General features: G+C 36.9%; 6 protein-coding genes across 21 annotated transcripts; 3 read left to right on the forward strand and 3 right to left on the reverse strand.

The window, feature by feature from the left end:
- Positions 1-3,417: 3,417 nt before the first annotated feature.
- LOC134528103 (protein DEK) lies at positions 3,418-53,708 on the reverse strand. 2 transcript variants are annotated; one of them, XM_063361364.1, is made up of 8 exons: positions 53,603-53,708; positions 34,333-34,579; positions 32,637-32,806; positions 31,976-32,130; positions 22,561-23,008; positions 22,029-22,238; positions 15,343-15,495; positions 3,418-4,881 (listed from the first exon to the last, which is right to left on the reverse strand). In XM_063361364.1, the coding sequence occupies exons 1-8, from the start codon at positions 53,642-53,644 to the stop codon at positions 4,867-4,869; spliced, it is 1,440 nt and encodes a 479-aa protein (XP_063217434.1). In that variant the 5' UTR covers positions 53,645-53,708; the 3' UTR covers positions 3,418-4,866. The 2 variants fall into 2 exon arrangements, with proteins under 2 accessions (XP_063217434.1, XP_063217435.1); XM_063361365.1 differs by lacking the exon at positions 53,603-53,708 and adding an exon at positions 53,358-53,530.
- Positions 53,709-54,761: 1,053 nt separating this feature from the next.
- Positions 54,762-87,462, forward strand: LOC134528105 (eukaryotic translation initiation factor 2 subunit 1). 2 transcript variants are annotated; one of them, XM_063361380.1, is made up of 6 exons: positions 54,762-54,786; positions 70,939-71,197; positions 74,554-74,782; positions 78,319-78,551; positions 83,468-83,583; positions 87,213-87,462. In XM_063361380.1, exons 2-6 carry the CDS (start codon positions 70,960-70,962, stop codon positions 87,408-87,410), a joined length of 1,014 nt encoding a protein of 337 aa, XP_063217450.1. In that variant the 5' UTR covers positions 54,762-54,786; positions 70,939-70,959; the 3' UTR covers positions 87,411-87,462. The 2 variants fall into 2 exon arrangements, with proteins under 2 accessions (XP_063217450.1, XP_063217449.1); XM_063361379.1 differs by lacking the exon at positions 54,762-54,786 and adding an exon at positions 68,066-68,343.
- Positions 77,491-157,411, reverse strand: LOC134528104 (reticulon-4-interacting protein 1 homolog, mitochondrial-like). 13 transcript variants are annotated; one of them, XM_063361371.1, is made up of 11 exons: positions 157,247-157,393; positions 154,406-154,495; positions 152,820-153,054; positions 151,233-151,378; positions 148,288-148,446; positions 141,511-141,803; positions 140,948-141,133; positions 140,459-140,633; positions 139,698-139,888; positions 138,825-138,927; positions 77,743-77,828 (listed from the first exon to the last, which is right to left on the reverse strand). In XM_063361371.1, exons 2-10 carry the CDS (start codon positions 154,451-154,453, stop codon positions 138,873-138,875), a joined length of 1,488 nt encoding a protein of 495 aa, XP_063217441.1. In that variant the 5' UTR covers positions 154,454-154,495; positions 157,247-157,393; the 3' UTR covers positions 77,743-77,828; positions 138,825-138,872. The 13 variants fall into 13 exon arrangements, with proteins under 13 accessions (XP_063217439.1, XP_063217438.1, XP_063217437.1 ...); XM_063361369.1 differs by lacking the exon at positions 138,825-138,927 and having other exon boundaries at positions 77,491-77,828; positions 148,288-148,443; positions 152,829-153,054; positions 157,247-157,411; XM_063361368.1 differs by lacking the exon at positions 138,825-138,927 and having other exon boundaries at positions 77,491-77,828; positions 152,829-153,054.
- Positions 104,981-109,801, reverse strand: LOC134528102 (uncharacterized). The gene is made up of 2 exons (XM_063361362.1): positions 105,630-109,801; positions 104,981-105,066 (listed from the first exon to the last, which is right to left on the reverse strand). Exon 1 carries the CDS (start codon positions 109,748-109,750, stop codon positions 105,938-105,940), a length of 3,813 nt encoding a protein of 1,270 aa, XP_063217432.1. The 5' UTR covers positions 109,751-109,801; the 3' UTR covers positions 104,981-105,066; positions 105,630-105,937.
- A 134-nt stretch (positions 157,412-157,545) lies between the features above and the next one.
- LOC134528106 (peroxisomal membrane protein PEX13) lies at positions 157,546-202,556 on the forward strand. Its single transcript, XM_063361381.1, has 6 exons — positions 157,546-157,846; positions 183,877-184,179; positions 185,968-186,203; positions 187,351-187,542; positions 188,690-188,938; positions 196,545-202,556. The coding sequence occupies exons 1-6, from the start codon at positions 157,779-157,781 to the stop codon at positions 196,889-196,891; spliced, it is 1,395 nt and encodes a 464-aa protein (XP_063217451.1). The 5' UTR covers positions 157,546-157,778; the 3' UTR covers positions 196,892-202,556.
- A 32,765-nt stretch (positions 202,557-235,321) lies between these two features.
- On the forward strand, positions 235,322-252,814 carry LOC134528108 (PRL-1 phosphatase-like). Of its 2 annotated transcripts, none has more exons than XM_063361383.1 (5): positions 235,322-235,568; positions 244,152-244,986; positions 247,995-248,126; positions 248,903-249,069; positions 252,339-252,814. In XM_063361383.1, the coding sequence occupies exons 2-5, from the start codon at positions 244,858-244,860 to the stop codon at positions 252,448-252,450; spliced, it is 540 nt and encodes a 179-aa protein (XP_063217453.1). In that variant the 5' UTR covers positions 235,322-235,568; positions 244,152-244,857; the 3' UTR covers positions 252,451-252,814. The 2 variants fall into 2 exon arrangements, with proteins under 2 accessions (XP_063217453.1, XP_063217454.1); XM_063361384.1 differs by lacking the exon at positions 235,322-235,568 and adding an exon at positions 236,106-236,493.
- Positions 252,815-253,379: the final 565 nt, after the last annotated feature.

Consider the following 253,379-nt stretch of genomic DNA (forward strand, 5'->3'; position numbering starts at 1 on the left):
GCAATGCAGGCCGAGCATTAGCTAGATAATGGAATCTTTTCAATATTAGTAATCTCTTATTTTTCAGATTTTTTCTATATTGCTTTATAAAGTCTAAATTACATACAGACCAGGTAAATAACTATAATCTGGCAGAACAACATCTGTCGGGATCTAAAAGTGATATAAATTAATATTCACACTTGACATTCAAATTAAGAAGACAATTACTAACTACCGTATTTACTCGAATAATCGTCGCCATCGCTTAATCTTCGCACCTATTGTTTGAGGTAAAGAATTTGGTATTTAAGATTCTCCTCATAATCATCGCACCCTAATTTATTGACGACGACTGAGGCGCGAGGCTCAAATGGAACAGCCTGCTTTCATGTGGCGTGTTGCAAGATCGGAACAGCAGTGAACACAATGGAACAGCCTACTTTCACGTGGCGTGTGGCGCTTATCATTGGTCCAACCTTGAGCGGCATGTCCTAATTGGCCGTGTGGGAGGAAGGAATGTGTGTGGAAGATAAGATGCTATGATGCCATTGTTTTATGTCATTTGCATTGGAGTGGAAAGTACCGGTAATTGCAGAGTTTGAGAAAGTTCATTTTGTGAAAATATGGGTAAATACAATTCGTATACTGCCGCTTTCAAGTTGCGCGTAATCTCATTTGCAGAAGAGCACGGAAATCGGGCCGCGGAAAGAGAATTTTCAATACCTAAGTGAAAAACTTGTTCGTGACTGGCGAAAACAAAAAGACAATTTGAATAACACGTGACGACAGCGGCGACTTAAGATGACGTTGACGTCCCGGCAAATGAATCTTTTGCATCAGAATCTAGTTCAGACAATGAATAGATAAACTTGTGAGTGTTCAGACTGAATGTGTTTTATAAATGTATTTTGTTTATTGATTTTTTTCGCAATGTTGTGTTTATAGTATATTTTTATTTTGCCAAATTTCTTGTAACCAAAAGTTGTTTTGTTTATTTTGCGCATATTGTAAATAAATATTACGTATAGGTACCATGTACCTAGATATTAACTTCTTTAATTTAGCATATTCAAGCGATTTACAAAAAAGTTTTACTTAAAAAGTTTTTTTTTAATTTTTCCTCACATAATGGTCGCACCTCACTTTTTTTCCATAAAATTTGGTAAAATTGCTGCGACGATTATGCGAGTAAATACGGTATATCTGATTTAGAAAAAGGTCCCCTTCAACCTGTGTTCAGCCCGGGCAACGCAGGGTACTGCAGCTAGTGAGTAAATAAGAATACTGTTACAAAACATAAGCAGGGCCGCAGCGCGCAGGTTCGGAGATGGCGGCGGCCCCGCACGGCCACCGACGTCACATTGCCGCCGCAATGTGAGATGAGACGTGCTGCGCGCACCTGGTGGATTACAAGGGTTGCCGCTTCCCCTCCCTCCTGTCCAGAAATCCCCGCGCGGTGCTCTGTCTCGGTGCCGTTATTATATGACATTTGACAGCTGGGGAGTTCCGCGTGCCGCCGACGCGTGTCTAGAGATTTCTGGCGTCGGGTCGGCGCGGAATAATGCAATTGGCCCCAGCCGCGCTCGTGACTTCTAGAAGTGGCGCCTGGGCCTATATAAGCCCAGGACGCCGGCCTCCGAGTCAGTTGAGGAGTAGAGTTGATCCGGGCGATAGTGCCACAGGTGCGGCGGAATTCTGGGGTGAGTGTCTGCGCAAGAGTCCCGAGCGAAGTATCGAGTGGATCCTCGGTGAAGGAAAGTGCGACGGCAGCAGCGGAGTGCGGTGATGGAGGTCCACGAGGGGTGCTGCGGCGAGAGTAGCGCCAAAGGTGCGGCCCAGCTAGGTGTGTGGATTGTAAAAACGAGTGACCGGGGAAGCATTATTTAAGTACAATTGATTAGGCATTTTTAGTAGATTATTTGTTAGTGATGTAAATATTGGCAATCAATAAAACTGTGCAGTAAAATCTTTAATTGGGCTATTCATTTACGAACCCAGTATTTTTCCCACAACAATTTATTATTTATTCCCTTTAAATAAGTCGTAACAATATTATTAAGTTCACTCTGGCTGGACAGTTCTAGACTGCACTTCTAATGTTCAACCACAAAGACTTACGAACAGCACATTTTATTAAGTGTCACTTATAGGCACAAATGGCTAGAAGTATAGCGAAATATATTCCGGCAATCATTTAACAGAGTTGTCTCTTCCATCGGAGGGTTTTCTATCAGACAAGATTCCTAATTATTTAAAGTGTCAAATCACATTTCACTATATTTTTAAAACTGTGTTGTTACTGCAGTCTTTTACTGTGGCTGTAAACTAAAAAAGGTTGATGAAGCACAAAAGTGACTAAATCTAGAGAAAGCCATGTGTTACCTCTTAGTCACATTTGGTGCAATGGGACAGAAACAAACAAAGTGGTTGAATGAGACAGTTTGTTGGCAAGCAGTAAAGGTTTTTAACAATTTGGGGTTCAAAGATACGCCAACACATTAAAAAAAAAAAAAAAATCCACAGCTTATTCCTCATTGGGCAGCCACCCTATTAAAAAAAATCATTGAGATTAATATAATGGTAAAATGAATAAATAAATTATATCTGGTCGTTGGCAAGAGCCATACACTAATACTTAAAAAAATAAAGGGAGTTGTCTGTAAAGTTGGTTTACAGACATTAATTTTACGCTAAACCTCATAAGAAAATATTGATGAAAAATTGCATACTTTTTAATTTTCAAATATTATTTAGTTTTTGCAAATTTAATTTCAACAATTTGTTTAAATATAACAAACAGTAATAGAAATAAACTGAAATCAAATCAATGTCAATAAATTGTTAATTTGAAATAATGAAATTGGACAAATAAATCAATTTTTTTAAGTTTTGCTTTTAAAAAGCTCGCCTTAACCTGTTTGATATTATAGAAGATTTTTTCGCACGGTGGTTGGCCGATTCTTGCACGCTCGGCTCAGGCGGAACATGACAATGAATCATTCTTTTTCGTGCGTGAAGCCGGCGTTCATCGATTTATAAGACGTTATCACGTCAAAAATTTAATACATGTTCAGTATTATCAATTATTTGATTAAATTCACAGTTAAGATCAATCATAAGCAGTATTAGTAGATCATTAATAAATTTAATGGTTTTAAGTTTCATGTGCACTCACTGTACTGGTAAAATGTAAAAATGTTGAATGACATGTACAGTAAAACAGCATTGTAACATTTCTAGACACAACAATTTATATTTTATAAGATGGTGACCAATTGAAATCAGAACCCCCCCCCCCTCCCCTATTTTGATAACTAAGGGGAGGGGATAATTATAACTTATTCCTATTTCAAGGAAATGCTCTGATCACATCCACAACAGTGGCTTGGAAAATTTAGTACAATATAACAAAGTGTATACAACCATAAACAAGAGTAAAAAAGAAACATTTACTTTATTTTAAAAATTATATTCAGAAGCTTTCCTGAACACTTGTACATACTTTATCTACACATACTCCTAATGTTAGTATCATTCAAAAAGTTCCACAACTAAAATCTACAGCAGTGCAGTCACGTACAACTTAACTGAAGCATAAGTATTAGTGAACACTTACACAAACATAAAATGTACAGGATTACAAAATCAACTGCTGACGTAAAGGTGTGATATCAAAAAACTAACAGATTATCAACTTGCCCCTGGGCCGGCTGTTAAGGCCAAGTGAGTGGCTTCTCAAACTGCATCAGTCACACAAATATTGCGATACATTCAACTGCCAACAGCTACCCGAAAAAAAAATGATTTTCCTAAAGCTTCGAGGACACTCTGAAATAACACAGCTAATCATAAATTAGCTTTACACAAAAATAAAGTAAATTAAAATTTCCATCACAAAAAATACAGAAATCTTAAATCATTTAATTTCCCTCATAACTATAACATCTTATGTACACAAATTAATAAAATGTTTGTGGCCCCATTTCCCCCCACTGCCTGAATGCAATTAAAAATCTTTATATTGGTAGTTTAAATGTTGCACACCAACCTCATACTTAACAGGGATAGGAACCAAAAGTTGCCATTATGGTTTCAATATTTTTTCACACAGCAAAAATATTGTAAAACCTATTTTTTTAAATTTTTTATTTCTTAAAGCATTACAAATAATTTAATGGAATGCTTGAAGTAAAAAGTGACTGGCTGCTACAAATAGATTCTGCTGTGATGTCTCAGACATTTAGTAATTTATGAATCCTTGGAAATGTCTACAATTGTAATTATATTGAAAATAGAGACTATGATATAGTCTCTAATTTTCTTACATACAATCTCTGACTTAACAAAGGCCAATTTTAAATAACAAACAATAAATTGCATAAAAATTATAGAAACCAACATAGCATCTTTTATTTCCCATTTCCCTAACAAAAACTACTGTCCTAGTATGTTACACAATAGCGTGAAATGTCATTAGAACATACATACTTGAAAGGAGAAAAAAAAAAAAATATAACAATGCAAAACATCTTGCATTGATCTGAAAAATGCAATTTAATGTGAGAAATGTCCTAAGTGAAGTACCTATTTTAAAATGTGTTTCACTGTAATTAAAATAAAACAAAAAATTGGTTGCAAACACAGGGATCACTCTTCAAAACCACTAAAACAATACTTATGTAACAGTTTTTTTTTGCAGATAATGGCCATTTGACAGGATAATGCACACCACATTCATCATCCATATCAATAAAACACAATGGTAGTGTACTTTACTCAGTAACATTAAAAAATGTTTCAGTCAATATAATTTAGTCTAAAAATAAAATATATACTGTGAAGTGGATTTCAAATCGCAGGTACCAAAGTTTCACTGCTACCACTTCATGGTGATATCAACTGCAACAGACAAGAACACATAAGAAAATTTATGGTAGACTACTCAACAGAAAATTACAATTTAAATAATTAAATTTGTCAAAATATTTACTCAAAACACCACAGAGTCCCCAACACACATTTTCCCTGCCTCATCAAGCAATCTTGCAAGATGACATAATAAGTATTTTACAGCACAACACACACTTATGCCCTGTTATTATTTCCACTAATGTTAAGCAACCAACAAACACGGAAAATCTGCGATATTAAAAACAATATATTTTATCACTGCTACCATGTGAATGTCTACTGAGATTTGATTGAGCTTATACACAGTACACACACAGATAGGTATATAGTTAATTGACTGTGTCTTGCATGTAACTGATGAAAACAGATGGATTTTCAACTACACTTAAATTCATAATCAAAATACAGAATCAGTTTCATGAATAATGTTTTGCCCATTTCCCTGGTTTTTCAGGGTTTTGATGAAGTTGTGGCCGTTAGGGCCACATTTAACCTGGTTATTAAATTTGGCTTTATTGAGGTTAATAACTTTTAGTTTTATATAGTTTTATTTTACGTATTTTTACGTTTTTATTTTTTATTTGATGTTAATTCATCTCTTTAAATAATGGTTGTGACTGTTAATATTTTATTTTAAGCTAAGTGCTTTATTTTGTAACTATGGATTGGTAATTACGTCATATTGATTGTGTTTCGCACGAATTCCACTTGGTGCGCTACCGACGGTTTGGCAATGACGTCACCGACGCGGCCGGCCGGGAGTAAGGGGTATCAGCTGGAAGCGACGACTTTTGGTGAGACTCGTGCGGAGAACGGAGCATGTGACGGCGGACTGAAGAGCCGGGCGGCAGCGGGCGGCTATGGGCAGGGTCAGCATGGAGACACCACGCAGGACAACAGGGCAAGGGATTGCCCGGCGATGCACTCTTCGTACAAGGTAAAAAGAGGCGGCTGCATTGAGTTTTTTTTCCCTCGTGGTGTTAAACCAACTGTTGCGAAAATCGTAATTTGATTTTATGCCCATGCTGAACTTTTCTACTTCGGACGGAACTTTTACACCCTTTTTGTGAGAAGAGGCCCATTTTTTTTAATGTCACACATTGGTGATGTGATGACGTGTTTTTGTTAACGGTCGCCCGTTTGCCTGTTTTGTGGGACACTAAAGTGTTTTTAAAATAATGCGGCGTTTGGAAAATGGTAGCAACGTTTTGAGACTTTGGCGAAATTAGCGTATTTTCAATTGGACTTTACTAATCCTAATGACTTTCTGCAGTATTATAGAGTGCATACGAGGGAGTTTTGCCGCACGCACGGACTGAAGTTAGTGCGTAATTTATTCATTTTTATGGAACAGTATGTCGACGAGGCATTAGACTGTCTAGTTTATTGAAGAAGGTCAGCGAGCTGGCGGACGTCTAGAATGTTAACATAATGGCAAGCTTGTAGTGACAAATTATTTCAAGAGAACAATTAATGAGAGCTGAGAAATACGTTTAATTCTTGTTTTGTATTAGAACGTTTTATGTAGAATTTTATATCGTATTTTATATAGATTTATATATTTTTTTATAATTGGTATTAAGGTAGGCCATCTTACATTAACCTTTTTTTGTGGCCACACCTCACGACCTTCGTTGTGATAATTTAATTATTAGTAAGGCCGTTGTTAATATTTACATACATATATATATATTTGTTATCATCATTATTTATTTTTTTATAATATTTAATCTGTAATGAGTATTTTTGAGAATGGGTTAAGACACTGCCATTATTACTGCCTTTTTTTTTGTAACCAAACGTGTATTGTTATATTGTTATAGTAAATGTTAATTTTTGAAAATTATTTTTTTTTTTATAGTAATTACCCAAAGTCTTGCCTTTATTTGGAATTACGTTTGCTCTGCTTGGTATGCTTTAAGTTTTTGGCCTGACCCCTGGGCATTGGTATGGGGAATTTTTTTTTGTGTTGCCTTTCATACCTTTTCATAAGTTTTGGAATTTCCCTTCGCACCCAGAGTGGGTCGGGGACGCAACCCCTCTTCCGAGTTAGTAGGAAGAAGGGTTTCAAAGTTTCAAATTCCTGAGTTTTCACCATTTTCCCAATTTTGTCTGTGGGAACCACGCACAGAATTTAATGTCTTCTATGGATACTATAGTACATGGAGTTAAGAATTGCTAGACAGCATGCTGTGACCTCACTATAGCCATATTGCAATACCCAAACAATACGGAAATCGTGCTTAACCAAGCTTTATGATTTAGTATTTTCATCTCTAAACATAGTCCCTAAACTGTTTCCACAACGTAAACACTACACTTCATCCAATGTTCTGAGTGTACAGCAAACATGGGGCAGTACCATCAGCTATACAAACAGCAGCTTCACACAGTATCCACATCGTAAGGCCATCATGGCCACTCCATGCAGATTGCTTGGGAACCAGATGGGTGTTAAATGGTTCCAAGCAAGGTACATTTCAAATGAGGATTATTGTACCCACATGAATTCATGGACTAGAAAGGTCTTGCTCATTCCCAGATGTTTCTCAACAAAAAATTTAGACACACAATGCAAAAATAGATCTCTGCTACAAGAGACACAGGCACTTACCCTCCCAACATATAGAACATTCATGTAAATATTTATTATGCTTTTTATGACTGATCGGATGTGATACTTGGTAAGGTTTTAGAAAGGCGTTCTTACCATCACGTTTTATTTTTGTTCATGTTTTCAAGTATTTCTAATAATTTACTTCATTTTATTTGGTAAAGCCTCCTGTATATTTAGGCAGTATTTGACATTGTTCCATCTGTAAGCAAGGTGATTAAATGTTTCTGTAAATTATATCAGTATAAAAATAACAATAATGTGTAGGGACAAGTACTTGTGATTGGTCCCATGTACAAAAAAACTATAAAGAATCTTGGGAGGTTTTCAAATTGTAAGGTGTCTTGTTGAAAAGAATTGAAACGATGGTTAGATGTATCAATCACATGGACAAGTCCTCCTCGGAGAAGAAGCAATCTCCATTTTCCCTCGTTTGCTCATCACGGAACTGTAAGGTCGCAGGTGGCACTTCACAATATAATCTAAATATAATGTAGTTAAAGAAAAATTCCACAGCTGAAAAGTCAGGAAGATGCAGATTGGGAAAACTTTTTGAAACTATGTAATTAAAATAAGATGACCCCAGTTGTCGGTAAAAGGCCTCAACCAGAAAAACATGATTAGTTTCGTCATTATTTCATGGACCGAGTCCTTTGGTTATACCATTGGTCGTAAGGACCTCGGGAATAAATATCAGCAACAAATAATTGTTTAAACTAACTTTTCGTTACCATTGAAAAATAATTTGCTTTAGAAACTTCACTTTGATGTTATTGTGAATAATATGGAACAGTCAGAAGATGGCCACCACTGTGCAGTGTGAAATTCCGGTAAGGACATTTCGAAACGTTACCCTTCACCTGTTCGTCTTTGCTCCTGCTATGTACCACTTATAAAAATTTAGCCAGCCCACCGCTAGTTGGCATCATTTATGTTTGGCTATGTTGATTCCCGTATAGAGCGCATGCACATAGTCAAATATCAATTTTTTACCAATTGCATACAACACGTGAACTATGTCTAGTGTAGAGTTAACTAAATTTGATAGCCTGCACTCTTTCGTGCTGTGTACTACAAGGATAGTTGAGTTAGTTCTGGCTCAATTTCAAGTAATGGTTTTAGTTTTTTTATTTAAAGTTGAACAAAATGTTTTTTGCTGCACGACTTATTAATTTAAATTGTTTGGCATGCTTTTGTATACTCTACTTTTTAAATAAACATACTTTCCATGAATAGATTTTGTTTTTATGAATAACTTTACATAACAAAAAATACTTTTTTCGCATAAAAATCACATTTACTTTTCAAATTTCATTTTAATAATTAATGTGTGACAATTATGCGATAAAACACAGTAACAATCAGACCAATAAGCTAGTAGGGAGGTTCATAATATCACAAAGTATGTTGTATGTGGGGTTTCTAAAATGATGCCAGTTACATTGAAAGGTTTGTAATCTGGTTGTTATGACTCGGCACATTATACAAATGGATTGTGGCGGTTGACCTTGGTCACCAGGTCACACTACTAAGCCGCTGGCATTTTTGGTTGGCTTGGAGTTAAGTTATCGTCAATTTTTATTTCAGTAGAGATCTCAGTTTTCAAAAAATAATGACAAGATTCATAACAAACTCCATAATACAATGAAATAAGGTTAAATTCATTCAATTCTACGAAAATGTGACAAAATTAACCCATACTTACTCTCTAATCTCTAGTTATGCATGAAGGTTATGTACCTAGTACTGTAATACTACTAACACATTAACTGCGAGTTTTCACACAAAAGTGACACTTAAATCTATATTGGTATTTTTTTTAGTCACAATGTCTGTAGTGCTAGATCAAACATAACCATTGATTTAAACATTTTTTCAACTGCGTACCATGTTCAAATTTTGTCCACAGCATAACAGTTCCAGTTTCTTTGTTGATGTGGTTCATGGTCCAAGACAATATTAGTTATTTTTCTCCAGACATCAGTAACAAAACAAATAAACTTTTATTACACATTTAAAGTCAAATAGTCTATGCTTTTAATTAGATGGGATTTGTTCCGCTACCATTTTGCAACAGTAATAAAATAACTTGGGTTAATTGTATGTTTAAAATTTTTAATAAGTTAATTTTTATGCCCCTCTTAATAGTTTTAAGTACAAACTATTGGCAATGATGCATTTCCAATCACGTACATGAATTGACATAGGTCTAAGGGTTGTATTTTCTTGTTTCAAACTGGCCTATACCATAATCACAGACCAAATTCATTTCTGTATATTTTATGTGGATGATATTGATCATCACAAATGATACAAAATAGTTTCACGTTTGCCAATCATAAATGTTACAGAATGTCCTGACTTTTCCCGGTGTCCTGACAGAAAACCAAAGAATTTTCAGTCTTACTGAATGAAATAAAAAGTATTTGCTATTTCAACAAACATATGCACCAAAATACAATATTTACAGCTGTTTTAATCCAAAATGGATGTAATGTTCTACAATTATTGCAGCACAATTATCATTAATGAAACACCAATCTCTCTCATTATCTATATCATTTTCAAAAATATAAATTATAAGTAGTTTTTTTTATAGTTATGAATAGTGGTGCACCGATGCGGATACCGATGAATCGTAATCGGCGATTATGGGTACTTACCGATTAATCGTAATCGGCGATTATCTTAACGATTACTTTGCCGATTATTTACGTCCCGGCGTAATTAAGTAGGTTTTTACCGAGTAATATTTTGTTACAGATTTTAGGACGAAATACTGTAATATTTGTATATACTATTACAAAATTCATCTAACTCCGCCATATCATAATTACAGATATTTCGTTAAGTTTAATAAATCTCATTGCCTTGAACAATAAAAAATACATTTTTCCTACACTTTTATTTACGTTCCGTCTTTTGTTTGTTTAGTGGCCTAGTTCATTACCTATAGCCAGAGACGTAAAATAGATGTCACGCAATCAAAATACAGTGAAACCTCGTTAATATTATCCCGCTTATTACGAATGACTCGTTAATATTACCTATTACTATTTCCCCGTGAAATATGCCCATTAAACACAATGAAGATTTGTTTGGTTAATACGAAATTCTCGTTATTATGTATAGCGAACAATAACAATTCCCTTCCGTATAAACAAACAGTCATGTTTACCGTTTAATACGAACCAAAGATTACCACAAAGATACGGCCCCGCCTGAGTGTCCGAAGTGTGTTTTTAACTCTTATGTTTTCAAAATCACTCGTTCGTGTGTTCGATATGTTCAGAAATCACTCGCGTTTGTACAATATTCGATATATCGAACTTCACGTGGGATTGTATTTACGTTCGATTTTGTACTTCCTTTGTATACATGAATCTGTGCCGGACCAATAAAATCAAAATATATATTACGCCTAACGTGTTTAATATTTGTGTACGTTGTAATGAAAGTTTAAGTGAATTATCTCGTGAGAATTTTATTAAACTTTAGAATTTGTACGTACACACATAAAAATGGAGGCAAAACGTAAACGCAAGGAAATTGCATTGAAGACGAAAATTAAGATAATAAATTCAGTTCGTCAGGGTGAAAAAACGAAAACATAACTTTCTGAAGAGTTTGGTATATCAAAATCAACCTTAAGTACAATTCTAAAGCAAGCAGATAAAATAGAAGAAGCGGTCAGGAAAGGTAGTAATCAAACTAAGAAAAGGATGCGCGTCGGTAAACATTCCGAATTAGAGGCCAAACTGCTGGAGTGGTTTCATCAGATGCGCGCCGCCAAAGTTCCAATTTCCGGGCCTATTATCCAAGAAAAGGCTGATCAGCTGGCACTGCAACTCAGAATTGACGATTTCCATTGCAGCAACGGATGGCTTCAACGCTTCAAAGATAGGCATAATTTGGCCACAAAAACCATTTGTGGCGAATCTGCAGCTGTCGACCAAACAGCAACGAGTGACTGGCTTCAGTCAGTACAGACCATCGTAAGTAAATTTGCACCACAAGATGTGTTTAATATGGATGAAACAGGGCTTTTTTACAATCTGTTGCCCAATAAAACTCTAACCGTAAAAGGTGAAAACTGCCATGGCGGTAAACACAGTAAAGTTCGTCTTACAGTTTTACTATGTTGTAATCAAGATGGCAGTACTAAACTTCGACCCTTGGTTATTGGCAAGTCTGCCAAGCCAAGATGTTTCAAAGATGTTGCAGCAAAAAATCTGCCAGTAGATTACGAGGCAAACAGTAAGGCTTGGGTCACCACAAAAATTTTCCAGTTGTGGTTGTTAAAATTGGACAGGAAAATGGCGACTCTAAATCGCAAAATTTTGTTATTGTTGGACAACTGTGCTGCACATACTGCTCATGGTATGAAGTTGGAAAACATTACCTTACTCTTCTTGCTACCAAATACAACAAGTGTGACACAACCACTCGACCAAGGTATAATACAGTGCTTGAAAAGAAACTACAGACAGCGCTTGGTGAAATACCTTATCAGGCAGTGTGAAAAAGGAAAGACTGAGCTTCCTAGATGGTCAGTTTTGGATGCTATCCGCAGTATAGCCATGTCGTGGGACAGCATCAGCCAAAAGACAATTGTGCATTGCTTTGCAAAAAGTGGTTTTGGCCAGCAAACTGTTGAAGAACCTGACTGTGATCAACCTTTAGAGGATTGGCAAGAGTTAAAAGAACATGTGCAAGTTGATAATGACTTCAATGAGTTTGTTCATATTGATGATAGTGTGTACACCACTGCAGAAGATCTTGTTGGTTCACGAGGATTACAGGAAACACCAAGGGCTGACGCTGTACAGTCACTTTGTGAGGGTGGTACAAGTCAGGATAATGATGGTGATGACGACAATGGTGAGGTAGTGCATAAACTTCCAAGCAAAAGTGACACAATCAGTGCTTTGCGTACACTGGAAAATGTACTTGCTGCAAGTGATGTGCCAATTGACTTGATTGCAGGATTTGAGAAGATATGTTCTGCTGTAAATGATATTTACAGAGATAAGTGTGTCCAGAAAAAAATTAATGATTTTTTTAAACCTATGTAAATATATCTTGCATACTTTGCATAAGAATTGCTATACACTCAACAGCAATTAACTGTACGGTAAATGTTAATCATTATTGTCAAAACTTTGGAAGCAAATTAAATAAGAATACATACATACGTATATGTATACTAATTATCAGTCTGTTATAGTATATTTTATTAAAACTATTAAAATTGCTTCTAAGTGTATTTTGTTAGTGTGCATGTCAATATCTGGCTTCTATTACAATAATAATATTCCACATTTTTAGTGCTCTGACATGTAGGAATTCAATATTTCTTATCGAGTTCTTATTCTACCTATTGGCTCAAGAACCTCATTAATATGAACCTCGTTATTACAAACTGAAATATTTTACTCCCCTTCAGGTTTGTATTAATGAGGTTTCACTGTACCACAAACAGTTGCAGTGGATTCTATGACAATCAATCTTTTCGAGTCGTAGTAGCGGTTCAAAATCGTGGTCCCGATACCTTCTAGAGTTTATCACAGCATTTTACCAACTCGTTATGGGCGTCTTTGGTAACATTATCCGTTGTTGTGTTATTTGTGTGTGACGTGAAAAGTGAAAAAGTATTTATAATTTTATATATTCAGTCAACATAAATAAAATAACATGTGCTAGAATTGGTTTTTAGCCATTTTTATATAATTATAGTGAGATGGCGAGTAGGGAGAAAAAAAGTGAAGTGTGGAAACATTTTTCTATAAACTCAAGTGAAAAGCAGCATGTTTACATTGTTAAACGGTAATTTCTTGATGCAACCTATGTGATAGTCGATAAGAATGCTAGTTTTCCGCAACAAAAACTTACCCATTGTAAATTACAATTATTAGACTGTAGTTCAAGTTGTTTACAATAACAAATATTTAAATAGAAGTTAATTTAATTTCATGGTTGCTACAGAAATATAATCTTAGAATTCCCTGACTTTTCCCTGTTTTCCAGAAATTTAAGAGAAAAATTCCCTGACTTTCTTATGAAGTACATACCATAAATATTAACGTGCATATGATTAAATGTAATATAAAAATTTCAACATGAGGTAAAATAAGGTTTTTTTTATTGTGTTATTTTGACGGAAGAATTGCGAATGTGTTTTTTTCCTTCGACATGGCTGGTAAGAGCTCTTCGGCCCATATTTCTGTGAATATTTTTGTAGCACAAAGTGCAGTACGCAGAATTTATGTTTTTAGCAGAGGGTTTGATATGCTGAAACTGTGACTCCTTGAGCCAATTCTCCTTAAAAGTAGTTTTCTTCGACATCTCTAAGCTAAAAAAAAAAGTGCATAATATTTTCAGGTTAGGTAAAAAATTGTTGTTTATGAATTCTTAAAAAAAATATTACTACACAAATACAAAAACTATTACAAATTCACACCTAGCAATATAACGGGCCTACTTAGAGAATTACAATAGCAGCATTACAACATGCAATAGGGCCTACTCTTACATTCTTACAATGTTAACTAACGATTCTGGGGGAAAACATGTTCAGTTATGCATATTTTTTTATACACAATGTAAGTGTCACGCAACAGAACTCACGGATTATATAACGGTTGAAAAAAAAAAAAGTAACTAAAAAAATAGTTAGAAAAAATGCAAAAACATAACCGCACACAAAAGCCACGTGTTTTCGTATCAGATTGGTAGTTTTCAAAATGAGAATTGGTATTGCTTCTTTATCAAAATGCACTTTATTTTCTTATGATCGCATCAAAAACTAACTTCACCTGAAACAACGCCTTTAAATTCACGTAATAAGCTTTGTACTCATCTTATTCCACGTGAAAATAGCCTTCAAAAGATAAACGACGCCATGCCCGTTCTGTAGTTCACTGCATGGAACGGAACAAAACAAAGGCTCAAGGGCAAATTAAAAAGGATCAAAACACGAACAAATGAAGGCCAGGTTCGCTAGTGAACAAACGAGTGCCTGGATTGGCCAGAAGTTATGGTGGGTGGTTGTAACAGCCTATTGCAACGGACAATCGTAGACCAAGTAAAAAAAAAGTTGCAGTTGCCGTGTGCCTTAAGCAGCAGCCTTTCAGCGGAGTCGTTCGGTAGCGGTACGAACGCATCAAAACAAAGCTTTATTTGAATTATAACATTATAAGCAACTTTAAAATTTCCAGAATTCGTAGAATTTTCCCTGACATTTCCCGGAATTCCCTGTCCATTTTAATTTCCCTGACATTTCCCGGTTTTCTAGTCCTGTAGCAACCATGAATTTACACTTTGCAATGACTTAATAGTGTATTTTATATATTTTTATACTGTTATTATAACTGTATTCTCAATTTTACCTAATCTTGTTATTAAATTCACATGGGAATAAAAAAATTTTGTGTGCATTATTACACTTAAAAAAAATTTTCTTCATTATAATCGGTAACTGAATCGGTATCTGCCGATTATTGCTCTCATAATCGGTAATCGAATCGGTAAAGTCATATCGGTGCACCACTAGTTATGAACTATATAGGTATAAACTTAATTTATGCAGCCAACATGTATATTTTAGGTTGAAATTTACAATTTAAGTGATAGTTTCCACCAACCTTTTGAACTCCCCCTTGAAATATCCAAGTTTACCCTGATCTTTCAAATTCCCTGACTTTTCCATGTTTTTGAGGCTTGAGCAACCCTGTAGCATGTACTTGGCAGCATTTATCAGCTGGTATATCGCTTGTATTGTAGTAATTCTTCGAGAACACACATCTACCTCACTACCACAATAAATTAGGCCTTACCGATTTTACTGTGGTTTTGATGAAGTCTTTCTTGTGTGAGAGGTCAAAGTCTGGATAATGGCCGTAGACTTGTTTGCAAACAGTCTTCATGGTTATTTCTTCGAGATCAGCTCCTTCTAGAATCTCCTTCACGTAAATCTTGATTTCGTCATCCTAGTAAAGCACAAAACACCCAACTGAGCAAAAACTAAACACGCAACCCACTTCAATGTATGACACAGAAACAAGAACCACCATGCCTCACGAGTGGACAGTGTTGTCTGTGGCAATATGCACAGCAATGATGCCTGCATAGATATGGACTAGTCATCAAATGCTATCTGCAATATAGTTCCAAAAACATAGCAAGGTGATATAATACAAGAAGGTAGTGTTAATGCCGATTCAGTTTCTTTCCAGGTTAACATCAGGGTTGCTACAAGCTTGGAATTCTAAACTTACCTTGCTTCTTCAACTTGAAGCAACATGGTTTGTTTAATCAATGAAAGGTTGTATTCAACTGGTTCCTCATTTGAGCCATTAACATTAGAATTTGTTTTTAGCATAAAAAACAATTAAATAGTTCAATACTTATGTTACCACAACACAAATTTAATTGTTTTTAGTGAAGTTATAGTGAAATAACCATCTTTGTCACAGCATAAACAAAAACAAATTTATGTAAAATAACATGTTACTTTTTTACTATATAAACATAGTTGAAAATTAATTTATATTGTTTAACAGAAACAGCACTGGTAAGAACATGTTACATACTTAGGTTTTTCCAGATATTAAATTAGTATATTGCTCAATCTTTATAAGCTGTCTATTATCCTAATATTATTATAAACGCGAAAGTTTGTAAGTATGGATGGATGTTTGTTACTCTTTCACGTAAAAACTACTGAATGGATTTGAATGAAATTGGGCCTACAGCTAGCTTATAACCTGAATTAACACATAGACCCCATATTAATATGAAATTCCATCCCTAAGGGAGTAGTGAGTGAGTGTAATTTCTCTATGTCTGACACACGATCATAGACATACAGTAAAACCTCCATTAACGAATATTCTATTTAACAAAACACCCCATGCAACGAAATAAAATTTTGGTCCCGCTGAACCTCCATAAATTCAATGCTGTTTTAACCTCTATATACCAAATTTTATTTGTTCCAAAATAGTGAAATTCCCTTTACAACGAACTGCCGCTTTTGAAAAACACGCAAAAATAAACATCTCCTACAAGACATCCACTAATTTTTTTGCATTCACTGCATAGTAATACGTGCGTATAACCTCAAAATAATATGCACCATCGCAGAAGACAATAAAAAAAAAAGGCATCATGGATAACACACGTCGTGTATACATGCCACACTTTGTTCAAAATGGCGGTTACTTTTTGCGCTAGTGGCGGAAACCTCCCGTACCATCGCTCTGGCAACACGAACTAGTATATTTTGCGTTTCTATGGTTAAAGATGCGCACATGCAAATATTTTTAACTATGGTGGAGTAAAATTTCAGTTTTTTTAGTTTTAAATGTTGTTTATTATTTTTTTTCAAGTATTTACGGAAATCAACACGGTACTACAGTAAAATGAATTCTAATCCTAAAAAGCGGCGACAGATTGACATTAAAATAAAATTAGAAATTTTAAATACCATTGAAGGTGGGGAAAAAAAAAGTGATTTAGCTAAACGTTTCGACATCTCGGCGTCTACACTTTCGACCATATTATTCAACCGGGAACAGATAGAAAACAACGCTTCTCTGGTAGGAACAAATCTAAAACGTGTGAAAGTATGTAAAAATGATGATTTGGACAAGATACTTTTAGACTGGCTAATGGAGGCTAGGGCATCTAACATCAATGTCTCTGGGCCCAATTTACAAAAAAGGCACGCCAGGAAGCACTGGGGATAGGAATTGATAATTTCCAAGCAACAAATGGTTGGCCACTAAACAAGTGTATTCTATGTACATTTTCATGTTTAATTCCTCATATTGTATTAAACAGTCAGAAAGACAGTTGTAGCCATTTATGTAAAGCTTTATGATGACTAGAAATATATTGTGCGAAACCTCCATTTAACAAACACCTTTAAAACAAACACAACAAATTTTGGTCCCTTGAAATTTGTTAAATAGAGGTTTCACTAGTAAGGTCTGGAAAATTTATATTTTTCTCCTTGGTGAGACCAGTCTGCTTAGTGGAGCTTGCAGCGGCTAGCAAAATAAAGGCGGTAATAACAGTTTTGTTCTTAACTTCGTCAATAGATAGAGTTGCCTTGAATTTTATTTAAACGCACCATCGTTTGATATGTCTTTGCCGTGCCGTATGCGTTCCCATACCATTCATCCGATTGCGATGAAATTTTGGTGATTTGTTATGCGCATGCCTATGAAGGTTACTGATACGGTATAACTATTTTTCAATAGTTGGAGCACGAATCGTGTCAAAAAATGTGTATATTTCATTTTATATAGCGGCACTTTGTCTTTTTTTTGTATAAGTGCGCACTCATGACACAATTTATTTAAATATAAAAGAAAGACAGATATAGAGTGATATATATATAGAGTGAGATAGAGACGGAGTGATAAGTTGAGATAGAGTGAGGTATAGAGAATGAAACGGGTTAGATAAAGAGATATACCTATAGATATATAGAGCTATATCCATACTTATATTATAATGCTGAAGAGTTTGTTTATTTGTTTGAACGCGCTAATCTCAGGAACCACTGGTCCGATTTGAAAATTTCTTTCAGTGTTGGATAGTACTTTCATCGAGGAAGGCTATAGGCTATATTATATTATCAATAACATTAGGGATCCTTACTAAAAGTCCAATTTAGAATCACATGCGTTGGGTAGGAGGGGGGGGGTTAGATACAACATGCAGTACACGTACGAAGTGTGTGTTGACAATGCCGCAGGCGCTATTGCCTATTAACATTGTTGCCACGCATTAGATGCCTTATCATTCTTAATTTTCCCATACAAGTAAACAACACCCGTGTGATATTAACAACGAAGCAATCAGTACCCTCATAAGAGTTCAATTAGTATTTAAATACTTTATATCACTTTAAATCGCAAACCTAAACTGTTGTTTTTTTTCCTCTCTCTGTGTTTAATTTGTTTTTTTATTGCCCTTTTTTTTCAAGTATATATATTTTACAGACTTGAAACTTCACAGTTATGTTCCTTATGTTACGCAGGATGACATTTTCCGAAAATTAGATCCCATGGGTGGTTAAAACCAGGCAACAGTGGGTACTTTGTCTGCATGAGAACAGGATTTTGCATTGTTCATGCCTTCTGCGTCTCCATGGCAACAGGCATTGCGCGGCAGTGGCGTACCCACAAGGAGGGGCATGTATAATGAGCGGCGCAAGAGTGATCTGCCTATAAATTGCCGTAGTGAAGTACGGGTACATCAGTTGTACGTTGCGTGCACGAGTTGGGAAACCATCTGTGCTATTCATTTTCTCTCCGGTACATTATACAGCAATGTAATACATTTTCACTGAATTTTTTTTATTTACCAGTACTATAAATGGGAGATGTGGCTTAGTTTTTTTCCATTAGTATAGCCGTGCGAAGCCGGGTCGGGCAGCTAGTAGACTTATATATAGAAGATATAGAGATAGTGGGAAGTATATACATATGTAGATATAAAGAGATAAATAGAGATAGAGAGATACATAGATGTGTATAGTTGTAGATAGAGATACATAGATGTATATAGATGTAGATAGAGATAAATATATATAGAGAGATGGATAGATGATTTGTATATGTGGAACTACTTCAAACATATTACAAAACAAAACTGAATGAGGCATTGCAATGCAGGCCGAGCATTAGCTAGATAATGGAATCTTTTCAATATTAGTAATCTCTTATTTTTCAGCTTTTTTCTATATTGCTTTATAAAGTCTAAATTACATACAGACCAGGTAAATAACTACAGTCAAACCTCATTTTACAAACCTGAAGGGACCATATTTTAGCACTATGTAATAACGAGGGTTTGTATTAACCAAACTATTGGGATATCATGACAAAAAAAATTGATTGAACTTTAAATGCCTATATTTACAATTATAAAGAAAATTATACACACCGTTGGTAGTATAAGCTGGCTTCGTTACATGCATGACAATATGTAAACTCTGAAGAAAACAAACACAATGCAACACTTACAGAATAAATCATAATACGAACTTCAATAAACTTGCATTCATGACACATTTTCAATTCAAACATTTGGTTTAAAAAAAAGCTTCAATTCTGGTTTGCACTATCTTTTTCTTATAGGCATTGTTTACCACATTTAACTTTGGTCATATCTACTGCTGCCGACTCCCTACACATAGTTTTGCCAACAAGATTGTTGCGATCCTTAAACCGTTGTAGCCAACCATTGCTGAACTTGAAGTCTGAAATTCCTAACCTCAATGCTAGGTAGTTTGCCTTCTTCTGAATCATAGGTCCAGAAATTGGCAAGTTTGCTGCACGCATTTCTTAAAACTACTGCAACAAGGTAGCTTCCATTTCTTGATGTTTTGGGCCTCGCATTCTTTTTCTTGTTGATAATCTGCACGAACTCGCAAAAGCCGATTCAATCTTTTCACGATTTTTTAATATTGTCGACAACGACGATTGCGGGATGTTAAATTCTCTCGCAATTTCAGTTTTCGTTCTCTCTCCATTGTCTACTTCTTCGATAATTTTAACTTAAACTTGCAATGTAAGTTCGTTGCGTTTACGTTTCGCAGTCATATTACAAAACAACAAACACTCAAAATTGAGGTTAAGATACGCGTGCGTGAACAATGGAAAATATCAGAACTTTTTTCCATAGATTGTTTAAACTTCTACGTATGTACACTTCCGACGACTAATGTTAATAAGGTAAAGAGTACTTTCCTTTTCGTTTTCCGTTTACAACATGGCATCTTTTCTAGTTTAGTTACTAACATCGCCACTAGAGTAGAACTTTTCATCTTGTTTTTCGACCATTTTGAGCTGTAGGATACATACATGTATCTTTGGAGAAACGTTTGTTTACATGACGGTTATGAAGACAATTTACTTTAGAGTTCGGCGGTGAAATTCGTATTAACCGTTTACTTATACACGTTAAGAGCTACTTGAGGGATCAAAACAACTTCGTAATTCATATTAACCGTATTTCGTATTAAAAGTACTGAATAACATAGGAAATCATACTTTATTTTCCGGGACTGTGAAAATACTTCGCATAAACGGGAACTTCGTACTAAGCGGATTCGTATTAATGAGGTTTGACTATAAACTGGCAGAACGTCTGTTGGGATCTGAAAGTGATATAAATTAATTTTCACACTTGACATTCAAATTAAGAAGACAATTACTAACTACACCCTGTGTTCAGCCAGGGCAACGCCGGGTATTGCAGCTAGTTTGTAATAAGATATGATATAATAAACAAACAGTACTATCTGAAAAGAAAATTTAGGAGCAGTTTAATAAGCATGACCTATAAGAGTATGTAATCTAATGGATGAGAATAAAATCTCAAATATGAGAATGAAAACAGTAAGAATTGTCCCAACACTTCTTCCTGGCATTTGTCATGATTAATTTCCATACAATGATCTAATGTCTTCTCCAGGTCATAAGAGAAAGATGCAGAAAAACAAATTTAAAATAAGGAATCAACAGTCACTGTCTATTCATAGCAAGAAAACATCTCAGCAATTACCTGCAATGATTTTGGGAACCCACAGAAAAAAAAACTTCATCAGGATGACTGGAATTCAAACCCAAGAAACTTGAAATAGATAAGCCTTGCACATATGCAGAAAGTTTAGTAGTACCAGGGGTGGATTTTTTGTGTGACAGTTAATAGGAGGTTGTAAATGATTATTAAATTAAAAATACACCAGTGTTGATTTAGATTAAAATGTCAAAAAAAAAATGGTACAACTGTACAAACTTAAAAAATTGAAAGTGCCATACACCACTGTCGTGTGTGACTGCCTGTATAATGTTTATCCCTGCTGGGCTTGAATAACAGATTACTTGGTAGTGATATTTAAATAATGGGATGTGGGGATCCTCAACAAAGGGGTTTCGTGGAGATTGTGCATGCACTATCGTGCTTTAAGAATAAATTATGACATATCCAGTCATGAATAAAGGTGAATATACATTTATTGGGCCTACGAAATGTCTGTATTTCAATATAACATTAACTCAAACACTGGCATATAAAAAATATATATTTATGCAAACATGTTCTCATTTCATAACTGCAAGTTGGTAGCTTCTTAATCAAGATCAGTGACGGAACCAGAAAATAACAAAGTTCTGTTCAGAAGCTATTGTTCTTCCCTGCAAAACCCAGAAAAGTAATTTCATTCTATGTAAGCAGTTACCAATATCCCCCTCCCCCGCTACATTCACGTGGTCAAGACCTGGTGTCTAGAGGGAGAACTAATGTCTGAGCCATCGCTCCGAAACATTTTCTGCAACGATGCAGAGCGATCCCTCACAAAAACTATTTTCACCAGCCAAGACATTTTGCACAGTGGGAATTGGAGGGGAATACAAAACAAAGAAGCCAAGACAACTAACAGAAAATACAACCTGTTAGCAAAACATTTTTAACTTCACCCAAAACTATAAAAGACCATACATACTGTTGGAGGGTTTTTGGACTTCTTGGAAAGCGGCTCATCTTCAGATGACTCATTACCATCAATTTTGTCATCTTTCTCTTTCCTCTTTTTGCCAGTCTGTTTTTTCTCAGCCTTTTTATTTGCAGTTTTTTTGGGTGCAGATTTCTTGTTCACAGCTTTTTTTGAATTTACGTTTGCATTTGATTTGGCCTTTTTCTTCGACTTGGGTTCCTGCAAAAGAACAATCATTAATTCTACAACCTGTCTATGATTATCTCCAACCCCAAAATTTGTTACCAGCATTAGCCAACTTTGGGGCTTGGATTCCTCTTTAATCTGTGTCATTCATTAGTTTTTAAAAACTCAGTTTAATGCATTTGCCACAATAATCCAAAGCCCCATTTAAAAAAATTTAATTTATACCTAACAATAATTTACCAATACTAATGAATTATGATTTTGAATATCAAATACAATCAATGTTTTTGCTGGTAAAACTGATGTACAAACAAAACAAAGTTGAAACATCATAGTCTACTGGCAAATATCTTACATCAGACTCTTCCCCGCTAGCATCTCCTTTATCTGCATCATCCTCCTCTTCCTCCTCCTCCTCCTCCTGCTCTGCTTCTGCCTCAGGCTCGTCCTGTTCGCTCTCCTTTCCCTCGGTGTCGGACTCCGTCTTTCTCCTGCGACGCCCGCCGGCAGCCTTGGCGTTCTTCTCCTCGGACTCCGAGGCGGACCCCTCCTTGGCGTCGGCGAGCTTGCCGCGCTTCCTGCGGGGCTTGGCAGGGGCCTCGTGCTCGTCCTCTGACTCAGAGAAGCCCCGCTTGTTGGCCTTCTGGGCGCTGCTCCTCTTGGGGCGGGCGGCGGGGGCGGGCCTGCCCGAGTCCTTGGGGCACACCAGGAACTCTGCTATCCTGACGACGAGGTCGTCCCGGGTGCCCTTCTTGTCCAGGTCCAGCACGCTGCAGATGACTTTGAGGTTCCGTACGTCCAGCCTGCAGCCAATGACCACGCTCACATCGGTATCATTTTGGAAATGTGCTGCAGCACAGCTTTAACAGGATGTACACACAAATCTTTAAAACATTTACCAGACCAAAACTTCCAATACTAATTTTTAAAAAGAATATAAATATTTTGAAATTTTCTTAACGAAATCAAGAAAATCCAGCCTTCACCACCCCCATTAGCCTACCTCAACACCTATCAATTTTTTTTATTAACAAAAATAGAAATTTAAATGGAACTTTGCATATACAATTTTATAGGGTGTACAATCAATCAACATAACACTATTCAAAATATTCAGAGAATGACATTTCCCACTCTCAATACTATCGCTGAAAAAATTTCCATGGCTTTTCCAAAAATTCAAGAAACAGGAACAAGTTAGTAAAAAAGAAGGGAAAAAAAAAGACACTGAACAACAACAAACAAATCAAATAATAACCCTAAACAAATAATGTGAACAACACAGACAGACGAACCCAGCTATCAAGCCCAGACTAAGGCCCGAATTCAGAGTTGACCTTCGAAAGCGCATCCAACTCTCATTCATCTGGCAGACTCTCCACCTCTCATACTTCAAAAACGTCTTTCGAATGACTGCCAGCTGAAAGCTTGTTTCCATCCACTTTCAGTGAAGATCTGGCAACATGGCACAAAAATTTTCTTACATCAAGTACTTGGAGTGTGTGTGGAAAAGCGCCCTATTTCATTTCGATTGTCTTTTGTTTGCTCTCCTGCTGAAAATAATATTTTGTTTGGATTGGACACGAGGTTAGGGTTACCAGACACTGATAATAAAAAAGGACGACATTCATCTCGCAAAAGGAGGACATTTCACTAAAAAGGAGGACAATATATATTTTTTTTAAAAAAAGCCATGAATTAATTACAATGGAGTACGATATTTTACAATGTTTTGGCATTTAATACAGTTTCAGTATAAAGAATCAAACAAACTACACATATACAGCATATTAAAAACACGTGCTTCTGCATGTGCTGCTACCTGTCAAGCTGTCATAGTACTAGTTACTAGTGGGATGACTCTGCGGACAGCGCGCGCTTTGCCCAGAGTGTAACTGCAGGAATTATCTCACTTTATAAAAAAGCCAGACATTTTGGAGCATTAAGGAAAATCCGGCCGGACGCAAAAAAATACATAAAAAGGAGGACATGTCCTCCTTTTGCCGGACGTCTGGTAACCCTACACGAGATTGAGAAATTTTCTTAAGATGGATACGTTGCCTAAAATTATAGTGTTTTCTCCAAATGAAAAAGCGATTATTTTTGATCTCGTGAGAAAGTACAAAACCGTAATCGAAAGGAAAAAAAAAACAGGTGCAGTTTCTTACAGAGAAAAAAAATTGTTTCGAACTCTTGATCCCGACAAAAATCAAACGGGTCTGCTAAGTTTCTTATATACCTTCGCGGAACTGGATTTACATTTTTAAGATCATCAAAAAATTCAAAAACCTCGTCAATGTGATTTGGAAATTCATCCAAATCTTCTGCCATTGCTACAAAACACGTGTCTGATGCACACTTTGCGGGCGAAACAATTTCTTTAAAAACGCATATTTAATTCCAAAACATATTTTACATATCTGCCATATGAAAAAAAAATGTTTTAAACAATTACAAACATACATGAACACGTTTTTATGTGAGAATTATATATTAAAACCATCAACTGCTCCGCCGATTTTCAACTGAACAGGCATTCGAATGAGCTTCAGACCACATTCATTTTCAAGTGGTTGGCTCTCCTTATCCAGCAGTCGACCAACCACTGAAAAACGTCTCTGCCGAGCAGCTTCAATGGAAAAGCCTTTCGGTGTGTGGATAACCGTCGAAAGAGCTCTCTGAATTCGGCCCTAAGAGGACACCGTTGATCCATCATATTGTCATCCGGGGTTTATTGGCCATGCATCTGAGAGCTAATGTTTTTGGCTGGTATCTTTCTGTGAGGGTTAGTTGGATTGCAATGTTTTTTTATCGTAGAATAGTTTCAGTTTTAATTAAACCTAACCAAATATTTTTTTTCCAATACCTTGTTGGCTGACAATATTGTTGCAGACAATAAATGCTGATTCTTTTATTTAACTTTTAATTGGGTATTCTTAGCAGCATTGTACCAGAGTACTTATCCCTAGTATGTTTGTCAAGTCTTGAGTTTCACCCTTCTTTATATTGCTTTTATGTTCTTAAATGCATGTTTATAAGGGCTCTGCCAGTTCCTCCAATACACATGCATCCACATTCAGAGGAACTCAGACAAAATCAGTTCTGACATTGAAAACTATCTGTGGTTTGTTTTACTCTGATGATTATTCTTTTAAATGTGGAATTTGACTTGTAAACTGTTCTTTATCAGTGTTTGTTTCTCAATAGTCTTATTATTTCAGCATATTTTTGGTTGTCATGTGTTGTTCTATGATGCTGCCAGGTGGGTAGCCATTTGCAAGTTCATATTTTAGGTTTTTTGTTAGAGCAAATTACTTCAGATTGGTTAAATATAGTGTAATACCTTACTTGTAATTGTTGGATGTTTCAAATATAAGTGCAGCTATTTATTATCCTTTGTATATTTTAGTGGTGATTTTACAGTTTTCTTTAGAGACTAGATAATCAAGGAAAGGAAGGCTCCAATTGGTTTCCGTTTTGTATGTGAACTTTATAGAAGGTCTGAGTGAATTGACAAAATTTAAAAACTCCTCTGACTAAGTCTATGTTGCCAGACAAGGAAAAGTGTTGTCAACAAAGGAAAGTAAGATTTCATGTGGGGTGTTTAGTTGTGTTCAATACTTCTTACTTGAAACTTTACATGAAAATATTGGTAGTGAAAGGAGAGAGTAAAGAACCCATTGCCATTCCACCAGTTTTTTGCTTAACTCATCTTTTGTTGTCTTCCAGCATGCTGTCATTTTCCAATTTCTTTATAACAGTTAGTGATTCTGGTACAGGCACATTGGTGAAAAGGCTTTGAACATCAAAGCCTACAATTGTCAGTTAGTGCGTTTTATGTTTCGGCTATGGACATTAATATGGTCAGAATATTTTACGAAGGTAGGTGACTGGCCTATGAGTCGTTAAACAATTTTTAGCAGAAATTCGGTAATTTTTTGGCATGGAGGATTGCAAAAACTGACTATGTCACAAAGGCTTGCCTGGTTTGTGGATTTTTAGAAGACCATAAATTTAAGGTGGCTTGCTGCTGTGTGGTGTTAATGCACTGGTGCATGACAGATGATTTTACAGGTTCTGGTACAATGTGTGTTCAATTCTGCAAGTTGGGTCTTTGTTCAAATGCATGTATTTGTCTGAGGTAAAGAGGTTGGTGACTTTGTTCATTAGTCTGTTTTTCAGGCTGGTTATTGCTGTTACCTAGACAGCGAGACTGTTTTGATTGACACCAATACTGTGACATTTACTTAAAAAAAGTCAGGTTATTTGAGCACTGTGATAGAAGAATCACTTTCTTTTTAAATTTTTAACTGACAGATGCATACCAGGTTCATACCAGACATTGATACATTATTTGAACAGTTCTTGCAATGGATAATTTTGTAATTAAGGTTTCTTATGACACAATATAATCATAAATTGTGTATGTCCCAAAAATTTAAATTAATCTAACCCATTGCAAGACTCATTAAAAGAATGTAAATTTTACTAACTTAACTCTGGAAAAAAAAAAGGTCCAAACAGATGCAATTTTTAATTTTAAAATATTTAATTTATTATATTTGTCCCTTCTCATCTTTTTGTTTCTCGGCTTACAATACAATGTAAACAAATTTTTACGCAGTACAGTTCCAACATAATTTAAAACAATGCTTGATAATAGTTCAGTTTGTTTCAGAAACATGTTTTCGTTACTATTTTATTTTTTCAATTATTTCAATCCATTTCAAGTCTAACAAAACACAATTCTGTAACTAGGTACCGAGTTTGCAGTGAGGTATAACGTGATATCAAAAATTGAGAAAAATGGTTTGCTATTTTTATTTTTAGTCAATTTGTTTAGCTAAATACAAGAATTTCTTAAACCACATTTAAGAAAAAAATTAAGACACTGTGGTGGTGTTTCTTTCAAATTAAGCTCCAAGAACACCAAACGTTATATAAATTAATGTAGCCTTGCTATCAAAAACTTTATCTATGTTGAATTCTGTATGGTAATACATAAGGACCCCAGAAAATGGTAAATAAAACTGGCTCATTTCGGTGTAAAAAAATGACAAAAGCGGTGCAAAAAAACCGGTGTAAAAATTAGCAAGCGGTGCAGAGAATCGGTGTAAAAATAAGCAATCAGTAGAGACCCCAAAAAATTGTGAAAAAATTATGCCATTGGCGGTGTAAAAAAAAACCTCATAGCCTTACTGCTTCCTTATTTGCCTGGCCAATTTTTGGGACATAAGTTTCTCTAAGAGTGTTGGCTGATGATGGCAAATCCCCTGCACCTAAAATGTATACATAACTTACAATATACTTATAAATAGTTAGCATTTATAAGGTTATCGCTGAAAATATTAATGGGCTAATTTATTCAAAACAATTCTTAGCCAAACCTAACCTAACCTTTTCTAGATTAGGTACTGCTGGATTACAGAGTCAAACCATCAATCAATCAGTCAAAAATATATTGTGTGCTCACCATTTCACAATGCAATCCATCCTATTTATGTGTTTGTTGATTTGAGGTACTTGCATATTTATTTAAAGTAAAGGTAAGTTAATCAATAATATTGTAGGCCTACATATGCTTATGAACTTTTATTAGAGGGGGAAAACATTTCTAAATAAATAAGGCTAACCTTCAACATGGGTGTTACACCATTCCCTCATAGCTGGATGATCAGCTTTTTCCAAAGGAATGAAAACTTACAGCATCATATTAACAAAATCAGAAAAAAAATTCTTGTTTTCTGCACTTTAAAGCTTGTTTGCTTTATTCACGCTGTCGCCTATCGAGATTTGTTTAGACACGGTAGAATGCTTGACAAAATAATTGTCTTTTTTGTTTTGTTTTGTGTGTGTCATTTGCCACATGCTTTTTGCACGTGTCTTTGCGTGTACAATCAACCCGCACGTTGCAGAACTTGCACATCATAATTTTGTCCCGCTGATCAAAAATATAAAATCATCCGATTTTATCCCTCTTTCGCGATCAAACATTGTCGAAGTTTTCGGCATCTTAGCCACAAATTCAATTGTATCACAAAACTTACAAAATGTGGACGGTAGTTGTAAACACTCATAGATGTGTGCACGAAAAAATGACTGCCATCTTAGCTGGATGCGATTAAATTAGGTTAGAAAAATCGACACCAGTGCGCCTTGCGGCAGAAACGACCATTATTCAAAACACGAAAACTGTGGAGTCAATTTGTTATGTTGGTAGTGCGCACATATCGATTGTTGACAATTTTTACATTTTGTTTTCATTTGCGTTGGCAATATTTACTGTTTGTAAACAGAGTAATAAAAATACGTGAATTTCAGTAACGTGTCAAAACGAAGATAATATCACGGCACTAGTCTTTCAGTCAATGTTTATTTCACGCCTATGTTTATGATGGCGTAAATAAATAGAACTTACGACATAAGGACATTATTTTGTGCAAAAAAGCGTGAATTTCGCGACTATGTCAAAATCAAAGGAAAGTCGCAAAATTCGTTTAAAGTATCAAATTTTCGCGTTATTTCGTGAATTTCGCGCTTCACCATTTTTCGGGGTCTCTAGTAATACACCAAAGCAAAAAACAATATCTATTTGACCTCAAAACTTTTTGCATTCAATTAAAAAATATTTGACCATCAAAATCAACTATTCGTACACCCCTAATGTACTGAACCAAGCGAGTGACCTCTCAATGATAGTTTTAATTACTTTGTTACATTAAACATTTAGCATGCCAAATACAATTCATCCAAGATAAGATGCACTTCCATACCAGTACCGTATCAAGCTATTTTATTGTCTGATTGTTTTACATTAACATTGTGACATGAATGATAGCTTAAAACTTTAAGTAGAATTGCTTTTTTTAAAAATTTGGAATATTATTTGTCAATTTAAACCTATCAAATATGGGGGAAAAGCAGCATTTAATCAAGATTAAAGTGCGGTTTTTAATTTTTACACAGAGAAATATTCCACCCAAAATTGTAAAAAATTTAACCCAGGTATTTGTGAATTATTACACCTGCATCATTATGTTACTTCAATGACGATGTACTCTAAATACAAGATCATATCTAGTTTTGTATTTAAGTGGAAGTGATATGAGGCTTCTTTTGAAAATTCTTAACATACAAACTACAGGCATCCAATTTTCATTAACTTACAAAAATGATTGAAGATTTTTGTGAACTGGAAGTAAACAGAAAAATGCTCATTACCTATTTAAAGAAAAATTAATCTATGCATGTTGAGTTTAAAAGTAATTAAGTTTTACAACTCAATAATAAGCATACTTCAACCAAAGGTTTTGGATAAACCGTTCCTGGTTGATAACTGTATACAGGATAATTATGTTAATATGGTTTCAAGAGGCAAAAGGAAAAAAAAAATCTTTAAAGACACACCGTCAAATTTATGTAAAATTGACACAATTTGTGACGATGATGTTTAGTGTGGAAATTCTTATGCAATTCCTTCACCACTTGAACATTTGGTTGCCGGGAAAGGAAGGAACTGTTATTTTCTTTTTCAAGACAAGGTTTTCAACAGACACATAACTACATACATTACATAGCTTTGATATATTGAATACGCAGTGTTAGTCATCACTAAACATGTACTGCTAGTGTAACACATATCACCTAAAGGCATACCTGCCAACTTGTTAGGAGTGCAAGCAGTAAGATGTCCAAATTAACAAATCTATAGCGTAAATCAGGCGCGATGTTTAAAATAAGTGATCCGGAAAACACGTGTTTATTTTGCATTGATAACACCACGTCTCTACCCAAAATACGAAAGTTAAATTAAAAATTACTGTAATTTATTAAAACTTCATTATCATGGAGACCTTGAAAGTCACGCAGCCTTTCCTTTCTTTTGGAGCTTTTTTTCCAAAAAGTAATAAATGTCTACAAGTACAGTAGAACCTCGATGATACGTTCCCGTTTCATACATTTTCCCGTGTCATACGCCGATTAATTTTGGTCCCGCCGAAAGTACTATATTTACAATGGTTTTCTTTCCCGGAACATACACTTATAAAATCAATAATTTCCCGTTTCATACGTTTTTACGAAGCGGAAAAGTCCTAACATTCAAAATTTTTTTGTTATATTCCTCCTGATAAACTACGTTTTAATGCTTTTATTTTGAAAATCGTTCATTGTTTACCTTTGCAAACGTAAGAAAATAACTTTATCACACCATAGATATGGAGTATCAGGAAGACTGTGCACTTCGCTAGTAGCATCTATGGCAAGCACCAAGCGAGACTAGTGGCGCAAACTAGCAATGATTATGAAAATGGTACACTCGCTTTGCCAAGGCACGGATCTCATATTTTGTGCATTCATTAATCTTTGAACTGAATATACCCGTTTGTTATTGTTTTCTTATGATCGGATTGTTTTGTATTTTACGTTTCTCAAGTTAAAATTTTATTGAAAATTGTTCTGTTGCATAAAGTTGTTTATAAGATGAAACAAACAAGCAAAAATTTCTAATTTTCTTTTTAGAATAGCCTATTTTGTTTTATTTCTAATTTGGGCTTTGTGACTTTCCCCCCCCCCCCCTCCAAGAAAGGACTTCATAACATTTTGTAAGGCCACTGTTTTTCATGTCAGCTTTACTTGATTATGGACTTTTTTACATTTCTGGTGGTTTTATTATATGTATATATAATGATGAATTCATATATTTCATTAATATAATGCAATTATTTACACATTATGTATTTAAGTTTAATCTGACGTGCTGGTATGCTAGATTGAAAAAAAAAAATTATATTATTGCTATTCCCTTTTCATACACTTTCCCGCATCATACACCATTTTTGTGCCCTCCGTTGAAAAGTGTATGATAGGGGTTCTACTGTATTTCTTCCACCCTCACTGGCATACCTGCAAAAGACCCTGGGAACATTTTTCGAAACAAATGCCCGGCGTGGTCGGCGACGCTGAATGGAAGGTTATGATCCACTAATCACATCACTGTCTGTTACAGTCCATGGAAAAGAAACTACTGATTTTTTTTGTTTTCTTCTGCAAGCTTCGCGTTATTTGCATGTTTCAAGCTCTTGACCTTATAGGAAATATCGTGTTTGCAGCCATGGGAAACATTAATGTCGCAACGACAAACACTACAAAACGCAAAATTAGAGCTTTTTTCACTCTTAGTAATGAAAGGAAATAATTCTGAGTAAGATGACCGAAATACCTGTCCATATTGTTTTTTACTACTCGTAGCCATTATGAAATCATATTATTTTACGTTTCGTACAAGCGCTAACTTATAAAATATTTACCGCACTCGTACATAAACGATTAAGTCGTTATCACTCGTCTCCAGCCAACCTGCTGTGTACCAACCAAACTCACAAAAATTACTTTCATGACTCTTCTGCACAAAAGATTAGCAAGATCAATTGCCATCCAGCCTGCTGTGTACCAACGAAACTTACAAAAATTAATTTCTTTTCGGAACGATTTTTCTCTGACTCCATTATTCTCATATCATCGCGGACGCCATGTTGTTAAACAATAACAAATGCTGCTCAAACAGTACATTTATAATATGGGCACTAAATTATTATACTGCATTTTTGAATAGACAAAAATCGTAAGATGTTCCGAATTTCCGTACAATTGTAATATGAATTATTTTCCGTACAAATTACGGGAAAATCGTACAAGTTGGCAGATATGCTAAAGATACATCAAAATTTAACTTTAAATATCCAGAAGTATGACTACCAACAATTACTCACTTGCTTATTATATTCTTCTTCTTTTCAAACTGATCTGACCCTTTCGCGAAGTCAAAGCCATTGAATTTCTTTATGTTATTTTTGATCAAAGTGGTTTTCCCAAGTCGGCCAAACAGCAATCTATGTAGAGGTTTGAGATTGTCTACTCTGTAGGTCTGCAAAAAAAAAAATTACAACTATCAGAATCATTTGTAGGAATAAAGTGATTTAATAAAAAGGAATGTAAATATACAATACAAAGAAACTAACACAAACTTTCTCCACGGCACTTCCAAAACAAAGTATAAAACACTAACAATTACTTACCATAAGTAAATAAATGCTACATACAAGGAAAAACCAACAGTTGGGATTGGGGACAAGTGGAAACCACCACAATCAAACTATTTGCAAGCTCATCTAATCACTTGTTGACTGGGCCAAAGACACAGGGCTACGCCAACTACACAGATCTACTAGCCGCTAGTAACAAAGTAGAACACGCAAAGGCTGACCCAATGTTTACATGTTGGCGCTACATAAATTAAAAAAAAATTCCAGTGTTAACTTCATACACTGACTGAAAATTATAAATCACATAAACCTGTAGCCTATGAAAACAAACTAGTAATGACAGTACCAGCTACTGCCCAGAGGTGGCATCGGAAAGTGTCTACCGTACCTGCAGGAATGCGTTGATGCGAGGAATCTCTCCCAGGCAGTCTCCCTTCCCTTCTGGAATATCGATGGGCACGATAGTTTGGTGCTCAGCCTTGAACTCCTCTGTGAAACGCTGGACTTTTTTACGCTCTCTTGTGCCTTCCAGCTCAAGAGGCTGATCCAGTAATGGCACTACAACAAGCATATCATAGCATATATATTTAAAAATATACATATAATTTATTTTCATTTGTAACAGGCCATCAACAGTTAAAAGCTAGTTATAAATTAATAAAACACAATGAAAAATGGTACACAGCATTCCCACACACTCACTTTAATTCATTAACCCTGAGTTTTTCCTACCCTACCAGGGAGGCAACAAATACATGATCTTCAAATTAAAGGACACTTCATGGATTTCAAACACCAAAAATAAATTTCAGAAGTTTCGTAAATAAAAGAATAGTGAAGAAAACAATTCAAATCATAAACATTATTTACTAGGATACTAGGAGTGTTTTGATCATGGTCCAATTTTTCCTGAAGACTGTAAACTACACTCAGTACTAAGCAATGGAATGTCTTCAATGGGGGGTGTTATTAGCAAGGAGTGTAGCTCATTCAGAAGAGTGAGAGGAAAGTAGGGTGAATGATTGACCCCTGGGTTGTGCTCAATTAGAGCAGTCTTCAGATCAACAAAAAAGGAAAAACAAACTGATCAGGCAGTAAACAATTATGTGCTGCTTTGTTGGAATACAAAAATAGATAATCTGGTAAATTTGTAACAAAATTGTGATACACAATAGATAAAAATACCAAGCACACTAAATGTTTAAACATAAACAATTAACCTTAAAAAAGTTGTGTACACAGCAATATGGGAACACATATATGTTTCGACACTTTAACAAAGAAATGCACACCACACACATTGTTCTCAACTATTGCTTATTAAGGTATGACTTACACCAAAATGTAGTTTAAGTATAATATTTATTTGCTCCATGGTTCAAATACTTTATGAAACATTAAAATTTAAGGACTCCAGACAAAATTCAAGCACATTTCCAGATTTTCCAAGGATGGATATTATTCAGGGGCAATTTCATTTTTTAAAGGATTCAAGGATAAGTGACCACCATGCATTACCTAAAATGTTTTCAGTGTTTAATTGGTCTACAGATATATTTCAATAAACATTTCAACAAATGTGTTTCCTCACAAAACACATAGGAATTACACTATCATCTCGAGCAAAATTATGTAACCAACTCTGCAGGTCTAAATAAGAAAACTAATATTTTTGTTTCATTTAAATTTGAAACTATTTGCCTACATTATCGTTATCAAGCAAAAAAGTATAAATATTGATCGTGTTTAAAATTAATAGAGTTGTTTGTATATCTCATATTTAATTAATTTCAGCACAAATCTGGTAAACTTGATAATTATAAATGACACATTAATTTATGATAAAATACCTGATTTTAAACACAGAGATACTAAATACCCAGTAAGAAAAATTACTAGCAGTGTTTTGCAACTAATATATTGTTTTACCCTAGTTTTCTCTGTCCGCAGGAACCCAGGTATACATTAAACGTTTTGAAAAATGAAAGACTAGCACAATAAAACATTTTATAACAATACAAAATATGATGGGTTCAAAGCAATTACATTACAAACTAATTTAGCTGTCATAATCTCATAAACACCTTTTGAAGAATCTGAAACTTGAGCATCAGTTTCAGCTGATTCATCTTCTTCTTCGTCTTCATCTTCAGTTTCCTTTTTCTTCTCCTTCCTTTTATCCTCTTTCTTCACCTCCTTTTTTGGTTCCTTGGTTTTTGTTGCCCTTTTCTTTGGAGGCACCTTTTTTCCTTTCTCGCTGGATTCATCCGAAGACTTTTCATCTGCTCCATTCTTGGTCCCCTCTACTTCATCTTTTTTGTTATCTTCAACCTAAAAATACATAATTCATTGATTTCACTAGGTGCAATATACAATAGGCCAACTGAAAGCTGATGAAAAAAAATTCTAATCTTCAAAGAAAGCAGCCATGGTTAACAAAAACTATGCTTAAAAAATATTGTAAAGAATTTAGTAGATCTAGATAAGCAAAATGGTATCAATAAGTTGTACTAACTGCAAAGAGAGGAAAAGAGGCAGAAACAGATGGACAAACCATTTCTCATTGCCTTCTCTTCGGTATATTAGTCTGTAATGCCAAAGCCCAATAATTGAAACACTCAGCTCCAGTCATACACGAGCTCGAATAGAATGGTGAACTCTTATACGAGACAACCCTCCGCAGAGTTGCTTTGAAATGAAATTTTTTTTCACGTATGATTTCACCACTCATGTTCAAGAAGATATGCACCAAAGTAATTGAGTTGTCATGTTGTGGCTAATCTGTTTTACAATGAGACAATTAACTTTTATTTCTCAAAAGTTGCACCTATGGTCTTTGATTGCAGGTTCTTGATTTACAAACACTGTGACTGATGTTATACCTTATACTGCAACTATGATTAAAAAAGAAAAATTCCACCTATGGAGATTTCAAGGCCTTAATATTTTGACATATAATAAACCTTCAAGTGCTTGCTTATGTGCTCCTTTCAGTATTATGTTTTGTAGATTAGTTCCAGTACGCAAAATAATGCAATGGGTCTGTTATATATTACTTATTTTACAAACAGGAATCAACTTCAAAATTCAATAATTTATGTATTGTACCAAAAACAGAGAATATGTATTTCTTGTATAATTACGTAGAAAAATACAAATTAGTTATGATTAAAAAGTTCACACATGGCATTTATACTGTCAAGACTCACAGCATTATTTTACTTAGCTGGCCTAACATAAAAAAATGTAAACTATAATAATTCCTAACTCCAAGTCTACAATGGGTGGATCAACGGAGACAGCTACCAATCTAACCAATGCTACCCTGCAAGATTACAAAATATATACCTATACCTATCCATAAAGATAAAATAACTGACTTAATTCACCCTGATAATTCTTTGTATATTGGTAATATCAATTAAATACATTATAAATCTATTTTTTCTAAATTTTTTTTGAGTAGTTTTTTTGTATAAATTTTTGAAAATTGCAAAAATAGCCAATTTTAGCAATGTTTTGGATCACTCAAATACTTGTAGGTTTCCAACCAATGGTGCTAGAAGGCTGCTTGACAGCTAATTTTAAAGGTTATTGAATGGGCTTCAATTTTATATGTAACATGACCAACTTCAGAAAAACAATTTTTTTTAAATTGTTTTCAATATTTTTAATATTGAATTTCTAAAAAACACCATTTTCGATTTTTTTTTTTTTAAAGTATGTTATTCCTACATATATTGGTTAGATTTGTGCCAAATTTTAAGGTGGAGAATCAATGGGATCATGAGTAAATAAAAATGAGAAATTTAGTAGATGCTTAAGGGGGCGTAGTAGATAAATAAATGCTTTAAGCATCAGTTGGACGTTATAGGTTTTTGGAAGACAACATTGAAAAATTGCAAAACAACAATCCTACATAATGTTATTTACCAACTTTATTAGCAGACGTCCCAAAATGACAATTCTCGAGCGTTGTTTCTTCCTCAGCAATTAAATGTTCGAAATTACCAAGGCAGAAGTTTTGGCTTCAAGTAACATTCAGTTTTTAATTAATGCATTTAGCTCTGGTTTAGATACCATGCCGCCTTAAGAAATAGTTGCAGCAAGGAAGAGTAGCATAATTTTACATCAAATTTTGACTTAGTAAAGTAATCAAATTTTATTGTTATAGACTAAAAATTTTTTTTTACAAATTAGAAATTACGGATAACAAATCTTACCTTACATTCATCCAGTGTTCTTTGATTAAACATTTGATCAATATGATAATACAAAGCACGTGATCTTGCTGAAAGGATGTAGCCTAAGTTATAACTGACAAAACACATAATGCTCATGAAAAAATTCTGTTTAGTATATATTTAATTATTTACAGTTTTCACTTAGGTTGTGGCATACTTCATTCAAGCAGGCGTAATGTCTCTACAATCTCTTCTTTAGTGAGTGTATAAGTTCTCCCAGTTGTTGTACAAGATTCAACCTTTTTAAGAAGATCTTCAGTTCTAATGTCTAGTATATCGGCTCTTGGTGTTGGATAAAAAAAGGAAGCAGCAGGTCCTTTGGGATGTAAAAAAAACTGACTAACTTCATTATTCTCATTATTTTTTGCCAATATACATGCAAGTCACCAGTTATATTTCACAGTAACATGTTTTGTCAGTTATAACTCAGGCTACATCTGTTCAGCAAGATCACGTTCTTTGTATTATCATGTTGATCAAATGTTTAATCAAAGAACACTGGATGAATGTAAGGTAAGATTTGTTATCCGTAATTTCTAATTTGTAAAAAAATTTTTTTAGTCTCTAACAATAAAATTTGATTACTTTACTAAGTCAAAATTTGATGTAAAATTATGCTACTCTTCCTTGCTGCAACTATTTCTTAAGGCGGCATGGTATCTAAACCAGAGCTAAGTGCATTAATTAAAAACTGAATGTTACTTGAAGCCAAAACTTCTGCCTTGGTAATTTCGAACATTTAATTGCTGAGGAAGAAACAATGCTCGAGAATTGTCATTTTGGGACGTCTGCTAATAAATTTGGTAAATAACATTATGTAGGATTGTTGTTTTGCAATTTTTCAATGTTGTCTTCCAAAAACCTGTAACGTCCAACTGATGCTTAAAGCATTTATTTATCTACTACGCCCCCTTAAGCATCTACTAAATTTCTCATTTTTATTTACTCATGAACCCATTGATTCTCCACCTTGAAATTTGGCACAAATCTAACCAATATATGTAGGAATAACATACTTTAAAAAAAAAAAAAAAAAATCAAAAATGGTGTTTTTTTAGAAATTCAATATGAAAATTTTTAAATACAATTAATAAAGTTTTGTTTTTTTGAAGTTTGTCATGTACCATATCAAATTGAAGCCCATTCAATGACCTTTAAAATTAGCTGTCAAACAGCCTTCTAGCACCATTGGTTGGAAACCTACAAGTATTTGAGTGATCCAAAACATTGCTAAAATTGGCTATTTTTGCAATTTTCAAATATTTATACAAAAAAACTACTTGAAATTTTTTTTTACAAAAAAAAATAGATTTATAATGTATTTAGTTGATATTACCATTATACAAAAAAACATGAAAATCTAAGGTGTAGAGGTTAAGAGTGAGCGACTGGTCGGAGGCGGAAGGAGGAAATGACAAAATCGTGGAGGAGCCACGGAGGCCACGAAATAGACTTGCAAACAGTTCCAGAATCTTTTCATAGAGGGCACTGTCGTACCTGGGTAGCTGCTGTCAATCAAGCAGGATTAGCTGCAGTCACTGTGTCTAGCTAGAGCGGTTGGGGCAGGGTTGGGCCGTTATGAAGAGCAAATCAGGAAAGGTTGGGGAGGGGGGAGCGAACTCGTCCTGCGACTTAGCTGGGCTGTGTAAGGCGCAAGGAGTGTGTTTGCGGGTCCGCTATTTCTGATCTGTCAAACTCAACTCGCCATAAATCAAAAACCATTTAGTCAAACGACGTCCAAATTTGTCAGTATAATTGTGAACTGTTTTGCCAACAATAATATCCGTTAATCTTCTTAATGTAAATAATTTCATTTAAATATATATAATAAACCTACGAGGCCTTAAAAAAGCTAACCGTGACTTGATGTATCTGATTTTTCATTGCGAAGTATTTTAAATAAAGAAAAGAGAATTTTTTCTGCGTGCATAATATTGCTAAATTTATAGAAATAAAAATTTTATAAGTTTCAACATCTGTTTTAAAATGCTGTAATTTAAAACAAAAATATTGCTGAATACATTTTATAGTTAGGTCTTTTGTTGCAGCCGATTTGGATAGAATTTCAAAGAAAATATACATGTTATAAGGCACGTCATCTGCAAAACGAAGAAGCAAATTTTGTTATTTGGTTTCAATTTGTATAATATTAATATATGTCTTCCAGGTAATGTAAAACACCTAACAACATTTGAATCGTTAAGTGCAGAATGTAAGTTAGCCACTTTATGCATTAACTTTTTCAAAGTGAATTTACTAATTTTCCAATTAAATTTGTTTTTATTGTGTTTATCATTATGCATTAGGAAACATCTATTTAAAAAAAAGTCAAAAGATATATTTCGAAGATAATATATTAAAAGTTTGTATTGATATTAGATACCTTTTGAAACATATTAATTTGGAATTGGTAACTTGTTGACACTGGATGATTCATTTGTGTTACTATCTCGTGTGCATCTGTAAATAGATATAAACAATCTATTTCAACAAAGCCTACAGGCGTACGTAGATTTCAAAGTGAAAGTGATTTGAAGATTTTTACAAACTCCTGGAACATTTTAAAAACTTAATGTACATAACATCCTATTATAGATATTTTACCCAATATTAAAAAATGTCCGACTAAACATTTTCTTGCATTCCAGACAGCGAAACTATTTTTAATGTTTTTTCACAACTCAATACATTCAGCATTTAATGTCTAAACGAATTTAATATTGTACCTACTAAGTAGTTATGTAATTGTTTTCAACCTTCAAAAACTACTTTTCATCCTTGCCACTAATACGTGGTCGTACACAAATATCCTTTGGACAAAGGTTTAAGGTAATATTAAAAAAAGGTAATAAAAATAAAATTAGATTAAATTGATACTTATTAAGGTTAGGTATTGTTTTTTATAATCCCAACTTCGGTTTTTATTGTTCTTTTTATCAACAATTATTTCAGCTTAACGTTTTAGGAAAAGTTTCTAAAGTTTTATAAAAATATTTGTTAAAAAAGTAATAACATTTTTTATATTTCTATCGTTTTTATTCCCACCCCACGCAGTAATGGTTTGTAACATAAAATTTACTTAGAAAAATATTTGCAACACTAAAAATGTAAACAAAAACAAAAATTAATTCCATAGAGTACATGATAAAGAGCTTTTAATTATTCTCATATTCCATACCAAAGTTTTCAAAACCCCTTGCAGCAATGGTTTGTATTATCAAGAATGTTCTTAGACAAAATGTTTTGGATGAATATTATAAGATTTAAGCACAGTTTGAACGGATTTTATGGTATGCCTAAGAAGGGAACTGTAATTTTTTTTTAATTATACCACTCTTTTTTCAGTCCCTTGCAGCTATTTTTGTGTAATCAAAATTTTTTCTACACATAAGTTTAAGATTATAATTATTAAATTAATACAAAAATCGTACGGATCCAAAGTTGTGCCCTTGCTATGATTTTTTTTTCCTTCTCCAACTCTTGTTTTTTTAACCCCTTGCAATATTGGCTCGTCTCGTAAAAAATAATTTTAGAACAAAATTATAAGTTTTACAAAAAATTTGAACTGATTTGATAGTGTTTCTTCTAAGGGAGTAATGGTTTTTTATAACTAACCCATATTTATATAACCCCTTTAAAACAGTTCGTCTAATCAAAAAATATTTTAGACTAAATTTTTAGATCAAAATTAAAAGATTAACAAAACATTTGTACAGATTTGGTAGTGTTTCTACTAAGGGCGCTTTATGAATTATTTTTAATAATTCGCCCTTATTTTTTGACCCCTTTCAGAAAACGTTTCTCTAATCCAAAAATGTTTTAGACAAACGTTTGAGATAAAAATTATAACAATAATACAAAATTTCATAGATCCGAAGTTGTGCCTACATTGGGAGCTATGATTTTTTTATTGTCCTCAAACCCTTGTTTTATCAACCCCCTGCAGTTATGGTTGGTGGTATAAAAAAATAGCTAAGACCGAAATTCAAATTTTAATACGTTCAAACGAATATGATATTTCTCATATTATGGGAGTTATAGCGATTTTTCGGGTTTTAGGAAAACCTTCCCCAATTCTACCACTTTGGTCAGATATTGTCTATTAACGAACTTGATTGAAAGTTTCCACTGTCAGAACTTATTTATCAGTTTAGAAGTGATTGGTAAAAAACTGCGGCAGTTATCGTGTCCACAAATTGTATTTGAGGTCTATGGACCATGAAACGAAAAACTATATAAAAATTTCCCATAATTCACACCGTGGGTTCGGCTACAAAAGGTAGCATTTACTTGAAATTTACCTAATAACAATCAGTGTAAATTGTGTCAGTAGTAATAAATATGCTGTGAATAAAAATTTCGTGAAAAGTTGCGTATAGAATTAGGATTAAAAGTAATGCGTACTACATAAAATATAAAAATTCATTCTAAAGGTAAAATTGTTTATTCGTCTAGCTCTGCAAATTACGTGTAAACAGTTTTGAGGGAGCATTGTTTAAATCCTATTTTAAATAATAATATTACTCAAAATAAACTATTAAAATTTTATGTTTGTTTCGTTTTCCATGAAATCTTAAAACATCGACAAATGTGCATTTGAAAAAAGAAGGGGAGGAAAGTATTTTCAGTACATAGTTGTAAGTTTGTATTGTAAAAGTAAATATGCAAGAAAGACATTTTAACTGAATCTGTTTGTAAACACCAAACTGAATTTTCCTTATGTGTGGTTGGCCTGAAATTGGCGAAGAAACATGTTAAGCAAAGATGTAACTCGTTGGATCACATATTGTAGAACCAAATGTATTGTTATCATTAGTTTTGCATGAATTTATCACAAAATTACATAAATTAAATATGATATATTTGTTAAGTAACATAACAAGTATGCTGACAATATTTATATGTTGTCGTCGTATTGTTTTAAATGGAAAATTACCATGTTAGGTTCAGCCATTGTTTTAATTTAAAATCGTAATTTTTCAGAGTACACCATCGTGCCAGTTATCAATTGTAATATATTGACATAGTTTGACATAGTCTGTAGTCTTGTTGTAAACGAAATACGTTAAACAAAGTTTCTGGGCATAAAATTTCATAAACTGAATTCAATTTCTGTGTTATAATAAGCACATGATAAAGAAAGATAAAAAAACGCAAAGGTCTCGTTGCGACCTCAGCTTATCATCCTTAATTAAAGTAGTAAAGTAACATACCAAAATTCGGTGTGTAAATAAATGCATTTTTGTTGTCAATTCCATTTGTTTTTTTCTAGTGTTTTAGTTGCAGAGCAAATCGAAAACAAAACATCATCATTTCAATAGTCAGTCTGCTAGCAAAAATCTCCCAATTGTAAATATACGTGGTAAATTATGATATTGTATTAACACAAATAATACAAATAATTTGTAACAAAACGTATAATTAATGATGTGGTAGTTAAATTGCGTGAATGAGCCTATGGTGAACCTAGCATCCAACCAAAATGTGGTCAGTACACACTTCAAACTTTCTTGTACGAAAATGTGTACCTTTAAATATTTCGAATGCATATTTGGAAGTTGTGTTTGAACCAGTTGGAGTTTATTCGCTCAATATTAATTGTTTAGGCATAAGGGAAAATAATGAAGGCAAAATGGAAATATAGTTGTTAAGAGGACTACGTCATTATTTTAGCGACATGATGCAAAACAGACAATATTTCTTCGAAAGGCGATCCGAGATTTTTTGCATTCTGACGTTGCCGGGGATCTCCCGTTCCCCCCGCCCTTCTCATTCCGTCGCTTCTGCATCCTTCAGGGCATGCAGATGACAACGGGCGCCCAGTTACAAGTCTGCCCTCGGGGTATGAGACTCGTGTACCCTACTCATAAATTTTTTATTTATTCATCCACTTAGACATCATTATTTTCAAATTACTTTGTTACTTTTGCTGTTTACATCGTTTCACCTTTAATCGTCCCTGTGGCAAGTTATATCATATATTTGCGAATATAAAATAGGTACTACGTTTAGTTTTTAAAATTACTTTTACGAGATGTAAAGAAGTAGGCCTACACTCGTTCATGGGATAGACTATATACCATTTGAAGCCAAAAGCTTGTAACGGCATGAGTTTAGGTGTGTGTGTGTGTGTGTGTATGTATATATATATATATATATATATATATATATATATATATATATATATATATATATATATATATATATATATATATAATTACGAACATTCCCTTGATATTGTAATGCAAAGGTGTAGAACTAACATAAATAAACCAAAGAAATACTACCACTTACGCAAGTTATTAAACAATGAATTCAACTCTAATTTTTATGAGTGCTGTTGATAACGTTCCAACGATCACAATATGTGATAACCTGTGATCACGTTAACAGTGTCTCTTCTCTTACACACATATATATATATTGTCTTCGCAAACCCAACGTCTTTCAGAAATGATAAAAACTTTACGTCCATTATAGAACGCACAGTGCGGCATATTAACGAGGAGTGATGACGGACAAAATCTAATCTGCCATGTTCCTGGCAGCGTAGTGGCTCTAGATTGTTACTTATTCAACTATATGCCCTCACCACTGACCTACACGGTATACCTTCCCACTCTTTGTACCATGGCTGTTACCCTGATGATGGAGATTACAATTTATGGCGAAAGAGTAGCAAGATTAACAACATTAACACTGCTTTAATCTTTAAGTTGAGTCACTTCAATACAGTACGTAAACAGCATTGTAATAATATAACTTTATCATGTCACAAAAATTAAAAAATATAAGAACTAGTGGAACACTAGCTTTTTTGAACTGAAATAAAATTGGTAAATAAGCATTTTAAGAACTTTTGTCTTTAACTTCCGTTACGTAATTCTCCATGATGCTTTCAAATGCTTGCTTCAGAAAAGTTTTAATTTACAATACAGTACTGTGCAGATTTAAATTCAGTCAGACATCTCGGTCTGTTTTAATTTGCACACTACCGTTATCATATTAATGAACGGCCAGACAGAACTATGAAAGCATCCGTTGCAGTCAGTGTTGCAAGTGATTGGTCCAGTAGATTGTGAGTTCTGCATATGTATTTAAATCTAATTTTGTCAACTTATTGAAGGGAGGTGAATTATTTTATTGTGACAGTGAATAAGTGCAATGTTGCAAGTATAAGTTCAAGGCAAGGAAATGGTAAACACTGCCAGGGCCGCTGAGAGAATTTGTGGGCCCCTGGACAGCTGGGGTAGTAGGCCCCCTTCCTTTTTTTTTCCATACCACTACTACGTACTACTTATACCATAAATATATATGGTATCATAAAATTGCATCCTTCATTTGCACATACATAACGATTTCCTAGTTACGCAAAAAAGAGAGCATTTGCATGTATTATCTCAGTGCACTTTTACATTGTTAATCCCATCAATATACAAATAATATTTAATTTTGATGTATATTCTGCTAAAAAAATCTTAAATGGTAATCAGAAATTGCATTATAATATGAGTGTTTAAAATACGTAAGTATAATAATTTATTCTAAATATAAATATTATTAAAATAATTTAAGTAATAATAAATTTTATTATTTCGAAAATATGAAACACATTGAACCACGTTCATTACATTGAAAAATTTGTAATACATATTGATAATTAATACAAATTAATTTAATACCCTTAGTTCGATGTAAAATCATAAATGACGTGCATTTTAAATAACAATGATATATATATTTTACATCCTACTAAAACATAATTCAAATGTCATATACTATATAAAAATGTCTAAATTTAATAACACTGCAAAATGTTTTACGACAGAACAGTCATTACTTCATATCGAAACACTACATTCAGAATAATCATACACTGTAGTATATTATTTAAAATTTTAAACATATAATGCATTTAAAAGGATTATGCTACTCAATAATATTGATTTACAAACAATTAAATAGTTCAGAAGTAATCACAACAAATCTGTTTTCCGTGCCTTTTTCAAAGCAAAATCGTTAATTACATCGTCGTAGTTCAATGACCGAGCGAGATCAGGCTCTAAGGCAAGCAAGGTGAGCCCACTAATCCCTTCCTGAGACATGGATGAGCGATGTACATTTTTTATTTCCTTCATTTTGCTGAAGGACCCTTCGCTTCGGAAACTGTCACGGGAATTGTGCAGAACACTCGAACAGCGATACACACGTTTGGAAATAAACTATCCAATTTTAATCTCCATAGTGTGTTTAAAAGCTTCATTTGTTTCAACTGGTTTGGACCAATATTTGAAACATTAATTGATTTGAGATGTTTCATTTCATTAGATATCTCCATGACACCCCCTCCAGCCAGGGCCCATCACCACATTCTTTACTTCAGAAGGGCGAGTCTAAATGGCACTGACCCCAAGAGGAGGGGGTGTACTGGACCAAGCAAACCTATTGTGCTCGTACCTGGCGTTCCCATTTTGGTGTGAACTGAATGTTACACAGGAACACATAAAACACACACACACATATAGTACAAGATGTTTTAATAGCAGGGGAAAAATGTTTTTCCAGCCATTTATTTTCCACTTCCCAGCCGGGCGCCCGGGCCCCTAAGGCTACCGGGCCCCTGGGCATTTGCCCCTTTTGCTCCCCCCTCTCGGCGGCCCTGAACACTGCATCAAAACACAATCACAATAACACGAAATGGTTCATCGGGACACGACTAAGCTTCGAGGCGGGGCTAATAGTACAATATAAACCAACTTAGCAGCTTGGTACGCTGTTGATAATATGTAACATTGATAATATTTACTCAATCACTGAACTGTTTGTTAGTGCTACATTCGTTTAGTCACAAGCTATTTATTGGTTGCCGCAAAAAAAAAAAAAATCTGTTTTCACGAAATGTATTTTCCTCAATATAATAACGGTAATGCAAAGGGGCCGATTTATAATTATGCTGCTTTTCAAAAATGTTCTGTGGTTATATCATTTCTTGAAAACTCATGCCAGTTTTGCGCATCTGGCGAGACAGCTACAGGAATACGGAATTGTATGATCGATGCTATAGGACTTATTATAACAAAGCGTGGGCGAACCGAGCATACTATGGACAACACAACGACGACAGCACTAACAAACACAGAAGTTTTTCAATGACAGAGGTTGCGACGTTTCGGGAACTAACATCTGTTCCCGCCATCAGGCACAAACAAACTGTTTGTGCCTGATGTTATTGAAAAACTTCTGTGTTCGTTAGTGCTGTCGTCGTTGTGTTGTTCACAGAATTTTTTTTTTCATCGTTGTCTTTATGTGTTTGCTGCGTTGTCCAGCTTTTCTGTCTGCTTGCATCCAATCTGTCTCACTGTATGTCCACTGTGTTCGTCTGTGTTTAATACATTTTTTTTAATAAGTTCCTTTCACGGAATTCTTGTGCTCTCTAGTGTTTTTGAGGTTAAATATTTGGTCTGTGATGTTTTCGTTGTATTGTCCATATTTATTTTTATTTTCCTTGCTGGTTCAGACTGTGTTCGAATACATCTGACTCAGTCTTGTTTTTCTTTTAAATTATTTTTTTCTGTTGTTAATATTTTATTTATTTATTTGGTTTTCGGAGGTTTTTAGATGACTAACAGTTCAAAACATAAATGGCGTTGTCCAAAATAATTAACTAAATCGTGGTTGTTATAGTAGTATTACAACCAGGCACTATAAGACACTCACATCCGCGCTTATTGTATATTGTAATTTTTATGCTATTGTAAAACAAACTTTTTTGTTTTGTACATTTTATGCTAATTCTGTTTAATATTTTCGTTTTGGTGCTACCTGTTCATTTGTTCTGGGGTATGTTTAGTTAGCAGTGTATAGATTAATATAGAGAAAAATGTTTTGTGGTTCGAATCTTCATGGAGACGCGGTTTCTTTAAAGTTAACTAGGGTCTATTTTCTTTAAAATTCCATTAACGTATTTTTAGTAAAAACCAGATATATAAACAAGTTTTAATTGTAATTTTTGTAATTTAAATTGTTGTAGTGTTATTTGAAAGCAGTGTACTTCGCCAGTGTTCAGGCCATATGCACTTATTTCAGATGAAAACCAAGATAAAAAATTTTTCCAAATAAATGACAAACTGTCGTTGAAATTAATAGTGTAGTTAGGATGATTATATAAAACAATAGAGACTTCAGTAACACGTGCATTACAACTATGCCATAATAACAACTTCCGTGACATCACGTGTGTGATAATAATTTTACGAAAATATAGCAGTACGCATTCAGAAATGTTAATAAATTTAACTAAAATACAAGTTGTATACTAAAATAGTTGCAGCAAAGTCTTAGCATCGTTAACGAAGTGCCTATTTAGTTACGAGCAGTTTTCTGAGCAAGGGAGTTTAAGTATATACCTACTTATTTATGAAACAGCTATGCAAGTAATGATTAGGCCCGTTTGACCGTGACACGCAAACGTATACGTATCACGAAAAGGGAAACGTAAGACCCTTTAAGTTCGTTCTACATTCACACGTAAGTGTACACATATTCGCATCCGCAAGTGTAAGAGAGATGGAGAAATGGGCAATGCCGAACTCTTGTGCATGCGTTCTTCCATGCAGCTAATAGCAATGCACTATTTTATCACTACGTATACCATGTGCATGTCCATTTTATTCTTGTTTTTGAATATTAGGGTCCGCGGTGGTCGATGGGTCAGACCCCTCGCCTCCCACCAAAGCGATCTGGGTTCGATCCCAGCGGACCAGAAGCCCGGAATTTCGCACGTAGGAATCGTTCCGATTTCGTGGCTGGCGGGGTTTCTCGGGGATCTCCCGTTTCCACCGCCCCACTCATTCAAGCGCTTCGCCATTGCAGGACTTCATTGCTTTCATCCCTTAGGGCACGCAGATGCCTACAGGCGCCCAATAACAAGTCTGCACACGGGGTACGATACCCTACCCTCAGGTACCCTCCCCATACGATATTTATGTATTTGCTAGTTATTTCCGCTTTATTATTTAAGACGTAATTTTTTCTGTCTGGAATATCAAAAAAGTCTAGTTTGGTGTACACCTCTCTTTCGGGAATACCAGTTTTGAACGGCGAAAAAAGGCTAGGTAATGATAATGGCTCAAGTGAAAAAAAAATGTCAATAAACAAACAGAAGCATATTTGCGGCACACTTTTAACGAATGGAAATATTTAGTTTTAGAGCTAGATTAAGCGCGAAATTCCAACAAGTAATGCCTTCGGCATGTCGGTTAGTCTACATACATCGTGACTTTAAAACCGGTGGATGTAGAAATGATTTTATGAAATCTAGGTTGTTTACCTTGTTTGTTATGTGCTAATTCACACAATTTTATGTTTTTATACAGTGTGATATATAAAACTTATTTATTTAAAACCAAAAGTGACATTTCAGTACATTGATAAATTTACCGTGAAATACAGACAAGCTAATTGTTTAAGTTTTATCAAAACGAAGCCGAATGTGTTGTGTATAAATGCATTCCGAGATGTAAAAATTACAGTAAGTGATTAATCATACATTACCGTTCGTGTGGTACGATATTTGACATATACATATTTAAGTGCCCAGACGCGCGAGTAACAAGCACCTAATCAGTTACGTGAATACGAGATGCAGTGATATGCAATACAACCAGTCAAGAAATCTATTCGCGAAATTCAGACGTCTCTAATTATAAGCCGTTTGACTAGTTAAATGCATAAAACAGAAGTCATCATGCACAATTCAACGTAAACTAAACATAAAAACCGATGCATGTTTAAAATTTCACGTTTGATCTTGTTTACAATGATGTTGCTGACGTCAGTATTTTTTACGCTTATTGGCGCAAGTTTTGTTATGTTTCTGTGAAATCCGTACTCTGTAGAACGAGCTGACGGAGTACCGTAAATGGTCGTCTTGCGTTTACGTTTGCGTGTCATTACATAACGGGCTTTAATGATAACAAGGTTTACTGTCACTGGCCATGAAGGCGTACTGAGAGTAGGGAGGCAGATGTGTGAGATAAACAAAATTGTAAGTGAACAGGGAAAAATAAGGTAACGTTAATAAAAATTAATTATAAATAATTCAATATGATTACTAATTATCTCTTTGAACATAGAAGCTGTTGATGCAAGTTTCTTTCAGCTGGCACAAGGAACTAGAACGACAGCACTGATACACTCTGCACTTCCATGGTTCAGTGGTCAGAAAGAGGCAGGTAACAAGGCACTGCCCCCTTTCCTGATCTTGAAAAGAGATAAGCGGCTTAGCGCGGTCTCGCCAGACCCCACTACGAGCAGGTAGTACCTGGTTCAGGGAAGTTCCCGCTGCTCAATCCTTAGCAGCACTGTTCAGCGCTCTTCAGCGCGTATTATTTTTAAACGGCTGCGTGTAAAATTCGAAAAACAACGCGAAATTGGACTTTTAACTAACCTTCGATTAGAGTTTCCAGGCAGTGCACAGACATATGTTAGGTATCAAACGATGCAGTATTCTTTCTACTGTATAATAGTTTAACTTACATTTTGATTCGTCGAATACGAACTTATGTGGAAATAGTTTCACAGACGTCTGCACTTGCTACGTGTGAAAAATTGGTAACATTAACTGATCTTCATTTGGCTTTCCCAGATATAGCTCTGACGTATTTTAGCCTTAACAAATATACATGGTGCTTTGTCTCTATAAGGGCTTCATCCCATCTCTATACAATATGTTAGTAACGTGTAAGAGGCGATTTCATAAAAGACTGCTATTCTGCATTATGCAGATATTTATAATTTAATTATTTTATGATAGAATTTATGCACCTATTAACAAGAAATTTTATTTTAGTAAACAAGAAGGTTACATGTATATATAGTCAACGCGTCAGACACGAGACTTTTTAAAATTCTGTATAAAACTGCTTTAAATTGTTAAAACTTAATGTTTAATATCTCAATTAAAATGTTATGAAAAATTTCGAAACTACGTACAGACAACAACAGTAGCTAAATAAAACTTTTGACAAAATTTCATTCCAATATGCAGAAAAAATTTTTACTATCGCTCACTCTTAAGGCCTCTGGTTGATTTCATATGGAATGACCTAAAAGTTAATTTTTAGAAATCACATATCGTAGATCTCAGATTGCACACAATATTCCTAGCAGAATTATTACTCAAGATGAATAATTTAATTAATTGTTATATCTAAATGGTTCTGACAAATCTGTGCAATATCTATCCATTTATTCGGAGCAGCTCTCTCTCTTCAAAAGCATTTTTCATGATAGCAAGCATTTTTTTCAGATTCCACATGCAAGATGGCCAAACTGAAGGGTGCAGATAAGTCGACTTCCATTACAAAAACGGTCTAGTCACACATGATGGTTCCACAGAATGGTTCCAGCATACGAAAACTGCATTCTGTTCTGTTCGAGATAATACCACATGACTTCGAACTCATGTGCAACTAAAAACTCAAACATAGGGCCCCAGGAAACCTAAAAAGCATAAAATGTTGCGATAAACATAGTGGCTAGAGCATGAACATTTTTTCAACAATTAACCATATCTGCTAAGGGAAATAAAGCCAAGAGGAATTTGCTGATTTGCATTTGGTAGCTGCTGATGATCATTGAAAACTTTTAGACATTACTGACTAATAAAATTAGTGACATGTGCAATAGGAATTTGTAGACTCCATACATTTATTTATAAGTAACTGTAATTTTTAATAATACTATTAAATAAAATATTCATGTACATAATGTTATGAACAAAATTACCATAAAATACATAGGTACAAATAGAAAAGCTCATACACAAGCTATACTTGATACAGGCTAATATATCTTGAAAATATATTTTATCTACTGCTACAAATAATTACAAAGTTCCTACTACGAACATCTGCCGATGATGATTTGGTATCTGGATGGCCAAGGCCATGTTGACAGCTTTAGTTAATTTCAATTAGAGTGGCGTACCGACCAGTTCCAATCTGCATCGTGCACTATTATCAGTTGTTATGGATCAAAATGACATGAACCAATCAAAGGTTTGCTAAGCATAATAACAGGTGATAAGTCAATAATTATAAAATGTTTTGATAATCCTATTATATCAAAATACTCAAACATATACTCTAATGTCAAAAAAAAAAAAAAAAACTAATAATTTACAAGCTACATGCCTTACATGACATACCTACATTCACCTATGGCAGGAAAGAGAGTAAATAGTGAAAGTCATTGCTTATTACAAACAAAATAGGTACTAATATGGTTTGATTTAAGGAAAAAGGTTTTCAAATTACAACTGAACGTATTGGGAACGCCAATGAATATTTTTTAAAACATATTAAGAGAGCCATGAAATACTTCAAGAAGTTTACTGTTTCAATGGGTCATTGATTAGGTTTATATGTTATGGGTAAATATCCAGTTGAGCGGTATTTGCGGAAAAAAAAAAATGTTAAAAATCTGAAAATACTTTTATTATATGCTCTTTAAATTTCTCTTTTCATTAAAGCTGGCGGAGTTAAGAAATTCCATATATGTTAGGAGATATTGCCGTTCTTAATTTTGCTATAGAAGACCTGTGTAATCATTTGACCGTCGCAATTTTGGTTATTTTGTCGTGTGTTCGTGAATGCCTAATTAATAATTAAAATGGTCAATTAGGTCAGGTCAGGTCAGCTAAATTATAAATACTTTCAAACTAAGTGGACATTAAAAATAATGTGCATTAATTTTAATGGTTGTTTAGTTTTAAAGTATTTATAATGTAACTGACCTGACCTAATTGACCATTTTAATTATTAATTAGGCATTCACGAACACACTGCAAAATAAAAAAATGGCGGCGGTCGAATGATAAACACAGGTCTTGTATGCAAAATAAGAACTGCGATATCTCCTTAAGTATTTGGAATTTCTTATCTCCGTCGGGTTTAATGAAAAGTGGAAGTTAAAGAGCATAGAATAAAAGTATTTGCGGAATTTTTAATTTTTTTTAACAAATATCGCCCAACGATGAAAATTAAAAAATTCGACAACTCCTTAAGTATTTTCTAATTTTAACATTTTTTTTTTCACAAATACCGCTAAACTACATATTTACCATGTTATGTTTGGTAGAATACATGATATAGTATAACATCAAAGGTTTGGTTACCTACTATTGATGTAATGAATATTTACATATATTCTTATATTTCTTAACATTTGTGTTCACAAAATTCATGCAAATATTTTGCAAATATACCAGAAAAACATTTTATTTGTGAAAATAATATTAAATATGACCAAATTATTAATTTCTTAGCAGTTTTAATAAAAAGGTTTTTTCATACGCCTTTTTTTAAAAAAAGATAACTAGTTAATAAATAAATTAAATTATATTTTTAATCAGTCTTTACTTAAACATCAGGCAATGGGAAATAAAGCTTGAAACTTAGCACTAAAAACATTAATCAACTTTTCACTAGAAAATAAAAAAAATAATAACAAAAACATATTCTTCTCTTAAATCTTTTATCTGTCATACACATTCCAGAAGTGACATCTGTTTAATGCCATTTGGTGGGAAGAGGAGGTCAAAGCAAGTGTTCTAACTGCATTTTGTTTTCCTTTTCCGCATTTTCCTAGTTCACATAACTCGGTTTTATGCATTGATTTCAAATAATTTCTCATAGCCATTGTAGTTATTCCTTATCGTGAATATTCACTGTTACACAAGTTGCCTCTAGCTTAGCATTGGAAAGTGTGCAATAACTAAATTTCCCTAGAATTTTATTTATTCATCTTAACAAATCACTAATCACACACTAACTTCAAATTTCAATTGTTCCAGTTTTCAATCTGATATTAAATAAACAAAAGACCAGATTATTTAGTAAATTCCAAAGACGCAAACTGTGAAAAATGAGTTGATTCACCGGTAGGCCTAGTACCAGCAGGTGATGCTAAGGCGAGCATCATTCGTGCCAACAATTCATACCAACCAAGGATTTGAAAATTGAATATTCACATTCGTTAAATAAGCAACAGATATTCACATTTGAAAATTCCTAAAATTTAACATTTGTTACATCATTATTGCCTACATTTAATCTACTGTGAATTCAGGTGAACAGTGGTTAGGTTAGCTGTAATTGGTAGGTAAATCCTTTTTTTTAATCAGTGAGGTACTACAATCATCACTTCGCATTAATCCTACGTGTGGTTAAAAAATTTTTTGTTTAATAAACTAATTTCCAAGAAGCTACTGTCAAAATTTACCCAGCAGGGAATCAGCAGTTTCATTGTGACATGGGCATTGTGGATCAGTACAATAATTGTCTGCGGCTGCATTGAGATGCACTATCTCTGTGCTAGCGGCTAAACTTTACTTATTGTGCTACGTTTATATGCAGTGCACCAGCTTTGCAGTATGGAATTTTTATAATCCTAATCAAAATAACATCTTTGATAACTACTTAAATGCCAAAATAGAAAATTCAAAAAGTAACAAAAATTAAATATGGTCAATTCAAGTTTACAATAAAGATTTTTAATATAGTTTGTACCTTATGATTTGTCAGTGCATTAAATTTATTAATTAAAGTTTTCAAACGCCCCATAAAAAGTATCATACAGGATATAAACAGAAAATAATCTTTCTTTAATAAAGCATGTATTTTGAAAACATAGTCCAAAAAATTTAAGATACTGTTACTGACTAAAATGTGAATTTACTTTGAATCACCACACTCCCGCGATATATTTATCGCTAAAACCACCTTAATAATAACATAACCTCTTAAATACCACCTCCCTGACACCAACATTTCTTAAGTATAGTACTAAATAAAACTTAACACCTTCATAATGGTTATCAACTTGCAAACACCACCAAACACGCAAGCCCAAAACCACAACTACACTCCCGCGTTTTCTACTAACGGTTTACGAGAACCCGCCTTCGCCATCTTGGTAAACATTAAGAACAAGCCATCAACAATACAGGTTTTGCATGTGCTATTATTAATGATAATAAAGTAACCCCGTAAATAAATCGTAAAATAAAAGAAAATAATTTAATACTGCAAACATTGTATCCCGGTACCTTGACATCTTCGTCCTTCACACTATCTTTATCCGAAGACATTTCAGCGCACACCACAATTTCCAATATGGCGGTAAACAACTTGGCGCTTCTAGTTGAACCAATAGAAAATTATATTTCCTTACCCGCCAAAACAAATAAGTGAAAATTATTTTTTTGATCAAACTTTAAATTAATATTTCATTAATTTTATATTTATTTTTGTTTGCAATAGTTAATATTTTTGTCAAATTATTAAACGAAAAATCATTATCATAATATACGATTTTATTATTTCAACATGGATTATGCATTATAAAAAAGCAAAAGAAAAATCCAACTAAAAAAGTAAATATCAGGAAATGTATATAAAGACACATTTCTAAGTAATTTTATTTATAAAATGACATTGATGTAATTATTTTCGGTTGTTTGATATATTTATTGTATTAAAAAAACAGGGAGTATTTGTGGGAATTAAATATTTTAAAGATACAAGAAGAAGAAGAAAGGGAAGTAGGTAAAGAACAGTAGAAAATTGATAGACCGAGGCAGTGTACATTGAAACAAAAATACAGTCGTGCAAGCCATGTTATGCTGCTGTAATGTGATGTTTGGGCAATACAATGTCCGAAATGGAACTAAAGAGAGCGGGTATAATCATAATCATAATCATAATCATAATCTTTATTGTCGTTAAACACAGAGTGCAATAGACATTGTCAAGTCAGAATACATAATATATTGACGCCGCCGTCAGTGCTCCCTCTGAGAGCACAGGCCGTTATGTGTCCTCAACACCTGATAAGTGCCGCGCCCCGAACGCGCCCGCGCGCGCAATGTAGTGCAGTGCCCCGAACGGCGTGACGTCAGTCACGGCCTCCTACGTGTGCAAAGCGCCCGGCCGGGTGTGGCACTGCGCAAGGGTATTGTTTCTCAAGCATTTCATAATATAAACAAAAACTAAGAAATCTAAACCATTCAATAATTAATGTTAATTAAATGATCATATGTTAAAAGGGTATAATTCACAAAACTGGCCGAAGTCACCTTCCCGCGCTCCGCAGTTTTCCCGCGGAATTTTCCCCCTCCCTGGCCCCGGCGGCCAGGGAGGTTAGTCAGTCGCCATCCAGCACTCGCCCGGGCCGGCAACCCACGCACGGGGAGCCTTCAATTTTTGCACCAACGCCATATAACTACAATAGGTAAATATAGTCCAAACGTTTTATATCAGCTCCCCGGTCGGCCCAAATCGGCCGTTAGCAGTCACGCGCGGTCTTTTAATAACATGTGTATCCCATCAGGGATTTTTATATTTTACGTATGCAATTAGGTGACCCGTCGTGGCACCTGCGCCTCACGCTTTCACGTCCCACCACGGGACATAGTTCTTTGCCCACGCAGGGCGGCACTGCGCCGAACGCGACCAAAACTTTCGGACGAGTATTCACCTGGGACGTGCCACGGCCACGTGTGTGATATCGCTCCAGATTCCACCGTGTCCGTACCCAGCTTAACGTGGCCATCGCCACCCCGCGGACTATCCGCTCATGCATATACTCCTGTGCGGGACTAATCGCAGTAATTCAGTGTAACGTGTTTTAGTAAGTAACTTATTCTGCTGTGCGGACCAATCGCAGTAATTCAGTGTAACGTGTTTTAATAAGTGGCTTATTCTCCTGTGCGGGACTAATCGCAGTAACTTAGTGTAACGTGTTTTAATAAGCCAATCATTCTCTGGTGCGGACTAACCACAGTAATTTAGTGTCATGTGTTCCCTTAATTAAGTCGTGGGACCGTTCGTCCTCACTCGTCACGCCACGTCCGTATACTCTCGCAGTGACCCTAGCAGGTCCAGGTGCGCGGAGCTTAGGTCGACGGTGAAGCGGCCAGTCACGTGAACGTGTGACCTGTAGAGTGTACTCCGCAATAAATCACCAAAGGAACTCGTGTGTTTCATTAATAAGGCGTCCTGGGAGGCCATAACAGCCCGGGGAGTCCTTTGTCGCCGCATCCCTGCCTACCGCCACGAGGCCAGGAACCCCCCCTTGAGATTCAAAATTAACTTACCAGCTTAAATTTACGTAAATTCAGATTAGGCAACGGGGACGGCGTCAATATAATATATAAGTTTACATTAGTAAATTAAAGAGAAAACAACTTAATTTTCTTATACCTTACTCAAACTTAATGTCATTAAAATTTAAATTGTTACATTCATCTAAAGAGTATAAAGGTTTAGCTATTAGCCATTTTTCTAGGCTTTGTTAAACCTATCAATGGATATAGCCCTAGCACACAAAGGTAATCTATTAAAAAAATTTACACTTACATTTTCAAAACCCATATGAGATTTACGCAATCGTTTATAACTAACATCAATAAGATATCTATTTCTTGTTTTATAATTATGTACATTATTTCTTAAAATCAAAGTTTGTAAATTACTTTTAACATACAATAAGCAGTGTAATATAAATATACACACGGTAATGTAAGTATTTTCAAATTTATAAAATGTTCTCTACATGATTGTCTTTCAGTAATTCCAGCAATAATTCTTATAGCTTTTTTTTGCCATATAAAAACTCTTTTGGCTCCGGGTGAATTGCCCCACAGTAAAATAAGTGTACATGAAATAATTGTACATATAATAAGTGTACATGAAAAAAGGCGTAGTATGAATTAATTACTAATTTTTGACTAGTACAATATTTCAACTTTCTAAGTAAATAAATTACTCTAGAAAGACGTTTACATAAAGCAGTTGTGTGTGAATACCAATTTAATTTACTATCTAAATAAATACCTAAAAATTTAACAGTTTTAATGTCTAGAGAGGGTTTTAATGTAAAAGTTATAGCTTCTGTTTTATCATTATTTACAACTAACTTATTGGTTTTAAACCAGTAATAAAACTTTTCCATAGCTTGTTCAATTTTAGTTCTTAAAATATCAGGATCACTATCATAAGTTAAAAAAGTAGTATAATCAGCATATAAAATACATTTCCCATTAAACATATAATCAGGCAAGTCATTTATAAAAATTAAAAACAACAAGGGCCCAAGAACTGATCCTTGTGGTACACCATTTTTATTAGGCAATAGACCTGACTTTTTATCTTTTATTTTAACTGTTTGCATCCTGTTATGCAGATAGGATGACAATAACCTTAGTTCTAAGTGTTCTATTCGATAAAATTTAAGTTTTTCAATTAATATTTTATGATTTACTATATCAATAAGTAATAGTAACTACATAGTTAAAACTAAAAGGGAAAGTAAAGAGTAGGTAAAAGGGATAATAAAAAAAGCTATCATGTAAATTTCTGTTCTTTCTGTTTAGAATATTGTTATGACTCGCGTATTAAAGTAAATGGATCGTGTTTTGACTTTAATATTATTCCGGCAGCTACGGGTATATATGTGAGTCCCAGATGACGAGTAACTGATATTTAGATAATGTTCCAATGTCGATCTTGATGGGTGGTGTACTATCGATGGAGCAGACCCAGATGACAGCGGCGATGATAGCAAAGTCACCTTGATGGTAACAGAGACCTCGATGGCAGCAATGTCGACAACTACGCAGAACTCGATAGAACATGTCCCATCGTCACCGACAACATTAAAGGAGACATCAACAGGCATGGTTTCACCAGCAGAATATACTTTATTCCTGCAGTGCTATCTGCAAAGGAACCTCAATGAAAGAAGTTTCGCTGTCGAAAGAGACTTCAATGTCTGTATCAATAATAGTATCACTGATATCCATCTAAAGTGCATAGGCATCTTCCCAGCATCGGCATCGTTATTGTGACACGATTTTCTCGCACAATTGTGACACTTCCTGCGTCTATGCAGGTTTTACCTGGACCCAACTTATCTAGTTTTACTCTATAATAGTCAGTGAAGGGGAGTTAGTCATGGCGTCCATCGCTGCCGTGACTGGCCAATCACCCTCCTAACACATGATGCATGCTACCCTTCCTGCATGGCCAACACACTGCATGATTGGAGCATATAGGCTTCGGCCTGAGATGCACTCCATCCCTAACCCGGAACCCTCCCAAACACACTTAGCTTTTAGTTAGGTTAGGAAAAACAATTTAAGTACACACAACTTTATTACTGTGACGCGAACCCCGCTACCTCTATGAAAATTTACGTGATTTTAGTATTGCTCGAAATCTCAGGGTAGGTTCAGCCTTGTGGCTAGAGGTAGTGGTTCGACACAGTAGGGCCCACCGAGCTGTTTAGGCTACTCGGGACGCCTGAAAAGAACAAGAAAATACCGACTGATGTCTGATTAATTTATTACGGCACAGCCCTATACATAGTGCTGCCTGTCCTGGCCATAACGGTTGTCCCGAATTGAATCGTCACACACGCGACCACTCTCTCAGTGGCGGCTCACGATTTTATTCCCCGGTAAGGTCATACACTTGGACACGATGCGGTGATTACAAAACAAACCCTGACATGACATACTATAATCCTGATTAAGAATTACACTGCACAATTACAAATTACGTAGTACACTGGGCTAAGAACACGTAAGCCCGTAACTCCGGCGACGCTACCTGACTCTTAGGCCTGTTCCAAAAATTGATGCATTAGTAAGTTTGAATGTACGTGTTGCCTACTGGCTGCCCCGTGCGGGCTGAAACTAGTTAGCCGGTTGGCTAGGTTATCGCGTGAGGCGCTGAAGTAACATCTCGTAGTTCACACACAGTACTCACGTATTACAAGGAATGGTCTTCTTGGAGCACTGAATTATTAAGTTAAATACCACTTGGTAAGTCGTGGCCGGCCACGGAACTGAAAGAAAAAGGTTTGCGAAAAAGTACAAATATTGAAACTACATATCAGTGAAAATAAGAATTGCTGGTCCCGTGTTGCGTGGAGGCTGCCGGCCTCTATGAGCTCCGGAAGGATACTCCCGCTATCACCGCGCGCGACCCCCCTCACCCGCCAGCCCTCCCGCGGAAACATGTGATTTTCGCGGGAAACTGAACCGGCCAGGTTCGGGACAAGGCGCACGGTGAAACATAATTTTGGAGAAAATAAAGTGTTAAATAATGAAAATAATGTCTAATAATATCCTGTGGAACAAATACATAAACATTTGTTGTAGTTCGGCAGAGGGTTATGCCACACCCGGCCGGATCCTTCTGCCGACGTAGCACTTGTTACCTGGCGTTCGCCCCGTTGCACTTTCTACACTACGGTGCGCGCCCGAGCGCGTTTGGTGCACACGCGTTCTTGAGACGTTGACGAGGCATAGCGGTCTATGCGACATAGAGGAGCATTGGCGGTCGGCGTCAACTGATTAAATAATTTTGCCCAAATTTAAATAATGCCGGACAATCAACAATATTAGTTTTTGTGTTTGAGAATGCATTACAAGTGTCTAAAAATAATTTAATATTACAAACTGTTAACCAAAAGGTTAAAAACACCATTTGAAATAGGGTTTTAAAATAATCTAAAATTAAAAAAAAAAGTTTTTTTGAAGCAAAAGTGATATCAGACACATTTTATGGGTTAACTATTTTTGAAGCATTGAATACTCTAGCAAGTTATTTGAGGAATTTTGGTTTAGGGCCTACTTAAAATAATGTTTTTTTATAAATCGACGAACGCTGGCTGCATGCAGGAAAAAGCATGACTCATTGTCACGTTCCGCCTGAGCCGAGCGTGCAAGAACCGACCAACCACCATGTGAGAAAATCTTCTATTGGTATTATCAAACAGGTTAAGGCTTGCGTTTAAAAGCAGCAATTAAAATAATTTGATTTATTTGTCCAATTTCGTTATTTAAAATTAACAATTTATTGACATTGTTTTGATTTCAGTTTATTTCTATCACTAATTGTTCGTGATTTATTTAAACAAATTAATCAAATTAAAATTTGCAAAAACTGTAAATAATATTTGAAAATTAAACAGTATGCAATTTTTCATCATTGTTTTCTCGCGACGTTATCACGTAAAATTATCGTCCGTAAACCGACTTTTCAGGCAATCCCCCTTTTTTATATATTAATTTTGACCAAATATTAAAAAGTTAGACTATTGTCTAGTGAAAGGGCGCGCGGAACTTAACGACTATCAAGACTATTCTTAGCGGACGGCTATAAACACCATCAATTAGTGAATGTCTTTTTAATATCTGATATTTAATGCACATTTCATATGCTTACATTGCCTTTCTAGTATAATTATGATTTAAATATTGACGTCGACCCAGAGGCCACCCTAGCTCCTACAGGCCGTTATGGCGCGTCACCGCCTTCTTCTGTGCGCGGGCGTGTGCGGGAGCCAGTGGTGCCACCTTCATTAAATCAGTGTCCCTCCGACGTAGTTTTTTTTATGTATATTTTCTTTTCTTTCAGCAGGACATAAATTTTATTGTAAAAACTATAATATCATCCATCATGTATAATTTAAATTAGAAGGGTAAATAACATGTATTTTAATATGCACGGGGTGAACAAGTCGCGGGTTCCCGTCCACGAGGACGTGAGATGCTGCACGAGACGCGCGCGGGGAGGGGGTCGGCGCGAGCAGAGGGCAGTCGCGTCTGGAGAACCGCGGAGGAGTGACGTGTCGGCCGCGAGCTCTCGCCAAGACGAGTGAAACGGGTGAGCATAGAGGCCTCCGGGCTTAACGTCAGTGACGCGGGGAATAGATCAGCAACAGTCTTCGAGTCGTGTCAGGCAGTTCGAAACTATGGAGATTAGTATGTAAACTATTGCCAAGGGGTCGCCTTATTGTAAATAGTTTAGTTTTCTTTTTATTAGTGTTTCATAATTTTTTCCTTTCCTCTCGTATGTATGTATATATATACATATCTTTATTCGCTTGTATAGTCATGCATTGCCTAGGATAAAATAGTACCATAGTGTCATGGACGAGACCTCGCCATTTTAATGGGACATTTCAGAAACTGTGTCCGCAGGTAGTGCTTGCCTGAATTCGCTATAGGACAGGAAATCAAAGCCCTGCCGGTTTGGGACAAACGCCATCGGTTAGCGCCGCGACGCCGGCGCCTACTACTTCCCATAGGCGGCCGTGTAAGGGGAAATTCTCGTGTAGTCAGGCCTCACCTAAGAACGGTCGTAGGCGGGAACTGCGATAGCCCCGTGCCAGTGCAAATAGTGGCCAATAAAAAGAGTGAGTGCCACGAAACCCTATGTAGTTTCATTATTAGCAGGCTAGATCCTCTTAACTGCCACGCGGCCCGAAACCCACCCCCAACTGAGCTAGCCCAAGAACCTACACAACCAATAAGGGGATCAGCCCGCTCGACGACAAGTGGCCCCCAACTAGGTGGCAACGCATTCTCAAACTTTCAAATTTTCAAAACTTTCAATTTTTTTTAAAAACTTTCAAACTTTCGAAATTTTGTCTCAAAGGGCGTAATTTGGCAAAGTGCGGGTTGCCAAGAACACGGACAAAGTGGGCGGAAAGGACATCACGGACATTATATGGACTGGAGTAGCGTGCGACGTAGCGCGAGTTGCGTCACGCGAACGGCGCGGGAGCTGCATGGCGCGGCGGAGCGGCGGAAGCAGGCGGAAGGAGCGGCGCGGGAAAGAGATAAGGAGACGCATCCACGCCGGGATCAGGTTCACGCGGGAGAGAGATAAGGCGGCGCGACCCACGCCGGGCTCGAATTCGCGCGGTATCGCGCTGCGGCTTATCGCGCGCCGAGAGGCGAGTTCGCCGACCGAGCCGAGAAGGATCGGATAACCAAGTGAAGCCGGGTGACGACCGGAAAAATGGAGGGACCGGATGAGACAAAGGCGAGGGTGATGGACACGTGTGTGGGGTGTGGACTTCCGTTCAGGGGGAGACACGGACAGGACCTTTCGTGCGAATGCCCATGGGGACTAGCGGACGTGAAGAGTAGCGGGGAGAGTAATGACAGACAATCGGGGAGTCATTTACCGGGTCACCGCGACGAGGGCGTTAGAGAGCCCATAGGTCATGGTCATCCGAGTATAGTGATGCGAGTGGTCGAGGTGGCTAGCCCATTACCGGAGTTTGCGGGAGAACCGCACGAAGATCCGAGTGCGTTTGTAGCCGCGTGTGTGGACAGGCTTAGGGGAGTGCCACGAAGGGACTGGGTGACGAGAGTGTGTGGCCAGTTACGGGGCCGGGCGGCGAAATGGTGGACGGACACGGGGGACTATCTATCCGAGTGGGGAGAATTCGAGCGAGCACTAGAGAGGCGGTTCAACGGACCACTGGCACGAGCCGAGTGTCAGCGACAACTTTACAGTGTACCACAGGCCGCAGGGGAGAGCGCCGAATCATTTATCTATAGGAAGGTGCGGTTGCACCGGCGAGTGGGGCCGGAGAGAACAGTGAGCGAGGTCATGCCCGTAATATGCGAACAGTTGTTGCCGTCGCTACGCCCTTTTCTGCGACGGGCCGTGGACCTAGAGGTATCCGAGTTCGTGGAGCTGGCCCGGGAGACTGAAATGGACTTGGCAGCAAGTAGGAGGGAACTCTGGGCAAGAGAGTCACGACGGGAGCCTAGGATGACACCAGTGATGTCACAAGAGACTGTGACACCCGAGGACGCAATGACATTGGTCCGATACAGGGGCGGGGCCACACCACAAGGGCAGAGGACGACAGGGGGACCCACACGGGAGACCAGAACACGGTCAGAGGAGCGGAGTACGAATCAGCGGACGAGTGACAACCGTCCACCCAGGTGTCAGTATTGCCGCAGCCCGGAGTATCACTGGCACGCGGAGTGTCCAACCAAGGCGGAGTTGTGGAGGAAGATGGAAAGGGAAGGACGCCATCCGGGAAACGGACAATAGGGGGCAGGGACAGAGTCGGCCACTGCCTCCTAGATACGAACCCGGACAACATGACAGAAAAGACCTCACCGAGCCCGAGAACGAGTCAGCCCAACGACGCCCGCCATGACACCAGCCACAGGGACGAGAGGAACACAGGGACGTCGCCCGCCAAAAGTGACAGCCCCACTGGGCAGCTCGGAAGAGACACGAGGGACCACGGGAACCGCAGCATGGACGCCACAGCAGACGGGGGAGCCAGTAGCAGTCCAACAGCAGGGGACAGGTCACCACCAGAGGAGCAGGGGGCTCCTCCAGCACAGCTGGGACAGCTGGGCACGGACCAGGCGGCGCTGCTCCGGGTGCCAGTGCTCCTGAACGGCCGTCCCGTCCACGCGTTGGTGGACACGGCGGCGACCCACTCTTTTGTCTCCGCCCACCTGGTGCCGGACGAGGACTTGGAGCCACACGAGGACGAGGTGCAACTGGCAACGGAGGGGACAAGCGCGTCCACGTCTGGACGCGCACAGGTAACCATCGGTGTTCGTGACTTATTCAGTCGGACTAGCGCCCTGGTGATGCGTGGACTGCGGGAGGAGTTGATCCTGGGCCTGCCTTGGCTGGTCCAGGAGGACGCCGCCATTGACATCAAGGACAGTAAGTTGCACGTGGGCCGTCAGGGGCGCCGAACGCTGTACGGCGTGGGCCGGGCGGGCCCTGTTCCTCCCTCACCACAGATCCAGCTGGCAGACCTCACTCATGACGTGCCACCAAATTACACAGGGTTGTTCGAGGGCGTGTTGTCGCAGCAACCGTTAGTGTTCGCGGCCACAGACATGCTGCGGCGGACAACGGTGACGGAACATGCCATCCCTACAAAGCCACACAGTCCCATATACGTAAAGCCGCGGGAGTTTGGACTCAAAGACCGTCAGGTAGTGCAGGAACAGATAACCGAAATGCTCCAGAACGGAGTAATAGAAGCTAGTGAATCTCCGTACAATAGCCAAATCGTCATGGCTAAGAAGAAGGACGGGACCTTGAGGTTCTGTGTGAACTTCAAACCCGTGAACTCTGTCACCATACCCGCCCCACCACCACTGATAAACATTGCAGACGCGTTGGCAGGCTTGGGGGACGCCCGTATATTTACGTCACTTGATCTAAGGTCCGGGTATTGGCAAGTCCCCGTCAGGCAGGAAGACCGTCCTAAGACCGCGTTTACGGCCCCGGACGGACGCAGGTTTCAGTTCCGAGCCATGCCGTTCGGGCTGATGGACGCCCCCTCGACATTCCAGGCCATGATGGTCCGCGTCCTGGATGGGTTCGTGGGCGACTTCGTCACGGCCTATCTGGACGACGTGATCGTCTGGTCACGGACGTGGGAGGACCATGCGCATCACCTGGCATTGGTCCTCGAACGGCTGGCCAGACACGGGCTGACCTGCGCCCCGCACAAGTGCCATATCGGGGCAACGGAGATCAGATTCCTGGGGCATGTCGTCAGTGAGAAGGGGTGCCGCCCTCTCCCGGAGCACCTGGACCTGATCGCGTCCAAGGCGGCTCCACAGACGAGAAAACAGCTGCAAAGACTCATGGGGCTCCTGAACTGGCTGCGGTCCTTCATACCGGACTTCGCAGCGGTGACGGCCCCCATGACGGACTTGCTATCCCCCAAAACAAAATACAGGTGGACCGCGGAGGCCGACCGCGCCCTGGCTACTGTCAAGCGCTTGTTCAAGGACAGTCACACCCTCGCACGGCTGGTGCCGGGCGAACCCCTGTACCTGCAAACGGACGCGAGTCAAGTAGGTATGGGGGCCGTGTTGTACCAGGTCGGACCCAATGGCGAGCGACGCGTGATGGAGTATTCCAGTGCCAAATTCGGGCCGGCCGCCCGGAACTACGATGTGAATGAACAGGAGTGCTTGGCAGTGGTGTGGGCTGTCAAGCGGTACCAACACCATCTGGAAGGGCGGGAGTTTACTCTTAGGACGGACAATCAGTGTTTAAAATGGTTGAACTCGATGCAAGGGAGGAAGAGTAAATTTACCCGGTGGGCTGTGACCCTCCAAAACTTTGCATTCACAGTGGAACACGTGCCAGGGAGGACTAACCAACTTGCCGATGAATTGTCACGACATCCTAACCCAGAGGACATCTTTGAGGACGAGGGCACGTGGGACGATCTGCTTCCTCCGTCAGGGCGCGCACCCGTCACGGGAGACCAGATGGGGCCCGCGGCATTGTACGCGGTAACACAGGAGGAACCAGTCACTGAACCCGAGGCAGTGGACACTCTCTCCCAGCTGATTAGCGCCGTGCAGCGGGTTCAGCGGGGGGACGACGTCTCGAAGGCCGCCGTGGAGGCGTGCGGGAACCAGGTGGTACCGGATCAGCGCTGCGTGGACGGGGTCCTGCAGACGCGGGTGCCGGGAGGTGGGGATGCTTGGCGAACTCACGCCCCGAAGGGGGCCCGCGCGGCCATACTGGGTTATTTCCATGACCACCAGCTAGCAGGCCACCCCGGGGCCGAACAAACCGCGGAGGCAATCAGGGTCTCCTTCCACTGGCCCGGCATGGGACACGATGTCCGGGAATACGTCCGACGCTGCCACACTTGCCAGCAGCGCAAGGCCCGGAGGACAGACGGCGAGGAGCAACAGCGACCTCGCCGCCCGCAACACCCATTCCACACACTAGCTCTAGATATCATGGGGCCCTATCCCCGCAGCAGCAAAGGCAAGCGCTTCCTTGTAGTACTAACAGACCTGTTTACCAGATGGGTCGAGGCCTATCCGGTCTCCAACGTCCGGTCGGGAACGTTGATAGCGCTGATCGACGGAGAGGTAGCCCCTCGCTTCGGGTACCCAGCGGTGCTCCTATCGGACAACGGATGTCAGTTCACGGGAGCCCGCTGGAAACAGGCCTGCAGAAGGTGGGGGGTGAGCCACCACACGACGCCGACGTATCACCCGAGGGCCAACCCAACCGAGAGACGGAACCAAGAGATAAAGGCTCAGCTCCGTCTCCGGTTGGGAGAGGACCATTCAAAATGGGATACCCATTTGCCGAACCTCTTATACTGTCTGAGGCGTCGTACGAGTGCCGCCACGGGTTACTCGCCGGCAGAGCTGGTCATGGGGCGGAACCTGGCGCTGCCAGGAGAATGCCGGGTAGAGGCGGCAGCCACAGAAGCCGGATGGGGCGAATGTCTCAATACCGAGCTGACCAGAATGCAGGAGAGGGCTAGGCGGAGACAGGAGGCCTATCTACAGCAGACGACACCACAGTCCACTAGACCCCCCCCTACTCTGAACCCCGGGGACCAAGTGTACGTCCGACAGCATCCTCTGTCGTCAAGGGCAAAGAACTTTTGTGCAGGTCTAGCCCCGAAATGGGCGGGCCCCAGGACCGTTCTGCGACAGGCGGGGGCCACATCGTACTTAATACGTACACCAAGCGGGAGGCCCGCAAAAATTCACAGAGACCAACTGCGCCTAGCCGCGGGGGAGAGACAAGCTCCAAGGGACACGGACAGGGGAGAGGGGTCTGCCTCTACACCAGTCACCGACGCAAACCAAGCCAGCCGTGACATGGACGGAAGGTGGGACGAGGACATGGCGGGACAGAAAGAACAAGGAGACGTGACAGAGACGCGACCGGCAGCCGACACAGGGGCAGCCATGAAAGGAACGGAGACAGGAGGGGCAGAAGAGAGCGTAATGGAACCAGCCAGGACATTTGGGGAACCAGACGAAACGACCGCCGACACAAACGTGATCCAGTTCATCACGGAACCGGACACGGACGGGGAGGACGAGGAGGGGAAAGACCCAGACACCCCTCTCTGGCCCCTCAATACGAGTCTGGCGGACTCGTCGTTCATTATGACCGTCACCGAACCAGACTCAGATACAGAACGGGGGGACACAGAGGGGATGGAGGAAGAACTGATGGGGGTCCTGACAGGTGAACCAGGATCTTCGGGGTGGTCTGCCATCCCAACCACGAGGATGGGGGGAAAGGGCAGGACATTAGACCCCAACTGTTCGCTCAGCCCCTCAATTTCCAGAAGCGAATCTGGGGAAAACTCCCGACCTAGGAGGATACGGCGGGTACCCACCTACTTACGGGAATTTCAGTGCAATAACCTACCAAAGGCAAGCCACCACACTAACACAGGATCCCGACTCAGTGTCATGAGTTTACTGCCACCCTTCGCGAGACACCCGCACACGATACACACCAGAGGCCAAGACACTTCCTACCCTCTCGTTTCTACGATCAACGAGTGCAACGGCAGATGCGATTAAGAGACGTTGACGCGCATAATGGCCTTGTGGGAGGGGGGGGCATTTGACGTCGACCCAGAGGCCACCCTAGCTCCTACAGGCCGTTATGGCGCGTCACCGCCTTCTTCTGTGCGCGGGCGTGTGCGGGAGCCAGTGGTGCCACCTTCATTAAATCAGTGTCCCTCCGACGTAGTTTTTTTTATGTATATTTTCTTTTCTTTCAGCAGGACATAAATTTTATTGTAAAAACTATAATATCATCCATCATGTATAATTTAAATTAGAAGGGTAAATAACATGTATTTTAATATGCACGGGGTGAACAAGTCGCGGGTTCCCGTCCACGAGGACGTGAGATGCTGCACGAGACGCGCGCGGGGAGGGGGTCGGCGCGAGCAGAGGGCAGTCGCGTCTGGAGAACCGCGGAGGAGTGACGTGTCGGCCGCGAGCTCTCGCCAAGACGAGTGAAACGGGTGAGCATAGAGGCCTCCGGGCTTAACGTCAGTGACGCGGGGAATAGATCAGCAACAGTCTTCGAGTCGTGTCAGGCAGTTCGAAACTATGGAGATTAGTATGTAAACTATTGCCAAGGGGTCGCCTTATTGTAAATAGTTTAGTTTTCTTTTTATTAGTGTTTCATAATTTTTTCCTTTCCTCTCGTATGTATGTATATATATACATATCTTTATTCGCTTGTATAGTCATGCATTGCCTAGGATAAAATAGTACCATAGTGTCATGGACGAGACCTCGCCATTTTAATGGGACATTTCAGAAACTGTGTCCGCAGGTAGTGCTTGCCTGAATTCGCTATAGGACAGGAAATCAAAGCCCTGCCGGTTTGGGACAAACGCCATCGGTTAGCGCCGCGACGCCGGCGCCTACTACTTCCCATAGGCGGCCGTGTAAGGGGAAATTCTCGTGTAGTCAGGCCTCACCTAAGAACGGTCGTAGGCGGGAACTGCGATAGCCCCGTGCCAGTGCAAATAGTGGCCAATAAAAAGAGTGAGTGCCACGAAACCCTATGTAGTTTCATTATTAGCAGGCTAGATCCTCTTAACTGCCACGCGGCCCGAAACCCACCCCCAACTGAGCTAGCCCAAGAACCTACACAACCAATAAGGGGATCAGCCCGCTCGACGACAATATCCTTCGAAAACTAACATTGATTAAAACACCTGCCCATCCTTAAAATCACTTTGATTTATTATTATTTTTGTGCCACATCATAATGAATAATGTATTAAAAACTTAACCATTGGATGCTATGTATGTTAAAGAATAGTACATAAAAATTATTTAGTTTCTTTACAATGACGTTTCTGTTTTATTCCTGGCGAATTGCAGCACTGGTCGTGTAATTTCCAGTTCCATTCATATCTTCCAAGTGACGTCAAACTCCTTCAGCCAATTAATGCTCATTACTAGGAAAAGAGATTCCCTTATATACTTCTATTTCCTTTGGAACCTCCCCTATTACTTACATAAAATATTGTTGGTATCACTTAAATCAAACAAATGTTTTAGCTTGTTGGCAATCGCTAACAAAACATTTGAGGTTATGAAAACACATGGATTTAATTGACGGCATTAACTAAGATTCTATATTTAATCACTTAACATTCAGTCATAATTTCTTACTGGTAAGTTTTTAAATTGCGATTACTATTAAGTAATATTTAAATATGGTGATATATTTTAAATATAAACTATTTTCATAACTGGAAGAGTTGGTTCTTTTTTTCAACTGGCGGTGCTACAATCGAGCAAAACGCTATAATCATTGTTAATAGTGTCCTAAGGCATGTTTAAGAGATTACAAGGACATGTTTAAGGTCCGTTCTACAATGAACCAGAACGGACACGAATCTCCCGAAACGTTTTTCCATCTTGTATACTGCTTTCACAGTGCACGGAAACGAAACAAATGGCAACCAATAAGATTGATTTTCATGGTTATGAAAAATTTAAGCTTATTAAAAATAATTAGTTTCGAGATTAAAATATTGTTCTGATAAAAAAAAAAGAAGTTCTGATGTACAAAAACAACTAAGTTCTAATAGAACACCATTTATTCTTATAATGGAAAAAATATTTTATGTATTTTGAAGTTAAACAAAGAAGGGCTACCACAGCATCCAAATAATTGGCTTCTGGAGCATGCAGTCATGATCACGGAAGAGCTCAGCATTGCGTAGCTAATCTGTACAGGTCTATGTCCGCATGTGTGCTATTGTCGATAATCCGCTCATGAAATGTGTGTCTATTTAGGTGATCCGTCTCCTCTTCCATGTCCTTAAACCAGTAAAATTCTCTCTTCTCAGTTTTTCCATAAATAAAGTAATAAAATTAGGGAAATATTTTTGAACATTAAAGATGTTCTTAAATTCTAACAGGTTTCTGAGCACTTAGTTTATAGGTTACATTACAATACCTGGCATTGACTAGGTTGCCGCTATTTTTTGCTTCCCTATGTGGGTCCGTATATGTATGTTTTGGAAAATATTGAGAATTTTCAATTAATTTAGGTTGGCTACATTATGTTAAACTTTAAAACATTGTGGATGTATAGCTACATTAAAAATACTGTAAAATATTTTAATGGTAGCTTAAGAATTACTAATTTATGATGTAGCTATCATGACCTAACCAGCAGTTCACATAATTTCACAGTATTTTTAATGTAGCCACACCAACCTAATTAACCGGCCACACTTTTTTTATAAGCATTTTAAATTTAGCTACGCTATACTCTAATTTCTCCTTCTCACAAGTCTATGAAAGATGACATGGACATCTTTTATGCCCTTTTTTATCATGTAACATGTGCTACTGAAGTTGCTCGTTCTAGCGGTGAACTTCTGAATTATTCGGCCCTAGGAATGGACTTGTGTGAACAGTTTGCTACACTATGTTGCAGTTCCTAAAGAACCATTAAAAATATTTTACAGTATACTAACCTAAATAACGGTCCACTGAACATGCACAAATGCGGCCTCGGTACGGAATGTTGTGAATGTTAGATTTGCTGATCCTGTATAAGAACGTTAAAAAAAAAATAATTGTGTTAGTAACATAATGCATAGGTATTGTAATGTAAGTGATAAACAGTAATATTTTAGAAACTAGTAGGAATATAAAGTCACTGTTTTCAGGATAAATACAGGAACATCTCTAGTTTTCTAAAAAAAGTATTTTGGGAATTTTATCAATTTTCCGGAAAAGCCACTACATAAGAAAAATACCGTAAAGCCTAGGCTACATTCGCGATAGTATGTAACCATATTATACATAGCAAATTTGCACACACAGAACAGAAGACAAACCTACATTTGTACACAACACAGCCGTTTAAATTATTCCAACAGATTTTTGCCTCATTTATTTCTGTTGAAATTTTTAATTTTAAATTTTCACATTTTTTCACATATACCTACTTTACAGAAGTTCTTGTTTACTAAAAATAAATCATTTAGCTACACAATATTGTTTTTAACATTTAGGAATGATTAAACAACCAAAAATTTTTCTCGCAAATAAATATATAGTAGTCTTAATCTTACTGTTTAGCTTTGAAATGCACTTATAAAATAACTGTCAGTTATTGTATGCCCCTGACGTAGTTTAGGCTGATTGGCCGCTAACTGAAATTGGTGCAAAGTTCAAAAATGTTATAAGTTTGTCCACTATCTGAGCACCTATTGCATGCTATGTTGCTGTGCATGTGCATGTGCTATGTTACAATGTAGCAGCTGCTGTTTGTGATCATTCAAGTTTTGTGAATCTGCTACTGCGCGTGATGTTAATGAACCTAGCCCAGACTTAACATGAAAATAGGCAATGGAAGCAAAAGATTATTGCTGTTTCGTACAATCAGTGGCGTAGCCAGGATTTGTGTATGGGGGGTGTTAAGAAGCATGGCCCCCCCTATTAAAGCGGGGGGTCCGGGTGTCCTCCCCCGGGAAAATTTGGATTTTAAGGTGTAAAATAGTGCTATTTTAGCAGTTTCCGGTACTTATATTTAAATAATGTAATGGTAAAAATTTTATTAATTTTAATATGAAATTTGTTTGAGTGATGAATAATAAATTAATTAAAGATTTGGTGCTAAGGGGGGGGGGGGGGGGGGGGGGGTTGAACCCCTAAAACCCCCCCCTGCGTACAGTGCAGCCGTGTAAGGAACATGATAACTGAATCTTGCTGAAATTCAAATGAAAGCTGACACACTTAATTTTCAGGTGTGCTGCGCTTGAAGGGAGATGCCGCTGTCGTGTCGGTTCTACAAGGAGAAGTACCCGGCGGTGGAGGACGTGGTGATGGTGAACGTGCGCAGCATCGCGGAGATGGGGGCGTACGTCCACCTGCTGGAGTACAACAACATCGAGGGGATGATCCTGCTGTCGGAGCTGTCCCGCAGGAGGATAAGGTCCATCAACAAGCTGATCCGGGTGGGCAAGACGGAGCCCGTCGTGGTTATCCGAGTGGACGCCGAGAAAGGTGAGCGTTCAGCGGCGGGTCGAAGACACCTCGGAGGGGCTCTCGACGTCCACCGCCCATCCTTCCACCATCCCTTCGTCCGCCGTTCGTACTCCCGTCAACTGGCCAGCATATTCACGTCACTCCGCACGTCAGTCACGATATTTTTCCACTTGGATGCTGCCAATCGAAGAGGAAACTTAAAATTTTGGATACAAATTCTTTTGTAAAGGTGGATTAGTTTGACATCTCGTGTAAACTATGCACTTATTAAACTCCTGTTTTGCTATGATATTTATTTTGTTTCAAATTTCAAACTTTGAAATGTGTTCAAATGCAATTTAAAGATATCACAGCAAACAGCTAAACAAATAAACAAACTTTAAATCCTTTTAAGATAGTAAAAATTGCCAGCAATACTTTGGAAACATTTTGGGGGTTGTAATTTTATCTGTCTTGTCACTCAAAAGTGAAAGTTTGGGAAGCTTTTAACTGATGGACTGATGAAATTTTCCAGGCTTTCTGATTGACTTGGGTCACGTGTTTGACGGACAGGTGGAAAACTGAAGGGTGAGCGACTGATCATTGCGAGTCCAGCTTTCTTTTCAAATCTTGTGTCTTGAATCTGAATATAGATCTCACGAGTTAGGAATATAATATGGAAGTATTAACATAGGGTGAATGTCTGTTCTTAAGTTATAATTATTCTGATTAACAAGTGGCTCGCATAACAAACCTTAGACGCACAAATGCGAATCCTAAAAGTTTGTTTAATACTTTAAAGGAACTCGCTAGAAAGAAAGAAAGAAAAAATTTGCCATCATGGATTGAGTATTGGCAAACAAGTGTGTTGACATATGCATGACATATCTTTCTTGCGTATCCAGTTGTATTTTAAAATAAAATATTAAATAAAGAAAGGAATTGGTTGTACTTGTGATGCAAAGATGTAGGATTACTAAAATATATTTGACTTTGACATTATTTATAAAACTTTGAGGAAGTTATTTCTAAAATAAAAAGTTTTGCTATATAGATGGGAAAAGGGATTTGGGGGTCATTCTTATTTTGACTTAAATCAGTAACATGATAAAAAATTTACAAACCCAATCCCTAACTTCAAACTTCCCTTTCAAATATACATATAAGAGAAAAAAAACAGACATTTAAGATTTGAAGAAACATTCAATTCACCACATTTTTATTTGTTAAAGAAAGCATATATACATGTTTATGCATAAACTGATATTGGGTCACAGGGTGTAAGTTGGTGACAGTATGATGACATATTGCTATATGTGCCACCGTGTGGTCAAGGGCAACACAGACCCAGCTTAGACTCTTGACTCAGGGCGTGATGTAGCACAAGTGTGGAATATTTCAAGACATTACCCCCATATAATAACATCTCGTGCTAGAAACTGGTATGCTCTCAGCATTACATACACTAGATGTTACTAAACACGTGGGGTCTTAAGGCATACCACATGCCTCTACACCTTAACCCAATCCCACGTGGTAGAAGAGAAACACACGATTCTATAAATATCCCTTTACGTGTTTCGTGTTTCCGTACTTTACGGCAGTTAACATAAAACAAACAAAATAATAATGAAACGGATAGAATGGAAAAAATCAGTTTAATTGAAGTCCAGTGCACCCACATAGCTGGGATGATACCTTCACGTTAATGTCCATGTCCCATGTAGGGTTCCAAATAAATTATTAAAACAGTCGTTCTCCCGAGGTGGGCCCCGAGGGTGTAAGAAAGAGTTTAGTAATATTTAAAGACATTCACAACTAGTATATCTCAGTAGCACGCAACAATGATGTCCTCAGGTTGCTTTTAGCATCTGGCCTTGGGGGGTGAAGTTCGACTGGTGTAAGAAATGGCTGCTAAGTGCGCTAGACGGCATTCCCAAGACACTTTAAACTGTTGGGTTATTCAAAAATCATACAAGCATAAGGATAAAATGCTTAATTAATTAATGCATAATATTAAATTTATAAAAGCCCTTTGTTTGTATTTAAAAATTTTAAAATAGTATTTTTTGAGAACTTGTTATCACTCAGGGCTGCATTCATGACATCTAAGTTTGCCTGGAGACAAATAAATAAATGAAAGTTATTTATTTAGATGATTGTAACTGAAGCTAATACAGCCCTTGGGAATTAAAAAAATATAAATAAATTCAATTAATTATAATAGTGATATTTAGGGTATGAGGAACTAGGAACTGGCTCTAGTGAGCTTCTCTCACTCCTCCCTCCTCTACTTCACCGGTGAAGACTACTGTTTAAAATGGACTAACATGTCACATGCTGACCTACAATGTCCTAACACATCATGCTGATCTACAATGCCCTAACACACCACGCTGACCTACAATGCCCTAACACATCACATGCTGACCTACAATGCCCTAACATCACATGCTGACCTACAATGACCTAACATGTCACGCTGACCTACAATGCCCTAACATGTCACACGTTTTTAAGTGGGAAACATCATCTCAGCCGTCTTGTATTTGTTTTGCTATAATTTCAACTTTGGAATAATCATCAAATTTTTTTGGCATGGTAGGGTAATGATAATGTCTCCCCGAGGTTGTATACATTATTACAGTATATAACTGTGTTATTTTCTAACTAGCTCCAACCTGTAACAGCCGGAAGGAGTTACTAGTTTAATTATTTGACACAAGCAACAACTACCTACTGCTATAATAATTGTGCAAGCAGTCCACTAATGTTGACTTCAACAAGTTTCTAAAGCCGTGTAGAGTCAAAATATTTCATGCTGAAGCTGTATTGCAAGCTGCGGTTAAATATTCAAGACATCCAAGCTCTATTAGTTGATCGATCACACGGTCACTAATGCTTGCACATTGGTTTCTGTTTCAGCAGTAAGTGTGAATGATCAGTGTTTTCAGTGTCAAACATTGTGGAAAAATTAGTTGATTGACTTTGAAACTCCACTGGTTGTTGACCAGTTTATTTAAAACCTGTACCGACAAGGCTGTTTTTTTGTTTTTTTTAACCATTTCAAAAAAACCAGTAATGGTGCTGTAATGTCCACCTCCTGTGGGAAAAAATACCCTTTCAGCGGTTAGTTCTCAGTCAGATGTGCAGATTTGCCGGACTTCAGTCCAGCATGAGTGGCTGAAAAATGGGAAGTTGTATGGCCTTAATTTGAACTTGGTGAGAGCAAAAATAACTAACGTAGTAAAAAAAGGTGATTTAAATTTTTAAAAAAAACCCTTGGTTTAAAGAAAAAAAACAGGATTGTTTGGGTTTTTTCTGAACCTTTCTCCGTACCGCAGTCTAGCGATCTGGCGTGAGACGGGAGGCGAGTGCTGGGCGGCTGCCGACAGGCTACATCGACCTGAGCAAGCGCCGGGTGTCGGCGGAGGACGTGGACAAGTGCACGGAGCGGTTCGCCAAGGCCAAGGCCGTCAACTCGATTCTGCGCCACGTGGCGGAGCTGCTGCACTACGAGACGGACGAGCAGCTGGAGGAGCTGTACCAGAGGACGGCCTGGCGCTTCGAGGAGAAGTACAAGAAGAAGGCCTCCGCCTACGACTTCTTCAAGCAGGCGGTGCTGTGAGTAGCCGGCGCTGCTCCTTCCTGAGCGGTCGCGAGTCTGGAAGTAACTGTCAGGAATCAGGGAGCTTTTTAGTGATGGTCAGGAAGACTGTCAGTGATGATGAGGAATAGTCAGGAAATTAGAAGATTATCTTTAAAAGTAAGGGATTAAATTACATTGTGTGGATTTACTAGACAATTTGATTTAGTTTTGAAAAACTTGCCTGAGATCATTTGAGTCAAAAAGAAGTTGTGTATAAGGGGGAAAATATTGAGGAAACCATCTAAATTTTGTGTTAACCAAGTAAACTTATTTTTCATACAACTGTGTGTGATGAAGCTACTATTAAACATTTTTTATGCTTATATGCAGGAGACATGAACATAAAATAGCCAATCATGTTTAATACCTTTTGAAAGCATTTTTTTATTATATATAAACTTATATATGTATATAAGTTTATTTTTTTTAAATATTATTATTATTTAAGTTTCACACAGCTAAAATGAATCAAAACATTGATATTGGGTTTAGGTTAGAATGGTAAAAAAATTGTGAGATAAGTTAGTAAAATTTTATTGGGGGGACCTTTTACAATCTCCATTGATGTTGTGATGTAGGCCAGTCAAACATACATTTTCCTATGTATTTGTATCTCCTCAAATCATTTACTAGAGGAAACGGGTACAGAGACAAGCGGAAATTTCTTATTAATGTGTTATCCACAGGAATGTGTATATGTGTTTGTGTGTGTACAAAGATTATAAAATTTATTTCATTTGTTTAATGTTTTAAATGAGCTCAATTTGCACCATCGTACGTTTGGAAGTAGTTAATATAGTGTAGAGCCCAACTGCGCTGGGCCAGCAACACAACATGTTTTTTTTTCCGTAGGTAGGATCATAACCAGAGTATGGTGAAAATGTACTTGTCTGTCAGGACACAGAAATACTTATTGCCAGCACTGCAGTGGGTGCACGTTAATGGCGGTAGCATCCATAATCCCGCTTGTCAGTTCAGCATCGTACGTTTGCGCAGGTTGTTCAGTCGTGGGCGTACATGCCTTTCCCCCCTCCTGCTTCTTGACCGTTCTGCCGTGAACTGTCGTTCAATTGGTCACTAGTTCATAGCTTTAAATATGTCTTGTAGACCTCTGTGTGTGTGAGTGATTGGATCATTCTTCTACCAAGAAGACCATCGGGATTCAATTCCTGCAGGGTCATCCACGGACACTGGTGGGAAAGGTAGGTTTCTCGCGGTACTCCCATCTCTTCTCATCTCTCTCTCTCTCTCTCTCTCCCCCCCCCCCCCCCCCCCCCTTCTCCATCAACTTTATCACCACAAATGATCTGATGCATTATGTCGTGGTTCCATCTTGTAGCTTGAACCCTTCGTCCATCTGTAAATTCTAGTGCCTCAGGTGGACCAAGATGGCACAGTGGTGCGGCATGCGGCAAGACGCTGGACTCTCATTCTTTAGGACCCAGGTTAAAATATATAATGTTTTTCTTCACATGCTCTCTACCTTGGGATTGGGGCATGAGAATCCAAACACTCGTATTTTGTTGTTCTGTGTTTTATTGATCAGGAGCATCTGGACAATTTCCAAGCTTTGCTAATATAGTTGGCATTGATTTAACACATGTAATGGCTATAAGTAATAAACATTTTCAACCAACAAACATTAGAATATACTACAGTTTAATACATACATGTAGAAGTGAATCCTGTAAATTGTAACGGATAAAAACCACACTCTTATTGCATATGTGTTTCGCAAGTTATTATATCGTCGCCTGAGAATTGGAGTGTTCTATGTCCATTGAAGTCGGAACTGAGATATAAGCATTTGAAAGTTCAAATAACGATGAATATCATGACATAGAACAAAATACTATTGGTCTTAAATAAAGAACAAACATTTTTATGTGCGTAGACGTGTGTAGATATAGTACAAATGAATACTAATATTAATTTCGTTTCCATAGCATAAAAAACCTAAAAAGTGGACATAGAACACTCCAATTCTCAGGCGGCGATATTCTAAAATGTTAAGTAACATTGAAAGAATGTGTTTGTTTACCTTTTTTGTGGAAATAAAAAATCACGCAAACATTAAGGATCTTAAAGTAACGGAGACGTACCAAAATACAGAAACAGATGATTTCAAAATTTTGTTTTCGAGTAAGTATTTTGAAGGAATTGAAACAGGTCCCAAAAATTCAGAGAACCGCTTAGGCCTATTAATAACCAATCCAATCCAGCAATTCTCTCAGAAGTTATGTGACTTCTGAGATCATTGAAGGAGGGCCACATAATTGCAATTGTCTGCACTAATCAGTGTATACACTAAGTTCCTCATATATTTATTAGCAAAAAATGGAAGTATGTGATGAGCAAAAGTTTTGCAACATAGATTTCAGGTAATGAAATTCTTAAAAAAATTGAGAATGTACAGAAGTTAAATTAATTTTTTTTTTGCAAAATAGTGCTCTTTGAGTGTGTCTATTGCAGAATAAGCTGTGTAATACTGTAGCTGTTTTTTTCCCCCAATTAAACAGAAGTTGTTTGATTAAAGTTGAATGAATGTTTTTTTTTAACGCTAAAACCATTACTGTCCGAAGCAAATGCCTTGGAAGTTAGCTGTATTCGATAATGGAAGCTGACGTTTTTGGCTGCTGTTTAGAAACATTTTATAAATTAATAAGCAAATACACACATGATAAAACATGTTATATATATTTTTTTCTTTGTACATCAATAGGTTATAAATAATAATTTGGTACAAGAATTTCTATACAATCTGTGAATATTACACTTTGTACATAGTGGTAATAGTTAATTTTCTTTAGTTTCATTTTCAACAGCAATAGAGGATATATATAAATACTATCATAATACAGAAATTTCTGTACAATATCAGAATATTACACTAAAACGTCACTATGGTGTATAGAGTTTTTCTCTGCATGGTATATCTACAAGCTTTGGAAGGTGTTGGTGCTACTTGTGCTCATTTTCCTGAGTACTGTAGGTTTACGGTTTTTCAGCATAATACGTGACCTGAAAGTAGATAACACACAATTAATTATGAGACAACATGTTTCATAAAGGAATGTAGGAAAAAAATATTGTGGTATTTTTTCCTTTATGTTTAAATGCAAAACTTGTTCCAAAGTCAAACCGTAATTTCCGTTGTTTGGTGTTGTCTTTCACCTGAGCCTACATAGCCGATACAATGGCAGTTGTTGAGCCCAATGTACGTGTCAAATTTTGGTTTTAAATGTTATCTTCAGAGGGAAAATAAATGGGCAGAAGTATTAAATGGAAAGCAGTGTACAGGTTCTCCCGTAACTCAACGTCAAGCCAAGAACAGTTCATAGGCCAGTTAATTACAGTTACAAATAAAAATAAAATTGTCGTAGTTTTAACTTTTCAGTTGTAGGAATTTTTTTCTAAGTTCATCTTATTGGCCTGTAGTCATAGTGAGAAAATAAAGTAATACCATTTTTTTTATATCACATATAGATTTTTTTTTGCTTAATTCACTCAGGGATCCATCCATTCTCGCGGAGTGCGGTTTGGACGATGAAACCCAAGAAGTGCTGCTCAACAACATCAAGCGGAAGCTGACTTCTCAGGCGGTGAAGATCCGCTCCGACATAGAGGTTGCCTGCTACGGCTACGAAGGCATCGACGCGGTGAAGGCTGCTTTGCGGGCGGGGCTCGCGTGCTCCACTGAAGAAATGCCCATAAAGATCAATCTCATTGCACCACCCCTGTATGGTATGTGTGGCTCAGTTGTTATTGGTAGTTTTTTATCCCCGAAAAACCATGCACAACATACTAAACGGATTTGCTTGATGGCAAGACTCACCTAAAGGGACTGGACATTTTTGTCACATGTCAAAATGGTGTTGCGTACAGTATTGAGCAGAATTGGAGAAATACATGGAATGATCATCAAAGATCTGTCTGGTGTACTTGCCAAATATTGCAGTTGTGGTTAAAAGTGCATACAAATTTGAACTGGTAGAAACTTGTAGGTTGACCTCACTTCATGAAAAGCCTATTAAATTCAAAATTATTTCGTTCTGAGTTACCCTGTTTTATTGCATAATCGTCGCACCTATATTTTAGGGCGTCAAAATTTGGATAAAAAAAACCTCTCACGTAAATGTTGCATGATGTTTTTGGTCCAGCGATTAGATTCAGAGCGCTTTGTGTAGGTATCTTTTCCGTATAAAACAATGTATTTTAAAGTAGAAATCTAATATTTATTCTGACATTACCACTTACTTATTTAATTAACAGAAATACAAAGTTGTCTGATGTGTATTTTCTTTTAAAGACGTTTTTAAACGTTATAACCTTTATCTGTTTGTCTGCGTCACCGCGGTCTACCGCTTATAAAAATGTCGCCAGCGCTAGTTGGAATCATTGATGTTTGGTTATGTTGCTTCCTGTATAGAGCGCGCACACGTAGTTGAATATTGATACTGATATCTTGCCGATTGCATGCAACACACGCTCTCTGTCGAGAACTGAGTTAACTACATTTGTTGGCCTGCACACTCTCGTGGCGTGTACTACGATAGTTATGCGTTAGTTCAGGCTCGCATTCACATTTTGTTTTTCTATTTAAAGTTGAAGAAAGGTTTTCGTTGCATGACTTATTAATTTTAATTGTTCATCGTACTTTTATATACTCCACTTTGTAAATAAATGTACTTTCCATGAATGAGTTTTTTTTAATAGCTTTACCTAACAAAAAAATTTTTTTATTTCGCATAATCTTCGCACCCCTACTATCCAAACTTGATTTTAGTATAAAATATTATGGTTCTGCGAATATTCGAAATTACCGAATTTGAGTTCGAATTTTTTGATATTCGATTCGTAAATTCGAATCGAATTAATTTTACAATAATTCGACTTGACATCCCCCTCCCCCAATTTTAAAAGAAATGTAAATGGACGATTACATCTTCCACTTACAAAAAATTATACATCGAAACCCCTTATTTACGTTACCGTTATTTACGTTTTCACGTTATTTGAACAATTTTATTTCTGTCCCGTTTTAACCTCATTGGATGTAATGCAATGAATTCCCGTTGTTTACAACGCGCCTATTGCTTTACGCAGTTTACGCCGTTCGTTCTGATAAAATTGCTTACTAACTTAATTAATTATATTAAAAAGTAATCTGATATGTAAATCGTGTTTTAAAGACTTTTTTAAAATTTAAAAACTTCATGTTAAACGTCTCGAGAGTCGCTTTATACCGCTTATAAAAACGTAAACAGCACCAGTTTGGTTGTGTTGATTCCTGTATTCCATTATAGAGCGCGCGCACGTAGTCGAAAACTGATGTCGATAGCTCGCAGACTGCATGCACGCGCGCGCTCTGTCAATAACCAAGTTAACCCGCACAATCGTTATGTGTATAGTTACAAATCACGTTCTTGTTACAGGTTTCTTTTCTTTCTTTTTTTACGTTGAATAAAATGGTTTTTATTGCATCACTCATTAATTTAAATTATTAAGCTTGCTTTCACAAAGTCTACTTTTTAAATAAACGTACTTTCCATGAAAAGGTCTTGTTTTTATGGATTACTTTACATTTTTTTTTTTGCATAATAGTATTCTCCGTTCGCTCTTACCGGAATTTTGGAATAAACAAAGCCTCTTGTAAACAAACATTTGCATTGGCTGCCGTCCGCCGCGCACATTATTCGTGCCCAAGAAATAGTCCCTTGGTTACGTACCATTTGTAAGTATTTTTACACTGCCTTTTTTATAACAATTGTTGTTATATAGCATTATAGCGTTTCACCATTAATATCCAATACAGTTTAATGTGTCAGCAAGTATTTACTTACAATTATGTTAGCAGACGCTGTGTGTACGGTCTACAGTTGATACCCGGCGCAACAGTTGTATTTCGGATTCGTGCGCGCACGGTTTGTTATGGCTGACGCCGGACAAGGTTTTGTAAAGCACAGAACGGGAAAGCCTTTGAAGAAAAGGAAACTTGAGTATCCTGTTATCAAAACTTGTGATGATTTTGTGAATACGGCTTTTAGGCGTAAAGTGCATAGTTTTTTCTTCGCAAATGAACCACCTACGCTGAACAAAGTGCTACGGTGCTTCCTGTTATATTACTTCGCCGTTATTTTATTAGCACCGACTGTACTGAAGTGTGTGTGTTGCAACTAGTGCTTGGCGCGCAAGAAGAATTCAGCCTATCACTTGCTGACGCAGCGCAGTGATACGACGGTGTTTGTTTATTTCAAAACTCAGCTAAGAGTGAACCCACGGTCTCACCCCTAATTATAAACTTGATTTTAGAATAAAATGTGCAATGCTTACGCATTAAAAACGGTAATTTTTTTTTTTTTTGTGACGTGATAACGTCTAATAAATCGATGAACGCTGGCTGCACGCACGAAAAATTGTCCTGTTACACACATTGTCCCGTTACGCTCATTGTTCTCTTGCGCCACATCTATCTCTCTTCCAATCGATTGGAACAACCATCGAATTGACTTTTTCGAGGCACATTAAACTTGAAACACTCCCATTCGTTTACTACTTTTCCTATCATCGTCCTATCCTTAACAGAATAACACAGATTCGAAGAAGTTAAATAGCAAACATGTATAAAAGTTATAGTTAAAATAATCTCTTCGTTAAAGTAACAAACATATTTGAATTAATGAGTGCAAATAAAAGTAAATTCATCAATTAAATTGTAGATTTAATTTCACTTCTTCTTTGTATCCATACAAAGTTGTGATAATTCAATAAAAATTATTAAATTTTATTCATAAAAGTATGCAATCATTTCATCAATGTTTCATTATGACGTCACGTTAAACTATCGTCCGTAAACCGACTTTACAGACAACCAATTTTTTTTTTCTTTTGTACCACTTCCTTATGCTGTGATATTTTTATTAATATTTTTATGCTTGAAAGTCAAACATGCTAAATAAGGTGGAAAGTGAAGAGAGTTTTCTCTACAGTAGGCAACATAGTTACCAGCCGCAGAGAATTGTTGTTGCCGCACCATGTCGATAAACTCACCTTTCTCCATGACGATTTGAAATGATTTGCGAAGACATAATTTTTAATTTTTTTTTTTTAGTTTTTGAAAATCTGGTTGTGCTTCTTCAAAATAGTCTCACTTTAATTTTAGTTACTTGATTTAAACTGTGAATTATGTGACAAGTTTTTCAAAGGAGGTATGTTAGAAATTTTTTATGATCTATGTTATTTTAATAAATATTCCCAAATTCGATTCGAAAAAAATTCGAAACTCGTGAATTTTAATGAAATTCGATTCGAATTCGATTCAAACTGAAAAATCACAATTCGCAGATGTCTATAAAATATGTGACGATTATGCAATAAAACATGGTAATTGAGATGGCAAATTAAAAATGGTTGATAAATGTTTCAACAGAGGCTGTTGTTAAAAGCCTCATGTTTAAACAAAATGTGTTAGAATTCATGTTGCTTTGAAAGCATGTCTTTGAGCATATAGAACAGGAAGGGTAATACAGAAGTGTGACTCTTACAGTGGAAACTGAAACCATGTTTTGTGTGACATGTGATGCTATCTGTTGCGTGGGCCCATAACTACTAGCAAAAGGAAAACTGATGGGAGGTTCAAATCCAATTTTTTTCCCCCAAAGTGTTAGGTTTATTAAGTTAATTTAACTATGTACTAACATCTAATGCTGTATTGTAATAAAAAAGCTTGTTCTATATAAATTAGTAGGAGATGAAAAATATCTGGTATGCCACATCACAAAATATGTGGCTACTAAAATAAAGTGAATTCATTTTCAGCGGTTTGTTTGCCTGATAACAGCTATTGCATTACTTCTCACAATCAATATAGTTTTGTGAGTAATACATTATGTTAGTTGGTGAACCCAAAATGATTCAAAAAAATTAGATCTCAGTCTCAGCAGTAATTATATTTGTGAGATAACTAACCGGTGTTTGTATCCAAGTGTATAAGTCAGGAAGTGTTTGATTAGCATTATCTGAAGGAGTATTGAATCTGATGGAATCATAATGAAAATTGAAGATTTGATACTCAAATTTAAGAATCAAAACTGTAATCAAAATTGACATATTTATAAAACAGACCCAACAGAGATTAAAGCTTAAAACAGGTAGGAAATCGGTGATATCAGTAAACTACAGATATACTAGAGTACAATCTATTGTTGATTTATATAATATGCACCATCCAATGGAACACAGTAGAGTTTTTATTAACAGAGTCAGTGTTACCCCGGCTATCACAGATAAGCAAAATCCCGAATAACACCGTTGTATAATTTACAAATTGTTTTGGTTTTCGGTTGGCGCAGAGGTATCGTTTTTCTGGTTGATGTTTTTCCAGTTTTTCTTCATTCTTTCATTTTTTAGGTTAATATTATTTTAGGCTTTTGACAACAGGTAATTTTCTAGGTCTACAAGCAAATCTTTCAACTGTCTTTGCTGGTAATGGTGCTTCAGGTCAGCTCTGATGATACGGAGCCTCTGTTAATCGAGCTTGGTTAATTGAGACTCATGTGTTATATCTTAAGGCATAAAAAGCATTGGAGACAAAGTTTATCTATTTGACCATATTTTTAGGTTGTGTTAAAATGTTTGCTGTGTGGTTTATTAATCTTTAGTCATGACGACGTCAACACCCGAGAAACAAGACGGTTTGGCAGCGCTTCAACAGGCCATCGTGGAAATAGAGAAGACCATCACTGACATGGGTGGAGTGTTCACAATCCAGATGGCTGTAAGTAATGCTAACGTGCGCTCCTGTTAATGCAGTTTCATCCACAGTCTTATTTGCTTCATATATGTTTTAAGGGGCCCGTCTAGTCAGAGGTGTATTTGTGTTAGTGAAGCTGATGCTCTCTGGTGCTTCTAGCGCAGTATTGCATGTAAGTGCTCTGAACTGGCAAGCAGTCTTATCACGCATAGGTCAACTGTGAGATTTGAGCGGTAAACCATAATATTACATGGTGAAGAAATGATGACAAACTTATGATGCAAGACCCTTGAGTGCTTTCTATTGCATGTATTGTATGTTCCATGCCTGAAAATTATTCTAAACACACACGATTTAACTATTTTTCAGTCATAATATTTATATATAAATGAACTTTTCCATCCTACATTACAAATAATTTGTCGTATCAATATTGAAAGAGGCTGGTGGAAAAAAAGGGGGGGGGGGGGGGGGGGGGAGATCAGCAAGGGAGGTGAGGCAGCTTGTGAAATAAATCACAGATTTGTGAAAAATTTAAGTAATTTTTGCTGTCTACATTTCTGCACCAGACGACGTTAAAGCTTGTGTGTGCAGGTCTATTTTTTCAGTTCGAAAGATATCATTAAAGATGAACTAAAAAAGTGAATACTAATTCCAGTTCATTTCAGAGATGATTTCCAAATGTTTAAAGTGTAAAGACTTCAACGTATTTAAATTTTAAGTGCACTATAAATTTGTAAAACTAGATTAAAAATCAGGTGATCTCAACTTGTGAAACAGTTGAGGTAAACTCAAATCAATTATAGTTTATATTATTTGTATTTTAAATTACATTACAGATTTGGTTACACTCATTATTCTAAAAAGTGGTTCCAACTTTAGTACTATTGTGACCTCAGATTTTGGAGTTGGATAGGTTAGCTATAATTGGTCATTCATAACTAGAGACCTGAAAAAGTAGATGTTATTTTTCTCAAAAATAGGTGTTATTTTTCTGGAAAAAAAAAGTTTTTTTTCTTTCCAAAAATTGGTATTATTTTCCTTACTTTTAAACTGGTACTGAGTTTTTAAAAAAAAAATTACGAATTATTGTTTACAAAAAGTAACTAGGGAACGCACCACAACACTGAAATGCCAAATTGACCACAACGCTGACAGCTAGAAAACTGCTGTGTACCAACGCTGAAATACACTAATGCCGAAAAATGTCATTGCAGGACTGCTACAAAGGTTAGGTTAGGCAAGGTTAAGTTAGACTAGGTTAGGCTAGGCTAGGCTAGGCTAGGCTAGAAATTACACTAGGTTAGGTTTGATTGTGGTAACTCGGCATTAGGTACATTTAAGAAACACACACAAATTCATTCAGTTGTTATTTCGGCGTTGTGGTCAATTTTGACATTCGGCATTATGGTATTTCGGCGTTGTGGTAACGACCCCACTAACTTCTGCTGTTCTTGTCTCTTTTTTAATATGTAACTGTGCAGCTGCATTGTCTGCACATTAACGTTTTTGGGTCAGAAGCGTAGAAACCTTAACGTTTGAATTCTTCCGCCCGTATACACGCATTTACGTTAGGCTTAGGCATTTCAAACAAAATATGGGTAACTTTATACTTAATTTAACATTAGCTGTACAATTATTTTAAAGCAATGCTCAAAATCCAGAACCACAACGAAAACAAACACCTCATATAATCGCACTAGCTACGTTACTCGTTGATGATAAAATAATTGGTTTTTGCGGCAAACTTGTTTACAACTTTGTAGGATTTCATATTTTGAGGTTACAATTGAAGTTCCATACTTGTATGTCTCTTTCGTGTTATTCAACTATAACTTTAAAATATGGGTATAGGAAAGTTTAAAAATTAATTTCAATAATTATTTAACAATAAATATTGTTCGTATTATACTACAATGTAATTAATTTACGTATTAAAGTTTTTGTCAGAAGAAACTTGTTTGTATGAAAATAACGAACAAAACAGAGTGACCAACATGAAATCTCAAACATTCTTAGCCAGCCTATTTATTTTCAACCCAAACGTAAAGGCACCGTTAAAAATATAAAAGTAAATTTAATCGATGTTATAAGAATATGAGAACAATTTAAGAAAGAAATTGAACATTGCATTTTTATAATTATATAATTATGTATAAATATATTTCAAGCCCGTGACAAATTTTATTTTTATATTACAAGACAACAAGTGAACAACCGTTGAGAAAAGGAAGATGGCGACTAAACTAAGAAATCAAAATAACCGTAATATCTAGAAAAGTAATGAACTTACCGAAAATCATTGTAAATATACATATGTATAATTAATTACGATACATCTTTATTTTGATACGTAATTTTTAGGCGGATTTAACAAAATTTCTTTAAAATGTGCCAAAAGAATAATAAATAGGCGTTTTCAATTAAAAGTGCAGAAATTCGCGTTTTACATGTGAAAATGCTTAAATTCGCGTTAGCGAATTTTTCAGGTCTCTATTCATAACCAATCGTTCAAATGCATTCAAAGTATTTTTTTATGTAGTTAACCTAGCCTAACCAACTGTCTTCATTCACTATTTTAAAGTATTTTTATGGAGCCAACCTGTTTCAACTGATTATTATACCACAGTAATTGTAGCATATAAAAGCTAACCTAACCACTCAGAGTAGAAAACTACTGGTAAACAACTTGAATGACTATGACTGGATGTTCTAAAGGAGTAAAAATGTAACTTTTTTTTTTTAAATACAGAAAAGAGGCTTTCCTTCAGAATTAGCAGTAATTAAAATTCAACAGGTTGAGTTTTACAGAGTAAAAATATATAGATGCAGTTGCAGTCCTTTGCTAGTGTTTTATTCACTGAAAAAAGGTTTATTATGTAATTATTAATTTATTTTGGTTTGCATACTTTTTATGATGAAAATGGCATCTACATTAAGTGGTGCGGCAGGATTGTTCGTGTCTTAAGAGTTCAGGGAAATTGGTCACTAAGATCTGAACAGTTGGGGAATTTCAAAATTCCAAGCTTGTGGCAACCGTGAATGAGTCAGTACCACAGTATAATTATTTATTATAAGAATATTTTGGATAATAAAAAAAAATAAGGTATTTTACTGGGGGGGAGGGGGGGGGCTGAATTGAATCCCCTCGGAAAGGGTACCTTTCAGGATTTTCTGTACAATGACACAGCAGAAAAAAACTGGAAAGGTACCCTTTCCTATTTCTTAAAATGTTTTAGTTTTAATGCAAATATGGACTGGAAAGGTATCCGCTCGGAAAGGTTAGGTTAGGTTAGAGGGGATAACTTTCACGAATTTAAAACAGAAAATAATATGCATTTTAAGAAATTGGAAAGGGCACCTTTCCAATTTATTTTCTGCAGTGTCATTCTACAGAAAATTCTGAAAGGTACCCTTTCCGAGGGTATACCTTTCCAGTGCATATTTGCATTAAAACCGAAACATTTTAAGAAGTCAGAAAGGGTACCTTTCCAGTTTCTACCCAGCTACACTAACACCACGATAAGTCTGAAAGGTACCCTTTCCAAGGGGATGCAATTCTGTCGTCCCTTTTACTGCATAACATTTGTGAGCATAACACAATTATTGCAGTTGCAGTGATTTCAATGTCAGTTTGGATGACTTGTCGCCAGCCGAAGGTGGTGACTGCCACGGACGAGGCGGAGCTGGCTCGCCAGATGGAGCGGGCGGAGGCGGAGAACGCAGAGGTGGCGGGCGACGATGACGAGGAGGAGGAGATGGAGGGCCAGGTGTACAACGGAGGGGAGGACGGAGAGGCGGAGGCCGGGTCGGAGCCCGAGCCGGAGCCCGAGGAGAACAAGGGCAACTAGGAGCCGCTCGCTTGTTTTGTCACGTCTGGGAGATTATACGGTCTGCTCTGGACTCTTCTTGTTCGTTTTATACCCCCCACCTGTTCCTAGCTACCTCAACCCTTAGCACCAGTAACCATACAGCAAGTTAACACACTATATATCACCAAAATTTATTTAATCTTGAAACTAAGCAGCATTCAATCAAAAACTGAGTTCAAAATCACAAAGAAAGTAGTTTTTATGTTTGGAATTCAAGGAGTAGAGACCTGCGCATACTCGAATTTCGAGTTCAAGTTGAGTTTTTATTTAGTGCTCGGACTCGGCACGGCCGTTCACGACTCAAGAGTCAAGTTTGAGTTTAATGATTTTTTCGGTTAGGCCTAAGTAAAAAAATATTTAAAATTACATGTTAACTAACCTTGTTTGCGTATGTAAATAAAAGAAACCCATTGTATCTTTCAGTTCAATGTATGATTTGAAATTCATGCTCAAAACACCAATGTAAACAATGTAAAAATATTTCACTTTAACATTAAAAACGTATCCTACCTTTCAATACAACTACCATTCTTTTCCAGTTATCAGGAAAATTTTACATAATAGTTACTGTGTTTGCGCAGGGGTTCTTTAATATAAATGTACATAATGATTAAGTTTTATCACTTTCAAGAATCGTTAACAAGTATAAAATGTAAACAAACAAACGCGCCATTCGTCCTCCTCCATGGATCACACATTTTAATGCATGAGACGATCTAAACAATTGATTGCTCTCTCGCCCCTATTCAAGACAATTGTTTTTAGTTGGGCCATCTTCTGGTTATTTATAGAGCACGTTTTAAAAGTTTCAATTACTGCAGATACAAACGTTAAATAAAAATTATATTTTAACTTATATGCAAAATAAAAAATCCAATAATGGTAATTTATGCAGGTTAAGTTTTGATTTTTTGAACTGTTTGGTGTCACAACATGGGCGACACGCTTTAATTGTGTTGCCATGAAGATAGGAATGTCGCCTGGCACAGCCATGCTCGCGACGCGCGCTACTAGTGCGGAGCTATGGTTATCTATGGATGAGAGGTTTGTTTACGTTTGACGTGGCACGAGGCAAACAATATTGTTGATTGAATATTTTAATCAGGATGGATGGCCAAAAAGATAAAAAGAAATGTGAGCAGTTTACTTTGAAGGAAAAAGTGGAAATTTTAAAAGAAGTTGACAAAGGCTGGAAAAATGCAGATGTAGCACGGTTGTTTTGTTTGGTGCCCACTACACTGTCAACAATATTAAAAGATCGCGAAAAAATTATTAAACTGTATGAACAGTCATCTTTATCTGCTGGTTGCAAGAGACTTCGCCTAGAAGATGACGAGGGAATTTTATCCCAATAAATGTACATATGTGCAAAATAGTTTAACCCATTTGTCATTTTGTGTTCGACAGATATAAATTTTGTATATTTAGGCCTAGAATTTAGGCTACTGTATTAAGTTCAATAATTTTTTTTAAAATTCTTGTTTTACAAATATTTGCGTTCAAGCTAATGTAACATTTGATCCCTTACTACTTTATTTTTAAAAATTCAAAAATAGTACATTTTAAAGGTAACTTTCAGAATAAAGTACTTTACTTTCATTACTAAGTATAAAAGTTGAGGTTTTATTGATGTACTTTATAACGAGATTCTACTGTATCCACACGCCGAGAAAACCTTGCTCCAGAGCACATTGAACAGCTGGTGTTTCTCCATGAAAGACTTTTACAAAAATGTTGATTATGATCATTCCTATAGTAAAATGTTGCTGTCTTTTTTTTTTAAATTTTATATATTGAGTTATGTTCAGGCTTAGGCATGTATATTAAAATATATACAGTATAACTATTCTAAAAAAAGTTGATGATCTTTTTTGTATGGCTACAAAAATTTCCTGGAACAGTGGAAATCCTTAATATATCCTGCAGCTAGGTGACTGACAGGTAAGAATGTTGACAAATACTTTTCCACTTATTCCAAGGTTTTGAATTAAATTTTGCTCGGTGTCGGTAATTAAAACATGCCTTTATACTTTTTTTTTGGTTAATAAGTAAATTTTAATAATACTTTACATTTTAAAAAGAAACAAAATTATTAAAGACCATGAAAATATTTGCAGCAATGAGAATCCTCACACCCGAGATTTGTATAGGGCCTTGATATTTGCTGGTCTTTAAACATGACAGTTATATATAAGTAATAGATATTTATGGATTTTACTACTCGACTCAAATTTAACTCTAACTCGAAACATTTCTTGAATACTTGCTCGAACTCGACTCGACCTAAAAAGCCTATACTCGCATGACTCTATCAAGGAGTGTCATTACTTTCATACGAAGTTCCTACCAAAATGTAAAGATCAGAAAAAATAATTTCATTTGTTTGATTGTGCATCTCTTATTAAATCACCTTTTAACTGAAATTCTAGCAGATTTATTCTGATCAAAATTTTCTGTTACACTATTTTGGTGTAATAAGTATTACAAAATAGAATTTAAAAAATAATACCATAAAATCTATTCTCTACTTATCACACATTGGACAAGAAACTGGTTCCAGTCATAACTACATAGCTTTATAATGATGTGTCTGTCACCTATCTTGGTTAAACCCATTATCGGCAATGAGAACTGTAAATATAATCTCTGTATCTCTGAAATATTCACATCCAAACTTTTGCCAGCGAAAATGCCGTAACTCCGAAGTCGGGGGCCGTAACTGATTTCTGTACAGGCAACACACGTACACGTCTGAGAACTCGGAAAAATGATAATTATATTATTAACCTCACTGGGGAATATTTAGTCGTATAGAATACTTTTAATACTTTTCTTTGATACATACCAAGGAAAAAAAATGGTTCTTATACAAGATATGTAAAACTTTTGAGTATACTGTGTAATCACATTTGGGGATCATTTATATATACTTCATCAATCAAGGGTAATGTATCAAATGCAATAAATACAATTTAATTTATTGGGAGTTTAATATTTAATTCCAGAGACTAGTATCTTTAATGTACACATGCAACCTAGTTATTCAAGAAGCACCACAAAGTGTTTGTATTTAGAAGTAAAGTACACCAATCCTTCACTTAGCAAGTCTTCAAATTGCACGAATTAATTTAGCACTATGTTAATTTTACAGCCTCAGTCTTGAATAGCACGTCTGTAAATATTTCAGTTAGCACAAAATCGCCACAGGAAAGAAAGAGAAAAAAAAAAAAAAAAGGGAAGGTATGGGAAGGTATGTCACCAGGCCGTACCGTTGTCACCCGCCACAAACTTCAGTCTAGCCAGTGGCATGTATTCACATGCACAAACACAAAGAAATGTCTGCCCATTCGTCTGCCAGTAACTGTAACGTTTATATACGTCTGATGCTGTTGGTTGTACTAGTGGGAATATATTTGACATATATGACATATATATACCGCAACAGAAATGAACAGATGATTCACATGTAAAAGGTTGTTAAATGAATGGTGCAATTAAAAAAATAATCACAGTGTAACCAGTACAACTGTTTACAGTTATATTATTATTATTATTTTGATTATTATTGTAACCTTAATTGTATATTTCATAAGCCGATCTTATGTATTTAATTATTTAATTGTATAGAGGACAACCAAAGTTAACCTATATAACACATCTAATTGCCAGAGACAACACACTTTTAACTTCAGGGTCATCTAAGCATTATTCTTTGGAAACTTTATTCATTTGCTTTAGTTCAGCACTCTTACTCATTAAATCCAAGTTTTATTTCACTATGCAGTTAATTTGGTTTGCTGATGGCCTTATAGCTCCTTGGTTGCTAGGGACGGAAAATAAATAGTTGGAAAGGAGGAAGGAAGGGAGACGTTTCTCGGGCTGGGGCGAACCAAAGCCTTGGTTGCCGCCCGAGGAATTGAAGATTCGCGTCATCCGCGGTCGTGTACTATCTAGAATTCTCCATTCTACGAGTTGGGAGAATAGTATCTAGACTGAATAAGTCTTAGATAGGGAGTATCGGCGACATCGAGTGCCAACTTCCGCGTCGGTCCCGTTCGTTCCGTAGTGGTTCCGGACGACTGATGTCAGTGCCAGCTACGATCGGCCACGACAATTGGTGAGACCGATCCAAATTAAACCAGACTTTTTAGGACGAGAGGGAAGTCGATTCTTCAGCCAGACACCCGGCTACCTCAGATCTTCTGTAGTTCGCCAATTACAGCTTCCAGCGTCCAGTGTTCCAGCGTAGCAGCAGACCACCTGGAGGTCCTGGGAAGAGCCTCAAGCCTCAGACAGCTTATAGCTAGACCCGGCATGGTATTCAATGTGTTCCTGTGACGTCATTTGCATATAATTACCGACACCTAGATCTGAACGAAAGTTAACATCCAAAATACATTATTTTGGTTGTCCTTCTCGCTTAGTTACATGTTAACAGTAACAAACTTCACGTCAATATTCCAGAACCCATTAAAATCATATGTTTTCCAACTATTACTATTTCATTTATAGCAAACGTCAGTTACGTATAAAACAGACCTGGACTTAGGTAATGCAAATTTCCACTAGTCACACAACACTACCAAATTTTCCTTTTAATAATTACTCTCTGGACAGTAACACAGTGCAGTGACGTGCTAGCTGGATTATCAGTCTGGGTAGTCAATCCAGTAGCAGCGTTCCTGATATCTACCGCGAAGAGAATAGGCACCAAAACCCCGCAAGAACACCATATACTACAAAGAGTTTTAGTCAGAGTGGCTACCACAACTTGGGGCCAACGTATACTACGAAGAATAATTACATAGTTATAACAGGCCTGACAGGATTGGTGTGAACCAAAGCGGTGATATGCAAAATAACTCTTTAATTTTTGAAAAATTAAAATGTACACTGACAGAAATATCGGTTTCACTGTCAGTAAAGAATGGTTTGGAAAGGTACGCGACGTGAGGTGAAGGTCACACCCGGGCGGGCAAGCCAACCTGCTAATAAGTACAGTACATACATAACCACATATCTTCTTTATGCGGTGTTGTATTTGTCATACAAAGTATTCAACGGTAGCTTATAAAGATAAATCGAGTGACATATTTATCGTTGAGTGTTATTTTATGCATTTATATTACGTAAAGAATATTTCCCTACACATTCCTGAACACATTAAGTAAATTAGACTTGCTGTTTATGGAGACTAATGCTTCAGAATACACGATTTCGAATAACACTAACATTTTTAGGATAGCCTCAGTCATGCTAAGTGAAGGATGGTTGTAGTTTAAATTCGTGTCTAATTTAAATTAGGTAAAAATTCAATTAGGTAATATATGCTCCTTTAAAGAAGCTATTACTTAAAGGTTTTACAGAATGAATAGTAATACAAATTTCCAGAAAGTATATTTTTCATAGTTTATCTCAACACTTGCAAAAGTAACAAAAAAAAAAAAAAAAAGACAAATCATGAGAACAAAATGAAATTATATAAATAATTTCTTTTGCAATACTTATTGCAGAATAATTCCCACAATCTCTAAATTAAAAATTATCTTACAAATAAAATAAAACAAAATTTATTTTTAATTTGTTTCCATTTAAAATGTTTTAGGAAGCTCTCATTTAAAAAACATTATACAGACCTAACATTTAAAGTACATATTATTTTATTTTAAACAGCTAGTTAATTTGATGACCAGCAGTTTGCTGCAACTGAGAACTCAACAACTACAAAGACTAACAAGTACTGCGTGTGCTACGACCTTCACTGCTGTGGTTCTTGAATCGACGTTCATGTCTCATGACGGGAGCCATCGCTTCACATCTCCACTGTGACAAAAATTGTTCTGTTACATCATCAAATTTCTGTTGTAAAAATTCCTCCTATAATTTTAGCAAGATGTGAGTGGGTTAACTTATTTTATGATGAGTCCACTCATGTTAGAGCATGCACTTGTTTACAGTTTTCACTCAAGGCAGTTTGTTAGTGTTTGTGTTAGTGCCACAAACTGAGGATGTGAATTATCGTAAGTCTATTGCAGAGGAGACACAAATTGTGACTGGTAGTAGCAACATTATAAATTCAAATTTTCCTTGCAGTAATTTTGTCGGCATAAATCCACTACCAGGCAGATCTTTGGGTTTCCAAAAACACTTGACAAATCATAATTCTTGACTTCCCTTGCTTTGGAGAGCCATAAAATATCTCTGATCACAAGACAATTTGATATTGTCAAACCTTTCACAGTACACTGTGGTTTGTTTCTCAATTATGCTTGCATGCTAACAGTTAGCACCTATAGCGGTTTCATAACATGCTAACTTAATAGGGTTGACTGAATACTTGGTAGTGCCTTAGTATCGAAACATTCAGATAATTAATTTTCAGTTTTGATAGTCAACAGATTTTGACGTGACGTCTAATAAATCGATGAACGCCGGCTGCACGCACGAAAAAGTGTCCCGTTATGCACATTGTCCCGTTTTGCTGTGTCCCGTTACACTCATTTTATATTGCTCTTTACTAACCTGAACCTCCTAGCATTCTGACAGAGTCTGTGGCGTAATTCTGTTTTCATGCATTTCAATGTAACATTTTCACTGCTCTTTGCTAACCCGTTCCTCCTAGCATTGCTGCAGAGTCAGTGGCGCAAATATATTATTTTTTACTGCATTTTGGTGTTGGGTAAGACATTTTCCTTCACATCATCCTTGAAACACTCCCATTTGTTTCCTACTTTTCCTATCATCGTCCTATCCTAAACAGAATAACACAGATTGGAAGAAGTTAAATAGCAAACATGTATAAAAGATATAGTTAAAATAATCTCTTCGTTAAAGTAATAAACATATTTGAATTAATGAGTGCAAATAAAAGTAAATTTATTAATTAAATTGTAGATTTCATTTCATTCCTTCTTTGTATCCATACAAAATAGTGATAATTCAATAAAAATGATTCAATTTTATTCATAAAAGTATGCAATCATTTCATCAATGTTTTGTTATAATGTCACGTCAAACTATCGTCTGTAAACCGACTTTACAGACAACCAATTTTTTTTTAGATTAATGAATATTCTAGTGTCTAAGGAATGTTTCTTTGGTTTATGTTTAAATGAAATAACTGTCCTAATTAATTTGGGGTCAATTATTTGCTCTTGTAATGAAAAATATGAGTATTTGAACTATCAAAACTTTTTAATCCTAAGCAATACTATGTATAATTATACAGAATAACCTTAAATATTATAAGATGTCCTAAAATAAAAAAATTGAATGATGATATTTTTAATATTGTACTGCAACATGTTTGTTTTGACAGTTTAATTATTTATTATTATTTACGATTTATTTTATTTTTGTCTGCTCTATGTATAATATTATTTATTTTCAGAAACGGCAATATTTTGTTATGTATGTCTATGGAAAAGTGATTCTTTGGGATTTTTACCGGACTATTTGAACTAGGTATTGTTGATACCCCTCTAAGGACTAATGGACTTGGAAACTGTAAACGGTAAAATTAACGCCGTAATTTTATTATGTAAATTATGATTTTAATATTTATTTAAATTTTAAGTGAAATTTTGTTATCCGCGCAATTGTTGCGTTCGGAGTTTACGTTTTCGGTAAGAAATTATGTAACAGAATTGGTTCTTTTGGCCAATCACGGGCCACCATTTAAAAGTTGAGTCTTACTGGTTATTTTGAGAAACTAGTAAGAAAGAGAGTTCTTAATGGCCAGCTGAATGAGCGGCAACTTCGTGACGTCGGCGATTTTAAATCCTGAAAATTAGCTATTTAGCATCAGGCATCCCGGATAGAGGATGATAATTATGAACCATTAGGGAGTTCAGAATATTGAAATAGGATTTATCTAAAAAGATAAATATTATAGGAGTGAATAACGTGAGTAATAAAAGTGCCCAGATTTTTGTGCCCTAATCTTATGCACGAATCACGAAACTCCCGTTTTTATGTTACATCGTCGTCGAAACTTAATATAAACATTGATTTTATGAATTAAATTGACTCTATAGATGATTTAAATATTAATTGGACATAAATTTTACGAATTTACACATTAATTAACAGACTCAGTGGTCCTATAGATGAGAGGCTCTGAGCTCTGCCGATGATTTTTGAACCTAACTAGCCGAGGTAAATTGATTTTAAGTTCCCTAAAAACATTAATTAAAAACTGTGTAGTGTCAACGAACTCAAATAAAGACTTTTGAAAATATTTAAATGTGCGCAACATAACTCCTGGTAATTGAACTTTTATTGAATTCCTATGATGTCAATGTTAAGTTAGGTTGTTGTTTGAATATGAATAATAATTAAATATATTAATAAGATTGAAATCTTTTAAATCGTTTTTACATTGGGAATAAAATAATTCTATATTTAATATTCAAAGTGTTGTGTTATGTCATTTGTAATTTCACCTACCCCAGTGTGTATTTATGTATGTTCCTAATCAATCAAGTAACACCTAACTGTGACCTACATGATATCAACACTACCAGTGGAGAGTCATACAATTAAGAAATAAAATTTATTACACAGTTTTTATTCAGCCCAACGTTTTTTTCTTTAGTGTGTGGGGCCTTCAAGCAGGAAGTAGCTCTACAATATATATGACCTAGAATAAAATTAATATACGTATTCTCAATTATAAAACAACCCGAGTATAAAACAGCTACATATGTAATGCAGATGAGGAATAAAAGGGATAGCTATATATAAGTTTAAAACAATATTGATATAAGATAAAAAATAACATGTTAAATATAAAACAACTAACACTAAACTCAAAATGAGCGAAAACGTGACCAACCTCATATGCAAAATAATGTTTACTCTTCATTTTACTAGTGAGAAGTTTCATAGTTTTCAAATTTTTGATCTGAAAACATTATATCTTTAATAACAATGTTACTTTTAAATTTTGTTGAAATTATTCTCTACAAGAGTTTAATTAGTTTCTGAATAGTAGGCTTGTGCAAATATAAGTTAGGTTCAAATCAAATTCAAATATAAACACCAAATTAATCTTGAATACTAATATTGAATTTGAATAATAAGAATGAGATAATTGGAATCCCATAAAAACAATTTTTCATCACCACATTACAACATAACATACATATATTTAGTAGGGTAAGTGATACAATCTATATAGAATTAGAACATTTTTAGCATTCAAAATTTAAAGGTTTTTAAATTTTTTCATCATTTATATTTAAATAAAGTCTGTCACATCACTACCTATAGGCTAATTTAAATTATTGTGGAGAAACACAAACTGCTCTACAATTTTGGAGAGTAGAGAGACTCTTCTACCAGTGACAATGTACTTGGGTAAAAGAGGTAAACTTTTCCCCCCCTCCTAGTGTGACCCCTCCTTTTTTTTGGACACGCAGGAAGATAATTGTCTGAGCTGTCACTATGCTAGGAATGTGAGTGTGGGCCAATATCCGGTCCGTTCACTTTGTATTAGTATTATCCACCAGAAAATGCCAAAGCTTGTGAGGCTTTAGGAGTCTTTACTGTGAGTATGCGGCCAGATATTTTCCACAAGATCTATATAAGTTTCTTCTCTTCTCCACCCCGTTCTAAACGAAAATAATCACAGAGCTGGCCGGCATGCAGTGTTTCTAACCTCTGTTCTGAAAACTCAACATTTAACACCCGCATTGTATGATTATTTGGTACACGTATTTATCCTTATCAGTATGCTGATAGTTTTAATCTATTTGTAACGATCTGACAAACTGTTTTCTCTGTAAATCATGTTAGCTGATAACTTGGGTGTTAGTAATGTTTCCAAATTAGTGTTATATTGTCTGCTGTAAATTTAAATGGCTGGATGTAGTGAAAAAATCTCCACATACATAACCCTAAAATATTATGAAAATCCCGTAGAAATATATCTTCACGATCCAGAAATTTTTCCCGATTTTTTGGATTTCGCACAGCCATTCGTAAATGACTGAATATTCAATTTTTTGAAGTGTTAGTATTCAATTGAATCAAATACAAATAATAAACTATTAATTTGGTATTCAAAAATTCCAATATTTGCAAAGGCCTACTGAATAGGCTAGTGAATATTCTGTAAAGAAATACAAATGACATAGCCGATATATTTTTCATTTTATTTTCACTCTATTAACTACAGTTTCATTTTGTTAAAGAGACATGGACAGATGCTGGGAAGATCAGAGCAGTAGGTATGAAGTTAATGAAGAGTATGTTGGGAGTTACAAGGCGAGACAGGATCAGGAATGAGATGGTGGATGCAAGAGCAGGAGTACAGGACTTGAATGAGATCATTGAAAAAGCAAGAATTAGATGGTATGGTCATATCCAGAAAATGGGAAGAGAGGCTGCCTAGGAAAAGTATGGGGTTGCAAGTACACAGGAAGAAGACCCCAAGGAATACCAAGAAGGAGGTGGGAAGAGCAGATAGTTAAAGGAGTGCGGGAGAGATGAAGATGGAGGCATTTTACTTTTCTGATGGGGCCACAGGCTGGTAACAGTTAATGATGACAATGATGTCCAGTTAAAATTATTTGGATTAAAGCTAAATACATATTTTATTTAATAATTTTTAATATGTATTTTTAAAATTCTAAACGGCTCTTGATTATTCATCACTAAGTCACGATAGCTCTCAAACTTTGCATCTATGTTGCTGCACAACCTTTCAATTTTAGAGAACAGCTTTCGAAGCCAATTTCCATGTTTTTTCCCAAGATAATATGGCATAGCTCTTTGCGATGCCTGCACTAGTGTCATTTTTTCATCTGCGGGGGCGAGGAATACAAACACTCCACCCTCCTGCGCGACTGTTTGGCCAATACACAGTTTAGATGGAAAGTCAAGTATTTCTCTGTTCTTTTCGCAATCGCTGGCTGCTAGAACTTTGGGCATGATATGGCAATATCATCTTCCTGTTGCAGTCTGTGTTTACCAACAATTTTCTGTCTTACCACCAGTAGGCAATAGCTTACATCACACAGTAAGTGATAGATATTTTTCTAACACAGCAAGGAAATTTCGGAAAGCATTTTTCTTTGACTGCCGATAGAAAGTAGTACTGTATGTATGGGGTAAACATAATAATGTGTATAAAAAAAAAGTGTTTAATCTGGTGTTTTTTAAAATTTTAGTACTATAAAATAGGGTAGTTTTTGTTTCATTTCAAATGTTAAAACAAATTTTACAACAGATTTTATAATATTTTTTTAGAACTATTTCATGTGACATTTGAAAATGACTAAGCATGGTTTTATTAAATGGGAAAAATCTTTGTGAGTAACCTATCTCTCTCTCTCTCTCTCTCTCTCTCTCTCTCTCTCTCTCTCTCTCTCTCTCTCTCTCTCTGTGTGTGTGTGTGTGTGTGTGTGTGTGTGTGTGTGTGTGTTAGAGGTGGGTTGTTACAGCAATTTTCGGTATCTGTTCCAACCTGATACTGATACAGTAATGTACCTAGATAAAGTATCTGATACTTTTGTATCAGAGCAGTAGCGGTACCAGGAAGCCACAAGGTATCAGCATTCTCGTTACAGGGTACACATCCTCCGTGCCGTCATCACCAGCGTATAAAGGTATCGGTGTCTCTGATACATTATTTATCACGCCCGGTAATTCTCTACCTCTGTTACTCTCATGCCCGCCTGATACAGCCAGTATCAATCAGTTCAACATTCACTGCAGTTCGTCCTGGCCGTGTATTAATTACCACCATGTACATTGTTGTGGGCTGTCATGCTTTGTAGTTAGTATCTTTATAGTGAAATAAGGAATGGATAAGTGCAGGAAAAAGACTTCATTTGTGTGGAATTTTTTTTACGAAAAATAATGAGTTTGCTAATTGTAATTTGTGTAAACAAAAACTGAGTTATAAATCATCATCGACTAATCTGAAGAAACATTTGAAACGTAAACATTGATATAGTATGCTCACTAATGTACGTATCTGTTTTTTATTTTTAATTTTTGATAAAATCGTAATCTTTTAATGTATGAAAACACTAGTTACTAATTGTTTTCGGAAAAAAAAGTCCATATTTTGATTACATCTGTTATTAGTGTCAACTGAGAATTTATTTGCATTTTCATAGCTGTTAGGTGCACAAATATAAATATTATATCTTGTATTAATGTACTTTTTAATATTAAATTTTCATTAGTTTTATTATTGAACGAGACTGTGCACGCACTGCGCACTGAGCGTAATTTGATGTGGGACAATAACCAAACGACTCGTAACAATTTCGCTTTGCGCCTCTCCTTCAACGCCTTCCCCTGCGCTTCCTCCCCTACATTATTTCCCTTCTTTATCCCTTATTCGTCGTTCCTGCTCCCTCCCCTTTCACAAGCTCCGCCCAAGTGACCGTCATCTGCGATCGGGTTCTGCGCTCATTGGCAGTGGTGTTGTTCCAGGTGAATTCTGAACTGATACTAAAGTACTTGATACTTTTCAAGTGTACTCGTTTGCCGTTCCTGATACAGGCGCGTATCAGTGCCAAAGTATTAGGTTGATACTTTTCGACCCACCTCTAGTGTGTGTGCGTATCTATGCTAATATTATAAAGCTGAAGAGTTTGTTTGTTTGGTTGTTTGTTTGAACGCGCTAATCTCAGGAACCACTGGTCCGATTTGAAAAATTCTTTTAGTGTTGGATAGTACATTTATCGAGGAAGGCTATAGGCTATATTATATTATCAATAACATTAGGGATCCTTACTAAAAGTCCAATTTAGAATCAAATGCTTTGGAGGGGGTTAGATACAACATGCAGTACACGTACAAAGTGTGTGTTGACAATGCCGCAGGCGCTAGAAGTTTATTTCCTATTGCCTAATAACATTGTTTCACGCACTAGATGCCTTATCATTCTTAATTTTCCCATACAAGTAAAAAACACCCTTGTAATATTAACAACAAAGCAATCAGTACCCTCATATAGAATACATAGAGATAGTGTGAGGTATATACGGTATGTAGATATAAAGAGATAAATACAGATAGAGAGATACATAGATGTATATAGATGTAGATAGAGATAAATATATATTTAGAGACATGGCTAGATTATTTGTATATGTGTAACTACTTCAAACATATTACAAAACAAAACTGAATGAGGCATTGCAATGCATGCCGAGCATTAGCTAGATAATGGAATCTTTTCAATATTAGTAATCCCTTATTAGTAGGGGGAGCACGCCGGTTCTGGGACAGTGTCAACAAAGGACAGGTGCTTGTCTGAGCACGTGGGGGGGCGTGGCACCACGTGGTCGGGTGGGCGTTGCCGGGCGCCACGTGGAGGGTCCGCAGGGGTTTGTTGACGTCACGTGGAGGGGGTGGGGTGTATCGATCGTGAGCCAACTTCGGTAGGATCGATATATCTCGTCGGGTAACTTCGGGCGTGTTCGTTGCGGAGGGGGAGTTGGATGGTGAGGGGGTGTGTGTATGTTTCTAAATGAGGGAGGCAGGTAGCGCTAGTGTCGCGCGCCGGAATTATTTTTACAAGTATAAAAATGTGAGGGGTGGCGACGGTTGGATTCGAACCTTCGTTTCTGGATCGTTAGTCCGTCACGCTAACCACAGGACCACGAGACCATATTGGAGAAAATAATTTCAGATGTTGTATATATATATGCTTATAAAAATATTTTTTTAAAGAGAAGGTATATATTTTATTTATAGTGCTAAGCGTGAAATTTAAAAACGGGCGGCCGCCATGTTTATTTTTTTTATAGTGCTAGTCGGCAAATTTAAACGGCGGGAAATTTAAAAAAACGGTCGGCCGCCATGTTTATTTTTTTTATAGTGTTAAGGGGTAAATTTAAACGAGGCGCATCGGCTGCTATGCGGCTGCCATGTTTATTTATTTACAGTGCTAGTCGGCAAATTTAAACGGCGGGAAATTTAAAAAAAATATGTATAGTGTCGGCTGCTAGTCGGCCGCCATGTTTTTTTTTTTTATAGTGCTAAGCGGGAAATTTAAAAAAAAACGGGCCGGCCGCCATGTTTATTTCAACAGTTGAAAAAAAAATAATAATTTCGACTGCTAGGAAGTAACAAGAACAGCCAACTTTGAAAAAAAAAATTAAATAATATTATATGTATGACAATCGATTGCTGAAAGTCGCCATCTTGTAGTACAGCATACCAGGCCGCCGTCTTGAAGCATAGCATACCAGGCCGCCATCTTGTAGCACAGCATACCAGGCCGCCATCTTTTTTTTTCTTCCCCATTTATAGTCATTGTTTTTTTTTTTCATTTCTCTCAAGTTTGAATACAAAAGAAAGTATTATTTCGTCAGCCACTACTCTATGACTATAGTAGTAGTAGTAGTAGTAGATGCCAAATTTTGAAGAAAAAAAAACACACACACTGAAGTGTAGCCATGTTTTCTTATAGTACTAGACCAGTATAGTCATAGTATGCTTAATTTGGTGTGTAGCATGTCTGTCTATAATAATAATAAATAAAAAAAAAGCTATAGGCATTACTTATGTTTATAGCGTGTTATGATAAAAAAATAATTATACTTTACGTATTTCAGCGAATTCAAACACATTTGTTGTGTTAAAGACATAATGTTCTCTTGTAGTGTGTGTATTGTGGAAATGAAACATATATACAGTAGTATTAATTACTTAAAAAATAATAATATTATCTAATATATAAAATTCTCGTGTCACAGTTTTCGTTGCCATACTCCTCCGAAACGGCTTGACCGATTTTGATGAATTTTTTTGTGCTTATCCGGTATCTATGAGAATCGGCCAACATCTATTTTTCATCCACCTAAATGTTAGGGGTAGTCCACCCCTAATTTTTTTTTTTAATTTTTGGAGAAAATTTTTTATTTTATTTTTTTTATAATGTGGCATTAAAAAATACACACAACCCTAAATTTTCACCCTTCTACCCCCAACCCCTAATTTTTAATAGAATTTTATATTTTTCAACCCCGGTCAATAGCTGATCAATTAACACTTGATCAAGCTTCCCCGCCTACAGCGAGCTCATTACCTGGATTAACACATAGACCACATATTAATATGAAATTCCATCCCTAAGGGAGTGAAAAAGTGATAATTTCATTTTATAACAGAAAAAATCATAGGTCATAGACATACAAATAGTGAGGGAGTGTCATTTCTTTATGTCTGCCACACGATCATACACATAGTAAGGTCTGGCAAATTCATATTTTTCTCCTTGGTGAGACCAGCCCGCTTAGTGGAGCTCACAGCGGCTAGCAAAATAAAGGCGCTCATAACCGTTTTGTTCTTAACTTCGTCAATAGATAGAGTTAGTTGCCTTGAATTTTAAACACACCATCGTTTGATGCGTTTGTCATGTCTTTAATTTTCGTTTGTTTGTGCCGTATGCGTTACTATACCATTCATCCAATTGCGATGCAATTTTGGTGAGTTGTAATGCGCATGCCCGTGAAGGTTTCTGAGACGGTATAACTATTTTGCAATAGTTGGAGCACAAATCGTTTCAAAAATGTGTTTATTTCATATTATATAGCGGTAATTCGTCTGTTTTTGTTGTATAAGTGCACACTAATGACATAATTTATTTAAATATAAAAGAGAGTCAGAGATAGAGTGATATATATAGAGTGAGATAGAGAGAGACAGAGAGATAAGTTGAGATAGAGCGAGGTATAGAGAATGAAATGGGTTAGATAAAGAGATATATAGATGTATATAGCTATATAGAGATTTATATATAGAAGAGATAGAGATAGTGTGAGGTATATATGTAAATATAATGAGATAAATAGCGATAGAGAGATGCATAGATATATAAAGATGTAGATAGAGATAAATATATGTTTAGAGAGATGGATAGATGATTTGTATATGTGTAACTACTTCAAACATATTACAAAACATAGCTGAATGAGGCATTGCAATGCATGTCGAACATTAGCTAGATAATTGAATTTTTTCTATATTTGTAATCTCTTATTTTTAAGCTTTTTTCTATATTACTTTATAGAGTCTAGATTACATACAGACCAGGTAAATAACTATAAACTGGCAGAGCAACGTCTGTCGGGATCTGAAAGTGATATAAATTATTTTGCACACTTGACATTCAAATTAAGAAGACAATTACTAACTACATCTGATTTCGAAAAAGGTACCCTTTATCATGTATTCAGCCCGGGCAACGCCGGGTACTGCAGCTATAAATTCCCTAGAAATAATTTATATGGCAAAACAACGTTTGCCGGGTCAGCTAGTTTATAATATATATATATCACCAAATTTTATTTTTTAAAAAAAAAAGTATGCTTATTACGTCACTTGTCATATAAAAGAAAAGGTATTGTGCATTTATAGGCATTATATAATTAAAAAAAAAAAAAAAATTAAAATATATGTTTTCCCAAGGGGTGTTGGAGCCGCGCAGACGATGATGGCGCGTACTCCCAACGGCCCTTTTCCTTCATCCACCCCCCAGTGTAATTTTTTTAAATTAAATAATGACTCATACACTGGCGCCCCGCATAGGGGAAGCCGCTCGCAGAGGGGTGGCGGCTGCAACCGAAGAGAACTGTATACAAATGTAATTTCTTCCAAAGTTAAAATATATATTTCCCCAACACTTAAAAAAATATTACGTCTATCTGGTGTGTTAGTTACCTGTACCTGCCATTTGATTAATACCAGGTAAAAGTAACTTGTAATAATAATAATATTTTGCCATAGTCTCGGAAAATATTACGTCTATCTGGTGTGTTAGTTACCTGTACCTGCCATTTGATTAATACCAGGTAAAAGTAACTTGTAATAATGATAATATTTTGCCATAGTCTCGGAAAATATTACGTCTATCTGGTGTGTTAGTTACCTGTACCTGCCATTTGATTAATACCAGGTAAAAGTAACTTGTAATAATAATAATAATAATAATATTTTGCCATAGCCACGTTTACGTAAATGTTTCTGTTAAACTATAATGCATGTATGTATATATATATATATATTTTTTTTCTCACAGCAGTTGTTTTTACGAGTAGCGCATTGCTACAAAATCATAATAAATAGTACGTTTATTTTTCCAAACAAAAACGAGTTTTAAACCTTAACAGCAGTCTACCATGACCGCATAGTTCTTTACTTTCTGCATACTAAGTTACCAGCTACAAGTAACACATAATGGGTATTGAAAAAAATGTAGTCAACACAACGATATTACTTAGTTAAAAAAAATTTATTTTTTACCCCCTCCCCTACCCCGCTGGGCGTCCATTGCCATCAGTTTGGCCACGACTTCGCCGCTAGGCAGAGCCGGCACCTTCTGCTTCGTAGCAGGTAGCCGGACCCCTCTTTGTTCGTCGGCTGTTAGCGGCCGACCCCAGGGACATGTCCCAGAGGGGCCCGCCACCAACAGCAGCGGCGAAGTCTTGGCCGGCGGTGTTGGAGGAGGAGGGGGAGACGACGGCCCTTCCAGCAGGTCTTCTGCGAAGAAGGCCGCCGCAATGTCTGCTGGTATACTGGTCCCCACACCCTCCTCCACCTCTTCCTCGAAGAAAGAGGCCGCCAATGCTGATGGTATCCTTTCCATTTGTCTTGGGGTTGGGGAGATCTGTAGAACATCACACAAATTTCAGGCATCCTATCAAGAGGACGATTTATATAAATTTAAAAAAAAAAAAAACAGGGGAATATTTTATTGTTACGTTAAATCAGGATAGATTGAATATACTTTGAGAGGCAACTTGAAACAAACTTTTATTTTTACGTTAAATCAGGATAGATTGAATATACTTTGAGAGGCAACTTGAAACAAACTTTTATTTTTACGTTAAATCAGGATAGATTGAATATACTTTGAGAGGCAACTTGAAACAAACTTTTATTTTTACGTTAAATGAGGATAGATTGAATATACTTTGAGAGGCAACTTGAAACAAACTTTTATTTTTACGTTAAATCAGGATAGATTGAATATACTTTGAGAGGCAACTTGAAACAAACTTTTATTTTTACGTTAAATCATGATAGATTGCATACACTTTGAGAGGCAACTTGAAACAAACTTTTATTTTTACGTTAAATCATGATAGATTGAATAATATGCAAGCTATCATGGTAACAGGGAATATATTTTTTTTTCAAAAACATCTCTACACATTTTCTTTAACATACCGACAGTTTTTCTCTCCACATGCATAATGGAAAGGATCATGGCGCGGCGCGGTGGGGGGGAGGTGAACACACCCCTCTCGGGATAAGTTTTTTTTCTTTTGTGTGTGGGGGGGAGGCGGAAGAAGCGCTGTTGTTTGCCTTCAACCCCCACACACACACACATATATATACACGCTTGAAAACCCTCCGAGCAGGGGAGGAGTGGTGAGCGCTGTTGTGTTCCTGCAACCACTGCTCGGAGGTTACGTCAGCAGTGTTCGTCTCACTGGTGAACGTAATCAGAGGAAAAATGGAAATATGTACAATGATTAGGAGGGATCGGGCGAGGCACGAGTTTTAAAAGGACACAGATCTTTATGCCCCCAAGGTAATGTGCTGACACCGTCTTCAGAAAGCCAACGCTTATCGTCTCCTGAAGACAGTGCTACCTTGTTCACTCGCTCCGTAAACACGGCGTGGCCTCGCGAACGGAAATGGTATTGACTGCCTAGAATCCGGGAATTTTTAAGCAAGCAATCCAGGTAATGAGGGAACAGAAGTGATCGGATTACGTTGGCCTTAACTCCTTTCGCTTTACGCATACAAGAACCATCCTCCATCTTGTATGCGTAGAGTTTCGGGCGAAGACCCACGTATTCCGTAATGATCTCGCCAGCGGCTTCATCTTTCATCACCCCTGTTACACCCTTGTTGACTAAGGGGAAGCGTTGCACATTACCTGGCGCATAATTTGACGTGTCGAAACGTGAAGCTAAGTCGGGTCGAATGGAATCGTAAACGTTATCACACTGAACGTGGTAAATTAACGAATCAGTGTCCGAGTACAAGAGATGCAGAGACTGTGGAGGGAATTTTTTTTGCATGTAGTTATAATGAAAGTCGTATAAAATCAATTTTGACAAATCTAAAATGGCGACACTTGTGTACAAAGGTTTATCGAAGGTTATCGAACCTTTCTGCAACTCTATGAGAACTAGATTTTCATCGACGATTTGCCGACCCTTGAATGTCGGACGACCAATCAGCTCGGCTGCCCCATAAATACTTTCGTAACACGAAGCGATGCGAATGTCTCTGTGTCTTCTAGAATCTTCTAAACTTTTACCGTAAACAGCATTCGATAGTAACTTAAAAAACGATTTTTCGAAGGGATTCGCAGCCTGGGCACGACGCTCAGCATTAAAGGTTATGTAATCTTTCATCCAGGCCGCCTGTTCAAACCGCAGCACGCGGTGAACCTGGCCGATGACCGCCCCATACCGAACGTAGTGCCGCAGTGTTTTAGCATGAACAACATAATTATTACGCGGCGCGAGAGTTAACAATAATTTACTCATTCGCCCGTTTGGCGGTACGCCATTCACAGGGGCCAGAGGCAGATCTGATAGGCGGTCGTGACAATCATCGGGAAAGGTCAAATCCACTTCCGCGAAATATGACGTATCACCATCTATGTCAATGGCGTTGAAATCCCAACTCGCATACTCATCCCTGGGAACCCACTCAAATTTGCCCACGGGAAGTTTATCTAACATTGTGTGAGCATACAAAGCGTTTACATCGAAATAGCAGATGTACGAAGACGGAAGGCTCGGGTCGTGAGTGGACATGTGAACATTATTGGCTTTCGCGTGACGTCGACTAACGTTTGTTATACCTCCATGAACGGCTGACTCTAGGAAGAGGTATATATCCGGGTCGGTTATCAGCTCAAGACGCGCACCGGTTTTAAATAAAAGTGCATCCCATGCAAGCGAGGGAGCGGTAATGTAATGGGCAGGATCTAATGAATAATATTGTAAGCAAACGAAACGAAACGACTCGAATATGTCGGCCAGCAAACAAGTATCCACCTTAAGATAACTAAGTGCGTACTCTTTCAATGTGGCACAATGGAAGACGTCCCAAGCCTTTTGAGCGTGAGTATAGTCCAGATCACTCACGTCCGTGCCACTCATTACGTTATGGAACGCTTCCTTAGGGGGTAGCGAGGCAGTCTGCAATTGTTCACTAGATTTAACAAAATCATAGGGAAACACACCTTTACGAGTAGCTAACTGAAACTGTGCGTCATCTGGAAACATTGAACGGGTGACTTTCAATTTATCTGGCGTGAGATTGCCAGCGAGAGTTTCCAGAGATGAATTTAAAAAGTTAAGTGAATCTATGAATCTAAGACGCACAGTGCGCATGCCTCCTTGCGCATTATCTGAAATGGGTATGTATTTTGTAATGCACTTGTAGCTCCCCATTGTAACTCCAAGGACTTTGACACTGCCGGGGTTCTCCACAACGAAGGAACCGTCCGGCTGTGCAATCCGCCGCGAAACTAAATGTTGCATTAAAAAGTGGGCATCGTAATTTTGTAAATTATGAAAAACCGCGACGAGTTGATTCTTTTGCATCCTGAAAGCCAGGTTGCATTTAGAATGGGCATAACCACGTATTTCACCAGTAAAATGGCAGTGATCGAGCACCGTCTGCCCAGCCAATACCTTCTGACAGATATGGCAATGTGTTTGACTTGTAAGCCTTGCAGAGACGGCCGGGGTCGGTGTCTTAATAGTAATGGTCTTTGAATAAATATCGCAAACCCACTGTGTCATTGAAACTAATTCTGCGATCATTTCAGCAATACAATTATCACCCTCGAATTGCACATACTTGGTCAAAGAGCTATCGTACCCACATACTAACAAAATGCTACATGCATAAGGCACGTGTTCGTTTACCCGCGTAGTGCTAGAAGACTCGTCACCGGGCAAACAGGTGGAGAAAGGCTTCAGGTAACACTCGGTGTCACAGTACGCAATAAAGCCTAGGCGGTCCTGTTTTGCAAAGTTTGTAAATTGCAAATACTTGTTCTCTTCTGTAGGGAAACAGGTCCGCACTGCTTGATGCTGGCTGCAGAGAACATTGTGTGAATTTAATCTGTCTTCGCTTGTAAAATACTGAAGACAGCGCTCGCAAATCCATTTCTTATGTTGCGTCTTGGACAATTGTGTATGCAATAATCTGGACATTGATTTTATGTAAACAAAATGTAGGTGCTCTGTCGCGCCACTCGAACGAATCGCCAATATATTTACATGTCTCTCTCTTCGCTCAGAGGATACGCGAAGAGGCTGGATCGAGGATTCAGATTTGCCACTAAAACATTCGTCAACGATATTCCCCTTAGAATCTACGCAAGCGTAAACATTAATGGAAATATCATTGTTCCTCTCAAATGTTTTAATCTGATGCAGAGTGGAGGGAAACGTCAAGCCATTCGTATTAAAATACACGAGTGGATTTGGATACGAAGTGGCTCGAGAAACATTGCCTTCCACCGTCGACACACCTGCCATGACGGCATACAGGAAACAGTGCTGCTCGGGACACTCAATGTTAACACAAGCTTTCCTATTGTACAAAAACGCCGGCAATTTCGTGTGCGCTGCGCCAACCGTGAAAACTCTATAGCTTGAAACATGTACATCCATGTTAATCAATCTTTTTAGAGCCCAGCCACTGCCACGCGCACCGAAATCACTAACGTGTTTATTGATTTCCGGAATGAATGTTGAATCGTAGATTTCCCCTACCTCATCAGAGTGCAGTATCGCGGTTGAGTGAGTTGTGAAATGAAAAGTTTCACTCTCGTTTCCCTCCGCAGATTCCTTAACAAATGAAGCCGAGAGTGAAACGTAAACTTTAAAGGGGCGAATTAATTCGTTAGTTAAGTCCAGAAAGGGAACCCTACATCTCTGTAGAAACCGGTCCAAGTCCGGATCGACATTTTCAATATCATTTCCAATTTGAAAGTCCACTATCTTGTTAGCAAATGCAGTGTTCAAGGTAACACCCTCCAGGCGAGGCAAGACGTCGGGCCCCTGCGCCAACTCCACCCCTGACCCCCGCCCACCATCGCGAGAGTCAGGGATAGAAGGCCCAGCTTCATTAAGACGGAGTCGCTTTGCCTCGGGGGAAGAAGAAAGGGAAGACATATTAAGAGAAAAGAGATAGAAAATAAAGAAAGAGAGAGAGAGGGAAATTACGTTCAACAGTGAGCACAAAGCTAAAACAAAAAGAAAAGAATAAAATTTAGTAGACGTATTTATGGAGTATGGGTTTGACATAATAAATTTAAATTAATTTTTTTCTTCAGAAAACTATGTTACATTGTACACGAAATCTCCCATCCGTTTGCAAGATTTTAAAATAAATTTTTTTAGAGAATATCTCTAGATGGAAATATTTTCTAAAAAAAAAAAAAAAAAAACATTTACGTATTAATGAAATAGGAAACGATAATAAATTATAGATGGTAAATGCGAAAACATTGTGTGGTAGTAAAAGGTGAAGAAAGTTGAAAATTAATATTATTTTCATGTTAAATGAAAAAAAGAATATTTCCATTCAAAATGATAATAATATCATCCTAACATTACAAACAGCTTAGTAATATATTATTTTCATGTTAAATGAAAAAAGAATATTTCCATTCAAAATGATAACAATAACATCCTAACATTTCAAACAGCTTAGTAAGATATTTTCACGTTAAATGAAAAAAAAGAATATTTCCATTCAAGATGATAATAATATCATCCTAACATTTCAAACAGCTTAGTAAATACATTTACAGTAAATTGTATCTATCTATCTTACCTTTGCTGGAAAAAACAGGAGGCGCAGCTCTGCTAGTCGAGGTGGCAGCAGCAGTGCGGCGACTGATCAGAGACTGTGTCCCCTCACAGTCTGTGGCGTTTATATATTTAACTAATGTGGCAAGATGGCTGCTAGCGTTTTTTTTTTACTCTGGGAACCCCTCACGCCGCAGCGCGTTGCGTCTGGTAATTTTTTTTTACAACTTACCACCCCTCCCTCCAGACGGATCTCACCCCAGTAACACAATGAACAGGCTAGTATTCAAATAATCTAACAAGTAATAACATTTACAGTTTTTATTCAAAAGTCACTCTTCAAACCACTCCTCATACAATAAATAAATTATACACATAACAAATTACATGAAGAGTTTTTTCACAAAACGACGTATTAAATTAAAAAAAATAATTTATGACTCTTTAATCAGAGTCCAAAATTACTTATAAAACTGTTCATAATAGACCACACTTATGTGTGTTTTAAATTACAACAATAAAATTACATTGAAACGTTTTTTCACAAAACGACGTATTAAATTAAAAAAAATATATTATGACTCTTTAATCAGAGTCCAAAATTACTTATAAAACTGTTCATAATAGACCACACTTATGTGTGTTTTAAATTACAACAATAAAATTACATTGAAACGTTTTTTTCACAAAACGACGTATTAAATTAAAAAAATATATTATGACTCTTTAATCAGAGTCCAAAATTACTTATAAAACTGTTCATAATAGACCACACTTATGTGTGTTTTAAATTACAACAAATAATTGATATGAAGAGGTTTTTTCCACAAAAACCACGTATTAAATTAATAAAGCACAAGTCATAAAACTTACAGTTTGTTATACATTTCTATGAGTACAGTACGTAGGGCTATTTTGGCATTGCTTAGGTCTCTTTCGTGCTGGTTCTGCTGAACGTTGTGATCACCATCTTGACTGACGGGTCCCAGATGGCTGAGGTCTAGGGTTCGAGTCTTGCGCGGTGCATACGTTGCGGGCGCTCTCCGCTGACATTTCTTGCGCGCTGGTTTCGCAGGCTCGAGGATAGCTGATGCACAGTCGGGTGAATGCAGTTCTGGCATTTGCAAGGCGTGATTGTAGACTTCGTCGACACTGCAAGGCAATGGCGTGTCTTTTCGCATGTAATTAACTGCACAATGTCCGTACGAATTGCACTGATTAACTTCCAGGGGTAAATCGTTAGTGTCCGGGTTTATAATCTGAACAGTGTGAAAGTGACCGTCACAACTCTCCACATAGTTCTTCAGGATGCCATTATTCCAGATTGAGTACTCCACCATTGATAAACCACGAGACAGGTTTTCATAATGGTTACCCGGATTAAACGACATGTTTACTCGACCGAGGCTCACTCCACACTGAGCTGAGACTCTGTTTGTCTTTTAGCAATTATACGTATGGCTTCCATAAATAAACTTGCAATGTATTCACAGAGGGTGTTACAACACGCTGACTCACAACAGTTCATGGTTTATTTATTTTATTTTTTAGAAAAGTTTACGTTTCGTCGATAGCTTGAATCCGACATATGGTGCAAGAGGTAATGATTTAGACACTGAAAAGTTTGACTCTTTTATTACTTTTGCACGGTAAATAGGACATAGGTGTCCTACACACGGTGTGTTCAGGTCGTCATCGTCTCCCAACAAAACATCGTTCGTTTTCTTCCGACAATGATCGGTTCCGGTACAGCGCTCTATGAAAGTTTCATCATTTTTAACTCTAGATGTCCTGAGTTCATCAACGGTTGTTGGATGTTTAGCCAGCGGATGGCATAAGTGCACGTAACAGTTCTTATCTTCACAGTGAAACGATGTTAACAGTCTCATGGTAGTATATGGGAATGATTTATCCCAACACATGCGATAATGAATATTATCGCGAGACGATTCAAAGTATACAGGCAGACGTTCACAATCCTTCTCAATGTCGTAATATCTAACACGGTATTCGACACAGTGCAGGCTAGAATGCACGTAAAGATATCTAGTTTCTTGACAGTCGTACATTAGCTGCGGTAAAGTGTGAGTTAAACTAGGATCCGCTATTCTATGTTTCTTCGCTTTTTCTCGCCATCGGCGCGAAGCCAAAGAAATAGGAATGTCATAGAAGTTTCGGTCACTTTGATTATCACTAAAACCATCATCTGACAATTGTTCTGGGTTCGTATCTAAATAACGAACATCCTCGAACAGCGGCATGGGAACGTCCAGATGTTCACCGGAAGCTAGTCTTAAGCCTGCGGGATACGGCCCGCGGATGTGTCTAGACTTTTCCCTCTTGGTCTTGATGGGGTCTCGGCCCCAGATGGGTGGGAACATGGCGGACGTCACTCACCGGAGCTGTTACTGGCGAAGACGGGCGGGTGGCAGCTGGCTGGCGGGCGGGCGGGCGGGCGGGCGTGCGGGCGGTTGGCGGTTGGCGGCTGGGGGCTGATGTCTAGCCGCGACGGCGGCCGTCCTCCTCCTCGTCGTCGTCGGAGCCGACCGGTGTTGGGAGGTTGCACACTTCCGGGTTGCACGGCACACTCCACGAGTGGTTGCCCCCGTCGAGGAATGTTGCGTGTGTGAACGAATCACACGATTCACTCCAGGCAACCACCGTGCCGTTGGGACGATGCACCTCGAACTCAACAAAACCTTGCTCCTGGCCGGGCCACACCTGCACCACCTCATCTGCGGCCTCGACGAGCAGAGCTTCCGGAGAGCATGGGAGGTGTGTGTCCGGCTGTAGGAGTCTTACGCTGCAGTTTTGCCGAGTGCAAGGCACCTCTATAACTTCCTCGTCTGCGTCGTCGCGAATCAGGTGTCCCAACGCTGTGCACACGTGCAACCACTGCCGACCGTCCGCCGTCTCGAAACTCACGCGACCGCAGCCGAGCAACACATCCCGATACAGCGTTTCCGGATTATACTGCATTTGTACGAAGAGTGGCTTGGAGAGTGACTAGGCTCCCCTACGAACGACGCGTTACATTTATAGCACCGAGGGTGGCCACCCCACCGGGCTCCCCCATCCCTACGAGCGACGCTATAACACCGAGGGTGCCCACCCCACCGGGCTCCCCCTCCCCACGAGCGACGCTTTCAATTTATTGTATCGGGGGGGAAGCAAGCAGGGTCTGGCGTCGCTTGGCAATGCTCCAACGCCCAAGCCCTAAGCAGCGCGGCGTTATGTCGTGACGTAACAGGCCGTGCACGGCTATTATCTTGCGTATACATTTTATTCAGTTCTTTCAGTGACGGACATCCGAGCTCGGTCTGAGCATCCTGAATATTAACATGTTTTTTACACAACTTTGCAAGCCACCTTTTTTGCTCTACGCCTGCCACCATTACGGTTCCGCTGATGTGTCCTGACAGGATGTTTTGCAACGAAGTATAAGGAAACAGACCGTCATCCCAATGGATGCCGTGGAAATGTCTAGTTAACCAAGAATTTGTTCTCTGGTAATTTCTGTGGAGGTACTTCCACGAGTATGGCGGCTGAAATGTTCTCGTAATTATCTCCCCTTCGTCATTAGCCAGGCTTATCTCTTTTAAGACGAAACCGTGCTGAGAGTAGCATCCCTGGAGGTTGGCATACAGCATGACGTCCCAGGGAAGACTGCGTTATCACTTACGTTACATTAGAATTTTAATAGATTTGTCTCTCGGGTTATACGAAACCAATCGATCGTGCAGAATTAGTGCGAATGCTTGAGTGCCGACGGGAATATTTCTCGTTGTGGTAATTTCTATTCTACAATCCACGACTCCTCCAATCATCTTATCGTTCTGTTTAGACACATCAAACACAAAGAGAGGAGCCATATCTTTAAATTTCTCCGGATCGAGAAGTGGTGATGATTGACGACCGTAATATGAGTCTTGAAATTCCGCATACATGTTATACACCAGCAAATAGCTATCATTAGGAAAATTACTATCCAGGTTTGTGTACGGATAGGATTCCGAATTCAAAAAAACTTTCACATTCTTAATGTCAACATGATCAAACTTTGATTTATCACCGGCGACGTTGTTTTGCCTACCCGTTTGAAATGTGACTATTATATATCTAGGCTTTTCCGTATTAAATGATGTTTTCACGGACCAATGTACCGATTGAGATTGCGGCAGGGCCGGATATGTTTCGAGGCTCCAGGATCGGAAAGCAATGTCTATGTTTTTTCCTTTTTCAACCATTTTAAGCAAACGAATCCTCTGTGCGGTAGAAACGGTTACATGAGGCATTAGCCAATCGATGCTCGTGAGTGTTAGTTTCACAGGCAACGGTTGCGCTGCCGTGTCTAACACCGCGTTGTTCTGAGAGTTTGAAACAAGTAACACTAATTCTTGTCGAACGTTAACTAAAACGTGTTTATAATCTTCGAAAAATCCCATGAGACGACTCAAAGGCACGCATATTTCAAAATCGCCGTTTGAATTAATGGGTACACTATAGTCTTCAGTCAAGCCCCAGCCGGCCATCTTGGAAACGGCTTTTTCACTGGGCGTTAGCGAAAGATAGTTTTTAATCGTAGTGACTAATCCAACGTCGCGACATTCATCTATCTGTAAATTATTTACCTCGTACGCAATTCTGTTAAACATGTGTAAAATTCCATTTCTGACAATTTTTGCGTATGTAGCGGCCTGGCCATCCGGTTTGACGAATTTTCCGCGGATACTTAACAGGCTTTTGCAAGGCAGACAATAAATATCAGAATTCTGGATTGCGATACGTATCTCGGAATTTAAATCATAAGGACCCGAAATGAATGGCCGGTAGCTATGTATTTCCGTTTTCGTGATATCATTTTCAAATTGAATTGGCTGGTCGACTTGGAGAATGCTGGAATCCATTTTGGAATACTTTGAATCCTAGTTTCTTGAGAAAGCGTATATTTTTACGTGTTAACCGCTTGGCGTCTCGCTGACTACTGGGTCTGCCTTCGAAACCGCCGGAGCCTTTATGAATGCCAAAGTAATTCACTCCCATATTTTTTTTAAATGCAGACGTAACGTTATTTCTTCGCCTCTAAAATCGATGAGCTTCCCGTTTTGGTCGACTATCCTCACAGACAACTCGTGTATTCGTTTAACGATCACCGGAACGTATATGACAGATTTAGGTACTTCAATGACCTTATAACCAGGCGGGACGCTGGGGTAAAACTCGTGTATGCTCAAGCTAGGTTGTCCGTTTAAATAGCTGGAGCCCACGATATTTGTATCTATACGTATGACCGATACAGGGAAAATATTGACCGGTTGTGTTGACTCATGCATTCGACCTGCAACGTAAATTTTAGGTTCAAAACCGAGCATTTTTCCGATCGTATCGCTTCCTGTAAAATTGATATCGTAATTACTATGCATATTACATTGCAATGTATTAGGGTTGCCTCTCAAAATAAATGTCGCTTCGTGTGGTAACAGATCTCCGATGTAACTTTCCAAATCTGAAATTTCATAACTTCCGACGGGAAGAATAATTTGAGACACAGGACCATTGTTTTTCGAAAAACGGAATTTGTTGTTTTTTTCGTCAACGTTCGGAATGGAATGGTATGTTTGAAAGTCGATTAGCCCAATCTGCCACTCTCCATTCGTAAGGTCAAGGGGTGGAAAATATACGGACCGTAATTCAGAATTTTTTCCCGTTAATATAAGTGAAATTGACATTTCAGGTTAGCTTGCACTACAGTATGGATCACCAGGATAGGTTGCACTCTGGTATAGACTGTACGCGTCAATGGCTGGTGTATCTGTGCTGTTTGAAATTATTTATTTTGCTTCTTATACGCGGACACGAGAAATCTTAAACATAAATGACCGCAATTCCACGATTTGATCGTCTGTTGTCTATCGTAATTGTAACTTAACATCGTGCCTTTCAGATACTTTCTTACTTCCGGAGGCGGTCTGAGGTCGCCATAGCTGTCATAATACAGCGCAGTGCTGCCAGACTTTTTATATGCAACCCAGTGAGTTCCTTTTCCTGTCGATACGTCTAGATTAATTATCCCGCACTCGTACTGTTTCGGTTTTAAAGGTAAGTTATCTCTCATGAAAACACCTCTGAAATTTTTGATTTTCAACTTGAATACCGCATTTTCTAAATCCGTCGTAGTTAGCGGTCTGTGAGGCAAGGCTAAAATCACCCTTTCCTCATTTTTTTTTACTGCTTTCTTAGTCGCTGCGGCGAGAGCGACCCTTCCCCGCGTGGGGTCGTGTGGCAGGAGGGTTAATAGCGTCCCACCCTTCCCTTTCCCCCCTTTCGCTTCCGGCGGCTGCGGCGGTTGCGGCAGCTGCGTCCTCCCACGCCTCCTCCAACGGCTTTGAATGGTCGTAAAAAAAGCCCCGCACCATTTTTGCTTCGATTTGTTAAGGCCTGAATACGTTGTGCATTTTGTTGCAACAATTTAGTCTGATTATTAGCGGTTGTCACGCTCTTTGCGATTCCGGCTGCGCCTCCGATCAAAGAACCGAGCGCTGCCAGAGCTGGAAATAGAAATGGTATAACACAGCCCTTTTTATCACGTTTATTTTTCTTATTTTTTTTCTTTGCGATTCTTATGCCGGCTCCTAGTTTACGCTTAGCACTCATTATTTTACTTACGCTCCAAGCCGCGATCTTTTCACCTAGCTTAGTTTGAGGGTTCTGTGCAATTTGTTTAGCTTTAAGTGCTAAAATACGGTCCGCTTGATGTCTGTTCTCCAAATCGTTACTATTTGCGTATGAAATATCGTGTTCTTTGCACGCTCTATCTAATTGATTTTTGCCTGGGTCTCCGCGTGCTAAACGTTTTTCAAGTTTTGTACCGGGCCCACAGTACTGATAAGTTGGCAAATGTAGCTAGAAAGGTAATTTATTTATGGCAGAGTTAATAAGACCTTTACCCTTCACCCTCCTTCCAGCACGACGCATATCAGCTTAATGACTTTGGGGGGTATAAATAAGACGGTTTTATACTTTTTACGCTTCAGTTGTAACGATGGAAGTAATCCCTCAACATGACAGTCTTCCGATCGAAATTATTCACGATGATTTTATAAGCAAACGGGAACAACGCCACGGACCGCTGTTGCCGAATACCATAAGATGTATAATTGCCGGACCTTCAAACAGCGGGAAAACATGTATTTTACTTTCGCTTATACAACATCCTAACGGAGTGCGTTTCGAGAATATTTATTTGTATAGCAAGAGCATAGAACAACCAAAATATAAATGTTTGGCGCAGGTATTGTCTCATGTTCAAGGTATTAAATTTTTTCTATTTCGTGAAAATGAAGAGGTAGTGCCGCTAAGCAAAGTGCTACCCAATTCGATTATAATTTTCGATGACATCGGGTGCGAAAAACAGGCAATAGTTCAACAGTATTTTTCCATGGGGCGACATTTATTGTGCGATTGTTTTTATTTAATTCAAACGTATAGCCAAACCCGAAAACAGTTGGTTCGGGATAATGCTAATTTGATAATTTTATTTAAAATGGATCTTCTAAATCTTCAACATGTTTACCACGAGCACGTCACAACCGACATGTCATTCGATAAATTTAAAGATGTTTGTGCTCGCTGTTGGAATAGCAATGATGGTTATGGTTTCCTAGTAATAGGTAAGGATTTTCCTCTACAAAAAGGTCGTTATCGCTGTGGCTTCGATCACTTCATAGTGTTACCTTCGTGAAGAATGAACTTGGGCATCTCCAAATTTGGGAGCGGCGGGAATAAACGTTGGCGACAGTCATGTCTGACTCTTACGGAAGATGGGCACTGTCAGGTTGGCGGGAAACGTTTGCGCGGTGTAGGTGATCCACGTGACGCGGCAGATGCTGCCACAAAGAATTACGTAGATGTAGCTTCCGGTGCCACCGCACATGCAATTAGTATGAAGGCGAATAATTTAGAAAAAGACTTTGGTCTACTAAAAAACAGTCTCTCATACGCACAGGATCTTAATAACAATTTGCTAACGTATCTACATCAGTTTGAAAAGAAGAGTACAGATGTTTTAGATAAAATTCGAGGAAATTTACCCGAGAAGGAAGTTTTAAACGAGTTGAAAAATCTGGTATCTGTAAGTAGTGATGAGCTGAAAGTTATTTTTACGGATGTGAAGGATCTCGTTAGCTCGTCACGTGACTTGCAGAGGGGAATGGGAAGTTACTTGCGTCAGGCAGATAGCGATACGCGCGAGTCATTTGCCAAGATTCTAGAGCTGTTGAAGGCTCTGTCAAGTGGTGGTTGCAATAGGAACTTTAGCGAACTAAAGAATCTTTTTCTGACTAAACACAATGAGGATTTATATATACACAAACAACACTTTGAAGCAATCAAAAATGCTTTGGTGTCTACAAACGAAAAACAATCTGATACGACTGCGTACCTAAGGCAGGTTGATGCCACGGATCGCGCGACGTTTACAGAGCTTTTAACACTCGTGGGCGAGCAACCGAAGCTTGTAAGTAAGGAAATAGTGTCCGGTATGGAATTTCAAATTAATACTTTGATGAGTTCTCTACGCGAAGATACTGCTAAATTTATTAAGGAGTCTCTATCGAGTTTTGAGGCTAAAGTTGATAGTCTCGTTAGTGGAGCTAATTCATGTTCTCAGTTTCCACATATCGTTAATCAAAGCTTGAATGCAATGAGAAATCGTCTAGACCTATTGTATAAACTATTGGGAAGGAAGCTAGCGGACAGATCTGAAAACCAGCCGGCACAGTCACCATCTGTATCGCTTCCGGTTTTAAGAGGTCAGTCACCGAATTTGTCTGGTGTACCATCTGTATCGCTTCCGGTTTTAAGAGGTTCGTCGGTGAATTTGTCTGGTGTAAGACCATCTTCAAATCCGCTTCCGCATATTACCCTACCGGTTGAGCTTCCCATTATACCCACTACAGCTACTGAGCTTCAAAGGCATAATTAATGTATAAAAGCCTCTATTTACGCTGACATGAGTCAGTCATGGCTTCAGAAGCAAGAAAGCTCCATCACGTCATACAAAACGTTCGTGAAAAATATTTGCTGGCCAAACGCGCGCGCCTGGCGCGGGATGCAGTTAATGAACAGGTATTCAAACCGATCACATCGCGTCTCGAGAGTTCTTCTGCTGCCGCGGATAATTTATCGGCGGAGGTGAAAAAAGAATCCGCTACACCTATCGCTAAACCTGAGATTAAGACTTTCTCCAGCGAAGGTGAAGAAGAAGAAGATGATGATGATGATGATGATTTACCACTGATTGTTCATTCAGGTAAACGCTCGGCTGCGTCACGTGAGCCGTTGGGTGAGGAAGCCCGGTCCTACCTAACCGCATTCAATTCTAAAATAAACGATACGACCTACGGAATTTACAAACGCAAGAATCGCTGGTTCTTGGGAAATACGGAAGTTTTTTTCCTACCTAATAATTTACTTCGCATAGATGATGAAATAATACAACCTTCGCCGGGATTATATGAGCTATTGTTTTCGAAAGAACCTAAGGTGTATTCAGAAGCTGCATTGCGTCAATACACACGCTTGCTGCGGTCTACTAGCGCGTGTTATAAGAGGAATGATGCATCATCTAAACGTTATAAAAACACCGATCATGAAAAGTTCGGGCTCATTAAGGATCTTTGTCCTGTCATTGCTTCCCATGAAGGCAGTGGTTTAGTTGAAAAACTAGATTTAAATCGTCGAAAGGAATATGTTTACTGGAACTCGGTAAATGAATTATGTGATCGGCTTAGATTATTACTTGCATCGCAACAATCCGGGAACACGAGCCATTCCAATGAAGTGTTGGCCATACTAGAAGAACTCATTGAAACAGGCTACATTAGAAAAAATTAAGTAAAAAAAAAAAAAAAAAAAAAAAGACTGCCAGACGCGGTATTGCGTTTTAACTTCACAAAAGTGCACGCAAAGTCTTTCCTCGGAGACGTGTAATCACTAATGGTCTCGGCGATCTTTTACAGATCGATTTGGTGGAAATGCAACCTTATCACCGTGCGAATAAAGGATTCAGATATATATTGGTTGCGATTGATGTTTACTCCAAGCGGGCTTACGCGGTTCTGGTACTGAAAAAAACTGCGGAGCTTGTGGCTTTAGCTATGAAACGTATTCTAAAGGATTCTGGAGTTTTCAATCACGTGCACTCAGAGCGTGGTACCGAATTTTATAACAGAAGATTTCAGACATTGATGAAAGAACATGGAATCAACCATTATTCAACCAACAGCGAGCTGAAGGCCTCGGTAGTTGAACGCTTTATTAGAAGTTTAAAATCGCTTTTGTTTACGGAAATGAGCGCTCAGGGAAACTATAAATGGCTACCGCTCTTACCAAAAGTTATGGAAATATACAACGGCAGATTTCATAGGACTATCGGTATGAGCCCCAACGAGGTGAAAGATAATTCTCTTCTTAAAACGGTTTACAATGTTGTGAAAAAATAGATCACAGGCGACTTAAAGCTAGTGTCGGAGATCATGTACGTATCTCACAAAATAAGGATTTATTTGCAAAAGGTTATTCCGTAAATTGGTCCCACGAGATTTTTAAGGTGATAAAAATATGCAACAGTTATCCTAGAACATACTACTTGTCTGATCTAGATGGAAATGAAATCAAGGGCGGTTTTTATTCTCAAGAAATTCAAGTGACAAAGTATATAGACACTTATTTAATTAATAAAATCCACAAGCGACTTCCTACACGTCTTCTAGTCAGCTGGAAGGGATTCCCAGAATCAGTAAAAACATGGATTTCTAGAAGCGATCTGGAAGACTGATGGAGTGAACCGACCTTAACAGACTCTAATCGCAACTGTCTGGAGACCCTTGCAAGGGTTGGGGTGAAGACTCGCCGCACACGTGTCGCAACGGCGCGTTCCCCCTATGCGGGCGCCAGTGTATGAGTCATTATTTAAATAAAAAAATTGACAATGGGGGGCGAAGGGTTCGAAGCCGTCTTCGGTTGCAGCCGCCACCCCTCTGCGAGCGGCTTCCCCTATGCGGGGCGCCAGTGTATGAGTCATTATTTAATTTAAAAAAATTACACTGGGGGGTGGATGAAGGAAAAGGGCCGTTGGGAGTACGCGCCATCATCGTCTGCGCGGCTCCAACACCCCTTGGGAAAACATATATTTTAATTTTTTTTTTTTTAAATTATATAATGCCTATAAATGCACAATACCTTTTCTTTTATATGACAAGTGACGTAATAAGCATACTTTTTTTTTTTAAAATAAAATTTGGTGATATATATATATTATAAATAATATTATTTTTTTTTAAGTAATTAATACTACTGTATATATGTTTCATTTCCACAATACACACACTACAAGAGAACATTATGTCTTAAACACAACAAATGTGTTTGAATTCGCTGAAATACGTAAAGTATAATTATTTTTTTATCATAACACGCTATAAACATAAGTAATGCCTATAGCTTTTTTTTATTTATTATTATTATAGACAGACATGCTACACACCAAATTAAGCATACAATGACTATACTGGTCTAGTACTATAAGAAAACATGGCTACACTTCAGTGTGTGTGTTTTTTTTTTCTTCAAAATTTGGCATCTACTACTACTACTACTATAGTCATAGAGTAGTGGCTGACGAAATAATACTTTCTTTTATATTCAAACTTGAGAGAAATGAAAAAAAAAAAACAATGACTATAAATGGGGAAGAAAAAAAAAGATGGCGGCCTGGTATGCTGTGCTACAAGATGGCGGCCTGGTATGCTATGCTTCAAGACGGCGGCCTGGTATGCTGTACTACAAGATGGCGACTTTCAGCAATCAATTGTCATACATATAATATTATTTAATTTTTTTTTTCAAAGTTGGCTGTTCTTGTTACTTCCTAGCAGTCGAAATTATTATTTTTTTTTCAACTGTTGAAATAAACATGGCGGCCGGCCCGTTTTTTTTTAAATTTCCCGCTTAGCACTTTAAAAAAAATAAAACATGGCGGCCGACTAGCAGCCGACACTATACATATTTTTTTTAAATTTCCCGCCGTTTAAATTTGCCGACTAGCACTATAAAAAAATAAACATGGCGGCCGCATAGCAGCCGATGCGCCTCGTTTAAATTTACCGCTTAACACTATAAAAAAAATAAACATGGCGGCCGACCTTTTTTTAAATTTCCCGCCGTTTAAATTTGCCGACTAGCACTATAAAAAAAATAAACATGGCGGCCGCCCGTTTTTAAATTTCACGCTTAGCACTATAAATAAAATATATACCTTCTCTTTAAAAAAATATTTTTATAAGCATATATATACAACATCTGAAATTATTTTCTCCAATATGGTCTCGTGGTCCTGTGGTTAGCGTGACGGACTAACGATCCAGAAACGAAGGTTCGAATCCAACCATCGCCACCCCTCACATTTTTATACTTGTAAAAATAATTCCGGCGCGCGACACTAGCGCTACCTGCCTCCCTCATTTAGAAACATACACACACCCCCTCACCATCCAACTCCCCCTCCGCAACGAACACGCCCGAAGTTACCCGACGAGATATATCGATCCTACCGAAGTTGGCTCACGATCGATACGCCTCCACGTGACGTCAACAAACCCCTGCGGACCCTCCACGTGGCGCCCGGCAACGCCCACCCGACCACGTGGTGCCACGCCCACCCGACCACGTGGTGCCACGCCCCCCCACGTGCTCAGACAAGCACCTGTCCTTTGTTGACACTGTCCCAGAACCGGCGTGCTCCCCCTACTCTTATTTTTAAGTTTTTTTTTCTATATTGCTATATAGAGTCTAGATTACATACAGACCAGGTAAATAACTATAAACTGGCAGAACAACATCTGTCGGGATCTGAAAGTGATATAAATTATTTTGCACACTTGACATTCAAATTAAGAAGACAATTACTAACTACATCAGATCTCTAAACAGTTACCCTTCACCCTATGTTCAGCCCGGGCAACGCTGGGTACTGCAGCTAGTGTGTGTGTGTGTGTGTGTGTGTGTATATATGTGCATATATATAATATATTGTTTTATAATGTTTTACATGAATAAAGTGGGTTACTTAAGAAAAATATAACATGACACTCAGGTCTGATTTTTTTAATGAACAACATTAATTTTATTCAAGGTTATTTTATCATTTAAATTAAATGGTGTTAAAAATAGGACCCACCTGGTTTCATAATCATTACAAACATTAAAATATATATATATTTGTTTTACTTCATGCTAGTATTTTATACAAGTAATTCTAATACAACCTTGCTGAGAAAAATATTCGCAGTTTCATTTGATTTCGCGAATATTTTCAATACTCAATTTGATATTTGCTTCGCATTAAAAAAAATCGTATTCAAACACGCCTAATGTTAACATTGTTACAAAGCTTCAAATTTGTTATTTACGGTCATATGCATATGTTACAAAATACACGTGCTAGAAGTCAGTAATTGTATGTAATGTGAGCCAATCTGCCCATATATTGTAGAAGTTCTGACTTGGAGTAAACATACATACTGTGCTCGTATCACACAAGAGTAAAAAAATCTAAGATGGGACTAATCCCAAAAATTAAATTCACATTTACAAATCATCAATAAAATCCTCAAAACCACAAATTTTCAAAAAATTTTTTTTATGCTTTCGTTATCAGAAACAAATGTCATTTCCTGAAATGTCGCAACTTTTTTGTCTTAGAGAGCTTACAGTGTTTGTCAGTGCCATTGTTGTGTTGTCCAGAACATCTGGTTAGTTTGATTGATGTGTTGGCCAAGATATTTGTTTGAATGTATTTTCTATTCTTGTTGCAACTGTCTCATCATTGTTAGCCCACTGTTATTGTTTGTGATGTTTATGAATTTAACATTTGACATTGGCTGATTCAGGCTTTATCCTTGTGTTTGTGTATTACTCATTTTTGTGGTACTTTCTTATTTCTTCTCTATAACACAAAGTGAAAACCAGAAATGGCGTAGTATGTCCCCATTACACAAATCATTCAAAAACATGTATTTATATTAAGTTAAAGAGAAAGAAACTACTGCAATAATTTTGGTATCAAAACTTTGAAATTAAATTGGAATGTTTTAGTTTTAGTGTTTTAGACAATATAGGTTGTATTATAAAAATAAAGTAGAATACATAGGTAACAAATTTATACATATAAGGTCGGTTTACGAGACTGAAAAGTTTGATCTGGTTTGTATTTCATACACAAGCATTACTAAAGGGAAAATTACAAGAATGCATAATTAAATATGTTAATGAGTAAAAATATGCAAGTTCTGATCAATACTTAGATAACTTGAGTATGATAACGTGATTCTGTTCACCTTTCACTTATTTGCTTGTCACATACCAAAATAAACAAATTTCAAGCATCTTGCAACAAACTATGACAACGTGGATTTGGGGAAGAAGAAAAAAAAACTGCAATATAAATCTCTACTAACATTTTTAGATTGTTTACCGTTTGGATAAGTTTTCCAACACTAAATGATATTCAATTGTAGTGTAAAATTTTATTATGTTTATTATGTTTAATGTCAAGTTTGTTTACAGAAAATGTTATAACAACTACCTAATAAAACTCTGTCTGATTGACACCTGTGGGTCTAGATGCACAAAATTTTACATAGGCATTCCTCATATAATGTGGGGGAGGGAGTACTTAGAAAGAATTTTTTAAAATCTTCAATGGCAATGGCAGTTGTTTTGTTGATGCTTTCTTCATCTCCATTGACTACTGCATTGTTCATGCATTATTCAACTCCATTAAAATTTTGTGGAGGTATTAAAAAATGAAAATTTTCCCATTTTACAACTCTGCAGAGATGTTCCTTATATTGCATAGCCATCAACTGAGAACGTGATTTTTCCGAAAAGTAAAATTATGTGTGTAGAGTCGCCAGCCGTTCTCTGTCAGAGTCGGACGTGTCACGACCGTCCTGTGTCAAGAGTCGGATGCGTTTTGGTCAGTTTGACACTCCAGTGTTCCGCAATTCGTTCGCTAGTGATTCTGGTAGTTCACATTCAACGTTAGTCAGTGCGATGTTTCTCAAGATTTTTGCGGATTTATGATAGTAAATGATCTGATCTGCCGTGCCTGTAATTCCAAATATCATCCTTTCGTCAATTGTGCTGGCTGCCCCACAGCTAAACGTCACGAGAGTTGTGCCGAACGAGCAGGGAATCTCAACATAAATAAAGGCTTAAACACTTTTTATGCCCTTAATGTCAATCTGCTAAAACAATGAAACCAATTTATTCTGTTGGTCCGACCTCTGGTTCAAACTCATTGAAATGTAAAGTATTTACACTCATGTCAGCTGTGAATTTATCTCTCAAGTTATCTAAAATTGAACGTGAAATTGGTGTTCAGACTGACGCACCATTAAAATACATTGTCATTCCTGGTGCAGAAGATTTACTAGGGGAAAATACGCGTTAAGCTTGGTGTTCTTACAATCCAGATGGATGAATTGAGAAATGAAAATTGTAATCTAAAAACTTTACTAAACGATTCAAGAAGTGAATTAGCTTAACTTACTACTACTGTCGTTATGCAGCAGCAGAAACACGATACCTAACCTTCCCAGGTAATGTCGGACAAGGCGACCTACACCCGAGTTGCACAACACTGAGTGGTAAGTCAGTGAACAATGCCCGAATTACGTCACCTCAGCGTCAACGGTCCTTAAGCACTAGAAGAAACATTTTAGATGCAAAATTTGTGACTGTCTAAAACTTAAGTTAGATTGTAATTGTTTGAACATATTGGCTTTAAGGTCCCTACATTCAATAGTCGCAATCATCCCCTTTTACGTACTACCAGTAAAAACAATGAAATTTTATACAGATTAGTAAGCAATTTCAACAGAATAAATAGTATTTTTTCCATAGTTGATAAAGAATTCAGTGTTAATTCTCTACTAGCGTATCTTCATATATGTACTCTAGTTAATTATAAGTTGATATTATGTCTTAATGGCTAAGACCGGTACAATAATTGTACTAAGTATTTTAATTCTTGTATAATCAGTAACAGTGCTTTACACATCTACTATACTAATATTATAAAGCTGAAGAGTTTGTTTGTTTGTTTGTTTGAACGCGCTAATCTCAGAAACCACTGGTCCGGTTTGAAAAATTCTTTCAGTGTTGGATAGTACATTTATCGAGGAAGGCTATAGGCTATATTATATTATCAATAACATTAGGGATCCTTACTAAAAGTCCAATAAGGTAACCCAAGGTGTAAAAAAATGACCTGAAAAAATCCTTACACGGCGTGCGCTGCGAAACCTATTGATTATAGAACAAAACAATGTACTACCACTTTGTAGAACATATAATTTTCTTCAAAAAATATTGCGTAACCATATGTCTAACTATTGTAGTTATCTCACAATTAGTGTTTTCTTTTATTTTTTTAAATAATTAAAATGCCATCGCTTCAAAAACTCTTTATTGTGTACCTTGGTATTAATCCTTATCAAATAAATTACTGAATATTCAAGACGAATTCAATACCTTTCTAGAACTTTTTGAATTATTCAATTTGGACGTTTCATTCCAAAGATATCGTGATATTTAAAATGTAAGTATTAGTGTTGTAGCCCAATTAAAGTATTGCATGCGCATGTATGACTAGCATTGAAGACCTAATCTCTAAATTGTACCCAGATGTAGTCCATATAGAAAACAAAGACTACCAGTGGAAGTGTCAAAGGGCAATATTGGCAGCTAGAAATAGTAGCGTTGACGACATCAATAACATGATACTGGGTAAACTTCCAGGAGATAGAGTGAACTAAAGGTCCATTGATAAAGTAATGGATCAAGAAGATGCGGTACATTATCCACAAGAATTTTTAATTCTTTAAATCAGAGTGGCCTTCCCATCATATTCACTCAAATTAAAAACTGGCTGTCCAATTGTGCTGCTAAGGAATCTTAAACCACCAAATTTATGCAATGGAGCCAGACTCCAAGTAAAATTCCTTCGCGATAACGTGATTGGTGCTACAGTATTGACTGGTCCAGCAGTAGGGCAAACAGTGCTGATACCTCGCATACCTATGATACCAACGGATTTGCCTTTTCACTTTAAGCGAATTCAATTTCTGGTGAAGGTATCGTTTGCGGAAACAATTAATAAGGCCCAGGGACAAACATTTAAGTACGTAGGAATAGATTTACGCCAAGAGTGTTTTTCGCACGGGCAACTATATGTTGCTCTGTCGAGATCTGGTTCGGGAGAAAATCAATTTCTACTTCTGCTGGGAAGACAAAACTAAAAATATAGTTTACGCAGAAATACTTTAATATACCATTGGTTATGAGTGCTTTGAGAATAACCTAAAACTGTGCATCTACCATATCATCTCAGAAACTCACAATACCCCCCAACAAAGTCCACGCGGACAAAGTCGCGAACACTGCTAGTCTTATTATAATATGTATTTAAATCTACTTTATCATGTTTTTTTCCTGTCTATTTTTTCATTCTTTGGAAAGTTATTTTTAGATTATTTTAGTATTTGTCATTGCTGTTATTTGTATCTATGTAAATTTTTGTTTGTATATATGTATGGTGTCTACCACTTTGGTTCTTCACTGTAGGTAGACATGTAACAATTTAAATAAATAAAATAAATTTTTCTTTATATTACACAGGATATTTTCTTTTGTAGGATTGCCTTAACAGGGTTTTACTGTATCAGTAACTTTGTTATTGTAGTAAATTAAAACTATCTACTTAGCTCTAAAGCTTTCTCAGCCAAAACATAACATAAAAAATAACAACATCAATAAAATAATAATAATAAAAAAGAACAAGGTTACAGCTTATAACATTTTATCCCTCTTTCATCATAATTATTTTATTCCCACCACTGACTTAATATCAGAAAGGCATAATTTTTTTTTTACTTTCTGATTATATCATAAATTAAATTTTAAAATTGTAAATTCATTAATTTTTTTATAATTTTTGTAACTAAAAGTAGCAAAAGAAATAATGAATTCATGAAGGCATTTGTAAAAACATACAATGATTTCAAAGTGTAATAATACCATCAAAAGCAAACAACTTCATGCAGCATTAAATTTATTGAATTTGTTACATGATGAATGATGATTATTGGAAATAAAGTATAATTAATAAAATTATAATAAATAAAACAATAACACTGCATAAAATTCTGTACAGTTTGACTATAAAACCAACAACCTAGAACAGAAGAGCTGAAAATTTAGATCCTCCTTACAACATTTTCCTACATTCTTGCATATATATTATATATATATATTTTTTTTCTTTCTCTTGACAAACATAAAACTACGTATGTAAACAAATTTTTATTATCTAAATAGTTTGTCAGAGCTAATTCACACTAAGTGCTGTTACTAACAAAATGCTAAATCCATTTATATGGTAATATAAGTGTAATTTAAAATTATTAAGGCTAAGATCCTGAGTTTCTCACGAGCGGGCATAGACACGCGTAGTTATCTACGTCCTCAACAGAGCGCACTAGCAGTACGGTTGAACGATGTAGCGACGCGGTGTAAAAGGAAGGGGGGTGGGAAAGAGGACGCTGTTCTCAGAATTCTTATCGCCCAGCGGGGAGTCATGTTTACGACCGGTCAGAGAGAGGGGAGTGGGGGAAGGGTGTACTCTGCCTCGGCGAGTATTAGATTTCCAATCCCTTTGCCACTCTGTCCATGTCCCTCACACTCACCCAAGAATACTGAATCCTCAACAAAGCGCAAGAGAATAAATATTACTATTTTTGGTACATTTCAGTTAGAAACCCGTACGTAACCGAGTGCAAACCAAGGTAATTATAATACATATTAATTTGGTGCACTACACATATACAATATACAAATTGTATGTTTTACTGCGGTGATTATATGGCCAAAACTATCAGATTTGATCTCTTTTGCAAGAACGCTCGTTCACAGCTAACCACTACATTCAAATAAGTTGGCCAGTAATGTAGTTTTCCTGCCTCCGTAAAAAAAATTTAACTGTGTGTGTGTGCACAAAGGTTTTGCGCTTCTACAAATTTTATTTTTTTACGCATTTTGTCACAGGTGTGTGCGTATATGTATTACACTAACAGTTAAACGTTGACCACCGTTACATGTTTGCAACCTTGCGTCTTCACTTGCTTTTGACGAATCCGGATAGGTTCAATGTTTAGCCAGCCGAAAAAGATTTTTAGATTTTATTTTTAAACGCATGTGAAATTAGTCCTTTTTTTTAACACTTCATTGCTGTCACGTGAATTTACGGCAACTTACATTATTGTTGTACTTTTGTTTTGTAGTAACGATCGGTAGGCTAAATATGTACATGTGTTTGTTGAAACTTCGTTTTAAACATCCATAAATTAATTTTGTCAATTTATTTATTTATACCAGTCAAATACAAAATAAATGATATTTATTTTACAACCTCTTAAATTATTTAAATGATATATAAAATATGACCAAACATTTTTCAAATGAAAATGTATTTTCAACTGGAAGTACGCGAGAATTACACAGATTCATTTACTTGCATTTTGCATAGCATACTTCACGTCCATTTTTGATAGCCTTGCGAAGTCACTTCCAAAGTATCTACAAGTATATTCTTCAGGCAAATTCGGACACGGCATTATAATCTTCCATTATATCTAGAAGACGTGTTCTTACATTTGCTTGGAGTTTTAAATTATTTTTTTGAAATAATAAAGGCAATTTTAAAGTTTAACTCCATTTCAGAAACACTTTCGCAATATATTTGGTGGTTCTCTGCAAGTGTATTTTGTGTTTTATTCTATTTCGATAATGAAGTCAATCTGAATTTATTGCCTTTTCTTCAGATTTGTTTATACATTAGATGTATATAAATATAAAAATTTATGTAACAGGATGAATCTTAAATGGTTTGAACAGCTATCTATAATGACTTAGTTTGTTTGTTCATTAAAAGCCTTTCTTTTTTACTGTTCAAGTTGGATTCCTTTATAACTCAAAAAAAATATCACGTAACTAAAAAAAATTAATGAATGAGCTTAGTTATGTTCGTATGTAGGTGTTAATTTTATGAAAATAATGTAATACAATTTGTTCTCTAGCTAAGTAGATATAGAAGTAAGGCTTCATATTTCAGTTGTTACCATGGTACGACTTCCGGAAAAGTTTTACATATATTTGTTTTTACAGAAGGTACCGGAGCTTGCAGGTTGCGCAGAAAGGAATTGTATTGTTTGTGAGAGTTCTCTGTTGGTAGTAACACATATGATATATGTTTGATGTTCTGTTTCCAACTCATCGTTAACTAAATTTTACAGACTGATAATTATCCTTTGATTTAAAATATAAGTTATTTACAGTGTTTAAAATATGCTTTCTTGCGTTTAAGAATATTTCGTTTTGTTTGTATGATGTTTGAGTCACCCGCAAAGATAATGAGATAGTTATTTTATACTGCTTCTTTCGCGTTTTTTTAAATTTTAGTCTTGACAATGGGGAATGAATTATTCAGGCTGTGCTAAATAGATAGATTATGCTTTATATCATTAAGATCAAACTCTTCTATTTTTGTGCATTTGATAGTACAGTAAGTCCTCGGTTTACGTCGGGGTTACGTTCCTGAAAACCGCGACGTAAATAGAAACGACGCAAAATGAGCCATGTTTCATGCCACCGGCTGACCACGGCCCAAGGTCGGCCGGAAGCGCTGGCATACAGACGTAACAACGGGCAATTGTATCAGCAAATTACAACAGACAGCGTGGGAAACAAGTCCAACTAGTACTTCTCAGCTTTATAGAATGGTTATTTAACCAGCTGCTTTATTACCTTTATTGATTGAAATAGTAAAACAGATATATAGTCGTTTGGAAGACATCTTATGAAGAAAAAATCATAAATTGCAGTGAGCTGATACTGTAGGCCTACTACAAACGCATTTCATCACGATAAAGTTAACAACGGCACGTTTAAAACTCCGGCCAACTCAATGATATCATAGCGAATGAAGTGTAGAGCTGTAGGAAACCGTATGTATTCGTTACTGAGTAACAGGTGCAGCATCTAGTAACGAGTAACGAAACGTTACACACGAATGCATTTCGTTACTCGCATTTTTCGTATGTTTTACGCATGCGCGCGCTTATTCGTTACAAAGAACGATGTTTGTTTATTAAGAAAAGTATAATTTGGAAATTCGTCGTCCAAGTTTTTTACTGTTTATTAAAGTTATTGTGTGTGTAGACAAAGTTTGAGATTGGAACAGAAACAACGTAAGAAAGTATTTTTTACAAATTATAAATATGTATGTTTTTGTTTTTTATTATCACGTATTTTCACGTTTTTTGTTCTTATCTTAAAAGAGATATTATAATAAAGCTGCTCTAATGAGATTTTATTGTTTCTTGGTTAACAAAAGCTGTTAATTATCAAATACTTTTAATTGTTTATATTCGATTTATTATTATTTACGCGACGTCATACTGTACGCGTACGAAATACGACTCGATTCGTTGCTGTTACATACATAGCATGTTATGCGGTATCAGAAGTAACGATACGAAAGTAACGAGTACTAATTGTTATAGTAACGAATACATACGGGTACACTTTTTTTAGTTACTTTTACACCTCTACTGAAGTGCCAAGGAGTTGGACGAAAAGGGGTAGGAGAAAATGCTGTGTCGTTGCGGGAAGTAGATAACACTTCTACGTGCGAGATAAGTGGGTGGCCGAGCGGGCGGGCTGGTAGTATTGCATCACCGCGCGGAGAGCAGCGGAGAGCAGGAAGCGTCCCACATGATGTATGATAAGATAAAGCGGTGAACGTGTAGCTTACGCTACATAGCATAAATTAACTACCGAAGGAAACAAAGAATTATAAACAAATTATGTACGGTTTTTTGGTTAAAATAAAGATTTACGGTCATTGTAAACGACGTTAGTGTGAATCGGCGACAACTTAAATTGAAACATGAGTACTCAAACATTAGCGACGTTAATCCGAAACAACGTAAATCGGTACGACGTAAATAGAGGACTTACTGTATTCCTAGTTTAGTTAATTTATCCAACAATATATTTAAACAATCAAGGCCGTAGATGCTTTATAAAAAAAACTCAATTGATTCATAATCAGTAGAGACCTGCAAAATTCGCAGTTTAGATGGCCTTCAGGATAGACTGCACATACCCCTGTACACTCGGGCAAATAACGCAAGTTCACTGGCTGCCGACTTGTAAGTCGTCTCAGCTGGTTCGTCTGTGATTCGATCCTTCTTTGGTTGAGGGTTTATAACTGTTTGAGATTCGTCCAGATGAACAGTAAGCCAATGGAAAAATTATCTAAGAGGTATATGTATTTGAATTCTAGCCTATCACCGAATGAATCCGCGAATTTTGCAGGTCTCTAATAATCAGTTGCCGTGTATAGATTTATTTTGTAGAAAATAAGCAGTATGTGTTTTAGTACTTAAGAGTTGATGTAAAACCATGTATTAAATTTGAAAGTATGTTGTACTTTTCATACTTAAAATTATCATACAATGATCAAATATTTTTCTATATAAGTAAGGACACCTGTATTTCACGAATACATCTCGTGTCAGGCTATTTCACACATAACTGTAGCTTTTTCCTTAGAGGTTTGGCGAATTGCGGGCATGCAGCAGTACGGTAACTACGTCCTCATTGGCCCCGTCGAGTGCGGGAAAACAGCCTTCACCGACCACAGCCAATAATTACAAGAAAAATCTACAGTGTTTTGTAAAATACCTTGACACGAAATGTATTCGTGAAATACAGGTGTCCCTAGATATAAGACGTAATTGCTCTCGGACGATAATTTTCTTTACTGGTATTATCACCTTTCTTATGCAGGAGAATAGTTTTTGTAGTCTTGTGATACCCATTCTGAACGAATTCCAATAATGTAATATGTGTTTATTATAATAAATGGAGAAGTGTATATACTATTAGCAAATGGATCATTAAAAATATGAAAAGAAATTATAAAAAATTACAAATTACTCTACTGCACATAAATCACAGATTTTAAAAAGCCAAAATTACTATAACATTCAAAATATTACAGAGCGTGCCATGTAGAAAACACGGACGCATGTTGTTGTCTAAATGAAATAAATAAAATACAAGTCTGCAGCTTTAAAAACCAAAGAAATAAAATTTTCATAAATATTCAACGCATTACACTGATCGGACATAGTTTTTCATTACATCATACTGATTCCAAACCAGACACACATATATAAATAATTTGTGTTACAGTTCAATTAATTTGGCCATGATTTAAGCCTGATAAATAAACAATGCAAACAAGCGGAACTGTACAGAGTATCTTCAAATAAAATCTGGGCCAAAAGTAAATCAATATTTTAGTGCTCAATACAATTCGAAGGAAATGGAAGATTTTTTGTAGTATTATAAATTATCATACAAGGATTGCTGATTTGGTTTTGTATTAATTTTGAGCGTAAAACTACCCCGAAAATATTGCCATCATAAACATTACTATGAGTCTGATTGGCCATGTTGGTGATATGCACGATTTTCAAGGCTGTCTCCCGATATTATATGATGTGTTTTATTTTTATACAAAACGAAGCACGAATATGTTTTATATTTCTTGTGTGAGATACCAGTTGCAAAGACTTTGCAGTTTGATTTTATGGGTAGTGAATCAGTGGTAAAAAATAACTTCATTTATTTTTTCCCGATAACATATTTTTGACATTAGTATAATTTTATCACTCGCCAAGCAGAGAACCTTATTTTTTTTAGTCACGAAAAAATTTGTTTGTATTCAATATCAGCTAATAACTTATTATTGCTTATGTCATCAAATACATTTACAGTACTGTTCAATTTGTACAAGCATGAGAAGTAAACAATAATTTCTGCAACAACGTTCTTCCGAAAGAAGGTATACACCGATTTTAAAGGTGCGTGCTTATTTCTTAATTTTATTTTTTTAATGATTATAAAATAAAAATTGGTACTTTCCCGAATTTCCTCATTGAGGCTGCGACCCAAATTTCAAGTTTCCAGCCCTTTTGGCAGTGGGTTGGAATTTGTATTGGCCAGTATGTGAGCGAGGGAACTACTTTTTGCATATTCGAGCAATTCAAAATTTAGGCCCTAAAGTTTAATTATAACAATTTCACGTAAACTAGATAGCTCAAAGGCTGGTAAAACAATAGAATTTTATTTCATATAATTCTGTATCAATTTCATCGAAGTATTACACACCCATTTAAACACATTCTATATACATAATAATTTTACTTCAGCAAGGTCTTCGGTTTCTTGTAACACAAATAAAATTACCTAAAAAAATTACGGGACATACTTAAAAGAGTTTTTAAATTGTAATATTTGCCAAAGAATTTAAATAAATCTAACTGCAAATGTAAGAACACAGTATAAAGGTCTTTAAAATTGTATTTTGGAAAATTACCTGAATGTTTATTTGCTAAAACTCCTCATTTCACTTGTTCAAAAGTATTTACATGTATACATATGCGTGCGTGTGTGCGCGCACGTGGAACTTATGTTTCTATGATCATTTATAGTTGCAAATAATGTAGCGGAAGTTAAATTGAAAAATATATAATTCTTTTTGGCCAATATTTGTTTTAAAACATAATTTTACATGACCCCAGAAGCAAAAAAAAAAAAAAAGAATCGCCACTGCCTTGTAATTGCGTTTCTAACGAACTTGTGTAATGAACGAAAATGCTCAAGGTTAGTGATACAATAAATGCTTGGGTAGTGAAAAATCCATTGTTAAAAACCAAAGGTAATTTTAAACGACCTTTAGTTAACCATACTTGAACGACAGCATCGAGAGATTGTCCCTTATTTTTGTATCGTTATATACGTAACTAAATCATTACGGGAGGAAGTTGCCATAGGCGGCTGGTCCTTCAGTTACTAATTTTTTTTAAACATCTATTAATATTTTGATCATAACTCATTTATGTAACATTACACCCAGAGGTATAGCCCATACTACCAGAGCTAAAGTCGATGTACAAATATAATTAAAGAAACATAATTAAATAAATTATAACTAAAGAAATATAATTAAATAAATTTATACAAAATCATTGTCATTTTGCAAATCAATTTTTTTACAATAATTATTGAAATATTCTAATAAAATCTTAAACATTATATATTTGTCTTGAATGTACGATTCTTGAATAGAAGTATAAATAATAATTTAAATTGATTTTGGAAGTTATATTATTATATGAAACCATTTTGCTATTATTTTAATACACCGTGATTGCAGGATTCATTCATGTGATACGGTAAAGAGTCATATCAAAATACATAATGAAGTCACTAAGATAATATGTGAAATAATGTTGTAATAAATGTAATTTGCGACGTTCACGTAGATGCCCGTAAACGAAACAGGTTAGATATCATATTTAGCACTTTAATATTTCCAAAATAAGTTTTTTTAAGGCGCCCAACTATTATAATAAATATCTATCTACTAAAACAATTCAGTAATTGTAGTTAGATGATTTTAAATCAAAAATATTCTATGAATAAATTTGTCACAAGTGAAGCATATTAATTATAATTTACATCACTGAGAAGCTGACAAATATATCTATAGAAATTGTCGACAACGTGAGACGGTTTTCAATTCATTGATTACTATTGCTGATACTAGTGTTGTGTTTTGACCGTTTCGAAGCAGTAATATTCCCGCCTGAACTCCTGCGATATTCGAGGCATCTAGTGAGTAAACTCGGAACTAATCGGAGCTCTAGCGGCAAACTGTTGAACTCGTTCCTTTCATGTGTGGCAAGTGACAGTTAAATCACAATATTTTGTACTCAGATTATTTAAATTCTGTACATTGTATTAAAAAAATTATACGGCAGAATTGTTAATTGTACCTCCTTTAAGTTGTGTGCAAAGTAACAGCCATGTACCGTTTAAATATATACCTAATATTTAGTTTTGAAAATTTCAAAATTAAAATTAAATAAGAAAGCATTTTTTGAGACAATTTTAATCATCATATTTACAAAATTTAAAGTTTTGTTTACAATTCTGCCATTTATATATTTTTTTATCTACTACGATATTCATGGCAGAAATAATTTTCTTGGAGGCTGCAAAACTAAGGATCTTAGCCTTAAATTCAAGACACATGCAACTCGAAATAACTCTTTGAAATGTACATAGTTATATGTGTAAAATACAGTATAAATTAATTGACTTGTTTTTTGCAGGAATCAATATTACACGTATAAAAAATACATGGCTAGGTAACTGCAAGACATATTTAACATGTGTAAACTTTTGGGGCTGACTTTTAAGTCATTCAGACAAAAAAAAATGTGCACAGTTCAAACTGAGCATTTTGAACCATCGCAATAATGCCTATTCATGTACGAGCACCATTTTTCCCTAGGGTACAGAAAAGATAATGCAAAAAGTAAACATATACGGATGGTGAGGCATTACACGACATGATGAGGCAGGAGTATATGTACGTATTGGGTAGGGGTTTAATGCACGAACGTTGTTCATGCTAGTATTTCTTTTCAATCAATAGCAGGTCAGAGTGCACAGTGAGTCTGAATTTGACAGATAAACTCAGGCTGTAGGTTCATCTTGACAAAATAAGTTGAAAACATCTAGTATACGACTATTAGTCTAAAGTGCTTCCCAATCATCTTTGAAGTTGCTGATGAACAACATTTGTGTTGTAAACAATATACAAAGTACCTATTTCAGGTGGTTTAGGCCTCGCTATTTTGCAATTTCAAATATTCTGATACAGCTTGCAATAAAGCTTGGCTTGAAATGGAATAAGACTTAGCTTTGGCTATTTTCTGCAGTCAACACTTGTGAACTAGTGTGATTATCATGATTGTTGTGGTTGCCCACTGCGTGAAATAATAAATTCCTTGCAGCACTTACATACTAGCCTGTTAGTAAATATATGGTTGCAACAAGATATAGAAGGTGGGGAAGATACAATTTATTATTTAACATGCTAAATTGGGATAAATAGTTAAAAAAAATAGAATTATTGCAAAAATTTGGATAAATCCAAGATGACAGGGCATAATCCCCTTAAGATAGAACACTCAAGGAATGGATTATGTCTAAGTAATTGAATTTCTTAAACTACTGTGAATTTTGCCACTGAAGCAAATTATTTCATTGAAATAATTGGGGTAACATGCCACAACAAAATTATGAAAAATACAGGTGTTACCCCCAATTATTTATATAAAATAATTTTGATTTTAACCTCAGGGTCTTCCAAGTATTATTCCTTGGAATTTTTATTCATTTGCCTTAGTTCAGTACACTTACATGCTGATATTCATTTCTTTAATTCACTATGCAGTAAATTTTTTTTGTTGATTGTCCAATAGCTCTTTGGTTGCTAGGGACAAGACGTTTCTCAGGCTGGGGCGAACCAAAACCTCGGTTGCCGCCCGAGAAATCGAAGAATCGCGTCATCCGCGGTCGTATGTTAAATAGTATTCTCCAGACCACTGTTTGGGAGAATAGTTTGAGACGGCACAAGTCTTAGATAGGGAGTATCGGCGATCTAGTGCCAACTTCCGCGTCGGTACCGTCCGTCCTCGTAGTGGTTCCTGACGACTGATGCAGCACCACCTACGATCTGTCACTACACTTGGTGAGACCGATCCTAATTTAACAGAGTTTTTAGGACGAGAGGGAAGCTGATCTTCTACCAAACCTCTGGCTGTACCAGAACTTCAGTAGTTCGCCACTTTCAGCTTACCCTTCCAGCGTTCCAGTGTCGCGGTATACCACCTGGTGGTCCAGAGAAGAGAGAAGCAAGCCTCCGACAGCTTGTAGCTAGACTCGGCATGGTAGTTGATGTGTTCCTGTGACCCCGTTAATATTTCTTTACAAACATACAGGTCTGGCAAATAATCTAACATTCACTTTAATGTCTTTGGTTGATCCTCTGGCTCTAATCAACGTGAATTTCATATTGACAGTAATTTCACATCAAACTTTTAAGACCATATTAAAATCACATTTTTCCAGCTATTTCTATTTTTATTTTATTCATACTATTTTTAATTACTTTTAAAACAGACCTGGTTATAGTTAACGTAATTGTTCACACTTCACACATCCTATAACACTACCAACTTTCTTTTGAATGATTACTCTCTCAGCTGGAACACATTGCAGTGACGTGTTAGCTGGACTAACGGCCTGGATAATTACACCAGCAGCAGTGTTCCTGATCGCTACTGGAGAGAGAGGAAGCCAAAAAAACCCTAAGAATATAAATATTTTATGATAATAATTATTGGCAGTGTAGACTTTCACGGTGACATCTACACCGTAAAACCCCGCAACAACCCCAAAAGTTCACAACACTAAAAATGTTGGTCAGTCCCAACTTCAAATACGTATACATACTAGCCTTGGGAAGCAGTGATAGAAGAGGTCTAGATGTTTTCAAATTATTTTGTCATGATGATCCTGCAGCCGAGGTTTGTCTGTTGGTGTTAAAATTTTGGCTCCTTCTGTATAGTCAGAACCAACACTAACAATTACTTGACTTAGATGTATTTACAAGGATATATATTTATTTACAGGGTGATTATTAAATACCAGTATAAAATCTCTACTGAAAATAAAATTCAATATTAGTGCATTGCAAGTGCTTCTGAAAATAAACCAAGGACCTGATAGTTGCCACGCCAAGAAACACTAGCACTGGTTTGCAAACACACACAAACAAAGCAGTGTCCATGCACGTGCAGCAACACAATCCAGCAGAATCAGGATATCTTCCGTCAACTAGGACCTCTGCGAATTGCTACCGCACATTCACACCACATGTGCAGCAGTATCTATTGCAAAAAAAAAAATAATTACGTTCAACAGTGCTGTTATAAATGCCAATATTGTCACAAAAATTAAATTTACTTACTAGAGAAAATTCATAACTAAGCAACAAAAAATCCTCTAAATGTAGCTGTATATGCAATCTAAAAGTGCACTATAAATCTAGTTATCACATAGCATTTTTTTTTACATAATTTTTTTTATATTAGCATTTTTATTTTAAACTTAAAAATTAAATTTAAATAAATAAAAGATTTACCAGTATTTACCAAATCAGCATGCAAATACCTAGGTACTCTACTGTTCCGAATAATTTTTAAAAGGTTTATAACAAACAATATTCTGTTTTAAATGTCATTCTTTGCACACAACTTACACTGGCTAAAAAATGAATCACCGAATGAAATTTTTTACACATTCCAGACGTGCAAGATGTGTTGCTAACCTGAATCTAATGATCGTTTTGCCAATGGCATCTTCGGAGTCGGTGTGTTGGAAGGCCAGCTCCGCGTCCTGCGGTGTGAATATCTTGTCCACAACCGGCTGTATGCTGCCGTCCTCCACCAGGGCTCCCAGGTGGTCCAGCACATCGGAGCCAAACTGTATCGTTCCCCACGAGCACGAACCTACAAAGCTCTGGGGGAAAAAATAAACAACAAATGCACAAAACAACACATCTTACACATGTTTTTAAATTTAGGAATTTATACACACTAACAAGGAAAGAATGACAGTGTCCCCCCCCCACCCCCCCCAGATGCATAATGTGATATAATAAGTAATTTCCACCTTCCCAAATTTTTGGCGGAAAAAGGGTAGATTTAAGAGCCAATTAATTTTTTCACATAGCTGAGACTTGAGCTAATAAAGATCAAACAAGTGATACCTAGTTCACAAGGGAGGTATACCACTACTTCATAAATAAAAAAATAAAAAAATAAAAAAATCACACACTTTATTACAAATTTAACCTCCTCTAAAATTTTTTTCATTCAAATTCTTTTATTTGTTGCAAATTGAGTGCAGTCTGGATTGCAAATGACTTGAAGAATTATAACAATGATGAAGGAGCATTGGATGGACATTATGTCCTGCAGTAGCTAAAAACTTACTTAAATAATAGGTACTAAAATAAAGTTTTCAAGACGATAGCATAGAATCTCATTTATATACTAAAATATTTTAAAAATGCTCAAAGTTACATACCTGAGCCAACAACCTGACTTTCACCCACAAAGCATACAAGGAGCCCAGAACAAAACCGAACTCATCAGAGGCGATGTCATTTGCCAGCGTGGTCACAACCAGGCCATCAGGTTGGCAGAATTTCAAACACGTCTTATGAGCCATCACTCCTGCAGTGTTGAATATCACATCGAAACTGAAAACACATTGCGTTACTAACATCTCTCATGAACTGGGTTGATGTTTAAATAAAAATACAGAAACTCTCTATCTCATGGAAAAAGAACACAGAATTAAAATTTTCAGAACAAATGTAACAAAATCTGTGTGGATTAAGATGATGATTGAAAAGAATGGAATATGAGTTTGGAAGACTAAGACTGAGTGATATAAACAGCATGAGAGAGCACACATAACTCAATTATAGGAGAAACACATCTGCTAACACGAACAAGCCCTTTAACAGTCCTTTGGAAGTCTTCAGATAGCCTGCCTCAGAGAAGACCTTACCTTTCTCTACTCGCAAGCTGTTTCTCGAGATTGCCGACACCAGTGACCACCACGTCATCCGCTCCCAAGGCTTGCACGACTGGAGTGGCCCGCAGGGCACACGTGGCAGTTACGGTCGCACCCCACAGCCTGGCCAACTGTATCAGCACGCAGCCGACAGGGCTGCAACCTCCGTGGACAAGAATTCTAGAGGGAACGCCCATGTGTGTAAATTACTAAACTCTTGGTAACACTGAAGTTATAATACTGCAGTGATATTATAATTTATCAGTACTTGTTTAGGTGTAATTCTTGTGATAGAAAGAATTTCACAAAACCGACATTGCTTTTAAAGATCAATGCGTATTTCCAAAAACCGGCAATAATATAAATAAAAATCCAATTGGATTGTAATCAGAGCTCAAGGACTATTCTTTCAGCTTAATAGCAACTCTGTTGTATGATTACTCTGGAAATGTTACAGAATTTTCTCTGCAACTTTTCTGATTTGAAGATTGTATTTAAAATTGTGCAGCTTGTTCAAATAAACTATTTTGAAGGTCATGTTGAAACAAACAGGTCACCTCTTTCCGCGGGTGGTGGCAGAGTCGAGGTGGGCCTGGCGGACCATGGCGTTCCAGGCGATGCTGCCGGCATACGGCAGGCTCGCGGCCACCTCGAAGCCGATGCCGCCCGGCTTCTTGGCCACGAGGCCCTCCTTCACTACAACGCACTCGCTCATAGTGCCAGGGCTCCAGTGCGGGACGGCCAGCCACACCTCGTCGCCCACCTCAAACCTCTTGACGGCCTGACCCAGCTCCAACACTACCCCTGCACAGTCGCGGCCAAGCACCACCGGAAACTCCCCGTCAACGTTCTGCGCCCAAACACACTCCTCCAGCATGGGTAGGTGGCAGGCGGCTCGCCACTCCCGGCGACACGCGTGTCAGTGGCACGACTGACACAGTGTGCTAGAGTGGTCACTCATGTACATGTTTCCAACGTAACTACATAACTAAAACATGTGTTCTAACTTAATCATGGAAAGGAGTGTATGCAAGGGGGGGGGATATGGGGTGATATATCTGCCTGCTCCCCCCCCCCCCCAAACAAACTGAAATCCTAAAAAACTATTATTCCCACCTACAAACGGAAAGCAAACAGCAGGCAATGTTGTTTTATCGGCCTCCCCGCCCACACCAAAATTAAATTCTGCGTACACTCCTGAACATGGCAATTCATACTTTATTTCTGACAGGGTCGAACTGGGAATTTTTTTTGCAAGAGGAAAATGTGCCGCGGTTGTTGCTCTGAGCAAGTGGGTTTTATCAACATACATACTTCCATTATTCCCACTCACACATTCTAAGGCACCATACTCCTCTCATCTCTCTAATGACCATGGCATTTAAAAGTTTTCAAATTCAATACAGTTAATTTACTCATTAATGCTAACTCAAAATAAATGAGCATAAAGTGTTTCCCTGACACAAACACTATGCTAGAAAAAAACCCAGAACGTTTGGTTCATCATTGTTTTCCACTCATGTAGTCAATGTTATGACATTATACCACAACACATTAACACATGTTCTGTTTCTTGCCCCGAGAACATCCTGTTGATACACTATTACCATTCCTGTTTACTTCAACATGTTGCATTGCTATCAATTCTGCATCTGCTATCCTTGCCTTAAAAACATAGTAAAGAATCGGGTCGTAATACTGTAAGCTTCCCATAGCATCAACAGTTTCTTCAAGCACACAAAGTCTACCAATTCTTTGTCAATCACCAACAGTGTCAGTTTCTTTAAACTTTTCACATCTGGTGAAAGCGTCATGTACTCCCTTCTGAAGTGTCACTGAACTGTAATTGCAGATTTTATTACATTAAACCACAAAACACAATGGGCTTTCTTCTGCAGTACACAATTTTGATACTGGCATTTGCAACACTTCCTACACTGTTGACAAAATAATGTACAACACCAACCATGCAGTAAAGTACTTCTGGGCAGGATCGAGAATATTTTTAATAAAGACATTTTAAGACTGAAACTTCAAAAAATTGCCAAACTCCAGTTGAGTACATTAAACAGAACATAAATTGCTTGGTTGGAAGTATAGCTTCCAAATAACATTTTATCACTGTAAAGTGAATAAAGCCTAGCTTTGGGTATTTGAAGTTAACATTCGCAAACTGGCAACAGTTGCAGTTTCCCAGGTGAAATGATAAGCTACCAGTAGCAGCATGTTGGTAAATATCGAACTGAACAATGCATATAACCCCAGGATCATTCGCACACAAAAATTAATTTTTTTATCAGGAAAAGACTTTATGCTCACTTGAACTTAAAGAATTTACACATTTGTATGTTTCATGGAACTCAACTCAATCTCACCCAGAAAAGTTCAAACTAGAGATTGGTCAATTTGATTATTTAATTCCATTAATTCTCCGTAAAAATTTAGTTAGGATTGAGTACTATCAAAGTTATTTTTTTACACTATGAGCAAAAATTTATTTCATAATAACCAGAATGTACCAAGAAGATTTTTTTTTTTAATTTCCAAAAGCTTCATTGATGAAATGTAAAATACGTTTTTACACTGTTATTCATTCTTCTTTGTAATTACTAAGTTTTATGCTGAACATGAAATTTTATTCAAGATTGAACATATTCTGTTGCAAAACATGTTTGTAACTGCAAATATATATTCGTTACATGCTAGTTCAAAAAAAATCAAACATAGGCTACCAGATATTTTTACGAATGCAGAAGTTTCATCAGTAACAATTTTTATATTATGGATCAAGAGAAACATACAATAAATTCCCACTGTTAAGACCCGGTTTATTGTGACCACCTCTTAAACTCCTTTTCGAGGAACCGTGAAAGATTTGTGTTAAAAGGTCAAAAATTTTAAGGGAAATCAGCCGAAAACTCATTTAAAGAACATTGCACTGGGTTTTTCTTGGCGAGTGCTATATTGCTCATGTCATGGTGCACGTAGACAGATCCTCCCTCCTTGTTGATCCTCTTCACCGTCTTACTGCAGGTAAGGGTTCAGTGGCGTAGCATTTCTTCCCATTGGCTGTCCACCCGGCACTCAGTAACCAACCACTATGGACTATACTATCTCTTGCTCTTGGATGTGCTACCGCCTCTACTTCCATTTTGACTTGCATTTGTGCACTTTAGAATTTAACTGGTTTTGATTATTTTTTACTCCTAATTGGTAAATTTTTTTTTTTTTTTGGAGTTTGATTTGGAGAATGATTATTGGGGATCCACAGATTAGTTTCGGACTCGTTTTGGTTACGCCTTAGGCCCGAATTCAGAGTTGACCTTCGAAAGCGCATCCAACTCTCATTCATCTAGCAGACTCTCCACCTCTCATACTTCAAAAACGACTTTCGAATGACTGCCAGCTGAAAGCTTGTTCCCATCCACTTTCAGTGAAGATCTGGCAACATGGCACAAAAATTTTCTTAGATCAAGTACTTGGAGTGTGTGTGGAAAAGCGCCCTATTTCATTTCGATTGTCTTTTGTTTGCTCTCCCGCTGAAAATAATATTTTGTTTGGATTGGACATGAGGTTAGGGTTACCAGACACTGATAATAAAAAAGGACGACATTCATCTCGCAAAAGGAGGACATTTCACTAAAAAGGAGGACAATATATATATTTTTTAAAAAAGCCATGAATTAATTACAATGGAGTACGATATTTTACAATGTTTTGGCATTTAATACAGTTTCAGTATAAAGAATCAAACAAACTACGCATATACAGCATATTAAAAACACATGCTTCTGCATGTGCTGCTACCTGTCAAGCTGTCATAGTACTACTTACTAGTGGGATGACTCTGCGGACAGCGCGCGCTTTGCCCAGAGTGGAACTGCAGGAATTATCTCACTTTATAAAAAAGCCGGACATTTTGGAGCATTAAGGAAAATTCGGCCGGATGCAAAAAAATACATAAAAAGGAGGACATGTCCTCCTTTTGCCGGACGTCTGGTAACCCTACACGAGGTTGAGAAATTTTCTTAAGATGGATACGTTGCCTAAAATTATAGTGTTTTCTCCAGATGAAAAAGCGATTATTTTTGATCTCGTGAGAAAGCACAAAACCGTAATCGAAAGAGAAAAAAAAAACAGATGCAGTTTCTTACAGAGAAAAAAAATTGTGTTTCGAACTCTTGATCCCGACAAAAATCAAACGGGTCTGCTAAATTTCTTATATACCTTCGCGGAACTGGATTTTCATTTTTAAGATCACCAAAAAATTCAAAAACCTCGTCAATGTGATTTGGAAATTAATCCAAATCTTCTGCCATCGCTACAAAATACGTGTCTGATGCACACTTTGCGGGCGAAAAGATTTCTTTAAAAGAGCATATTTAATTCCAAAACATATTTAACATATCTGCCATATGACAAAAATGTTTTAAACAATTACAAACATACATGAACACGTTTTTATGTGGGAATTATATATTAAAACCATCAACTGCTCCGCCGATTTTCAACTGAACAGGCATTCGAATGAGCTTCAGACCACATTCACTTTCAAGTGGTTGGCTCTCCTTATCCAGCAGTCAACCAACCACTGAAAAACGTCTCTGCCGAGCAGCTTCAATGGAAAAGCCTTTCGGTGTGTGGATAACCGTCGAAAGAGCTCTCTGAATTTGGCCCTTAGCCTTGGATTTATGAACAGTAGTCGATGAAATGTTTTTTTTTTTTTTTTTAAATAAGCAGACTTCTGAAATGCGTAAAATGAGTGGAAAGTAGAGCTGTGCTGTATCCTGAAAATTTGGAAGTTACAGGATCACAAAATTAAATTTGTTCCTGTCTTGAAAACATGGCAAAGGAAACTCTTATGGATCAGGTAAAAAAAACCTGGCTATATACGTCTTGCTACAATATTTTTTCGAGCATACAAACACAACCACCTGGATACATGCCCGTTGCTAAACATCCCCACAGTCTAACTGTCCCCGTCAATTATCTTAAAGATTAGGTACCGTATTTACTCGCATATAGGTCGCACCCATAATTTGAGGCCTTGAATTTGGTATTTAAGATTCCCCCCATATAGGTCGCACCGGTAATTCATTACACATACGCATTGCACCACAGTAAAAAAAATTAAAAAAAAAGGGCCGCATATCAATGGAAATTTACCGTCAATAGCGCGCCAAGCGCGGAGAAAGGTCATTGTACTCGATCAGCTGTTCTGTTGTTACGGCGCGGCGTAGCCGCCGGCTGGCTCTCTGTTCTCTGAGTAGCGCATGCGCAGTATAACTCACTCAACGCTCCGCCCAGATTCGTGACCTTCCATCAGCAGCCAGCCAATAGATGCGAGCTTAGCGGAAAAAAATATAAGCTCCACCTCCCGTGTACCAGTTTTGTCCAGTTCTAATACCAGTTTATTGGTATACGCACCAGATTTTCTCGCTGCCGTGACATGTTCAAGTTTACGTTCATCTTGATGTCTTGATACCAATAATTAATTAATTACGATCCCCAGAAATAAATTGTTAACTTAAAAAATATGTGTCAACTGTACAATACTTCCGAAATTATAAAATACGTATAAAACAGTTACCAAGACTCCGCTCATTTTATCTTGTGAAGTTTGTCTCGTACCAGTATTTCGGCTAAGTTGTGACATAAATACAGTATCAGAACTTAACAATCAGCCACGTTTATACATTCGTGACTTTACGTTTTTCCCTCGTGCATTTTAGATTGTCTCCTGCTATAATTACTCGGACTTTTACACGCCTAGGCTTAAATTATTACATGTTTAGAAATAAAAGCAACTTTTCATGTTATAAAATATGTATATTTTGCGATTTAAAATGTTCATTGCCGACTACAAACGTTACGTTTTTCACGATGTTTTTAGGCCTATAGCAAATCTTATTTACTCTTAAATTACCCACGGTATTTACTGGTTGTTTATGGTTGTTACGTGACGTAAATAGCGGGATGGATTCGATTTTTGAGACGTAATTCGCGTGAAAGTATTGTATTGGACTACATGGGATCCAAACGGGACCTGAAGAATATAGTGCAAATAACGGGAAAACGTAAATAACGGTAACGTAAATAAGGGGTTTCGCTGTATGTGTACATAGTAAATAAATTTGCCTATACCTATATAAACTTCTTTTTCGCATTTTAAAGAAAAGAAAAGAAAAAAAAAAACCTCAAAAATTTAAAAATTTTTTCTTCACATATTGGTTGCACTTCATTTTTTCCCCAAAAAATCTGGTACAATTGCCGCGACCTATATGCGACTAAATACGGTAATTATCTTTTTCCATGGGTTGACAAAAGTAAGTTTGCTTCTTTTATCCACAAAGTTTGAAAGCTTGTGATTTTCATGCTAGAGAACACAGACTTTGTGTGAAAAAAGTCACATTTTAACGTATAGTGGTTAGGGTTGTGTTAATCGGACAAAAATATTTATTACGTTCCTATTGCCGGAAACCATAAGGAGTCGTAACAACTGATTATTCCTGTACTTTTAAATTTTAGATGATAAGAAAATGTATCTTAATGATTTATAGGTATGTTGTGGATTGTGTCCAACTTAAATCATAAAAAACACGCTTCTATTTTAGTACACGCAGTGAATAGATTACACGCATATGCCAGAAAAATAAACATAATATATTTTATCCAGCATCTATTGGCCTAGTCCTATGACGTGATAGTTGTATAGGAAAAATGATTCTACAGCAAGGTTATGTTCATGGTTTTTGTTAAGTGATTACATTCTTGAGTTTGTCTCAAATTATTTAAAGATTTTCAATCAGCATCTTAATTACAGTCAAGTGGTAAAACCATACTAATTTGAGAATTTAATGTAAATACAGACTGAATTAATACACAATGAATAACGTTATTTTGAATAGGAACTTGAACCAATAATGAATAATGCACAGATAACTCTTTTCCTTTAGTAATCTTTTTTAAAAAATGATCAGAATCACTTAGAATAGTTAGTTAAAATTAAGGAATTAAATAATAATGATTGGAATCAATTAAAAAGTTTTAATACTTGACCAATCTCAAGTTAAAACATCAGACAGACTTACAATCAATATCAGAGAAAAAAGAGGGGGGAAAATAACTTTTATTTTCAGTTCAAATGATAAGAAAAAATCCACTCCACATGTGATAAATGTGATAAAGAGAATTATAATTATTTTAATTAATTTTTTTCTGTATCATAAAGAAGTTAAGGCACCAGCCTAAACCACACTAACAACTTCTAATACTGCTGAATACTCTTACTGTGACGCTGCTGGGCGACACGAGTTAGAAACTGTAATATTTACAGGGTTGTACTTGTTGAGCTGCCGGCGCAGGACACGCCCGTAGCCGGAGCAGATCTTCAGGTCGATGCTGTCGACCGAGGTGGCCTTGACCTGCACCAAGATCTCATCCGGGTTCGAGATGGTCGGCACACGCACGTCATCGACCACGGCCAGTGACTGCTGGAACAAGCCAGCGGAACTTTGGCCACCCCTCGATGACAAACTACATACGTGTTTCACACGAATAACTTTGTCAATGCTGCTAGGGAGTTGGGATGTTAGTTTTCTGAAAAAGTATTTTTGGGAAAAATTTTCCTGTAATTTGCAGAAATCAGAAACACACAAATGAATTTTATCAACTTGTTTATAGAAACAGCATCAAATAAAATATAAATTAGAAGTTTTTTTAACTATAAGTCATATAATATGAAGAATGTCACATCCCTTTGAACATTTTTAAACTCATAGGAGTAATACCAAAAGCTTTTGTGTAAGTACAATTTTGTTACAACCAACCAGATCTGCAACGGGTGGAAAAAAAAAAATCTTATAATTTTTATCCAAAACTTTTGTTTGAAACAATTTTTGATAATACAAACCATTATTGCAAGAGGTTGAAAAAAGCTGGGGTTGGAATAAGAAAATAAATATAACTTCTCTACTATGTACACCAGTGGTTCCTAAAAATGAGGTTCCGTGAGTCAGGATGAATGTCATACAAAACAGGCAACCGACGAACATTTAACCTAATTTTATGGCTATTATAAATGAAACTATGAAAAAATGTTATTAATCACATTAGATACATGAATAAAGGCTTTTAATTCAAAATAATAGTTTCTTTTCTATTTGAATATTTAAAACATGGAAACAATAAGGTATCAGGGGTTTTTGACAATACGGTGTAAATAAAATAAATTTTGTTTGAATGTTCACGATTACTTTCAAATAACCTTTTTTGGAGTTGTGGTTCTACCAAAAGAAAGTTGATCATAAGGTTCCCTGGCCGAAAGAATTTGGTAACCGCTGATGTACACTATTGAATCAATTTTTATTACTGCAAGGGGAGTAAAAATAACGGTTGAAAGTAAAAAAAAAAAAAGTAAATTGTTTTAAGGGATACACTGTCAAATTTGATATAATTTTTTGTATTAATCCTAAACATTATCTAAAACACTGGCTGAAACAATTTTTGATAAAACAAAAAATTACCATAACAGGGGTTCATTAAAAAAAGTTCATAATTTCCTTAGAATAAAATTTATTCGAATTTATTTAAAACCTTCTTAATATTATCATAAACTGTGGACCAAAAACAAATTATATGAGCACACTTATTAGTGCAAGAGAAAAAATAGTGTTAGCTTTTCAAAAAGATTTTATTTACTACCTTAGCTGGTATAACATAAAACATAAAATGAAATTTGTTCTTAACTATTCAATGCTGGATGCATTGAGTTGAATACATTCATTATATTTTTGCTGCATGGAAAATGAGAAAATGTTTAATCAATCATTTTGTAATATTGGAGAATATTAAGATTTTATGTACATTGAGTTCTTAAAATGTTTCACAAGTTCATAGAACCTTCAAAAATATTTTGTAAAGAAATAAGTACTTCGAAATCTACTTAGGCCTGTACGCTGTGCCGAAAGGGATTTTTTTTTAATTTAGATTGGCTGTCGTACAAACATAATAAAATTACCATCTCTCCTGGAAATGGACACCTGTCAATTATCCCAACATAAAAATACATACAGTAACTGCCAGAATGCGTTGGCAACTGAAAAAAAGTCTAAAATAAACTGGCCCCACTGATCCCCACACCTGTCACTTGCCCTTCCTTGTACCTGCAAATCACACAATGTTCTCGCTTTCACATGAATCCAAATGTAAAATACTGAATAAAGGCATATACACAAACAATTTCCCAGTAATCCAATTGAAAACTAGTAAAAACATAGTTAAAACGTTAAAAGGCTTTTCCCAATGCAAATAATTAAATATAAAAATTATTTACAACAATATTAAGATTTCATAAACTAAAAGTATGAAAAACTAGGTCAAAATGACCTTGAACTTACATAATCAGCTGATATACTCAGTACTTGAAAAACATCATGGCATAAAAATGCTCTGCTAAGCTGGGGAGGGCAAGGGTCTACAACGCTACGTGAAATATTATTTTCGAGCTGAAACTATGGGAAACGGCACTTTTGTAACGTAAAAAAATGCAACAAATTAATACTATAATGAAGAAAAAAAATTATTTCTAACCCTTTCCTTAATAACTATTTGCTTTCTTCATTGCCTATTCATTCAGCCCAATTAAAATGGTACAATAATTTGCATTACACAGAAATAATATTTCAGATGCTTGTAATTACATAAACAGGTTAAATAATCTTTCTTATTAATATAAAACATGTTATCTTATTAAATGATTAAATACTGATACCGAGTTTCTAATCTACTCAGTATGCAGTCCGTGATTTATTTTAGATTGTAGTTCTGTTTTAGAATGTTTATTCTCAAAATTTCATTCAAAAATTTATATAAATGTACTTTGAATGTATTGTACTGTAAACTGATTTAAATGTGAGTAGCATCTTGATTGAAATGGTAGTCAACAAACACATTTTGATGACTGGAAATACTTATTTTAATCAACATAATTGATCAGCACTATGTTTTCCTAGAAGGAAATAAGAGAATTACTTCGAGGGGCACGTGTATGATTATTATCAATAATTATTTAAGTTTCAAAATGCTTGTTCTATTATTTGGTATGTTTTATGAGTGTTTGGATTTTAATGGAAGCCTACAGCAATCAGCTGTGGGCTAATACTCACAAACTCACATGTAGAGAAATTAATAAGAATGCAAGATTTAAATGCTAAATAAGAATCAGATTGAAGTTAATAGATGTAAAACACACACATCATAATGAACCAATTTTACCCACATCAAGGCCTCGATAAGCAGTGCAGACTACTGCCTTCATTCTTGGCAGAACCGGTGGGTGGCGGTGGAGTGACAGGCCGAGCAAAACACCAAACAAACTGCCAACCAGGAAGCCCATGCCACCAAAATACACACCCGTGCGAGTCACTGGAACCAATCAAAACACAACTCATTACTCACAGGACACAACACAAGCACAAACAAATAGCATATATACATAAATACATTTGAATTTCATTATAAAGTACATAACTTAGAAGGATTTCTCGCTTCACTTAGATTTTGAAAACAATTCAGTATAAAGTAAATTCATTAAGTATCAGAACTGTGGGGTTTTTCACTATAAGCTGTAAAGTAAGCTAAATTATTACGCAAACATGTCAGCTTATTGCCAAAATATACTAAGTGAATTGTAAAATAAAACTAGTAGTTCCATGCTTATTAAAATTAAGTAATTTGTTCTTATAGCTAGCCTACAATGTGCCCTTATTTAGTAATACATGAAATAAAAATTATCTAGGACCCGTTTAAGTCATGCTTTGGCTGCACACACTCAAAATGCTGGAATCTACAAACATTAACCCTACAATTTCTGAATATCAATTTCAATTTAAAATAAGCAAAATTGAGTTGACAAAATACAGTAACAGTAAATGAAACACTTGAAGTGTTACAAGTTTTTAAAAAAAAATATTATTTCACATTTTGTCACAAATGAAAATAGAATCTCGGGGAAAACTTTACACTTGAGGTATAAAATATGCACTTCTTCCAACATTCTTCAGTTCATCTCATTTTGAAATCAGGCACTGAAGAACCACTTGTGTAATTTTTTTGTTGTGGAGTCCTTTTTTTTATAGTGGGTTACCTATCTATCAGGCTTGTACAGTATTACAACAGTATTCAGCCATAGAGCTGCTTCAGGGCATCCACAAAAATTTGTAACAATAATTTCCCTGACTTTCCATGACCAAAACTTCACCCTGACAATTTTTTTAAAAAATAATTTACCTATTTGTGATTTTCTGAAAGAATTAACCAAAATACAGCCTCCACCACTCCCACAGTTGGCCTATAATTATATAAAAAATTACATTTTTAACAGAACCTTGCATATGCAATTTTATAATGTGTATGACTATACACTTAAAACACCCAATGAAAAAAATTCTTACACAGGTTGGGTGAAGGCAGTTTGGAGCATGAAATTTTCCTTTGAAATTATGTATTACCACTTGGGAATTTCCATGACTTTTCCAGGGTTTCAATTAAATTCCCTGACCTATTTCAAATTCTCTGACTTTTCAGAATGTGGACGCTCTGACAGCTTGTACAACTTGTTTTAAATATAATTATTCTGTATATTAATTAGTTTTCTTTAATTTTCCATTAAAACTATATTGATGTTCAATAACCCAACATAAACACAAATATTTGTTCCTGGACGTGCTGAATTAAAGAGCTTTTAAATTTTAATACTGAAAAATGTTTATTGAAGGTGCTTCTGTGAAAAAATCCACCAGAAACCAATTATCCAAGACATTTGACAAAACAAATATTAATTCAGGAAAATGGAACGCGTGCCTACTTTCATTACTTAGGAAGTGGCGAGCCCGGTCGTAGAGGAACGTGGGCTGCAGGTCCGCGGTCAGCCTCTTGGCGTCCCGGGCGACCGCCCCGAGCCAGTCCCAGGCAGCGGACATGGCGTCCCGCATGGAGGCGCCCCACCGTCCCGCCCACACGTCCCGGGCCAGGGCATGCAAGCTGTGCACGTAGCCTGCCAGCACGACGCGGCCGTGCTGTGACCATGACGACAGGTGGACCTGCAGACAGGACACCACAACCGTTCACACCCCCCTTGCGTCACCTGGTGTCACCAGAGCTATTGCCGCAAGCTCCTCACAGAAGGGGACACTTCGTACACCGAGAATAATAGGGCCGCATCTCAAAAAAAAAATTTTTTTTTACATTTTTGTATATTTGTAATGTCTATGGCTATATCTATTCGGTATAACAAGGCCATACATGTAGTACAATAAATATTCACCTGAGATGAGATTATGTCCTTATTACATTTTAAATTTGTAAAACAGAAATCAGAATAATACAGCCACATGTTGACATGCGGCCTTATTATTCGTACAGCTGAGGGTGGGTTGGAATACACCATGGCCATATTTTGACTTGTGACATAGAAACAGTGCCGACATTATGCACTTCCTGATTGCTGAGGCTAAGAATAAACTTTCAATTATTCACTCTCCTGTAAAATTTAGTTTTTATGAGATGTGGCCCTATTATTCTCGGTGTGCGACTTGTTCTGAAACAAAATGTTCCTCAGTTTTACCCCAGAGTACGTGATGCAATAAATGGTAATAAAGGGTGAAAACAAGACTTCAGCCATCAGCTCTGTTTGTTTTCACATTTCTCCACTGACAATTCAATTACCCAAGAAAAACTCAAGACGACACTCAATTATTATTTGTAGAGGTAGAGTGTGCTTACGTACCCAGAAGACTTCGCACTTTTCCTTACCTGACAAGTTAACTCTTTTCTATTTCTTCAACTTTTTCTTCACCCCCAAAGTCTCCCTCATCCAACTTTCTAATTTTTGCGAGCTGCTTGTTGTAATTATTTTACATGGCCCGTTGGGTTTGTCAAACATTGTGAACTGTAGGTACATATTCATTAACATAGTAGTACCAGGCTATTTTCAAGTGTTTTTTACATTGTGGGATGCCTGCAGAGTCAAGATTTGTGAAATGTGCGGAATGACTTAAGAGACCATGTAGTCACAAAGTGTTTTTTACCACCAAGTCACGTACATGATATAAAGAATAATTTCCAACAGACATGCAAAAAACATCATACCCTTAACAGTGATTAGCATGAAGTAGTGTCGAAGTATCCCAAAAATATCATGCCATCTATTCTATTGTACTTAAGCTAAACTTAAAATATAGGAAAAAATTATCAGTCATTTACTGAAATTACAACATAATGTAATGGTTCTTAAAATATGTACTAGATATAATAACCTGCAGACCTGGATTTGATAAATAATTTACATCTTAAAAACAGTTTAAGTGTTATATACACAGTATTCCAGTATCAGCTTTAGTAATCTTTACAAAATTAAAAATTAAGTATATTTCAAACAATATAAACACCTACCTGCAGACTATCTAATCTCTGAGACAAATGGAAAAGTAGTTCATCCATTTTCCATTTTATGCTTGTGGTTTTTCGGAAAAGATGGCCATTCTGTAACAAACAAAAAAAAAAAAAAACCCTAGACAAAACAATTAAAAAAATAATCATTTTAAAGCACAAACTGAAGCAACAACTAAGACACTTAGAATGCAAATTGGCCAATGATGTCAAAAGATGCAAGTAAAGGAAGTAAAACATTTAATTATAATTTGTCTTTTGTCTTTTATTTGGGCTACTGTCCTGTCGCCAGAAGCCTCCCACTCCTCTTGCATCCAACTCCGTACATCCTCTTCTGCAGCCTCTCCCTTACTCTCACCTCCGTAACTTCCAACATCTGCCCATTCCACTCTTTCCAATCCCTCCCTGATCGCGCCAGTGCTTCTCTCAGTTCGTTCTCATCCCCACCATATGCAAATACCTCTCATGGTCACCTTCTTCCCCTGTGGAACACTTTCTGTAGTCTACATTCCCCCTTCGTAACCTCCAACAGTCCCACCCTGTTCCCAATCATTACCAATGGCCTGTGAGTCTCCCCTTTACTCCCCTCAACACTCAATTTTCCTGTTAGGCTCGTTCCACATTGATGACGAAATGTAAAAACAGACATGAAACACTTAAGTGGAACATAGCAATGTTTCGCTATCTGTCTAACGAATCCACAGTGCACATAAATATAATGATTTGGAACTAAAGAAACTGTTTGTAAAAAAATTATATGACCAACGCAATCATAGCAAAGTTAAATTCATTTGTAAATTCATTTGCAAATGTAGTAATGCAGAACTAAATTTGTGGACACAATTTGATACAAATTGGACACAAATTGTGGACAATTTGATTGAATTATTTTGCGACAAAAGAATATAGAACTGAAAGGATTTATATGTATAAAATTTTTCTACTTATAATCTACTTTCAATAAATTAAGATATACCTACAATAAGTATTTCATTTAGCCTAATAAGTTTTTAATTACATAAAGTAGGTAAGTATTATTAAATGAATATATTAAAAATATGTAAAATGTTATTAAATACAATTTATTAACTGACAAATAATACAAATAACTTAATTCAAAATTCAAGGTAGTATTCACAGATATTCACGGTTGACCTTGCACTATAGTACGTATGGCTAAGCACTGCGCGCACACCGCCCTCTATCACAAAAACGATTGAGTGCATGAAAAAATGTTTCAAATAAAATTTGTCTCAAATTTTATGCTATACAATTTTTATAATAGATGTCAACACCATTGGAGCAATATAAACCGAGATAATCGCAAAAAATAGTTTTTTTTTTTTTTTTTTTTTAAATCTTTGACTTTGAATAATTTACGACGCAAACACAAGATTTTATGAGACTTTTGAGACAACTTTTAAAACGCCAAAATGAAGGTACATATATACAAAAATTCATCTTATTATCTCTCATTCCGAGGTTGATAGCTAATTTAACTGGACTATTGCCTATGTATCTTCCACTCATGGTCTTCCCTCCCTCTGTACCTATCAACCTCTGCATAACCTATCTCCCAGCTTCCCCTAACCCTCCTTCACCATGATTAGGTACTTTGAACAGTCTCACTAGCCTTTCTACCCGCCTTCTCCCCTGAAGGGTTTCCCACCCCAGCTCCTAGATTTTCACTTGTCCTCCACATATTCCCTAGCTATCTCTATGCCCTGCACTATACCTTCTACAGCTCTCTTATTTCCATCACCACATAAAGGTCCCAAATCGCTGCAGCACACTTCATCGTAGGACTTACCACGCAGAGTACGCTTTTGCCTTTGTTCTTTGCCCTTAAATGTCCTGCCTGCCAATCAACCCCAGTCCTCTCTACCCCTTCTTTATCACCCAATGTACCTGCTTCCCCATCACAGGTTGTTCTGTAGGGTTACTCCCACGTACTTGCAATCTTCTGCCTCCTGTATCTATCTCATGCACCTTCCAGCAATAAACTCCTTTAATTCTGTTCTCCTCCTTCGAAACCTAGCCATTTTCAACTTGTTTACATTTAACACCATCCCATTTTTCTTTGACCAGCACTCTAGCCTGTTCAAATCACCTTTCAGGTGTTGCCCTTCCCACAATGCTTCATGCATCACAGTCATCTGCAAACATCCACAGTTTACTTCCCATTTCCTCTCCAATATTGTACATCATAATAATAAATAGAAGGGCCTCATAACACTCCTCTGCGGAACCCCTGACATCACTTCCCCCTCCTTCAATAATATCTTTTCCCCCTTCTTTCACTGATCCCTATCCCTAAAAAACTCTCTCATCCAACTTAACTGCCCTGCTGTACCTTACCAATTTCTCCACCTTTACCATCAGCCTCCTGAGCTAGACCCTATCAAACACCTTTTCAAAATCAATAAAGATGGGATGGGAAAGTCTAAAAGATAGAAGGCGGACGGAGAGGTTAGTAAGGCTGTTCCGTAAATTAAGTGGGGTGGAAGGATGGGAAAAGCTGAATCACAGGGTAAAGAGAAGAAAATATATGAATAGAAGAGAGAACTCCAGAAACCTTTTTAGAGAGGAATAACAGAAACGGGGAAAAAACTGGAATGTGGTACAGTTCAGGGAAGTACAAGGAAACCCAACCACTGGGCTTGTGCCCAACAATTCAATTCTTGGCTGCAGATGATTTGAAAGTAACATCACTCAAACAATTATTTATACTCTACTTATGACCGAGAAAAAAAACAACTATCAAATATAGATAATAACATATATTTTATAACCTAAAAATTCACTATGAAAAATAGCTTATCAATAAGAATTTCAATATATTACCTTGATAGAGTGAATATAACTTTACTTAGTACTATAATGGTGCTAAATCAAGTTCGACATAAGTTCTTTAATAAATCTAATAATACCTATGATAAACACTACCAAAAACGAAAAACATAGAACAGTCCATAGACATTACCCACAGCTTCTTTGCTTCGTTTTCATCAAGCTTTATTTTGGTGCAATATAGTGCAGCACCGTAATGAAACTGTTCGCATTCGGGTGTATGCTTTATACCTGGTACAGCCATTGCGAACATAGGTAAGGTTCTTATTGGGTTGCTCACTGCCTCTTTTTGTTACAGGATATTATCTTTGGATTGATATGGCAAAAGTGAAAAATGTAAATTCATGGATTTTAAAAAATGTAAATACGACACGTTGGAAGAGTTATTATATTAGTCAAGCATTTTTTTGAACTGAGCAATTTTTTCCATGGTCTCCCGTATTTTGTTTGAGCGTGTACAATTTTATTTTGATATTTTGAAATGATACAGCCGATGAATAGTGAATTTGTTAGATAATGCAGACTAATGACTAAGCTTACTCCTATTAAACCTTGGGAAAGAGACTTCGCTGGGACCTTGGGCATTGATCAAAGGTTTGATTACATTTATGCATCTTAGTAAAAACATGCCAAGCTGAGTGATTTCATTTAGATACACAACGTTGTGTTTTGGCTCGTACTGTGCAGAGCTTCGGGTGTTTAAGGACCATTTAAACACTTACCATTGTTTCGCAGTAGCATCAGTTTACCATTAGCATTCTACAGTATTTAGTATTGAGATTCTTGAGTTGTGTTCACATGTCTGAAATTAATTTTAAGGCTCTGCAACAAAGAGCTAATGTTCTTCAGTGCTGACAGTCTGTCAGTGTGTCTGATTGGCTAGGCGGCCAGTCATGTGACTACCGATCTGCAGCAGAAGTCGGATGTTGCGGCTTTTTAGAACGGAAGGAAAAATAATTGGTAAACATGTTTTTTTCACACACTACACACGTCCCTAAATTTTCCCCAAGGTATGGTTTTGTAATTTCTACTAGTTTGTGAAAAAATTAATATTTTATTTCCTACATTACAATACTTTTACTTTTACGCTGCCGCCGCCATTCATTGTTTACCCGCGATGAATAGGAATATCTGTTTTCCATGTACTAGAGATGTTCCTGAATTAAGCCTGCAAGGAAGGTTTCTTAATTCCTACTGGTTTGGGAAAAAAATAACAGTTAACAGCTTATATTACAATACCTATGTATTCGTGCAATTGCTGACATTCATTGTTTATGTTTACCTCTGTGGGTTTTTAAAAATTTTTTTAGAGAACTTTTAATTAGTGTAGGTGGTGATGTAATAAATAATTTGTCTAAACAACACCTGTATTGCAATTGTAAGGAATTTGTAATGCTTTTATTTCATGTTTGTGGTTTTATTAGAATAAATAATTGTATTAGGTACATAAAGTTTTTGTTACAGTGCATTTAAAGTATGTACTATTTTGAGTCAAGTTGTAATGAATGAGTCTAATGAGAGCCTAAAATTTGAATTGATTTGTTAACGTCGTTCATTTTCTGTGCGGAATATGACTGCATTGAAGTAGCTGACACATTGAATTTGGCGGGCTTTTCAGGGAATTCTTTGATTACAGCCATCGTATATACTGTATTAGTTACCACTGGTGTTTCATGTATCCAAGTTTATCCCTGGATCCTAAAGGCTTGATCCTGGAGGCATGATCCTTTTGGCTTGATCATGTGGTACATGATGCTTGCTGTTTTAGTTCAGTATCTCCGAAGATACTGCACATAAAAGTTTAGACTTACCATTATAATTCATTATTATCTGACTTTTTTAATGTAAACCTATCCCTCACTTAGCACGACTAATTTGTTTCTATAAATGCTCGTGTTATTCGAAATCGCGTATTCTGAGGCATTAGTTTCCATAAATAGCAGGCTAATTTATTTGATGTGTTCCAAAATTGTGTAGGAAAATATACTTTACGTAATATAAATGCGTTGAAAAAACACTCAACTATAAGTATGTCACACCATATATCTTTATATGCCTCCCATCGCACTTTGTATGACAAATACGACACCGCGTAACGGGAGATACGTGGTTATGTACTTTATCGTCAGTCAGCTGGCTGACTTGCCTGCCCGGTTGTGACCTTCAACTCACGTCGCGTACCTTTCCAAACCATCCTTTATTGACAGTGAAGCCGATATTACTGTCCTGATAATTACATTTTAATTTATCAAAAATTAAAGTGATTATTCGCGTATCACCACTTGGTTCACACCAATCCTGTCAAGCCAATGATTATTTTTTTTTTACAACATTCATTTAACAACCTTTTCCATGTGAATCATCTGTTCATTTCTGTTCCGGTATCTAATGTCAAACATATTCCCGCTAATACAAACAACAGCATCAGACTTGTATAAACTTTTGGTAAGAGTTCTTATTTCGTACGATTGTGCGCACAGTTGACTTGCTTAAAACTAAAGTGCAACCAACATTAGCGTGGTCTTCACGACGGTCTTCGTGCCGTAATACTTCTAGTTTTGTCTCAAATACTTGAACACGATGCATTATGAGTGATCAAGCACGTACAGTTACCGGCAGCTGAATGGGCAGACTTTGCTTTTGTTTGAGTGAATTCCCTGCCACTGGCTAGACTGAGTTCACGGCCCGGTTTGTGCCAGGCGACAACGGTACGGCACGGTGGCATACGCGCGAACGTAAAAACATTTGCTCCTTTACATTCCATAGCCGCAATTTAACTTTCCATAGCTGATGTTTGTACAACAGCCGATAGCGTAGACAGACCTGCGCGCGCATCTCTTCCTCCCTTGTTTGGCTAACTGTATCCCACGGCACATCTGTTGTTTACAGAAGTTGAAACAGACTTCGTGGCGTCGTGCTCGACTTTTTTTTGCCTGCCGAGATTTTGTGCGAACTGAAATTTACAGATGTGCTATTCAAGACTGGGGCAGTAAAATTAATATTGCGTTAAATGTATCCTAGCAATCTGAAGACATGCTAAGTGAGGGATAGGTGTACAGGATTTACAGACATACTGAAGTAAAACAGCAAGCATCATGTAACACAGGATTAAGCCATCATACTCAAGCTATCAGGATCAAGCCTTCAGGATGCATGGATAAACTTCAGTACCTATATGAAATGAAAGAATTAGCGTATTTTTAATTTTCCATAGTTGGCTACAGTTGTGCTAAACAAAAAGATACATGATTGCGGGTAAACAATGACTGGCTATGACAGTGTGAAAACATAGGTATTTTTAATGTAAGTTTTAAACTCTTATTTTTCACAAACCAGTAGGAATTAAGAAACCATGTTTTCAGGGTATATTTAAGGAAGTCTCTAATACTTAAAAAACATATTTTCCATTTTTATTTACTTTTCGCGATGTCCTATGCTGGAATAGTAACGTAACCTTTAAACTATTATTTTTCACAAACTAGTAGGAATTAAGAAACCATCCCTTCAGGGTAAATTTAGGGACGCGTGTATTGTATGAAAACCATGTTTTCCTATTTTTTTCTTTCCGTTCCAAAAAGCTGCGACATCCGATAATTACTTTCTCCCGATTTCCTATCTCCCTTCTCCTGAACTGAGTTGCACTCATAGCCAACAAATTTTGGCTGTTATGAAAGTCTTAAAAAATAAATGATGTGTGTGCAGGTTCAGTAAAAAAAGGAATTTATTTGCAAACATTGTTTGTGGTAATTTTCTTATGTCATGATTTTTCTGGAAAATAATAATAAAATTAAAAAAACTTTTTTTAAAAAACTAGAGATGCTCCTGTATTTACCTTTGAAAACAGCGTCTTTATATTTCAACTGGTTTCTTAGAAATAATAGTTTATAGCTTACATTTTAATACCTATGCGTTGATGCAGATTTCACAATTTGTTTTTTAAGGCCGGGCTTCAACCAAATTCACTCCGGCTGCGGGATAGGCATTTACATGCAAAACAAATTCCCGCGCGATTTCCACAATTTTTGTGATAACGGCGTCAAACAAAAACCATGTTGTAGATTTTTAAGACCTTAATAGCGCTATAGCTTTAAAAGTTTTAATTTTTTATTTAAAGATGGTGATATCATGTGATATAATATTCAAAGTATCATAGTTTTCAGGCTATTCATTTAATTGCTTAAACGGCTGTACTGGAACCTTAAATGAGTTGAATTCTTTAAAAAAGTCAGCGAGGCTGATACTCTATCTCTAAAAACAAAGACACAGCATGGTTATTTGTAATGGATACATTGAGGCTGCGAGGCCCAGCACATGGTTGTGGGTGAGGGTGTGGCAGGGGGGTGAGGATGACGCGCGAGGTGGCGGAGACACGCTGCCATGTTGCCAGCTCCTTCCTGGAAGGTCACCCACCCCTCGCGACTGTGAGCCAGGGAGACGGACACGCCTTGCGCGCGGGGTAGTGACAGTTCTGCATTTACAACTTCACTGGTTAGTGTTTAACTCTTTACAGGACAGCAAATAAAACAAAAACGGATAGCATGATGGCATGTATTAAATACAGTATAAATTGTGCTCGCGCAGTTCGTCTTCACAAATTAAATTTTTAAATAGCTTTTTCTGTGGTCTTTTTTCGTATATAATTTAGGAGGATTTTATGTCACAATGTTATGCACACCGACGCTTCATCGAAACAATCCTGTCCAAACCAAATGTTTATTAAAATTTTTAACTTCACATTTATTGTGACACAGATCTCAAATTCCTATCTGAATATCTACACATACTTGATAAAATTTTATTTTAATAACGAGTTTAAAAAATAACATAGAATAGCTTTTGCTATCTTTAGGTTTCGGCTTCTCCTGAAAATGCAAATGTTTCTGAAGATGCACAAACTATTACATTATGAAGGTTTTTCTTCAAACTTTGATATTATTGGTAGACCTGAGTAGATAAAAAAAATCTAGCGACACTCACATTCTGTAAATTAGAAATTTTTACAATAAATTTTTTTTATGGCGTTGAGGCCCGTGGCTAGTTGCGCCCTCGGCTACCTTGCATGAGGGGAAGGGATGGGGAATGGTGTTTGATGCCAGCATCTCACCGAGGTCACTCATTCTCTCTTGTTTAGTATTAGTGTGACGCTCGACTACGTGTGACTTATTCAAAGAAATTTATCAAGTCTTGGTACGCAGTGTGCGATTATCGGCAGCACAAAATGTCTCAAGAAACGGCCACAATTATCAAAGCGAAATAAATCCGCAAAAAAAGAAAATGCTTCTGGCACGTACTGCTAAAAATAAAAAGTATGTACATGTGTTATATATTATTATACATACACGGATATGAGACATTTATATGTGACCTACTGTAAAACTTTTAAAATAATATTGAAAACTGAATCCTGGAAATTAATTTTTAACATTTGTAAGAGTTGATAAATATATTTGCTCTAAAAACATTTCAAACGAATTTAACGTTTCCTTTTATGCGTAAAAATAAGCCTATAGTTTGAAAATGTATTAATGATACATTACACATTTGTTCTAGTGGAAATGTTAGCTATAAAATTGCGGATGCATGCGGGGCAATTTTGATTTTTATATGCAGCTATAAATATAATTTTTATTAGGATGCAATTTTGTCTATAATTTTTTGTAATCTTTTCTGTCAATTTTACATGCTGGCACTTATTGTTAGCGACAATAGATTATAAAACAGAAACTGAGAAAACAATCCCGAAATATTTCTGTAAAATATGCTTTATGTTATTCCATTTTTAAATTTTACTATGTATAATTTATTTTATACATCTATGTAAAACAAACATTTTATTAAAAATTTTAATTTAATGTAAAAATCAATTTATGTTAAAAGTAGTAATAAATTAGAATTTCAGAGTTTCGGTGACGCCTTTGCCCACTCACCGATGGACTGCCATTGTGATTATACACACGTCTTATATTTACTATAATGTGACTGAAAAACGTTATATAATTAACGTTTATTTTTATTTAATAGTAATGAATAGTATTAAAAATGTATATTATTGTCATGTTATAATTGCATGTCGGACATCTAACAGGTGCACAAGTTAGTATATTTAGGAGTATTATTTCTGTGACAAAACAACTTGTGTAATTAATGTTGATTACATTGAATCGCTGCAAGTCACTTTTGGAGAAAGAACTAATATCGTGAAACGAACAAAAATGCTAGCTGATTGTGAGCTATGACACAAGATGAGACGTGTGTGGTTAAAAGTCAGTAATTTCGGCGTTGTTTGTCGCCGGAAAAATCTATGTCCTGTTCAAATCATGTTAAACAGTTACCTACTTACACTGGCAATGGAGTACGGTGGTCGCAATGAGCATATTTCCATTCAGACTTTCAAGCACAAACCGGATTAGTTGTACAGAAGTGTGGTTTATTTTTGGATCTCTAATACGGATATTTCAGTGCTAGCCCTGACGGACTTGTGGTCGAAGAAAATGTGATTGTTGAAATCAAGTGTGTGCCTTCTGCAGTTGACCAAGGGCTCCAAGAAACTGCAATAAGAAAAAGAAAGTTTTTTTTTCCACGTGTGAATGAAACGGAAGTTTAATTCTTAAACGTTCAGACCTTTATTTTTATGAGCTGCAAGGGACTTTAAACATACATAGCGCGAATACTGTTACTTCATGGTAATGTCTGTTGTTCGTCAGAATTTACAAGTAGAAAGAGTAGAAAGAGATGAGCTCATGCGGGAAACAGAAATGTTGCGAAACTGACTAGATTTTATCGTAGGTGTTTTCTGCCTGAGATAGTGGTGCCAAATCAAAGCATAGACAGAGCCATTAGAGAACCAGACTACATTTTGGAAGCTGAAAGAAGCTTGGCAGAGAAACAGCAATCGAGACGTCAAAAACTGACCCGGAAAAAGCAAGGGATAAATGAATGTAAATATAATTGAAGTAAGATATTTTTGTTCTTTGAAACTCTAGACGATTGCCATAAAATGTTCTGTTGTGTTCAAATTTGTTCTAACATCGAAAACATTAAGTTAAACGAAAGAAAAAAAAATTTTTTTTTGGAAGTAACTGTACATGAGTTTTATATAAGGTTATAATTTTATCTGAAGTTTATATTTTAATTCTGTGGAGACATACCTTTTAAAATATTGTTTACAATGAATTCCGAAGAACTGATTATAGTTGTTTATTTTGATTATAGTTATTTATTTGTTTTGTATGTTGTAGTAATATACGTGTCTTTTGGTCTCTATGCTGATATAAACTGTGTTTCTACTATCAGTTATAGCCTATGGTTTTTCTTCTCATTTTTCTATTTTGTATGATATATTATACTGAATGAGTTAATGTCACAATTATTTTGAATTCCTTGTAAAATATTAAATATAAAACATGATTTTCAAACCTAATGTATTTTCTTTAACTGTGGTTCACATTTCGCAACAACTTAAGAAGTGGTCATTCTACGTATTAACTATTTGTAATACCGGTAAATGTAATAATTAATACACTGTAATACCCCAAGTGTCTTAAAGAATAATTAAATAATAAGGTTAAAAAATTTGGAAGCTTTGATTACTGGGGCCCTCAATTAATAACTATAAAAGTCAACAACAGAGGCGACACTAGGAGTAAACAAAGAAAATTTAGGGACTCCCTACAAATACTTGGGAGTAAAAGGATCGTTATTATATATTAAATAAATAAAAACAACTGTTACGTCTATAGACTTCCTTATTTTATTAATCATTGTTCTTTTTTTTGATAGATTAAATTTTCCTTAGTAAAGACTGATTTTCATTGATAAGTGATCTTATTTACATAACTCACAGTTACACTTATTATATGATATTCCTTAACGTTATTTACGATAGGGCCGGCCCTGAATGTATAACAAAAATTAAAATATTTAAAAACAAGAATGAAATTAACATAGGTAACTTTAAAGATTGTACATATAGTCCTTCCAAAACATAATATAAATTTCTTCTCCTCGAACTGCTTTTTACTGTCCGCTGTCTTAACTGGGTTACACTAATCTTGGGTTCGTGAATAAAAAGATAGAATAATGCGGGTAACACCCGGGGCTGTAGGTAGACGGTGATCAAGGTAGTAGGCCTAATGATGTTGGATTCTGCGCAGGAACCGACTCCAGAGGTTCTGGCAGAGGATTTTGGTTGCCCCAAACTTGGAACCCTGTCTGAAACAAAAGTCCAAATTCCAAAGAATTAGACCTGTTTCCAGACAATTATACTTAAATGGCGCAAAAGGCCAATAGAGGGAAATTAAAGGGGGGGGGGATGACGTCAAGACTTACCAAAACAGGGTGTTGGTCCTGGCGCTCAGGAGAGAGCGTCTCGTCTCCGCAAACTCGAACCACGATTCGCGGTAGCCACGGAAGTCATCATGATTAATTAAAAAAATAATTTATATAAAAATACTAAGTTTCTCTACTTTCAACTAAACTACTGACTGGTTAATAATTTTAGCTAGGGACTCCATCCCTTTAGTCTGAGAAGACTACATAATATACGATGTCGATGATTCGCAGAAGATCGCAGATACAAACGGTACCAGTCAGTCAGGAGGCGCGCACCGAAGTAAGTTCAGAGCGGGATATCACCAGAATATCATAAGCGCGGGGTCTCTAGAGAATGGGAGGGGGGTTAGGCTCTGGGCCGAAAATTACCGAGCCCACCCGAAGGTGTCCGGCATAAAAAAATAGATCTTACTGGAATGACTGCGCGACTGAGGTGCTATCTTTTGGTGGCGAGAGGAAGTACTAATAAATCGACTAGTGACCGACGAGAGTGTCAAGCTAGGGGGTTAATGGAGTAACCAGTGGTGCCACCTAGCGGCCTGAGACATAAGGAGGGGAAAGGTTGTCGTTACCTCCGCGCGAGCGCGGTAGTGTCGGCGCTGCCGACGCCTCACAAGTGGCATTAGTTACCACAGCCGTCGCTAGGTGTCGTTAAGGTGCAGAATCGTAACTGCGGCTGTCAAGCCTGAGATGGCCTTGACTTCGGAACGTACCCGAGCGGTCGTCGCTCCTAGCAACTTCTGAGAAGAGAGGGTGGGTGAGCAGGCGGGGGGTGGCTTCAAAAAACGCATGGTCTGTGGGACACAAGGCCCACGGGATCCTCCTGTCGTGTCTTGCTGCTAGTGAACCTTATACCGATTCGTGACAGAGTTAGCAGGGCTCAGCACTGCTTCACAAGCTGCTATAGGCAAAAGAAGACCCGCGAAGAAATAACGTTACCGGCTCCGACGTGCCTGGAGGCGGGAGAAATATTAGCCAGAATGCTAGCCTAGCATGAGGCTGGGAAAGAAAAACAGCTCGCCTCTGAGAACAGAGGCTGAGGGCCTGGCCGTAAAGAAAATAAGATGAGAGAGAGAAAAAAAAAAATAATATTTCCAAAAAATATTTAAGATTACAAAATTTTAAATAAAACGTGCCTAAATCTCTAATACACGGCACATACTCCCCCGCGTTAAAGCGGAGCTTAGGGGAAAGCAAAAACAAGAAACCAAAAACTTCAGTAGGACGAGTTACCAGGTTCGCCTGTATCCTACTACTTACATGCTAAAACACAAAATAAAAATATTAAACACTCTTATGAACTAATGTGCACATTCTTAATGACTAACATGATTAAATTCATTATCTTAAATAAAATTATTAACTTAAGTGGCCACTTAAACTAACACCTTATATTAGGTTTCTTACAAACTAGTACACCAATCCCTCGCATAGCACGTCTTCACTTAATGCGAATTCAGTTAGCACGATGTAAATTTTACTGCCCTAGTCTCGAATAGCACGTCTGTAAATTTCAGTTAGCACGAAATCGCCACAGGCTAAAAAAAATCTCGGAAACGACGCGACATCAGGTATGGAATTCGAGGGGAAAGAGATGCGCACGCAGATAAACAAACACCGGGCCGTACTGTTGATGCCCGGCCGCAGACCAGGGCCCTATTTCATAAACGTTACAATTCTACAGGTGACAGGTGACAATGAATTGTCAGACATATTTACAATTCGACATATGTTCGTTTCATAAAATTTGACAAGTCTACACATATGTCACGACAAATATGTATAAATGTATGACAATTTGACATATAACTGTTTCATAAAAGTTTAAAGCTGACAGGTAAAAATGTGACAAATGTGTCACATCTGACAGGTAATACTGTTTTATGAAACGCAGATATGTAAATTGTATGTAACAATTTTACAAATTTGTAGAATTGTCAGAGTGGAAGTGACAGGTAAACCATTAAGTGTCACCTAATGATTGGTAATAACAGCAGTGCAATAGTGTGTTAAAATATTGGGTTAATTTGATGTGATTGGACATAATGGACAGTAGTAGCAGCAGTAGCAGTAGCGGGAGTGATGAAGAAAGAGAAAGACGAGTTCGAAGAGTTTTTAGGCCACAGATTAACCTAACCTTCAATTTCAGTGACTTTGTCTTCAAAGAGAAATTCCGCGTTGGCAAGGTAACAGCTGAATACATTATAAATAGGTTAGGGCAACATTTGCGGACAGAAACAAAAATAAATCATGCTCTTACTGTTTAAGAACAACTTTTGTGCGCATTGCATTGGCTGGGCACAGGAGCACAATATCATGTAAATGCAGATGCACATGGCTTATCAAAAGCCACTATCCACCGATGTGTAAATAAGTTATGTCACTTACTGGTTCACACCTTTCTTGGAGAAGAGGTTCACTGGCCAACTGAATCTGGCCAAGCAATTCCACAGCTTTTCATGAGTGTAGCAAACATTCCAAGGGTTGCTGGAGTTGTTGTTGGGTCATTGATCAAGATAGATGCCCCACATGATAATGAAGTCTCATTTGTAGACAGGAATGGCAACCATTCAATCAATATAATGGTAGTGTGTGGACCTAACCTAGAATTTTTGTATGCCAGTGCTCGGTGGCCCGGTTCAGTACATGATGCATGAGTACTACGATGTTCATCGTTGTCACAACAGTGGGAAAATGGATGGAGACCATTTCCACATGCAATATTACTGGGAGACAGTGGATATGGATTAAAAAAGTGGCTTATTACACCAAATATCCCAGTACAAATACCTCGGACAAATGCTCTTACAAGTTTTCTTCGAGCCTTTAAATCTACGAGACGACTGGTGGAAAATTCGCTTGGTATTTTAAAAGAGAAGTTCCCATGCCTTAATCATCTGAGCATACAGCCAGTGTCAGCATGTAACATTATGTTGTCTTGTATAATTGTGCATAACATTGAGAAACGCCTAGGATCAGAGGTGTATGAACCATATGAAAACAATGAAAATGTAGAAGGCGACACTGGGGAAGCTCATGAGGATGTTGACGCAGCTGATCCAGAGGCTATTGCAGTATTGCAAGAACTGATACATGTGTTTGAACATTAAGTGGTTTCTTTGTTTTTAGCAATATACATATCAATGAGTTTGCTTTGTATCATGCACTGACATTTCCATTATAATTAAATCAACAAATATTTATCCACTATTACAAAAACTGAAACGAATAATTAGGTACAAAATATACATAACTAATGAAAATTAACATAAGCTTGTCTTGAAATGTAAGTTTAATTATTTTGGCCACATCACTCAAAAAAAATTTGACCTACAATTAATTGTCACATACGGTCGTGTTTATGAGACAGTTGTTTTTAATTGTAGCTATTTAAGATTCTTTGCCTGTCAACCTCTTTTTATATGAAACGTACACTTGTAATTACAAATTGACATATTTGTAAATTTTGACATGATTGTCGCATATGTCACGCCTGTCGAGTTTTATGAAATAGGGCCCAGGCCGTACCGTACAGAAACCAAAGCAGATGAAATTGGACACGTTTTTTAAAAAAAAGCAAGATGATAGTGTTAATTTCACCCCAGAAAATATTTAACTAACTTTTATGTTTTGTATATGTACATATTGTACATACAGTAAACTCCCGGTATATCGCGCCCCGATTGATCGCAGAATCGGGTATATCGCGGGTCAAACCATGTCCCCCAGTCAGAAATGAATAATAATAATGGAATAAATGGTTGACAGCCGATTAGGATAATTTTGCGTTGTAACTAACAAACTAAGCATCGGGCAGAAAAAAGCCTATGCGTAGAAAATGTCCGCAGTAAAATTCTAAACAAGATATCTCCGTACATTATTCCTCTATCTTGTAGGGTTTTCAAATTATGGTCCAATCCAGCCCAGTGATATTTTCTGAAACACTAGTTCTTAACGTCGCTTTATCTCACAAATGAAGCATCGGACAGGGGACCTGATAAAGCCCACCATCCAGCGACATTATCCAGTGTGACTCGGCTGGGGATTGATGTTGGATAGGCTTGGTTGTCGGCAAGCGCTGGGTAGGGAGAGGCTAGCCGAGAACATGGAGAGAGGTAGAGATTAGAGCGGGCAGAAACACCAGGGGGAGTGGGGGAGGGAATGTGTTCACGCAGCACACAGGCAGAGCATGAGTCACTTGACTGAGCAGCGTCGCTGCGTACAAGGCAAAATCAGGTAGTCCGGTGTTTAAAATTCCTCTCCATAATTATAATTGGTACTTTACTGGACATCTGTATATAAATGTTTTTTTACAACTTAAACCTACAGACGTAATATTATTGGGTAATTCATTGTATTATACAAGTTCATCTTTTTACTTTGGTATAATGTTTTAACATTAAATAGTAAAGTAAATCGGCTAGCGTATTTTTAATCTTTGCCCAGGAATTCCCAGTGGTCCAATATTTACGTGAACCATACTGTACCACTGTTGCCGTGAGGTAGTAAACAAGTCCCGGAAATGTTTATGTGTAGCGGTCTCCCGACCTTTAAACAGAGGCTGGGGAATATAACACTTGCCGATCCGAGCCACACACACTCAGCAACTTGACACAGCGTTTGGTGAAATAAGTAAAGACAAAGTTTAACACGGTTTTTAATACGGCGTCACTGATTGCGCTAAAATTAAATTGGCGCAATTTTTGTTTCCCACATGTGACCATTTATAATTTACTGTAAGCATGGATAATAAAGTTTAACCACTTGACACGATATACAATTCTTTATTTTTTATTGTACGAATGCTAGAATCGTTTTTTTCCTGTATCTGCGGCCTGCTTCTACAAAAGACAAGCTATCTGTAAGTAAATCTAGAATTTTTATTTTGTCAATCAAACTCGGTACTTTGCGATTCATATTCGGTTTGAAGTATCACTACGGCCTTTCTTTTTAGAAGACTTTGTCCACAGAATCGTGTGTAACCGCACACACTGCACTTACTTTTTTACGGACACTGACGAAGCAGATACTGTGGCTGACACCACGAGACTGGCAGCAGCTTGTGTGCCGCACGTGTGTTTGGCGGCGTTTGGCGCGCTCGTAGGCCGTGCGACAAACTGTGCGCGGCACGCGGAAAAATAAAAACAATTCAACATTTAATATTTATCTTTAAAATTTATTATTTTTATTTTTTCACCCGTGTTTAGTGGAAACTGCGGATGCAAAGTCCGCACAAAGGCGGGCCGTCTATACTGTGCGTGCTTGCCGACCTATTAGAACACAGGCGGTGTTTTATGCCTTTTGACCTTGGTCACATCGAAACATCGCGGTTATGCAACAACGCGGGTAAAAGTTATGTCCCCCGACAACCCCGTTAAATAGGGAGTGTACCCGTATTTTAATGTTATGTTTGTGCTCTAGGGAAAATCTAAATCTGTTTATCTGTTAACTGATTTGTTTACATAGCCGCTTTTATAAGAGGTGTGCATTACAAATTAAATGTTTACATATGGCTGTGTGTTTTAAAGTTATATAAAACCGGTTCTTAATTTCATAAAAGTGTTTTAAGTTTGTTAAGTTTTAAACGTAATAACAAAGGATCCAGCTGCTTGCAACAGCAGGCAGACAGACGCGCGCGCGTGTTGAAGGTCACGCCTGGGCGGGCAAGCCAACCTGCGGACTGACGGTAAATATGTTACCACTTATCTCCCGTTACACTGTGCCATGTTTTCTTTATCTAACGTATTCGGTGGTAGGCTTAAAAAGATAAATGATATGACATATGCATTTTCAAGTATTATTCTACGCATTTATATTATGTAAAGATTACTTCCCTACACATCTTGGAACACATTAAATAATTTAGCCTTATATTTATGGGGACTAATGCTTCAGAATACGCGATTTCGATTAACACGAACATTTTTAGGAACGAATTAGTCGTGCTAAGTGAGGGATTGGTGTACCATGGATTTTTATTGTTACTTAATGTTACTACCTAGGTTTTGTATTCTTCAGTTAAACTCCTTATTGAGTCTTATATATATATATATATATATCTGGCATGCCAAGGCTTAGAGAAAGTAATCGCTCCTATTTTAAATTCGGATGCGCTTTCTTAAGGTGGGAGATGTGCGCTCGTGTCACATACTCTCCGGAACTGGGGTCGGCTAGACTCACAGTCACTGGGGTTAGAAACCGTTGGATCTGTAATGGTCCAGTCCAGCGATACGATAACTTGGCCGATCGCTTATCGATGGCCTTCCTCTGCGGGTGTGCTTTGCACATTACCGTGTCACCTACCCTGTAGGGGTTAGGGGAGCGGTACTTATTGTACCTTCTCTGACTTGTTTGGTGAGCCAAATTTAAATTCCTACGCGCCTTTCTCCAAATCTCCGCGATGTCCTTGGGATCATCCGGCAGTAGGTCTTCGAGAGACCAAAGATTGGAAAGGGGTGTGTTGGGCTTATAAGTAAACATAATCTCAAATGGGGTGGATTTGTGTCCTTCATGTCGGGCATAATTAAATGCCATCTGTAACCACACCAAATTACTGTCCCATTTTTCCTGCGCATTCGCGTGGAACGCTATGAGCGCCGAACGAAGATTTCTATTAAATCTCTCCGCGTGCGAGGGTTTAGGGTAGTATGGCGATGTTGTCACATGCTGTATACCATGCGAGAAACACATGTTCTTGAAAGTTCTGGATGTAAACTGTGTTCCGTTGTCGGATACAATTATGTTCGGTAATCCTGAAGTTTTAAAAATATGATTTTGTAATGCACGCACAGTGGTGTCAGCTGTAGCCTTACGGAGTGGGATAAGCCAAACAAATTTCGAAAAGGCATCTATGCCCACAAGAAGCATAGAGTGTCCGGATTTGGATCGAGGAAATGGCCCTACAAAATCAATAAAAAGTTTTTGCATAGGTCTTTCGGCTACTTCTGAGGCAAGAAAACTGTACTGTGTATTTTGTGCAGGTTTACTTAGTGCACATAGCTTACATAACTTAACTCGCTGTGTAATGTCCCGGTGCATTCCTTCCCAAATAAAATGGCGTCGGATACCTTGAATGGTTTTATAAATACCTAAATGGGCACCGAGAGGTGAACTATGGTAATATGTGAAAATCATATCACGCAGATTTTGTGGAAGAACAATTTTAAGGTGCCTTGACTGTTGTGTACGTTTTTGTAGGAGACCTTTAGCTAACTTATAAAATTTCGGAGCTGTACCCGCTTTAACTTGTTCAATTATTTTTGCCAAATATGGGTCGGCTTGTTGATGTGTTTGTATGTCCTGAAAAGCTAAGGGGAAATCGGTTAGGAGTGCCTGACACGAAATCTGAGGTTCCTCCTGAGATATTGTTTCGGAGGGGTTCTCGAACATTCGAGAAAGTGTGTCAGCCACAATGTTTTGAGTACCGCGAATATGTTGAATATTAAATTTGAGAGAAGAAATTTTGGTGATCCACCTTCCAAGTTTTCCTAATTGTTTAGGGTGAGCTAACAGCCAAGCGAGCGCCTGATTATCAGTTTCCAATAGAAATTCCCTATGTTCCAGAAACTGTCAGAATTTATCAATACCAAAAACTACTGCTAAACATTCCAACTCATACACTGAAGATGCTTTCCTCTCCTGAAAAGTTAATGTACGTGAGGCGAAGGCAATGGGTTGCCTGGCACCATCTATTTCCTGAGACAATACCGCCCCTATAGCAACACTTGAGGCGTCTGTTTGTAAAATAAAGGGTTTACTAAAATCTGCCATGCGCAGAACAGGTGGATTTGCTATGGCTTCTTTCAAGAAATTAAATGCCTTGTCTTGTTCAGGACCCCAAATATATTGTGTATTTTTCTTACGTAATGCATTCAAAGGTGCCGCATGCTCGGCAAAATTTGGTATGTATTTGGCATAAAAATTAGCCATGCCAATAAAACGAGCTATGCCCTTTGTGTCTGTAGGTGGTTTGAATTCCCTGATCGCCTGTGTTCGTTCTGGATCAATTGTAACACCTTTGTGTGATACCAAATGTCCAAGAAAAGATATTTCGGAAGCAGCAAATTTTACCTTTTTTGTATTTACAGTGAGGCCTGCCTTGCGCAGTCTTTCAAGGACAAGAGTCAGATGCTGGATGTGTTCCTCAAAACTTTCTGAATAAATTACAAGATCATCTAAATAATTGTAAACAAATTTAAATTTAAAATCTCCTACTACTTGTTCAAGAAGTCGTGTGAGTACTTGAGCACCTGTGGCCAAGCCAAAAGGTACCACATTATACTGGTAAAGATTCCAAGGTACGCAAAATGCGGTAATAGGTTTTGAGTCTTGCGTGAGTGGGATCTGATGGTACGCCGAATTGAGATCGAACACACTGAAATACCTGGCCTTACTAAACCAATGAAAGGCTGAGTTCAAATCTGGAAGGGGTGTTTGCGGTATTTTAATCTGTTTGTTCAGTTTTCGATAATCAGTGACGAAACGTTGTTCCGTGCCCTTGGGTACTAGAAATGCAGGTGAACTGAAAGGAGAATTAGAAGGTTCTATTACCTTATTATCTAACATTTTCTGTACGTGTTTTCTCATAATTTCCATTTTGGGACCTAAAAGTTGATAAGGGTGACTTTTGACTGGCGTGGTATCAGTCAATTCAATTTGATATTCAATTAGGTTAGTTCGACCTAATTTCTTAGTTAGCACATCTGAAAATTCATTACACAAATCTCGAATAGCAACTTGTTTACTGGGCTCGAGATGATCCAGGGACAAAGAATTTCTCTCGTCAGTGTTGGTAGAAACATTAGTAACTTGTCCTGACCTTTTATTTTCAGGTTCCACGAATGATATGACAAGATTTTTATTAAATTTAAATACAAAACTTCCTGCTTGTAGATCAATTAAAATACCTGTTTTAGCGATGAAGTCGGAGCCTAGAATAAGCTGCGTGGCTAAGTTTTCTGCCACAAGAAAAGGGAAATTCCAAGTGAATAATTCTATCCTGATTTTCACTATAGCCACTTTGGATATACTAATTGGTTCGTCCGCTGCAGTAAAACAGCGCACATCCGTGACTTCTGTTTTCAGAACCTGCTTGTTCTTCTGTAATTCCCTAAACAAATCGCCTGAAATAAAACTACGAGTAGCTCCTGTATCAATCAGACCAATAATTTGATTTTTGCCAAACATTGCTTTAGTGTATGGTAATACAGTTCGGACGTGACCGAAAATGTTGTGACACTTACGTTTTCCCTTGTTAGTCAGGCTAACACATGTTTTGCAAATTCTTGTGAATTTCTCAGAATTTTCGTTATGATTAATTTGCTGTGTTATAATCTTTTGTTTGTGTTTCCTGTCTTTTTCTGTGTATTTCTTTCGTTTATTTTTCTTGTGTTTTTGTTTTCCTGCGTTATGCCTTTGTTGATTTTTGTTTTGTTGTTGTGATTCGTTAGTATGCACATTATGCACTGAAAAATTCCTCTCGGATGAAGTTTTAGGTGGACCAGGTAGAAATTTGCCTGGCCACCGCCTTACACGTTTTTTGCCTTGTTGAAATTTGGTTTGAAATTTTTGTGTTTACATTGCTCAATGTAATGTCCTGTTTGCTTGCAATAATTACAGAAAGGTGTTTGTTGTTGTATGTTCTTGTTTGAACCATACTTATTATTTCTGTAGTAGTTTGTTTTCTGTTGTGGGTGGCTATTTTGTTGTTTCGTGTATGGAAAACTATTTGCAGTTTCTGCCTGAGAATCATGCTTATCCACGGACTTCACTGACCTGTTTCTCTGAGTGTCTGCATATTCGTAACTCATGGCCTGTATACAGAGTTGATCTAGTTCTACAAAACTCTGTGGCCTAGCCTGGAAAACAGCGCGTGAGCGCTCTGCCTGATTTAGTCCGTCTACTATGCAACTAACTATTTCGCTCTCTGATACGCCCAATCTGAGAACCGCCGCGGCTTCTCTGATTGATGCTACATAGTGCGGCAATGCTTCATTACTTCGCTGTAGCCTGTTGTACCATTCCAAACGGTAATTTGTCAAAAGTCTGGCAGGTATAAAAAAATTCAAAATTTCTTCGTGGTATTTGTCAAAAGAGTAACTATTTTCTATTGCTTGACTCGTTCTTTCACTCAGTGGTGGTTGGGTGTAGGGAAAAACTATCTCCAACAACTGTTTGTCAGGAATGCCCCCTTTCTGTCTGATTTTAAGTAAGTGCCTTACGAATTCGATTAATTTATCTGGGTCAAGACCACTTGTTTCTGGAAAACCAACAAGTAATCTCTCGACTGGATGGGCAATTTTCCCATAACAGCTATACTCAGCCGCCCTTGGCGTAACTGGTAATGTTGTTTCTGGTTGATTCTGCGTTGATGGCGGAGGGGGGGGTGAAGGATGTGCAATTTGCGCGGTGGGGATGGTAGGGATCGGAGTTCCTTGCCCGGATTTCAATAAAGAATGAAACTGGGAATATGGATTAAAATATGGCTGGTTTGTGGCGAATGGGAAAAACAAATTTTGCTGTGTTAAAGGATGCGGATTTGCAGGCAAGTTACCGGAAAATGTGACACTGGTGATGGGAGCTGTAGAAGCATGCATGCCTGAGGGAATTTGAATGGTGGCTGCTGAGATGGGAGGGGTTGAAACCGTGAGGAGTGATTGATATGTTGATGTTGATGAAATGGGCGGAACCTGCCTTGTGTGACACAAAGATACTTGTGTGTCGGGTTGCCTTATTTCCTGAGGAAATTCCAGACTTTCACTCTCTACATTGCCTAGTGTTTCCATTCCTAGGTTTTCTGCCTGGGCATTGTTGGCCCGGAGGTCCTGTTGAGTTTCTAATTGGGCTGCCCTAGCTTTCAATTTAATTTGGAAGGCGTTTGTCTGTTGCAGACAACGATTTAGCTCTGTTCGATAAACACCACTGAGCACATCTGCGGAAAGTACCACAAGATTTTCCAGTCGTCTGGTGACATGCTCCAATCGCATAATGTGTCGCTTTACATTGGGAAAATTCTCTTCCACATCTGAATAACTTACGAAAGCAGCTATGTCGTAAAATTTGGAGCAAGCTATGTTGAATTCCTCGAGTATTTCTAAATTTAGATTATGTACTGAGGTAGGTAACTTATCACGTACTGCGGCTCGAAGCCTTTTTCGCAGCTCTTGCGCATTTTCAGTAGTTGGTAAATTACGCAACTGCAACTCGTAACTTAATTCATCTACTAGTAATAGCTCCGGAGTAATCATCCTGTCCGGATTCATAGTATTACACAAAACAAAACACTACCCTCTTAAAATTATCTCTTAAACTTTAAACTTAGGTATACACTTAAATCTAGCTTATGATTAAAACAATTGCTTTATTTCGTGGGAAGTATGTGCCTTCATAATTTATTATTATTATTACTACGCGCGTCGGGAAACGAACAGTGTACTCGGGTGTAACAAGCTGTCAGGTTAGCTTGCACAACAGGGTACCTACAAGGAACGTCACGTCAGCCGGCAGGACTGACCTTGGCGCGCAGCGCCTTTAACTAGGGGTGTGGGGGGGGGAGGGTGTATCTTGTCCAGCGGACACGTCTCTGTTGATAAGCCACGCGCGCGGCCCGAGTTGCGTGGGCGGGCAGCCAGCCAGCTGCTCACAGTGTGCGCTCAAATGTAAACACACAAAACTTATGATAATTTTAAAATTCAAGGGTCAATTTAGCTACTACGTGTATCAGCGGACAGTTCACAAATTACTTACTACAAAAAGATTCTAAGTGACAAAAAAATATAAAAAAAAATTTTTTATTCAATTTTTTTTTTTTAATTTTAATTTTAGTTATGACCTTTCAAATTAGGTATGCCTATAGACGTAACCATGCTCTGCTACCATTTTGTAATACCCCAAGTGTCTTAAAGAATAATTAAATAATAAGGTTAAAAAATTTGGAAGCTTTGATTACTGAGACCCTCAATTAATAACTATAAAAGTCAACAACAGAGGAGACACTAGGAGTAAACAAAGAAAATTTAGGGACTCCCTACAAATACTTGGGAGTAAAAGGATCGTTATTATATATTAAATAAATAAAAACAACTGTTACGTCTATAGACTTCCTTATTTTATTAATCATTGTTCTTTTTTTTGATAGATTAAATTTTCCTTAGTAAAGACTGATTTTCATTGATAAGTGATCTTATTTACATAACTCACAGTTACACTTATTATATGATATTCCTTAACGTTATTTACGATAGGGCCGGCCCTGAATGTATAACAAAAATTAAAATATTTAAAAACAAGAATGAAATTAACATAGGTAACTTTAAAGATTGTACATATAGTCCTTCCAAAACATAATATAAATTTCTTCTCCTCGAACTGCTTTTTACAGTCCGCTGTCTTAACTGGGTTACACTAATCTTGGGTTCGTGAATAAAAAGATAGAATTATGCGGGTATCACCCGGGGCTGTAGGTAGACGGTGATCAAGGTAGTAGGCCTAATGATGTTGGATTCTGCGCAGGAACCGACTCCAGAGGTTCTGGCAGAGGATTTTGGTTGCCCCAAACTTGGAACCCTGTCTGAAACAAAAGTCCAAATTCCAAAGAATTAGACCTGTTTCCAGACAGTATACTTAAATGGCGCAAAAGGCCAATAGAGGGAAATTAAAGGGGGGGGGATGACGTCAAGACTTACCAAAACAGGGTGTTGGTCCTGGCGCTCAGGAGAGAGCGTCTCGTCTCCGCAAACTCGAACCACGATTCGCGGTAGCCACGGAAGTCATCATGATTAATTAAAAAAATAATTTATATAAAAATACTAAGTTTCTCTACTTTCAACTAAACTACTGACTGGTTAATAATTTTAGCTAGGGACTCCATCCCTTTAGTCTGAGAAGACTACATAATATACGATGTCGATGATTCGCAGAAGATCGCAGATACAAACGGTACCAGTCAGTCAGGAGGCGCGCACCGAAGTAAGTTCAGAGCGGGATATCACCAGAATATCATAAGCGCGGGGTCTCTAGAGAATGGGAGGGGGGTTAGGCTCTGAGCCGAAAATTACCGAGCTCACCCGAAGGTGTCCGGCATAAAAAAATAGATCTTACTGGAATGACTGCGCGACTGAGGTGCTATCTTTTGGTGGCGAGAGGAAGTACTAATAAATCGACTAGTGACCGACGAGAGTGTCAAGCTAGGGGGTTAATGGAGTAACCAGTGGTGCCACCTAGCGGCCTGAGACATAAGGAGGGGAAAGGTTGTCGTTACCTCCGCGCGAGCGCGGTAGTGTCGGCGCTGCCGACGCCTCACAAGTGGCATTAGTTACCACAGCCGTCGCTAGGTGTCGTTAAGGTGCAGAATCGTAACTGCGGCTGTCAAGCCTGAGATGGCCTTGACTTCGGTTAACGTACCCGAGCGGTCGTCGCTCCTAGCCACTTCTGAGAAGAGAGGGTGGGTGAGCAGGCGGGGGGTGGCTTCAAAAAACGCATGGTCTGTGGGACACAAGGCCCACGGGATCCTCCTGTCGTGTCTTGCTGCTAGTGAACCTTATACCGATTCGTGACAGAGTTAGCAGGGCTCAGCACTGCTTCACAAGCTGCTATAGGCAAAAGAAGACCCGCGAAGAAATAACGTTACCGGCTCCGACGTGCCTGGAGGCGGGAGAAATATTAGCCAGAATGCTAGCCTAGCATGAGGCTGGGAAAGAAAAACAGCTCGCCTCTGAGAACAGAGGCTGAGGGCCTGGCCGTAAAGAAAATAAGATGAGAGAGAGAAAAAAAAAAATAATATTTCCAAAAAATATTTAAGATTACAAAATTTTAAATAAAACGTGCCTAAATCTCTAATACACGGCACTACACGGTTACCAATAGTTGTACAATCATTAGCATTAAACATTATGGCAGAGGGTACATAAATTTTTTAAAAAAAGTTAATCTAATATTGTGTTAATTGTGATTTAGACACATTTTTCACAATACCAATTTTTTGAGCATTGTCATAGCCACATCCTCTGATAAGATCCTTCATAAAGATTAACTCATATCGCTGCATTTACTGATCAATAAAGAAAAATATTTGTAAAATTTACAGCTTTGAAACGTATGGAAACGTATTTATGTTTCAAAAATACATAAAACATTTCTTGTAATTATTTTGACACACTCTCAGCTGATATTAATTGCCTGAAAATAATTTTTAAAAATCAACGCAAACAACTTTAATTATTATGTAATACTTTAGCGGTGAAGTTATATGTGGATGAAAATTATTCAAATTCTGGCAGGTTTCATTAATGTTTTATTATTATGAGGTTTTTTTTCTTGCAGCAATTGAATATTAAAAACGTAAATCGGTTTAGGCTAAGAATGCCCTACACTTAACTGAAATTAATGATAAAAACATATAAATACGTTAATGTGTAGTTCTTACTAAATTATAACAAACTTCTTTATCTTGGAGAGATCTCAGTTTCGCAAAAAACTTCGTTTTCAAAGTAAAGTTATATTTCAATGACACACACACACACACACACACACACACACACACACACACACACACACACACACACACATATATATATATATATATATATATATATATATATATATATATATAAAATTATTTTTCATGCATTAAGCACAATTTTACTCTACTGAAAATCTCTGTGTGTATTAATAAATGCTGACTTATATTTATTTGCTTGGTAATGGGAAACTAGAAGGAAATATATATTTTTTAATGAGGTTTGGATGGCCACTTCTAGAAAATTGAGCAAATGACTAAGTGAATACGAACCTTTGTACACATGTACTGATTTCACGTTACTTCTATGTAGGGACTCTGAAATTTCGTGAATTAATCTGGAATCAGGATAGAATTAAATGTCCTACATGTGCTCAAACCATGTTTGCTTTTCCTTTGGCTGATTTCTTATCCTAGTTGATCAGCACTACCTGATTTACTTTTTTTCTCTCCTAGTTGGGCATCGCAGAGGGGTAGCCAAATAACTATCGCCCAAAAATGAACTCAGTGGAACAGTATAAATGTTTTCATACTAGCTTGCGACAAAATGAATGCGCGAAGTTTACTTATCTCTGTTTATAGGCCTATCCAGACTGATAATACTGGCTGTGATTCGATTCGCCAGGAGTATAGGAATGTATGTCCGGACACAGGCGCCAGGCACTGGTGCCGGTGCCGGGTCAGTGACCGACCGACCTCTGAAGTCACGGCGGCTATCTTGGACTAAAAAATTCCTTATAATTTCTCAAAAATGACTCAAAATGACTCAAAATTTCCCGTTTTCCAGGGAAAAATTCCCGTCTCAAGGGAAAACTTACCGTTTTTAGATCTTAAAAATACCAGCGGCTATAAATATCCATATTGAGGCTTAAGCATCCATGTCTACAGCTTCCGATAAGCCTCTGACGTCATAATTTAATATGTCATCATGTAATATGACGTTACAGTTGCAATTTCCGTTATGGCAGCCATCTTGAAAATCATTATTTACTATCCGATTTTAATGAAAAAATTTAAAAATTTATAAGAAAGTTATATTTATAAAAAATTCATCTCCAAAAAAATCCTGCTCTATACGATGCCCAATGAATATTCCGGCTGTCCCGGGCTTCTAGTGCTGAAAGTCTGCTGAGTGAGTGTCGCTCGCCTAACGGTCCACCCCTAGCTAGGCACGCGCCTGTTCTCCTCAATGGGACACAGAGCTGGCAACACCGGATGAATACGTGATCCCGCCGGCGCCCCCCTTCCACCCTTTTGCTCACTCGCTGCCACGGTCATATCTCTGTCTGCGATCTCTCGCTCTCAGCTCCACCCCAGCACTGTCTGGTGACCGTGATTCACAACCGCGACCTTGAAGCTTGCCCTTAACATTCTAGTACATAATGAATTCTAGTACATAATGAATAAGCAAACTTAACATTCACAACAGTCCATTCTGAGGCTGTGTTTGTGTATGTTCAATATAAATATTACAAATTGGTTACATCGTAAAATTGGTCATTTAGATTAGGTTAGCTCCATTAAAATTACTTTAATATATTGTGGATGGTTAGTTAGTATAGGTTTGTCTAGCTACATAAAAGAATACTGTAAAATATTTTTTATGGTTGCTTAGGAATTACAGCGTAGCGTAGCAACCAGTTCGCACAAGTCCATTCTGAGTTCAGAATATTTCCGAAGTTACCCAAAGGTTATAGAAATTCGCTGCTTGCACAAGCAACTTCAGTAGCACGTATTACAAGATAAAAACACGTGTTAAAGATGTCTATGAAAGATATTCTTTAATAGACTTATGTGAAGGAGAAATTAGAGAATAGTCTAGCTACAACATTAAAAATATAAAAAAAGTGTGGAAGGTTGATTAGGTTACTATAGTTACATTAAAAATACTGTGAAATAATGTGAATGGTTGGTTAAGTCAGGATAACTACATCGTAAATTGGTAATTTCTAAGGAACCATTAAAAATATTTGACAGTTCTCCGAAATATAAACACACAGACCTGCATGGGAAAGCAAAAAATGCTGCCGGTTGCGTCAGTGCACAGGTATTGCAATGTAACCTATAAACTGTGATTGCTCGTAAACCAGTAGGAATTTAAAAATGTTTTCAGGGTAAATAATGGAACACCTTAAGTGTTTGGAAAAATTATTTTTCGAATTTTATTGTGTTATTTACGGAAAAGTCACAACGCGAGAATTTTACCTTGTTTATCTTAATGCTGTGAAGTAAATCCAAATAGTCAGATATGTATGTGGATGAACATTATGATTAAATTTCCATAAAATATGTACATATATAACTAATAATCACTCATTTACTGTTTACTCCACCAAAATGTGGTTAGACAGTCTGAAAAATTTTTTTTGTTAAGATTGTGTAAGGCATATTTAATGTAATGCTACAATTATTGCTAAGTTAGGTAATTAATTAAGTGATACTCTGCCATTTATTAAATGCTTATGTTACTATGCTTATCAGGAGAATATTGGCATTTTAATTGTAGCATGGAACGTAGTGCAGATCAGCATGGATGTTGGCAAATTAAATGGGTCATTGCAACATAGGTGTAACAAGTTTTTCACTAGCTGATTAAAATTATGATGAAAAATGTTAACGGCAAACAGGCACATATATCATGCATATGCCTATATTCTTAATTTATCTCTTCATAAATAATGGGTCACTTTGTAAATGCCTGACAGTGCAAAACGGTTACGCCAGTTCATTACCTTGCATGCAGAGGCGATGTGGCCTTGCTTCAGTGCTTTTAACCTGTAACGTCTCCAAACAAATGGCACTTTTAACATAACCAGGCTATAGGCTAAACTGTGATTAAATAACACACAAATGCTATTGAATTCAGCTTAAAAACTAATGATCAGTCTAATCAACAAACACAGTGTTGAATGTGGTTGTTGGAAATAGCATGCAGTGATAGAGTGGTCAGATTACTACTTCCCCTCTAACGAGAACTGGGTTCGATTTCTGGCAGGGCCAAATGTTGATTTTGTGTAAGTAGGGAATGTGGCGGCTGTTACCATGCACCTGTGTATTTTTCTAAACATGCTTGTTATAAATCCACGTCGTGGGTTGCCCGGACGGTGCTATTCATGGCATGATACATATCAGTAATTTTTTTGTGTTTTGGTTTTAGTTAAGATATTTAACGGTGCACAGATCTTATTAGCTGCATGATGGTACTGGTTAATCGTGTAACCTAATGTGTTTGGTTAGTTTAGTAAAAGTCTCTAATCAAGCAATCTATGGTTCACACATACTGTAATTGGGCACCAATTGAGCCTCTTGCGTTCAAATTTTTGGGTTGTATTCCAGCTGTTTACCTTGGCTGCCAGTTCACATTATCACACGGCTTGCATTTATAGTTCCTCAGAGATTATCCTTCTGTCAGTTTTAATTTCAGTACAGTGTTGACTGTTTTCCAGCAGGTTACATTTCTATTATGAGATTTGAATCACGGACGCAACGTGGTATCACAGACTTCTCTGAAGCTCATCTATGTTTTTATCTTCCTTTAGTGTGTCTTATTACAACTTATTTTAAATATTAATGTACTGTATATAAATTTTTGTTAAAACTATACTGACGACCAGAAAAATCACTGACCTGGCTTGGCAGTGGTATAGAAGATTAAAGACGTTTGTACTGTAGTGTGCCGGAAGGTGATGAATGAAGTGTGCTGGATGCGTGTTTATGTCATTGTTCACACAGATGTGGCTTGTTCGCCAAGGTGTTGCTGCTTACCTGTTTGCCGCAGAATAAGAATGGAGAGCTCGGCCACGCTGCCCACGGTGATGGGTCCTGCGAGGCCCACGAGGGTCCAGCAGGTGCCTTCGGTGCCGGCGCGGCCCTGGCTGGGCAGATCGCAGCCGCGGCCGAACGGCTACGGCTACGGCACGTCAAGCCCGTACGTGATGGGAGGCTACGGGAGCTACGGAGGGTACGGCGGCAGCTATGGTGGTTACGGCGGCAGCTATGGCGGTTACGGAGCTTATGGTGGCTACAGAGGGTACGGAGCGAACCGTTTTGGAGGGCCAGGTGCAGAAGATTCAGAGAACAGGTACACTTTGCATCAGGGTTGGCTTTTAAACCATTTCATATTTTAAAAATTTTTACTATAATGTATTTTTAAATAGATAGAATATCTTCATTTTTTTCATGGAAGGTCTAATTCCACTCTAATAATAACAAAAGTCTAGTCATTAATATTTCTTGTTATTCACAGGAACAAAAATTCATATACTAAACAAGATTGTATCAGTTAAATTATCTGAATAAGTTATAAATCATACCTAGCTAAAAACTCCTCTAATGCTAAAAATATTAAATAGTTAATTCCTATTCTGTGGGAAATCCCTGACTGTACTGTGAATCCCCATTCTATAAAAAGCACCCATATATCCACCGCCTGTGGGAAAATACCCTTTCTGTGGGGAACATCCATTCTATAGAGAATCCTTTTCCTGTGGGGGAAATACCTTTTCTGTGGTTAAGCTGGAGTCAGATGTGCAGACTTGCTGGACTTAAGTTCTTTGATGTTATTTTTATAACTATGTATAACTTTTTTGGTTTAACATGAGTGTTAGAAAGCTAGATGTTGTATGGCTTTCATTTTAACATGGCGAGAACCAAAATAATTAATGTTGAAATAAAAATAATGTTTAAATAAAAAAAGGGGGTTGTTTAGTTAAAAAAAAAAAAAATTCACTCCTGCTTTGCATAATTATTGGCTTTTTAATCAAAGATAAATTTCTACAGTCTTTAAGCCGGCTTGTGCGGGACCACAGCCGTGCCAGATTAGCAATACTGGTAGATTATTGAAGGTCAATGACAGGAATACCAAATGTGAAATGTAAAGTGCTATAAATGAGGAAACATTGTCCTGAAATGAAAATTGACAGTAACGAAATACTCAGAGAAAACGAAAAATGCAGGCAGCGCAGTATTGTGACTTGTTAGCCAAGGTCAATAGCTGGAATCTGAATGCAAGTTGTGTGTGTATTTTCAGAATAAGGAATGTGCCAAAGGATAGAATGCTTGATTAAAGACCTTTTACTTTAATTATTTCTGATAATATATTTATTTTAAAACTCAAAATTAAAATTGTTATGTCTTTAACATACCATTTTGTTTGAATTGCGTTTAATATATTCATAATAATTTTTAAGAATCTAAGATAGAAAATGCAACCTTAGTATCTAAACCTTTTGTCAAAATATTAATTTTTTTTTTTTCCTGTACACAAGTTAATCAACGATGACAGCACGGACAAAAAATGTTCAACATATATTTATTTATTTTTGATTTCCGTAATTTTTCCATGACAAACAGTGCAAAACATCAATGGCGTATGTCCAAAAAACTGCATTGAATCAAAATTTCCCATTGCATGAATCATTTAAACAACATACTATTCTGTGGTTAATTACGTTAATCAAAGCAGCACATAATCGTTATAGTGCTTATTAAGTTGTCTATCAAATACATAATGCCCCGTCTGTTTTAAGTATGGCGTGAATTTATAAACTGATGCTTGTCGATTATTTGTATGTGTACATGTAGGCCTAAGTCCTGTATGTACTTTCAAGCTTGTACTCAAAATTAAATTTATTGGATAGCTACAATAACTAATCCAGTCTCTCCATTGAAAACATTTTGGAAAGTATTTCACATGTTTCATCCCTTTAATTACCTTGATTTGGCAATTAATTTTAGTTTTAAAACTTTTATTTAATGCCTTTTGTTTTTTAGTAAAAATAGCATGAGGTTATAATTTTGGTACAGTCAAAAATTAAAGTTGCATTTCAAATCTGTTAAATTCTGTACTGATCCGTGCATGCACTTTCAGGTTCATTCAGCTTGCAGAGGAAGCCACTCGACCGGCATTTGACTCCATCCAGTCAGTGGTTGATGCTTTCGGATCGGTTAGCTTCATGCTGGATTCCACCTACCAAGCTGTCGTGCACACGTTCAGAGCTGTTCTGGGCATCGCGGAACACCTGGGTCAGCTGAGGTCCATATTCGCTGCCCTGAATGTTTTCCGCCTCGTCCGCTGGGCGTACAGGAAGCTGTGTCAAATATTAGGTGTGTGGATTGTAACTTTTGGTACTGTTACATCCTCAGGGCACAGGCACGTTTGTGGTGGTTCGGAGGTTTAACTTTGGTATTGTATTAACTGTTTTATTTACAGAACAGTTTTGACAAACACGGCTGACCAAGCTACAAGACATGTCACACTGTTCACAAGGGGTGAAAATCTGTAGAATCCCGGGGGGGGGGGGGGGTGGAAGGGGGGGGGTATTTGCTCAAATTGTTTATTAAATAAATTTCTGAGATTGAGAAACTAGCAAACAGATAAACTGTAGTATGGAAAAAAATTTTTTGTCAATACTCCCTGTAATCAATGAATTTTATATCGAGAACACTACGCTGAGCACAACTTACCAAAGACGAAAAAATTTTTTTTCAGTGATTTTTCAAATAAAGCACAGATAAGCAACATATCTGGATGACAGCGATCTTGCGACTGGCTCGTTCAGTCCACACGGTGTGCTGCACGTCACGTTTTCACAGCATTATCTTGTCCATCCTTGTATTTTGAGGTCTTAACAGGGTCGCCCATTGCGTTTTTCATGCTCATCTGTAAAGGTCTTAGATTTACACCTGCAATTGGACTTCCATCTGGTGGTAGGTATTCATCCTCCTATTTCACTCTTCCGCAAATTTAGTTTTGTTCTGTAGGTCCTTCGTACCTCTTGCTTCCATTACCTTCCTCTTGAGCCCATTTCACTCCCACCCTGTCCTCACCAAGCTCAAGTCTTCCCTCTTTCTGTTCACCTCCCCCCCATCTGTATCTTCCACATATGGTCTCTCCTCCCTCTTTTTTCTCCTCCTTTGTGTAACTTATTTCCCAGATGTCTCCAGCCCACTTGACCAGTATCGCCAGCCTTTATACCTGCCTCCTCCTCCTCCTCCTCCTGTAACATTCCCAGCTCCCGGATTATCACAGATGGCTTATTAATTTCACCCTCTTCCCCCTCTCATCCACTCTACATACCCATGACCAATCTCACTGCCCTGCGTGTGCTACACATTCTCCAACTCCCGTACCTTCGTTCTCCAGTGGTGGGTCTCAAACCCCTTTTGTAAATAGTGTTCTTGTATATGTGTTGGATAGTAGAGGGGATGAGCCTTGTCGAGATGTTAAACCTTTGTAATTTGTGTTACGCAGGTGTCAGTACTGCCGCCAGCCGGGAATCCATATGGAATGACGTCGCGGCCGCGGGGGACAGCGCAGCAATAGACTCGGCCATGGTAGAACATGCCGCACCCAGGTGGCCCATATTCGTGTACTTCACCATAGTCGTGTCGGGGCCGCTGCTGATGTGGCGGTTGTTGAAGTCCCTCAATTTCGGCCCTGCAGGTGGGAATCATTACTTCTCAACCAACACAGTTGCCAGCCATGTTATGTGTTGAGTGTTGGGACAAGATTTTATGGTTGTATTTTTAGGTAATTTTGTTTTTTAAAAATGAAACTTCTGTGTTTTATTTTTTTTATTTTTACAAATTCTGTTTATTGATAAAGCTAGCTTATTATTGAAAAATATGATACCTACTTAAATGTTCTGTGATATTTTTTTTACCAAAACAGTTTCATTTTGACTGGTATATGATGCACTTTTAACTATGTAATTGTTTAGAATTAGCATGTCTAGCTACTCGGCATAGTAAAAATAAATTGGCAAGTATTTGAGTTTTATAAAATGTACCAATGCTGTAATGTAAAAATGAGTTTCTATTATTTCTTAATAACATTTGCAAGATAAAAAAAATAAAATTTCTGATTTATTTAGTACATACATTTTGTTACAAAAATCCTGTTAAATAAATAATATTATATTAAAATTGGTGATGGGTGAAATCCCAATTTTCTCAATTCTGAATCTTGAAACCTAATCTCAAAAAGAGTCTATATCCACTCCTTGAATTTAATCTAAGTTTCAAGAGGTAAAAATGAAATAATGTGCAAGAAATAATTTTAACAAATATAAAATGCTTTATCAAAGTACTGGTTTGTTGCTGAGATTATTTAGTTAAATTTTAAATTGGTAATTCCTAATGATTTTACAGTATTTCAAATGTCGCTAACCTATACTAACCAACCCATTTTACAATATCACGTTATTATATTTATATCTAACTTAACCATTTGATAAAAGGCAAATCCAGGTGCAAAAGCATAGCATGGCAATATTTATTAATATTGGTAATAAGACAATTTATGATTATAATGTTGCCTTTGAATGGCGTATATTACCTCTTCTCCACTAGCTCTGGGCAAACGTCTGGAAGGGTGAGAAAACTGGTTGATTTAGATCTGGAATACCTTATAAAGACAGAAAATTTTGGATTTCCTAGCTTGTAACAACCCTTGGTATAAACTCTACAACGTTCATATTCATCATTGTTACCAATCTCTTAAACGTGACACAGGTCCAGTTACTTGGGTTGTGGTAAGTTTTTTTCGTAAGATGTTCACTTAACCGGTGGTGATGGTTGCGCTCGTCCAGTCAACAGCAGAACCTGGGACCCGAGGATGGAGCCGTCGTCGCAGTACGCGGTGGTCACGTACCCGTTCACCGCGCAGACCAACAGGGAGCTGAGCGTCGGCGCCGGCAAGATGGTCGGCCTCGCCCCGAACCAGTACCAGGCCGACTGGTCGGCCGGGTGGGCGCTGGTGACGGCAGACCGCAGGACCGCGGGGCTGGTGCCGCTCAACTACATGCAGCAGGTGCAGTACGCGCCCAACTCCAGATCAGGTCGGTTGCGAATCTACAGTCGACACTAAAATTGAAAAAATCTCTAACAGTTACCATTAATGCTAGTCAGTTTTTAAATGTGGCTGTGAGTTAAAACCAATCTATACGTAAACCACCAAATTTTTTTCCATGTAAGATATGGTTAAAAATTTTAAATAAAAGGGATATACTAAACACTGCACCTTTTTGCACTTGTTTGCTTTTTTAATATACCATATTTACTCGTGTATAGCGCGCCCTCGTGTATAGTGCGCACCACAATTTTTGCAACAAATTCCAAAGAAAAAAAAATTAATTTTTTTTCCCCCCATAAATAAATTTTACTAACATTTTGTGGTACCTGTTAAGTAATTACTTATGAAACAAATGATTATTTAAATTGATGTGTGGTGATGTGTCAGGAAAATACTTAAATTTCTCTTCCACCTGAAAGCGAAACTTTTGTGACATACTGTACCATCTGAAACGACCGAGCAAGCTAAACTCTGCTGCGTAGACGGAAGAATGAAGCGCTGTATCGACACAACTGGTACGAGGACGTGAGGGAGGCAGGCAGGAACGGGACTATGACCATCAAGTAACTTGAAAGTTGACAGGTCTAAACACCACCACTCCCCATCACCGTTGCTAAGCTGATGCTGAGGATGACTCACAGGTAGCTGCTAGAACTAGGAGAAGGAAGCAAAGGAAGTGGGCTGGGGACTGGTGACAACAACATTCTTTCTCTCTCTTTTTTTTTACTAGCTGCTGCGCTGGCTTTCAGTAGAGGGGGGAGGTCTAAAAATAAACAAGAGACCATGATGTGCGAGCTTGCGCGCGCACGTGAGTGTGTGTGTGTGAGCGTGTGTGTGTGAGCGTGTGTGTGCGAGATACCAAGTTGTGAGTGTGTGTGTGTGTGTGTGTGTGTGAAAGAGATGCGTCGTTGCTTGTGCGTATGTGTGGGGGCTGGCCAGAAACGTCACCCATCACCCATCAGTTAACAACTACCACTCCTCCTCCCCGCCCCACCTACTTTTTTTTCCCGTGTATAGTGCGCATCCTTGATTTTTTCCTTTACTTGAGGGGAAAAAAGGGCGCGCTATACACGAGTATATACGGTATGTATTACGCGAAATAAATTATTTACCTATGAATGTAATAAAATTCAGAAATAGTTATGTTGTTGGTTGAAACTTATTCATATGTAATTGTTATATTTGTGTAAGTAAACAATTAACAATAATTTAAGTGAAGCACTAAATTTTTATTAGTGCATGAGACGATCTAAACAATCGATTGCTGTCTCACCCCTCTTCTCGACAATTGTTTTTAGCTACGCCATCTTTTGGTTATTTGTAGAGCACGTTTTTAAAGTTTTAATTAACGCAGATATGTATATTTGCAGATACAAATGTTAAATAAAAATTATATTTTAACTTATATACGAAATAGAAAATCCAATGATGTTAATTTATGCAGGTTAAGTTTTGAACTGTTTGGTGTCACAACATGGCCGACACGCTTTAATTGTGTTGCCATGAAGGTCGGAATGTTGCCTGGCAGAGCCACGCTCGCGACGCGCGCTACTAGTGCGGCACTATAGTTATCTATGGATGAGAGGTTTGTTTACGTTTGACGTGGCGCGAGGTAAACAGTATTGTTGATTATTTTAATGAGGATGGATGGCCAAAAAGATAAAAAGAAAACTTCACTTTGAAGGAAAAGGTGGAAATTTTAAAAGAAGTTGACAAAGGCAGGAAAAATGCAGATGTGGCACGGTCGTTTGGTTTGATGCCCACTGCACTGTCAACAATAATAAAAGATCGCAAAAAAATTATGAAACTGTACGAACAGTCATCTTTATCTGCTGGTTGTAAGAGACTTCGCTTAGGAGATAACACGGACCTGGAAATTGCGCTGAAAAACTGGCTGAAGGATATGAGGGCACAAACTGTTCCAGTCACAGGACCCATGTTGCAGGCTAAAGAAAAAAATTTTGCTTTCTTGATGGATATCAAAGATTTTCAGGCAAGTTATGGTTGGCTTCATCGATTTTGTGAACGACATGGGATTTCATGGAACGTTTTGTCTGGGGAAGAGAAAGATGCTGATACAGCAGTTGCAGAGCAGTGGAAAGTCGACAAATTGAACAGAATTCTAAAGTCCTATTATCCTGACTATATTTAATGCAGATGAGACAGCATTTTTTTATAAACTTCTACCAAATAAAACTATGGCATACAAAGGAGTGATGTGCACAGGTGGGAAGAAATCCAAAGAGAGGTTGTCAGTATTATTCTGCTGCAATGCAACTGGAACCACCAAGTTACGTCCTTTAATCATTGGAAAATTCAAAAATCCAAGATGCTTTAAAGGTGTTGCATCACTTCCAGCTGACTAAGTCAGCAACACAAAGGCATGGATGTCAAAAGATTTATTTTCTAAATGGCTAGTTCAGACCGATAAAGAAATGCATAAGAAACACAGAAAGATCATCATTCTGGTTGACAACTGTGCAGCTCATAATGTTGATGTGCGACTTGAAAATGTAAAATTAGAATTTCTTCCTGCGAACTGCACTTCCGTGTTGCAGTCTTTAGATCAAGGCATCATCCAAAATGCAAAAGTACATTTTCGGAAGCGGCTCGAGAGAATTTTGATCAACATCAGGTGCAATTTACCCACAAATGTCAATGTCCGTCAAGCCATTCAACTTATAACAGGTGGTTGGTGGAATGTTAAGGAGGAGACAATTGCCAATTGTTGGAGGAAATCTGGCATCATAAAGGCAAGTGATGAAGACAGCAGTGATGGTTTGTCCATGGACCAGGCTACCACAAGGTCTGCAAGTGATGCTGTTGCTGGTGATGACATCTCACCAGAAGTTTGGCAGAAGTGTCAAGTACTTTGCAACTAGACAACATTTTTTTTTGAAGACTATGTAGGCATTGATTGTAATGTCGACACTACACCACAGTTGACTGATGCAGAAATAGTAAATGGAGTGATGCAAGCAGCAGTCAGTGAATCTTCAGAAGATGAAGAAGTTGAAGAGGAGCCAGTCACTGCAAAAGAAGCCATGATGTGCTTTGAAAAACTTTCATCATTTCTTTCAAAAACAGAAAATGTTCCCATCCATGTAATGGAATCCATGCACAATGTTGAACAGTTTGTGCAACAAACATTTACAAAACACACAAAGCAAACTAAAATTTCTCAGTTTTTCAAGAAAAAAGAATAAAATTTATTCTTGCTTAGAAGAAAGACCAACTCTCTTGTTTATCTGTGTTTTTTTATGTTGAAGTTAACTTTTATTGTACATGCTGTATTGTACAAACAAAAAACTTTCTCCAGTGATTTTTAAAATATTTAAGGTAAGTATTTTTAGGGAATTCTATCCCAATAAATGTACATACGTATCTGCAAAATAGTTTAACCCATGTAATTTTGTGTTCGACAGATATAAATTTTATATATGTATGCCTAGAATTTAGGAAACTGTATTAAGTTCAGTAATTTTTTTTAAATTGTTTTTGTTTTACAAATATTTGCTTCCAAGCTAAAGTAACATTTGATCCCCTACTAATTTATTTTTAAAAATTCAAAAATACTATGTTTTAAAGGTAAATATATATAGACTTGAAGAATAAAGTACTTTCATTACTAAGTATAAAAGTGGATGCTTTATTGATGTACTTTATAATGAGATTCTACTGTAATGAGATGGATAATAGAAAATTAACCTTACTTACTCATTGTTTGCATTACTAACAGTGTCAATTTATTTTTATCAGAGTAATTCTGACTTAGACATAATATAAAAAATTATTGTATTGAAAAAAGGTTTTATGTATTACAATCATCATTGCATTATTTTTTCTATTATTATTGTGATTGTCACATGCTCACCAACAACTGATGGCTTTAGCAGTGGGCACAACATTTTCATACAAGGACATTGGTCTCTGAAGGTACATACAAGCTCTCCTTGCGTTAGCACCAAACACTACCTGAGGAGAGTCCACAACAGGTAGGCATAGCCGCAGTTGGCCAACGTACGCAAGGAGAGAGAGTAAAGTTATGCAGAGACAAGGCAGAACAGAACAAAATACAAACATATATAATTTACACAAAGTACACACATAAAATTACACAAAAATGCAAACAGGAATCAAGACATAATTAAAAAAAAAAACAATCTACCAATAAAAAACATTACAAGAATAATTAGAATGAAAAAAAATTAATAGTTCTTATAAGGACTTATCGAGATGTGTAATTTACTTCACAAGTTTGCTTGATAAGAGTTCAACTATATTAAAATTGGAGATTAATCTATAAATGAAATCATTCTTATTATGCAAAGTACGTAATGTAGACATCAAACTGCTATGGAATTGAGGAACTCTAATTCCTGTATTATCAAGAATATATTAAGAAATAATTTTGTAATTGTGACAGTTCTTGATAAACATTGCATCAAGGTCTAAGAGAGAGGGTAGGAAGGGTGGAGAAAAATGTTAAAGCTTCATAAAATTAATTAGTTTAGTTTGTATACTTTCAATTCCCTCACAATCAGTTGAGTTGATAGAATTCTAAACTACAGAACAATATTCAAGTTTTGACTTTATAAGTGAGAAATAAAGAGAAAGAATAGATTCAGGATTGGTTGCATAATAATTGATAAATTTAATTAAAGCTAGGGTTCTTCTTAAACTAGAGAATAAATACAGTAATTAACATGTTGGTAAAAAAAACAATTTAGCATCAAAGAAAACATCAAGATCTTTTACAGAAAAGGATTTAGGTAATACAACATTATCTAATTTATAGTCAAAAAGTATAGGTTTATACTTCCTAGTAAAATAATTTTTGTTTTATTAATATTAAGGGTTACTAAATTAAGTTTACACCAGTAATTAATTGGATTGATGTCTCTTTGAAAGCGAGTACAATTATTTAAAGTATTAATATTAGAAAAATCTTCAGATCATCGACAAATAAAACACCATTAGAGTGGTTGAGAACAGAGGTTATATCATTGATAAAAACATTGAAAAGGAAGGGGGAAAGGGTACCACCTTGGGAACACCTGAACTAATATTAAAATTGTTAGAGCAATAATTGTTAATGGAGGCAAAAAAAAACTTCTATGATTGAGATAACGAGCAAACCAATTCACAAAACTGTCACTGAGTCCAATGTTAGATAATTTGTCAAGTAAAATTCCATAATTAACAGTATTGAGACATTGAAAGCCTTAGCTAGGTCAAAAAACAAGCATCACTTGACCTCTATGCGTAACTTGATAATATACAGGATTAAGAAAAGAAATGAGATTGGTAGTAGTGGTCATACCAATTCTAAACCCATGCTGATTAAGAGAGAGTTTTTTTTTCAGTGAGAAATTGACTACGTATTTTGAAAATGACTTACAAAAATTTTTGAGAAACTATTAAGCAGATATATTGAATGATAGTTAGAGGCAGTTAATGTGCTTCCATACAAGGAAAAATTAACAACCTTTAAGTAAAAAGTTGGGAATACCATCAGGCCCGCAGGATATGGAAGATTTAAGGGATTAAATTCCCCAGAGTACTAGACTATCAGAGATTGTAGGACCTGTAATAGTATCACAACAAGAATTGAAGGTTTTGTTTTGATTAAAAATGTTTGCAGATCCATAAACACTGGCAAAATATTCAGCAAATACATTAGCTATCACAACAGAATCATTTTTGGTAGTATCATTAACTGTAAGATCAAATTGTTTGTAAAAACGGGGTCTCATTAGTTTGACAAAGCACCATAAATTTATAGGGTGGACTTGATATTAATTTAATGCAGTTTTTGGGACATACACCATTGTAGTTTTGCACTGTTTGTTATGGTAAATTCTGGAAAAAAAAATTGAAAATTTGACTATAAAAATTTTTTCATACAACAAGACTGAATCAGCTTATGTCAGACAAATGGCACCAACGATGAAACTAAACAAGTATTATGGACAACAGAACAACGACAGCACGGACAAAAAATGTTCAACCTCCAAATATCAGACAGTTCCTTGAAGGAACTTAAGTCATGAAAAATTAAATAACACAGACGAACACAGTGGGCTAACAACAAGACAGAATAAATGCAGGCAGTCAACAAACCTGAACAATGAAGCGAACTTATAAACACAACGATGAAGTGCAACAAGCACTATGGACAACACAACGACGATAGCACTGACGAACACAGAAGGTTTCCAAATTTCCAGTGACAACAGTTACAACTGATCAGTCTGTTTGTGGAAGCAGACTGGAAAGAGTAATTGATGAATAAATATTAATATTTGTTGAGTAATAAGAGTAAATTATAACACTGCTGTTTTAAAAACCAAACTGGCAAAAAGATGAAGCCACAAAATCTTGTTTCTATGCTTAGCAACCTAGAGGACAGAGGAAGGAAATGTGCTAAAATACTTGCAGGATCACATCCTCTTGCTACATTACATATTGACGGGCCAAGCATGCAGAGAGCTGCAACAACTACAAATCTTAACAGAAAAACCTTTTTTAAAAATAAAATTAAAATCTTGAATCAAACAAAAATTTATCATTAAGAATACAGCATGTCAATTTAGTAATACCCTCTTTTATCGCATAATGGTCGCACTCGCGTAATCGTCACACCCATATTTAGGGCGTCAAAATTTGGATAAAAAACCTCGCGTAAACGTCGCATAATGTTTTTGGTCCCGCTATTAGATTCCGAGTGCTTTGTGTGGGTATTTATTCCGTATAAAACAATGTATTTTAAAATAGAAATCTAATATTTATTTGGACATGACCACTTACTTATTTACTTAACGGAAATACGAAGTTATCTGACATGTAACTTTTCTTTTAAAGATGTTTTTAAATGTTATTTACTTCATCTGATCGTCTGCGTCGCCGCGGTGTATTGCTTACGAACATGTAGCCAGCACTAGTTGGCATCATTCGTGTTTAGTTATGTTGCTTCCCGTATAGAGCGCGCGCACATAGTCGAATATCGATATCTCGCTGATTGCATTCAACGCACGCTCTCTGTCAACTGCTGAGTTAACTATATTTGATGGCCCGCATTCTTTCGTGGTAAATGTGTACTACGGCAATAGTTACGCGTTGGTTCACGTCACAGATTCAAGTGGCTTGCGTTCGCGTTACAGTTTGGTTTTTCTATTTAAAGTTGAAGAATGGTTTTTGTTTAATGAATTATTAATATAAATTGTTTGGCGTGCCCTTGTATACTCCACCTTTTTTTTAAAATAAACGTACTTTCCATGAATGGGTTATTTTTTTATGAATAACTTTACCTAACAAAAAAAATTTTATCCACATAATCGTCACACCCCTACTTTTCAAACTTGATTTTAGAATTAAATGTGCGACAATTTTGCGATAAAACACGGTATGTTAGTGTAAGTTTATTCTAATTTTTTTTTAACTTTATTACTCATTGTTTTATAAGTCTTACTCACTTATAGATATTATAGTTTCAGTAAATCAATAAATGAGCGATTTTGTATGTAAAGTAATAATCTCTATCACTTTGAGTAGTCAATTTTCCAATAGTGACATACATACTTCTTTTACAGCAACAACCACTAGAACCATGTCAGATGCAGCAGCTACCGCAAGCAAAGAGACTTCAGCGCAGCAGGCAACGAACACTTTCCCATTAGTCAATGACGTAAACGCACCACAAGTACCTGTTTTCACCCCTGTACACTCCACTTCCATCCAGAGTAATTCAGGATCATTCGACGGTTCAAGCTTGACGGTACCCGTGGCAGTGAGTGCGACCTCGAAGCTTGATCCTGCGGAGGCGTCTCAGGTCGACGGGCTGCCGGCGCCGGCTGCGATAGAGGAAGAGCCGTTGGGTGGGGTCGGAAGGCAAGAGAAGGAGATTTCCTCAGAAGTAATCAAAGCGAAGCAGACATAGATGTCCGGTAAGCAGTCACGTGCCACTGACGAATCATGTGATTTGAATGAAGTGGCTCGAGATTTGCTGCTTTTTGCTTTAAGTTACCAACGTAAACAAAATGTGGACTCCTCTTGGTAATTTAGGTTACGTGAGGTGTATGAAGATTGGATTTTTATATACACAAGCAAGAAGTAAATGTACTGATTAATGAATGTGATATATTTAGTCTAGTTATTTCATGGGCTAAAGGATAAACTACTGGCTCTATTTTATCATATATATGAGTTTATGTAAATGTTTTATTAATCATTATGTATAAAACCATTATACATTTTATTGCATTAGCCTTGTAGTTTTTCATCAGAGTGCAACATTGAGAATACTCTAATGGGATCATATAGGATTCTATGAATATTCCTTATACTGTAATTTTTTTTGGGGTATGTTATTATTTAAAGTAATTTAGTCAATATAAGTTTTTTAATCAATAAATTGAGGTAATTGGTTCCAAGAAAAAATTTAATGTTTGAGTTTCAGTCTGTCTGCTACTCATGTTTAATCACAGTCTAGATGGGTTACTGGATTTATCGAATAATGTTGTCACCTATTGTAGACATGTCTGCATAATTGATGGAGGTAGGAGACATAAGTGTGTTAATATTTTTTTGTTGCCAATCAAATGGGAATGTTGGTTAATTTTATAATTCTTTAAGAATTAGAGTTAATCTGTAGTTGTCACCTTTTATCTGTCTCATCTAACGAACCGTTTTATTATTATTATTATTTTTTAAAGTATATTTTATTTGTTTGGTTTCTTATGTCAGAAAGTATGAATGTCACTCAAAGTTTATTAAAAGGAAACATATAATCATATGACTTTCTTGCCAGATGAATAGTTGTGTCAACATTTATAAACTGTTATTATAGCTTCAGTTAGATTGGATGTACTATACACAACACTGCAGAAAATTTACTGTTTGTACTTTAGGGGGCGACACATTTTATGAATCAACCTTTCTGAAACTAAAAATTGATAGTGAGAGTGAGGGCCATTTGTATTTTTATTACTGATTGTTAATTTTTCTGCGTGTTCATTTATACGTATATTGCCATTTTCAAAGTATAAGAGAGCATATTCAAATTGCATCCAAGCTGCTAATGTTATGTGTGAGTAGTAGCGATTGTTATTCTGACCAGTCATGAGAGGTCTGTCTGCAGCACTCACCCGTGGGACTCTTACTTGCTCCAATTGAATTGGCCACTTCCCAAACCGCAACTGTGTCGCTATCTAGACTGCCCGTTAAATACTGGACAGGTGAGATTATTTTATTTTAGCTCAATCTCCTAAAGGTTAATAAATGTTTACTAAAAAATTTTTAAATTCTTACTAGTTGTTCTAACACATTAGAGTTTGTATTCTCAAGTAAAGTAACAATTTTTTTTTCTTTCACAGCTGTAAGATTCATTAGGCCCGAAAAATTGTTAGTATAGACGTGTGGCAGTATATACACTTGAAAGCCACAAAGTAGTTCTTGTAAAGCTATTAATTCAACTGTTTATAATTATCAATTTTAAAGATTGCATTAGCACCTCAGGTAATTTTGATTTACATTTCACACATTAATACTAAAAATTAAAATACCAGAAGTCACTGAAACATACTAGCAAAATTGAATATTTTGAAATCAACTGATAATTGTATGGCAGTTCCTATCAACAACTGCCCCAAATTCAGGACTGTCTTTCACCTGGTGCAAAATACATTTTGAGACATATTTACAGTAATAACCTCTTAAAAAATCCCACTTGAGAAAATTTTGTTCATAATAAGTTTTAAAATTTAGCACTTGAGCAATAATACTGACATTTTTTTCCCTTTCAATAAGATGTCATTGCCAAGAACTCTAAATTTGTAGGTACCTTGAGAAACATTTAAAAAGGGTTTTATTGTTATTATTTTATTAATTTCTTGATTGAAAGAAATCACTCAGGATTAATTGGAACATGTTTAGATTAGCTTAAAATCATCTTACAGTTGCTATAAATTAACATTTTTTGCTGTTTTGGATTGCCAAGTTTTTTATTTTTATAAAATTTTTTTAATTAAGAGGGGAGGGCACAACTTGGAAAATTCACTTTGGGATGAGACTGAGACTTGGTGTATTATGTATTTGTAGTATAACTTTAGGGTGTTCACCACACTGGCCAAACAATCCGAGTAAAAAGCCTTTGAAAATGTAATCACAGTTTATGTAGTTAAGTTTCACTCTGGCCAATATAACAAATCTACCATTCACAAATATTATTAATTTAAATATAAATAATTTTATTTATTAAGAAATATTTTTATTTATCGGATATAACTTTATATTTAAATTGCAGTAATAATTCCATCTTTCAAATATAAAATAATAATTGGGATGATAATAATTATAAATAGTGCTTATAATAATTAAAATGTTGGATTTTTTATTAATAAATTTAATTTTAATTTTTAATTTTACAGATAAGAACCTGGATGATAATTATTATCATAAAAAAATTGGCAAACAAAAATTTTTTCTGCATATTGCACAATTAACAAAAAATGTTCGTTTAAGTGTGCAACATTGTTGAAGTAGATGTTGTAAAACATACTTCATTCATCACATAATAAACTGGCAGTTTTCAGAATATATAGAGAAATAAGAATGATCAAATTGTGGAAAAATGATCTACAATAGTGGGGGTAAGCAAAATAAGTTACCCCATTATCCTTTTCAATAGAAACTGATGGAAACGCAACTAGGTTAGGTCAAAACCAATTTCAGCCAAATATTTTGGAACTTTTTAAATAAAATATTTTAATACTTTTTAACTACAAGAGTCATTTGAATTTTATTTATAACTATTATTTATTATTTTACATCTGAAATATTGATTACTGTAATTTAAATATCAAGTGCTATCTAATAAATATTTCTTTAATAAATATAATTATTTATTTTTAAATAATATTTGTAACCAGATTTATTAAAAAAAAATTATTATTAAAAAAAAAGGCACCGTCGACATCAGCGAGAATCGAAGAGTGAAACATAACTAGTATGTATTGTGCTTTAATTTTCCAAGGCTTTTTTCTCGGTATTGCCTGGCCAGTGCGCGTTATTGTTTTAAGGGGTGAACACCTACAAACCTACTATTAAACGGAGTCTCATCCTGAAGTGAATTTTCCAAGTTTGCCCACCCCTTGTTAGATGTTTTTAAATGTTTGTATTTTTCATTATGATTTTCCTTTGTTAACCAAAAGACCAAAAGTATAACATGTTACAAAAAACACTGCAGTTTTTGTGTGACTGAAAAAGACTGAAACATATGAAATGTTGCACTGGTTTGTTTCATTACATTTCTGTATCATTTCAGTAAATACTTTATATTTAAAATGCTTGTGTGCATATTTACTAGGAGGAAATTGTAGACAATGAACTAATTTAATGGTAAATTATTAGGAGATGGAAAATTTAGCATCTATTGTTTTCCAAAATTAGCATCTATTACTTTATAAATTAGCATTTATTATTGTGAAACTAGCATTTTTACGGCAACTTATTTAAAACTTATAGTTTACATTTCTCAATATTTGTAAAATAAGTATTCACATATACAAATATCTACAAATAACCCTCTATTTTAGTTTTGTACAAATAACATTTTTTCCGATGCTTTTCAAAATCAAAACCACTATAAAAATGTAATGCTTATTTTCCTTAAAAACTTGGTACTGCAATATGCTAGTAAACATTTAGTTGCAGGTTTAATTCATAGAATAATACACAAATCAACTGGATTAATTGAGTATGACTTACATTTTTAAGTTATTTAAGTGTACATAACTTGACTTTATCACAGAGATATGAAAACTTACGTAGAGAACAATTACCAGAAACTCACCACAAGGTTCAAGTGAAAAATTTTGGGGAACTCCCAAGTACCTGCATTACTGCTGTGGTTTATTGTGCTAAAGCAAAATGCAAGAGTGCAGCCCGTTCTCATCTTTATGGCCAATTATACACCTTTCGTTTGCGAGATAGAAAATCTGCAGCAAAGATGATGGGCGTGTTGTGTTTGTGTATTAACTCAAGTGCTAATGAGTCCTACATGACAGATATAAATTAAAATAATTTATTTATACATGCACATGTGTCCTAGACAAACTGCAAGGAATGAATATAACGTGAGTCAGGTCGCTGAAAGTCTACAACACTGGGTTGTTTCTTTTTAAGTGTGAAAAGATTTATTTTGTACAATAATTTTGGGAATTGTTCAGAAATATGTAGCAGTTACGTAGCATTTTACAAAGGATATTTTTACAGATGATGGACATTTTAAACTAATTTAGTTTAAAAAGAGCATTTATTTGAAAAATTAGCTGAAACAGCACATACGTTGGAAATAAGCAAAAAAATAGTATCTAAAGTGTAAATGAGCAAAAAAAAAGCATCTATAGCAAGATGCCAATTTTCCAGCTCCTATAATTTATTTCTGGCTGTTTGTGGCAACTTTTTAAGTTTTAAGTTTTAGCCACACTGACTTTTGTTGTACTTTGAGTGGTCATTTTCATTTTTATGAAAATTTAAGTAAGGGGTTGTGGTTTAGTAATAACTGCAGGTTACATAATTATATTAATTATTAACAGTGACTTCAGATTTTTTTGCCATACCTGATTAACTTCCAAATTTAACTATCAACATTTATATTATTTCATAACGTGAACCAACTCAAATCTAAAAATCTGTTTTTCTCTTCTTGGTGTAAGTAGGGTTTCAAATTGTGTTAAAAACCCCAAAAAGCCCTTTAAAAAATTCCGTTCAGCTGTAGTGGGCTTGACGTGTATCTATCGGTGTCAAGTTAAATACAATATAATCAAAAACAGTGAAAGTTTGCATTTAAATATAATTAAAATTATTTTTATAGTGATAATTTTACATTTTTTTTCCCTTATGTAATATGTGAGTTCAAATATTTTTGTATTAATCATGTTCACACTTATGGTATAGATTTTTCTTACTTTTTAGCAGTTTTCATCCTTTATAGTTTTAATGTTTGTTGTATAATTTCATGTGAAAACCGTGTATATAGTTTATCTTAATTTTAATATGCCTCTCCTTTTAATACGTGCAAAAGGTTCAGGTTCCAGGAAGTGTGGTGGTGTGATAAATTAACTTTAGGAAACATTAAAAGTAACAAGTGCAATGGTTTGAAAGTTATATTAAATATTTCAATCTATTTTTTTTGTATAGCTGCGGAGGTACATTTTATGTTAATTTCTAATGTCAGAGTGGGAATGCACATAGAATAATGATGGTAGAAATATGTTTCATATTGAGATGTTACTAAACACGTTTGTTTTTGATTGGTAACTTTGTCTTTTGTAAAAAAAAATAATAATTTTCCAACCAATGTTTTATATGATTAACTTTGTATATAAAGTAAAAATAAATTTCACTTTTTATATAAATTTTTTTGTTTATAAAAAGTTCACTAAAGTCAGTGTATCAAGCTCGTTATAGTACGTGAAGAACATAGTTGCCTGATATTTAAAGCAGGCATTAGCTAGCATAGTATTTTATATAATTTCTTTTTTCTGTATTGTTTCACTGTGTAATTTTGTATATTATTAAAAGTTATTAGTTATGTTATTGAAGTACAATTTTTTTCATTCAACGAAAGTTATATATTTTTTAATTTGTTGATACCAATTTGTCGTTAAAAACACTGCTTATCCGAGGTTGGCACTGTCCACAATTGCTCGGTTAATCAAGACACTTTTTACTTTGTATTTGTAAGGTGACTTTGCAATTTAACTGTTCGTTTGTGAACTTGTACAGATGAGACATTGTTGGTCCCCTATTAGTAGGGACAAGATTGTATGGTGAATTGCAATAAAACCAAAAAAGCGGGTCAAAGTGCAAGTTAATACGTCACACGGCCCCGAAATTCAAATTAAATCGTGGAATTAAGTAGCATTCAACTAAAACTTAATTTAAATCATAAAAAAAAGTTATCTTTCAATGTTTTAAATTCAAGAAATGTCATTTCCGATTGTATCAAAGTGCGTTGATCAGAAGAAAAAAAATTAATTAGTTTTATTTTGCATTTCTTATTGAATCACTTTTAAACAAGAAATGATCACTAATTTGTCTTTATTGTTCTGAATCCATGTGTTTCAGACCATTTTATTACAAATTATTTTTATTGTAAAATTGCAGCATATAAATTTTATCGCTATTTTGGTTGAGTATCACAAAAAATATGTTATAAAAATAAAAATCTCCACACCAAAATCTTCCATTTTAAAAACAAATTGGACCATAAAAGTATGTGTCTACCTATTAGTTGGGAATTTACGCCTAGTACAAAAGTAAGTAAAAAATGTGAATTACATTTTCCCTCCCCTCCTCTCATCCCCAACGCTGTCAACATCCTCCAGCTTCCCCGAGCTCAAATAATTGATAATGATGTTAAATAGTTTTTATTTAAGCTATTTACAGAGATTGATGATTTCCATTCACTGCAATATGAAAGTAGCGTAATTCGCCATTTTTGTTTAAATGAATAGGAGGAGAAAAAAAACATTTTTGGAACTATTTGAAGCCTACACAAGGAAATTCCCTCCCTGTGCATTAATCATCATTGCTTCATTTTGTCTTAGGCATGCCTTTCAAATTTTACAGACATTGGTTTTTGAGATGTCCAATGAGAATCCCAGCATCTGTGTTTGCTGACTAATGTCTAGGCAGGGTGTACATGTTTATTTCTCTCGTCCTAAGCTTGTACCAATTTTAGCGACAAACTTAAATTCTATTGGATGGTGGAACTTTGCTGCATGTGCTGTTTGGCACGCACATTATTCTTGTGCCAGTGGCGAAAGGAGGAAAAATAAGAAAAAAATACGGAGTTCCAAGGTATTTATGTAAAATCTTTTAACCTGGTCCTTCAACACAAATTGGGGATTTGGCAGCATATATATCTGCCTTTTACCCCTTAAGATATACTTATGAGTTTAGGAGGTTTGAGTTTCACTTCTGTCATTTGTACTGAGTTATATGCACTCTTTTTTTTACTCAGATGTAAAATCATGTCGTTCTGCACGTAGGCAGTCATGTTACCTACGCGCCATCTCGTCAGCGCTCTTCAGTCAAGCTGCCGTAGAAGTCTTGGGCTTATGTTACAGATCCAACACAACAGCTGTGGTGGGACAGCCATCTGTGTTAGCTTGCTTGTTTGGTAGGATTTAACATCCATCTTATGCTGGAGAGATGCTTAAAGGGACGGGACCTCCAAGATTGAATTTGTGTAATAATTCTTCTGTATTGTTAATCAAATTAAAACAAATCCACACAAGTTCGTTATCTGCTGTAATAACACTGCTACCTTGTGTGTGTGAATTGTCAAAATTTTGTCACGTGAATTAAATGGTTGCTTCTGATGTGTGTTGACTAAAAATCATAAAACAAAAATATCTAGGAATTTTAATAATATTTTTAAATGTGAAATAATTATTCTGTACTCAAGTTCTGATGTATTTTGTACGTGTAGGTGTATGTTTTTTTGCACCCTGAAAGGAAAAATCAATTAAGAGAGACAAAGGAGACATGGGAATAGACATAAACTCTTGTATCTACAATATATAAATTTACTACATAAGAAAACATTTGGGAAATAATATAAGTGTTCATCATGGAATTAATTAATATGTAGCAAGTCAGTTTAGAGTGTAAATTAGTACAAACTTAAATGGATTTTCTTTGCTAAAGTGACTATTACTGATGGTTTACAATTAGATTATTTGCAATAAAAGAAATTACTTGTTTGCTGACCCAGCCGCCATCTTATGTCTGTCAAGTCATGACTATGGACTTGTCACGATCAGGGTAAGTTTGTTTAGAAATGAAATTTTCCCCAAGTTAGGTATGCACATTAAATCAGAAATTAAATACTTTGTAATTAGCTTCATTCGGCAGAGTTCCTAATCCAGGATCACTGAGAGCGGTCTGGAAGTATGCTGAAATTAAGTTCTAGGCTGTCGAAGAGGAATGCAGCATAGGAAGCATCAGAGGGGACATTAAATGTAGTTCTACAGGAAGCTGACACAGTGTGGACATAGGGTCATTTTCACCAAGAATTGTTGTCTGGTCTATGGTGATGGTGACACCTCAGGAGACTGGCTGCTGCCGAAGACGATAAACTGACCGACGCAGATGTTCTGTCCGGAACACAACCGTACTACCTAGCTCTGTCTTAGATGCGACAGAAGCCCTACTCTGGTGATCAATATCGTCGCTTCAGCTAGTCTACAACCCCTGCAACCGGAGTCTTCTCGGGTAGCAGTCACTAGGCCGAAAGTCATTTGGCCGAAATTTCGGCCTAGTGCCTTTCGGCCTAGTGCCTTTCGGCCTAGTGCCTTTCGGCCTAGTGCCTGTTGCGTATTTTGAAGTGAAACAAAAGTAATTTATTTTGTTTTTCTTCTTCGTTTGGTAACACAGATGGAGCTAGTGCAGCTTCTAGGTGGGGTACAACTTGTTTCGATAACATTGTCTCTGGATGATAATTCAAATTAAGGCCTTCAAACTATTAGGCAATTTTAATCCTACTATGGTAAGGTTAATTTATTTAACTTTTTTTACTTAAGTAGTTTTTCAGTAGAAAATTACAGTTTAACTTGTTGTTTGAAAGAAAATCAATAATGTGTGTTATATTCATATATATAAGACATTTGCATTATTTGAGCAAGATGTTTAGTTAGAAAAGGAGCAAGGAAAAATACAAAGTTAACTATTTCTATAAATAATTTTATTTCTTTTTTAATACAACTTTTTTGTGGTTGTTGAGAGATGTCAAAAATGTATTTTAGTGTTATTTTTGTGATAAATATAGATTCCTTTACTGATATTATATTAAGATTGAGTTTTAAGTGTGGTAAGGTGAGGTCTAAGCTATGGCTACGGTGGAGAAATGCTATGGTCTGAGTCAAAGCAGAGTGCGGTTCAGCTAGAGCTTTCCGTGCGTTGTGTATGCTTCAGACTTCGAGGATTACAGAAAAATGTGTTCAATTTCCTCCCCTTCCTGGTTTATTTCAGTCAAGTGAGTTTCAATTTACGATTGTGGACCGTGTAGATTTTATGTCCGATTTTCTTAGTAGAAAAAAGGAAATTCCTTGATAATGTGTTGATCAGAGTAAAATGTCATTGAAATCTTGAAATAATTTGAAGGCATTTAAAAAAATTATTTTAGAATTTTTTTCAAATAACATATAGACTATTAAACACATAAAAACTCCCCTCACTGCTTGTCAGGAAAATGACAGTATGAACGATTAAGCACTAAACGATTTTACTTTGTGTGCTTTAAGACCGAACTGTATTAGGCCAAATTTTTCATACTGAGTTATTTTAAGTCTAAAGGTTTAGCTGAGTTAATTTCTGACTAAATTGATTTAGGCTCAAAGATTGTAGGTTTTATGAATTAGGTTTGGTGTGTTAGTATAAAAGGGCAGGTCTGTAATTTAAAGTCCAGTTAAACTTTCCTATGGCTAAAAATATAGTGTTTGTAAAACATAATGAGTTTAAGGGCCAGTTTTATGACCCTTGGCTAAGCCTATGGCTACAATTTAACTGGAGGATACCTCTTATTTCGTTTTACGACCCCCAGTTAGCGCCTAACTCCAAGATAACCCTTCGGCTAACATATCCCGTGGATGAACCGATGGCTAGCTAGTTAACCTGAGAGCTAGCAAGTACCAGGAAAGAAAATGGCGAGATATCAGGCGGGGTTATTGTTGACAGTGATAATGAGGATGACTATTTTCCAAAATTCCAGTAGAATTTAATGCAAAATTCGATTAACTGATTTAATGTTGCACACAAAATGCTTCTTTGCAAACCATATATGTACGACACAGCGATAGGTCTACATGTATTTAATTAAAGAAAAATATAATATATATATATAAGTATATATAGTAAATACAGGTAGGCCTATCGCTGATCGTATATTATATTAGTCTTTATTTAAATACAAACTTTAATATAATATCTTAAGAACGTGAGAAAACTGCATTTAAAATTAGAAAAACGAGAATAATTCCAACCTAAAAATTTGAGTGTTTGAGAGAGTTTGTAAATTAACTTGGCATTTGAATTTGTGTTAAGTGTATGTAGGCCTATGCGCATTTATTCGTGGTAGGTGTATATGCAAATTTATTTGTAAGAAAACTGAACTATTTTGAAATGCATTTCAAACGATTCCAGACATGGGTAGATTTGGCCCCAATAACAATAAAATGTGAAAATAAAGTTTGTACTTCACGATACCGCATAAATATTTTTTTTGTTCGTCTCATTTTCATTATAACAAATTTCAGTATCGCCAAATACAGCAGACCGGATGGGATTGTATTGTACTACACGATACCACATGTTTTTTTTATGAATCGTCTTATATTCATTGAAATTATTTTTTGGTATCGCAAAATACAATAGACCGGGTGGGACAGTATTGTACTTCACAATACCGCTTAATTATTTTGTTACTTCATCTCATTTTCATTAAAAATTTTCCCGCTAAGTATATCAAACTATACTACACCGATTTGGACTCTAGTGTACTTGACGATACCTCTAAACTATTATTTATATTTATTTTAATTTCACCTATTGCAATACCGGTTTCACATTTCACACTCGCCTGCGCAGACTTCAGTTAAGGTACTTCAAGAAACAGTTTAACCAATTTCCTTTCTCTCGCTTTCCAAGATTAAATTACAGATTTCGAAAATTACATTATACCGGCTGGGGATTTAAATATGCTTATTTTCTTTATTTATTTTACTCGACGTAAAGTAATGCTTAACACATTGTTTTTAACTATGCTTATTACTTAAAGCATTTTTTTAAAGACATTATTATGTTTATAATATGATGTGGGGATTATAATTGCGCAGTTTACGAGTGACGCTCCTGCGGGCAACATCTCGCTCTCTCTGCGCGGGATTTTTGAGGTTATGTTTCTTTAGTCATAGCTAATATGGCGGGGTTTTTTAAGCATACTTTAACATGGTGGGTTATTTTCGAAATTTATATATGGCTGTTGGAAATTTAAATATAACGTTTTTTTTTCTTCGAAATTTAATAAACATGACTGTATTTTTTTTAATTTAAGCATAGCGTTATTTTATTTCTTTTCGTAATTTAATTATGGCAATTAGGCATACTTGTAGTGGAGGGGTTTAGTCATAGCTAGTATGGCGATAATTGATTTTAGCATAATTTTTGTAATTTAAAGACATGGTGGTTGTGGAGTGGTGGGGGTCTATAGGCATAGCGATATTTTATTTTTCGATATTTAAACATGGCGGCGATTGTGGAGTGGTGGGGTCTATAGGCATAGCTGGTATGGTGGGGTCTTTAAGCATAGCTTCTTTTAAGCATATTTTTTTTAAGACATGGCGGGTGCTTTTCGAAATTTATACATAGCTAGTATTGCTTTTCGAAATTTTAAAGACATAGCTTCTTTTAGGCATAACTTCTTTTAAGCATATGTTCATTATTTAATTCCCCATACTTCATCTGGTCCCGTGGTCTAGTGGTCAAGGCGCCTGCCTCCTAACCACGACGTTGGTGCGTCCCCGGGATCGAATCCACCCAGTGCCCAGGATTTTTTGTATACAATTCCCGCCTTCGGAGCGACGGTGGCGCGCTCCGGTAACTAAAGGCTGAACTAAGATGGCGGCCTCCAGCAGACGGTGGCGCGCCCTGGTAGCCAATGTCAACAACAATGGCGGCGCCCATGAAACAAGATGGCGGCGCCCATGGGGGTACTGGCGCGGTGTTTACATTTCTATGTTTACATTGGTCCAGAACCCCCTTATACCCCCTACTAACATAGATTCAACCACTCATCATAATTCACTGCACCATGTGCTACCTACCTCAGTGGCATGATCAACCCACACTGAAACAACCAAGTGATTTTCCTCCCAAAATAGTAGAGTCTGAGATGAGCTCTGGTATTCCTTTCATTCGTACATACTGCCTGATGATTCATCAATGCTATTACAGTTCACCGTTCAACTACAAAATTTTATGTGAATAGATTGTTGCGATTATCTCGATAATCATTGAGTTAATGTTGTTTATTGTACCTAGTTTAATTTATTATTTAAGAAATAAATTTAATCAATTTTTGCATTACCATTTTGTGAATTTGAAAATAAAAATAAATTACTCTTTTACATCAATTTCTTTGGTAGATAAAGATTGGAGCCATGTAAAATAATACAGATTATGTATATCAATGTATAATTTATGTTATACCTATATGTAAAAAAAGAAATCTGCCTTACAAGGGAGAAGTGTTGAATATTTCAGTAAAAAAACTGAAATGTAATTCAATTTGATAGTGTACATTCAGATAAGTAAATTTTATATTCCACTTGTGACTCTTGAGAAAGCATATATGTACTCGGTATATCATTGTATAACATGTTTGTTTACTTAGATACGGTTATAAAAACTCATGATTAACAAGAACATTTATTTCATTATCTTTCATTACTACTGCAAAATGTGCTTCTTTAATAACCACAAAGATCTCAACAGTCCACATTTCTTAATAGAGCATTACCATAGGCGTGCGCAGGACTTCAGTATTGGTGGTGCCAGATTACACAACAGCCCTGTCATTCACGGACCCCGAGCCTAAAGCGGGGGCTCCGGGGGTCCTCCCCCGGAAAAATTTGGATTTGAAAGCGCAAAATGGTGCTATTTAAGGTGTTTCCGAACAAAAACATTAAATACACAGATGTAAAAATTTTAACATTTTTTATGACAAATTATGGCTTTGAACGTTATAATCACCAGGAAAACTACTAAACTATTTACAGTTTTAAGCTTTTTTGAGCCATAAAGTAAACTGAACAAATTGTTTGCACGGTATTCATGCTGCTGGCTTCGAAAAACTATACTTACATGTTTTCTGAAGATGCCAAATAAATGCTAGAAAAATACATCCTCAAATGTTAAGTTTTAAAATCAACAAATCAAGGGAGTTTTTGTAACATACCTTAAATATGTAAAATATTAAAATAATAAAAATACACAAATAAAAGTGGGCAAAAGTTTTAACTTTTGGAATACAACAAAAATGTTTTGTCGGCGACTGCATATAAGTCATCGAGTAAGCCTATCCTTTTAACTAACTAAACTCTCTTTTTTAAAATAAACCCTGGCGGACGGCCGCTATTATTCCGTGCGCCTGCCGAGTGGAGTGAACAGTGGACACCGAGCGCGCATTCTATGTAATTCGAGGAGAAATATGAGAAGTATTTACATTTCAGAAGTTTCGTAACCGCGGCCCGCGTGTCCAACCGTTGCCTACGTTAACGGTAACACACAAGTAATTGCAACTGGCTTGTTTCCGTTCGATTGATAATTGATATACTGATAGTGTTATGAGCACATATCTGTAACTCGACACGATTGGAAAACATATTTTTTTGGAAATAATACGGATTTTTGTAAGTATATATTATTTCTGCTTGTAAAAAACAAAATAACGTTAACCCTAATGGTGGTGCCAAGGCACATGTGGCACCTACCGTGCGCACGCCTATGAGCATTACTGTCATGGCTACCAGTGGAGATCCTTTGGTAAGGGAATGTGGGCGAACCCCCTAAAAAAAAAAAAAAAAACCCTACAACTAAAAAATGATCTGCTCCAGATTGCACCTGACATAGGTACGAAGTTATTCAATTTTTTTAAAAGCGCTTCTCTAGTGTATGTAACTATTTTTAAACTTAAGTAGTCTAAAATATTTGATGAAAACATAGTTTTGATTCTGACTTTTCAAGATGTCAGAAATGTTATAATAGCTTTTTATTTATTTAAATATTGTACACTCAATTTAACTAGGAAGTATTCCATTAATAGTTAAAACTTAAAAACGATATCACAATATTGTACTGGCAACTTTGCATATTCAAACAACTCTTTCTTCACTGTATGGTATACCAGAAAATATTACTGTTATTTAAACAAGAATAAATAGGAGAGAGAAACAAACATGTTACCTAGTGTATCATTACTCCAAATAAACATTAACCAAACTACATCGACGAACAATCCCCCTCTGAATGTAAGGACCTATCAGTGTGGGCACTTGCTTCAAAGTCCTCAAGGTGACGTCCAGTCCAGGGTCTGCGACGAGTCGTTTACCGGCGTCCACTCGCCTGCCGAGTAGCACTCTCCAACCCCTACAGTACTTCGCTGTCATTTACGGCTGATAGGAGCTCCGTAAGAAAGCCCCTGGGACAATTCGAGCACTTGGACGAAAGACTGGCCACGATTCGCCTTTCGTTCAAAAGTCGTTTTACTTGGCTGTCATACCAATCACATATAAACTGATCAAGTGACACAGCGGTGACATAACAAGTCATTCGTTCTAACCAACACACCCAACTCTTCGATAATTTTCTACAGTCGCTGTTTCGTAATGCTGCATTGAACCAGCCTGCTTTTGACGAGCCCGCCTTATCGCTGCCTTCTTGCTACATGTGCCCATCTTGCACCAACTACCTCGGCTTACGCGCTCTCCCTACACTCGCTCCCCCTACACTCGCTCGGTGAGTAAAATTTGTTACATCTCCGAAGAGTCTTTTCTGATACTAAGAGGTACCTACTCTAACCATTGAACAGTACCGAAATCCGACAAACTACTTTTCACAAGGTACTCCCTCGGCGAGTTCCAACTCAAAGGGCGAGTTGCATATACCAGTCTTCGGGCGAGTTACCTTCCTTTGCTGGACTATCTCCCGAATGACTGCCACTGCTTCCTCGTCGGCGATATGTCCGTGCTCAAAACATAAGTAGAGCGATTGTGAGGCCAAGTCCAACTTCTTGTTCAGACGCCGTAACGGGAAGAATGACCGGAACTACGTCCGAGTCACGTGACAGGTCTCGTTCACGTGGCAGCTCTTGGTCATGTGGTTGCTCTTCGTCACGTGACAAGCTCAGTGGAACGTTGCCAGGACAGGCAACCGACGAAGCTTCAGTGTGTGGCGTTTTGTCTGCTTTCAGGAGTAAACACAGTACAAAATCGAGATTGAAGGGAAGACGTTACGGACGGCGTGAAGACACGCGCAAAAGTCGCGGGCAAACCGAGAGCGTACACAGGTTAACACAAAAGAGGGTGGGGGGAGAGTAGTATTTTGGAATTAAAAAAAAAGGATGGGGAAAATTGAATTAATTCTCTTGTAGAGGAGGAGAGACCGTGTTGCCATACAATAATAAACAATAAAAGGAAAAAAAAAACACTTTTAAAATAAAAAAATTGAGAGCAATAGTTTGTGAGGAATAGTTACAAATTTTCTCTAACTACAACTTTGTTTTATTTTTTTCAACTTCTGAACGGAACAGCTACTCCTTGTCTGGCACACATTCTCTCCCCCCCCCCCCCCCCCCCCTCAACAACCAAATGATCTTTCCTGGATCCATACTTGCTGTTGACATTCACCTTTCGGCGTCTGTGCTAAAACACGACGGAATTTCTAGAACGACGCTGCCCTTCAGTAGAATGGGTCATCTATTTTAGGCCAGGGGGCGGAGAGGGTGTTGGTTACGTCACCGAGCGAAACTTTTGTCTCTACTTCACGACGCGATCGCGCCTGCGCTCTCGGGAACTGAATCGATGACGCCGCGCAGTGCTGCCAACAAACAGTGCCATCCGAGGTTCCCCGCGGTGCGGTGCCGGGAGAGCGTATTTTGTCGTGTTTACTCGGGACACGGATAGCACAAAGGACGCAAGATATTCAAATGGCAATCGCGTCACGAAACAAATATCATTTCTCCTTTTCGGTATGTGCACAGGTTACCTAAAACATTTTTTTTTTGTTGTTTCAAGCTGTATTTGGCTGTATTCTGGCGTGCTATAAATCAATAAGGTACAATCATGAAGTTAGTGTTTTCCTACTGATTTACTACGGGTTAGTTTCATTATAGTGTATTACACTAAATAGGACCTCTAATACGTATTGTTTTTATAACAATAAGGCCCGTGCTATAATGACACGGAAACGGATACGTATCCAACGTAAATTAGTATCTACAATGGCACGCATGCGGACACAGACCCATACGAATTAGCTCTTACGTTTACGTTACTACGTGCGACCAATATAAGCCGAGTAGGTATTTAGCCGTGGTGGTAGCCATGATTATTTACGTTTTAAATACGAGAAACATTGTTTCAAATACATATTAAAATAGCTAGTGTATCCACCATTACTTCGTTTTTTTTAAATTACATATGTAAATCGTGACAGTGTTTTGCTCTTGTATCTCAATATTTTTTTTCAATTCATTAAAATTTTTGTAACCGTGTTGCCATTTGTTACTTTTCCGCGCATTGTGCAAGCAGCAGAAGGATACTGTGTAAATATCTTGCGGATCCGTTTCTGTTTTTATGTTTCCGCATTATTGTGGAGCGGGCCTTAATTATATCATAAAAGTACCGTTACAAAGATACGGCGATACATCCAGGTTAGACTATAATTGTCAGACACTGAAATAAGCCGCACGAATTGAGTAATCATCTTTTTGCTGACGTAGCTTGAGTGTGAAGTTCATTTACTGGTATGCTGTTATCTTACTACTTGCAGGACAAAGTGCAAAAACACATATACCTACCAACGCATGTATGTGTTATCAGTTTCCTGAGATTTCATGCTACATCCCATGACCTTTCTGTCACAATTATTGTGAAATTTGGCTTCAGCGTTAATCAAATATATGTATCATGTCTTTTCTACGAACTCGATATTCGAATATCCAGTTACGTGCAGTGCGGTTCTGTGAATTCAGAACAAACATTCTGATACAAATAAATTATTAGAACAAAAAATTATTTTGCAGACTGCTTAGTGATTTTATTTATGAAATTGTTGATTCCACGGAATAAAAACATCAATAATTCAGTTTGTAACACAAGACGTTAATAGTAGATATTAATGGAACATACTTCAGCTAGAAAGTAAATTGATGAAACTAAGCAGAAATTAAAAAAACCATAAACAGCAAAAACATAAGCAAAAAATGATTACATTCCCCATTACTTTTTAAAAGACTCCAAATCAATAAGAAGTTAGAAATGTGGTGCGCAGTAGTCTGTTAACCTGTTGGTTTCACTTCATTTTGAACCTAATTCTTACGATTAGGTAATTTATGTCGATTACTATTCATATTATCACTGTACACGAAGATGAGCGACGTGTTTTAGAAAAAAAAACATAGCATTAATTAGTAAGTGTGTGCAAATAAACATCTCGTAAAGCTAACATAATTCGCCGAACATCATACACAGGCCTGCGAAATGGTCTGGTAAAGGGGGGGGGGGGAGGGAGAGAGAGAGAGAGAGAGAGAGAGAGAGAGAGAACCCGGAGGCCCGTTTGAGTATCGAAATTTTTTAGTGCTTAGATTTACCTCGACAGGACGAAAATTACAAGTCTATATAATAGGAAACCTTACTAGTTATGAGCTACGCACAGGTCACTTTTACAGTTATGGCTACAGTAATCAAGAACGAACATAGGGAGAGGGGGATGGGGATATAACTTACCCCCCCCCCCCCCCCGAAAACTTAAATAAAATATGTATCATTCCCACAAAAAAAAATGGAAATAAAACGAAATAAAACTGCGGGAAAAGTGATTCCACCCTCTCTCCCTTTATTTTCCCTTCTTAAAAATGAAATTCTTGTTCGCTCATAACAGTAACGTTTACAGTCGTAATAATGTTTCATTCTTTTTTTTTAATGTGGGGTTTAAAAAGTTGTACATTAAATAATAGTAGAAAGATCCGACAAAATTATTTACCCTCGGACCCTTAGTTCATTTCGACGGCTCTGATACATGAAAAATTTTGAGATTATCCATCGTTACTTGAGTCAAAATAAGTAACAGCGAAGCCGGCAAACATTATATGATATGCACATGAACCTTTAGCATGACGTTGTTAAGCTTCATTTTATGGTACATTTGTGAGAAAGTAAAGGGAAAAGAGGGCGCACAATTCTGACGTATCTAAAAATAATAATAACAATGTTTGGCGAGTCTTTCAGTATACTTGCTAGAGATGTGAAACATCCTACATCGGTGACGAGCAAATTTATATGTTCTCTTGTTGCAAATACACTTACAATACGAAACTCGGACATGAATTTGTTTTAAATAATGCCGAGTGTGATAAATATACGCAAATTATGTTTTCACCTACATTTCTGGACGCGAATCACATCCGCCGCTATAATTCTCTGCCGTAATAGCTAACGTCGACTATTGAATAATTTGATTAGCAGATAGAAATTTTAAAACATATAATGAAACGGCTCCAATAAAATAGAAAAAGTCTTTTAAAATACTAAACTGTGGCTGTGGGCCTGATTTTCGACAAAGGAATATAACATATTGCCGATCTTGTTAAAATTCATTTAATAGTTAATACTATGACGTTTCCCTCTGTGTGAACTGTGGTGGGCGGATGTGAATCACGCATAGTTTCCGCCACTAGAATTCGTTACTGGAGCAGCTACGTCTTTTTATCGAATCATTCCATTTGCAAAACGAAAATTTAAACTATGATATAAAACGGTTTCGTTAAAAGCGAAGAAATACTTTAAAAAGTACTAAACCCCAACTTCAGACCTAATCTTCGATTTTAGAATACTGCTCATCTTGTGAAAATTCATTAAACAGTTAGCACTGTGTAACCAATGAAGATAATGTTTCACATCTTACTTAGTGCGATAGGAACAACACACAGAAGCTATCTTGGCGCCGGCATTCAGGATAACTAATCACACTGTTATTTCCCCTCTCTCTCTCTTTCTTTCTCTCTCTCTCTCTTTCTTTCTTTCTCTCTCTCTCTCTCTCTCTCTCTCTCTCTCTCTCTCTCTAGATTAGATAAAGATAACTTTGTGTATTCCATGATACGGTGTCAATACAAGTTGCGCACAATTGCAGTCGACACTGTTTTTGATTTAGTAACTGTTGGTTAAAACAAATAGTAATAATTCTACATGGGTAACTGATTACTTTTTACTGTAAAAATTTTCAACGCTAATTTTATGCGCCTCAGCCACGCGAAGAATGAAACAGCAGTCAGAATAAGTAAAAGAAAATAGAGAGAAAAAAAACAATGTGATGAAAGCAAAATTTGCATTCACTCGATATGATATAAACTACCGGAGATATTTCATAGCAGTTGATAAAACCTTTTCCGTTCAGATGATCGTACGATTCCCTCCCATGAAAGGTACATTTAATTACATAAAACTTTATATATATGTATACACACACACACACACACAGGATTTTCGCAAATTTCCTGGCATTTGCCAAAGTAAACAACTTTTATTAAGCAACATATGCCCAGAAACGAAGCTGTGAAAAGTTAAAGTTCGAACCGTAATTGTAGATTTTCAAGTTGGAAGAATTACTGCGCTTTGAGTTCGTGGCTAGCAGAAAGTACTGACTGAGATGTCGAGGGCGACCTTGGAGCTTTGTACTACACTCCACACCCAAGTTTAACACATCACTTGGGTCTCAACACGCTTCCAAGCCTTTGCTGGCTCAAACAACACGACACTTGACAACGCGCCAGATAAAGCCCATCCAACTGGCGGGGGAGTACTGTTTTCTCCCACGCTGTACACCAATACCTAACTAAACTAGTATTACACCTTGTATCTTAAGGTACGCTTTCAGGCCCGTGTGCCACATTATACCCACAGAACACTTAACCCGCCCGTTGATCCAAGTGGTTCTACAAAAACTGTGGGGCACGTCTTGAAATGAAGCGCTTTGAGCAAGTTATAGGAACCTCGGTTTCTAGCCTCGCACACGCTAAATGGCTCCGGGTGGCAATATTACGGATGGGCGGCGACAGTGTTGACTGTTAATGACTACGATGCTGAGATTACAGAATTTATTAACATTAGCAGCACTGCAGACTTGCCATTCACAGAGATAGCCGATATGTTAATGGTGTAGGGCCAGGCGAAAAAAAAAAAAAAAAATTGCAGCAGGAGCAGTACGCATTTACCAAGGGCGCTTTCTCAACAGATTTTTACCAAATAGGAAGACCTTCGCACGGCTTAACCAGCGACCGCCTGAAACTAGGAGTTTTATACCACAAATGTTTTGTAGGTATGACTAACTCTTAGGTCCGTTCTACAATGGCACGCAAACGTAACAAATAGCAACCAATGAGACTGCATATCCAGGTCACAAATATAATTTTTTTTTTAAATATATATATATATATATTATTATTCGAGATCATACTGCGGGAAGAATTTACTCATGTAATAAAAATAAACACCAAAGTAATTTTAGAACACAGGATATTATTGTACTTGAAACAATTTTTAACGTATTTAGAACATAAACAAACATGGCTACCACCGCAGCCAAGTACTCGGCTTCTATTGGTCACCCGGAGCTACGTAAACGGAAGAGCTCAGCATTGCCGAGCTAATCCGTACGGGTCCGTCTCCGTTTCCGTGTCATTGTAGAACAGGCCTAAACGTCTGCGCCCGGCTCGTCACTTGTTTCCCACGGAGCGTTAGAACGCCACGGCGCTGCGATAGCGCGTCCTTTCAGCCAATGGAGTGCCGCGTAATGCGCGGGAAATTCAAATGTGCGCGCTACTGATCGCGCCTGTAACTTAGCACGGTTAAGTTTCCAGGCATAAGTCCCTTAACTAAATGTTTTTTTTTGCATTTACTATCTTTCATTAAATTTATGCTCCGCAATTTATTAACATTATATGTATATATATGTGTGTATATATATATATATAGTGTGTTTAAGTGTATAAGAGTGGCTGTGTGAGCCTGTGTGTCTGTGTGTATGCAACATGTGCCGTTTATGACCAGATATTCCACGCAAACAACAATCACCATATCGCCGTATAAATATATTTTCAACATTGTTTTAAAAGTATTTTTTTTTCTGTTTTATTTTTTTTACCCACTTCTGAAAGGGAAGAGGCTCAGCTACACCCTTGCTCTTCGCCTTGTATATGCCCTTGCGGTAAGGATTTCGGTCATGAGGTTGAATAAAAAAGGAAATTTGACTGAAAACAAAAGGGTTTGAAACGAAAATAAAAGTAGGTAAGTTTGGATGTTTAACTAGGCCCTCCAATTTGGGTTGCGAATCTTGCCTTGTTCATGGGACGAAAATTATTGCGACACGCATTGGAGGCCTACGTAAGCAGTATTTGTTCTCACTGATAACCGATTTAGCAATTCGCGCGTAAAACTCCATCTAAGACCCTGTGCAGACACTATAAGTCCTGGTACACAGTTCGGGACGAACAATCCGTACTGACAGTTTGGACTGAACTGAAGCCATCCCCACACACAATCAGTCTTGTGGTTGCTGTTGCTGTTGGATTTATCGTTTCATCGTGGAGTATGGAAGAAACTTTTCGATGTTGCAGTTGCAGTTTGCACTTTTAGTTAGGAAAAGAAGTAAAAAAAAGGCAAAGCAACCAAATAGTATAAACAAATTGATTGGTTTTCCACGACACTCAGCTGATGAACTAATTGACAGTTTGGACTGGCGAAACGCTTTTTACCACACACGGCAGTTCGGACTGAGAGCTATCTAACTCAGAGTCCGATTTGATGGAAAGCTATTAGTTTGTCAGTCCATCAGTTTCGACTGATCAGTCGGACTGTCGGACTGATCGTGTGTGGGGGCCTTTAATCTACTTCAAAGCCACTCTCACTTTCATCCTGTATGTAGCCTGTGAATTTCAGGAAGTTTGCCTGGCTTTATTTTCTACGTGCCGATTATACTTCCACGCTGAGACAGAAAATCAAAGGCGTACGCGGAAGGAAAAAAAGGGGGGGGTGATGGGAGGGAAATATATCCCTCCTCCGAAATCCTTACATGTACACATATTATTTCCACCAATAAAGGGAAAGAATTTGAAAGCAAACAGCGTGCAAAGTAATTTCTCTCTCCATATCTCTCTATCTCCTCCCCCCCCCCCCAATCCCTCCCCCCTCCCACACAACCATTTACCCAGAAAATGAAATTCCACTTACACTTTTGCTGAGAATAGAGATATTTCTTTTTGGATTAAATGTTTTTCCTGGTTACACACATATACATATATTCAGGGGCGCAACAACAGGAGGGGGCAAGGGTATTTTGCCCCCCCCCCCCCTCTGAAACCTTGAAGTGGGGGCAAACGGGGGCAAAGAAAGTGCTGTGTAATAAATTTTTAGATAATAAAACTGCTTAAATAGCACCATTTTCCACCTTGAAATACAAATTTTCCCGGGGGAGGACCCCCGGACCCCCCACTTCAATAGCGGGTATCGATGATTCTTTATAAAAAGCTATATTGCCCCCTCTTTGGATATTTAGTTGTTGCGCCCCTGCATATATTGACATCCTGACATTGAACATCCCACACAGAAAACTCCTCAATCGTAGAGAAGTGAATGAATCCGTGTGAAACGCAATGAAAATAAACGCGAGTTCGTCGGACGTGTGTTGTGCGTAACGGCGGAGAATGTTCGTACCATTACATCACCAGTTTCGAGCGGTTATTACCGCCTGTGGTGTCTACCACGAAGATAATGAAATTAAAAAAAGTTATTATAGTACTAACATCCATAGTTTCTTATATACGATTCGTGCCAACTTAAAATTTGTTTATAATAAACATGGAAAATACAGTGTAAGATAAAGTCACTGAAGGGTTTGTTCATACCAGTTGCTTATTCAGACAATACCTTTGCTGGGGTACGCTGCTAACGTCTTGCCATCATAGCGTCGATGGACGTCGTTGTCCGGATGCTGTGTGATGAATTCTTGAACGTGCTGTCGCAAAGATTCCGAGGCGATGAAATACTGCACATGAGGCTGGCTACCTTCCACGATTGCCGACGTCAGAGAGGTGGTCCAATGGGAGGGGCGATGAGGAAGATCCCCCCTTTCCTCCGGCCTTCGTTTTTAAACATAAACATTTATTAGTAAATAAAAAACACTGGAGCAATAGCAAAAATTGTTTACTCCAGACTTCACTCGACCTTTGAAGTAAGTTTTTTTTTTTGGCAAAAATATGTACCTAATTGTATATTATTTTATTTTACTGTTCTGCGTAATTTATTTTTAATGAGTCAGAAAGTCGTTAAAACAGAATTTTAAAAGGTTATAGTATATATTATTGTTTCTTTCAAATTTCGGAATTATAAAATGACACGGAAACGGAGACGGATCTCACGGAACATAAGTTTCCACAATTGCACGCAGACGGAGACGAACCCGTACGGATCAGCTCGGCAATGCTGAGCTCTTTCGTTTACGTTGCTCCGTGCGACCAATGGAAGCTGAGTACTTGGCTGCGGTGGTATACATGTTTGTTTATGTTCTAAATACGTTCAAAATTTATTGTTTCAAGTACAAGAATATCTAGTGTTCTATAATTACTTAGGAGTTCATTTTTATTACATGAGTAAATTCTGCCTGCAATATGATCTTGAAATATATATATATATATATATGTGTGTGTGTGTGTGTGTGTGGGTGTGTGTGTGTGTGTGTGTTTAATAAAATAATATTTCGTAACCTGGAAATACAATCTCATTGGTTGCTATTTGTTACGTTTCAGTGCACTGTGGAACTAGTAGACGCGACAGTTCACTTGATCCGTCTCCGTTCACTTGATCCGTTTCCGTTCCCGTGCCTTTGCAGAACGGGCCTTAACTGGGTCATCCGCCCCTCCCAAGACTCGAGGCTGGGTGGACTACTGACCGACTTCCGTAGCGCAGTGCGATGCATAATTGCTTTCGGCGCAAGAACGTTCTGGGTTCGCGTCCCGGCTAAGGCATGGCTGCAAACACGAAAACAGAATACTGGAATTATTAAAGATACGATAAATAGTTTATATCTAGGATTTGAGTCTGTAATCGTTGGCATAGCTCGGGACCATTAAAGAATCTGCAAACGATATTAAGTATTTAGATTTTTATACTAGTAGATAAAATGAATATTATCTGACAAAAAAAAATTGTTCTCATTTAAATTAGCGAGGTTAACCCACGGGCTAGAACGCGCGCTAAGTTGTAATTCTTTTATCAAATTGATCGGTATTAATGTTTTTTTTATGTAGTTTACTGAAATCCATTTTAAGTACCTACCCCAGTGGCGGATTTAGAGGGGGGCACGGGTAAAATAGGCAATGGATAATACGACTTCTGAAGTAATAAACAGGTATAATACAATTTCCATACTACCGGTAGCCTCCCCCCTCCTTCCTAACCAGAATTAATCCTGGGTCCACCCCATATCTACCCTGCTAGAAACAACTTGTGGTGCCATGATAACACAGGAATGTTGTGATGCATATTTAAACATTACAGTTACATATATGTTTTCACATCTTTCGTTTACAACCAGGTACGGTACATAGTGATTTAATACTGGCGCTCAGTAGCTTCCCCCCGTTTTCACTAATTCACTACCAGACCCGTATTTTCCAATACACACACACAAGCGTTGCTACTGCTAAGGCCAACAAAGGTTACTGCAGCGCAAGGTAAGTGAAGTACGTAAGTACAGTCTACAGGCTGAGCACACACAGATTGAGGCACGACGCGACGCGAACAACACGACATTATTGCCTCATAGTTGATAACTTCCTTGAACTTATATGAAAGCAACGCACGTAGAATTAGACGCAGCAAGACGCCACAGAACCGTCGCGATCAGGCATGAGGCGACTTCGCCACGAGCAGTCTCATTTTTTTTTATATATAGTTATGTGGCCTACAGCTTTCGCCTATAGCCAAAGGGTCATTAATTGCAGCGTGAATCTCAATTTCTAGTCGTTATCAAATATTAGAATATATATTTTACACCCATGCCTTACCCGGGACTCAAACCCAGGACCCCTCGCACCGTAAGCCGGTGTGCATCCGACTACACTACGGAGGTCGGCACGAGCAGTCTCATGGCTACAGTGTTCTGCGCATGCGCGTGTATACGAATTTCGTTAAGAAAGGAATGGTATAGTGTGTTTATAGCTAACTAGACTGGTTTAAATTATTACTTTAATTTGAATAAATATTCACTTGTAAAGCATGTGTTTAAATTAATTTTTCTTCAGTGTAGAGCTGGGTGCATCGATTAGTATGATCAGTTCAGGAATAAACTATTTATATCAGGGGCGTAGCTGGGATAGGGGGGGGGGTGGTGTTTAGGGGTTCAAATCCCCCCCTCCCTTAGCACCAAATCTTTAATTAATTTCTTATTCATCACTTAAACAAATTTCATATTAAAATTAATAACATGTTTACCATTACAATATTTAAATTTAAGTACCGAAAACTGCTAAAATAGCACTATTTTACAACTTAAAATCCAGATTTTCCCGGGGGACGACCCCCGGATCCCCCGCTTTAATACGGGGGGGACCATGCTTCTTAACACCCCCCATACACAAATCCTGGCTACGCCACTGTTTTATATAATCCATCTTTGAAGGCGTATCACGAAAACAATTTTATTTCATAAATGTGGGAAGAACTAACGGTACAAAAATACGGTGTTAAGCTGTCGTGTGGTGTTGCGACATGTCGCGTTGCGTCTTGACCGATTCTGTGACAAGAGTCTAAAGGCAGGAATGCTACATGCTGCAACTGGCTGCAAATGCCGCGCTGCTCACGCTTGTTCCGGGGCCAGTCGCTCGCTGGGTGCAATAGCATGCATGCATGATTTGACGCCATACCGTAGTCATTTCAATTTATTTTACTCAACTTCGTCAAACACTGACCAGTGTGCTGAAAAATAAATGATAAAAACATATTTTTCTAAAGTTGTATTAAAACAAAATTGAATAATTTTTAGATCATCACTTTAAAAGAACGTTGAAACTTGAAACAACACTGTGAACTCAAATATTTAATGTTATTTGCACTAATTAACTACACGCTAACACAAAATAAATTTAAAAAAAAACCTTTAAGCCTATTTTGTTACTTCTCGGCACAATATAAATTTAAAAAAATTATCAAATTAATGGACTATAAAAATAAAAGTTTGAAGCATTAGGTACTCGCATATATATTATATAGGATAGGCCTATACATGTAAATGTTGTCCACTAGGTATACACGACTTTAATCATAAAAAAAATCAACTAAGTTTGAATATGAACCCAGGAAATGTGCACAAAAATAAATCTTACTGGTTATCCTATACAAATAAATAGTTATAATTTGACATGTTTCGCCCTTCAAATAATATGTATAATATTGAATTAAAATGAAATCACAGTAAATGCTTAAGAAAGCTAATAAATAATATAAGAAATACTAACATACCACTGAACATATTACAATTACTTACTTGATATAAGTTAGATTTGACACTTCAAATTAGTATAAATGTTATTTGTTGTGCAGTAATGATATTGCGATGTCTTGAATGTCTGTTTCATTTGGTTTCGAGATTCCAGCGCGATGAATCACTTTTATTCATTTTGTAGAAAACAGTCTTCTTTGTGACACTATATTTCTTTTGAGTAGTTCTCTTCCCAGAAAGGCCAACTGACTATTTGAAAGACATCCATTCTGCGAACGAACTGCAGCTAAAGTTACTTTCATGGCTGTAGTAGTGTACCGCCTAGTTACATCAACCTTACTTTGAGTGGAAAGGCCTTTAATTATTATTTATTTCATGAATACCTTCTTCAAGTTTAACTTGTTCACCACTAATTTTATTCTGGTTTAAGCAACAATATCGTACTTTTAAAAAAAATCGAGTTAATTTTCTAAATGAATACTTACATTGCCATCGCTAGTGGAATCACTGGTTTGAGCATTTTCGGATGCAGTTGTTTCATGGGTTGTTTTCGCTGACAATAGGGAGCGTTCAAGTATTACCTTGTATTACGTAACGAATTTGGGGGGAGGGGGGGTCTTGTAAAACGTTACGATGCTGTACAGGGGTGGTAGGGGGGGGGGGTTGACCTACGCGTTACGTCACATTGTTTTTTTTTTAACCCTTCAGAACGGTCGCGTAGAGAGAGATTCTTTCACGCATTTTTTAAAACTTTTTTTTCTCAAAATTTCAAATGGCATGATAACTTAATTTTTTTTTACCTACACAAAATTGCTTTTGCTTGCTTTACAGGATTAGTGAATAATGTTTTTTTTAACTCCAAACGTAAAGCAAAATGTAAATAAATATATATTTATCAACAGCTGTGATAGTTTTTCTCGTCACTCAAGTAAAGTAGATAGTTAAAACAAAAAATACCGCTATTCGGATGGCTTCGTTATACTTCGGTTGTCAACGTAGACTCCAATCGCCATATTAGAAATTATATTGGTATTGATATTCAAAATACACTGTTTTCTATGTGTGAGATTTTCTCTCATCACAACAGTAATGTTGTGAGACGATTGATCTGAAAGGTTAATAAAAAAACTAGTAAATTAAAATCTCCCAAGTTGGCAACCCTTTTCGTTTATTTTTTACGGGGGATTCCCGATTGAATTGTTCGTATTTTGTTCTCCCAAGATGGCAACTCTTTTCGTTTATGTGCTCCAAGCACTCGACCGACTGTATGAAAATTGACAACTACGATGTTTCGGCGGAATATAGAAACCCTGAAGATAGCTTGCAGGATCCAGCAGAACCTCTTATGGCGTGGTATAGCGCTCACGTCCGTGAATCGCAATATTTCTTGCAAGTTATTAAATGCGCGGATGAATCCTGCTGTTCCCACTTGAGGAGTGCATTAAAATCTGTCTTTCCAGAAACTTTCCTGCCGCCACCCTGCCCAATCCTTCAAACCGCAAACAAGCTCGTGGTACCTAGTCAGATAGACAAAGGATCATGCAAGTTATCGCCACTTCTTGTGAGGTTGTCTGTTGATCTGTCGCCTCCTCTAGAAGGGTTTAAGCAGATGCCTTACGATTTATTTTGCCCATCAGTAAAATCCGACCTAAAGAACCGAGTATGTTCAACCTGTGGGATTTATTTTACATCCCACAAGAGTGTGCAAATGCACAATCGTTACATGCATGGCAAGACTGCCCAAGACCTTCGTGAAAGTCGAGTACGGCCACAGCGACTTGCTGCAAGAAGGGCAAATGAGCTTCTCTGCATTGTGCGTCGCTGTGAAACATCGTCTGAGGATGCCGATTGGCTCGACGAAGACGAAGTTGATGCAAGCGGGTTAACAATTCCGGAACCCTCTTCGTCTGCTCTCCGGATGCCAGTAATGAAAGAATCTGAGTGGCTGACAAACCCATGGACAGAGGAGCAGTAAAACTCCAATTGAATTGTTTTTTTTTACAATCTACTTATTTTAATTATGGCTAATTTTATTTTAAATGTTTTTCCTTTTCGTTCGATCGTATTCTTAAACACGATTATATTTTGACAAATATATTTTATTTCAGTTAGTTTTATGTTTGTAATTGCATTGCCAAAGGTAAAAATAATTATTAGAAATGAAATTTGTTATTTGATTTTAATAGCTTTATTAGTAGAACGCTAAAATAGGGGAATGCATGAGAAGAACAATGGCGGATAAAGCAAAAAGTGTGTAAGGACAGAGCCAAGTCAGGAAAACGACGTAATTAAATGTATGATTGCTAAATGTATGATTGAGTAGTAAAAATTTATTAGGACAAAACAACATTAGAAAGCTCTTGCTTTTAAAAACAAGACATTTTAAATGTTAATAAATAACATTAACGCGATTAAAACAATAACAAAGGTATTTTAGTGACTTATTCCGGTACGTTACGCCACATAATTGTGACTTTTAGGTAAAAATGGTCACTTGGGGTTACGTAACGTTTTACGAGGGGGGAGGGGGGGGGGTACAGAAAAACTTTACGGCGCGTTTAATGGAGGGGAGGGGGGTAAAAAATATCAAAAAATTGCGTTACGTAATACTTGAACGCTCCCATATCTGATGGATATGATTGCACGTGTTCCATTTAATAGTGAAATCCACAAATGTGCAAATATATTTATGGATGAATGTGGCACATTCTACACATATTAGTTTGCAGGGGCAATCCAATCTGTTTTCTTTGATGTGATACAATTATTTTACATCAGATGTGGAAAAAACATTTCCAGTCATTTTCTTCTTTGATATGTAATCAAGTCCATGTTAAGAAGTGAACTCGCTCTATGCCTACTTCTTGTATTCACAAGTTTACTGGTTACAATACCTTTAGTTACAAAAATTAGCCTGGCAAATAGTTTGTCCCTAAGAAAGTACATAATAGAAAAAACCGCTTTACCAAATGTCTTCCAGTATTTCCTTGCAAATAGATATATTTTAAGGTTCTATGCATATTTGCTGTATGCATGTTTGTATTGATGCCACTATTCAGTCTGAAACAATATGCCCATGACTGAATATTTTTCACGTAATTATCACTGAAAAATGCCCCAAAATCAGCTGTCTGAATCTCTATTCAGCCAGTTTATTACCGCAGGGTGCATCATTTCAAATACAGCAGAGTCCTGATCTTGCAACAATGTTCGCAAGGGTTTGTAGACTTAGGCCCGTTTTTCTCTGGCGTTAATTGTCAGATTTTTCTGCGAAGCTCCGTGGTCAAAACCCATGCATTGAAGAATGAGTCAGCCATATCAGACATAAAAACTTTGGGGTATATTACTCCAGCTTCTTTTTTTATAAACAAAAAAAAAGGGGGGGGGGTTGTCTGTAAAGTTGGTATACAGACGATAATTTTACGTGATAACGTCATAAGAAAACATTGATGAAAAATTGCATACTTTCTAATTTTCAAATATTATTTACAGTTTTTGAAAATTTAATTTAAATAATTTGTTTGAATATAATCACGAACAATTAGTTAAAAAGCCCGCCTTAACCTGTTTGATATTATAGAAGATTTTTTCGCACGGTGGTTGGCCGGTTCTTGCACGCTCGGCTCAGGCGAAACGTGACAATTTTTCGTGCGTGCAGCCGGCGTTCATCGATTTATAAGACGTTATCACGTCAAAAAAAATTGATAGTACATGTTGATCTGTTCTATCCGATATTAGAAATGCGCAAGGAAAACCCTGCTTTACGTCATCTTAAACGAGCAATGTAATCAGTTCGAACCCGTAATTGTTAAGACCATGGGTACCATCGATACAAATACAGTCGCTGCCATATATTTTTTCAATAAGTCACACTGAGGATTGTTCATAATATTTAAGACAAAAACATCATTCTTTAACTCTGGATGCAGTCCAGTGACTGTATTTTGAGGCTTGTAAAACAAAACACACTACATATCACATGCCCTTTCCTCGTTAACCCACGCCTCCGTGATAGTCCCATCGTCTCTGTTTCTCACAGAAGCAGCACTTAGATTGTCGATATTGTATAAGTAATTTCTGATTAGGAGGTTAATTCTTTATAGTTTTGAATCAGAATCTGAATCGCGTATCTTGTTTATAATGGCTTGGAATGGAATATTTTTGGCAAGGTCTGTTGCTAAATTAGGTACATATTTCCGAATCAGAGAGACTGAGATGCCCTATATAATTTTGATGGCCTACATGTGTTGAAATGGACCGTAACTAATTTTTACACATTTCACCTTCCCATTCGAATACTCGTATGATTGCAGGACATGCCCCCTTGATTTTATTACTGCCCTGAGTTTTAAGGTCCCTCTGACACATGTAATAGCCTGAACGATGACATACAAAATAATGCCTAATAGAATTGACAGCACACCGTTTTGAACCACACTCTTTCACATACCTGGAAAATGTTTTCTTTGCAATATTTAGCTTCCATTTCACAAAATCTTTGAAAGAAGAACACTCGAGATCTTGGGACTTGACACCAGCAATGTGTTTCTATACCAGATGATCCAGAAATGACGATTTCGTATTAGGTCTGAATTCACTTGAAACTGTTTTTGGAAACAATTTCCGCTCTGTGCTATTTCCGTTCATGGTATCTTAGATTTCGAAGATTATATTGTCTATCGCAACTTTGGCACTTGAATTCACAATTTTTTTCCTGTTAGAAGATACGTCATCAACTTTCCCGGGATGTTTCGTCAGCACGTATTGGCGAAGATTTTTTTCTTATAATCATACCCTTGTCCACATTCTTCAAATACAAATTGCTTACAGTTATTCATAGCCAGGGCTTACAGTTATTCATAGCGTCCATATAGGCTAACTAGGCAACCGCCTAGGGCGCCAAGTAGCTGGGGGCGGCGCAGCACGACACATAACAGCTGATATAATATGTTTAACGATTATTGAAACTAGATGAAAATGGATTTTTGTAACAGTTTGGAATGTTTATATTGATATAAGTAATTATTTAAAGTCAACGGTGACCTGTTTATGATTTGTAATAAAAAAACACAAGCCTGCTTACATTTGATTGTTGACAAAATCTTATGCTTACGTGATGTATTTTGAGGCAAGGACAATTTGTTTTGGGTGTCCGGCCGGGGGGAGGGGCATTAAGGTTTTTCGCCTAGGGCGCCAATTTACCTTGCACAGGCCCTGTTCATAGCCTAACATTCACTGTAATAACTGAAAACAAACAAACATGAGGAAACATTTAGTAAAAATCACGCGTACTTATCAAAGAATCAGTGTTTGTGATTGTAGCTTGTTTTATACGCGAGAAAGAAAAAAACACGCGCGTAAAATTAAAAATATTTAGGGCGCTCCCGATCGGCCAACTTCGGAAAAGCTCGGCAGTTGCAGTCAGTAGCATTCCTGTCGCCCAAGGCAGCCGTGGCGAGCCCCGAGCTACCCCGCCCCCCCGCAATGGCAGAGCCCTAATCAATATTCAGTGTTGAGCGATAGACATGAACTGGAGTACCCTGTCTTGGCAAACCCACCCAGGTCTAGAGGCCAGCCCCTGCCCCAGAGGCCCCCGAAGAAACACCATTCGGGGCACAAAAACGGTAAAGGCCGGGCGCAAGGTCAAGTGATGGATCAGCCAGGTACTAAGGCGCCACCCAACCCCACCCCTCCCCCCAGTGATTCCAAGAAAGTCGCGCCTGGGCAACAACAAGCCAGCCCATTGCAGACTGACTCACCAACAGTAATGCCAACTGCTTCACCGCAGCTAAATCCCGCGGAGAAGCCAGCGATGGACGCGAGCGACTTTCTGAAGCTCGTAGGCCAATCGGATGCCATTACACAGGACCCTAACCTTGCACACGTCCTGGAACCAATGTGCATTTTAATGGCTATTTGGTGTAATCCGTCCAAGTCAATAGAGGACAAAATAAAAGCCACCACGGGCTTCGTGACAGCATTAGCGGCCAGCTTTAATGCCGCACACCCTTAATTTAGGTTCTGCCATTAATACTACCCCCGTAGACAGTAGATTAAGTACCATCCTTTACTGGAATGCACGAGGAATTAGAAATAAAATAATCGAATTTACCGATCATTTAATTAAACATAATATTAGAATCGCGGCGATAAACGAAACACACTTAATTCCAACAGATCGTCTAACTATCTTAAATTACACTATTTATAGGCGCGACCGCGATACCAGAAGTGGAGGGGTTGCCCTACTAATCCACAGAAGTATACAACATAGTGAATTTCATTTACCTGAATTTAATAAATTAGAAGCTGTGGCAATTACTTTTAAAGTCAATAAACAACAAATTGTGCTTATTTCGATGTATGCACCACCGGGCAGGTCACTAACTGAAAACGAGCTGGACATCTTATATGGCTCAGCTCCCACATTCCTAGCAGTCGGCGATATTAATGCCAAACATAAAGACTGGAACTGTCGGAGCAATACAGCCAATGGCCTACTGCTGCAAAGACACGAGTCTAACAAAAATTATCAAGTACATGCTCCCTCAGAGCCCACTCACGATAGCGGAGTACTAAGGCACAACCCCGATATTTTAGATTGACGTCGTCTGGCCGACGACCACCCCAGAGCCCGACCTGCACCCGCCAGTATACGCTCCCGCTAACAGAACACACCCCTGGCCATGGCCCACCCGAGTCAGGCGACCCGAACAGCAATCAAAGACAAAGCCGCGGAAACCTGAGTAGACAAGAGAAGAACCGTACCCATTCCTCCTAAAACATTAAATTAGGATTTTAGCGACAATAAAATCTCTTCCAGACACACCCGTTTGGAGTCTAGCGTAATGAGGTCACGCCTGGCGCGAGAGAGGCCGAGCCTCCCTCGGACGCCATGCCAGTTCGGCAGTTCAGCGCAGCTCATGGACCGGGGCGGACCTACGTCCCACGGAGAGGCAACATCCTTTGTCTACATTGAAAGTAACGTCCGGTAAATATAGTCACTAATTAACAAAACCCCCTTTATTACTTAACCTCTCCGTGAGTACCCGGTCCCTTTTTTCGGTCCAGGACCTAATCCGGCCGCATCAATTTAAAGACACCCCGCACCACACTTGGTCAGCGGGGCTGCTCTTCAGTATACGGCACGGGCCGCCTCCCGCAACTTACAGAACTTTATTTAAGGTCACGCGCACGGCGCTGACCACAAACCCGCAAGGGAACTTGGACAAACTTAATTGCGGTGCGTGTTTTACCACAGTGGGCACAACACCCGCGCCGAGACATTTGCATACGGGATTGGCCGTCTCCAATCGTCCACCCCCTTAATTCAGTGTATTTTTGTATCCCGTATTTTGTATTGCTAACTTACGTTACCCGAGTAACGAGTGCCACGTAACTTGTGCGCGCCCCCTTAATTCAGTGTATTTTTGTGTCCCGTACTTTGTATTGCTAACTTACGTTACCCGAGTAACGAGTGCAACGTAACTTGTGCGCACCCCCTTAATTCAGTGTATTTTGTGTCCCGCCTTTGTGTTACGAAATTACGTTACCTGTGTAACCAGTGAGACGTATGAGACGTAACAGCGTCCGAGGCCACGTAACGCGGAACACAAACCATACGGCGCCACGGAATAACGAGTAAACCCCCCCCGGGGACCTCTGTAGAGTGTTGTATTGTGTACGACTCGTTCCTATGAATAAAAGGTACGACACCACCACCTCAACTCCACGCCTCTTATTTAAAATCATCTCACGCAACACCGCCGCCGGCCCTAGTGGGCCACGCAGGGGCACATACATCCACGACCCCCAAACTCACGACTAGAACCGAGCTAGTCTGGCGCCCACCCGGACAATACGTAGCAAGAACCGCCTTTTCCCACTAGGAGCCACACCGGGACTCGAGCCCGAGACCCCGGACGACGGCAAGATATTGCATTAAATAAGAGAGTTCAAACGGGATTCGAACTCAGAGTCTTTCACGAAATGTCGTCTGACCACTTTCCAGTACATCTACTATTCGATGACGTGGACACTGACATCAGTCCTCCGAGAAAAATTAAAGACTACAAGAAAGCCGACTGGAGAGGCTTTCAGACGTATTTAGTCGATAATTTGCCTGCAGCCGATGCTGCCAACTTCAAAACAAAAGATAACATCGAATCAGCAGTCACTGAACTTACAGTTAAAATTCAAACTGCAATTAACTCGTGCATCCCAGAAAAGGTGGTTAGATTTAAGCAAGATGAACTGCCGGTGTATATTAGGGATTTAATTTCTCAGAAAAATAGATTAAGGCGCGAATATACTCGACGTAGGCAGCGCGACATTAAAGCGAGAATTAATGAATTACAGAAAATAATTTCCGATGAAATAACTCTATGGAGGAGCAGCCAATGGGAGACGAAAGTCTCTCAGCTACAGGTGCAAGATGGTAGCACCTGGAGTATGACAAAGCGATTCCTTCATAAGATAGATAAAATACCTCCGCTAAAAACACGCACTGGGTTCGCTTTTACACCGACAGACAAAGCACAAGCCTTCGCGAATACCCTTGAATTAGCCTTTCAACCTAATATCGAACCCTGTGACCCGCAATTTAATGCCAGAATATACAGAGACCTTACAATTAAACTTAATCAGCCTTTAACCTCAAAACCTTACTTAACTCAATCTCAGGAAGTTAAACAGGCTATCAGGCGTATGAAACCACGTAAGGCACCGGGAAACGATGGCATTCAGGCAGTAGTCCTTAAGAAACTGCCCGATGAAATTTTGGAATACCTAGCTCAATTAATAAATGGAATACTTAAACTACAGTATTTTCCATCGCAGTGGAAAGAAGCGAATGTGATAGTTTTTCATAAATCCGGAAAAGATAAGACACTGCCCCAAAATTATAGGCCCATTAGTCTGCTGAGTACATTGTCAAAAGTAGCTGAATGCATAATTCTACAGCGACTAAATACTCACATTAAAGAAAATGACGTACTGCCGGACGAACAATTTGGTTTTCGCAGCGCGCATTCAACAACGCATCAACTGGTCCGTATGACAGAACAAATAATAACTGCGTTCAATCAGAATAGCTATAATCTCGCAGCGTTTTTGGACATAGAAAAAGCCTTTGATAGAGTACTTCATGAAGGCTTAATTTATAAATTATATAAAACTGGCTTCCCCGATTGTTATATTAAATTACTGGCCTCGTATTTAGAAAATAGATCGTTTAGAGTCACGACAGAAGGAGCACAGTCCGATTTAAAAATAATTAAAGCAGGAGTCCCACAAGGCAGCATCTTGGGGCCGGTTTTATTCAATATTTATATCCACGATATGCCTAAGCCCGCACACCTATCAGTTCAGTTTGGCTGCTACGCGGACGATACGGTATTGTTTAGCAGATCTAGTATTCTAGAACTCGCAGCAGACAGATTACAAACCGCGTTAAATTCAATAGAACAGTGGTGCACAAAATGGCGAATTAAGGTAAACCCTACTAAATCAGAAGCTATAGTTTTTACGCGTAAACATCTCCCGCCACTTGAAGATAGACCACGACTAACACTTTTCAATGAGCAAATTCCTCACAAAAATGTGGTTAAATATTTAGGCGTACACATGGATAGGAAACTACTATGGCGCGATCACATAGAGGCGAAAAGAAAAACAGCTTTCACTAGGCTCATGACCCTCTACCCCGTCATGAGCAGACGTTTAGGTAGCTCTGTTAAAAACGGAATAATAATTTATAACGCACTAATAAAACCAATAATCACGTATGCAGCGCCGGTGTGGGCAACAGCAGCGGAATCTCACTTAATCAAGCTACAGAGAATTCAGAATAAGAGTATTCGTATTGCGACAGATGCGCCTGTGTATTGCCCCGTAAGGGCTATGCACAGAGAGCTCAAACTCGAACTTTTAAAACATTATTATTTCCGAACTGCGCAAAAATTCTATGATAAATGTGCCATAAGCAGAAACCCATATATTTCATCACTGGGCGAACAAGATCCAGAGTTGCATGGAAAATATAAAATGCCAAATTCAATCTTGGCTCACAGACCTCCGTAGTGTGCTGTGGCTGGCTGAGCGATCGGCCAATCAGTCTCCCGCGAGTTGAAACTTAAATTATAGACATTAACGAATAATTTGCTTATTCAAAATGGTCCGAAGCACGCAGGTGTAGGTTCGGCTCCCGGGAGTTCACTGCCTGTTGTGTTAGGGCTGACTCCCTATGTACGATGGGCATGGCCCGCCTGGCAGGCTTCACCTCCAGTGCCGGTTGTGTTTCTGAAAGACATGGGATTTTGAATTACAAGCTTGCAACCATGCCAGAATGCGAATAGGTCTTGACTTAATTCACCTGTAACTTTATACACCGACAGTTCCTCTATATATAACTAGTAGTATAGTAGTTGATATTAGAGATTTGTAAATTAGTAATAAGCCCTAGATACTAAGTAATAGTCATCAAAAATATATATTTCTAAAATAATAATAAAAAATCTAAAAAAAAAAATAAAAAATAAAAAATAAAAAATTAAAAAAAATTTATATATATTTTTAGTTCTTATTTTAGTTTTATCTTAAGCACTGCACGTCCATCCCTGAGTTGGGTGTTTGCATATTTCGTAACGAAATGCCTAGTTTGTAAGTCATTTATCTTTTTCTGTTTTAGTTTCTTAGTTTTTTAGGTGCTGACTGGCGGCGGAGTGAGTGGTCAGTGCAACCACTCACCACCAGGGGCGCTTGCGTCCCTGGTCACTAAATCCAGCCCTGGATAAAAAGCAAAGCGGACTACGAGTCCAAGTTCCCAACCCCCGCATGGTAGACTCTTTTCTACTCTGTCCAACACTTCATCCAGACCATCCTCTGTCTCCTGTAAACTCCTACACGTAATGCATGCCAATTTGCATCCCGCATGAATGTGCCCAGGGTTTTCCCTGTGTCTATGCAGGTTTTACCTGGGCCCAACCTATCTCTAGTTATAGTCTAGATTTAAGAGTGAGGGGAGTTAGTCATGGCGCCAATCGCTGCCATGGCTGGCCAATCCCCTCCTAGCACATGATGCATGCGACCCTCTGCTTGCATGGCTAATCCCAGCATGACTAGGCGTATAGGCTTCGGCCTGAGACGCACCTAGGTCCCTCCCTAACCCGGACCCCTCCAAAATACACTTAGTTTTAGTTAGGTTAGGAAAAAAAAAAAAAATCATTCCTGTCGTTAGACTCTTGTGGCTCTGTGTGCGTCCCTGGTGCGTCCACACTAGAATTGGGGCGCGGCCAGCAGGGATGTTAGACAGTGGCTCAACGAACCTGGTACAGATGTCACTAAAAGCTGGTATCTGAAGAAAAAAAACTGGTACACTCCAAGATCTTACACTGACAAAGATCCTGTAGATTTTGTTTCATAGGTTATATATATATATAATGATATTTATATAAACTGCTTTAATACGATATATACTATGGAAACATAAAAGGTTACACAATTGTCAACAAATAAAGTATGATAAGGTTGGTAACCTATTTTTTATTCAATCCGCACGCCATGACGGCAATACGGCATGGCGCTGTGATCAATTTCTACAGAACTAGCTTCTGAAATTATAAGATGGCCATAAAAACTTTAGCACCTAGTATGAATGGTTTCAATTAAATTGGCACTTAAAAATTTCTCTTAAAATGCAGTTTTATTAAACGTATACAGATGGAATTATTAAAACGCAACTATTCGAATTATTCGTCCACGCCTAATGTTAATTGGTAATGCATGGCGCATCGCGTATGGTCGATGTTCAAAGTTGGTATTTCTGCATACCAGCACAATTTATACTTGGTACGTGGTACAAGACCCTGAAAAATGGTATGTGTACCAACAAGTTGGTACGTCTAACATCCCTGGCGGCCAGAAAGAGAGAGAAATGAGAGACAGAGAGAGAGATAGAGAGAGAGAGAGATTGCAAGCATACCGTCGGACGTAGAGGGGGAGGCCGATGACGTCATGAGGAAGTCATACAACCACTCCTCTACCAGGCCGTAGCGCATTCTACATTTAAGTTGCGCGCAGGCGGAGTTGTTTGAGTGCGAATAACGTCATTGGAGTACAATCTCTCGTGATCGTCTTTTGTCTGTAACTACGTTCGTATTTGTCATTGAAGCGTGGATAAAACTTATGTTTACTAGTTGCTTGAACGTGTTAAAAATTTCATACGGTAGTACTATTTTCCTGCTCAACACATGCACAGCAAATTGTACATCTTCAAGCAACAGGTAGGATAATTTATTCAGCTTCCATACCTTTTGTCTCTGAAATCTGCAGATTCAGAGCATACGGGTACCTTTCCCTACCGAAAGATAATATTATGACTGTAAAGTAATTGACGGATTAAAACATTATTTAAGATATTGCAATGTGCTTGACATTTAGAGGTTTTTTTTTGGTTATTACATTTACAGTGCACTAATGATTCGTACTACTGGTCTCGAACCCTGGTTTTGTTATTTTTATGCAGCGTAATTTGCTAGGGCTTATTTATAGTGGAGTGTATATTTTGTTAACTGCCAAAGTTAAGAAACACACACATATATGCATGGCATTCTTTAAAATAAAAAAGGGGGAGGGGGTTGTATAGATAATGTATATTACTTCATTTTATGCTAATGGTGAAACTTGGAACGTGTAAAACTAACATTGTCAGCATTAACATATGTCAGCCCATTGCTTACGTGATAACGTTATAATGTCGTTGCAATTGTTAACACTAAATTGAGTATTGAAATAATATGAACGTTGCTGTCTGATGTAAGTATCAGTGATCGGATTGTTGAGTAGATTTTTTAATTCAGTGGTACGGCTTTTTCCGTGCCCCGTGACTTGCACAACATGTTTGTCAGTATGGTAGCTAGCGCGAAGCTCGTTCGCGTGACGCAACAAGAAAGACACGCTGGTTAAATTTAGCTCTTTGCTTGTCCATTTTTCCGCTAAGGACGAGCTTACGTTCAGTTAGCGTAGGGACTGGTTTAAACTGGGTTGTCGTTTCGGAATCGCACGTCGCTCAAAACTGCAGTACCTTTACGTAGTTGTAAAATTGGTTCGGTTTTTTGAAAAGTGCGTGGTACTGTTAACTGTATCTGTGTCAAAACAACCATCAATTTGTTAAGTAAAATGGGAACTTTTCTTAGTTTATGAACTCATGTGAGTGCAGTTCTATTGCATCTTATATTTCCTTATAAATACAAGATATTTAGGGCAGAAATTTAAAAATTAATTTAACAAGAAAATATTTGGTAAATATGTAGAGTAGCGGTATATGCGAAAAAAAATGCTAAAAATCCGAAAATACTTTTATTCTATGCGCTTTCACTTCCTCTTTTCAAATCAACCGGCGGAGATAAGAAATTCAAAATACTTTAGGAGATATCAAATTTTTTAATTTTGCAATACAACACCTGTACAACCATTAGACCGAGGCCATTTTTGTTATTTTGCCGTGTGTTCGTGAATGCGTAATAAATAAAATGGTCGATTAGGTCAGGTCAGTTACATTATTAATACTTTCAAACTAAGTGGACATAAAAAATGTGAATTAATTTTAATGGCTGTTTAGTTTTAAAATATTTATAATGTAACTGACCTGACCAAACAAACCGGGACAAAGGATGTACAGTAGGAACTAAAATGGTCGATTAGGTCAGGTCAGTTACATTATGAATACTTTCAAACTAAGCGTACATTAAAAATAATATGATTTAATTTTAATGGTTCTTTAGTTTTAAAGTATTTATAATGTAACTGACCTGACCTAACAAACCCGGACAAATGATGAACATTAACAACTCACGTAAAAAAAATTTTTGTTACTTATTACTTGCGCAACAATATCCAAGTAAAAAATAAGACTTTAAAATTTGAAACGTTAAAAACCCATCTAAGTTGGAGGCGGGTACATTTCCTTTGCCATTAGAAGAAAATGATGTAGTCGTTCACCTACGTTGTGATACCTCCGACGGAACATTAATAAATAAATAATCACATATTGGTTCATTTGAATACTGACCAATCACGGAACTGTCACGTGACAAAATTGTTCAATAAGAAACATAATAGATACTCGTAAACCAGAAACAATGGTGATCGCCGCATGAATACAGATATTGTGATGAAAATTAAAAAATTCGATATCTCCTAAAGTATTTGGAATTTCTTATCTCCGCCGGTTGATTTGAAAAGAGGAAGTGTAAGAGCATAGAATAAAAGTATTTTCGGAATTTTAGCATTTTTTTCGCATATACCGCGACTCTACATATTTACCAAATATTTTATTATTTTTGGATGAACACCTATTTACCTTATCGAAGACTATTTAAGTATTAAAATTTCAATTGTTTGTAACAGGTGACCAGCACAAACTTAGGATGGTAGTTGTATTAAGAAAGCCGACCTCAGCATAGTCGGATACACACCGGCCTACGGTGCAAGGGGTTCTGGATTTGAGTCCGGGGTAAGGCATGGGTGTAAATTTGACTGCAGATATTTGATTGATAAAGATATTAGAAAAAGATAGCAGTTGGCGCAAGCTGTAGGCCACATAGCACATAAATAATGTATCGAGGAAAAAAATACTTAAAAGTAGTATCAAATCTTCGACAAAGTGATATTTTTCAGCAGAAATAAATCACACAATTTAAAGACAACACAAGTGTTAGCTAATCTTCACAGTATGAAAGTTAATGAATAAATACAATTATTTTAAAATTAGATTTGGCTAGGTACCATCAAAGTGTGTATAATCTGTGGAGTGAAAACCTAACCAAACCACATTATTTCATGACAGCTCTTAAAGCTGTCATTTCCAACATTTATTTGTTGATTTTCATGACATTAGTTTTGTTCCTGCAAATATTTTACTATATAAGCTTTGCAGCTTAGGTTTGTTGCAAATTGTGTTACCACGTATAGCATATTGTACCTGGTATAATATGTACAATTCATGATAAATCACTTTGTGTTACTCTCACTCTTGGAAGTTTAATTTCTGTTTTACCCCTGGTAAGGAAATGCATATATTATAGCTTTTGCTGTCACATTTTTAACATTTCCTATTTTGTAAAATCTAATTTAGCAAAAAAATAAATAAATACAATATGGCAAGTGAAGTAATGCCTTACAATGTCACAAAAAAAATCTTATATTTCAAAACCAACATAAAAAAATCTTGAACTTATAACTAGTAATTTAGTGTACTAATACATAGTATAGGTTATAAAATAATATGTTCTGTTGTAACACAGTTAAAAGCAATATACCCTTATCAAATTCCCCGTTGCACGTCGACAGCTTTCCCCCACTGCTGCATGATAGGAGGGAAGCAAGCCAAAACATTATGCTCAAGTCTTTCTTACAATAGCAGCAATTAAATGACTCAGGAATTCGTTGGCCACTTTATCACATCCCAGTATTTAAAAACACACATTTCAAAGAGTATTATGCTTCTCATAGCTTTGTGATTACTTCTTTTTATTTTATTATTTTAATGTTTAATTTGGTGGTGACATGTAATTACAAATTAATGTTTCAATTTGTTTTCCAACCTACAAATACTGACTAAATGTCTTTCATGTATGAATCAGTTTAAAAGCACTTGCAAAGGCATAGTTAAAAAATATGTAATTAACCCAATCTCACTTGTGAAATAAGTTAATTTAATTACCCTGAGAAGTGAAGTGCTTTAGAACCCATTATACACATATTTTACGCTTTTGTAGCACCGTTCGAATACCCGCCTATTCCAAATTGGAAAGACAGTTTTCCTCACTGTCTGTGTTACGTGCAGTGTTCGTACTACAAATGTTGGGACTGTTAAATTATAAAAATCATTTTTCGGTCTTTTTCAGGTGTTTTCCTAAGAAAACACTTTTTTTTGTTTAGCGCCATATAATTGTAAAGATGGCCAAAATTATGATTTACCCCCTTCTCAATAAAATCGGGAGAATGGGAGTTAATATCTAGATAGGTACTAATAACTTAGTAGAGGAGACAATAGAACCAGACAAAGTTATTAAAAGTTATACTTTAATATTTGATAAGTATTAAAATATAGTCCAAAATTTACTTGAAGTCATTTCATCCAGTGCATCTTTAACCTTCCAGCGCATGGTCCCCCTCCCCTCCTCTATGGCTTCATTTTTGACCTCGCCCACCGAGGAAGAAGTCATGTTGGTGAACTTATGGATTTGCATTTAAGTTTAGGAATTTAGATGCGTTTGTACCTATAGTAAATAATTTTCTTGAAATATAAAGCATTCTTTTTGTAAACAAAAAAATTTACTCAATATTAAAAAAATTCCTTAATGAAACTTACCAAGTTATAGCAACAAGAAATTTTCAGTAATAAATTTTGCAAAGTGGTGAGCATTCAGTGAAGTGTGAAAAAGCTGAATTCATATCTATTTTACAAGTACCATAGCATTTACTGTCAACTGGGGTGACTTTGTTAATTTTGGGCAACATTGATAATGAGGAAATATTTTGTTGTCTGGTTTTTTCCTTCAAAACCATGAAGTTGTAATCAAATTTGGAATTTACAGTTGGAAAAAGTGAGTTTTAAAGCTACTGTATTGTCTAACTGCATGGTGGTTGGAATCTTTGTTAATCTTGTCAGCATTAGTATTTATAATAACTAATCATTTGCTTTTTTTTTATATGTAAATAAATTGTAAGGTATGTATTATATAAATGTATACATTTTATTCAGCTTTTTAATGACAACGGCTTCACTGCATTTTGAACAAAATGAGTAAACAAAACATAAGCTTAAAATGTATAAAACTTTTGTAGATCCTATTTTGTGTTGGGGGTTTGATAGTTTTCTTGGGGTGACATTGATATTTAATATTTGTATGCCAAGAGTAGCTACATAACATCAGAATAAAATTATCTTGCTGTTATAAGTTTTCCAGCGAAATTAAAACATTTCAAGCCAGGTTCAACAGGACTAGTCATGGCTGGATGGAAGCAAAATGTTTCACTGACTGGTTTGAATCCATTTTCCTTCCACACGTGAAACATCTTGAGGGCCGAAAAGTGCTTATTGGCGATAATTTGGCATCCCACTACACTGAGGAGGTGTTACGTCTCTGTGAAGTTAACATTACGTTCACGTGCTTGCCGCCGAATTCTACGCATATCTGCCAGCCACTTGATGTGTGCTTCTTCAGGCCTATGAAAATAGCTTGGAGAGCAGTCCTTACAGAATGGAAAATGCAGTATCCACGTGAATCCACTCTACGTAAAGAAGTGTTTACCTCTTTGGAAAATGGAAAATGGACAAGACAAAGTCCAAGGGAAATGCAAAACGTGAAATTGGCGCTGTGGCTTGTAATATTGCAAGCGGTTTTGAAGCCACTGGTATTGTCCCGCTAAATCGAGATAGAGTGCTGTCTAAAATTCCTCACAAGAGTATAGTTGACGAAGGTGCAACTAAGATTCTCTTGTAGAATTTTTGGAAAAGAAACGTTTTACGGGCACAAACTAAAGTATGAACACATGTACTAAAAAGAGGAAACTTGTTGTAGAGCCAGGAAAGAGTGTTTCTGCACCTGTAAATGATACAGATTCTTCTATGAGTGAAGAGGAAGTAAATTTAATGATGATTCTGATAACAAACATCATGAAATTGAGATACATGCAGTAGAAGGTACCCTGCCTGAATATGCAGATCCTTGTGAAGATAATCTGCAACCAGGAGCATATGTTCTCGTAAAGTTCCTGTCTGGAAAAAGGAAAACGGTTCACTTCAAATATGTATGCATAGTCCAGTCAGTGCTGCGTACTGGTACCGGTAACAGTAAAGAATATGAAGTTTTGGCATTAAAGGGAATGGATACTAATAAAATGGTTTTCAGTCCTCGAAATAATGATCTGTCAGTAGTAGACACGAGACATCATTGCAGTGCTTCCAGAGCCACGCCTCATTCCGTCAGGTGATAGACTAAGATATCACTTCAATTTTACACTGGATGTAAAATAAATTTAGGTGGGGAGACTTTCAAAGGTTCTTGCTACAGTGGGGCTTTAGACTTCAGTTGGTTATTGGCCGTCGTAGTGAATGGGGGCTGTGTCTATGTGCGTGTGTTGCTTTGTGACATGTTTGTAAAATGTGTTCTTCGTGGTTTAAAATTACCACTCACTATACAAGAATGTGTTTCAGTTTACTTGTAATTAATATCATAACATCAGAATATAAGGACCAAGGTTTGGGTGTAGGTATCGGACGAGTGTGTTCCGGGTGCATCATACAGTTTTCAGAATGATGACATGACAATAGTAGACATGAGTGATATTACTGCAGTGCTTCCAGTATTACTGCAGTGCTTCCAGAGACACACCTATAGCTACTACAGATGATAGGCTATGCTATGACTTCAATTTTATAGTGTTATATGGAACAAATTGCTAACTTTTAAAAAGTGTGATTCAGCCTGTGCTAAATACTTATCATTAAGTTATAACCTTGATTTCATTTGTAATTAATCTAAATATCTAAATCTAATATATATATATATATATATATATAAAATGCTTTGTTAGTACGTAAATACACAGTTTTCTCAATCACCACCAACCCCAATCAACTTCCCGTTGGGGTGGTAAATACCCCTTGGTCTCCAGGTGGTAGTAAGGGAGTTTGGTCACGGTGGGTGGTTGTGGGTGGCGAAAATATTAAAACAGAATATATTTATGTCCTTTTATAACGCATGAGGACTTCTGAAAAGATCTCAAAATTTCTTGAATGGTTTAGAAAGTTCCAAAATGTGTAAAACGGTTATAATTGATCTGGGATGTTCTAGAAAGTTCTAGAATTATCTGGAACGATCTAGAAAATTCTAGAATGCGTGCAAACTATTATAATCAATATAGAATGTTTGAGAAAGTTCTACGAATTTCTGGCTTCATCTAGAAAGTTCCAAAATGTCCAAAACTGTTATTAAGTTAGAATGTTCTAGAAATTTCCCGAATGATCTGGAAAGTTCCAAAATGAGTGCAAATTATTATGATCAATTTAGAATGTTTGAGAAAATTCTAGAAAATTCTAAAATGAGTGCAATTTATTATAAGCTATTTCAAATGTTCGAGAAAGTTCTAAATTTTTTTGTATTGATCTGGAAAGTTCCAAAATGTGTACGAGTGTTATTATTGATCTAAAAGAATTAAATCAAAGTGATTTACATCTAAATATTCTAGAGGGATCTGGTACTGGAAATTTTGGTGTCTGATGAAAACGTATCCTTATATATTTTTTATACCATTAAACATGCGATGTATCTTAATCCGAGTAATGCCGGGTTTCACTGCTATAATCTATAAAAACTTAGTGTAAGGACCAAGATTTTGGTGTTGTGAGAGTCAAGGTTATTCACTATCAGTCATATTTGAATACCAGTAATTTATTTTGTGCATTTAAAACGTAAAGTATTTCCAAAATGTATATAAATTTCTACCATCATAAAGTTAGGTATCCATGTCACCCCTTATAAAAAGGAAATAAAAAAAAAATTTCCAACAGAACCTGTTGACAGAATTTTCTCATTGGGTGGCATTGATAATGTGAGCAAGTAAGTCACTTTAAAGCTTTTTCCTACAGAGTATCAGTCACCCCATACAAGGGTGTGACTTTGATAGGCAGTTATTTTTTTTTTCTAGTAAAACTATAAACTGCAAATTTTGTAAACTATTATAAATGTGTTTATTAATAAGAAGTACTTCACTATAAAATAAAACAGCTCAAACAAAAAATAATTAATTACAATTTTTGAGCATAAAATTTTTTTTTCGTATCAGTCACCGCAGTTGACGGTATCATCTTTGTGTTAAATGTTTGGCATTTCATTTCTTTGCTTGCTGTTTCCTTTCAAATTCTTTACTTTTTTGGTAGGAATAATAGATTTTTTAGGATTTTGGGAAAGGGTTTTTTCTCTCCCCCACCCCTTTTTGTCCCATCTACCCCTTCCTGCTACTTCCATGTGTATGTCCTTGCATTTGGCATTATATATTAGTTTTATGTTTGTTGGTGTTTGTAAAAAAATTTATCATTTTGAGCTGGGTTTCATATTCCAAGTTGGTCATTCAATTTTCTTTTTCTTGTCTTTACTATTAAGGGAAATTTTTGTAAATGTTTTTCAAACATATCTTGCATTTTTTTGTCAAGTCAAAAATTTCCTCTACATATATTGAAGAAAATTATTTTCAAACTGTAAAAGTTCATGCAAGTGATCATAATTGTGGACATTTGTATGACTTATTACCACTATTTAATCAGTTTTTTGTAAAAATCTGTCAAAAAAATTTTAGATGAAAAATAATGTGCTAGAGCACTTTGTGATTTGTTCGTAGGAAAAGTCTTCAAATAATAGATAATAGTAATGACAGGGAGATGATATAACTAATATGCCTTGTGGAACCAAGTCTTAAAATTCCAGAACTTTTAAAAGAACTGGGTTTTAAAACTTGGTCCTGTAAGTAGTTTTTCCATAGTTTCCCTAAATCAATTCAGGCAAATGCAGGGATGCTTCCTAACTGTAGGCCATGACTGATTCTTTCCTTTAATTTACCAGCATTTCGTCATGGAGTCTGTCTCCAATGACCTCATCTCATGTTAATCCCAATAAGAAAGATTTTTTGCACAAATAAAAGGTTGCAATTTTCAAAATGCAATGTGGAGAAAAACCCAACAGTGGGATTTACATAAGTTTGATGCCTGAAGGATATGTTCTCCATTTTAATTTTTAAAGTATTGGAGGTGTTTTGAATGTAGTTTTACCTGCCTTAACAAAATCTATTTTTGTGTTTTTCAGAGTTTTCCCAACATTGTTGTAGTGCACATGGAGTTCTTGCTGAATAGTGGAGAGTACTGTGAAGCTCAGCACAAATAAAGTGCACAGGATAGCCTGCAAACTACAAACATCTCTGCCTGCAGTGTGGTTACGTGCTCGTCAGAAGTACCAGCTGTGGCATTGAGGCCTAGAAAGAAGTGAACTTTCTTGAATGGGTTGAAAAACTGTAAACATATTTGGAAAATTTTGCTGGAGCACTCTGGGAAATATAGTTGTTTTGAGAAAGTGGAAGGGGGGAAATTGTGAATGGCATAGATTAATTTACTAGTGCTTAGCATAAAATTGTACGTAAAAGTTACAGATTGCTTGAAGGGAAATAAGATAGTTATCTTAAAGTATTACCAAGAACTATTTAGAATTGTTAAAATCTATCTTTTAATATTTTAAATAATTTATCGAAGTGATAATTTCTAAGTCAATAAAACACCGTTTATTTCCTTTAAATTTATTTGAAGAGTGATATTTAATTGTTGGTTTGTGTAAAAAAATAAATCTAGGAAAATAATTTTACAAAATTACTCTTGTGTTTTTTTAAATAGATAATTTTATCCATAGGAACACGTAATTGGTTTTAAAAAATTGCTCAAATAGTATTTTAAATCATTAACAGGGAATCCTTGGGCAGCTGTACAAATTGGTTTAGTATTAATAATTTTTTTACTGCAAAATGTCTTTCGGAGGAAGCAACGTGCGTTTGAAGGACATAAGGCCTGCACCATGTGAAATAGAATTTAAGAATACGAAGTTCCTCATCACGGATCGTCCGACCGACCAGAACATCCACAACTATATTCAGGTGAGTGCACCAGCACATACTACATTATGTACCTACTGATGGTGCGAGGTGGCACACAGGGGAAGCTGTGTTCAGTTAAAAAACATAAGCGAGCACACAGCAGGCCAAACACACGACTTTGCAAACGACCTGTATGAAATTGATTCACAATTTTAATCTTACTGTTAATTTCAGCCAATGAAGTGTTGCAATGTATTGTTAGTGTTAGTAAATACGTAACTATATCAACTACCAAATGATTATCCCACTACATCTGACCAGCAATTTGTGAACATAGTTTTTCAACATATAATTTCATTTGCGTTATGTACAATTTTTAGTTTACCATCCTACCCACGAAACATTAAAAAAATTGTTATTTACATTATTTGCTAAGTGATCTTTTATTAGTAATTTAATTGCAATAATTTGGTTTTAAAGCAGGAATTAACAGCACCTGAACATTGTAATATCTTGAACATTTTTTGCCACAATATAATTGATAATTTTAAACAGTTCAAGTCCCGCCAAAATTGCATTCTACTCTACTCTCATTGGCTGTTGCGCAGTGTGTCCGTAGCAGAAATATAATCATTTCCCTTCTATGCCACGATTCTATGCACTATTGTGAATCAATAGGCGGTCAAATCTTGTGCAAACGACCTACTGTTACTGTTATTTTTTCAATTGTGCACCCAGCTTTAGATGCTGGACTCATGTTACAGAGGACCCGGGTTTGAATCCTGGTGCTGCCATACTGTTTTTTTGTTTTTCATGTCTTCGCGGAATCTAAGAAAATGCTGGTGTGGGTTCCTTACTGTACTGTAGGCCATAACCAACTCCTTTCCCAATGTCATTGTTTTGTGTCGGGTGTTACTGTCTCTTAATGACCGTGCTGTTGATAAGACATCATGAGGAAAAAACATACCTTCTTGCTGAGGACATTATCAGCCCTGTCTACCTGTGCATATGTAAGGTGTGCAGAGCTTCAGAAGACTGTTAAAAGTCAGAATGGGCTCTTTTTTCAAAAAGCATTTAAGAATATGCTGAGGGTGGATTCGTAGTTCTGTTTCTGTATTTTGTTTGAAACTGTGTTTTTATAACAGTGGATAAAGCTAATACTGCTGAGTACAGATTCTTGAACCCTTTCAAGGGACTTGCATTGCTATTGTATCTTCCTTTCTCGACTATATAATGTTATGGTTAACGTTCAAATATCGTAGTTGCCATATGCACGACGAGAAGACTGCGCTTGCAGGAGACATCATGCTAGAAGCACCAGCGAGTGTAGCGGTTATCTTTCTGACTCGCTTACACTGATACACCCCTGATGAGGTGGGCCCCTTAATACTGGAGAGATCAGATTTTGTGTCATAGCAATTTGTATAGTTGGAATATCAAAAATTGGTTTTCACCGAGCAGAGATCACACCTTGAGGGATTTTCAAGACCACAGCATAGTCTATCGACAGTATTATTACAGTTATCATTCCCAAAAAAATGAATGAAATTAAAAGTCAATGATTGACATCACAGAGGAAACTCTTTGTAGCAGGCAGTCACTATTAACCTTAGGCATTAAATACATTTTTATTTACTATACTTAATTTTTAAAACTATACAAAATAAAATAGTTTTGGTCTAAAAAATGTTTTGAAAACAAGCTGGTGACTTTTGACATTAGGCCTCATTTTTTAACTTTAATTTATGTGCATTTCTAGTTACAAATCTTAATGATGATAGTTTTGGAATTGTAAATGTTCCTAACTGGAAGCTACAACAATAAATAAAGAATGTTAGTGTAAATACTTAATAATTTTTTTATACAATATTAGGCCAAATTTTATTTCAGTTAATTTTTATTTCTGTAAAAAAATTCATAATTTATCTATTTCTTTTATTACAGTGTTTGTTGGGTCGTGTTGGTGGTGGTGGTGATAACACTGTGCTGTGTCGTAAAACATTGCTTGCTAATGGTGGAGTCTATTTAAGGCTAAAATTTATAATATGTAATTATATTATTGTGTTTGTTAAATGTAGATAGTTGGTTTTAAGTTTCTTTTGTCATATTGCAAAATAATGACAAACAAATCATCGTTAAAAAGCAGCATTGTATCTTTTCCTCCATTTTAAAATTTAATATTGAATAAATACAGTAATATAGTGTTTACACCATAATGATCGAAAAAAATTAAGATGTGCACTGAATGACTTTCTTTGGTGTTAGTTAATAATTATTAATATATATATATATATATACACACACACACACACACCTATATATATTAATACAGGATGTGTATATAATACACTAGACCTCTTATGCATCATTGGAAAGTGTTGTGTTCCCAGCAAAAAGCAGCAAGCCAACCTATGTTTTTAGTCTGTGCCTAAGCAGGTTGAAAAAGCGTTCTTTCATGCGCTTGTCCTTCCATTGGTGTTAGAGCTATTTATAACTCAAAGTTCAGTCTTTAATTCGTCTGAGAGGTGTAAAAGAGTTGGTCATAGCGATAGAATGGCTTTCTCTCTAAAGTTAATTTTGCCAACTTTTGCAATAGCGCAACTTTCATGTTCTCTTTCGCATGCAATCTCATTCCTTACAATTGGGACGAAGTACTTTCAGCTTGGAAAGCAAATTAAGTTCAAATTGTATCAGTCATCGAGGCAAAGATTTGCAGTCTTTACTGCATATAAGTTTGATGCTCAAGAGAGGAGAGTTTTATGGTGGGGAGGGCGAGGGGAATAACAAATGAAGTAGTCTGGCAACTGTACAACTCTTTGCAGATTTTTTGTCACCATGTTGGTTATAATTGTGAACCCATTTTTGTACTTTGTTTAATTTTATTGTTCAAGTGAATTAGTGAATTTTTTGTTTTATCACTTGATGGATTATTGAAGTATAAAGCAAATGGCAGCCCTGCACTATTTTTTTTAATCACTAGTGCTAGAAATTTAATTTAATATTGTTTCTTTTTTGTTATTTAAATTAATTATTTTTATATTTAAATTTTAAATTTTGATTGATTGTAGGAATTGAAGAAACACAATGTTAAGGATGTAGTGAGGGTTTGTGAGCCAAGTTACAACACAGACAAACTAAAGAAGGAAGGTATCAACGTTTATGATTTGGAATTTGATGACGGCAGCCCTCCCCCAGATGAGGTACGTATTGGCTCAAACCAAGTAAAACCTTTAACTATCTGAATTTATGTGTGATTAAAAAGTTACTTATTTGTTACATGTGACCATACCTTAGCAATAGTGTATCCATACGGGAAAGGGGGACTGAAGGCATATTGTGTTTCTGACCCCAACTTGACCAGATAATTAAAAAAAAAGCACAGACTGTTTCTCAGTACACCCCCTATTTATTTTTCATTCTCTTTATTGAGTTTTTGTGTTTGTCACTGTAATTAATTTAGCTATAATATTCTCATAACAGCCAAAGCTATTTACCTTTGTGCTAATCAGTATGGAAAGCCGGTTTTAGGATGATTACTAAAGTTTTCTTATTTTGATTTTGTGTGTTAATTGACAGCTGAAATATTTTACAATGTACAGTGAAATGTATGAAACAAATTTTCAATATTTCTTAAACAGATCTCATGTACTGATAAAAATATGATATTTATAATTAGAACTTTATATAAAACAGAAAAAAAAAAGCATTACTAAGTGGAGTGCTGTTATTTATGTTATGTAAATATTTAATAATTGATATATTTTTTTATTTTATTTTGGAAACCTACATGACTTTGCATTCTCAAATCACTTGGGTGATGATGTCTGTAATTTGTATATGAAAAATTGATACATTTTTCAAAGTTGATGCTCTCTAAAAAGTGTGTGGGATAAGGAAATACATTTTTTTTTCCCCAAAGGGTGAACTGTATTGTTTGGTTTAGTCACAAATGTTTAATAAACTTTTTATTTTCCAGGTGATAAATAAGTGGTTTGAGCTTCTGAGGAAAAGGTTTCACGAAGCACCTGGTTCGTGCATTGCTGTTCATTGCGTTGCGGGACTCGGACGGGCTCCAGTAATGGTTGCGTTAGCCCTCATTGAACAAGGCATGAAGTACGAGGATGCTGTAGTCTTCATTAGAGAGTGCGTATGTTAGTCCTGTAGTTATGAACACTTGGTCATGACCTGTGTCTGCATACTGCATTCCCCCTGGTTCCTTAATGGTGTTCATTTCTGGTTTGAAATTGTAGTTTGCTGCATGTTTTCTTGTGACTTTACACTGTGTAAAGTATTTCTCTCTTGGTGGCCGCACTAATGGAATCATTTATGCTCGAAAAAAATATTTCGGTACTGTTGAATCCTGTCATAACATTTCTAAAGGAACCCCAATGTCTTTACTTTCGAACAATGGAAAATAAGATTTTGTGAATAAACTGAAGCCAGAAGCTTTCAGAGTTAGTTTATATCAATCCATCCAGGATGTTCTAGTAGCAAGTCATGTGGATAATTATTCATAACACATCATGCATTTAATATAGAGCTGGGAATTGCATTAACCGGTTAAATAATCTTTCTTGTTAATAGAAAAAGGGAAATTTGTGTTTCTTTATCTTTATTGGAATTAAAATAAATCTTCTAAATTAATAACATTATTATTTTGTAACTCTGAAATGGTGTTAGCGTCTACGTAGTAAGGAAGTGTTATGCCAAAAAACCTTATGAAAATGTGCGGCCTGCATGTTGTTTTGAAAAGTTTATTTTAATGTATTTTGATAGTACAGTAGAACCCGTTTATAGTGAACCCGCCTATAATGAATTCCCGTTTATTGTGAATTTCCGTCTTAGTCCCGGCAAAATGATGTGAGGTTATGTATTAATTTATTGGATATAGCGCACAACTTTTGTCAATGTTGATAAATTTTTCCGTGTACCACGAAAAAATTTTGCCGACATAATGCACATTTATCTCCAATATTTTCATATAATTACAAGTTTTTTCACAAAACGTCTGTTCTGGATCACATTGAAGTTTTTCTCCGCAATACGCTACTCGATTGTCCACTGTTCATATTATAAATAAGTCGTATTCGAGTGGCCTCGGTAGGCTACGTGTAGCCAAAAAATGATGATCAGTTTGGTGAAAATAAAAAATAGTTTTCCCTGCATAGTTAAAGAATGGGCGAAAGCGTGTACATTTAATATGTTATCAAAATTAAACATTAATTACCGCCACACAAATACGTGTGTACATTATAGCAGCAAATTTAATATTTTTACGTCTCATTTTTATCGTTCACGTTTCGGACATTTTGATTGAGTAAAGTTCGTAAGACTACCACTAGATAGAACTCTGTGGACTAAATGTTTCCATAGAAAGTGAGAAAATTTCGTTCCAGCTTTAGTAACTGCGATACTAAATGATACGTAGTGATCTTTGATGCGTCAGACTCGTTATTTTTCGTTTATTTACTTTTGACGGTAAAAAGAATTTCGTGTTATTAAGCTGCAAATGTGCTTAAATAAGAAATACGTACATAAAAAAGGGCGAAAAACGCGGTAAAAAACGTAAGGCATTATCTGCATTATCTGTGCGAGATAAACTGGACAGTATTGAAAAGATAGCACTGTCCCGGAAAAGATAGCACTGTCCCGCACTGGTTAAAAACAAAGGAACTGGGAATTGCAACATCCACATTAAGTACATTATTAAACAAGCTGAACAATCTTCTTTCTCAAGCTGCGAATACGTCACAGAGTATTAAACGCCTGAAAAAAGGAAAATATGCCGATATCGAAGAACCATTAATAGAAAGTTTGTACATGTGTAGTGCATTAAAAATAATATCTGCATTTGCTCATAAAACTGTTGCTTTGAGTATTTTCATTCGTTCTTTTCTTGGCTTAGGCCTATGTGTAATTAAGATTTTGCTTTTGAGTATTTATTGCCAATATAAAAGTTTTCCCAGATATAAAGTTTCCCCTCTATAGTGAACATATAAACTACTCCCTTCAGATTCATTATAACAGGGTTCTACTGTATTTAGACATAAAATTAATACTGTAATTTTATTTTAACGGAAAAAGTCTTGATTAAAATAGTAAACAAGCACACTTCCATATATGAAAATTGTTTATTTTAATCAATGTATTTTGATAGTATTTAGACATAAAATTAATACTGAAGTTTTATTTTAACGGAAAAATGTCTTGATTAAAATAGTAAACAAGCACACTTCCGTAGATGAAAATGAATTATTTTGATTTACACACATTCTTAGGGCAAAAACAAATTTAGCTAGCACTGTTTTGATTAGCACTCTGGTCTATTTTTCTGGAACGAATAAGGGCAATACTTCGAGGGGCAGGTGCATTAAAGAAGTGTTGTTATAAAATTCACAAAACGATGGTAAGAAATGATAGTTTTAAGTGGTAAGGAAAAATTGTGTTTGTATCGATTTCATAATGGTGAATGAAACATTGGATTTGAATTTGTAAGAATGCAGGTTGAAATCCATGCAGCCATCCTGCCTGCGTTTTCCACAGTTTCCTGAAATCACTCCTTTTGAATGCTGGGATGGTTCCTTACGATAGGTCATGGCAGATTCCTTCCCCAGTTTCACAGCGTTGTTTGTTATGTCAGTCCATGGCTAGTGACTGGTTTCACTGCGTTGTGTTTGTTATGTCAGTCCATGACTAGTGACTGGAGTACGGATGGGGGTTAGTAAATGTTCCAGCACTACTTTATTTAGCTTTACCTGAGCCCGTAACTTTGTTCAAGGAACGAAATAATTCACGCAGGTTATTAAGGTAGAAAAGATGGACAGTTATTGTTTACTAATATGTGAACTAAAGTTGAAGTTACATTGAAGTTTCCCTAGGAACTACATTTATTTAATTTTATGTTAAGGAGCCTTTCAGTTTGAAAGTGGTTTTGCTCTCATAACAATCCAGACCTCCGGCTAGTTCAAAATTTATCTAGAATGCACATACATAAAAACTTGTAAAGTTTGATTGATTGTTGAAAAATAAATATTTACGTTCTAAAATAAATTTTTAACGTTGATGATTGATTACTGAAATAATGTGTCTCGTACACAAACTGAATTTTACTGCTTTTTATTAACCCTTCATTAAAATCCACAATTCACAATGGCCACCATCTTGTTTCTTAATTCTTCCTTAAGCCTTGATTTAATTTTCATTGTATGTATTACTGTTTTTATTTGTGAATGTTTGTAGTAAGCATTATTTTTAACTGTCAAATAAAATATTCAAAGCTTTGCGAGAATAAATTGTTAAATAACTTTTGCAATTGATATTATTAGTGTTATAGAGTCTTTTTTAACCTACTTATTTACAATGCTTTTAACTGTTATGCAATGTGTTGCAAGTGATTATAATTTTCTTTTCAGGAAACGTCGAGGCGCCATTAATGCTAAACAACTGGCTTATCTAGAAAAATACCGTCCGAAGTCACGTCTGAAGGTCAAGAATGGAAAAAAAAATTCCTGTACGTTACAATGATGATATTAGTTAGGTGTTTAGTTATTAAAGTTTTCTTTGCCTTCAATTATTTGTTATTTTGAAACAATTTTATGTAGAGTATGGAAGAAAGCAATTAAATGGCAGAATTTATTTGGGGGGAATTTGTAAAAAGATTTTAAATTTGTGGTTCAGATTTTCAAAATATGTTTTTACAAAAAAAAAAAATTGGTTGGCTGTTTTTTTTTATTCATGTATAATTTACATTCATGTTTGTCATTAGGTGGCATGTCATGAATGTACTGTTGTACTTTATTTTACATGCATAAGTATGTTTATGTTAACTTGATGCATTGTACAAAATTGTTGGTTTTTATATTCAAGAATATAAACTGTTTTGAATGTGTGTGGGGTTATCTTCATAGCCAATTTTACCTTGTTGTCATTTTTTATTTAAAATATTTGTTAAAAAATATGTTGTGCAATGCTAATAGGATTTGCTTACAAGAAATTGCGCATTGGTTACAATACATACTACACTCATAAATGGGACTTATGATACCAGCACATTAATTCATAAGTTTTTAACAACTTATTGTAATGTGTTAATCAGAGGAATGTTTTGATTAGGTGAAAATAACCATAGAAAAATTAGGTATGTAAAAAAAACTTAAAAAATATTTTGAAGGCTATGGAAGTACTTTGATACATCAGTCTGACTTGCAGAGTGGCTGTCGGTCAAGCCAGGTTCCTACAAATATTTAGTTATGCACATCTCTCAATCGACCCTTGTCTGTTGAGCTCTTACGCTACGTCAAATACACTAGATACTAATACTGGGCAGCTCCAGGGTTGTGTTGAAACCTGGCGATCTCACGTCAGTCTCATAGATAGCAGACGGTATGCCCAGTATGAACCATGGAGGTATTAGTCTTCTTACCTCTATGGTATGAACAATGTATCTGTTTAAG

Source organism: Bacillus rossius, chromosome 1 (genome assembly GCF_032445375.1).
Source record: "Bacillus rossius redtenbacheri isolate Brsri chromosome 1, Brsri_v3, whole genome shotgun sequence".
In the NCBI taxonomy this organism is placed as follows: domain Eukaryota; kingdom Metazoa; phylum Arthropoda; class Insecta; order Phasmatodea; family Bacillidae; genus Bacillus; species Bacillus rossius.

Coding starts and splice junctions, on each gene's coding strand:
- LOC134528103 (XM_063361364.1), bottom strand. CDS start 53,644: ATGTCTTCGGATAAAGATAGTGTGAAGGACGAAGATGTCAAG. Junction 34,580..53,602: donor TGAAGGACGAAGATGTCAAG/GTACCGGGATAC, acceptor ATGTATTTTTAG/GTTGAAGATAACAAAAAAGA. Junction 32,807..34,332: donor AGTTTCAGATTCTTCAAAAG/GTGTTTATGAGA, acceptor TGCTTGTTGTAG/TGCCATTACTGGATCAGCCT.
- LOC134528105 (XM_063361380.1), top strand. CDS start 70,960: ATGCCGCTGTCGTGTCGGTTCTACAAGGAGAAGTACCCGGCGGTGGAG. Junction 71,198..74,553: donor CCGAGTGGACGCCGAGAAAG/GTGAGCGTTCAG, acceptor GGCTGCCGACAG/GCTACATCGACCTGAGCAAG. Junction 78,552..83,467: donor CATTGCACCACCCCTGTATG/GTATGTGTGGCT, acceptor ATTAATCTTTAG/TCATGACGACGTCAACACCC.
- LOC134528102 (XM_063361362.1), bottom strand. CDS start 109,750: ATGTCAAACCCATACTCCATAAATACGTCTACTAAATTTTATTCTTTT.
- LOC134528106 (XM_063361381.1), top strand. CDS start 157,779: ATGACTAAGCTTACTCCTATTAAACCTTGGGAAAGAGACTTCGCTGGG. Junction 184,180..185,967: donor GCAGAAGATTCAGAGAACAG/GTACACTTTGCA, acceptor ATGCACTTTCAG/GTTCATTCAGCTTGCAGAGG. Junction 188,939..196,544: donor CGCGCCCAACTCCAGATCAG/GTCGGTTGCGAA, acceptor CTTCTTTTACAG/CAACAACCACTAGAACCATG.
- LOC134528108 (XM_063361383.1), top strand. CDS start 244,858: ATGTCTTTCGGAGGAAGCAACGTGCGTTTGAAGGACATAAGGCCTGCA. Junction 244,987..247,994: donor ACATCCACAACTATATTCAG/GTGAGTGCACCA, acceptor GATTGATTGTAG/GAATTGAAGAAACACAATGT. Junction 249,070..252,338: donor GCTGTAGTCTTCATTAGAGA/GTGCGTATGTTA, acceptor TTTTCTTTTCAG/GAAACGTCGAGGCGCCATTA.
- LOC134528104 (XM_063361366.1), bottom strand. CDS start 154,453: ATGGATGAACTACTTTTCCATTTGTCTCAGAGATTAGATAGTCTGCAG. Junction 148,447..151,232: donor CTGCTTATCGAGGCCTTGAT/GTGGGTAAAATT, acceptor GGCTTGTTCCAG/CAGTCACTGGCCGTGGTCGA. Junction 141,804..148,287: donor AGCTCAACAAGTACAACCCT/GTAAATATTACA, acceptor GTTTGGGCGCAG/AACGTTGACGGGGAGTTTCC.